Source organism: Schistocerca piceifrons, chromosome 2 (genome assembly GCF_021461385.2).
Source record: "Schistocerca piceifrons isolate TAMUIC-IGC-003096 chromosome 2, iqSchPice1.1, whole genome shotgun sequence".
NCBI lineage: Eukaryota > Metazoa > Arthropoda > Insecta > Orthoptera > Acrididae > Schistocerca > Schistocerca piceifrons.
This window is the reverse complement of record NC_060139.1, coordinates 198,691,493-198,979,850: the sequence shown is the minus strand read 5'-3', so window position 1 is coordinate 198,979,850 and position 288,358 is coordinate 198,691,493. Positions and strand designations below refer to the sequence as shown.

Genomic DNA, 288,358 nt, shown 5'->3' with positions numbered 1-288,358 from the left:
GGACATAAGAACTCTGCGCAGTTTGGGCTTCGCTTTATAGGTCCACCATGCTATAATGCTAGGGAAGGCATGAATAGTGCGGAGGCACTGGTCCCAAGTACGCCTTACGGCCTTCTCCAGATGTGAGTCGGTTAATAAGGAAAGATTAAGATGCCACTGATTTTTAAACCAGCGCGTGGGTGGTTGTTGTAAGTTGATACACGCGACCACGCCACTGTGGTCTGCGAAGCTGGTAGGAATAGTCTCTACATTTAATAAGCTATTTGCTAAAGTTTCAGACACACAAATCCTGCCGATCCTGCTACAGGAATTTCCAACTATGTGTGTGTACCTCACTAATGTTGGGTACCGAGCTTCCCAGGCGTCCTTGAGTTTAAGATCATAAACAAGACGGTTTAACTCAGGTGAATAATTAAAATGCGGTGTGATCTTTTCTGGACAATACACAATTAAAATCACCTCCAATGATTAGCCGCGGAGGATTGTTCCGCAGTAAATAAATGATATCTTCCTTATAAAAGCGTGCTCTGTCAGCTCTACGAGTACTCCCGGAAGGCGCGTACAAATTAATAACAGTAACGCCAAAAATAGTGACACTCAGTCCTCGACCGGATTCTAATCGTTCAATGTGGGCAACTGGAATACCTTCCCTAATTAAGACGGCAGTCCCCACGTTCGTTTCTGGGGAAGAATTGATTATTGCAACAAAACCGGTAAGGTTTATTTGCTGCAAGGCCACCTCTTGCAAAAGGGCGATGTCTGTATCCGACTCGTAAAGATATTGTTGTAGAGCACGCACCTTGACATCAGATCTGATCTTGTTAATATTTAACGTCGTTATTTTATATGCCTACGACATACTGAGACCTATGCAGGAAGGGGGAGGAATTAATCATCAACGGTCGAATCGTCATGTCATTCCATTCCATTTGTTTATCCGGTTGGAAAGCCAAATCTTGCTCGTTGTGTTTGCCCCCGGCATCTTTATTCTTAGTTTTCTTGCGGACAACGTTCACATTTGGTTGGATTCTGTTCCTGCGGCGCCCACTATAAGCCATCTCTGCAGACGGCTGCGTGAGTGGGTCGTGGGGAATGTCAACGGCCAACGACGGTCCCGACACTACGGCCGGAATCGCTCGCGGCGTGTCCTCTGGCTCGACGTGAAGTTGACACCTTCCGTCACCGACTGCTGTCTATGTTCGCGTTCCGTGTTATGACAACATTCCTGTTGTGTTTCCGCGTTGCGAGCTGCCGCCGTTGGCTGTGCGGCATCCTCAGCTAGAGGCGTGGTCTGTTTACGATCAGAACTGTCTACGCTGTGGTGATCCCCTGCAGCAGCCTGCTGTTCATATGTCGGTCGGTCCATGGGGGCGCAGAAAGCTATGCGCAGAAAGCAACGTGTTTTCTCAGTTGTGCGCATGACGTCACGGTGGAAGCAGCTGTGCCAAACAGTACACAGTTCGAATTGTGTGTGATTGTTTTTCTTGTGGTGTTTTGTGTTTGAAGGAGTTCTTTCTTCTGAGGTACTCAGTCAACAGCGGAAACATTCGGAATTTGGGAGTGTTAACGGTTTTTGCTGTAATTGATATTTGATTCGGAACTGAAATAGTTAGCGATAGTGGACAGCGGAATCAACATTGTGTTCGCCAGCTCTATAGTTTATGGTTCGTCCTGTGAAATTCTTATTGGAGAATCTACAAGTGAGTGAGAAAATTAATTTTTACAATGCCAGGCTGTGCTGTAACGGGCTGTTTTTCCTACAACTGGAGCACAAAGGGAACTGACGTAATGTATCACAGTTTCCCGCGTAATGAAACATTACAAAAACTATGGTTGTCGAAATGTTGAGGGAAAGACAGTGTAAATGTTGCGCATGCAAGAATATGTTCTCGCCATTTCGCAGAAACAGATTACTTAATGGATTTACAGTCTGAATTGCTTAATTTGCCCCGAAAAAGAATGCTCAAGCCAGATGCAGTTCCTTCGCGCAATTTGCAACTGTCAATGAGTCATCCGCAACAGAAGACAGAACCAAACGGTATAAGAAACGAGAACTACATAAGAAATCTCTGGAAACTCTGGAAAAGCTGTCACCAAATAAGAAACATCATAATAAGAGCACATGTACAGATGACAGTTATTTTTTCAGACACAGATAAAGTTACTTTGATGAATACTATAGCGGCTTTAGAAAGAAGCAATGCTGTTCTTACAAACAAGTGTGTGCAACTTCGAGCTCTTAAGTAAATTCATTTCAATGCGATTAAATGAATAGTTTGTTTTATTTGAGCCGTGGTTTCGAATTTCAAGTGTGTGTCAGTGTGGTTGTGATCTGACATTTTACCGATGTGTGAGGCATAAGCTGCGAAAGAATATAACTCATCAGTTTTAATTGTAATATTTTAGCAGCAGGAAAGCAGTTTAGACGTCTCATTTCTGATATAAACAAAATCTTCCGCCAAAAACTTGACGTAAACGCGCATGCCGTGTCGTCTGCTTGTGAGCGCTTGCTTCCATGCTGACGTCACTAGGCCAGCCAATGGCAGAGCAGAGCGCTTACTGCCCAACCATATTATTTAGTAACCTTGGGTCGGTCCACCGGGACATGTTGCTGTGGTTGGTTGGAGGGCCGACCATCCGTCCCCTGCGACGCCGTAACAGCAGCTGAAGTGGCACTATGTGACATGCCGGATGAAAAATCGTCTACTAGAACGGAACCTTTTACGAACTTAGTATCAGATCTACATTCCTGTGATTCTTGTCTCTTTAATTCTGGGGTACTGTATACTCCGTCCTCAGAACTACTACAGTCACAAGTTCTACGTCTTTTGTTGGTAGCAGTATCGCGTGTCGCAAGTGTCGGTTCATCCGTACTTTTCCTAGACAGGGTCGGAAATTCCTCAATGCACACTACTTCCCGTTCATGCAACTCAGGTACACCACCGGCTGTAGCACTTTCTGCCGCTTGATTATTGGTAATCTCCGCGAGCGTTAGCCGTTTCCGTTGCTGTAATGAATTTTTTAAGACGAAAACCCTTTTGGGACAATCTTGACGCATATGGCCACTCTCATTACAGATGTGACACGTCAAAGTTTGACCAGTGTACGTAACTTGAACCCTGTAGTCGCAAACCATAATATGGGAAGGAATATTAACTTTTACATGCATGTCTACGGACTGAACACCACTGAAACACTGCAACCGATGTTGGCTAGACCAGCGTTCATTTCGAATCTGCTTGACATCCCCATATTTGCTTAACACATCTATCAAATAACAATTATCAACTTCCGGGGGCAGATTAAAAATACGGACATGTTTATAATGGTTCAAATGGCTCTGAGCACTATGGGACTCAACTGCTGAGGTCATTAGTCCCCTAGAACTTAGAACTAGTTAAACCTAACTAACCTAAGGACATCACAAACATCCATGCCCGAGGCAAGATTCGAACCTGCGACCGTAGCGGTCTTGCGGTTCCAGACTGCAGCGCCTTTAACCGCACGGCCACTTCGGCCGGCGACATGTTTATACTCAACGTCGGCATTAGTAACGGTGACAGTACTTACTGAGTTATCCCGATATCGAAAATCAACTCTCTCGCCATATGAAACTTCCTGGCAGATTAAAACTGTGTGCCCGACCGAGACTCGAACTCGGGACCTTTGCCTTTCGCGGGCAAGTGCTCTACCATCTGAGCTACCGAAGCACGACTCCCGCCCGGTACTCACAGCTTTACTTCTGCCTGTATCTCGTCTCCTACCTTACAAACTTTACAGAAGCTCTCCTGCGAACCTTGCAGAACCAGCACTCCTGAAAGAAAGGATACTGCGGAGACATGGCTTAGCCACAGCCTGGGGGACGTTTCCAGAATGAGGAGACGAGATACTGCCAGAAGTAAAGCTGTGAGTACCGGGCGGGAGTCGTGCTTCGGTAGCTCAGATGGCAGAGCACTTGCCCGTGAAAGGCAAAGGTCCCGAGTTCGAGTCTCGGTCGGGCACACAGTTTTAATCTGCCAGGAAGTTTCATATCAGCGCACACTCCGCTGCAGAGAGAAAATCTCATTCTCTCGCCATGCTTCATGAGTATCTTATCCAGCAACACAGGGTTCAGTAATTTGAAAAAAAAAAAACAACACTGCTCCAGATCGTAATATGCAGTGTGTACCTGATCAGAATTGATACCAATAACATCCACTATCCTGTCATGAATCTCCAGCGACGTCGGTTGTACGTGACGGGTTGACTTTTCAAATTCAAACCGGAGGGTACTTTTCCTGGGAAACATACCTGGCCATATCAGAAGTTAACAAGCGGTCGAGACCGCTAAATAATAACGAAAACGGTTAGAAACACTACCACAACTAATGGTATATAATCACTGCACTTCCAAAAGAAAGTAGAAACAACACAACTATCACCACTCGTAAACACACGGGTTAACAGCGCTCTCAGCACGTCCGAATAGCTCCATGCCTCAAGCGCGACTGTGTGCAGTGACCACAGCTGTTTTTAAGACCTCTCTGATACATCGGAGTGGATGACATTCTTCAAGAGGCAGAAGAATAATTTATTCTAAGAGGAATACACTTTTGTTGAAGTACCTGAAGACGAGTTACAACTGCAGACGAAAGAAGACCGTCCGCTGCCTCAGCAGTGCTATCGATTTTAGTTCTTTATTGTTCTGCAGAAGAGGACAATATCACGTCTCAGAAGAAGATGATTTTGTTTTATGTTATTCCTTCGTTCAAGGAAGTTCGACAGTCCACGAAATTATAGCGTTGAAGCTCGCCGAAGGAGGAGTTATTTGGTGAGAGCAAGGAGGGCTATAAGGGGAGTTGGGAGGCCCTAAAAACAAGTGGTAGAATGCTCGCCAGTCGCGCGAGTGGCCCGAGTTCGGCTCCAGGCCGATGCATCATTTTTGTTTTTTCTCGCGATTATGTTGCGCGTTTCTTTCGCCCTCGCGCTGCATGAGCTACGAGATTTCGTTTTATTTTGTTTTAGGCCGCAGAAACAACCAGGGTCAGACGCGCAGCTACAAGAGTGAATAGTGGGATTCGCTGTGAAAAGAACCAGACATCAGCACGCACGACTCCTCACTTGGACGCCCGCGTGCCGTTCTACAGACTAGCGTCGGCCTGACTGAGTCCAGGTGCCTCTGGGGCGATGTACTTTTACGACAAGCTGCAGTTTAATCTACTCAGCCGGGAATTTAACAGAACTAATTATTCAGGAAGTACATACGCTGTATCTCTAATGCTCGGCGCTTACCAAGAGTCCAGGAGCTACAGCAGACAGGTGCCTCGGTAGCGCAGTAGACATCGCGCAAGTCCCATAATCTTATAGTCGTGAGTTGTATCCTCACTTGGGGCATTCAATTTACTTGCGGCCACGGCTAAATTGACGCCGGGTGCTGGTGATGACGAACGAATTCCTTTGTCGTTTCTCAACTACAAGGTTGCGACGCTTCAGAGTGAAAGTGTTGACTTCCAGATTTACTAGGTACTGTATTGCTTTTCCTCCTGCCCCAGTGAAACATGACGCCAAACTTCGTGGTGCGCACCTTGCCAGCCAGGGCGCAAAAATAGGCACGCAAACAGACGAGAGTGGTGATACGTGATTCGGCACAAAATGTGATTGGAGGCCTTATAAACCACCATCGTAAAAACGCGCTAAGTTGCGGCTGAGAAGCGGTCGCGTGTGGACTTAGCGAAAAAATGGTTCTAATGCCTCTGAGCACTATGGGACTTAACATCTGAGGTCATCAGTCCCCTAGAAATTAGAACTACTTAAATATAACCAACCTAAGGACATCACACACATCCATTCCCGAGGCAAGATTCGAACCTGCGACCGTAGCGGTCGCACGGTTCCGGATTGAAACGCCTAGAACCGCTCGGCCACACCGGCCGGCCGGACCTTAGCCAGCGTTCCGGTGTAGAGCATTTGTTTACTTTGTATTCGCGCACATCGTGTTTGTCATTTGTTTAATTACGGTGTCAATTTGTGTGTCTGCATATCAGTGTTCATTTAAGAGTATTTTGTAATACATACAATTGACCCTTTGGGGTTAATTCGCAAAATGGATCCGATGATACCGCGGAAAAACACCCTGCAGTTTGAATTCGAGAACGACATGCGTTCTGTTCAGCGTACAGCCTACTTCACTGGAAGTTTATACCTGGATTGCCGAAACCTTTGGAATCACCAGCGATCAGGTCCACTCTGCTTATTGTGACACTGATTTGTACTTTCATTTCGTCAAGCTGCTGAATCCTGTGCTGATGGAACGGCTGCTTTTGAAATATGGTGGTAGCGTGGAATTTCAACACCGAAATGGCACCGTGAGTACCGTCCAAGTTTCAAGCGTTGACAGAGTATAAGAATGTCCGTATATTTAACCCCCCTCCAGAAGTGAATACAGTTATTTAAGGGAAACCGTAATGCAGTATGATGAAATCAACAGTATTAGGCTTTGAAAGTGGTCTAGCCTGCATAAACTTAAGTGTTAAAGTGGAGTTCGGTCACTAGAAATGTAGGTTAAGCGTAATATCCCTTCCCGGGTCATGATTTGCAGGTACAGGGTACAAGTGACGTATCCAGGTGAGGTTTATCCTTGTTATAGTTGTAACGAGAGTGGCACATGCGCGACGAGTGTCCGAAACGTGTTACCGTGCTTAAAACCACACTCCAGCAACGTCGCAAGCTAACGTTAGCTGACATGGTAACTGCCAATCCGACAGTAGCAAACACTCTCCCAGGGCCTTCCGTTACCAAAAATGAGAAAAGACCATCCTTCCGGTCAGAATTTCCCCACTATCTCCTCATCTAGATGGCGATCATAACCCTTTAAAAACCATTTCTGCCGGCCGTTGTGGCCGAGCGGTTCTAGGCGCGTCAGTCCGGAACCGCGCTGCTGCTACGGTCGCAGGTTCGAATCCTGCCTCGGGCATAGATGTGTGTGATGTCCTTAGGTTAGTTAGGTTTAAGTAGTTCTAAGTTCTAGGGGACTGACGACCTGAGATGGTAAGTCCGATAGTGCTTAGAGCAGAGCGAGTGGTCCAACGCGATAGGGGCCGCCGTGTATACAACTTCTTCCCTGACATCCGGGAAAGACTAAAACATATCGATCCCAGCCGCGGTGTGGTACATTTCATCACAGGACATGGCCCTTATCCCACGCACCTGTACCGCGTGAGTCTGCAGCAGACTAATAGATGCACATGCGGGGAAGAAGGTTCCCCTGAACACACTGTCTTCTGCGGACAACGCGCGAACACAAGACACGAAGTACACATAAATCGCCTGAACACACAGAACGAACTACATGCCATAATACGCGACCCGGAAAGGTGGACTGAACTCAACAAACTAACTGACGAAAATCTCGAAGATCCAACAAATAGAATACTTGCGCAACAGACCCTACCGAAGGCAAGTCGGCCCAAACAGACGTCATGATGCCCAAGGGGACACAGACATGATTAGCACCACGAGTGATGAAGAAACAGATACAGACCAGGGCACCAACACACATATTGAAGCGTCCAGCGCGGATGATCCATAGTGTCAACCAAGTCTACTTCAAAGAACAGTCTGGAACAACCGACAGGAGGTGCAGAAGTCACACACAATCCTAAAAACAGATTGCACCTTATATGTAAATAGTTAAATAAGAGCTTAAAGCTAGGTACCTGTTCAAGGGACCTACGCCTTCCGTTAAGAGGCAGCGCACAGTTTGGATGGAAGGACCTTAATTGTGGTCCCTCTCTTTTGAGCCCAACCCGACGGATACCTATGGTAGATCGGGGAAAACCACCGTTCAGGTCGTGTTGTCGGCGGGGCCGGGAGGTACCTGCATCTGATGTACTCTACTAGGAACCTTGTAGGCTCAACACAAACCGTTAGCGTCATTACCTTTATCACTTTTACCACAAGTATCCTTTCATTAGCAACTTTGAGCCAAGCACAAAATCAGTTACCTCTCTATTGTATATCGTAAATAGTTTAGCAGGCTGGACATGGAGGTCTTAGTCTTAGTTTCTAGCTTTAACGTACCCTAATCTCTTCTAGTTAAGTTAGTTTTTAGGATGGTAGATGTTAAAGGCATGGTGAGCGATGGTCAGCGTCTTGAGGGTCATTCCAAGACCTATCTCTTCTCTATTCAATTCTCTTCCTTCCTTCTTTCTAAATATTTAATTTCGTTTTGTTTATTAATATCTCACTTGATTTTGTATTAGTTATAAGTTTTTCTAATGCTGCACAAAAAAAAGATCAAATGGATGTAAAGAAATAGAGCCCGCCTCCACGTGGCGGAACACGGGCAACGGTGTGAGTGGGGACGGGAGCCGGTGTGGTGTTATTTTCAGTCACACCGGACCCCAGACCAAGTCACAGCGGCTAAGTGGCAACATACGATCCATCATAAGAAATTAGACGGTGGGTCATAAAAAATAAGCAGCTAGTGAAAAAAGTGCTTAGAGCCATTTGAAACCGTTTCTCCCTTCCGCAACCAACAAGACTTGTGATTCGAGTGGTAGTGAAGATGACACACACGAACCAGCTCGGCTTACGAAATCGGACCTCGCAACACCGACGGATAGCGTACAGGTAGCTAGTACGGATCTTCAGACTTCTACGATCCAACTTCAGAATTTCGACGCCGAACTGAGTACGGGAGGATCTGTTGTCGAGCTTACTATAAACTCGGCTCCCCAGTCCCGCGTACCGCCGTAAGCAGCGCAGGACGCGTCACCCGTTGTCTTCACTCCCGCAGTCCGCCCCCGGTAGCTGTGTCGTCAGCGCGACAGACTGTCGATCCTAAGGGCCCGGATTCGATTCCCGGCTGGTCGGAGATTTTCTCCGCTCAGGGACTGGGTGTTGTGTTGTCCTAATCATCATTTCATCCCCATCGACGCGCAAGTCGCCTACGTGGCGTCAAATCGAAAGACTTGCACCAGGCGAGCGGTCTACCCGACGGGAGGCCGTCGTCACACGCCATTATTAACACTCCCGCAGGGGAAGTGAGTGTATGTCAACAACTCGTGCCACGGGGAAAACAGCGCGAGAATACAGATAACAACGAACCTATATGCAGACAGCCTGATGTCAGCATCGCTGACAAAACAGCTGGAAGTTGAAAGTGTCCACAGAGCTTGGCAGCACCAGACTCGCGATGTCGCGTGCACTGTTGTTCACACTACTGCTGAGAATGTGAAATCCGTCCACCTCTTTCGACGGGACCCTCTGCTGAGAAGTTTACCTCCAGAGGGAGGAACAAAAAGAAGGCACGTCCAAATGTCAATGTACCACGTAATAACACTAAAAGTAAAGATCCCGCAGCGGATTATACGGCTAGTCAAGAACCAGACCCTAAACTTGAGTCAACAATGGACTGGTTTCATGACAGCGATGGCCCGATCAGTTTGCAGTAATTCTTACAGTTAGATGTCCCAAGCCTATAAACTGTTGACTAAACGCCAACAACATCGATCTCCTGTGAAACTCGTCATGGTCAGACAATACATGTATGAATCTGAGGCTGATATTGTCTTTTTACAGGAAGTTTTGATTCTAAATATTATAGTCCCCGGTTTTCAAATCATAGAAAATGTAGCCCCTGATCTGCACACGGGTACGGCTATATTAGTTCGGGAAGGAATCCCCATAATGGGGATCGAAAAACTCGACTCCGGTCGTAGCATTGGTGGCAAAATTTTTATGTGACCTTTATCAATGTGTATGCACGTTCTGGTAGTACTCACATGTCGGCAATTAGTGCGTTCTTTAAAGAAGATATTATCTATCCACTCAGAAACAATCTGCCTAACCTAGTTCCTGGCGGTGATTTTAATTGTGTGTTGCACCCGAAAGACCAGAGGCCAAATTATAATTACTGTGAAGAACTCCACGAACTTAACAAAAACCCACCTAAAGAATTTGTGGTAATTGTATCATCCTACTGGTCGAAGTAGAGAGGATATAAAATGTAGACTGGCAATGGCAAGAAAAGCGTTTCTGAAGAAGAGAAATTTGTTAACATCGAGTATAGATTTAAGTGTCAGGAAGTAGTTTCTGAAAGTATTTGTATGGAGTGTAGCCATGTATGGAAGTGAAACATGGACGATAAACAGTTTGGACAAGAAGAGAATAGAAGCTTTTGAAATGTGGTGCTACAGAAGAACGCTGAAGATTAGATGGGTAGATCACATAACTAATGAGGAGGTATTGAATAGGACAGGGGAGAAGAGGAGTTTGTGGTACGACTTGACTAGAAGAAGTGATCGGTTGGTAGGACACGTTCTGAGGCATCAAGGGACCACCAATTTAGTATTGGAGGGCAGCGTGCCGGGTAAAAATCGTAAAGGGAGACGAAGAGATGAATACACTGAGCAGATTCCGAAGGATGTAGGCTGCAGTACGTATTGGGAGATGAAGAAGCTTGCACAGGATAGAGTAGCATGGAGAGCGGCATCAAACCAGTCTCAGGACTGAAGACAACAACAACAACACTTTTGTGTTGTTCACCTTTTCTACCTCCATATCAAGCAGCCGACTTGATCGATTTTATGTACCGCAGCACCTAAGTGGACGGGTTGTAAACCCTGACGTAATTCCTGCTCCGTTTTCTGATCACTGCGCATATGTAGTGACATTAACAGTGCGTAAGCAACCCACAATCCGCTTTCGAGGGCAGCGGATGCTAAACATTTCGCATCTCCAGGACGTAGGGCTTGAAGAAGTTGTCAGAACCACGTGGACACTCAATTTACGATCTCTAAATAGATTCAGAACTAAACTCGAGTGGTGGGCATATGCTGAAAAAAAATTGAGACGATCTTTAACCTCGTACTGCATACAAAAAGTAAAGGATAAAAAAAAGGACGACAGTTTTACTACTCCGTGCTACGGGAAATGTATGCCAGCGCCAATGGAACACATGCTCACCCAATTGAAATGAAGATTATAAAAGCACAAGTAGTTGGTATTAAACTCAAGCAACTAGAGAGACCAAAAATCAAATCGAAAGTGAAGTCTGTTAGCGAAGGGGAAGCGTCGTCCCTATTCCATCTTATCAAACATCGTACCAATCGTGTTGGCACATTTATTGACAAAGTGACTACAGTAACCTGTGAGCAACTAGTGCTTCAGAAAGCTATCGTGTAGGAATTTCACCGTTACTTTGAAAATATGTATTCTGAAGTCCCGACCGACGACACTTTGGTGACGGAAACGATTCAGACACTCAATTGTGACGTTACAGCAGAGGAGAACGTGGAATTTCTGGCGGACTTTGATGCTAGGAGTGTTTTAGAATTCATCGCTCAATCACCAGAAACAAATCCCCTGGACCAGATGGTCTTCGTAAAGAGTTTTGTTACAAGCTCTGGCATATTATGGGCCACGTATTCACAGGTATATTAAATGATATCGTTCGTGGACATGAACTACCTGCCGAGCTGAAAGAGGATAAAATTGTACTCATACCGAAACGGCGAGGTCATTACACTGTTGACAACTTCCGGCCCATGATATTAAATCTTTATTATAAAATTATAGCCAGGGCAATTAAAAGTAGGCTGACGCCTATAGCAAAAACATTCATCCACCATCACCAGTTGTGTCTTCCATGGAGGACTACAGGGTGGTCCATTGATAGTGACCGGACCAAATATCTCACGAAATAAGCGTCAAACGAGAAAACTACAAAGAACGAAACTTGTCTAGCTTGAAGGGGGAAACCAGATGGCGCTATGGTTGGCCTGCTAGATGGTGCTGTCATAGGTCAAACGGATATCAACTGCGTTCTTTTAAATAGGAAGCCCCATTTTTTATTACATATTCGTGTAGTACGTAAAGAAGTATGAATGTTTTAGTTGGACCACTTTTTCGCTTTCTGATAGATGGCGCTGTAATAGTCACAAACATATGGCTCAATTTTAGACGAACAGTTGGTAACAGGTAGGTTTTTAAAATTAAAATACAGAACGTAGGTACGTTTGAACACTATTTCGGTTGGTGCAATGTGATTCATGTACCTTTGTGAACTTATTTCTGAGAACGCATGCTGTTACAGCGTGATGACCTGTAAATACCACATTAATGCAAAAAATGCTCAAAATAATGTCCGTCAACCTCAATGCATTTGGCAGTACGTGTAACGACATTCCTCTCAACAGTGAGTAGTTCGCCTTCCGTAATTTTCGCACATGCATTGACAATGCGCTCACGCATATTGTCAGGTGTTGTCGGTGGATCACGACAGCAAATATCCTCCAACTTTCCCCACAGAAAGAAATCCGGGGACATCAGATCCGGTGAACGTGCAGGCTTCGACGACCAATCCACCTGTCAAAATATGCTATTCAATACCGCTTCAACCGCACGCGAGCTATGTGCCGGACATCCATCATGTTGGTAGAACATCGCCATTCTGTCATGCAGCGAAACATCTTGTAGTAACATCGGTAGAATATTACGTAGGAAATCAGCATGCATTGCACCATTTAGATTGCCATCGATAAAATGGGGGCCAATTATCCTTCCTCCCATAATGTCGCACCATACATTAACCCGCCAAGGTCGCTGATGTTCCACTTGTCGCAGCCATCGTGGATTTTCCGTTGCCCAGTAGTGCATATTATGCCGGTTTACGTTGCCGCTGTTGGTGAATGACGCTTCGTCGCTAAATAAAACGCGTGCAAAAAATCTGTCATCGTCCCGTAATTTCTCTTGTGCCCAGTGGCAGAACTGTACACAACGTTCAAAGTCGTCGCCATGCAATTCCTGGTGCATAGAAATATGGTACGGGTGCAATCGATGTTGATGTTCAAATGGCTCTAAGCACTATGGGACTTAACATCTGAGGTCATCAGTCCCCTAGAACTTAGAACTACTTAAACCTATCTAACCTACGGACATCACACACATCCATGCCCGAGGCAGCATTCGAACCTGCGACGGTAGCGGTCGCGCGGTGTCAGACTGAAGCGCCTAGAACCACTCGGCCACTCCGGGCGGCGATGATGATGTACCATTCTCAACATCGAATGTTGAGATTCCCGATTCTCGCGCAATTTGTCTGCTACTGATGTGCAGATTAGCCGCGACAGCAGCTAAAACACCTACTTGGACATCATCATTTGTTGCAGGTCGTGGTTGACATTTCACATGTGGCTGAACACTTCCTGTTTCCTTAAATAACTATTCGGCGAACGGTCCGGTCACTTGGATGATGTCGTCCAGGATACCGAGCAGCATACATAGCAAACGCCCGTTGGGCATTTTGATCACAATAGCCATACATCAACACGATATCGACCTTTTCCGCAATTGGTAAACGATCCATTTTAACACAGGTGACTATTACAGCGCCATCTATCACAAAGTGAAAAAAGTGGTCCGACTAAAACATTCATATTTCTTTACGTATTAGACGAATATGTAATAAAAATGGGGGTTGCTATTTAAAAAAAAACGCAGTTGATATCAGTTTGACCTGTGGCAGCGCCATCTAGCGGGCCAACCATAGCGTCATCTGGTTTCCCCCTTCAAGCTATACGAGTTTCGTCCTTTGTAGTTTTTTCGTTTGATGCTTATTTCGTGAGATATTTGTCCCGGTCCTATCAATGGGCCACCATGTATAATGACCGAGACTGCAGAAATCAGGGATATCGTATCGATCACTGCATTAACATCTATTAAGGGTGCCCTATTGTTTGTTGATTTTTCTAAAGCTTTTGATAGAGTAAATCACCCGTACCTTCTGCGAGTCATGCAACGCATTTGTCTGGCCAACAAAGCAGTTCAAGTACTTCAGCACATTACCACGGGTATTGCAGCCAGGACTGCCGTAAACGGACAATTGACGAAAGCCATACCACTCAGAAGAGGGGTCCCACAAGGAAGCCCACTTTCAATGATTGTCTTCGCCTTCTCTTTAGAACCTTTCCTCATCAGAATGCAGCGTAGCTAAACGGGCCTATCTTTATTGGGTGCATCTTTCGCTGTCTGGGCGTATGCCGATGATGTTGCGGTCCTGATACGCAGTGACGACGTAGTAGCATCTACTAAAAGGGAGATTGACAAGTCTGTACGGCATCGAGTGGGCAAATAAATGACAAGAAAAGTAAGTTATTTCCCCTGTGAGGGATTGACAAATTGCCCAGCTCATAGGCCCAGAAAGTTGAGAATCATAAAACACTTGGTATTATCATTGATAGATACCCACTAAAGATGGAGACCGCAAATTTGAAAGCGATAACCACAAGCATACAGGGTCTCCTCGTAAAAAGCAATTGGTTGGTCGTGTCATTGCTTGACAAAAATTAAGACTTAATATATGTATGTTTTCAAAAGCTTATTACATGGCGTAAATATTCCTTGTGTCCAAATTGCAGGCCAGGAAGATGTTACAACTAGCAACCAGATTCGTGTGGAAAGGAAATATCTTTAAGCTGACGCCCAGCACCCTCACCAAATCCAGATCAGAAGGTGGATCAGAGCTGACAGATTCAAATAAAGGCCACTGCTCTGTTCCTGAAACGCACCTCACAAATAATAGATAATACTCCCCGCAACATAACTGCAAAGCTCTTCCAGATAATCCGTCCGGACAGTACAGCGCCGCCAGTCGGTATACACCAAATTGCTTTCGAACTCAATCATGCCCGTGAATTTCACATTGAAGCAAGTTATGTAGGCGAAGCCCTCTTGCGGAGACCCCATGTCAATGCTAATGACATAAAGCAGAAACTGCGTAGGAGGACTAACCCCTACACCGTTGAAACCAAGTATCCTTGTCACTAGAGGGCAATTTGGAAGAACATAGGCCTGAATATATACAGACTGGAAGTAGCCTCAACGTGGTACCAAGTGGTTTACAACACGATCGCCACGAATTAAAAATTCTGTTAATACACACCACCGATAAATGTCAGACGTGTGGCCTCGTTGACACGTTGTTACACCGCTTCACGTACTGCGCTCATCTGCACAGTTGGCGATGTGTGGAACTAAAACTTGCCCTCCTCTCTAGGAGCTCGATCTCTAACTACAACCCTGCGACACTCACGAAGCCAAAAGAGCACATCTACCCAACTAACAAGAACAATATGGTGATGTGGCTCCTGGCAAATTATGTACATTACACAGCCACAAGACAGAAGAAGACCACTTCGTCAGTTCTATGATTTATTTGCAGACAGCATACTGGAGGGTAAAACAGCTCCAGAACCTGTAACCGCTCAATGTCATTCAATACGATCACGACGACACCCCTCGATCGACGTTAACACTCGTGGTGTCACTCGACTTCATACACGGCAGTGGACGTTTGAAAATTCGTGACGCTAGCTCAATGCTCGTCAATTGATTTAAATGTATTTCCCCGACTGACTCTTAATTCAATTGCTGCGACGGGGGTGAGGAGAAAGAACACATCCTGGTGGTACCAGCATTATGCTTATTTAGATGTTCGATTGATCTGAATCGTTTGCGATGTTCCAGCGAGTATTCGAACTCTATGCTGATGTACCGACAAGGACCATTTTCGCAGATAAACATGCAAGTACGTAATGGATGTTCAGTTTCTCATTATAGTTCGTCGGACTCATTATACATCCGCTGTAAGAACAATTTCATGCATCTACATTTTGGTGTCCCACAATATTGGTTGGCTAAATATTATGACGGTACGTTGCATACAACTTCCACAGATATTGTTTATCATGTAGTCAAGACTACGTAATGAAGCAAAAATCGTGGATAAATTTGAAATGTTTGTTTATTAACACTTCTCTTTTCACTAAATATGAAATATGAATCGGGATTGGAGGTTATGATCCTATCCTTTTTTTAGTATTTCAGGTCCCCGTTAATATCTGGTAGTTAATAAGCGAACTATTTTTTTATGCTGGCGCGTTGTTTGTTTCAGTTACCCCCGCAACCGTCCAAGGATAAGATTCTATTAATGTTCCGCGCACACGCGTTTCACCATTTTATAAAATGCAGAATTACGTAAACTATAGCTTTCCGTTGCGCACAACTTTCGTGGGTTCCACCACCATAATAGTTTCCCAAGAGTATTTTTCCCAGCTAACACAAAGTTCGAATTATGTTGTATTCATTTTCACTCCACCCGACAAACGTCTCCGATCACTTCGTCACACGTAATGTATTTTAAACGTGCTTGAAGAATCTTTAAATAATCTCCTTAACGAATTTCGCAGTCGTGTACCACTTTTTCATCGACTAGCCCGATCGCGATAACTGAAGGTAGAGAGCTCAATGTGTTACATGTTCTTTTATATGTATTAGAAAAACAAACGCGCCCCTGTATCTTTCTGTCCCGCTTGGTCTTGGCTACTTTACTTTTTATTACTTTTCATTATATTGTTTCTTAGTAATACTGCGCAGTTATTAAAGTTTCATATTACATTCCCTTTTTAATACTTCCAAAGTAAAGTCTATATATCCCCATTTTAATTAATATGATGCTAATTGACACGCCTGCCCGTAAAGTACCGTTATAAACCATAAACAAACTTTTGGAAATATGATGGATGTAATATCTGAAAAGCAATCAAAAAGACCGTGTGCCTAGCAATACATTGCCTTGAGAGTACTTTACTTTGTGGGTCAACGAACGCCATAGACTTCCGTTCCTTTTCTTGCTGAAGAAAATTTTACTTTCGTTTGCGAAGATCTTATGTGTCAATATTTTATTTTATTTTGATTTTTCACGCATGAACCAATGTTCAAAAACGGTAGAGCTTTCGAAAAACAGTTATATTATAAAAAACTTCGAGTCGTGACAGGTATGGGGGCAGAATCATGGCCAAGCCTCACACTTCTTGACCCCTGCCCTCTTTGCTGCCATCTGCCTGTCACGCACTCGCACGTCATTGGAAGTGGCAATCTGTTAGTTGCTCTGAAAAAAAGTTGGTGGAAAAATGGTGTAGCGGTTAAAATACTGTAACAGTAAAAAAGTTGATAGAGCGGTGGACTGTAGTTAAAAAAGTGACTAAGTTACCTGGCTTTCACCCAGAATGTCCGGGTGCGATTCCCGGCACCGGAATGGAATTTTTTTTCGAACTAACCACGACAAGTTTTGACCCAGCGAAATGCCGTTTCACGCCCTCCTCGCATTATAGCTACTGGTTAGTAAATGTCAGCCGAAAACAGTCGAAAGAAACGGGCACACAATGAAATTACTATCAGCAGCGGAATAAAGGGAGAAAAGACGCTAGTCTACTATTGGACTGCTGCCATAGAAATGTTGCATGGCAATACGCAACGTGATACCAGCGTAGCGATGAAGCATAGTGTGCAGCGCGATTCGGTCAGGGAGACTGTCGCCACGTTTTGCCTCTGTGTGCTATGTCTTAAAAATGAAATATTATCTTAGCTACCAATAATGGTTATTCCTAGCAACGGAAGCGACAAGTTTCTGCATACCATATGTGGTAGAACTGATGGGACAAGTTAATTTAAAGAAAATGATTAAACCAATTCTATTAGATTATCTTAGAAAAATATATAAAGACATTTTGTTCTGAAAAAGGTTGCCTTAAAACTAACATATCTCGCTAAAGTGAGATATAATTTAGTAATTTCTCCCTTTTCGATATGTCTAAACTGGAAATCCGTTCGTTGATCTGTGAGACGCCCTGCTAAACTCGCAAGACAGGACGGGCAGTTTAAATGGTGGAAAGGGGCCAAAATAAGCGGCTGTCAGTTACAACTTTTTTTTGACCAAACATTACTAGAGCCAAGAAAATTTTAAAAACCATAGCATTTTTTGGAACTTAATTACCGGCTGAATGCGCCATACAATCTCATACCTTAAGGGCAAGACCACTAAAATCAGCTGAAAGCCAATAACTTAAGACTCAAACCAAAATCAGAAACTTAAAAAGGCAGAAGGCATTATCTTAAATCAGTCCATTCAGTTACGCTGAAGGCCCAAACAATCTCACACCTTAAGAGCAAAACAACCTTAATTTAAAAATCAGCTGAAGGCCCATCACTTAAGACTCAAACCAAACTAAATTTTTAAAAGGCCAAAGGCCTTACCTTAAAGCAGTTATTTAAATTAGGCTGAAGGCCCAAACAATCTTACGCCTTAATGACAAAACAACCTTAATTTAAAAATCGGCTTGAAGCCATACAAATACAAACAACAAGAACAAATAAAAAAGACAGTACACCCAACCGCGCTCAGAAGTTTCCGAGGGTCGGTCTGGAATCCAAACACTAACGCTCGCGTAGGTGAGACGCAGTCGGCCCAACCATTCTCGGTCCGACGACAACCCAACTGACAGTCAGTCAACGGACCCACCGACAAGGTAAATTCCGCTCCACCCGACCAGCACACAACAACGAGTTCAATGGAACAACGTACAAAGTACTGGCGCCCACAACCAATTATTCATTGAGCTGTCAAACTACACAACGTGCTGGACAGCGACGACACGATGAGGAAAATACACTGCCTGAATTTACGTCAACGGCTAGGGCAGGTAAACGTAACGTTAACGGTCACAAGGCAGAAGATTCCGCTGGTGCGCATCAATTCAAAGTAACCAAGTACAGTTAAACTCCACCAGAGGGTGGCTAAAATTTGCCAACTTGAAAACACACGTTGGTGCTCGCGGGAATATCCCAACAGCCAACAACGAAACCCAAACGACACAATGTGAACAGTCGTGACTTGCTGGTAGGTTAAATCAAAACTCAACTTTCGTGTGCAGGATCGGTGAGCCACGGACCTCGTAGCAATGGGAACAGCACCACACACTCCGACCGCGCGTGGACGCCGCCAGCGGCCTCGGCCAAACTACGCGCCGCGGAGATTTCCTCGCTGCTCCGCGCCAACCGACCAGCTCCCCAGGCCCGGAAACGGTGAAAGGGCCAAATATACGTCGGCCGATGAGACGACCAACCGAACGACCCACTCCAATCTCCCTCCGTCGGACAGTTCGTGTGTGTCGCCAGCGGTCGGCGAGCACTGGTTGTCGGCACCTCACCGGCGCTCCGTCCCCGACTGCACTGCTGGTCCGTCTCCAACTGACTGCCAGACACACGACGACCCGGAAATATTATGGAGCGCCAGAGATGATACAACAGTGCACTTATCGATACGCGCTGCTGCTGCCGCGCACGGACAAGTAAGGCAGGAAGTTAGTGACGCCATTAAATGGAATAAGAAAACGAGGCGGCAGTAGCGTAATAGAAGATGAAAATCAATAAATGGCATGACCACGAGCCGCGCACGGCTCATTCTGCATCATGCTTTCCGACATGGAGTAACAACAATCAAAGAAATTGTAAGAAGAGTATGTTCATCAGTCTGGATCATCTTAAAAGATGAATGTTTGTCAGAACTGACCAAAAACGACTGGCTCCAAATAGCAAAAGAGTTGGAAACCAAGGCCAATTATCCCAAACTGTCTCGGCGCCATTGATGGAAAGAATGTGCGACTGGTGAAACCAGCAAACAGTGCATCAATGTTCTTCATCTATAAGAAATATTTCTCTACTGTATTAATGGCAATTTGTGATGCAAACTATAAATTTTTCGCTGTAGATGTGCTGTCGTATGGTAAATGTCCTGACTCAAAGATATTTCAACAATCAGTGTTCTGTAAGCGAATACTGTCTAATAACTTGGACATTCCGGAAGACAAACACATTTCAGACATAAACAAAACGCCAGTGCGTTATGTATTTGTTACTGACGACGCATTTTCGCAGTCACACAGAATTGTGTGTCCCTACGTAGATCTGCGACTTGATACAAAGAAAAAAAAAAGTATTCAACTATCGTAATTCTCGAGGAAGATGTTTCGTGGAGTGCACGTTCAAGATAATGGCAAGTAAGTGGAGGATCTTTCACAGTCCCCTGCAAGTGGACGTTCATTTCGCTATAGACATCGTTAAGGCATGTTGTGTTCTACACAACTATGTACGAAAGAGTGATGGTGTTCAGTATTTAGATACACTGTATGGATATTCTTCAGTTCATGAAGATATTCCACAACAAATGCGTAGGCCTGCATTCAGTTCACACTACAGAAACGGTTTTGCCGATTACTTTGTACATGAAGGCGCTCTGCCATGGCAGTGGGATGACATTCACCGTAGTCTGAATTATATGCAATGTTGTGTTAGTAACGGTAAATAGAAGTAATAGAACTTACACGGCGTGTTTTGTTCCTGCGGTGCTACACATTCTCTGCCCCCGAATATCGTAGTCACTTCCTCCCCCATTGTCTTTGCACATTTTTGTCGGTATATCTTCAGATGACAAATCTCACAAAGGAGGCCTCTCCCTTATGTTTATAATAAATTTCTCCGCATCAAAGTCCACGATGACAGAGAGATCCTTCTGCGGACATGCAGCAGCAAACAAATAATAAAACGTAAAATATCTTCACAGCTGGAACCCATAGAGTAGAAATATCTCTGGAGTGAGCATTGCGTCCTGCGCATGTTGTCAGCATTAAACTGGAATTGTCACATGATCTAGGGACGACGTCGATTGTTTAACGCCAATTCGCCTCCGCCATCAGGTGACGTCACGTCTCGTCACATAACATCAAAACATTCTACAATACCTTTCGAATGGAGGCATTCGCACAGGTCGTCAACGGAACGTCACGTCATTTCACGGTACGTCAAGGTTTCTCGGGAAGAAAATTTTGACGGTACCAGTCTGTTACCATCTTAAGTTAACCTACTTTCGCCGCGCTCATTCTCCTTATAATAGTGGATTTTGTACTGTTGTATCTTCATAATCTTTATTTTATAATAGCGCTTTGTTTTAGTGACAAATTGGAGATGTTCCATGACAACTGGGATATTTTTTCCACTTTCTTACACAACCGAGGTCGTATATCCGAATGCGAAAAGTTATTTAGGTTTTACGATAACACAACAGCGCTGACGCCACAATGTATATGTATAAGAACATAAGTAGACGAAGCAAATTCCACCATATGACATTTTAAGCAAAAAAGTCAGCTTTAATGAAGGAGTCAAATACAGTTGTTTATGACGTTATTAATTCCGTAAGGAAAAACACAATGGAAAAGTTTAACAGGCTTCATTAATTCGTTTGAAGCTTTCTTTGATGTGTATGAATGTACATATTTTCCCTAGCAAATAATTGTCAATGTTTTGAAACGTTGTGTCACTTCTCAGTAATTTACCAAACATAACTGGTCAAGAACATAGGTTGTAAAGTTTGCTGCGGCCATTGACAAACTCTGTCGTTGTTAGCTCCTCAGTTCTGATACTATACTCTAAAATTTTATGCATATTAGGGATGGTGACTCAAAACCCCAATTTCGCCGTTCGGTACTGTGTTAAGCGACTTGACGAGATGTGACATGAAAGACATTGTAAATACATGATGACATGAAGCTTCTGTGACGTCATGCTCGTTCATTTTGCTCTTCAAAGCTAAGAGCCCAATTTATTTCAAATATCAGACGTAAACTGCTATGGTGCCTGCAAAACTATACTAAATCCACAGCACTTACGAAGGGAATCTGTCTTTACTAGCGATATGACAACATTCAAAATTTATAGGACAAATCTACGGCGTCCCGAGATCACGTGACCATAGTGGCAACGTATGTTGACAACACAAAATCAATTCTGCGCGTCTGAATGCTCACTCCAGAGATATTTCTACTCTATGGCGCTGCCCCATTCAGCTGCGTGCCACTTTGGCCGCAGCGGCGCGCTGGCCGGAGGCTGGTCACATGACAAAGTGCTGGCAGCAGCCGGCTTCGCGCGCGTTGCGCGGCACCTTTCCGTGCAAAGCTGGCCGCATCCGACCAGCCCATGCGTCTAGCTCCAACTACCACTCCGCGTTCAAATTCTGTTAATTGCCACTGTGCGACCATAATCACGTCGGAAATCTTTTCACATGAATCACCTGCGTACAAATGACAGCTCCGCCAATGGACTGCCCTTTCATGCTTGGCGTGCGTGAAACTAAAGCCACCTGTATTTGTTCATATCGCTATCCCGTGGTTTTTGTTACCTCAGTGTATAATTGCTTAATAAAATCAGGGCAGTCGCGCTCGCGTCCTGCTTCTTCGAATGCACAGGCTAGTCAGAATTAGACACAGGACCCTTCTCTCGGATAACGAAGGCAACAAAAGATGAACGAAATTAGGTCAAGGTTGTGACATTGTAAGTTCTTGCACCTACTGTGATGAAAAAATTACTCAATGAGTGAAGAAAAGTTCTAATATCGTGACTAACATGCTAGAAAAATCGTGTTAAGAATTTAACAAATGACGCCTCGAGCCAAAAATATCGTTATAGCCCCAAAAAATACGTTTTTATGGTAGGTTTTTGAAGCGCGGCATTTCTATAGTTTAAACTTGGATGAATCGGTTAAAATGTTGCACGAAGGTAGATAAATGGATGAAGTCAAAACTAATTTTTTTATGTAATAATCTTTACTCGCTGTCGGGATACGACGGTAAAAAGTCGAGCTAAATGTAGCACGCAAAATTTTGTTCTTACAAGTGCGTGGATTCCCTAACCCTTGTGGACTATCACAGGAGCAATACTGCTCTTTATTCCTATGTCTTCCCTTTCCTTATTGTAATTTTATTCTTTGTATTTATTCTGCGGTTTCTTAAATATATGAGGTGTGCGCCTGTTGTAAGCTCCAACTGTGATGGGGAGGGGGGAGGGGGGTGGGGTACTGGCGCAGTATACAACACCTTTTTGCAAACATATACGTTTATTTATACATCTCATGTAATATTCCAATGGAATAAACATGGCTGAAATAGCGCGTAAAATTTCATTCTTACAAGAACATGAATTGAACACGCACAAACGGTTTAAAGTGAGTCAATTAAACAAAAAAAAGAAATTCTTACGACTATAAATTGGAAACTCGCTTTCAAAAAGATGGCTGCATTCAGATTTTTTGTGAGGTTTTTTTTTACACATGCTACTTGTATGTTCCGACATTTTGAGAATTGCTTAAAATTTTGTGTGAAGGTAGACAAATTGTTTTGTGATAGCTTTATCTGTTGCCACGATATAGCGGTCTTAAGTTGCACGTAAAAAGCACACAAATCCGGTTTCATGCGAATCGCACTTGCTGAGACGGTTACGGTACAGATGATTATAAAAAATATATTCTGGCGGTAATTTTAAGAAGCGACTGTAAAAATCTTTCATCGTTCGCATTTTAAGTGCGAAATATAACGGGTTTCACATGAAACTGTGTTTCGTATAAATTAGTTAAATTTTCCAGCGCTACATTCGGATATAATTAAAAAAGCTGGTTGTTGCAGTTGATTATAGTTTCGTTATTTATATGTTAAAGATTTTATTCACCAGTGACTTAAAATCTTCGAAAAAAATGTTTGAACATGCAAAACAATGCTTGTACCAAACCAGAATTATGGCCAACTCTGTGCAAAATGATGCACTGTTTGGTTGGGCTTTTAAAGCTTTATCGATGGCCCCCATAAAAAAAAATAAAAGTCAGAAAAAAGGACACCATATTTCCAACCAACAGAACATATTTTGCTATTACTATATTTTCGTATAAAATAAGTTTAAGTTGGTCAGGTGTCGTACAGGATTGATCAGGCAATCATAGTTATGCTTAATTCGGATTTGTATTACAACATTTTGCGCCAAAATTATTCACATGAGTTTTCCTAGCCGCGGTTTCTTGATTTTTCAATCCTTATTCTCGCTTACTTCAAAAAATCAGACAGGTATCTTAAGAAAAGAGTTAGTAACAAGATATATGCTTTCAAATAGTTTATTTTTTGCTGCATAAATCATTCACCTTCCGATGTAGGAAGCTTTTAAGAAATTTTATCTTTGTAATATGGTCGTATCCTAAGTTTGCGTACGTAATATAAACCATTTGCATGCATTATTATCATAAACTTTGCACAGTATTTAATATATCATTCGGTATCATATTTATGTTTTCTGTTATTTTGTCCACTGTACTGAATATTTGTGTTTTTTCATATGTTTGCGTATACAGTCTCATGCAAATATGAGTAAAATGTATGTCACTATCAAACAAAAAATTTAAAAAACCAAATTAAACAAAATTTTTAAAATTGTAAGAGTAAATAACAAAAAATAAAAATGACAGATTAAAAAAATATATGAAAAAAGTTATAAATGAAAACCTCCTATGGACATGTGACATTAATGTGGTTTGCGAGGCTCGTGTGCACTGAGGACACAATGGGCTATATTGGTCGGGTTCAACCATACCAGGCTGGAAAGCGCAGAGGAGCCAGACTAAAGACGCCTAACTCAAGCAACAAGGTTTGAACGACATTAAAAAAAAAAAAACCTGTACCGAGGACTCAAAAATCTACATCAGTTGCCAAGCTATGATAGTCAAATGTCAAGATTATTGTAGAATAAAAGTTAAGAACCAGAATGAAAAATGCTCCTTTCATAGCACAAACGAGGCGAATATGTCGTGAGCAGAGTCAGTGATTTAAAAGAAGGAAACTAGCTTTGCAACTTATTTGTGGGCTTCAAAGACAGTTAAATCAAAATATCTTGACATATTCGCACTTTCTTACGAGTTAAAACCCTACTCCCGCATCACAGTGAGCTCTCTTGCCAGCAACGTGTTGGCATACCAGCATTTTGCAGTTTGTAAGCTAAAGCCACTGATATTACGCCTAAAATTTACCAGTCGTAGTAAACATATAATATCATACGGGTGAAAAGCAAATGTGTAATAGCTAAAAATGTGTTTCTGGGAGGATAAATTTTCTGGGAGTGGATTTGTTCCTCAAAGAACGCTAACAAATTTTTTTTATTTCTGGGTGGACGAGGTTGACTTTTTCTCAGAGGTGACCATTTCTCCCCCAAGGAGAGGTGTAAGAAAACATAGACACAAATTTATGTGGTTCTAGAGAGTGGGATGCATCTACAGTAGGAAGTATCTGAGAGTGGGGGGGGGGGGGGGGGGAGGTGAGAGTGCGGGCACGCATGCATCCCAAACTTTAATGACACATTGCGTCACATTGTGCGAGGTGGCAAACGTCGTGTTGGACGACATGTCGGCATGTCTCATGTTATAGAACATGGCATTATGTATCACGTTACTTTAGTTGACAGGCTGCATTATATTCCATGACATTGTTACTATCAAGTAAAAAGGCGCGTATATGTCAAGATATTTTAACTGATGTGTCTTTGAGGCTGCCAGATAAATCGAAAAGCTAGTTCCCGTCTTTTACGTCCCTCACTCTGCCCAGGACATATTCGACATCTCTATGCTATGATAGGAGCATTTTCATCCTGGTAAAAGAATATGTCTCAGCCAGAGCCATGACGTGTGCATTGCTAACCCGCCATCTAGCTGATCGCTGTCTGTGTGAAGAAAACGCTACTGTGCATTAAAGACTTTCCTTCCTTTTTCCTGTGCTTTCTTTTTTCTTTGTCGTTGGCTTCCTTGATACCTTGGAAGATTTATTTTAAGGTAGTTTTTCTAACCTACTTCTTTGCCCAGCGTTGTTTCTGTTTACATCATTGAACTGCTTTTAATGGAATTGTTCTTTTTTATTTTTTCAATACCATGTGTTTGCACGTTTATGAACAAGTTATTTTAAATGTTTTCCCATTGACAGAACAATGTGAAGTGGTGGTTTTGTATGAAATTGTAAACCATCATACTCGGTATAGTATTAAGCGAGATGTTTTGTGTAAGAATATATCGATACTTCGATCACAAAGCGCCAACAGGGAGTCAGGAGAGCAAGGTCCCGATCTAATGGGAGGCAAACAGGGATACCTTCCCCGGGCGACAATTTCAGGGGGTGCCAAATTCATATTCTCAAAGAAAATAACCTAATTTCACAAAGCGTCTAGAATCCAGCGCACGTTGTTCTATCGATTATTCGTATCATTCTGAAACGCACCCCTGCTGATTTTTGAATACATTCTAAGTAGATTTCTGAATGAATCATAAGTTGATTTTTGACTGCGTTCATACTGTATGTGATGCTTCTGCCAGGGGAATCCCCATCGCATCTAGAAATAAAAAACTTTCCCGCAGACAAAAGGGGACGGGGCCACAATCGCTGAGCCGAATAAACCCGAACGGGTGAATGCGAATCGCTGTTTGTTCATGTGGCTGATTGGGTGTGCGAATGATCAGCGTTGTAATAAGCGTTTGCGAAATCCATAGACTCAGACTAACAGAGTGGAAATAGGCGAGTAACAGGACTAACAAATGAAAAAGATTCCATATTATCTTCTCGATGTATCCAAGAAAATGAATTGTGACAGAAAATTTTTACCAGATCGCTACACTGCTAAGAGCCTGTTGTACAGCCTCGGTTAGCAAACGCGTAAGTTCTGTTCTCGGAATAGCGTGGAAAACGCTTTGTACGAAGACTTAATAGCGCCTAATCGGAGAATAAACGCTGGCTAATTGAACCCATAATTCTTTCGGTGTTAGCAAAGTTAACTGGAGAATAAGTTTTGACAGTGGCAGCAATAGCTACAGAATTAGTGATGAGAAGATTGTTAGTTAGCACGAGGAAGGAGAAGAAATTTCGACATTACACAAATTATATGGAAAAATATAACGATTCCAAATTTATAAAAGAATTTCGTACCACTACTAATTTTCGATCTCATGCTTGAGAAACTGGAGCATATGAATGAAATGTGAAACTATTTCCTAACATAAAACATTTTGCTTGTATAGGCCTAATAGGCATCTGATGTTGGTACTTCGTGAATTATATTGTGTCGTGTTATTTATGTAAAAGAGGTAGATAAAAATGATCATTTGTGCTAAAACAGTCTCGCTTATTTGGCGTGTGATACAACTGCTGCAATATTAGAAAGCCTATTTCGTCTTATCTTGCAGACAGTGACAAAATAAACGTAATCAAATAGATAAACGATATCAGTCTTGGGTGCTATTCATATTAACAGCTTTTTCAGTATTAGACAACAACATTTTGAGTTTTAAATTAAACAACGGAAAATCCAGGATGAAATGTAACAATATTATGAAAAGGAAAGTTGCCACTCATCATATAGCGGAGATGCTGAGTCGCAGATAGGCACAACAGAAAGATAGTCACAAATAAAGCTTTCGGCCTGTAACGCCTTCGTCAAAAATAGACCAAACACACACACACACACACACACACACACACACACACACACACACACACACACACACACCACACCACACGCTAAAGCAACTCGCACACACATGAGTTTCTGAAGATGTTCGTGCTCACGTCATGTGAGGAGTATAGCAATGAAGATGTAACGAATGGAGCACTTCTTTAATTTTTTAAGAAATCCATGATGGTTTATGTGGCACATACAGTGGAAGATAGATATTTTATGAACTGTATTCTGTGGACCTTCACCTTCAGGTGCAGGTGTCAGGAATAATTTATGTAATAATTGTGGGGATACAATAGCACAGAGTTTGAGGCCCTCTTAACTTCTGCCAGTGGCTAGAAACCGTTTTGCAGCTAACATACTTATCGGAAATGAAATCTAAAAACCGAAATACAGACCGATTAGATCTTAGATTTCATTTTCGATAGATATCGGAAGTAAAACCGAAATATAGACAGTGGATATTTATTCATGAAATATACTTGGTTGATTGCTACAAGAGTTCAAAAAGTCCAGCCTATATTCAAGCCTTCTGCAGTGAAGAGTAAAGTGTGAGATTTATTTTACAATTGTTGAATGCTTCATTTCTTATACATCTGCTGTTATATTTATTAGATGACGTGCGCCACCACCTTTTGTAGTCTTCCTTCTTCACACTTGAAATGAATTTCTTAAATTTACAGGGGCATCTTTTATGCTACATACATAAGTAAATTAATAAAGTATACATGACCATATTTTGTTTTATTTATCTTGGTTTACCAAGGAGTATTGCTTCAGGTGCAGGTATCAGGAATAATTTATGTAATAATTGTGGGGATACAACAGCACAGAGTTTGAGGCCCTCTTAACTTCTGCCAGTGGCTAGAAACCGTATTGCAGCTAACAGGCTCGTCGCACAGCTAACAGCCACACTCATGGTTGTAGTCTCCTTCCTTCAGAATGGTTTCGTGTCGATCAGCAACTCCGAAATGCGTGCCTCATCCATTCTTAGATAATTAAGAAAATCATCGCCTTTGCAGCACGTTTAGTACCAGAGCGTGGATGAATTTCTTAATTCCCATTAGCCGTTTCTTTGACCACAGCTTTCTCTTGGCTTTTTTGGCTTCGTTACCTCTAAGACAGCTAAGGCAAACCCCAGTTTTTTTCTGTGTGAAATCAAATTTGATCCCGAAAAACTCAAAGAACTTAAGGTAAACAAACATGAGGGCGGCGTTGTGATCGCTGAGTGCAATAGTTCGGGATGTGTGTGGGCTGCCTCAAAATTTGGTCGGTCCGTCTGTCGGCCGACTACTCGTGCCTTAAATGTTCGGAGTGCGAACGAACGAGAAGCTGAAAATTCGAAACTGTGACTATTAACAGCTAATAAACGTTGTGACGTCAGTATATGTACCGTGTTAATTGAATGAAATGAATCTTACCTGCATCGACGTCTGTAGATACACTAGCTGAAAGAATTTTACAAGCATTGAACTGTTCTACTGCATCCACGAAGTTATAATTGTTGAAGTTATAATTGTGTCAACGTTGTGTTAATTTCACATTTTCACTCTTTCACGTAACTAAAATAATTCCACTTAACGTTGAACAGCATTTCCAGTGCCATCTAGAATTGAAGATTAAAATCAATTTCGTTCTTTAAATAAATTGCTACTAGAGATATCATTTTTTGCATGCCTATTATCATCCTATTGTGTCTACATTACTGCAATTATTAGCTGAAATACCAAAGTTCTCACTCTTTATTTCTCCTTCACTTTTATTACACATGTATGTGTGTGTACTATAGATTGAAGTGCTGGACGATAAAGACGCTGCTGCTGTGATCATTGCTCTACTTTGTTGCAGATAGGAAGAAAATATGGGTGAAAAATTAGTTCAGGGAGCTTAAAAGCTCACTCATGAAAGCTTGTTGAGACAATTGAGATTGAACAAAAAAAACATTGTCATAAGTTTTTGTGTGTTGTTCGTCTAACATTTGATACATTGCTGGAAATGGTTCTCCTCATATACTGGTGTGCCCATACTGAGGCACTTTCCCATCTTCCGCCTTGCCCCTCCCCCATTTTGGTAAATTACTGCTCATACCCATATCCCCATCATCAAACAATAAAACAATACAATGAGAGATGCAGTTCCACAAAGTCAGCTCTTCTATATTCCGCTACGATATCTTGCCACAGGCAATTCTTTCAAAGACTTGAATTTTACAACTGCAGTTTCACCTTACAGTTGTGGGTTCTTGTCCCCTACACATGTCAGTTGGAAGAGAAGTAGACAAACGGTAAGAAACAATGAGAGCTTTGCTTGAATATACAATATATACGAGAGCACAAGCATGCATCATAACTGCACAGCTACGCAGACATATATCACTAGATTGGCAATACTGTATACGCTAGTACTGGGGTAAAGAGAGTTCTGGGCCATTTTGTTTGTGTGGGTTGGTTACAGTCAAGGACAAGCATACATTCAGTGACAAATTATAAAACTCCCCATAACGTATTGTTAAGTTGTTTGATATATGACCCCTTGAGGGTTGATTTATGATCCCCTGGGGAGAATTTGTCCTTCTGAGAAACCCTCTATTCCTCTTCCTCCCTAACCCCTCTGGGAAATCCCGAACCCCCTTCCCCTCACCGATACAAGTGCACTTTTCATATCAAACAGGTTTACTAATTAATTAAACTGATCAATTAATTACCCTCTCCCCACCTGGGAAACACCCTAGCCCTCCCCTCCCTCACTTCCCCATCGTTTCCTCTGTCTGGAAATTGGCAGGAAAAAGACTCAGTCACTGCTGGAAAGGAAGCAATTCATGACATGAAATTCCAATCAATGTCAATCATACATTGTGTAAATCAATTTGAATATTCTTTATTTAATCAATTTGCAGGAGACAGGGCTCCTCCACTTGGGTATAGATCACATCTGCACTCTCTGCCCTCACTTTCCATGATACAATAAGTGTAAGCATCGAGGAATGAAATGAAGTGCAGCATATTAGCAGCCATTTTGGATCTTCCCATGCCTGTCTCTGTCATCCGGGCGCCGCCAGGCACTGGTTGGACCGCCAAGCACCATCTGCATGCCATAGAGGTCGAAAACCACCTATTGTCCTAATTACAATTCACAATAATAAATACCACCGACTGTGGACAGAAAGTCGGCGACCATTGACATTCAATATGCAGGAAACCATCTCAGCTCTCTCTCAAGTGGCTAATTCCTGTTGTAACACTTGTGTCTCAAACCCGTGGACAAAGGTGACTGCCTACCCACCTGAGGGACCTTCATTTGTTCTTGTGGCCCCTGAACAAAGCATCAGGTGGCAGTATCCTTTTGACTGGGAAATTCCAGTCTTGCTTCCTGCCTTTTTCTCTCTCAAGTGGTTTATTCCTGTATGTGTGAACCAATGTGTCCAAACATGCAGAGGTTTCCATTCCTCCTCAGAATACTGTGTTCCTATTGGCTAAAGCTGGAAAAAAGGGATTGCTGGTGTATTTGGAATATCAAAAACGGCAGTTAGTAATCCATTTGCACTAGCCTATCAGATTAATTGTTTGACAGTTTACAGGACTTAAGTAGATTCCTTAACAATAGCAGGACTGCATTCAGGCTACTACCTATAAGAACCACCAGGGCCAAATAGGTCTCATGCTTGTTTATTGCTTATAAGGTCAGATTAGTTTTGTTGCATAGTCATATTGTGACCGATAATGGAATGTAACAAAATATAGAGCTATTTATTTCGTTAATGAAATAATTATATCCTATATACACACATGAAAAAAAGTTTTGTATCACCTCAGTTCTGAGAGTTCCAGAACCTGTACATAAAATTGGAATACAGATCAACATAAACATCATTTCCAACCTTTTTTATTGCTCATGAAAACCACACACTTCATGTTGTACCACCATACAGTGACACCTTAGGGGTGGTTGCCCAGTTTGCTGTACACACCAGTACCTCTAATACCCCATAGCACGTCCTCTTGCATTGATGCATACCTGTATTCGTTGTGGCATAACTATCCACAAGTTCATCAAGGCACTGTTGTTCCAGATTGTCCCACTCCTCAATGGCGATGCGGCGTAGATCCCTCAGAGAGGTTGGTGGGTCACATCATCCATAAACAGCCCTTTTCAGTCTATCCCAAGCATGTTCGATAGCGTTCATGTTTGGAGAACATGCTGGTCACTCTAGTTGAGGGATGTTGTTATCCTGATGGAAGCTATTCACAAGGTGTGCATGATGGAGGTGAGAATTGTCGTCCATGAGGACGAATGCCTCGCCAATATGCTGCCGATATGGTTGCACTATCGATCAGAGGATGGCATTCACATATTGTACAGCCATTATGGCGCCTTCCAGGACCACCAGTGGTGTATTGCAGCCCCACACAACGCCACCCCAAAACAGCAGGAAACCTCCACCTCGCTGCACTTGTAACCTCCCCCCTCACTTACCGACCTTAATGACAGTGAAAAATGAAACCGCGTGTACCTAATGGGAGTTTTGGAAAAGCAATCGTCACCGAAGTTAACCTGTCGGTAAAGAGGGAGGAAAGGGTTACATCTAAATGAAAGGAAATGTGCTAATGAAGCTGGTGGAAATTAATTTTGAAAAGGGGTAAAGTTAATAAAGAAAGTAAATGTGCAGCCGTTACGTTAACAATTAAGTAGCGGTAATTAGGTATTTGAGATTTGGGGGAAATCACGGTCGCCAGTCCTAAGGACAATTACTATAGTAACTGAAAAGGAAAGGTTATTACACATATAATTAGCACTAGAAGCGTGGCAACTGTAGGTTGACACGTGTAGTGTGAAAACTGAAAGTTTGTCAGAAGTAATAAATTTCTCTACACTCTGACTTAATTTAGCAAAAGAATTACTAAAACCGGAAAATCGAAAGTTAATTTAGTGACTGAAGTTAATAGTGAGCTTTCTTTCTGAAGCACATCGAAATTCAGTAAAATACGGTTAGTCTTGGACAACCTCAACAATCATTTCAAAAGCTACTTGAATCTACGCAATTTAGAAAGAAGAGATTTAACTTTGAACTTGAATTAAATGATTCTGAACAATTAACAATAGGAAAATTTAGTACGTACCAAGCTGAGCTGCAGTCACAGGTAAGCTAAAATACGGTAACAAAGCTCGCACTCTTAATTCGTGCTTGTGTAATCTGAATATTGTAGCCAGCTATTAATGCCATAATTGAACTTTGAAATTAAAGCAGTGAAAACGAGTTAGCTATATTACTTTAATGCTGGCGTTTGAATTTCAACGACACTCGGGTTCATTTCGGAAAAGGAAGGGACTCTGCTTGGTGATGCAATTGGGACAATGAGCAACAAACGTTCATGCTAAGTTGCTGTAATTATAGTTACGAAAATGGAACAAGATTAAAAGCTGAGGTCTGCCATACAGTTCTGAAACTTTACGTGCTTTTAGTCTTCCTTGTTGGTTGATTGAAGGTTTGAAGCCGTCGATCGAGGAGGTGGCGACAGTCACTCATCGTCGGCCGTCGCTGTTGCAGAAGCTGGATGTTGGCGCGCCTTCTTCTCGACACGGTCACCAGGCGAAACGGGCTCTTGATGTGCGCCAGCTAATGCTTCCCGTCCGCGACACCATGTCAGAAACTATCATCGCGAGTCGAAAGCAATTACATGCTGCCAAACCCCGAAAGCGCGGCAACTCGCGGGAGCGTCACACAACACCTGCTCCACTCGCTACTCCCGCCAGACTCCCACTGCCCGCGCTCCACGCGGCAGAGTTCACTACCAAAGATCCTACACACTTTGATTCTTCACACGACCTATCGATGTAATCGTTCGATAGCAGTTTTCCCTAGGCAAGACCCAGCGTAAAAATACAAATAATATTTACGAAACAAACCAATTATACATCGACATAAATGCATAAATATATATATACAAACAGTAAAACAATTACAATATATAAAGAGACAGAAATGTCATATCTTGAGGTAACAAAAATAAGGAAAACAAATTATAGTACAATAGATGGAAATAGGAGGATATGCATTTCCGGCGTTACACGTGCCCCACATTGTCTGAGGATGTTCGTGTAACGTAAACAGACTCAGAAAATGTCCCAAAAAAGAAACAGCGGAAATGCATATGCTCAAAACATCAACAAAATTTAGCATTCGTCTAATTAAGCATAAATCAATTTTTAGACCATAATAATTGAGTGGAGACACTCCTAATCTTATTCCACTCTGTCATCTTGCACAAAATAAAACAGGTTGACAACATATTAAAATTCATAGAAAACATAGAAAATGGTTTAGCTATTCCAAAATCATTAAAATTCGTAACACTATGAGAAATGGAATACTATTTGCAAAATTAATCAGAGTACATGGTCATAAAAACAGGTAGATCAAAATACGCAAATTAATAATTAATTACATAGAATACACATTTTTACATAACCTTTTCATAATTAATATCTCGTCATGAGATTCCACTTAACGCTAAACAAGAAAATAATATTCAGTAGATCGAAAAAAACATAAATATTGACAGCAGAATTCTTTCACATCAGCTGTCCGGGAAGAAAAACTATTCCGCCTTTCGTACTCGCAAGTACAAAGAACGCCGACAGCGGCACAAGAGCCGACAGCGGCACCGCCTCGCCAGTATTGTTGCGCCCGCGTGTGCGGCACGCTTGATCTCACTCGCCCTTGTGACGGCGTTTCCAGAACGTCCGTTTCACTGAATTCTTTAGGAAAAACTCACTCCCGAGTAATCTCAAGGAGTCCCTTAATACTATCACAGTGGATAACTCAACACTGTCCATCATCACACGCATGTACTAGCCTGAAACTTAAAACAGCGTCTAAGTACATCGGCAATGACTAGTAAAACACATATTCATGAAATCTTACAGCTAGTTACAAAATCATATTTACGTTGCTTAATCTACTGTGACTCAGCTGAAAACTTAAATTAGCAGCTTGGATTTTTCAATTGATAAATAATCACTCTCTCTTAAATCATTTAGTCAAAATTAATTACTTATTAATTACAAGTTCTTTAATGATCTCTAGGTCAGGCAAAAGCATCGCAACATGGCACATCCTTAAATCTTCTAACTCGCTCGATTTCTCATGAGCTTTTACAAGTACTAAGTCTCCGATCGCAAACTTAACAAAACGCGCTTTAGCGTCATGACGACGTATGCGAGCATCGGCTTTTAGCTTCATTACTTCTCGCAAACGATCCTTTTTCACACCAATACTAATGTCAATCCGTGGAGGGAATTTGATTATTTCTTCCAATTCACTTTCTACACTTTTGTCAATGCCGAAATTCCTCATGTTACGGCAGTTCAAACTCATTCCTACGTCAATACCATTCGGCCAGTTAACAGTGTGTATAGGCTGGTATTGCCTATGCACACCGTCTCCTGCCTCGTCAAAACTAACTACTATTGTTTTATCTAGTGACATACATGTCAAAGTTTTGCTTTCGCAGTTAATCACTGCACGGTACTTTAATAGCCAATCTAACCCGATAATTACTTCCGTAGTTAAGTCTGGCACGACGACAAACTCTTGTTCAAATCGTGCCCCACATATCTCGAAGTTGACAAAAATCTGTTTTGTGACCAGTTTACTGGCCTTCCCAGTAGCACCGATAATTTTCACTCCTGTTACTGGCATAACTACGATGCCAGGTCTGTCTTTCAGTAACTCAAATATTTTCCCAGATACAGCACTCAATTCTGCACCGGTGTCAATCAACACGTTTAGTTGTAGGTCGTGCATATTAACAGACACTACTATCTGTCTACACTTGTCCTCGACTGTTTCTTTATTTTCCCACAGTAAATCCTCGTCTATATCCAGGTCATTCCAGAAAAAACCATCCGGCTTTGATCCTAAATCCGATTTATCTGGCGGCTTTTTCAGCCTCTGTTTACATACAGTTTTAATTTTAACACGTTTGTCCTGAGGCTTAGTCTGTAGCTTCGCCTCCAATACCGAAACCTTTTCCTGTAACTCGTCAACTAGTGAGTGTTGCTTTGCTATCAATTCACTAATTGTCACCTTCGTTGATTCCACTTTGGTCAGATTGATCTCATCTGCCAATCTACCTGGAGGAATGTGCCCAGTAGCATCTGAAATTACTTCCTCTGGATCTGCGCAACCCACACTGCTATCGTCTGACTGTATAATGTCAGCTCTAACCTCATACACGCTGTAATCTATGTGCTTTTCTACCAATCGTGTCCGGCTATCACTAAAATTTTCGTAATCTTTCTCCTTAATACTCTCGCAATATTTAAACTGGAGGTTTGCGTCGGATGGGTCGGCTACTTCTACCACTATAACTTTCGGTAAAGTCTGCCGGTTAGGGCCAGAACTTTCCGTTACTACTTCAACATCTAACTCCTGCGGGACGAAACACGACGAATCTTGCTCGTGCTCCCCATTAACATTAACTATTTCTGGTAAAGTCTGCCGGTTAGGGCCAGAACTTTCCATCACTTCACAAATACTATCTTCCTGTGGGACGAGACGCGGCAAATCCTGCCCGCGCTCCCTATAAACACTCCTCCCGTACAGGCCCCTATAATCTCTTAGTTCGTCGTATAAGCGACCGAACTGCCTTAACCAGACCTCATCCCTCTCTGCATCCCCTCGCTCGATGACGGACGTTTTATCCGACATCTGATCTTCTCTCAACAATTGCGAATCATTCTTAAACTCAATCTCCAGTTCCGCTGTGGGTATTACAGCTGGCACCTTATAATCGATTTCCGGAACACTACTTAAATTGTTCTCACTGACAGTGAATGTATTTTCTACTGCCGTGTATACAGTTGATCTACTACTTGTGGGCGCACTCCTTTCTCCTAACACTGGCACACTCTCCCGCCGTTGATTATTCCACACGGAATTTTCATAACGACGACACCTGGGTTTTCTCGTGTTATTGGGCCGCCAAAATTTCTCCACGCCTGGTCGGCCCCTCACCGGCGCGGCTAATGGTTTCCCTGTCTCGTCCCAGCAGATACGCTCCCTGGATGCTGATGAGGCGGCTGATCACACCCTCTGGCGTTATTACTATTCTGTGAAGCCCGTATCACGTTTGTATGATACTGGTTTCCGTCATTCCTGTTATTATTTGCATTGTACCGATTGTTATTACGGTCCGAACCTTTATTGTTATTGCTGCCATGGTTGCGGTATGCATTATTCCCGTGGTTATCGTTGTTGTGGTTGCTGTGGTACCCGTTGTTGTTACCACGGCCTCTGCCACTGTCGCGATTATTGCGCCAATTGTCCTCGTCCTCCACTCTTTCCAGGAAATCATTGATTGTCCTGTAATTGCTTCCTACGTATCGTTTTGTATCATCTGGAAGCTTCTTGTAGAGTTCCCAGACTATTTCGGATTCCGAGCGGCGGTCACGCAAATATTCCAACTTGCGGATCCAGCCCTCACAAAACTCCTTCATCGAACCGCGCGAATTCGCATCGAAAGGCCTCGATACGACAAATTCGCGCCAGACTCTTTGCTGTTTTTGCTCTGACCAGTATTCAGCCAGAAACAAATTTTTAAATTCGTCAAAAGTCAGGTTCGTAATGTTGAGGTGTAAGCCACAACGCTTGGCATCACCAGCCAACACATCAATAATCGCATTAATTTTTCTCTCATTAGTCCATGATCTGGGTAAAACTCTTTCACAATTCTTAATGAAATCCGTCGCGTGTATACCGCCTTTTTTCAAGGGGTCGAACCGCTCCTCTTTCGTCAACAATTCCGAACTATGTGCACAGATTGGCACATAGCTCTGTTTTTCATCAAGTTTCTTTTCTAATTCCGACACTCTCGTAATTACTTGGCAAGTGGTTGTCGCAAGCGTTTCCACTTCCCTCTTTTTCTCTTCGCAGGTATTAGCCTGCTCCCTCACTTTAGTGTCTACTTCGGACACTAAAGCCTTTAAAGTTTCCACCTTCTGTTGATCCTCTTTTTTCACTAATTGAATTTGTTCCGTCACCTTATTCTCGATGATCGGAGCAATTGCTTCTCCTACACTTTTCTCGATTCTGCTAATTTCGGAATCAAAACGAGTATTTATGCTCGCAATTTCCGCCTGAACGCCTATCATTTCCTGTTTAAGATTACCGATTTCGGTATTAATTACAACAATATCTTCTTTGATTTTATCAACTTTTGTATTAACAACTCCAACATTGTTGTTAACAACATTAATAGCTTTGTTCTGATTGTCTAGCTTTCGTTCAATTTTTTCAGACTGAGCTTCTTGCTTGGCAGACAGAGCTATAATTTCTGCCGATTGACTCTTGATTTCATTAATCAAAACATTCAATAAATCAGTTAAATTCCCGGAGACTACCGGTTTTACTTCCGTAGCTGGTTCCTCTATATATGTTCCCCCGTATTCATCATCAAGGGGTACAGATTTGATTTTCGCTTCCGATTCCGAAACATTTTCTAAAGTTTGGAATTCCATTTCTGCTCTTTGTTGCGTTTCGGCGGTCGCGTCTTTCATGCTAGGCGCCTGCCCCTGAACAATGGGAACCGCCGTGCGCGTTTCCCACTGTTCGACCGATTGTTCCGTATCCAAGTCTACCAAATTTTGGTAATTGTTGCCTTCACTCATTTCAATAATTTTCAATATAAATGACAAATCTCAAATGTAATTAGGATTACTCCCACTACTTATTCTCGCTGACGTATCGACCATTTCGTAACCAGTACTTTGTTACGAGATTTGCACAATGCAAAATTCGTGTCCAGAGCAACCTCAAATCTGAAGATTGTCCTGTCACGGTCGCCACGTGTAACCTCCCCCCTCACTTACCGACCTTAATGACAGTGAAAAATGAAACCGCGTGTACCTAATGGGAGTTTTGGAAAAGCAATCGTCACCGAAGTTAACCTGTCGGTAAAGAGGGAGGAAAGGGTTACATCTAAATGAAAGGAAATGTGCTAATGAAGCTGGTGGAAATTAATTTTGAAAAGGGGTAAAGTTAATAAAGAAAGTAAATGTGCAGCCGTTACGTTAACAATTAAGTAGCGGTAATTAGGTATTTGAGATTTGGGGGAAATCACGGTCGCCAGTCCTAAGGACAATTACTATAGTAACTGAAAAGGAAAGGTTATTACACATATAATTAGCACTAGAAGCGTGGCAACTGTAGGTTGACACGTGTAGTGTGAAAACTGAAAGTTTGTCAGAAGTAATAAATTTCTCTACACTCTGACTTAATTTAGCAAAAGAATTACTAAAACCGGAAAATCGAAAGTTAATTTAGTGACTGAAGTTAATAGTGAGCTTTCTTTCTGAAGCACATCGAAATTCAGTAAAATACGGTTAGTCTTGGACAACCTCAACAATCATTTCAAAAGCTACTTGAATCTACGCAATTTAGAAAGAAGAGATTTAACTTTGAACTTGAATTAAATGATTCTGAACAATTAACAATAGGAAAATTTAGTACGTACCAAACTGAGCTGCAGTCACAGGTAAGCTAAAATACGGTAACAAAGCTCGCACTCTTAATTCGTGCTTGTGTAATCTGAATATTGTAGCCAGCTATTAATGCCATAATTGAACTTTGAAATTAAAGCGGTGAAAACGAGTTAGCTATATTACTTTAATGCTGGCGTTTGAATTTCAACGACACTCGGGTTCATTTCGGAAAAGGAAGGGACTCTGCTTGGTGATGCAATTGGGACAATGAGCAACAAACGTTCATGCTAAGTTGCTGTAATTATAGTTACGAAAATGGAACAAGATTAAAAGCTGAGGTCTGCCATACAGTTCTGAAACTTTACGTGCTTTTAGTCTTCCTTGTTGGTTGATTGAAGGTTTGAAGCCGTCGATCGAGGAGGTGGCGACAGTCACTCATCGTCGGCCGTCGCTGTTGCAGAAGCTGGATGTTGGCGCGCCTTCTTCTCGACACGGTCACCAGGCGAAACGGGCTCTTGATGTGCGCCAGCTAATGCTTCCCGTCCGCGACACCATGTCAGAAACTATCATCGCGAGTCGAGAGCAATTACATGCTGCCAAACCCCGAAAGCGCGGCAACTCGCGGGAGCGTCACACAACACCTGCTCCACTCGCTACTCCCGCCAGACTCCCACTGCCCGCGCTCCACGCGGCAGAGTTCACTACCAAAGATCCTACACACTTTGATTCTTCACACGACCTATCGATGTAATCGTTCGATAGCAGTTTTCCCTAGGCAAGACCCAGCGTAAAAATACAAATAATATTTACGAAACAAACCAATTATACATCGACATAAATGCATAAATATATATATACAAACAGTAAAACAATTACAATATATAAAGAGACAGAAATGTCATATCTTGAGGTAACAAAAATAAGGAAAACAAATTATAGTACAATAGATGGAAATAGGAGGATATGCATTTCCGGCGTTACACACTCTCTGGACAGTGTGTCTAAGTCTTTCAGCCTGACCAGGTTGCCTCCAAACACGTCTCCAACGATTATCTAGTTGATGGCATATGTGACACTCATCAGTGAAAAGAATGTGATGCCAATCCTGAGTAGTCCATTTGGCATGTTGTTAGGCCCATTTGTACCACACTGCATGGCATCATGGTTGCAAAGATGGACCTCACCATGGACGTCGGGAGTGAAGTTGCGCATCATGCAGCCAGTTGCACACAGCTGCAGTCATAACATGATATCCTGTGGCTGTATGAAAAGCATTATTCAACATGGTGGCGTTTCTGTCAGGGTTCCTCCCAGCCATAATCTGTAGGTAGCAGTCATCCACTACAGTAATAGCCCTTGGGCAGCCTGAGTGAGGCATGTCATCAAAAGTTCCTGTCTCTCTGTATATCCTCCATGTCCAAACAACATCACTTTGATTCACTCAGAGATGCCTGGACACTTCCCTTGTTGAGAGCCCTTCCTGACACAAAGTAACAATGAGGACGCAATCGAACCCCATTATTGATGGTCTAGGCATGGTTGAACTACAGACATCACAAGCCATTTACCTCCTTCCTAGCCGAATGACTGGAACTGATTAGCTGTCGGACCCCCCTCCATCTAATAGACGCTGCTCATGCATGATTGTTTACATCTTTGGGCGGCTTCAGTGACATCTCTGAACAGTCAAAGGGACTTGTCTGTGATAACAATATCCACAGCCAACATCTGTCTTCAGTAGTTCTGGGAATTAAAAAAGCACTCCGTCTTCAGGCCACAAGTGGCCCATCGGGACCATGCGACCGCCATGTCATCCTCAGTTGAGGATGCGGATAGGAGGGGCATGTGGTCAGCACACCGCTCTCCCAGTAGTTATGATGGTTTTCTTTGACCAGAGCAGCTACTATTCGGTCGAGTAGCTCCTCATTTGGCATCACAAGGCTGAGTGCACCCCGAAAAATGGCAACAGCACATGGCGGCTGGATGGGCACCCATCCAAGTGCCGGCCACACCCGACAGCGCTTAACTTCGGTGATCTCACGGGAACCGGTGTATCCACTGCGGCAAGGCCGTTGCCTAGTTCTGGGAATTGGGGTGATGCAAAACGCTTTTCATGTGTGTGTGTGTGTGTCTGCTTTCTCATAATCTGAACAAACAGAAGCAGTATGATTTTCTTTGCATGAGGTACAAATGTTACACTTCTCTATCTTTGTTGCCCTTGTGGTCCGTCTTTAGTGTCTGCATGATTGTGGGCTGACTCTTTATTTCTTTCTGATACATACTGCAATCGAACCTCTTCACACAAATCAAAAGTATGCTTTCGCCTGCTAAGTCACTTATCAGTCACTCCACCCAGGAATTTATAGCAGCGAAAACAAGCTAGTTGCAAAATACATACATTGGCGAATGTCTTGTACTGTTCGTTGTGGAGTTCATGATCGTCATTTGATCCACAATGTCGACCCCAAATTTTATTTCATTGTAAAGTTGCACTCTTTCACCAGTCTCCTTCTGATTTTCAGACAAAGATACATGAGAGTGAAGCGAACTCAATAACAAAACATTCTTATTTTTTCCCCCTTGATAAACTGTTAGGGCTGTTCCATCATCATTTTTACACACAACAGTCAAGTGGAGTGGTTGTTTTTTCCTCTTTGCAGTTGGAGGCCCCTCCCTTCGATTACAGGTCAAAGCACTTGCTAAAGTTGTGGATGCTGTCCTCAGATGGTTTGCAAGGCATAACAAAGTAACTACCAGTAGTGAAATTCAAAATTTTGCCTAATTATGATTCCGTAAGCCTAAGAACAACATTTTCTCCTACAGTTTTATCAGTTGTCTGAAGGGGTCAGCGCCAGTGCATGGGGATCCAGTAAGTGTATTTACTAGAAACACGCATACGCAAGTAGAATTTTATACCAAACTTCTCTGACTTTCTTCCACATACTGTGTGAATGGGCACCTTGCTTCAGATGGCAAAAGTTGTTTATCAGTTGTAAGATAAGGTTCTGCTTTATAGCATGGCGCACTGTTTTCTATGGAAGCATTCCAGATATCTGAGACAAAAGCAAATTTGCCAGCTTTGAGGCATTCAGATCTAGTGGAGTTGGTGTCAAACACATGTACTTGAAATTCTTCATTTGTGTAGCCATAGTGTCCGTAGTTGCATTATAATTCTTGTGGGTGTTTTTGTTCTGTCGATGCGACTACAAAAATTCGTGATTTTTCACCAGACATGTTTCGCTTTTTTCAGGTAACGCATCATCAGTGGTCTGTAATTAAGTTATTTACATTTTGGTTTGCTTTTAGATCGAAAAATATTTCGTTGAGAATAAATTGTACTTACAGTGATTTTTCGGTTGATTTCTCCCTTGCATCGGGAAATGCCGTCTGCTAGCACTTCATTGTTTTTCTTTGTTAGAGAGTGATAATTTTGGTCTAATTTTTAGATGTTCTGCAGCACTATGCATAGCCTATGTTTTTCACAACACACTTTCATGCACACCACTGTATTCTGTTTGTTTTTGTGCTTCAAGTATGTGTTGTTGTTTATGTTTTCTAGTGTTGCCATCATAACCTTTCCACTACATTGACCTACAACATTTCGTTTTAAATTAGATTATTGTATGTGTGTAATTCTATTTAATTATGTTTCTCTATATTTATGTACTGTGTAAGAGTGGAGAAGGAATAGTGATGAAGGGATTTTTTTTCTTTTTAGAGGATGGGGGAAACCATGATGAGTGAACATAAGTATATAGCAGTGTGATGGAGTGTGTGTTAGAGGAGGTCAGGAGCAAGTAGTGAAATTAAACTGTGCGTTGGGGGGGGGGGGGGAATTGTGGGAGACTGGGAGGGGCTGAAGTATGGAAAAGGCTCTTTTGTTTTTCATGTACTTTCATCTGGTTTCCAATAGTTATCTAGTCATTCAGCAACTGTTTATTTTGTGTTAATGCTTTTTGTATGTGTAAATTTTCTTGGAAATTGACGAGGTTTCTGTCTTTACTGATTTTTATGATGTTCATATCGTTTTCAATATGGCTCGGTCTATGATGTTCTTCTTTTAGATGATCCACAAATTTTGATTGATTTGTACTGTATTCAGAAGCTCTGACGTGTTCTTTATATCTTGTGTCGAATGTCCTGCCAGTCATTCCAATGTAAATCTTCTCACAAACTCTGCAACCGAGCTTATAGATACCATATTGTTGCTATCTGTCCAGGATGTGCTTTTGTATGGAATTGTTTGTTTTGTAAGCAATATTTATGCCTTGTTTTTTTTATTTGCTATCTATTTTATAAGTGAATTTGTTGTGGTAGGTTTTTCGATGCCATCTTTTTGTTGTAGCACAAGTTGTACGAGTTGGTGTGGTTTGGTTTCTTTTGTCATTATTTGTTTCTTAATTTTTTTGTTTGGATTGTCTACAATTGTTTCTTTGTGTCCATTTTTAATGCTATTTGTTTTATAATGGATAACTCTTTCTAATAACTACAAGTGTTTAGGGGATCCTGTTCAGCCTGTTTAACATGTATCTAATTGCTGCTTGTTTGTGTTTCTGCAGGTGGTGTGAGGTCGCAGTTAAAATAATATCACTTGTTGTGGGTTTTCTGTATATGTCAAATGTGTGTTTATTATTGTCTTTTCTTATGGTATGTCTAAAGAGTTGAGTGTGTTTTCTTTTTCTTCTTCTATTGTGAACTTTATGTTTTTGTGTACAGTATTTATGTCGGTGTGTAGTTGTTGTATTCTGTTTACAGGTTCATTTACCATGTGACTTATATCATCCATGTATGTGTACCAGTAGATGACATTCTAGATTTTCTGTGTTATGTCTTCAAATATTAATTTTGCTATGTTATTCGTGAAAATGTTGGCTAACATTCCTGAAATAGGTGAACCCATGGTTAAGACTTCTTTCTGTATGTAGTATTCTTGATTGAATTGAAAATACTTTTGTTGTGTTATTAACTTAACAATTTTATTGTTTCATGTGTGTGTTCTTGAGGTAGCTGGTTGTGTGTTTTTTGGTTTTCTTCAGTTACTTTTTAATGGTTTTATTAACAGGGATGCAACTGTACATACTTTCTACATCAAAGGAAAGCAAGTTGCTGTGTCAGGGATTTTAGTGTCTATTATATGTTCTACCAGTTGAGAGGTATTTCTGACTGTTCTACCATTTTCTAGTTTATAATACTGGGTGAGATGTGACTGCATTTGTTTTGCTAGTAGGTATGTAGGAGTTACTCTACAATTTACTATTGTACAGACTGGATGATATACTTCATGGACCTTTAGATGACATCTCATGTTGGAGGCTTGGGTTTTTTTCGTACAGGTTTCTGTTTCTCTCTGTCTGTAACTGTATACTCCATGTTTTTGAGTGTGTTTTTAACATGTGTTTGAAATCTGTCAGTTGGGTTTGATTTTAACTTTTTTATGTTGTTTTTATAATGAATTCTTGTGTTTCTTCTACATATTCTTTTGTTTTCATGAGGACCACGCTATTACCTTTTCCAGATTTTGTTATAATGGCGTTTTGTGCTTGCGATTTTTTCTTTAGATTTTTGAACTGTTTCATCACAATTATTTTTGGTTTTTTTTCTTTTTTAGTATGTGTTGTTATGTTTTTAATTTCTTCTTTTATTAACTCCATAGTTAGCCCTGTGTTTTCATTTTTTTTCTTCTATAGTGATAACATATTCAGATTCTATAATGAGATCTTGTATCTGTTGTTCATTTGCTGGTGAGTCAACATTGTGTTTTAGACCTTTTTCTAAGAGCTGTTTTTCGTTTTCATCTAGTGTTATATCTGTAAGATTGACCACCCTAGGACAGAAATCGTGTGTGTCAATGTGTTTACTGTTACGGGGTTTTGTGTGGCACAATCTGAGATTTTCAATTTTCTTATTATAATTCAGCGGAAAACTATCCTGGACTGTGTTTATGTCAACCCTTTCGTTGCACGAATCACCTTCTTTATCTGCAGATACTGGAGCTACTACATTTTCTTCATTGCCCTGATCACTGTCAGAAAACTCAGATTTTTTACCTGAGCTTTCATCTACTATGTTTCTCAGTTCTTCTAGTATTTCAAGCGTCTGACAGGCGCTTCCTGCATTCATAGCTCATGACTGTCTTAGGACAACTATCAGGTCCCTGGTCGTAACAGACAGTAACTGAAATCCTTACTTCACCTAACCAACGATCAGCGCTAGATTGAAAGGCATTGTTGTCACGTATGTGAACAACAAAGGGACAGCAGTTGAAGTGATTTCATACACAGTACTGCAAAGAATTAACCTAAAAATACAGACACATATTGTGAGCTGCAAACTGGCCCTGCTGTTCTTCTAGGAGGTAAGATTCACATTTCACAACCTAATAACAAAAGGACACTCCAAAAAGTGGTGGTTAATTTATCACATAACTGATTAAAAGTCACAAAATATCAAGTCAGTACAGTTTATGGTTTGCTCAGAACACAAGCGAAAATTTCGAAAAGGGGCCAATTTGGCCCCCTGGTCCTTGTAGTGCTTAAACACTCACAGCCATCTTATGATGATTCTTGTTCGTGATAAAACATATTTTCATTGTATGAGAATCACATACAAACAATTTGCAAATGAAGCAATTAATTTTCTGCTACAAATGTATTGTAGTGCTAAATATTCCTGAAGTCTTGTATACACCAACGTTTGAGAACACAAGCACCATCCTCCACCACAATTTTTCCGTCTTACACTAAAAATATCCCGAGACCGTGAAGTGCGCGCCGTGCGCCTACTGCTGGCAGTTTGCAGATGCGAATATGGACAACCATCAACTGTATGATAGAATGATGACAGTGAAAATTTTTGCCAGATCAGGATTCTAACTCAGATTTCCCACTTATCACAAGCGGTCGCCTTAGTTGTTGGCTATCTGAGTACGACTCATGGCCAGACCGAAACGTCCATATCTCGACAACCATGTGTCCAAAACTTGTACCTGTACATCCATTATACATGTTCACATGTCAGAAGGAACTTTGCATTGAATTTCTGAATCACACAGGCACTGCAATATTGTATCTATGCGTTCTATTGCGGCCTACTCCAGATGCTTACTGCTAGGCGTTTGATGACAGTTAACGTTTTCAATGACAGTGTAAGAGAGTTCTAGTCCCATTAATGTGCAATATATTTAGTTGCATGTAGGTCACCTACCAACTCCACTGGTCTTCCCACCTGCTTACAGACAACTCCATCACCTATGAATATCCCACATCTAAAATAAATACACTGAAAGTGGGTTGTACAGTGCAAGGTACATCACAACAGCATTATCGATTACCCATCCACCCAAATCTCAAACGCTGATCAAGTAAAAAAGTTTTCTTTATACATACATTAATCCAGCCTATTTTTCTGGGTGAAACGCATCATCTTTCCCAAAGATTTTTTTTGTCACATATTCGAATGGAGTTACCATCCTATATAATCTTAGCAACTTTCAAGTGATGCTTTTGCTTCGCAGATCAGTAACAAAACGTGAACAGATGTAGACTCACAGGATTGGTAGACAATGACTACGCAGTGTCGAGCTGTTGAATCAATGGTACTCTTCAGCAGTACACGACATTTAACTACAAATGGGTCTATGTGTGTTAATGCCAGGAGAGCAGCTGATAATTCCCTCAAAATTATAGTGGAAATGCATAGTGGAGTACAAAGGTGGAAATTGTTCAAATAAAGTGGGGGAAGCTATGCGTAAACTGACATATATATCAAGGGTCAGTTGATGGCTAAGCACAGGATAATCTGTCTCAGCATTCACATTTTCAACAGCAACAGTATTATTGCGCCAATAACATCTTGAGAGTCATCAGAGGACTTATTTCTAAAACAACTAAATTCCTTGAAGAAGCATAGTCCGCAGGAAGTGGTATATGCTGCAGTGGAATTGGAGTAGATATGTCATATTCGTTTGCTCAAGATAATGGGAGCATTGACGTGGAGGTCTGCTGTTGGTGATTTTGGTCACTCAATCATTCTAAAATCAACAAAAGTTCAGTGCAAGATGCTATACTTACTCCAACAGGTTTTGCATGCAATAAATGTGGAATTCAAAATGTAGTAAAACAATTATTTGCAAAATACTATCACATTGTTTCCAAATTATTTATTTAGGAAAAATGACGCATCTCAACATTAACAAATGCTCCATTAAAACTAGAGTCTTCCATGCCATATACCTGCGTATAGACTCCATCTCAATTTCTAAATGTAAACAGCTTACAATGGAAATAAAGGCGGTGACAAGGTGTCTGAAATTCTGAGAAAATAACCATAAACTACAGGAAAAGGAATTGGAAAGATTGGTAGCTACTGTGATATTCCAGACAGCGGCTCCATCAGAAAAGCAGTTATTGACGTCAGCCATTTCTGTCTATATGGTTTCATCATGAGTCTTCAGATGCTTTCAACCTACCACCATTTATATGAGGTGGAATTTAACATTCAGCTGTTACAATGGCAGACATAGTTATAACTTTTTCTAGCCTGCTACTCACATGTGACATTCCAAGCTCTTAGAGGCAGCATGCTATTTCTGATATACATCCAACCCCGATACTGCTACCCCTGAAAGGTCTAAGAGCTATATTTTCTGGTACAGCTTGTCACAGTTTTTGCCGGCTGCGGTGGTCTAGCGGTTCTAGGCGCTCAGTCCGGAACCGCGCGACTGCTACAGTCGCAGGTTCGAATCCTGTCTCGGGCATGGATGTGTGTGATGTCCTTAGGTTAGTGAGGTTTGAGTGGTTCTAAGTTCTAGGGGACTGATGACCACAGATGTTAAGTCCCATAGTGCTCAGAGCCATTTTTTTGTCACAGTTTCTTCAAAAGTATGACCATTATCAAGGACCTTCCTATTGCGTTCCTACAAAAAAGGGAAGATTCTGTGACACAGTAGCTGCCAGAAAGGTGGATTTCTAGATGAGGTCGTAAATAAACGTTTGAAATTCTAAGAAAATAAGCATAAGTAATAGGAAAAAGAATTGTAAGAACCGGCAGCTACTGCGATATTCCAGACATCTGCTCTATCAGAACAGCAATTTCTAAGGTCAACTATTTCCAGCTTATATGGTTTGGTCATGGGTTATTAGATCTTTTCTTGTTGTTTTTACCTAATATTTCTACAGCTATCACATTGTCATCCCATGTAGAGAACAGGGTTTCTCAGCCCTGACAGAGATGAAACTGAGAAATTTACCATGTAGATAGCTGCTAAAGCCACCAAACGCATCTGAAAGTGTTCATAAGTTGGACTCCTCCTTCTACCCAGAAACTGAAGGGTGCTAGACGCTTTAGAGCAGAACAAGCAGAGATGATGAAATACAGTGTGGGATGTTCGTAGGTCAAGAAGCAGGTGGGAAGATCTGTGCTGGAAGTGTTAGTTGATCTGAATGCGAATGAATCTACTGCACATTAGTAGGACTAGAAATCCCATACACTGTCATTGGAAGCGTTAACTGCCGTAAAATGTCTAGTAGTAAGTATCTGGACTGAGCTGAAGTAGAATGCATGTGTCTGGTTCAGATTCATTTGTTGGAATCTTAAGGGAATCCATCTAGACCAGGCTGTTCCAACCGAGCTTCAGGGAGCCGGAGCGCTCTGGAGCGCTCACTGCTGCAGCTCGGAGCCCGCGTGGGGGGGGGGGGGGGGGGGGGAAAAGCGAACTCACTGCCCTCTGGCCGCATGCAGCCGTAATAATCCGTGCTCAATGACAGCTATGACTAGCCGCGGGAGCTCTGTACCTCTATTGGAGGATACCTTTCTATTCATTGAGAGGGATGGTCGACCGCAGTGTTTTGTATGTCATAAAGTATTTAATTCTGCGAAGAGGTACAATATACAGGATTAAATACAGTCAGGTAGAAGGCGTTGCACGCAGAGAACTGGTAGCCAGGCTTAAGAACGACATACCAGTAGACGTATGTTTAAAAACGGATTCGTAATATGGAGGGTATCAAAACATGCAACATAGTTCGTGTTCTGTAATGCACCAAGAGGCACTGTGTGCTGAAACAGTAGAGCTAGGTGGCGTAATGAAAGATGTCGTGAACTGTGTGAATTTTGTGCGCCGTCAAAGGATTCCTGAAAGATGTGGAAGCGGAGTAGGGGATATATCTTACCACAGTACAGTTCGTTGGCTGAGCCGGGGAAAAGTTCTTGATGTTTTCTTTGCCATTAGTGAGGAAATACCCATTTTCTCGAGATGAAAGGGGAAGAAATGCGTTGTCTGAAAGATATAAAATGGATATCAGACCTGGCGTTCCTAGCTGACATAACTATGCATCTGAATAATTTAAATCTGTCATTGCAGGGCAAAGGGCAGCTAATCGTTGACATGCACGACCAGATCAAAGTGTTCATGGAAAAGTTACGTTTATTTGAGAGACAGATGAGTAATGGACATCTATCGTTCTTCAATCATCTTGCTTCTTTAAAACTACCTGATGGTACTACTTTTGGCGATTACCAAGCAAAGTTAAAGCAGCTCATCACGTCGTTTGAAACACGATTCCGAGACCTCACTAGTTTGGAAATGGAACTTAAGGTATTCAGCACTCCTTTTTCAGTTTCCACCGATGACTTGTCATCGTCGCTTCAATTGGAGATTATTGATTTGCAAAATTCAACTTTGTTGAAAGAGAGGTACTACATCACGTTGTATTTGCCACGGTGGTAGTGTTCATTACAGAAAAAACATTTCCCAAACTTCACAACAATGCCGCTCAGACCATGTGCATGTTTGGATTTACGTTTTGATGTGAGCAGCTTTTCTGAGCAATGAAAACAGTTATAAAGTAAGGAACGATCGCTTCTTCAGGATGCAACAATGAAGGCCATCCTCCGCATTAACGCTGCGAACACTTTGACGCCTGATATTTCCGATCTTGCAATGAAAAGAAAATTTCAAACTACAGAGGCCCAATAAATTTAGTATGCAATTTCTTGTAAAACATTTGTTTCTTATTTATTTCCTGAAGATCGTATTTCCTGGTGTAGCACGTCACCACGTCTTAGCAGCTAAGAGTGTGAGGTTTTCGATCTTGTAAGACGCAGCTGGCACATCAAAACCCTTGCCTTGCCGCCTGCCTCAGCCAGCCGTGCCACGTGCCGGCGTGCCGGCCCACTTGACTGGTCACAGCCAGCGACGCGGCTCCCTGGAGCAGGGAGCGCTCCGCGGCTCACAGCGGAGCCCACGAGCTGGAACAGCCTGATCTAGACACTATGAATAAAAGTTGGTGACCTAAAGCAGAAGAATATATCAGGCTCATATTCATCTGTATTGATTTTAAAGGGGCCTGATCCACCCACTAAGATGTGATGGTGTAGGTGGTGGGTGACATCAAATCCTGTTACTGTGTCACCTAGAAACTATTGCATTACAATTCAGATCAAGGTGGAAGATGTGCTAAGATGACTGCTGGTGCTGGGGGAAACATTCACATTGATTTGGTCTGGGTGGTATTTGTTGCTTAATTGGCTCTTAATGTACAATAGTTGGATAAGCATTTAAGTAATGGGTTTGCTTCTAAATAAATTACTAGGCACTACACATATGCATACTACCTATGTGGATGTACTCTGTGTGCTGGAGTAAGCTGTCTCCAGCACACCGATTGGTAAAGACGCAGCGTGAAGATCGATAGTAGGCATTGAATCAAGTGCGCCAATCATGAGAGAGGCCACAGACACACCGACAAGCAACAAGCCGCCAACGCCCTCTCAACAGCATTTATGTAGGCCGCCGCCGCTGACTGGAGGGCCTCACTGACTCACATTCCAGTTTGCTGTCTGTCAGTCAACTCGCAGAGTGGGTCACAGGCTACGATAGCACACAGCGACCAGAATTGTGACTATAGCAAGATTACCAATATTGTCTGCAAGAGGCCTATTACTGAGGAGCTTGTACCACAAAACACGGACTCTATTCAAGTTAAGTATCCAGTGCAAGTAAATAAAGAACCGTGTTAATCCACGAACGCATTTGTGTTATAGAATGAGGATAGCCGGCCGCGGTGGTCTAGCGGTTCAGGCGCTCAGTCCGGAACCGCACGACTGCTACGGTCGCAGGTTCGAATCCTGCCTCGGGCATGGATGTGTGTGATGTCCTTAGGTTAGTTAGGTTTAATTGGTTCTAAGTTCTAGGGGACTGATGACCTAAGATGTTAAGTCCCATAGTGCTCAGAACCATTTGAACCATTTTTAGAATGAGGATACTGGCCAACCCTAACAACAGCCTCTCCCTTGCTCCTTCGTACAAGACAACAGTGGCGACAAGGGTACTACAGTGGCGACGAGGATTATTCAGTGGGGATCGAAGTTAATCAACTTGCCGAAGATTTTGCTTGCTTCTCTTGTTTTTTAGCTTGCAGGAGTGATCGTTTCCAAGCGTTTCTAATTGCTAATTTGTTGTTGTGTTCTTGCATGTGTTCCAGGAAGGGAGCCGCAGAACTAATAAAATTTCTCATTTCAGAGTTTTTGCTTGCTTTTTTCTATAACGTATTTGTGTAAACCATGAATTCCCACACGGACAGCCAATATGATGGATCTAACACAAGCTTTTCAGTTTCAGAACCAACAAATTGCTACACTACTGACGATGGTACATCAATTGCTGGCTGCACAAGCTGCGTCGGTCGCACAACCGACCAACCAACCAGCCCAACAAGAGCCGCCGACCAATGTACCACCGTTCCGGCAATTTAAGGAATCAGAAAAAGAATGGGTCGAATACCTGACTCAGTTTCAAGCACATTGGCATGTTCATCGTTTTTATGGTACTGTAAAGTTACAACACTTCCTTTCAATTGCGAGGTCCCCAGTGTTCAGATTAATACAAAAACTATTCCCAACCGCGCCTTCCGACGAACTCAGCTACGACCAAGTAATGGCGGCCTTAACTCAATACTATGACCAGCAAGTCCAAGTAGCTGCAGCCAGATATCAGTTTTTTCAAATGGTTCAAATGTCTCTGATCTCTATGGGACTTAACATCTGGGATCATCAGTCCCCTAGAACTTAGAACTACTTAAACCTAACTAACCTAAGGACACCACACACATCTACGCCCGAGGCAGGATTCGAACCTGCGACTGTAGTAGTCACGCGCTTCCGGACTGAAGCGCCTAGAACCGAGTTGTGGCAACTTTTACAGTGATTTAATGGTCCGCGATGCAATAACATTCAACGTCCCAGATAGTAGAATGCGGGAACAGATCTTAAAGTAATCTGATCCATCATTTCCCCAAGTATTGCAGATCTTAGAGCAATATGATTCGGGTGCCAAAGGAGGCGATAAGTTTGACCAGGCCCCGATCTGTTGGGTCGAGTCGCCCCTTGCTCGCGACTGCCCCAAGCAGCCAAAACAATGAGCGCGGACACAACCGCGCGGACAGCCACGTAGACATGTAAGCAGGCCTGTGAACTTAGTAAAGTCTTGCCCTACATCTTTCTCTCGCCATAAAAGACAGGACTGTCGACCACGTAACGCAACGTGTTACAAGTGTGGAAAAAAAGACCACGCCCAAGCAGTTTGTTTGCAAGGCCACAAAAACGTCAATTTTGCCCACTCCCAGAAGAAACAGGCTCGTGCTCATGCAGTGAACGCTACAAAAGGTTCTGACAAAAGTAAGGTTATGGGTGTGCCTGCTCCTCGCCCTAGTGCTGTGCAACAACGTTCTAGCAAACTATTTGTCTCATTACGAACTGCTCGCCGTCGTGTGAACTTTCCGTGAGACACAGGTGTCTCAGTAACTTCGCTTAGTCGTGGCACGTACAAACAGTTAGGCTCACCATGCCAAGCACTTTACTGCTTAAAACAGACAGGAAATTCCAGTGCTTGGACAGTGTAGTTTGCCTGCCACTTGCAAATCTCACTCTAGGACAGTGAATTTTACTGTGTTGAAATTAAGAGACAATGAGAACATATTCGATTTAGATGCCTTTGATTTGTTTGGACTTCACATCCAAGACTATGTACTTTCGGTGACTGCTTTTACACCAAAAGACAGTGTAGCTAGCTTGCTTAAAGAATTTACTGAACTGTTTTCAGAAGGAATGGGAAAAGTTAATAATTTTGTAGCGCTTGTTACATTGAAAGAGAATGCACAGCCTAAGTTTTTTCAAGCCATCCCGTTCCAATTGCTTTAAGAGACACAGTAGTCAGTGAATTGAAAGAATTGCCAGATAATGGTGTAATTTCTCCCATTCAAGCTAGTCAATGGGCAAGTCCTCTCCTTTTGTTGCCTAAGGCTCCTGGTCACAGTTCCATTTGTTTTGACTTCAAGTCTACAGTCAACCCAGAGACAGTAGTTGATATTTATCCGTTACCTCACCCTGAGGAACTCATGGATGGGCTTGGTGCAGTACGTTATTTTTCTAAGATAGACTTGCGTGATCCCTACTTGCATATACCATTGAACGAAGAATCACAGAAAGTGTTTGTTGTAAATACACACTTAGGACTGTTCTAGTATTTGCGCTTGCCCTTCGGCAGTGCTTGCACATCTGCCATTTTTAAATGTTGCTTGGAACAGCTGACTGCAAAAGTGCCATTTTGTTCAAACTACCTTGACGATATTGTCGTCTCAGGTAACACACCAGAGAACACATTGCCAATTTGCGTACTCTTTTTCGAGTGTTGTCAGAAGCAGGACTCAAGTGTCATTTCGAAAAGTGTGACTTTTTTTCAAACCGAGCTACATACTTAGGTCATGTGATCAACAGTCAGGGTGTGCACCTCTCCAATCTCATTTGCTTGCAATACGTGACCTGCCTGTTGCTCGTAATGTGTCTGAACTGCAGTGAGTACTAGGCAAGGTGACATACCGCAGTGCCGGCCGAAGTTGCCGCGCGGTTCTGGCGCTGCAGTCTGGAACCGCGAGACCGCTACGGTCGCAGGTTCGAATCCTGCCTCGGGCATGGATGTTTGTGATGTCCTTAGGTTAGTTAGGTTTAACTAGTTCTAAGTTCTAGGGGACTAATGACCTCAGCAGTTGAGTCCCATAGTGCTCACAGCCATTTGAACCATTTTGACATACTGCATTCGGTTTATACCGAATGCCCCTCAGATCGCGGCTCCATTGCATCGCTTGCGTCGGAAAAGTGTGTCTTTCGTGTGGACCAAAGAGTGTCACGACGCATTTCAGAAACTCAAAAATGTTTTACTTAGTGACGGATGTTTAGTGCATTTTGACCCTGCCAAGCCAGTAGTTTTACAAGTCCACGCTTCTTCCTGAGGAATCGGCGCTGTGCTTTCGCAAAGAATTGGTGCACGAGACAGTCGCATTGCCTTTGCCTCATAGTTGTTAACTCAAACTCAGGGCAATTATTCTCGAACAAAAAACAAGTCTCTCGCTATTGTGTACGGTGTAACAAAATTCCATCACTGTCTGTGTGGTCGCAAGTTCTTTTTAGTGACAGATCACAAGCCTTTGCAGTCCTTGTTTCATACGACAAAGCCGGTTGCTACATGCACTGCTCGAAAATTGCAACGTTGGGCTTTGTTGTTTCCGCAGTATCAGTACGAAATTGGGTACAGACCTAAGGCAAAGCATGACAATGCAGACGCCCTATCTTGCCTTCCGATTGGCCCAGACTCTGATTTTCATGCATCTGCCGCATCTTGTTGCCAAATCGATGCGCAGGACTCTGAATTTCTGGAGTCTTTTCCCTTGTACTACATAAAAATTGCACAGGCAACGGAAGTAGACCTAGACGTCAAGATTTTGTTGCATTACATTCGCAAGTCTTGGCCTCGTTCCAATGTCCAGAATTGAGTTGTGCGTCGGTATTTTGCACGTCGGCATAACCTTTCAGTACAACAGGGTGTGATTCTAGTTCAAAATTACAGTGAACAATCGCAATGGTTATTCCCAAAGTGTTGCAAAAGGATGTGTTGCAATTGCTCTATCAAGGACATTTGGGAATTGTTCGAACTAACCAGTTAGCGCGACGGCACAGTTCTTGACAGGGCATGGACGCCCACATTGAACAGATGACATCACAGTGTCGCACATGCGCGGGAAACCTATCCGCTCGGCCACAGACGTTTTCAGCTTAGTCTAAGACTCAATTTCCATGGCAGCGTGTGCACATAGACTTTGCAGGATCATTTTACAACACTCGTTGGCTCATAGTGGTAGACTCTTCTAGCAAGTTCTCTTATGCGGTGCCTATGGCTTCTACCACATCACGTAGCATCATTGAAGCGTTGACCTCCATATTTTGCATAGAAGGTTTGCCAGAAGTAATTGTGTCGGACAAAGGACCACAGTTCACTTCAAGTGATTTTGACCAGTTTTGTGAACGAAATGGCATTCTTCATCCAACAAGAGCTCCTTTTCACCCCCAGTCCAACGGAGAAGCACTTTTAAACAACAAACGGCCAAGCGTCGCTCCACCCACAACGCGAACAGGCGCTGCAACTCTTTCTCGCCTCCTATCGCTCCCACCCACAAGATGGACCATCACCGACGAAACTTCTGCATAGGTGTCACCATCGGACGCAGCTACACTTGCTACACCCGCCGTAGCACCCGGCGCCACCAATGGTCCGCAATTACCGCTTTGCGTCGCGCGGTATTGTTCTTTGCAGGGTTTACGGCAACCGTGGGCGCTGGGAAAGAGGCGTGCTCCAGGAACGCATTGGCTCTTTTATGTACTTGATTGCAGGTCTCGATGGTTTACGGTGCCGCCACCAGAAGCAAATTCGTGTGTGTGATTTGCCCCGTGATCCTGCTGCGTTTCTTCCCCCAGATTCACAGCCTCACGGGACCGCGCGGTCTTCGCAGTCACCGGCTGGTGCCACCAGGGCACCCAAGAGGAGCATTTGGACGATGCACCCTCGCCCCCTCCCTTCCCGCTCGGCCGACTCCATGGGCGTGGACCCATGTCGCCTTCATCGCTCCAGAACACGCTCACAGTCCTGGACGTGTGCCCTGGCAGCAGTTTTCTGGAGAATGTTTCTGTTGTCTCGCAAGCCTCATTGTCATTCGCATCCTCCCTACACGACAACGGTGAGGAATTTTGGAGGTGGGAAGGGGAAGAGGGGGAAAGGAACGTCCCAGTGTAAGCTGTCACCAGCACACTGGGCAGCAGAGATGTAGCACGAAGATCGATAGTAGGCCCTGGATCAAGTGAGCCTATCACGAGAGAAGCCAGAGACACACCGACAAGCAATATTCCGCCAACGCCCTCTCGACAGCAAGTATTTAGCCCGCCGCCACTAACTGGAGGGCCTGACTGACCCACACACCAATTTGGCGTCTGTCAGTCCACTTGCAGAGTGGGTCACAGGCTATGATAATACATAGCGACCAGAATTGTGACTTTAGCAAGATTACCGATATTTTCTGCAAGTGGTCTATCACTGAGGAGTTTGTACCACATACCATGCATTCTACTCAAGTTAAGTATGCAGTACAAGTAAATAAAGAACCATGTTAATCCACATCCACTTGTGTTGTAGAAAGAGGATAGCGGCCACCAATAACAACATCGTCTCCCTTGCTTCTTTGGTACAATATTCTACACTCTGCTCTAGATGGAATACAGTATCATGGCCGGTCCACTAACGAACAGCACGTGGGGGTAAAAAGATGAGCAATGCTGTGATTAAGTCCCGAATCTCACCCCTCTCTTTCAATAGGTTTGAATTGTATGTGCAGGTGTGAGGCTGTTGCAACAGTGTAAATGATTCAATGGATTGTGTACTGAAAACTCTGTGATACTTTTGGATTCGTACTATCGAGGTATTGTCCCCCGGAAAAAATGTGATGCATTTCTCACGAAACGTTATGTCATTGCTGAAGACTGCGACACCATTACAATGTCGTATTTCTAACGCAGTAGGCATAGGAATACGAAAGGAGATTAAGATACATACAGGGTGATATTTATAGACAATCAGTCGATATCGATGATTTGTAGCTTTTATGATACTGCATTTCTGTGTGCAGTCGCCGTATACTCTGCACGGTTGTGGCTTTCCTCTTGTACCGGGTGATCAAATAATGTAGATAGAGAGGCACAAATTGACACACATTCTTGGAATGACATGGGGTTTTATTAGAACAAAAAAAAAATACAAAAGTTCAAAAAATGTCCGACAGATGGCGCTTCATCTGATCAGAATAGCAATAATTAGCATAACAAAGTAAGACAAAGCAAAGATGATGTTCTTTACAAGAAATGCTCAATATGTCCACCATCATTCCTCAACAATAGCTGTAGTCGAGGAATAATGTTGTGAACAGCACTGTAAAGCGTGTCCGGAGTTATGGTGAGGCATTGGCGTCTGATGTTGTCTTTCAGCATCCCTAGAGATGTCGGTCGATCACGATACACTTGCGACTTCAGGTAACCCCAAAGCCAATAATTGCACGGACTGAGGTCTGGGGACCTGGGAGGCCAAGCCTGACGAAAGTGGCGGCTGAGCACACGATCATCACCAAACGACGCGCGCAAGAGGTCTTTCATGCGTCTAGCAATATGGGGTGGAGCGCCATCCTGCATAAACATCGTACGTTCCAGCAGGTGTTTATCAGCCAGGTTGGTGATGATGCGATTCTGTTACATATCGTCGTACCTCTCACCCGTCACGGTAGCAGTTACAAAACCAGAATGACGCAGTTCCTCGAAGAAAAAAAGGCCCGATAACGGTAGATGTGGTAAATCCAACCCATACCGTGACTTTCTCGTATTGCAATGGAGTTTCCACGACAGTTCTAGGATTTTCGGTAGCCCAAATTCTGCAGATGTGGGTGTTGGCAGACCCTCGGAGCGTGAAATGAGCTTCGTCGGTCCACAACACGTTACTTAAACAATCGTCATCTTCCGCCATCTTTTGAAACGCCCACACCGCAAATGCCCTCCGCTTCACTAAATCGCCAGGTAACAGTTCATGATGCCGATGGATTTTGTACGGATAGCATCGGAGGGTACGCCTAAATACCAACCAAACAGTATTGTATGGAATGCCGGTGTGACGTGCGACTGCACGAGCACTGACTTCCCCGTGCGTAGACGAACCCTCTACAGTCTCCTTTTCTTCCTGAACTGTCTCACCCGGGTTCCCGCGTTCGATTCCCGGCGGGGGTCAGGGATTTTCTCTGCCTCGTGATGGCTGGGTGTTGTGTGATGTCCTTAGGTTAGTTAGGTTTAAGTAGTTCTAAGTTCTAGGGGACTGATGACCATTGATGTTAAGTCCCATAGTGCTCAGAGCCATTTTTTGAACTGTCTCAGCAGCATTACGCCTTGTGCTCGGTCGGCCACTACGGGGTCTATCGTCTAAACAACCCGTGGCTTCGAACTTCGAAATCATTCTCGCCACAGCTGCATTTGTCAACGGACCTTTACCCGTTCGAATCCCCTTCCTATGGCAACAGGATCGTAACGCTGAACCAGCACATTCCCCATTCTGATAATACAGCTTCCCTAAAAGCGCCTTTTCAGGTATCGTCAACATGCTGCGACTGATGGCGCATCTGATTCTCTCTCGTTACGGCTCCTTTTATACACAATCGTCATGCACAGTCACTGACGTTTTGCTGTCCAGCGCCATCTGTCGGACATTTTGTGAACCATGTTTTTGTTTTTTTTTTCTAATAAAACCCCATGTCATTCCAAGCATGTGTGTCAATTTTTACCTCTCTATCTACATTATTCCGTGGTTAAGTTTTCAAATTTATACTGACTTTTTGATCACCCGGTACATTAGTGTGATATTTTTTCTCGTTGTGATAGCTCTCTACCTTCTAACTAAAGGAACAGTGCTGTCGGCATGTGATAGGATTTCGACAGAATTAGCATAGGTCCATGACACGACGGGGAACAACTTCTTACTCGCCGAAATCAGGCAGATTCAAATGCTATATATCGGAGGCCGGAAGATTCGTGGGAATATGTCAGGTACGCGATACTATGACGAAAGGGGAGTTGAGAGGTGAGATCTATATCGCTTCTTCTAAGTGTTGTGGGCAAACATATTACAACCTTTCACATACGTCTCGTAAAGCGACTGCAATGAGAAAATTAGGGGCTTTGCCTCTAAATAGATGGAGTGAAATCTTAATAGATAGACTGAATTTCTATCTACATCTATATTCTTACTTCGCAAGGCATTATACGGTATGTGGCGGGGGGTACGCTATATCACTATTAGTCATTTCCGTTCCTATTCTATCTACATCTACATCTACATCTACCTCCACCCACAGATAGACCAAGGGAAAATGGTCTATCTATATACACTGTATGAACGCTAATTTCTTGTATGTTATCTTCCTGGTCCTTACGTTGAAACGTATATTGGCGGCAGTAGAATCGTTCAGCAGTGGTTCAAGTGCTGGTTCTCTAAATTTTCTCAATAGTGTTCATTGTAAAAACGTCACCTTTCCTTCAGGGTTTCTCATTTGAGTTCGTGAAGAATCCAGACACTAATTTGGCGGTAACCAATATGAATACTTCTACAGAGTTGTATTCTGAGGGAAACCCAGATCTCTAGGCTCATACACGTTTGGCGGTGTCGGTGGTGGCTATTTTTGGCATGTAATCCGGTGATGGCAGTGGGGATGGGTGCAAAGATATCACAGGGATAGCGAAGAGATTGAATCATCCTGCAGCCTCTATAGACCAGCGTCTCATAGGGATTAGTTCGGGAGCAGTATACCAAAATTCTAGGTGACTTACTACCACCAGCTTGACAAATCAATCGATAGACAGAATATTACTGTCGTTTGTGAGGATACATGCGGGACCTACCTGTAGATTAATGTAGCTTCCCAGTAGCTGCCCCGCTGCCCCTATAGCTGAAAATGTTCGTTATAGGATTGTATCTCTTAATAAATAAAAGGAGAAGCCTAGTAGTAATTTTCAAATGTCCACACGAAATCACTTCGCATATTCATTTACAGACTTTGGTTCCAATCGTTAAAGACGAGGCCTCATTACAGATCAAAAATGTTTATGCAGGTTCCTCTTACTCACATTTGACGTATAATTTTTAATTATATTCCGCCAGAAGTATGAGAATCATGAATTAATTAGCATACAAAGTAATTTTTCCTATGGCATACCAACAAATTGTCCACAACAACAACAGAATGAGGACAATAGTTCGTTAAGTTACAGTGACACGTTTACGAATGTTACTTGTTAAGCCTATTACTTATTCTAATAGTCACTGCTCATGTCCTCGAATAATCCCAAGGCTAGTTCAAAACAACAACCTTAGAGCACACAGTGTAGAGAGTACTAAAATCCTGAAGCAAGTTATGTAATGCCTAAGTCTGAGCTCCAAAACAAATGAGAAGCGTAATTACGGAATTGTGTGCGCTTCATCCTTAGGGGTATATACGCACGCTAGAACATTATATGATTTTGGTTATTTGATTATTATTATTTGAATTTCCCTATGTCAAATTATTCCTTCTTAAATAGATGTAACAATGACTGTCAGGCTTCGTTTACCAAATTACTGACGTGAGCAGTAACTATTAAAATATACAGAACCAATTTATGCTTACACTATGGGAATTCCTGACTTTTACGTGTGGCATCCAAATTCATTATTAAAATTTCGATGTTAAAAATTACAGAATTCTTAATTATGGCAGTTACATATTTGTTACTTTCAGAAAGTTTCTCCCATCAATAGTATGTTAACATATTCTAGAAACTTATAGTGGCTTGCTCACAGTATATGCTAAAAGTCTGAGCTGGTTGCAACCCCTAACTAATTATTTCTCCTGAATTAATTATGTTTGAGCTGAAATAAACATGTATTGCAAATGAGGAAAAATTTTTCTACTGTTTAGAGATAACGTACTTTCCTGAATCGATTTATTAGCTCACTAGATTTTTATGGATGACTTCTAGATCGAAAACATTGAAATACAACAACTTTTGAAATATATCACTTCCGGCAAGACTAATTAATACAAAACGTTCAGAACAGTGAACTGCACAATTTGAATAAATAAGTTTCACGTGAGAAATTAATTTACATTAGTTTGTAAATTCATGTAACGTGTGCTCAGATAATGGATTGTATGATCAAGATTTTTGGGAAGAATAACAGCAGGAAGAGAAGCAAAACCGAGTATAGATCCTAGCTATTGTAACTAGAAGTCTGAAAGACAAGGTAGGATGAATAAAACAGACGTTTACAAAGCTTATCTTAGTGGTATATTTCTTTCCAAAAGGAGGCTCAGTACAAACGGTATTAGTTAAACTTCTCAGGTGTAAGTATATAAAAATTAACAGTCTTACTCAATAATCTTTTATTTCTGAACATGGATTTGTAACTCGTTTTCACAGTCTATGATTTCGTTTCTTCTTCTTTATCCTGATGATCTTCAGTTTCATGGTCTGATGTGAGGCGTTGCTGAGCTTCCAAATCCTTTTCAGAGAGACCTTCTTTCATTTCTTTGGCCGTAGACTTTGGGAAATTCCACTCTTGTACTTTGGATGATGATGTGAGAATGTGTATCAAACCAGGAACTAAAAGGATGCCTGTTGATATAAGGAAAACTTTCTTCCACTGGTCAGATGATTGCTGCAACAAATTGTTGTTCATGTTAACAAAATATTTATTCCTGATAAATGTCTTAATCCACCTCCTTGCACGAGACTAAATATCACTAACATTTGAGAGGTACTGGTACTGAAGAAAATCATCGTAATATATGTAAGAGATGTTCAATAAACAATGCAACATATTTTTTTCTGAAAGCAGGTGGTTTCATTCAGGATCCAATACACCATACTATTCCTAGCTCTTTTGGCTACAAAACCTTATTTTTCAACATGATCTCTGTTCAATGTGATGGCCTAATGTCACCTCACTAGGAGGGCGTGTATGCCCAAACGCTACCACTTTACTGGTCGACGTCAGAGCCAATGTTTTGCCTCATCAACAATTTCCCCATCATCCATATACTGCTTCCCACAGAGTGCATCCTTCATTGGGCCAAACTGATGGAAGTGGGAAGTTGCAAGATCCAGGCCGCTAGGTGGATGAGGAAGAACAGTCTAATGAAGTTTCGTGAGCTCCTCTCAAGTGAGCAGACCTGCAAGAGGCTCTGCATTATCATGGAAGAGGAGAATCTAATTTGCATTTTTGAGGTGACGAACCTGCGAGAGATGGGTAAAGTCATTCATCCTTGGGAACTAGATCACTGGTGATCGCTCTCTTTTGGGAACCGTTCATTTTTACTCGTTCACCGTTTATTGTGTTTGGTATATGGTTCTTATGAAAAATTTAAAACTAGTGGCATAGGTGACTGAAGATGGAAGGCGCCAAGAGAGGGCACTTGCCTCTCCCCTGGTGTACAGAGTTTTTATTCATAACAGAATTCTCACAGACTTATAATTTTCGTGACTCTGCAAAACCTCTCGTTTAGCCAACTGTAGCGTTATGTGGCTGATAGCAGATGGCGCACGAAAACCGTCCCCGAGTACAGACTGCTCGCCAATTACGCACGATTTGTTGACCGCTACGTGCAGAATAGATAAACATGTAATAATTAGGCAGTGAAGAAATAATAAATAAGCTAACGCAAACAACTTCGAAACAATAGATGACGATTTGTAAGAGACAATGAGCAGTCTAGTACTCGGGGCCGATTTTTCGTGCACCACCCTGTACCACTGAAATAATATTGTAAGAGTTGTCATATTCTCTTTACAAAATGTGACACCATACATTCGATTACGAAGCGCAGGCTTCATTCGGTTGTTAAGTAGGTCTGCCTTCCATAACAATGAACATTCTCTTTTGCGTCGGATCAAAAAAAGACAGCCGGCCGTTGTGGCCGAGCGGTTCTAGGCGCTTCAGTCTGGAACCTCGCGACCGCTACGGTCGCAGGTTCGAATCCTGCCTCGGTCTTGGATGTATGTGATATCCTTAGGTTAGTTAGGTTTAAGTAGTTCTAAGTTCTAGGGGACTGATGACCTCCGGTGTTAAGTCCCATAATGCTCAGAGCCATTTGAACCATTTTTGCCAAAAAAAAAAAAGAGAGGAAATGGCCACTCGTGTGTGCCGTGCCGACGTCCTTTGCATGTGTAATAACAAAAAATCTTGCCTTTTTACAAGTATTTCTTCTGCTGTTTATCGAAATAGTGAAATAAGCTGATGCGCCGTTTTGTTACCTGAAAAGATGTATCTATTACATACCACGTATTTTTATGTAATTAACGTAATTATAAAAAACATTTTAATTACTGGTCGTGGACGCTGAATAGAATACAAAAAGAACCAGAGGTTCAGAGTTCCAAAAAGGTTTGAAACAGATCTATAATGGGCATGAGAGGCGAACGAAACGATCAGCAACAAGTCGATACTGAAGTAACTATGAGCAGTCGACAGTGGAACTGCGACGAGTGGCCACGCGAAGAAGGACGAGTCCGGCCGAGCGAGACCGAGACCGAGACAGACGGGAACGGGACCGAGGCTGGAACGAGACCGGCGGACGTGCCGATGCGGAAACGAGACCGACCGTTTCCCGTTCCCGGGAACTATAAGCAGGAAGCCGTGACCGAAGTGAACTATGAAAGACCGTTCCTTAGAATTCTCTCCTCTCTCAATCCGTTCATCTTGGTGAACCGTTCCTTTGGGCCCGTTAGTCTGCGAACGACCCATCTCTAGAACCTGCTTAAGTTGTTTATTCAATTTCCTGAGGATAGCACAATGCACTTTGGAGTTGATCATTGCACCATGTGGGAGAAAATCAAACAGACGAACCCGTTCAGAGTCCCAGAAGACCGTCGCTGTTACTTCACCGGCTGATGGTACGGCTTTGAACGTTTTCTTCAGAGGAAGACGCATTTCATGAAATGGCGTTTTGTTTCTGGTTCAAAGTGATGAATCCCTGTTTCATCGCCTGCGCCGATTTTCGACAAAAATTGTCACACTGAGCCTCGTAAGTCGCAAGCGACTCTTTACACATCGTCCTTCATTGCTCTCTGTGGTATTCCGTTAGGCAGTGAGGAACCCAAACTGGTGGGCGAGTGTGTCAGTAGTACCAACAGAGACGTCCGTTTGCGCAGCAAGGTTTAATTGCGATGTGTCGATCACCTCGAATAAGAATATCCACACATTCCTACACTGGAGCAGTAACAGCTCTGTACGACCGGTCGGCACACAATGCTGCCTTGTTGCGATGATAATATGTGCCTCGTCCAACGATTCACCATTCTTTAGTTCACTCCCGGGTCTCGGTAGACATTCTGCAAGAACCTATGAATACCTCCTATGCTCTGGTTTCCCGCTAAAAGAAACAACGAGAGCTCTCTACTTGGAACGCCCCTCCATTGCAGACGCCATTTTGAAGGCAACATACAGCGCCACCATCTATCGGACCTATATGAGGCTATAGCGGCTGAAGCGGGAATATTTCACGGTATCCCACTACGAATTCCGCGTTCTTTCAGCCGAGATTGGTCGAGAAAAAAAATGTGTTGCATTACTCACTGAAGGCCCCTCGTGTAAAGGCTATGGTACATTGTTGAAAACTGATTTTAAACCGAACTAAGCCTGCATTACACGCCACACTTAACGTGTTCAAGTCAAGTGTCGACGACCTGCCACCTAGCGGCAGAACGGGTGAATTGTGATTTCAGCAGGACGGTCTGTAGGCCGGAGAGAAATTGGAACCGGCCTTTTCTGCCGGGGATCCGCGCAACGGCAGTGCAAGACGTATATGCGCGTGTAAATAAAACATAGCTTTTCGAGCGGGTTTTCTGCTTTTTACTGTTTTCACATATGGTCAGCAGACGAGAAATACATGAGCTGTCAGGGACTCTTGTGGCTTCCGCGAGACATTCTGCACATTTTTAAGTGAGTGGTAAGACAGAGATTTAGGAACTATGTTTTAAATTTTAAGACATTTCCAGGGGCAGATGTGGACTCTGACCACAATCTATTGGTTATGAACTGTAGATTAAAACTGAAGAAACTGCAAAAAGGTGGGAATTTAAGGAGATGGGACCTGGATAAACTAAAAGAACCAGAGGTGGTACAGAGATTCAGGGAGAGCACAAGGGAGCAATTGACAGGAATGGGGGAAAGAAATACAGTAGCAGAAGAATGGATAGCTCTGAGGGGTGAAGTAGTGAAAGCAGTAGACGATCAAGTAGATAAAAAGACGAGGGCTAGTAGAAATCCTTGGGTAACAAAAGAAATATTGAATTTAATTGATGAAAGGAGAAAATATAAAATTGCAGTAAATGAAGCAGGCAAAAAGGAATACAAACGTCTCAAAAATGAGATCGACAGGAAGTGCAAAATGGCTAAGCATGGATGGCTAGAGGACAAATGTAAGGATGTAGAGGCTTATCTCACTAGGGGTAAGATAGATACTGCCTATAGGAAAATTAAAGAGACCTTTGGGGAAAAGAGAACCACTTGTATGAATATCAAGAGCTCAGATGGAAACCCACTTCTAAGCAAAGAAGGGAAAGCAGAAAGGTGGAAGGAGTATATAGAGGGTCTATACAAGGGCAATGTACTTGAGGACAATATTATGGAATTGGAAGAGGATGTAGATGAAGATGAAATTTGAGATACAATACTGCGTGAAGAGTTTGACAGAGCACTGAAAGACCTGAGTCGAAACTAGGCCCCGGGAGTAGACAACATTACATAAGAACTACTGACGGCCTTGGGAGAGCCGGTCATGACAAAACTCTACCATCTGGTGAGCAAGATGTATGAGACAGGCGAAATACCCTCAGACTTCAAGAAGAATATAATAATTCCAATCCCAAAGAAGGCAGGTGTTGACAGATGTGAAAATTACCGAACTATCAGTTTAATAAGTCACAGGTGCAAAATACTAACGCGAATTCTTTACAGACGAATGGAAAAACTGGTAGAAGCCGACCTCGGGGAAGATCAGTTTGGACTCCGCAGAAATGTTGGAACACGTGAGACAATACTGACATTACGACTTATCTTAGAAGAAAGATTAAGGAAAGGCAAACCTACATTTCTAGCATTTGTAGACTTATAGAAAGCTTTTGACAATGTTGACTGGAATACTCTGTTTCAAATTCTAAAAGTGGCAGGGATAAAATACAGGGAGCGAAAGGCTATTTACAATTTGTACAGAAACCAGATGGCAGTTATAAGAGTCGAGGGACATGAAAGGGAAGCAGTGGTTGAGAAGGGAGTGAGACAGGGTTGTAGCCTCTCCCCGATGTTATTCAATATGTGTATTGAGCAAGCAGTAAAGGAAACAAAAGAAAAATTCAGAGTAGGTATTAAAATCCATGGAGAAGAAATAAAAACTTTGAGGTTCGCCGATGACATTGTAATTCTGTCAGAGACAGCAAAGGACTTGGAAGAGCAGTTGAACAGAATGAACAGTGTCTTGAAAGGAGGATATAAGATGAACATCAACAAAAGCGAAACAAGGATAATGGAATGTAGTCAAATTAAATCGGGTGATGCTGAGGGGATTAGATTAGGAAATGAGACACTGAAAGTAGTAAAGGAGTTTTGCTATTTGGGGAGTAAAATAACTGATTATGGTCGAAGTAGAGAGGATATAAAATGTAGACTGCCAATGGCAAGGAAAGCGTTTCTGAAGAAGAGGAATTTGTTAACATCGAGTATAGATTTAAGTGTCACGAAGCCGTTTCTGAAAGTATTTGTATGGAGTGTAGCCATGTATGGAAGTGAAACATGGACGATAAATAGTTTGGACAAGAAGAGAATAGAAGCTTTCCAAATGTGGTGCTACAGAAGAATGCTGAAGATTAGATGGGTAGATCACGTAACTAATGAGGAGGTATTGAATAGAATTGGGGAGAAGAGGGGTTTGTGGCACAACCTGACAAGAAGAAGGGACCGGTTGGTAGGGCAAGTTCTGAGGCATCAAAGGATCACAAATTTAGCATTGGAGGGCAGCGTGGAGGGTAAAAATCGTAGAGGGAGACCAAGAGATGAATACACTAAGTAGATTCAGAAGGATGTAGGTTGCAGTAAGTACTGGGACTTGATGAAGCTTGTACAGGATGGAGTAGCATGGAGAGCTGCATCAAACCAGTCTCAGGATTGAAGACCACAATAACAACAACACCAATAGAAGAAATGAAAATTCTCTTTTTTGTATTGCCGTTGAGAAAAGCTGTATATCTAATGATTACATTTTTGTAGAAATATAATGAAACAAAGAAAGTACAAGCATGCTTACTGAGGCATACAGCAAGGAAAGGTGTCTATATGATCCTCTAGATGCGCTGTGCCATAATAATGTACGTCTAGAAATGTTTAGTTCTGAGCTAACAAGTTTTACGTAATGTTGCATATAATATTATGTTCGATATGCGCATGTATCACCTTCATTGGTGAAAGTACCACATATCTTTGATTTAATAGCATCTTCTGAACTACTTCAGCATGCCAGGAAGGATAGCGCTGAAAGAATATACACAAGTGTCAGAGCAGTTGCGCCGGCCGCGACCATTGAGAACTGAAAAAGCCGTTTTTCATCTTTGCGGTTGCACTATTGTGAAATAGCATCCCTCAATACAGTGTCACTTGCGCGAATCCCGTCATGTACGATCGACAAGGCACATCCTTCCTGACGAATTTACTAAATTTCTGTAGATTTTTGGGCCTCCTTCATTAACAGATAGTAGCTATATCTCTGCCATCGCCCTTTCTTCCCAGGCAGGGTCGAACGCAGTTCTTACTCCTAACATTACGTCGTCGTTCTGACCTTCTTCTAACGACCATGGTGGACACCGTCACTGCAAATGCAGCATAGGTAATTGCGTTCTCCACATCTGAAATGCTGCGAAAATCATTTGCTTGTACCAACATCACATATAACGAACGCTTACGTTCATGATTCTGTATAGCTGCACAAGATGACAATAACTACTTAATAAGTATGAAGCTGGATCTCACAGAAGTTTCAATATGAGTAAACAGCAACTCTACAGACATATCAACTTTCATACTCAACGACAAAACCGACGTAAAGAAGCTGTGGTTCCGAATATGTACCGTGGGGGAGCTTGTGCGGATTTATAATTTAGATGTTTCGGGTAATAGGGCTAAAGCCGTAGGCACAGGGGACGAGTTAGCTTCCATTAACGTGGCGCTCTATGAGTTTTGTGACGTCATTTCATGCTATTTCACGTTGTGGAGACATTTCGTCACATTAAACACAAAATAAGTTCTGCGACATTTCGGCGACGCGTTACTAAAAAATAGGAAGCAAGATCGCTCCTACGTCACAAACGTAAAGCTTATAGCCCACAGAAAGCAAGACGCCATATTGTATTTGTCGTGTTCATTAGAGGTGGATTTTATGTTGCACCATACATCCTATGAATGTCTGCTATTCCCAACCACCAGCATATGGAATGTCTCGAGAATTAGCCGTAATTGATGGTACAATTTGCTGTAACAAATTTATTGTAAGGCTCATTTGATGGTTACAGAATTTTTGTATTTATTTATTGTCTCACTTCAACTCTCCTGACGTGAGAATAAGCCGTTTCAAGGCACTAGCACGTTGAAGATACATGAAAAAAAGGTATCGTTCTTTTTAGAACTGGTTATAATTATATGTAAATCAATATCATTTCGGCGATTAAAGCCTGAAGAATACTATAAAGTAATATACAATATCACTCATCACGAAGCTACAGTTTAGCATAGTAAACAGAGTCACAACGTTATAGGACAGAGGTTTGGTTGTGTGTGTGTTTTTTTCAAACCTTGGCGGTTTCTAAAAGGTTGTGGAACTTTCTTACAAAATTAATAGAAATAATTTCTGTGAAATGAAATGTGTGTCCAGGGCCTCCCGTCGGGTAGACTGGTCGCCTGGTGTACATAATTTTTGCAATACTTGCTGTTATACAAATATGAGAGCGTTCTCTTTCAAGAGTAAGTTTGTTCGATTTGGTGAACTTGTATAAGCCATGTCCTTACATGTCTCATTACATGTTCACTGAAACTGACGTTTTTATTTATGTATGCCACAGAGAGATCAACTTGATTAGCATATGAACAAGGGAGGAATTGTGCGTTTCAATAGATATCACGTAGAAATTTTAGATGCGTCCATTTTCGTGAACAAACTGTATTCTTTGCGAATCAAGTAATGCAGACAATGCAGCTGGAGAACGCTGAGAACGCAAAATCACGTTAATCAGACCATACCGTGCGCTGACGACGCTGTGCCTTGTGGTCCTGTGACGTTGGATATCCCATCTGGATGCACATCAGCATTAGCTGCCTAGTCCCATGAGACGACGACTTAACGAAAAAACTGGCAGTTCCAGACTTGTTTGTTTGGGCTATGATGCAGACTTGTGTATGATCGGTGTGTCATGTAGTTTAGCTTTAAGTTTAGCATCTAACACATTTAGTGCAACTTATATGCAGTCTAACACTTTCGGTCATAGCGTCCTCATATAATGACATACTAAATAAATGCTTAGTATATTAAAATTCGTTAAATTTTACCATTTTTAATTATTGTGCTCATATTTTCAGAAGCAGGGAGTTTATTTGAGAACAGTGTCGACATCTCCAGTCACTCTGTGGTACCACAAAACAAAACAATGTGCACAGCCACATGGACGCTTCCCAGTAATCTTTGTACCTCCCATCAGCCGGTTAATATCTTCTGAATTTAGGTAAAAAAAAATTATTTGTCCGTAGGAAGGTAGAGTCTCGAAGGTCAAAACCAAAGGTGTCTTTCAGAACGAAAAGTAAGTGACATATCTATAACTTTATACATGTCTCTAAATGAGTACATTGTGACTGAAAAGTTGTAACAGCATAGAAATTGAGGACATTATTTCGCTGTCTTTTTAGTCATCTTACGGTGATTCCACAATGCCCCGTGTCCAAGACAGACGAAAGCCACTTACAGAAGAAGAAGTTATAGAGCTCGTTAATTCATAGCAAATTGACGATCTATCCGACGAGCCTGGCTATAATTTTGAACAAGAGGACAATGATGGAGCTAATGTTAGACGTTTCATATCATACGGTATATTGTAAGCTGAGTAGCCTAGACACAAAGCCCGCTAACTGCATGGTAAGTGACACTGAGATAATCACGAAAAACTCATCCCATCCAAACGGCAATGCACTGGCAGCAAATGTTATTGTTGCGTACGAAATTGTTACAACGCTGCCAACCTTAAGCTGGATAAGAAAAACATCCATTCTAATCGTAACAGACAAAAATGTAGCATATAATGTCATGATTGGTAAGTCTGATATCTGCTAGCATGCCTTGTATCCGGACATGGCAGGGCACCACGCCGATTGATCATCCAGCAGTCTTTTCTCCATAAGACAACATGCAGTCAGCTGCTTTTGAAACCGAACATGATTTTCGATGGTTTGTAGCCGGTTTTGCAACCTGAAAGTGGACGCATGTTTGCTCATGCAGTTGATATTGCAGGTGTAAATGCATGGATTGAGTACAAGTAAAATGCATCAAAATTAGGTGTTTCTAAAAATAAGACCCTTGATTTGCTTCACTTTAAAACAAGTGTGCCCAAAGTACTAACAAAAACAGATAAATCAGCTGCCAGGAAAAGGGGGCGTCCCATAGTGATAGTCCAAGTTCTTCAAAAACGAGCCAACGCGTGAGTTCGTCCAGACGCTGAAGTTCGTTTGGACAACTGGCACTTCCAGTGGTCAGTAACAAAAAATCATTTGACATGTGCTAGAAACCAGGTTGCAAAGGCAAAACACAAATTTTATTGCGTAAAATGTAAGATTCACTTGTACTTTGATGGGAAAAAAAATCTTTTTTTTTTGTTATCATTTTTCACTAGTGTAAAATCATGGTTCATGTATATAATCATTAAGTAATCTTTGTGTAATTTATGTATTTTGGTGAAGTAAAAACAAACAAAATACTTTGACTTTTCGACTTATACTGCACCCACTTGAACACAATTTTCTCACCTGGATACTCGTTGTATCCCCCCCTTGGTGGGGGGGGGGGCACTTCAGAATATTTTATACATCGGAAAAATCAAAATTCGAAGAAAAGCAAAGCCATGATTTTTTTTTCAGGACATAAATTTTTGCCGCCCGGGGTGGCTGACGGTTCTAAGCGCTACAGTCTGGAACCGCGTGACCGCTACGGTCGCAGGTTCGAATCCTGCCTCGGGCATGGATGTGTGTGGTGTCCTGAGGTTAGTTAGGTTTAAGTAGTTCTAAGTTCTAGGGGACTGATAACATCAGAAGTTAAGTCCCATAGTGCTCAGAGCCATTTGAACCATTTTGAAATAAATAATTCATGACCGAAAGGGCTAATATGAATTATATAGTCCAGCCCATTAATTTAGAATGTGCTTGTGACTCTTGAAGTTTTCCCGGCGTATCGAATATTCCACAAGATTTCTGGATTGCAGCCGGATCTCATCGACTTCTTTCCACGATATTTCGGCTGACAATCTTACAGCCATCTTCAGGCGAGTGTTTGACACTGGAGACTGCTAGTGCAAGTCGCTTTTTACAACATCTGAATTCCATCCACACAAACATTCAGTTTACGATGGAAGTTGAAAAGGATGGTTGCCTACCATTTCTGGACGTCATGGTTAATCGCAGGGTGGATGGGTCATTGGGGCATTCTGTCTATCGAAAACCCACGCATACGGACCTGTACCTGCAGGCGTCAAGCTGTCATCACCCGTCACAAACTATGTGCGTCCATCGAACGTTAGTGCATATGGCACATGTTGTGTCTGATAAAGACAGCCTTGCAGATGAATTAGAGCACTTGAAATCTGTATTTCAACATAATGGATATTCTGCACATCAGGTCAGTACTGCTTTAAGGATGAAAAAACGTGACCACCCACAAGATCAAGAGGATAAGGAGGTGTTTAAGTCCAGAGCATTTCTCCCATATGTCGGGAACATTTCATCGAAAGTAGGCAGAATTTTAAAGAAACATCGTGTGAAAGCAATCTTCCGGCCTCCTACAAAGACTCGTGCTCTTCTGGGCTCAGCCAAGGATGATCTGGGATTATGGAAGGCTGGAATTTATAAAATACCTTGCGAGTGTGGGAAAGCCTACATTGGTCAGGCCACACGCACAGTACACGACCGCTGCGTTGAACATGAGCGCCTCACTCGCCTTTTACAGCCCAGTTAGTCGGCCATAGCCGAACATCGTATTTCCGCAGGACATACTATGGATTATTCTCCCCCCATCGAGATCCTTCTGGGATTCAGTTGTCAAGGAATCCGTGGAAATACGTTTGGCGGAAAATCTCAATCGTGATGGCGGCTTTCAGTTGAATAAGGCCTGGGACCCGTTGATTACTTTAACATCAACCAAAAGAAAACTTTTTATGGCTTCTGACATGTCGAGTGACAAGTAATTTTAATATTGAAATTTCGCATTTTATTGTTTTGGACACGTCTGTGTGCATGTTTTACTTGTTTCACGCATTCGTTTGCGCTCCATAGATGCAGTAATATTGTAGAGGGCCTTGGAATCGACAGGTGGCGCGCATGCAACGGTAACTTGCGCATGCGCGTCTTGCGGCACTTTTACGTATAAATAGAGCGACTTGCACTAGCAATCTCCAGTGTCAAACACTCGCCTGAAGATGGCTGTAAGATTGTCAGCCGAAATATCGTGGAAAGAAGTCGATGAGATCCGGCTGCAATCCCGAAATCTTGTGGAATAGAATGTGCTTGATTGCATTTTTCCCTTAAACAATATTCTTTGCACAGCTTACAGATTCTGTTTACTTCTATTTCATACATAAATCAAATATTTTGTAGAATAAAGTGAATGTTTTAGTTCTAATATGTGATACATGTGTATTTAAAAGTTGACAATGGCTAAAAACAACAGAAAGCGTGCTGTAAGGAGTACGCTTTATACCGGAGAACTGTCACTCAGATATGCAACACCTACTTTCGCTAATGTGTTCATCTAGTGCGCATTATCAATAACATGAGAATTACTAACCAGAATATGATTGACTACCATGGTTCACTAATGTTCACTAAGAAACAATAATTTAATGACATTGCCAAATCAAACTTACAGAAATAACATAAGATTCAAAGGAGAGAAACATATCATTGACTATACACTTCGAAAGAGGTTGTTAGCTGCTGCAAAAAAGTTCCTTGTAGAGTATGAAACATGGAACAATTTTTTCTAAAAGGAATTGCATAATGCACTACAATACTACCGACCCTCTATATCCATATAGTGTAATAATTAAGAAAGCAAAATCAGATCAATTCTAGCTCAATTGGATGCAAGCACATAGATGTTATTCACTTCCGTTGTACCAAGTGAAATAGGCGCAAGTGACTATTTAACATACGATTAGTGCAGATGGAGAAAATGTTACCAGAGCTATGTAAAACATCAATCTGCAAAATAAAGTGTGGATCATAAATAAGATTAATGACAGGACTGATGAAGGAAACAAATCTTACTCCCAGAACACATTCCATTTGGGAACCTGTTGGAAACATGGTTACCAATGTTGTAATAAACATACGCAACTGGGGAAGTATATCAGTACCCAGTGTGCTATATATTCTTTACTTTGGCTCCTTGCCTGTCCTGCAAAGACTGCATAGAGCGAGATAAGAGAAATAAGATGAAAAAATAAGGGTCAGCTTGAAGTGCAGGAAAGAGGAGAGATAGGAGAGGGAGGAGGACTAGTGGAGCTTGAGGTATAGAACATGTCATTTGTAGCTGAAGATCCTAATGGCATTATCTGTGAAACATCTAGTGACATCAACTTGAGTGCAGAGGGTAGTGTATATCCCTCATAAATGACAGAACTCCACTCTGATCGTAGGTTGATAGTGGCCATTCACATGAGTGGTGAGTTGGTTAGTATTCATGACAGTATAAGAGATGCTCAGTGATCGAAGTAAAAATGGTAAATGATATGACTCCCTTCATAAGTGCCTGTTGAGATAGGCTGTGATCATTAATATGATGGATTTACAGGTAGTTATATATGGAACAGGTTTTTCGTATTGTCTTCGATTTGTATATGAGCCTTGTGGCAAGGATTTGGAAAATACAGTGATATAATGAAAACAACACAGTATTTAGGTTAAATGGCCAGCAGAACCCTGATCTGGGAGTTATGAAAATGAATTTCAGCATCATATTTCTGATCTCAGAGTACAAGTGATGGTTGTGGGTGTGGTTTAGTTGTTCAGTTTGAGTTCAGGGTAAGGTAATAGGCGAAATACTGATTAGTAACAAATGTAACATCCACAGATCTCAAGTTGCAGGGAATGATTATGCATGTACATGTTTAAGTAAATTGTGTCTTTAAGGGTGGAGGGGGAGTATGATTTCTTAGTTACAATTCTCATCACTTTCATTTTCCTCTTGTTGCTTAGCACTTGATGCACACAGTCAAAAACTGCCTATCAACACATAATTCTTCATGTGTGTGCAGAATTTTACATTATCACAAAAACTTTAAAAAGAAGAGCTAACAAAAAATGACTTCAACCTCAATTTAAATACTTAGATACAACTGCTTACTGGTCACAGTAAATGGAGAAAATTGTGGATTGTCTGTGTTTAACTTCTACAGTTTGCGTTTAGCTCACTATTCACTGCAGAACATTGAAAAGATTTGGAAATATGACAGAGAAATATTTGAAATGAAGTTGTCATCCAAAACGGAACCTGTGCATATTTATGATGTCTTAGACAAACCTTTCTCCATAATCTCTGCTAGCACTATAAATAGGTTACTTTTCTGGTTTTCTTTATTAGTTCCTAAATTAGAAATGACAGAACTCACACATATTTTCGTTGTTCTATCCAGCATTTACCATTGTTTAACACACACACACACACACACACACACACACACACACACACACACGAACATGTGTGCAGTATACTGTCACTGTTCGACAGCAACTACGCGGTATGTGGTTCTTTTAATTCCTTCCATTATTTGTACTCAACCTAAGACTTTCCAGTACGGTCTTGGTAAAATATCTTCCTTACTGTCGACATTGACTCAGTACAATGTTTTTTTATAGAACATCAAGGATTTCAAAATGCTAATGTACCAAGTCACAGAAAAACAATACACATATATCTGTAGATAAACTATTGCTGCAAGTTTTCAGCAAATTATACAGGTGTTCAGTGTGGCTGCCCTATTTGGTGCTACAAACCAATCAAGTATTCTTACACCTGCCATAAGACATTGTCTAGGATCATGGTGTATATCATGTAAGTGTTTGATGATCCCTCCCTGCAGCTGTTCAAGATCATGTAGCATTAGAACAATGAACCCACAGTCTTGCATGTAAGTCCATAGGAAAATTCATAGTGTTTAAGGTCAACTGGCTATGCAGAACTCAAGAGGACAGGAGAGGCGAAATTCTACGCATGTCTAATCCTATATTACTGAAATTTGCCATTAAGGTGATCATGTAGAACACATGAAGTTAGAAGCTCATGGTCCATGCATTCCGTTGATTCGTTAGGTTTATTTTCAATGTCTTGTTCACGTTGAACTGCGCGGACAACCAAACGTTTTCACTGTAAACAAGTAACCAATAAAACGAATTATTTTGGACCTGTCCTTTAATTTTCACTGAACTGTTTATTACGATTATATCACAATTAGTGAATTCAAGATGCAAAATTCATATATGGCTTATCTTGTAATCCCACTGGATGCGTTAATGGATTTGTTGATATAAGTATGCAATCATCTGATGAGATCTCTAGGTGTAGTGCAGAAGGGTACATTCGCTGGCGCCATATCACATTGAAAAACAGCTCCAGCAGTTTTAAGCGCTGCTATGAACCACCATTATCTCACTTATCACAACCAGCCATTGTTTACAACAAGCCCCCTGATGTATCCACTCTTGATGATTCCGCATGCCTGGACTGTCATTTCATGCTTCATTCTTATCTCCCACTGACATTTGGCTAGCACATGGACTTCCATCTCGGCCTAATGTGGTACTGCCTTCATTCACTGTTCGCCCAATAACTATGTTTTCAGTGAACAAAATGACAGCGCATGGGTGCACTGAGAGTGTGGTTGATACTACAGTTCTTCTTTGCTGAACCTGCATGCCAAGCTCTCCTGTTGTCATGTGTGAATTATTCAACAAAACTTCCACAGTTCTGTGTTGGCCGTGAGGTAGCCAGCTTCAGAAGTTTCTTGTTTCGTGTATTTCCAGAAGTGTCAGGAACTATTACTTTCTGTGATTTATTTATAAATAATTTGTGCTTAATTAAATCTGTGTTGTTGAAGAACCAGACTTATAATAGTTACCACGAACGATAAGCATTGATACTACAGCTCTCTAATGATGTGCACTGTAACTAACTCAGGTAAGTATTATGAAACAAAATATGGAAAGATCTCTGCCATATATTTACATATGATTACTTCATTTCAACTCCAAAGAAAGCCGGTGATGGCAGGTGTGAAAATTCAATTTAACAAGTCATGGTTGCAAAATGCTAGCACGAATACTTTACAGATGAATGGAAAAACTGGCAGAAACTGATCCCGGGGAAGATCAGGTTGGATTCTGTAGAAATGTAGGAACATGCAAGGCAATTCTGCCCCTATGACTTATCTTAGAAAATAGGTTAAGGAAAGGCAAATCTACGTTTCTAGCATTTGTAGACTTAGAGAAAGCTTTTGACAATGTTGACTGGAATACTCTGTTTCAAATTCTAAAAGTGGCAAGGATAAAATGCAGGGAGCGAAAGGCTATTTACAATTTGTACAGAAACCAGATGGCAGTTATAAGAGTCGAGGGACATGAAAGGGAAGCAGTGGTTGAGAAGGGAGTGAGACAGGGTTGTAGCCTCTCCCCGATGTTATTCAATCTGTGTATTGAGCAAGCAGTAAAGGAAACAAAAGAAAAATTCGGAGTAGGTATTAAAATCCATGGAGAAGAAATAAAAACTTTGAGGTTCGCCGATGACATTGTAATTATGTCAGAGACAGCAAAGGACTTGGAAGAGCAGTTGAACGGAATGGACAGTGTCTTGAAAGGAGGGTATAAGATGAACATCAACAAAAGCAAAACGAGGATAATGGGATGTAGTCGAATTAAGTCGGGTGATGCTGAGGGAATTAGGTTAGGAAATGAGACACTTACAGTAGTAAAGGTGTTTTGCTATTTGGAGAGCGAAATAACTGATGATGGTTGAAGTAGAGAGGATATAAAATGTAGACTGGCAATGGCAAGGAAAGCGTTTCTGAAGAAGAGGAATTTGTTAACATCGAGTATAGATTTAAGTGTCAGGAAGTCGTCTCTGAAAGTATTTGTATGGAGTGTAGCCATGTATGGAAGTGAAACATGGATGATAAATAGGTTATACAAGAAAATTCTGAAATGTGGTGTCACAGAAGAATGCTGAAGATTATATGGGTAGATCATTAACTAATGAGGAGGTATTGAATAGACTTAGGGAGATGAGGAATTTGCACCTCAACTTAACTAGAAGAAGGGATCAGTTGGTAGAACACGTTCTGAGGCATCAAAGGATCATGAATTTAGTATTGGAGGGAAGGGTGGAGGGTAAAAATCGTAGGACACCAAGAGATGAATACACTAAGCTGATTCGGAAGAATGTAGGTTGCAGTAGTTACTCAGAGATGAAGATGCTTGCAGGGGATAGAATAGCATGGAGAGCTACATCAAAGCAGTCTGTGGACTGAAGATCACAATAACAACATCTTGTAGTAATTGTGCAGTAATTTTCCAGAACCTCAGATGAATTTTACAACTTTTATATTAGTAGCTACACATCAGCGAAAACATTCACTAAAAGGCGCTACTATCAATTGCATCTGTTGCCCATTGACTTTTGCATATGCCAATATTAAATTCCTGTCACAGTAAGGCAACTAAGAGGTTTTAAAATTATTGTCACCTCGTGTAAAAGCTCCTTTCATTAAACAAAGTCTTTAAAAAAGTACATGTATTGACCTCAAAATAAGTGAAGTTTACTTTATCTCATCACTATTACATTTCATTCCTGTGACTCATTTCTTCACCTCTCAGTGCCGAATAAAATATTTATATGTGTACCATCACTGATAGCAGGAGTGGACACACAGTTTTAGAAAGTCATTTAATACAAATAACAATGTTAAAAATTGTGTGAGCATGTGTGCGTGTCTTTCTCAATTCTTCAGAGTGATCAGTATTAGATTTCACCCACAATGGACAAGGTCTAATTTCTTTAAGAATGAATAGCATGTCAGGCATGTGGACATTCAACATTTATACATATTATTTTAAGTCATTTGTATTGTGTAGTTAAATAAACAAATTTCATTTTCCATTGTCGGCATGTTTGCCTTGAGCAGGAAATTGTGTAAGATATTTCTGGGCACTGGTTCCTCTATTGACACATGGTTACTGCATCGCAAAATTTAAGTTTCAAAAGTATCATTAAATATCAGCTAATTGAAGTTATCAGATATTAGCAAGAATGGTATAACTTACATTTTTGTATGTCAAAACACCAACAAGAGCAGCAGATAAAAATCCTGGAGTCACACAAACCATATTACCAATGCCCATTAGTACACCTGATGGAAGAAGAACAAAGTAAAATTTCAGTAGCGAACACTTCAATTACAAGAACGAGACTTGCACAATATTTGAGACAAATTGTCAAAATTCGGAATAAATTATTCAACAAAAATTACTGTTTTACACTTTTTTTTAAAAAACAACTGGTAATACTCATAAAACATAGATGTAAGAGTCTTAATAGCAGTTGTGAAGCTCTCTGACATAATAAAATACACTCCTGGAAATGGAAAAAAGAACACATTGACACCGGTGTGTCAGACCCACCATACTTGCTCCGGACACTGCGAGAGGGCTGTACAAGCAATGATCACACGCACGGCACAGCGGACACACCAGGAACTGCGGTGTTGGCCGTCGAATGGCGCTAGCTGCGCAGCATTTGTGCACCGCCGCAGTCAGTGTCAGCCAGTTTGCCATGGCATACGGAGCTCCATCGCAGTCTTTAACACTGGTAGCATGCCGCGACAGCGTGGACGTGAACCGTATGTGCAGTTGACGGACTTTGTGCGAGGGCGTATAGTGGGCATGCGGGAGGCCGGGTGGACGTACCACCGAATTGCTCAACACGTGGGGCGTGAGGTCTCCACAGTACATCGATATTATCGCCAGTGGTCGGCGGAAGGTGCACGTGCCCGTCGACCTGGGACCGGACCGCAGCGACGCACGGATGCACCCCAAGACCGTAGGATCCTACGCAGTGCCGTAGGGGACCGCACCGCCACTTCCCAGCAAATTAGGGACACTGTTGCTCCTGGGGTATCGGCGAGAACCATTCGCAACCGTCTCCATGAAGCTGGGCTACGGTCCCGCACACCGTTAGGCCGTCTTCTGCTCACGCCCCAACATCGTGCAGCCCGCCTCCAGTGGTGTCGCGACAGGCGTGAATGGAGGGACGAATGGAGACGTGTCGTCTTCAGCGATGAGAGTCGCTTCTGCCTTGGTGCCAATGATGGTCGTATGCGTGTTTGGCGCCGTGCAGGTGAGCGCCACAATCAGGACTGCATACGACCGAGGCACACAGGGCCAGCACCCGGCATCATGGTGTGGGGAGCGATCTCCTACACTGGCCGTACACCACTGGTGATCGTCGAGGGGACACTGAATAGTGCACGGTACATCCAAACCGTCATCGAACCCACCGTTCTACCATTCCGAGACCGGCAAGGGAACTTGCTGTTCCAACAGGACAATGCACGTCCGCATGTATCCCGTGCCACCCAACGTGCTCTAGAAGGTGTAAGTCAACTACCCTGGCCAGCAAGATCTCTGGATCTGTCCCCCATTGAGCATGTTTGGGACTGGATGAAGCGTCGTCTCACGCGGTCTGCACGTCCAGCACGAACGCTGGTCCAACTGAGGCGCCAGGTTGAAATGGCATGGCAAGCCGTTCCACAGGACTACATCCAGCATCTCTACGATCGTCTCCATGGGAGAATAGCAGCCTGCATTGCTGCGAAAGGTGGATATACACTGTACTAGTGCCGACATTGTGCATGCTCTGTTGCCTGTGTCTATGTGCCTGTGGTTCTGTCAGTGTGATCATGTGATGTATCTGACCCCAGGAATGTGTCAATAAAGTTTCCCCTTCCTGGGACAATGAATTCACGGTGTTCTTATTTCAATTTCCAGGAGTGTAGTTGAGATCATCAAATAATATGAATATATTTACTTTCTCTGAGTTTTCAATTTGTTTAATCCTAAATATAGCAAAGAATTTAAAATCACCAGACAGTGTGATACATGATATATTAACGTAATAAAGTTACTGACTGTATCATTTACTACTTAAAATATTGCACAATGGTGTATTGCACAAGGTTTTGTTCTTATATAAAACCAGTAAGCATTTGGAAGTCCTCTGTTCATCCACGCAGTGACTAAACTGGCACTGAAACTGACGACAACAGAGAGAATGCATAACTAATGAATTCGGTTATCCAGAACTGTTTCAGCACAGTAGATCTTAACAAGGTCCATCCTTTCAGTCGTCATACGAATTTCTAAATGGCAGACACTGAGATAACCGATCATGGAACAGGAAAGCAACTACAATCGCTCAACAGTGGAAAGGCATCAGGACCAAATGAGAGACATGTAAGATTCTGTAAATATTATGCAGAAGAACTTCCTCTCTTTCTAACGGCAATTAATTATAGATCGCTGACTTAATGAAGGGTACGTAGCTATTGGAAAAACTTGCAGGTCATTCCCGTTTTCAGGAATGGTCGTAGGACAGATGCACATAAATATAGGCCAATATTGTTGACATCAATCTGTTGTAGAATTATGGAACATGTTTTACGTTAAGAAATTACGATGTTTTCAGAGAATGAATATCTCCTCTATAAAAATCAACATGTATGCCACAAACAGAGATCTTGCGAAACTCAACTCGCTCTCTTCCTCCTTGAAACCTATAGCGGTGTAGACAACAGAGCTCTAAATTCAAATGGAAAAAAAGATTGTCGGACTGGAAAAAGATTTGTACAAGGAACATGTAGGGCTCAATTTTAGGGCCTTATTATTTTCTGCTGTCATAAATGATTTACCTTTAAGCATTGACGTTCACTCCATTTTACTCGCAAATGACACCTCGCTTTTAATTGAAAATGACAATTTAGAACAAATTCATGATACAATGGAAAATATAATGGGACACCTAGAATTATGGTTTCAGCAAAATGGATTAAAACTAAATCTCACAAAAGTATCATTAGTGTAGTTCAGTGCTAAAACATCATCAGCATCTCCCATAAAAATAGTGCATGGCTATCAGGAAGTGACTGAAACAAGTTATGTAAAATTTCTAGGTCTAAATCTTGAGAAAAATTTAAATTGGAAGGCACATGTAGACTTCTTATCAAACAAACTAAACAGCCTATCTTATGTGATGAATGTCTTATATGGTTCTACCTTTATGGACGCCAGGGAGATAGTCTACCACAGCTAGTTTGAAACTATATGGTAATTAAATACAGAATAATTTTCTGGGGAAATTCTGTGAACAGCCTGAGATTACTTACACTTCAAAAGAGAATCATAAGAAACATGTGTTTAGTCCAAACAAGAACATCATGTCGCCCATTATTTAAAAAATTAAAAATACAAATCATCTCCTCTCTGTACATCTACAAAATTTTTATTTTCATATATCAAAGTCAAACTCACTTGACAATTTTCATTTCAACCACAATTACAGTACTTGTCACAGACACAGTTTCAAACTTCCCTCTCATAATTTAAAACTTTACACTCAAACACCATTGTACAAGGGATTAAAAATTTACAATAAATTAAATAACTCAAATCTGTTAAAGATGGAGTTGGACCCACTAAAAAGATTGTTATTTAATACACTAGTGGAAAAATGCTAACACAGACTTAAAGAATTCATAAAGGACAATTTGGCAATTTGAAAAGAAAAGAAACAATAAAGATTATGTACTATATAATAAATTGTTAATATATTGTATAAAATGTATTGCAAGCTGCAAAATAACCATAAGTGTTATATATGTTCTTGTTAAATTATTCATGTCTAAAAATTCAGAAATGCCTTCTTAAATATGTTAATTATTATAACAGTTTTTTTTTTTCAAGTAACTTGATGTGTCTCCAGTACAAAAATCTTGCTTTGTAACTGTACATCATGAGACAAATAAACTACATTTTGCATTCTGCATTAGGGTTGATGCCGTGTTTCTTGACTTCAGGAAGATATTTGACATTGGCCTGCACTGAATAGTGAATAAAATTCGTGCTTACCGAGTATGGGGCAGATTTGTGGCTGGGTTATAGGACCGTAATTGTTTTCAACGTATGTAAATGATCTGTTATAAACGTCAGAAGCTTCTGAAGACTGTTTGCTGATGATATGGTGTCTATAAGAGTGTAGCAATGGCAGAAGACAATATCGATTTGCAGGAAGACCTGCAGGGGATTGATGAATGATGCAGACGCTGGCAGTTGACACTGAACTTAAATAAAGATAGCATAGTAGAACGATACTACTGCAGACAAATTGCTAAAAGCAATATTTACCGTAAAATATTAAGGAGTAACTATTCAGAGCGACCTTAAGTGGAATGACCATACAAAACAAATTGTAGGAAATGTGGGTGACAGAGTGTCAGTCATAGGAAGAATCTGAAGCAAGTGTGCCTCATTCACGAAGGAAGTGGCTTAGAAGGCCGTTGTTCGCCCGCATCTTGAATATTATTCATCAATATGGGGCCCGTACAAGTTAGGACCGATAGAGAAGATCCAACAAATAGCGGTTGGTTTCGTCACGGGATCCTTTAGTCGGTGCGAGAGCGTTACAGAGACGCTCAACAAACTCCAGTGGCAGACGTTACGAGAGAGGCGTTATGCATCACGGAGAGGTTTACTATTGAAATTTCGAGACCACACTTTCTGGGAAGTCACACAACGTATTACTTCGTCCCATATACATTCTAAGAAATGATCATGACGAGAAAATTCGAGAAATTAGAGCCAATGCAAAGGGTTACCTACAATTATTCTTCCCATGTGTCATTCGTGAGTGGAACAGGGCAAGTGGGATCAGTTAGTGGTACGAGAAGTATACTCCACCACACACCGTTAGGTGGCTGGCGGAGTATGATGTAGGTGTAGAAATCTCTACCCTGTGACATGCTTCACTACATTCAGTGATGCTTTATCATCAAATGATTGTTTCCTGAAAGTTATTCAGATAACTGAATACTTAAAGCAAAGAAAACGTGAAAGTAAATACTACCTGAAACTTTGGCTATGGATGCACTCTGGGAAACTAGTAATGAAACTTCATCTGCAACTACGTCTTTGAGAAAAACAGGTATCACACATAAGCAGACAAAAAAATGTAGTTTAGTTTACATAAATTTTCTCTCTATTATGTGATGACATTCTTCTGCATAATTCATTTGCAGCCAATAAATTGTAAGCGAAAAGAAAGAAAAATGTGTGTAGAAAATAACTGACATCTCCCCAGCTTATATTAGCTAGGAATTCCGCACTTGCAACTCATGGCTTTGGTCTTCCTCCTGTTTTCCCTTCTTTTACAAGAGTGTGTTAAGATGAGTCACTAGTTCACTTCACATTTTACTGATAGGAGGGAAGATTTTATGTTAGCCCATGCACCTCTCATGATGAAGTTTCTTCTGACTGGGAGCACATTCCACAGGGTTCAATTGTGTGACCTCTTCTGTTTTTGCTATTATGAAAGATCTTCCATCTTACACTGATAAAGCAGAGCTCACCAACTGCAGCATCGTCGACAGGACTTTCGGTCCAGAGCCGAGTGGAGAGTCTGAATCGACGGTTTCGCGACCGTATGGGCTGCAGATTCCTCAACTTGCGCCATAGGGTGGAGGGGTTTCGGGTTCCGCGGGATAGGTCAGAAGTCCACTACACCCAACAGGCAGCTACACGGGTAGCAGGGATTGTGTGGCGTGGACTGGGCGGTTTTTAAGGTTAGATGGCCTCGGGCAAGTACAGAAAGGATAACAGCCTCAAAGGGTGGAGGGCAAAGTCAGAACATGCGGGGACCAAGCAGCAGTCGGTATGGTAATTGTAAACTGTCGAAGCTGTGTTGATAAAGTACCGGAGCTTCAAACGATGATAGAAAACACCAAAGCCGAAATCGTTATAGGTACGGAAAGCTGGCTGAAGCCAGAGATAAATTCTGCCGAAATTTTTACAAAGGCACAGACGGTGTTTAGAAAGGACAGATTACATGCAACCAGCGAGGCGTGTTTGTCGCTGTTAGTAGTAGTTTATCCTGTAGTGAAATAGAAGTGGATAGTTCCTGTGAATTATTATGGGTGGAGGTTACATTCAACAACCGAGCTAGGTTAATAATTGGCTCATTTTACCGACCTCCCGACTCAGCAGCGTCAGTGGCAGAACAACTGAGAGAAAATCTGGAATACATTTCACATAAATTTTCTCAGCATGTTATAGTCTTAGGAAGAGATTTCGGTTTACTAGATATATACTGGGACACTCAGATGTTTAGGACGGGTGGTAGGGACAGAGCATCGAGTGACATTATACTGAGTGCACTATCCGAAGATTACCTCGAGCAATTAAACAGAGAACCGACCCGTGGAGATAACATCTTGGACCTACTGATAACAAACAGACCCGAACTTTTCGATTCTGTAAGCGCAGAACAGGGAATCAGTGATCATAAGGCCGTTGCAGCATCCCTGAGTATGGAAGTAAATAGGATTATAAAAAAAGGGAAGAGGTGTATCTGTTTAGCAAGAGTAATAGGAGGCAGATTTCAGACTACCTAGCAGATCAAAACTAAAATTTCTGTTCCGACACTGACAATGTTGAGTGTTTATTGAAAAAGTTCAAGGCAATCGTAAAATGCGTTTTAGACAGGTACGTGCCGAGTAAAACTGTGAGGGACGGGAAAAACTCACCGTGGTCCAACATCAAAGTTAGGAAACTACTGCGAAAGCAAAGAGAGCTTCACTGCAAGTTTAAACGCAGCCAAAACCTCTCAGGCAAACAGGAGCTAAACGATGTCAAAGTTAGCGTTAGGAGGGCTATGCGTGAAGCGTTCAGTGAATTCGAAAGAAAAATTCTATGTACCGACTTCACAGAAAATCCTAGGAAGTTCTGGTCTTACGCTAAATCAGTAAGTGGATCGAAACAGCATATCCAGACACTCTGGGATGATGATGACGATGATGATGATGATGATGGCATTGAAACAGAGGATGACACGCGTAAAGCTGAAAAACTAAACACCTTTTTCCAAAGCTGTTTCACAGAGGAAGACCGCACTGCAGTTCCTTCTCTAAATCATCGCATGAACGAAAAAATGGCTGACATCGAAATAAGTGTCCAAGGAATAGAAAAGCAACTAAAATCACTCAACAGAGGAAAGTCCACTGGACCTGACGGGACACCGATTCGATTCTACACAGAGTATGCGAAAGAACTTGCCCCCTTCTAACAGCCGTGTCTCGCAAGTCTCTAGGGGAAAAGAGCACAGGTAGTCCCTGTTTTCAAGAGGGGTCGTCGAGCAGATGCCCAAAACTATAGGCCTATATCTCTGATGTCGATCTGTTGTAGAATTTTATAACATGTTTTTTGCTCGCGTATCATGACATTTCTGGAAACCCAGAATCTACTCTGTAGGAATCAACATGGATTCCGGAAACAGCGATCGTGTGAGACCCAACTCGCTTTTATTTGTTCATGAGACTCAGAAAATATTAGATACAGGCTCCCAGGTAGATGCCATTTTCCTTGACTTCCGGAAGGCGTTCGATACAGTTCCGCACTGTCGCCTGATAAAGTAAGAACCTACGGAATATCAGACCAGCTGTGTGGCTGGATTGAAGAGTTTTTAGCAAACAGAACACAGCATGTTGTTCTCAATGGAGAGACGTCTACAGACGTTAATGTAACCTCTGGCGTCCCACAGGGAAGTGTTATGGGACCACTGCTTTTTACAATATATGTAAAGGACCTAGTAGATAGTGTCGGAAGTTCCATGTAGCTTTTCGCGGATGATGCTGTAGTATACAGAGAGATTGCAGCATTAGAGGATTGCAGTGAAGTGCAGGAAGATCTGCATTGGATAGGCGCTTGGTGCAGGGAGTGGCAACTGACTCATAACTTAGACAAATGTAATGTATTGCGAATACATAGAAAGAAGGATCCTTTATTGTATGATTATATGATAGCGGAACAAACACTAGTAGCAGTTACTTCTGCAAAATGTCTGGGAGTATGCGTACGGAACGATTTGAAGTGGAATGATCATATAAAATTAATTGTTGGTAAGGTGGGTGCCAGGTTGAGATTCATTGGGAGAGTCCTTAGAAAATGTAGTCCATCAACAAAGGAGGTGGCTTACAAAACACTCGTTCGACCTATACTTGAGTATTGCTCATCAGTGTGGGATCCGTACCAGGTCGGGTTGACGGAGGAGATAGAGAAGATCCAAAGAAGAGCGGCGCTTTTCGTCACAGGGTTATTTGGTAAGTGTGATAGCGTTACGGAGATGTTTAGCAAACTCAAGTGGCAGACTCTGCAAGAGAGGCGCTCTGCATCGCGGTGTAGCTTGCTGTCCAGGTTTCGAGAGGGTGCGCTTCTGGGTGAGGTATCAAATATATTGCTTCCCCCTACTTATACCTCCCGAGGAGATCACGAATGTAAAATTAGAGAGATTCGAGCGCGCATGGAGGCTTTCCGGCAGTCGTTCTTCCCGCGAACCATACGCGACTGGAACAGGAAAGGGAGGTAATAACAGTGGCACATAAAGTGCCCTCCGCCACACACCGTTGGGTGGCTTGCGAAGTATAAATGTAGATGTAGATAAAGCAGAAATAGTGCTCATCTCTGATGATGCAAGATTCGTAATCAAACTTAATAGAACTGTAGCAACAGAAAGAGTAATAAATAAAATTTTAAAAGTTTTATTCTCTGTTTTCTGAGAATATAGAAAACTGATTGTTCAGAATTCCTGCATATTGATTAGATCTTGGATTGAAAATCACATATTGTAGTTCTTGTCAACTGAATGAACTCAGCAACATTTGAGCTGTGTGTAATTGTTGATTTTGGTTATGAAAGCTTTAGAAAATTAGCTTATTTTGCGTTCCTCCTGTTCATTGGTGTCATATGGAGTAATGTTATGTGCTAATTCCCCACAGGCACAAAGTATTCATTGCACAATTATGTGGTGTAAGGATAATGTTTGGTGGAGGCAAATGTGTACAAAAACTAGGTGCTACCAAAGCTTCATAAAACTTTTATTCTTCCATGAAACTTGTGAAAGATAAGGCACAATTTGATACAAGGTAAAATTTGATATTAAGAGGAGCATGTATAAAAATAATACTAACAACAAATATAGCTCCACTACCCACATCTTATCTAACTCTTGCACAAAAAGAAACAAACTATAGAGCCATAAAAATATGAACACCTCCCTTGTGAGTTAAAGATGCTGGTAGATAATGAAGTTTTTAAAGTAAACTGATTTCATTTCTATTTAATAACTGCTACTTCCTACTTTTGAGTAGATAGTATTTATGTGACTGAGCTCAATTTATCAAATTTTGTAGATTAAAATTTTTAAAATCCAGTTATGTAAAGGATTAGTATGTACCTTTTTTTACAGAAAAAAGCCTATTAATATGTACCACATAAAGATGAGTCGCCATAGGTACAAACCACTGAATATGAAAAAAAAAGAAACTAATGTCTAGCCCATGGATAACTGTTGTACTTCATCAATAACCATTATAGTCATTTAAATATCAAACAAGCAGTGGTAGGTGCTGTTCATCCTGTACTTGGATAAAATATAGAATGAGGGCGTTTCATACAACAGCTATGAAATCCAGATCAGGCAGTGTTATCACATTATGTGACCATATTCCAAAACTTCAGGACCTCATTCATTATACCAATGCTGCAGGAAGAGATTTCAGTATTTTTACCTATACCAATAAGATTAAATTCTTAGCATTTAACTAGAAACCTATAACTTCATAAGGGCAAGAATAATGTTGTGTGATAATAAGTGAAATGGTAAGCTAAGACAATGAATAGTCAGATACTTTATGTAGCCCTTTTGTCTGCACAATGAGGAGGTGAGGACCTTCACAATACATTTTCTGTATCACTTAAGTAGTGATGTGTATTCCTTGTAATGACTGCCTCTATAATGAAGAAAGCCTTTGATAACATAGAGCAGAAAATTATTTTCATTACAGAATGTCATAAAATCATGTGTTTGGTCCATATACTACATGGACAGGAGTTGTAAGAAAGGTTTAATTCAACAAGACTGCCATGACTTGAAATACATCAATATGTCTACAGGAATTTCAACAGTAGGTCAACCAATGAGGATGTCTGAAGAAATTTGGTCTAATAAGTGAATGCTAACGTTCCAAAAACTGAGCAAAATGTGTGTGAAGAGAAGAAGTAGATGAACAGTTGTTATACATGAGGATGCAGCATTATATACTAAGTGACAGCTTTCTTACTATTTTTTCTTCATTAACTGTTAGAACAGACAGAAACAAGAACATAGCAGTTTAAATATATGTAATGAACTTTGAGCATCATGATGGGACCTACAGAATATCATGTATAAATAGATAACATTTGTAGAAATTAAATATATTATCATGTTCAAATGGTATACTTACTGGAGAAATTTGGACTGAGGTCAATGTACGTAGCTAAAGCACCATTTGGTTCAGCTCCACTCATGGCAAGAGCTGCTGTGAGACAGATAGTGGCCATAATTGAGTTACAGCCAGAGAAGGCCAACCCCAGCATGAAGATGCCTTGCAGAGTATTCACTGGCAACAGATAATGTAAGAAAGGTAAATACAAAGAAATAGCTCCCTGTTTAATAAAAAAAAACTTAGGTATAATATAAATTACTCATTATTTAACATCAATTTGAGTCAATGATAGTATACATCTACTGAAAACTTTTACAGATTTAAAATGAACAAAGAGTGTTTGATTCAGTTTGAAGCTAAATAGGTACGAAGGAATATTTATTCATTCCGTGACAAATAGTGTGACCGTCTTCATTTATGCTTTTCATTCGTGAATAGAAATTGCTATATCAAGAAATGAGAGACGATCAGTAATTTTTGAGAATATTTCTTGTGAAGGACATCGATTTTCCTTAGTACTTTAAAATGAACTTGAACAGTCTCGACCGCAAGAAACCTTTGTTTTTGCGGTTACCAGTTTCAGTCAGTTTCTGACCATCTTCCGAGCTCATACTGTGATGGTAGGCGGTGGCGGTGAACGGAACAGGAATTACGATGTCTACGAAAGTCAACTGCAGTTACGTCCATATATTTAAACGACATGACTGTGTCAAACAACTGTATCCGAACACTACGGGTTTGTTTTTCTTACTTATCCGCGTTAACTTGCACTTTTTCACCATTTAGATCTGGCTGCCATTCATCACACCAACTAGAAATTTTGTCTAAGTCATCTTGTACCCTCCTACAGACACTCAACTTCGACACGTTACCCTACAGCAGAGCACCTTCAGCAAACAATCGCAAATTGTTGCCCACCTGGTCTGTTAAATTATTTGCTCATGTAGAGAATACTAGCAGTTCTATCATACTTCTCTGGGGCACTCCTGGCGATAATCTCGTCTCTGGTGAATACTCGCCATCTAGTAAACTATACTGGGTTCTATAACTTTAGAGATCTTGGAACCGTTTATATATCTATAGACTTATTCCATATGCTCGTTCGTTCTTTAATAGCCTGCAATGGGGCACCGTTTCCAACGCTTTCCAGAAATATAGAAATGCGGAATCTGCCTGTTGTGCTTCATCTGTAGTTCGCAATACATCATGTGAGAAAACAGCAAGCTGAATTTCGCAAGGACGAAGCTTTCTAAAACTATGGCGATTCGTGGACATAAGATTCTCAGTCTCAAAAAAGTTTATTGTATTCGAACTGACAATGTGTTCAAGGATTCTGCAGCAAACCGATGTGAGGGCTACTGGTCTGTAATTTCGCGTGTCCTTTGTTTTTCCTTTCTCATATACAGGAGTCACCGATGCTTTTTTCCAGTCGCTTGGGACTTCGCGCTGGGCGAGAGATTCGCGATAAACGCAAAGTAGGTAATGGCCACTGCTGTAGAGTACTCTTTGAAAAGTCAAATTGGGATTCCATCCGGTCCTGATGGCTTACTTATTTTCAACTTATTCAACTTATTTAGTTGTTACTCTTTTTCAGGGATGTTTATCGCTATGTCATCCATAAGAAGTGAGTTCGATGGTCAAATGATGATATCTTTGTACGACTTTCCTGCGTGAATGATTTCTTAAACGTGAAATTTAAAACTTCGGTTTTCGTTTTGCTGTCTTCACCTGCCACACCAGACCGGTCACCAAGTGACTGGAAGCTTTAGAACCGCTTAGCTATTTTACATACCAGAATTCTCTTGGGAGCTCTGCCATATCTTTTGCTATGTGTGACGGTAATAGTTGTATGCTTGGCGCGTAGATCTTTTCACAGATGCACGAATCTCTACTAACCTTTGCTTGTCATCTTTTGCGCGTTCTCTTTTGAACCGAGAGTGCAACAGCCTCTGCTTCCTCAGCATCTTACGAAATCCGTTATTAAACCGTGGTGGGTCTTTTTTGTCCTTAATCCACTTACTAGGCATGTAACTCTTCAGCCCTTGTTTTATAGTCTGCTTAAACTTCCCTTTACGTCTATCTTACTGGAACTAAGTGTTGTAGATTTACTGTCTGAGTGAGATTCTAACAACTGCTTATCTGCTCTTCCTAGCAGAAACACACCTCCCAGCCTTCTTATCTGATTTATTAACATTCGTAACTAGTTGCTATAATGACCTTATGATCGCTAAACCCCGTTTCTACACTGACGTTGTCGATAAGGTCCGGCCTATTTGTAGCTACAAGGTCTGAGATACTTCCATTGCATGTGGGCTACCGAACTAGCTGCTCAAGACAATTTTCAGAAAACGTGTTCAAAAGTACACCATTGTCTGTCTGTACTCCCTGCAATGAATCCATAGACATTCAAGTCTATACTCAGTAGGTTAAAGCCGCCCCATCTAGTATTGCATTATCTGGGTATTTGCGTACTACTGAAGGTTGATTTTCTTAGAATGGCTTTAGGATTGTCACAGCAGAATCATGTGGTCGGTAAAAACATCCAACAATTAACTTGGTATCACCTAGACCTGTTACACGCGACCAGATAGCTTCACTGTCACAGTCAACTTCGACCTCAATATAAACAATATTTTTGTCAACTACAATGAACTTTCCCTCTTCTATGGGCTCTAATCTGTCTTTGTGATATACTTTCGTCCGCAGCTCGTGGTCGTGCGGTAGCGTTCTCGCTTCCCACGCCCGGGTTCCCGGGTTTGATTCCCGGCGGGGTCAGGGATTTTCTCTGCCTCGTGATGACTGGGTGTTGTGTACTGTCCTTAGGTTAGTTAGGTTTAAGTAGTTCTAAGTTCTAGGGGACTGATGACCATAGATGTTAAGTCCCATAGTGCTCAGAGCCATTTTTGATATACTTTCCAAGACTCGCTAAATATCTCAGAGCTTTCCACTTCGTGTTTCAGCCTTCTCTTGGTCCCGAGAATAATTTAAGCCCGAGAACTTCCCTTGGAGGCGGTAAATTCGCGAACTTTGTTGCGAATACTTCGGCTATTTACTTATAAAATTTTGGCTGTCGAAGCGTCTTTACTCTGAACGCTGTCTGGCTTCTCTTGTTGCATATCGACTGGCAAGTGTTCATCAGAGTACCTCAAACTACCGCCTAGCTAGAAAGCCCTCATGTGCACTAGACAATTATTCTGATACCTGAGTAGCTGCTTCCTTTGTGTAATGCACCCCTAATCTATTAAGGGCAGTTCTACAAGTCCCCAACCGATAACGCAAGTCTAAATATCTCCAGCCAGGACTGTCGCAGAGTCGACGAACCCTTTGGTTCAGGCCACCCACTCGGCTACAAACCAAAGGACCCCGATCAACCTTGGGAACGATGCTGCAAATAGCGAGCTGTCCTTGACCCCACCAGCAGACTTCACCATTCCGTCAGCCAATTGCATGAAATGAGGATGGCCTCAGGACACAAGTGACAGGCGTCGTTGGTGCCGACGTGAGGCACAACTTGCAGACAACTACCCAGCATGCTCGATAGCAGCAGGCAAGGCCACATCAACATCTTGGATGAGGCCACCCGACAGACATACCGAATGCACATTGGCTTTCCTTCCAGTTGTGAACGCTATCTATCTTAGTTACTCCATAAAGTGCATAACGTTGGAGCTCCCGATAACTAGTGAACCCCTCCCCCCCCCCCCCCCCCTCCCCGTGCGCTTCTCCGACCCAGTTGAAGGAGAGGCCACATGTCCACTCATAGGGTGAATGGGCGAGGCCAGGTGCCCAGCCTCCACTTGGCCCTTCGCCTAGAGCGAAGCAAAGGTAGCCGGCCGAAGTGGCCGTGCGGTTAAAGGCGCTGCAGTCTGGAACCGCAAGACCGCTACGGTCGCAGGTTCGAATCCTGCCTCGGGCATGGATGTTTGTGATGTCCTTAGGTTAGTTAGGTTTAACTAGTTCTAAGTTCTAGGGCACTAATGACCTCAGCAGTTGAGTCCCATAGTGCTCAGAGCCATTTGAACCATTTGAAGCAAAGGTGTTATCATCCGCCTTCCGACTCTGCTGTGCGGACAGATCCACCACGTTGTGAACACTAGGCAATGCCTCGGCAGCAGAGACCGTTGGCGAAACAAGGGGAGTCCAATGCGACGTGCCAGATTCTCCGCCGCTGGTACACCCCGAGACAGCTGCCTAAAGGTGACTGACCGTAGATAACAGCGCATTCAGCTGTTCGCGAACTGTGGCCAGCTCGTCCTGTGTCCGCACACAGCATGCACGCATCCTATCCATCCTAGCAAGACTACCTGAAGAAGTAAACTATAAAAGCAAACAGATTCCTACACATACAACTTGTTGTCCTCCTGATGTGTCACCTATGAACGTTGATGCCTCATCGAGCTGGCTGTTCAGAAGAAATGAAACCTGCGCTGTAGGCTGCCTAAATTTACACTTACAAAATGCGGGCTTACACCTCCTAAACAGAAGAACATCCACGAAATTTAAGAAGTATAATACGAGTAAAATACAGGAAAAGATAAACGCTTAACTTGCCGCTCCGTGGATGTACACTCCTGGAAATTGAAATAAGAACACCGTGAATTCATTGTCCCAGGAAGGGGAAACTTTATTGACACATTCCTGGGGTCAGATACATCACATGATCACACTGACAGAACCACAGGCACATAAACACAGGCAACAGAGCATGCACAATGTCGGCACTAGTACAGTGTATATCCACCTTTCGCAGCAATGCAGGCTGCTATTCTCCCATGGAGACAATCGTAGAGATGCTGGATGTAGTCCTGTGGAACGGCTTGCCATGCCATTTCCACCTGGCGCCTCAGTTGGACCAGCGTTCGTGCTGGACGTGCAGACCGCGTGAGACGACGCTTCATCCAGTTCCAAACATGCTCATTGGGGGACAGATCCGGAGATCTTGCTGGCCAGGGTAGTTGACTTACACCTTCTAGAGCACGTTGGGTGGCACGGGATACATGCGGACGTGCATTGTCCTGTTGGAACAGCAAGTTCCCTTGCCGGTCTAGGAATGGTAGAACGATGGGTTCGAGGACGGTTTGGATGTACCGTGCACTATTCAGTGTCCCCTCGACGATCACCAGTGGTGTACGGCCAGTGTAGGAGATCGCTCCCCACACCATGATGCCGGGTGTTGGCCCTGTGTGCCTCGGTCGTATGCAGTCCTGATTGTGGCGCTCACCTGCACGGTGCCAAACACGCATACGACCATCATTGGCACCAAGGCAGAAGTGACTCTCATCACTGAAGACGACACGTCTCCATTCGTCCCTCCATTCACGCCTGTCGCGACACCACTGGAGGCGGGCTGCACGATGTTGGGGCGTGAACGGAAGACGGCCTAACGGTGTGCGGGACCGTGGCCCAGCTTCATGGAGACGGTTGCGAATGGTCCTCGCCGATACCCCAGGAGCAACAGTGTCCCTAATTTGCTGGGAAGTGGCGGTGCGGTCCCCTACGGCACTGCGTAGGATCCTACGGTCTTGGGGTGCATCCGTGCGTCGCTGCGGTCCGGTCCCAGGTCGACGGGCACGTGCACCTTCCGCCGACCACTGGCGACAACATCGATGTACTGTGGAGACCTCACGCCCCACGTGTTGAGCAATTCGGCGGTACGTCCACCCGGCCTCCCGCATGCCCACTATACGCCCTCGCTCAAAGTCCGTCAACTGCACATACGGTTCACGTCCACGCTGTCGCGGCATGCTACCAGTGTTAAAGACTGCGATGGAGCTCCGTATGCCACGGCAAACTGGCTGACACTGACGGCGGCGGTGCACAAATGCTGCGCAGCTAGCGCCATTCGACGGCCAACACCGCGGTTCCTGGTGTGTCCGCTGTGCCGTGCGTGTGATTATTGCTTGTACAGCCCTCTCGCAGTGTCCGGAGCAAGTATGGTGGGTCTGACACACCGGTGTCAATGTGTTCTTTTTTCCATTTCCAGGAGTGTATATTATCAAAGAGTTGGAGCCTCACTGACTGGTCTGCTAAATGAACGAACGGAGGCTTGTCTTCAAAACAAAACAAATGAGCAACTACCTTGCTACAGACTTAATGAATTTACACTTACAAAAATGCGAGACAGAAACTTTTAAACAAAAAAACTTGCACGAAATTTAAGAAATATGCTCGAGGAAAACGCAGGAAAAAATAAACACTTAACTTGCCGCTCTGTAGATGTGTATCAGACGAGAGCTGAGGCCTGAGTGACTGGCTTACTAAACGAACGGACGCTTGTCTTCAAAACAAAACAAATGATCAATTACTGCGCTACAGACTCAATGAATTTGCACTTTCAAAAACGCGAGATTAAACCCCTTAAACAGAAGAACACGCGCGAAATTTTATAAATATACTAGGAATCAGAAAGGAAAAGACTAATCAAGTTCTGCAATAAATTTCAGCTAGCAATAGCGAAGGAGGAGGTATACTTGGAAAAGACCGGGATGTACGGGAAGATTTCAGTTAGATTACATCATGGTCAGACAGAGATTTCGAAATTAGATACTGGACAGGAGCAGATAAAAGCTCATATCACAATTTAGTAGTGATGAAAGTAGGCTGAAGTTTATGAGACTAGTCAGAAGGCATCAGTGCACAAAGATGTGGGATACAGACGTATTAAGGAATGAAGAAGGTAACCGCAAAGAAACCATGGTTAGCAGAAGGAATACTTCAGTTGATCGACGAAAGATGGAGGTACAAGAAAAGAAAATGTTCAGTGAAATCCAGGAATACAGAAAAACGAGTTACTTAGGAATGAAATAAATAGGAAGTGCAGGGAAGCAAAGGCGAAATGGCTGCAAGAAAAATGTGAAGAAACTGAAAAAGAAATGATTGTTAGGACTGACTCAGCATACAGAAAAGTCAAAACAGCTTTTAGTGGAATTAAAAGCAAGAGCTGCAACATTAAGAGTGTAATGATGGTTCTTTTGTCAAATGCCTACGAGAGAGCGGATGAGTAGAAAGAGTACAATGAAGCCATCTATGAAGGGAAGGACTTGCCTGATGACGTGATGGAAAAAGAAACAGGAGGCAACAGGGAAGAGATAGGGGATCCAGTATTCGAATCAGAATTTAAAAGAGCTCTGGAAGACATAAAATCAAGTTAGACAGAACGGATTGATCACATTCTACCATGATTTCTAAAATCGTTGGAGGAAGTGGCAACTAAACCTCCATTCACGTTGGTGTGTAGAATGCACGAGTCTGGTGATATACCATCTGACTTTCGGAAAAACATCATTCACAAAATTCCGAAAACTGCATGAGCTGATAAGTGCAAGAACTATCGTACAATTACCTTAGCAGCTGATGCTCCTAGCTGCTGACAAGAATAATATACAGAAGAATGGAAAAAAATTGAGGATGTGCTAGATGAGAATCAATTTGAGTTTAACAACGTGAAAGGCACCAGTGAGGCAATTCTAACGTTGCGGTTGACAATGGAAGCAAGACTGAAGAAAAATCAAAACACATTCATAGGATTTGTCGATCTGGAAGAAGCATTCGAGAATGGAAAATAGTTTAAGATGTTCGAAATTCTGAGAAAAGTGAGGGTAGGCTATAGCGAAAGACGGGTAGTAAACAATACATACAAGAACCAGGAGGGAACAATAAGAGTGGAAGACCAAGTACGAAGTGGTCGGATTAAAAGGGGTACTGTTCAATCCGTACATCAAAGAAGCAATGAGGGAAATAAGAGAAAGATTCAAGAGTGGAATTAAAATTGAAGGTGAAAGGATACCAGTGATAAGATTGGCTGATGACACTGCTATCCTCAGTGAAAGTGAAGATGAATTACAGGATTTGCTGAATAGTACATAATTAAGAGTAGAGAAAATGTACTGAGAGTAAATCGAAGAAAGACAATATTAACGAGAAGTAGCAGAAATGAGAACAGCAAGAAACTTAACTTTTTCCGTCAATATATTTAGAGTAGCATGGAATGTTTGTCGAAAGTACATACTGGACGCCATTGGAAGGGAAGTGTTCATTGCTGTCAACAAAACTACTGTGTCTGTCGAGGTCGAAACTGAATCATTGTAGTTTTCTGGACACGAGTAGCAGGTCTAGGTGAACTGAAGATAATTATACGATACGTTTACCGGCCATCTAATTCTGCCGTAGTTGTAGAATCGTTTAAAGAAAGTCTACGCTCAGGAGCGAGGAAATACCCAAACCATTCAATATTTGTTAGAGGCGATTTTAATCTCCCGAATACAGGCTGGAACGTTTATGCATTCGTTGCAGGTGATACGAATAGAAGATAGTTTTGCGAAGTGCTTTTGAGCACGTTTTCCGAAAACTGTCTTGGGCAGTTAGTTTGATGGCCCCCAAGCAATGGGGATATTTTAGACGTTGTAGCTACAGACAGGCCTGACTTCATCGACAGCGTCAGTATAAAACAGGGATTAATGATTATGATGACATCATAGCAACGATTGTTACTGAAGTTAATAAATCATTCAAGCAGGCTAGTTTCAGTATGATGGACGTAGAGGAATTATGGGCAACGTTTATATGGATTGCTCTGGAGAAGTACTGTATGTGCCGAATAAGTGGATTAAGGATGTAAAATACCTGCCGTGGTTTAACAACGAAATTCGGAAAGTGCAGAGGAAGCGAAGGCTACTGCACACTCGGTTCAAAAGAGAACGTGCAGATGTCGACAAGCAAAAGTTAGTAGAGATTCGTGGTTCTGTGAAAAGGTCCTTACGTGAAGCATACAACAACTACCATCGTCATATATTAGCAAAAGGTCTTGCCGAAAACCGAGGGTAATTCTAGTCCTACGTAAAATCATTAAGCAAATCTAAGGCTTCTATCCAGTCACTCGTTGACCAGGCTGGAACTGCGACAGACAACAGCAAAAGGAAAGCTGAAGTTTTAAATTTCGCGTTTATGCAGGAGAATCGTTGAAAGGTACCATTGTTTGACCATTGCAGTAACTCCTGTAGAGACGATACAGCAACTGGCATCCATGGCAAAGAGTTGAAAACAAACAAGTCACCAGCTCCTGGCGGAATTCCAAGTCTGTTTTTCAAATATTGCTCCAGAGCATTGGCCCCTTACCTAGCTTGGACTTATTGCAAAGTCCCAAGCGTCTGGAAAAAGAGCTGTTTACTCCGGTATATAGGAAGGAGAAAAAAATGGACCCGCAAAATTACAGACCAATATCCCTAACATAAGTCTGCTGCAGAATCCTAGAATACATTGTCAGTACAAATATTATAAATTTTCTTGGGACCGAGAATCATATGTCCAAGTATCAGCATAGTTTTAGAAATCATTGTTCGTCCGAGGCTCAGCTTGCCCTTTTCTCACATGATATACTGCAGACTATGGATGAAGAACAACAGGCAGATTCCATGTTTCTAGATTTCTGGAAAGCGTTGGACACGGTGTCCCATTGCAGGCTGTTGAAGAAGGTGCGAGCGTAAGGAATAGGTTCACAAATATGTGAGTGGCTCTATGACTTCTTAAGTTTTATAACCCAGCATGTTGTCCTTGACAGCGAGTGTTCATCAGAGACAAGGGTAATGTCAGGAGTGCCCCAGGGACATGTGATGGACCGCTATTGTTTTCTACATACATAACTGGTCTTGCAGGCAGGTGAGCAGCAATCCGCGGCTGTTTGCTGATGATGCTGTGACGTATGAGCAGGTATCATAGTTCAGTGACGGTCGTAGGATACAAAATGACGTGGACAAAATTTCTAGTTGGTACGATGAATGGCAGATAGCTCTGAATGTAAACAAAAAAAAGTTTGTTAATACAGATGAGTTGGAAAAAAAAATAATGTTCGAATACAACGTTAATAGTGTGCTGCTTGACACAATCATGTCCATTACATATCTAAGAGTAACGTTGCGAAGCAGTGTGAAATAGAATGAGCATATGGGGACTGAAGTTAGGAAGGCGCATGGTCGACTTCGATTTGTTGAGAGAATTTCAGGAAAGTTCATCTCTAAAGGAGACTGCATATAGAACACTCGTGTATCCATTCTTGAATACTGCTCAAGTGTTTGGGATCCGCACTAGGTCAGATTAAAGGACATCAAAGCAATTCAGAGGTGGCTGCTTGATTTGGTGCCCGTAGATTCGAACAACATGCAAGTGCTAAGGACATACTTGAGGAGCTCAGATGGGAATCTCTGAAGGGAAGGCGACTTTCTTTTCGAGGCACACTGTTGAGGAAATTTAGAGAATTAGCATTTGAAACTGACTGCAGGACGTTTCTCCTACTGACAGTATACATTTCGTGTGAGGACCACGAAGATACGAGAAGTTTGGATTCCTCCGGAGGCAGAGAGACAGTCTTTTTTCCCACGCTCTGTTTGCGAGTGACTAGTAGTGTACAGTGTACCCTGCACCACGCACTGTATGGTGGCTTGTGGATTATATTTGAATATATAGACGCAGATTGCACAATTCAGGGGCTCAAGATACTACCTACACTACCTCACAGCGCTCCAGTTTTCATCCATAAGGCACCCGTAGACTGCAACCATGCCGTGCTTCACTATGCCCCGTCCTACAGCCTCCTTATAAAGGGCCGCACAAGGTTTAAAAAGTGGTACACTTAAGTTCGAAGTACTGATGATCAGAGGACACAGCACAGTATTTGTCAACTGACTAAAACCCACGTTGACATTTGAAAACGACCCATCCAATGGCGACACATCACCCGCCACCACCCAACACAGCAACTCAATTGGACACACCACAGCCTCGATGACTTCACAGTACAACTCGACGTCAAAGACTTACGACCCAACAACCTTGACGTCAAACCGCTCAAAAAGTTCCTGGTCGTCGAAAGTCAACATCTCGAACATGACGTTGGGAAAGATTTTATTAGCTGGTATTCCACGCATTAATGTGAACTGCCCAGTAATATGTACATGGCAGCCATTATATTGCTACTGTACCCCTACGGTTTCCTCGCAATCACTGCCGCCAGAGCATCACGCTCCTCCGCCTCTGCAATTGAGGATCACGGGAATAACTCCCCTCAAGCTGATCCCATGGGAACGCCCTCGACAATCGACATTCCACAATAGTCCCGCTATGGCTGGACTCGACACCCACTAGAATACTGCAAGATTACCTACAATCTTGATGCTATGAGCCAGACCACCACAACTCCGACACATCTAGCTTGTACGCTGACCTCCTCAGTGTCCACTACATATTGCCTACTGCCACGTTGCATGGATGCCACCTTATCACACCATCATCGGTCCACAACGATCACCTTTCCACCTTTGGGGAGAGGGGGCTCTGTGGTGACACTGTGTCATGTAATCCTGCTGACAATCGATCTTGTTCCACAACAGTCTGTCTTTTGTGTTGATTGCGTGTACTTAGTAAGTTTTATGACTTCGACTTGCACTGATGTGCCTTGTTATTATGTACCACTTGAGCAATAAAGTAATAATATTCCATATCGTATCGCGTTGTCTGTTGTTGCACCAAACCTCACCTATGGATTTAAAGATTTTTCTATGATTTTCCCAAACCATTCTACACATCAAAAAAAGTTTTTCATCGCCTCGGTTCCGAGAGTTCCGGAACCTGTACATAAAATTGGAATAAAGATCAACATTAACATCATTTCCGCCCTTTTTATTGCTCATGAAAACCACACATTGCATGTTGTACCGCCATACAGCAAGACGTTCAGAGGTGGTGGTCCAGATTGCTGTACACACTGGTACCTCTAATACCCAGTAGCACGTCCTCTTGCATTGATGCATGCCTGTATTCGACGTGGCATACTATCCACAAGTTCATCAAGGCACTGTTGGTCAAAATTGTCCCACTCCTAAACGGCCATTCGACGTAGATTCCTCAGAGTGGTTGGTGGGTCACGTCGTCCATAAACAGCCCTTTTCAATCTATCCCAGGCATGTTCGATAAGGTTCACGTGTGGAGAAAATGCTGGCCACTCTAGTCGAGCGATGTCGTTATCCTGAAGGAAGTCATTCACAAGATGTGCACGATGGGGGCGCGAATTGTCGTCCATGAAGACGAATGCCTCGCCGATATACTGCCGATATGGTTGCACTATCAGTCGGAGGATGACATTCACGTATCGTACAGCCGTTACGGCGCCTTCCATGACCGCCAGCGGCGTACGTCAGCACCACATAAATCCATCCCAAAACAGCAAGGAACCTCCACCTTGCTGCACTCGCTGGACAGTGTGCCTAAGGCGTTCAGCCTGACCAGGTTGCCTCCAAACACGTCTCCGACGATTGTCTGGTTGAAGGCATATGCGACACTCAACGGTGAAGAGAACGTGATGCCAATCCTGAGCGGTCCATTCGGCATGTTTTTGGGCCCATCTATACCGTGCTGCATGGTGTCGTGGTTGCAAAGATGGACCTCGCCATGGACGTCGGGAGTGAAGTTGCGCATCATGCAGCCTATTGTGCACAGTTTGAGTCGTAACACGACGTCCTGTGGCTACACGAAAAGCATTATTCAACATGGTGGCGTTTGCTGTCAGGGTTCCTCCGAACCATAATCCGCAGGTAGCGGTCATCCACTACAGTAGAAGCCCTTGAGCGGCCTGAGCGAGGCATGTTATCGACGGTTCCTGTCTCTCTGTATCTCCTCCATGTCCGAACAGAATCGCTTTGGTTCACTCCGACACGCCTGGACACTTACCTTGTTGAGAGCCCTTCCTGGCACAAAGTAACAATGCGGACGCGATCGAACCGTACTATTACCCGTCTAGGCACTGTTGAACTACAGACAACATGAGCTGTGTACCATCTTCCTGGTGGAATGACTGGACCTGATCGGCTGTCGGACCCTCCTGGAGGGGTCATGCATTGTTGTTTACATCTTTGGGCAGGTTTAGTGACATCTCTGAACAGTCAAAGGGACTATGTCTGTGATAAAATATCCACAGTCAACGTTTATCTTCAGGAGTTCTGGGAACCGGGGTGATGCAAGACTTTTTTGGTGTGTGTATATCAATTTTGCAATAGTTCTTTCTAAGAAGACTGCTCTTTATTAAGATTTGTTAAATGAAGCGTCAGCAGAATAACGACACTCCACATACCTGAAAGTTCTACATTGTGATGGTAAAACAGGACATGATTAATTAAGTAATTAATTAGCATAAAATAAATGTTTAAGCTTTTTCCTCACCTGCACCATTAGTTTTCTATATCAGCAACAATAGTAGTTTAAAAGATCGCTTTTAATAATGTAATACTTGATATTTCATGGAAACAACACAAAGGAGTAGATTTACTTACTTATAAAACCTGCCACCCTTCGAACTCCAGTAACTGTTAGTTTTCCACTTGATAGCAAGTAGTCACACAAATGACCAACCGAGATGGCTAAAATCATTCGACAAACATGAGGAAGACCAGAGAAAAAGCCAACCTAAAGAAGCAACAAACATACACTTACATAACACCCGTAAATATGTTAAGTTTGTAAAAAAAGTATAATGTAAGCAAAGTAACCAATTTCCTAAAATGAGTGGCTTAATTTACAACACAAACCAAAGAATCACATGAATATGGGACAAATGAAAGAGCTGCTAATGTCTTCTATGTATACTGAAAATAAAACATTCGACACTATATGAACTTGCAGGCAGTAGTATGGACAAATACTGAGTATAATAAATTTTAGAAATATCTTCAGTGCTTAAAAGTATTGCAGTGGCAAGTAATAAAATGCATAACACTGAGGGAACCTTTGAAATATGAGAATGAGGACAGTCAAATTATTTCCGAAGTTTCTAAATCACAAATGATGTTTGAGTGTAAAGTTCAGGTTCTTGCACAAGTTATTTTGAAGACATCTTAGCATTTTGTAGCAAGTTCATAATGTTGCAAAATCATCTCTTTTACTTAGTTCTGTTCTCTTGACTCACATTTTACTGAAGCACTCCATCATCAGCACTCAAAGTATACCATATAAGTATGAGACAGAAAGGTTGTTGGCATATTTTTGTATTCATTTCCATATAAGGTAGCCTCATCATGAGTCCAAAATAAACTGAACTTATTTCCAAACGTTGATCAGTATGAAAGAAAAAGAGCTTACTTTTAGCTCCGTACAGAGTGTGTAAAGCATTTGTGATATGTTAATATAATCCATTAGAAAAATATCTGAAGTCAAACACTTAAATTTCATTGGCATCTTCCAGCTGAGTCATTTGAGCACTTGCAGTAAAAAACTGGACAGGAAGCAAAGTGTCAGGATTAACGTCTGGAACACAGTATTAAATTATCAAAAAATGTATTACAAAGTGCATTTCAGATCAAAGAAATAACAATCTTCATTCCACTAACAACCTGGTAGTGAGGTAAACTCACCATATCTGCCCCAACCTCTCCCCACTGTGGTTTTAAGGCTGCTACGGTTTGGGGGAGCCTCTGTGAGGTTTGGAATGATAAGAATAAGTTTTACAGAAACGTTGCTGCTTGGTCTCTTTGCAAATTTTACATTTAATTATGCTCAACATCAAAACTTCGATATTCTGCAGAAACATAATTTTCACTTCTTTCTTCTAAGTTGAAAACCGTTACTATTTTACTCAGTCTACACATCCTGAATATCAATAATTATGTAACACTTTTCTTGAGTATCAATTAAATTCTTATTAAGTTATTTCTTCAAGGACTTTCTTTCTCTGAAAATACTTCAGCAGAAATCAACCACTCATGCCCATTAATGCCGGAGTCTGTTCGAGAACATTTTTCCACACACATTCCAACTTTTCCCTCATACATTTTTACCCATGTCAGCTTTCGCTAGTAATTGTAATATACACTGCATACAAATCTTGCACTTGGTCACCTCTGTCTCCCCTCTTCGCTTTGCGCTCAAAGTGACCGCTGCTGATAATTACTGTGATACGTCCTGAAATCTTATACCAGTGGCACCTCTGCTGCCCCTCTCAGCTTGGTGCCAACCCTGATTTTTGGTACTGAATCGACGAAAAAAGAAAACTCCAGCAGTCGAGCATTCACAGTTTCAGAAGTTTTAAGAACGTTGCATCACTGAAGATATTAGTATGCAGAAGCAATATGGCAATCAAAATAACAATTAAAGGCTCTGACACACACATTACAATATGCCAGGAAATTAATCTTTCATAAGTTTTAACTTCCATTAAATTGTGGCTACTATCGACGAAGGAAGTGAAGATCTTTGACATTAATTGCTTGGGATCGTTTCCGTATATGTGCATACATGCTTGTAGTGAGTGTGACATAAAAATTAATAATTGAGTTACATCAACTAGATGGGTTCTTGTGTCTATCTCCGCCTAGTTTAGTAGCTGAAACTCACACTGATGACCTCACGTCACTTCCGTTCTTCAGTTTCGTGCGTTATTCAGTGTTCATTAATGTAAACAATGGATCACCTCCCATCGGGAGCATCAGACTCTGTGCTTCCTGCGTACACACCTGACTACGACTGTGAAACACAGGTGCCAACGATAATGCAAGAGACGCTTGCAAATGAACATAGACATCTGTATTCTACTGGGCCACATGTGACTAACCTAACCCTCATCGAATCATAATGGCGGGAGACCGGCACGCTGGCGCTGGCACACACACGAGGGCGCAACGGTCTCCAAGCTTCGCCAGCTGCACCAGACTTTGGTTTACTCCCTCTGAAGGCAGATATCCCCTCGCAGTACCCACCACTGCGCAACCCGCATCTCCAGCGGTTATTCACCCTCAGCAGATGGCAGACGTTAGTATCTAAAAGTGTCACAGAGCTTTCCTAGCCCATCCAATTTGTTGACGACCGCGGTCGTCTCATTCATGTTGATTGGCCTCGAGCCTATGTCTTTCGCATCAAGCATCACCTAAGGCTACTCCTTTGCCTCCCCCCCCTCCCTCCCCATGTCGACCTCAGGCGACAACACACATCTATCACCTGCTCCATACAGTGCTCTCAATCCAGATTTTTCTCCTGCCATCGTGGATATGTCACTGCATCCTCCTACATCACTGCCCACGTCTCACCATATGTTGGCTCAACCTACACCTATGCAGCATGTTCCAGCAGGCAGGACACAAAACTACCTCAGTTAAAAAAGGACAATCTCAATATGTGGTTCATGCAGCTGTACAATCTATTTGAGATATACAGTGTTCTTGCGACAACGCCCGATGCACCTGCTTTGTCAGTCATCTCAACAATTCCACTGACCTCAATGTGACTCACTTCTGTGCTCTCCGTCACACCATAAATATGCCACAGCGAAGTCTGTTATCATCAATCGCCCATCATGTATGTCAACTGAAGCAGCCTACCATATTATTTACGAGGATAATTTCAGTTACAGATCGCCCTCAAGTTTTGGCACCATTTATGTGCACAAATGTGTCCAGAGATCATGCCCGACATTGCTTCATGGACACTGTAGTTACTGAAACTTCCATATAGATACCAACTCCAGCTTCCCTCTCATTTACCAAACCAGCTGGAAAAACTGCTTGCATACCAGACCCACAGAATTATTTGCCATTGACAGTTATTCTCGACTGCATGTAGAATGGCAGACACATAGTTAGCACCAGTGTATGCCCACCCCTCACCCGTGTCCTCCGATGTGCTTGGGAGGCATGGGCAGTGTGAGAGCAGGCATAACACATCAGAGCAACCTGCAGCCACCTGGTGGCCGACACCAGGCACTAACTTCTCCTGATCTCCGACCATCAATGACTTCTGCCAAAGCTCCACCCAAACACACAGCTGACCTCCAGTGGAGTGCAATAGATAGTGTGGGTAACACCCACATCACACCCCACCCCACTTACCCACTCTTCTGGTGTCACATTACATTAAGCAATACAGCAAAAACTGTTGGCCCCCCTGTGCCTAACCAAACTTGGCACACAGGCCAGTCTAAGCACAGTGCAGCAGGATTGACAAACATAGCCTCCAAATCTAGTGGAAGACTTTATATCTTGAATATCATCAATAATCTTCACTTTCTCGTCGACACATGGGCAGATGCCAGTGTCATCTCCACCACTCATGCTCCCTCTTACACCCTTCCAGTAAATCCCTCTTTATGTGCCGCCAAAAGATCCCACATTTATGTTCACAGTGCAGCCAAACTTTGGGTCCAACTTACTCTGGGGATGGAGTTTACATTCCACAAAGCTGACGTCGACAAATCAGTACTCGGCATCGATTTCCTCTGGCATTTTGGCCTATCCCCAAATCTACAGAGAGCATTCTTACTGCACCATGCTGGTGCTCGTATCCCAGCACTTCTGCCCCCCATTCCACAAAATAGTGACCTGCTTCTGCTCGCCCTCTCCAAGTGCTCTACCCTGGCTGACAGCCTCATTTCCTGACTGGTCATGCTTAAGATCGACAGCTCCAAGATCAATGCTCTGTGCGCTCACAACATTGCGGTGAAACAGCTGATTGATGCCATGCCAGAGAAACTCTTGCATGCTCATCGCACTCTCCACTGCCTCACCAGCTCGTTACACCCACTTTACCAACACTCCTATCACAGTCGGCATGCCTCTGCTGGGGCCTTAGCATTTACCCCACTAAGGTTAGTGACATTCAGTTTTCCAATGTATCGTCAGTATCTCCATCCCATGCAACAATAACTGCATTCCTTCTTCAAGTGCACAAGATGTACAATTATGTATGATCACTAACAACACCTGCTATAGGCTAATTTTGATGGAAGGCCCTCCTGTGTGCTACAAGGCTCACTGCCACCCACCAAAAAAGCTATGCCATACGAAAGCGGCTGTTAACGACCTTTTAGATGTGGATATTATATGCCCCTGAGAGAGTACCTCGTCCGGTTGTGTAGTGACTATTGGAAACTAAATACTTGCACCATTATCGACAATTCTCCTGTTCCCCACTTCCAGGACTTCGCCCAACTTCTTAATGGGCATAAGTGTTTAGGGATCTTGACTGCTGAAAAGTGTAGCTCCCGATCCCTGTGTTCAAAGAAGACATTGCTGAAACGGCAGTCATTACACCATTCGGCCTAGTCGAGTTCTTCTTCATGGATTATAGCCTATTAAACGCCCATTGACAGCATCTTGTTCAATCTCCCATATTGCTACACATACTTCCACGATATCCCGATCTCCTCCCGCCTCTGTTGAGGAACAAAGGCACCACCTGGCCCAGGTTCAGTCTGCCCTACGTGACAAAAACGTATAAATTAACCACAACAAATCGCAATTGGGCCCCCTGAGTGTAATCTTTCTTGGTCACACTGTTACTGCTGAAGGCAACTGTCCTCTAGGCGCTACAGTCTGGAACCGCGCGACCGCTATGGTCGCAGGTTCGAATCCTGCCTCGGGCATGGATGTGTGTGATGTCCTTAGGTTAGTTAGGTTTAAGTAGTTCTAAGTTCTAGGGGACTGATGACCTCAGATGTTAAGTCCCATAGTGCTCAGAGCCATTTTGAAGGCACCTGCCCAATGTCCGAAAACGTCGCTTTCACCCATGAGCTTCCCATATCCACGACTTACTGTAATTTACGCCGTTTTCTCTGTATGGTAAATTTCTAATGCAGACATTTGCCCCATGCCACCTCCATCCACTCCCCATTCACAGACACTTTGGCTGGTAAAAGCAGCTCTAGGAAACGAGAGGTACAATGGTCAGACAGAATGAATCAAGCATTCAGCACACTCAAGGCTGCACTTTCTAATGCTGCCACACTTGCCGCACCCACTTCCCGATGCACGCATCTCTGTTGTAGCTGATGGAACTGAGGCGGTAGGCACTGTTCTCCAGTAATGCATAGGCGATACAACCCAACCACTCCAGATCTTCTCCAGGAAACTCACAGCTTCCGAATACAAGTGGTCAGTATTCGACTACGAGTTACTCATCTTCTGTGAAGCCATGAGATACTTCCGTGATGACACTGAAGGGCGAGCGATTAACGATTTTTACTGACTGTAAGTCACTTGTTGATACTATCCACAAACCAGCAAAGGACTTTCCTCCAAGAGATTCCACCACATGGACTTGATTGGCCAATACACCATCAACACTTGGCACATCCAGAGGACAGACTACATGATTGCCGATTATCTTCTCAGAGCAAACATCACTTCTCCTTTGGACTTGGATGGGATAGCAAGCCCACAGACAGATGCCTTAAAACTTCAAAATCTGTAACAGGACCACAACTTGGGGGAGACCTTGGTATCCCCCTATCTTCCTGAATCTTCATTTACTGTATTATGTGGTATGTCTGTAGGCAGACTCTGGCCCCTTGCCCCAACCCCTCTCCAATGGACAGTTTTCCCAGTTATCCCCGACCACATCTTCCCAGGCGTCAAGGCTACAACATTCCTCGTCATGGAGACTTTAGTTTGGCCTGACCAGAAAACGACTGCTGCACTTGGACTTGTGCATGCAACCTGTGTCAATGAAGCAAGATCAGACATCACACAAAACCACTACTGGACAAGTATGACACACCGAAGGGGAGCCTTAGGTGTGCATCTCAACATAGTGGGCACCATTCCCCTGTGTTTCAGCTATAGATTGGGTAACTAGATGGGTCACCTCCTTCAGACGTCATGACTGACTCTGTCACATACATACACTTTCGTCTCTGCATGGATTACACACTCTGGATGGTCATCGTCTATTAACACCAACCAGAGATGGCAGTTCAGATCCTTATTCTTCGTCAATTATCTGTTTTGTGCAGTGTCGGCAAGTTCCATACATCTGTGTGCCACACACAAGGCAATGGGCTTGTAGCACATTGGCACTGCACACTCAAAGTTGCTCTATTGTTCAATGATGTTTCCTTATCAAGGACTCTCCTGCGGGTCTTACTCAGCATTCGCTCTGCCCACAGAGATGCCTTGAATGCTTCTATTGCAGATATCCTTTATGGTGAGCCCCTTGTGCTACCGGTTGACTTCGTGGAAGACTCCGAGCTCCCATCCCAATATGAGTTTGTCCCTGCCATAGTCAAGCATGTATGCTCACATATTGCAAAGACATGCATCCCAGCCTCACGGCCACATACCCTATTGTCGTTGTTTATACATAAAGTACTGGCTCACTGCAAAATCGTGATGTTACTTGACGACAACACTTCGGGCAGCTCTTCAGCCACCATATTCAGGCCCACACAGGACACTCAGCTGCAAGAGTAACACCACTGACATCTTACCTTTTCTTTTTTTCCAGTTATCAGTCGTCTGACTGGTTTGATGTGGCCCACCACGAATTCCTCTCCTGTGCTCTTGTAGTATTTGCAACCTATGTCCTCAATTATTTGCTAGAAGCATACCAGTCTCTGTCTTCCACTACAGTTTTTACCCTCTGCAGCTTAATCTAGTACAATGGAAGTTATTCCCTGACGTCTTAACTGCTGTCCTTCTATCACATCCCTTCTTCTTGTCAGTGTTTCACATAAATTCCTTTCCTCACCCATTCTGCGCAGAACTTCCACATTCCTTACCTTATCAGTCCACCTAATTTTCAACATTCTTCTGTAGCACCACATCTCAAATGCTTTGAATCTCTTCTTTTCCGGTTTTCCCACAGTCCTTGTTCCACTACCATGCAATGCTCTACTCCAAACGTACATTCGCAAAAATTTCTTCCTCAAATTAAGGTCTATGTTTGATACCAGTAGACTTCTCTTGATCAGGAATGCGGTTTTTGCCAGTGCTGGAGTCCTCCTTGCCCTGTCCATCATGGATTGTTTTGCTGCCTATGTAGAATTCCTTAACTTCATCTTCTTTGTGATCACCAACCCTGACCTTTAGTTTATCACAGTTCTTATTTCTGCTACTTCTCATTACTTTCGTCTTTCTGCGATTCACTTTCAATCGATATTTTGTACTCATTAAACTGTTCATTCCATTCAGCAGATCATGTAATTCTACTTCACTTTCGCTGAGGCTAGCAATATCATCAGCGAATCTTATCATTGATGTCCTTTCACATCGAATTTTAGTTCCGCTCTTGACTCTTTCCTTTTTTTCCCTCACTGCTTTTTTTTATATATAGATTGAGCAGTAAGGGTGAAAGACTACATCCCTGCCTTACACGCTTTTTAATCCGAGTACTTTGTTGTTGGTTTTCCGCTCTTATTATTTCCTTTTGGTTCTTGTACATACTGTATATTAATTACCTGTCTTTCCATATAGTTACCCGATTTTTTTCAGATTTCGAACATCTTGCACCATTTTACATTGTCGAACGCTTTTTCCAGATCGACACATTCTATGAACGTGCTTTGATTTTTCTTTCCATTGTCAACCGCAACGTCAGAAATGCCTCTCTGGTGCCTTTCCCGTTCCCAAAGCCAAATTGATCGTCATCTGACACATCCTCAATTTTCCATTCTTCGTTATATTTCTCTTGTTAGCAACTAGGAAGCATGAGCTTTTAAGTTAATTGTAATATAGTTCTCACCCTTGTCGGCTCTTGAAATCTTCTGAATTGTGCGGATGATGTTTTTCCGAAAGTCAGGTGTTACATCACTAGACTGGTACATTCTACACACCAACGTGTATAGACGTTTTGTTACCACTTCCCCCAATGATTTTAGAAATTCCAATGGAATGGAATCTATCTCTTGTGCCTTACTTCATCTTCAGTTGTCCAAAGCTCTTTTAAATTCTGATTCTGATACTGGATCCCCTCTCTCTTCCCTATCTATTCCTGTTTCTTCTTCCATCACATAATCAGACAAGTCCTCTCTATCATAGAGGCCTACATTGTACTCTTTCCACATATCCGTTCTCTCGTGTGTACTTAACAGAGGAATTATTATGATACTCTCAATTTTACCGTTCTTGCTTTTAATTTCAGTAAAGGTTGTTTTGACTTTTCTGTACGCTGAGTACGCTGAGTCAGTCCTGAAAATAATTTCTTTTTCCATTTCTTCACATTTTGCTTGCAGCCGTTTCGCCTTAGCTTCCATGCACTTCCTATTTATTTCATTCCTAAGTGACTTGTTTGTCTGTATTCCTTAATTTCCCTGAACATTTTCTTTTGTTGAACTTCTGTCTTCCGAAGTATTCCTGCTGTTACCCATTGTTCGGTTACCTTCTTTGTACCGACGATTTTCTTTCCAAATTCTGTGACTGCCTAGTTAGCTACACATTATCGCAGTATCTATAGCCTCAGAGAACTTAAAGCGAACGTCTTCTTTCTTTAGTGCCTCTGTATCCCACTTATTTGCACACTCTCTCAAACTTCTCTGCACACTTCTCTCAAACTTCAGGCTACTCTTCATCACTACTAAATTGTGGTCTGAATCGATATCTGCTCCTTGGTACACGTTAGAATCCAACATCTGATTTCGAAATCTCTGCCTGACCATGACGTAGTCTAACTGAAATCTTCCCGTATGTTCCGGCCTTTTCCAAGTATACCTCCTCCTCCTGTGATTTTTGAACATAGTATTCGTTATTACTAGGTGAAACATATTGCAGAAGTCAATTAATCTTCCTCCTCTCTCATTCCTAGTACCAAGCCCATATTCTCCAGTAACCCTTTCTTCTACTCCTTCCCCTAAAACCGCATTCCAATCTCCCATGACTATTGCATTTTCATCTCTCTTTTTGTGCTGAATTACACGTTCAGTATTCTCATATACTCTATGTCTTCATCTTCGGCTTGCGACGTCGACATATATACTTGAACTATCGTTTTCAGTGATGGTTTGCTGTCGAGTCTGATAAGAAAAACCCTATCACTGAACTGTTCTCAGTAAACCATTCTTTGCCCTATCTTCCTATTCATTACGAAACCTTCTCCAATTATACTATTTTCTGCCGCTGTTGATATTACCCTATACTCGTCTGACCAAAAATCCTAGTATTCTTTCCATTTCACTTCACCGATCCCTACTATATCTAGATTAAGCCTTAACGCTTTCCTTTTCAGATTTTATAGCTTTCCTATCAAAATTTTGGCATCCCACGCCCCGACTCGTGGAATGTTATCCTTTCGTTGTTTATTCAACCTTTTTCTTGGGTTCACCTGCCCCTTGGCAGTCCCCTCCTGGAGACCTAAATGGTGGACTAGTCAGGAATTTTTTGCCAATGAAGAAATCATCATGACACTTTTTCAGTTACACGCCACATGGCCTGTGGATACACATTATGTGTCTTTAATGCAGTGGATTCCACTGCCTTCTGCATTCTCATGCCGTTGGTCATTGCTGATTATTCCGCCTTTACAGGTACATTCTCACTCCAAAGGCAAGAGAGTGCCCTGAACTTCTTTCCACTCCCCCGCTCTCTTTAACAAGATCGTTGGCTGAATGAGGGGTGACTTCTTATGCCAGATGTCTTCGGCCGCCACTGCTAATGATTTTTATTCAAAATTTAAACGTGGCGGTATTCGAACCCAGAACAGTGGACGTTTTGACTACTGACCAAAGACACTACCCTCAGACTACAAGTGTTATTAGGGATACCTCAGTCAAAAGGAAGTGCCAACCAGTTTCCATCAACGGAGTAAAACCTCATTGGACCCTCAATGATGGACGTTCCTTAGCTACTGTCCCTGATATGGGAAAAACATGAGACGACGCTACTGCCTCGTATAACGATGACTCCACCCAGTATGTCATGCAGCTGGGATATGCGAGTACTCTTCATTTTCTCTCCTCCCACCCTCCCCCATTCCCCACCCAGTACTGCTGTTTTCACAGTAAACGTCTTCGACTTTCGCATCGACGACTTCTCCATCCAACTCCATGACACCACGATCTTAATTTTTGCTATTCCGATGCCCAAACACGATGACTCATCCACCACTCACATCTATTTACTTTGTTATTTTTGGATACTAGTCAATGCTGACGAGGTCAACATGGTGTCCAGAATTGTCGGAGACGGCTGCCGCTCAATTATTGTTCTGCTGCCAGTGCCTTCGTAATATTTTGAGAACTTGATGGAGACACACCTTTCCTGCAAGGGCCGACGCCTGCAACCGCAAGTTTGGATCCGAAACTACGTTTTTCCAGGCATTTGTGCCTTGAACCTCCATCTGTCACTGGGAAAAGGCCCAGCTGTGCCATCCTTCAGGACATAGCTGGTCATAAAAGCTTCCTATGTGGTCCTACCGACGCTGGCCGCCCGCCGTATCACCCTACATGGCTCTTCACCAGCCTCGTTAGTTCTTCCTCTTCTCTTTGCTCCGCCCAACCGAAGGTGAGGACTGGGGGGAGGGGGGGTGCCTCAGCGGTGGCTAGCACCAGTGAACCGAACAACCTTGATGAAGGAAGTGACAGTCCTCGATTTCAGTTTCCTTTGGATCATTTCTGTATATGCGCATGCTTGCTTGTAGTGTGTTTGAGATACAAATAAATAACAGAGTTATATCAACTAGTTGGGTTTCAGTGTCTATCTCCGCCGAATTTAGTAGCTGAAACCCACAACATTTTCATCTGCACAGTTTTCAGATCAGATGGAAATTCATTGTCTCTTTTCTTCAGTTAATATTAAAGATAGCCAATATTCACTGCAATGAGAAATCTGTTGAAAACTGATAAAAAGTCCTTCTAGATGATCAGTCTTCATTTACAGTCTGATCTGAATTGTTGAGAACCTGAATCATAGTCTTTGTCTCCCATTTTCATTAGATCTGTTCATTCTATACTATCTGCAATGTTTTATGTCTTACAGTAACTGGTGTCCATTTATTTACAGAAGTAGGTATGTAATCATTTCTTCATAATATGGGTGCATAAAATGATTGAGAACAAGTATAACATAAACAGGAGAACAGATAGAGATCATATAATTACCTTCTGCACACTCCATCCATGAACATTGCGGAAATATGTAGGTGCTTGAGTTAAAAGAGTGAACATTCCCCATATACATCCCCATGCAAGCATTATGTTCGCTAGGAGCGGCCAGCTTGTAAGAATTTTACACCATGGAATAGGAAGCTGCAACATAAATTTGTCCAGTTACATTTCAGACATGAGGGAAAATTATTAATTTACACATTAGTCACTGTTTATAATAAAACACATTCATTCTTTGCTGAAAACTGTTACTGTTTGTACCATATGATTATGTTACAGCACAATACCGACTTGATATGTCTTAGAGAAGTTCTGAAAATTTACAAATCTATGTAATTTGGTTTTCTGATTGCAAATTTAAACTTTGGCACCTCATAAGTATGAAAAAAGGTAGTAAAGGCATAAAAAATCAGGCTTCCAAACTTTTGCCCATAACTTCAAAGTTGTGCATTTTTTGTGTAACATTTTTCTGTATTAAATTAAACAAGACTTAGTTGTCTTCAGTCCCAGCCCTCTCTTATTTACATATTAAAAGACAGTTCTTAATTCATTACTGAACAACTTCTTTCTCTGGTTAATTGGCTTCTTTTATTAACGTTACTGAAAGAAAAGGAGAAGGTATAAGGAGCTGTGAGATAAAATGTGCAATGTAACATATGTATATAACATGCAAGTAACATTATTTGTAATATACAGAAATGGGTAATATTACATATTAGTTTCTGTCTTTTTATCCTGGAAGGCCTGAGAAGCGAGAAGTCCTCTACCCCATTGCTATCTGCTCACTTGGAGGAACCTTAAGGAGAACATAGTTCATGTCAGAGTTGGTGCTGTGATGTTTTGGGGCATATTTTGTACTGTGACTTAGGACACTCGTTCACGTTAGCATGAACATGAACCAGCATGAACTTTCTCAGTGATCAAGTACTCTACTTTCTACTACATTTTCATGATAATTGTGTTGAGAACACTCCTTTATTCCAAGATGAGAACTGCCAAGTCTTCAGGGTAGGCCTCATATGTTCCTGGTTTGACAAACACTCAGGCACCTCATCACTCCTTGACTAGCCTCCAAAATCACCAAATGCTAATCTCATAGCAAATGTCTGGGACTATGAGGAACACTGGATGACATGTAACAATCAGTGCTCCCACAACATAACTCTACAGGATCTAATCATCACTGATTGGCTTCACATGGATCTGCCATACCTGAACAAACTGAGACAACATTCCACACCAAACTGAGGTCATTATTATTCACAGGGGCCACAACCTTAGACATTAGTGTGATTTCTCTTAGGGATTATTATTTCTTCTCTTGGTGTACTTAGGTTGTTCCAGACATTTTACATAAACTATTATTCGTATTTTCCAATTATGATTAATGCCCTTATCATCCTCCCTATTCAATCTTTCTTTAAAAATGTAAGCATGTTTGTGTCATTTGGTTACTTCACTTCCACCCTTCAGCATCCTACTGCAACCCAATTTTTCAAAGATAGAAATACAAAGTTAATGAGGGTTAATGAATGAATGAATGCAAAAATGAAAAACAAATAAGACAGATACCAAGCAATGCTTTCCAGTCCATAATTTCAATGGACGATTTATCCAAAATAAATCAGCAGATGAAGAAAGTCCTCAAGATCAAAACTTTAGGGAATTTAGCCCTTCTTAATTTAGTGATGACAGATGTTACTCAAAATGCAGCTCTTTTAAGTTAAGAGGAAGATACTGGAAGGAAATGAACAAGCTTTTTATTTACAGCTGCTTTCTATTTCTAAGGGAGTAGCAAAGTTGAAATACATAACGACACCCTAAAAAATAGAAGGGGACTTTACCCACTCATTGTGAGACTGAATTGTAGGACTATCTACATAATCATCTGAAGTAAAATGGAAGTGAGGTGCGACTAACAGTTATTTATACAATCATGTGGTTGTAATCTCTATGAATCGTTCAATCAGTTGCTATTTTTCTATAACAGAAGATACATTAATTTCCAGAAAATCCTTATGAGTGTCTATGCTTGTTGCTTAAAGGCCACAATAATATTGAAGCAGTAAATGACTTAAGTGAATATATAATGTAGTAAAACATAAAATATATGTTTAATACTCTTACCAATACTATTCCATCACTTGTTAAGTGAGAGTCTCTCATTTTCTTATACTGATTTTAAAATAAAGTACTTCAGAAGTAATTTCAATAATTGTCAATACAGTTAGATTATCTTTTGTTATTACTGGTTGTTAGTATACTGCTTTGCCAGTTAATATAAAACTTGAGTGACTGCACATCCCTAAAAGATGTCTTACACTATAGGATTTATGGAAATTAATGAATGATAATAATTATTCACAGCTAATTCATAATTTCACATACACAAATTTTTCATAAGCAGAAATATCAAATCAATATAAGCATCAGTCTCAGATCAAACCAATATCTGTAGTAGCCTTTCTTGATACTAATATTTATGCTAGAGCAATAGTCACCTTCTTTTCAGAAACACTGTCCCCAATGCCATTCTGGATGTGTTTGAGCTCTGACTCACTAATTCTGGGATGATCTGCTGGATTGTCATACACAAGCAACCACCAGCCGACGAACCATATTATTCCAATTGTACCAGTTACATAAAACACTGCCTGCCAGTTGAAAAAGTGAATGATCATCCCACAGAGAGGGAAGGTCAATGCGGCACCCACAGAACTACCTGCAATATTTTTGTCAGCACTAGTAACAAAACGAGCTTAAATTACATGACACTGGCATGCAACATTAAAATGTACATAAAATATTCACATTAAAACATTTTTCATTAAGAATAAAACAGAAAGGGTCATTTCATATTGATTTACATTACTCTAAATCTGAATGCTGGAAAATGCAACAGGCAAACACTGAAAAACATTTATTTGCATTTTTAAATGTTACATCTTACGATTAATTCAACTACTCATTTTTACTTAGTCTACATCTACAGCTGGACTTTGCATGCTACCTGACGGTGTGCAGCAGAGAGTACTTTGTGCACCACTTTCACCTTCCCCCTTTGCTGTTCCAGTCATGAAGGGGCCACAAGATGAATGATTGACACTAAGCCTCGATGGGAGCTTAAGGCTCTCTCATTTTGCCTTCAATGTCTTTTTCCAAGTTACGTGTTGGAATAAGCAATATATTGATAGACTATTCCAGAAATTTACTCTCCCAGAATTTTAACAGTAAGCCACATGGTGATTCAGAATGCCCCTCTTGGAGCATCTGCCACTTGAGTTGGCTTGAGCATCTCTATTTGTTTTCATGCTTACTAAATGAATCCTAATGAAACGTGTTGCTCTCCTTTGGATCTTCCCTGTTTTGTCTATCAATTCTAGGTCGTATGGATCTCAGGCTGGCGAGCAATACTCAGGTATTGGTCAAATGAGGTTTTTGTAAGCTATCTCCTTTGTGGGTGGATTGCATTTCCTGAGGTCTCTTCCAGTGAATCTCAGTCTGGTATCTGTCTTACTTGCTTTCAGTTTTATGTGGTTGATTCTCTTTAAATTGTTCTGTATGCATATTCCTAGATTTTTATGGATGTGATTACATCCAGCGATTGTTCTACAATCTTGTAATGATACAATAATGGGACTTTCTGCCTATTTATATGTAGAGCGTTAGATTTATATTTTTATTTATGTTGAGGTTCAACTGCCTGTATTCTTTCATTTCATTACAGTTTTCTAGCATTGAGATTTCTCTGTATACAGCATCGTCATCCACAAAAAGCCTCACAGAAATTCCCAAGTGCTCCATTAGGTTATATATATATATATATATATATATATATATATATATATATATATATATATTATTGTGAAAGGTAAAGGTCTATGGAACCGAGGCACTAAACTTGGTGAATATAATAACACATGATCACTTTATGTAACGAAAAGTATTTTATTACAAGACATTGATTCGAAGTCGAAATTCACTAACGATCACAATGGCAAGAGAAAACAGACTGACTCAAAGATGGTATCACTTAGTTTCACAGCAGCAGTTTTGGCAGACTCTCGATAGTCGATCAGCTGTCAATACTCACCACAGAGTCCCCCCCCCCCCCCCCAAGTAGTGTGGAGTATGGAGATGGAAATGAAGTGCTGGTGCTGTGGTCGACAGGGAAGAGTGGCAACCGGTTGGCGTCTGGCAAAGAGATGTGCAAGATTTCATGTCATTGTAGACTCATGAAGGAGACACGACTGGAAAATTTCTCGAGGCAGTGTGAAGTCATGGATCCCAGAGGCCACATAGTCCCACAGCCAGTGAGGAGGACACAGAGGCCAACCCACTCGAGAGAGCAGGACTGTCGGGTCCCACCGCATGGAGGAATGGTGCGTAATTAGTGGGACAGTGACAGAGGGAGGACCATTGTTCTCGATGGAAGCCACAATGTTGTCTTAGTCAGCGTCGTGTGGAAGCTCGAAGGAGCGGAGAACAGCGATGTGGGCCTTCCTGACTGGTCGAGCATATGTGAAGGAGCGTGAAGAACGAAAAGGGTGCCAACTCGCAGTTGGAGAAAAGAATCCTCGATTCAGAATGCAGATATGTAGACCATGAAGATGGCAACACTTGGAGAAGAATGAGGCAATGACGATGTAGAGGTCACACAGGGAAAGGGCACATTGTCCAGCAGGGGGTTGTAATATCTCTTTATATTCTACTAATTATCCCTGCACAATTCTATGAGTGAATTACGTTTCCTACTTGACCATCTATATACTCGCAGAATCGATGCGCAAAGTAGTACAGTACTATTACTACTCCATGAGCGCATAATTACTCTTTGTAATATTCTCTCTGGTGTGTTGAGAGGACTTCTAGGATCTTCTCCGTGCCGAATAGTCGCAATGAATAACTGTAATTTTGCTATCGAGATTACTGGAAGAAAGAGGTTGAAAATATATATATGGTTCTCGGGCGAGACGTCGGATGTCATAGTGCAAACTCCACAATATTTCGTCAGCGCAACTGGCCGACATCTTCAGGTGCGACGAACACACTGCTAAGGCAGGACCAGGGCCCCCTATCTATGCCAGTTTTAGACAGGAAGTGCGCATGCGTGGAGGCGCCAAATTCGATGGCCAATAGCGACGATATCAGCTAGTAGCTGGAAGGACAGTAACGCCACCAACAGGATGAAGAACCAAATACTTCGGCGCACGCGCGGAGGCTGCCGCCGCTGCTCTGCGCTGCCATCGGCCGCCCCAGCGACCTCTGTCGGAGGCCGCAAGCGCGGAGGCTGCCGCTGTTACTCTGCGCTGCCATCGGCCGCCCCAGCGACCTCTGACGGAAGCCGCAAGCAAAACTGCGCGTCCACGTAGGCGCCTTGATTATTCTCCCGTTGTCAACAGAATATTTATGTTGCTGGCGAATCGTCGTCAGTCTCATGACCAATAGTATTCCTCTCTGCTCGAAGCGACTTCAATATGGCCAGTGCTGGATCCCAAGCTGTACTAAGCTGAAAGCCCGTGTCTCTGTTTACAAGATTCGTCGAGTTACGTATTTCCACTGCTTCCTTAATAACACTGTCCCAGTACGAACTCGTCGATGCGAGGATTTTTGTATGTTGATAATTCATAGAATGGCCTGTACTGAGACAATGCTCGGCCACTGCAGACTTTTCTGGTTGCTCCAGACGAGTGTAGCGTCGGTGTTCAGTGCATCTCTCTTCTACAGTGCGACAAGTTTGTCCGATGTACGACATGCCGCAGCTACAAGGAATCTCGTAAACACCGGGTTTTCTTAGGCCAAGGCTGTCCTTAGATGAGCCCAAGAGAGCTCTGAGTTTTGCCGGCGGACGAAAAACACATTTAACTTTATGCCTCTTCAATAATCTTCCTATTTTTGAAGAGACACCGTCGATGTATGGCAAGATGACCATTCCCCTTTGTTCTTCGCCTTCTTCCACTTCCTCACGTTGGGTAACCCGCTTCAGTTGTAAGGCACTTCCTGTCTAAAACTGGCATAAATAGGGGGCCCTGGTCCTGCCTTAGCAGTGTGTTCGTCGCACCTGAAGATGTCGGCCAGTTGCGCTGACGAAATATTGTGGAGTTTGCACTATGACATCCGACGTCTCGCCCGAGAACCATATATACAACATGTCCGTCGGGAAAGCCTCAAGCAACAGATTGAAAATACATTGTATGCTACTCAAGAAAATATATATTGAGCATTTACATCAAAGGTGTGTAAGGAATTTCATTATATATTTATTCTCTAATTGGAAATTTGTACGGAGGTGTCGTTTCGTTGGCAATCAGAAGGGAACTTCCGATGAATTGGAAACGAACCTGCAGTTATTAAATCCAAGAGCTCCATTATTTCATCGGATAATTAAACTCTATCAAAGCAAACTTTCCGCTTGATATGAGGTTTCCCGACTGACGACGCAACGCAAGAAAACCAAGATATTTTATTTACACAGGATTGCAGATCGCTTCGAATCATCGAGACTGCGGACAAGGAGAGTCATCGTCCGATTCTGATTAAACAAGTAAAGCTTAATGATAGCTTTCTTCAGCGACTGTGATGACTGTGATATGGCTGTTTACGAATGAGATCATTAAAAAAATACTAATAACTAACTTTCCTCCTCACCAACAAACAGTATAATCACAATATTAATTAAAATTATAGGGTCATCACATGGAGCACTAGTTTCCGCAGGTACCCACGCAGAGGTGAACTCATGGTTGGTGCACATGGGAGAAGCCATGTCTTTGGATGACATCTCAAAATCGGATACTGACGGAGGGTCCGCGTCAATGGTCCAGGAAGGTTTAACCAGTTAAGCGACACAATCTGTTGTTTCCCATTCAGGCAAATGTCTAAAGTGATATTCGTGCACCAGAGCATCCTATGCAGGCCGTAACAAGGAGGTTGTAATGCTGAATGACCATGTCATCTTGGAGCATAGTGAACCGTGCGAGCACACAGAGATGGAGTTCGGATGTTGGTAATGTGTAAGAGGACGCACTCGACTAAGGGGGGGGGGGGGGGGGGGAGCTCAGAAGGGAGGGGAGCTCAGAGTCTTCAACAGACTTGGCAGGGAGTATCAAAGGTCCATTATATAAGATTGTGGCTAAGGGTTGGGTTGGGTTGTTTGGGGAAGGAGACCAGACAGCGTGGTCATCGGTGTTATCGGATTTGGGAAGGATCGGGAAGGAAGTCGGCCGTGCCCTTTCAAAGGAACCATCCTGGAATTTGCCTGGAGCGATTTAGGGAAATCACGGAAAACCTAAATCAGGATGGCCGGACGCGGGATTGAACCGTCGTCCTCCAGAATTGTGGCTAAGGAAGAGTTTAGGTCCTCTTAAAAGTCTGTGTGGATGTCGAGTAACAGCCACAGAAGGGCCTCTAACCAAGAGCCTAAGTAACACATGAGAGCTGCTTTAAGTGTGTGGTGCCAAAACTCGGCCAGTCCATTGCTCTGGGGGCGGTACACAGTCGGTTGGAATTTGTTGACACTACACGGGGCACATAACCTAGTAAAGGGGTGTGACTCGAATTGTCTCCCTTGGTTGGTCATGATACAAGAGAGACAATTGAAGTAGGAGGGCTCTGTAGTGACAAAGGCTGAAACGACTGAATCGTTAGATATGTCTGACAGGGGAACAGCCTCTACCAATCTTCTGGCATGGACGATGACTGATAATATGTACCTAAAACCTTCAAAAGGGGAGACAGAACCCACGAGGTCGAGGTATACATGATGGAACAGTCGTTTCGGTATTTTGAATTGTCCTAGAGGAAGGTGAGCATGACGACCGAACTTCCTACCCAGGCAAGGTAGGTATGTATGTGTCCAAGAGCGACAGTCGTTTTTCACTACAGACCAGACGAAAAGTTCTCTCACGAAGCATGTGTTAGCTTTAATTCGCAGGTGAGCCACGTCATTAATAGCGGGAAAACTTTATGTTGGAGGGAATTATTCTAATTTCAATGCAGTGGTAGAGTCTCGTTGCACAGTTTGAATGTCTGGGTCTTCTGTCTGCATGTACTCTAGTTCCTACAAGTCCAGGCGGGAAGAAATGGCATGCATACGCAGCGTGTAATCGGTGACAACTTATCAGCCCTCCTAATGTAGTGGACGGCTGTGGTGTACTAACTAATGAGGTCCATAGGATAGAAACGTCTGGGGCAAAGATCGTTGGCATGGTTCAGGAACGTATCCGTGAGCGGTCTGTGATCGGTGAAGATCGTTATTTCACCTCCTTCAATGTCCTCACGAAAGTATCGCACGGCCTCATGCACCACAATGAGCTCCCGTTCGAATGCTGACCACTTGCACTGAGAAGGGGAGGAACAAATGGAGAGGTTCGGCCGTATCGTCGATGTGTTGCTGAGTAACGGTGCCGTTTTACAAGCAAGTAGATGAGCGCGTGTAACGGCGTTCGTGAGGACAGAATGTGTGGATCATGTCATCGGACCACTGCACTTTCCGTGCCACAAAAGTGTTCTTGCCCACCAAGGCGTCCATCAACAGGACCTGGAGAAAAGCAGCGCTAAATACACTCCTCGAAATTGAAATAAGAACACCGTGAATTCATTGTCCCAGGAAGGGGAAACTTTATTGACACATTCCTGGGGTCAGATACATCACATGATCACACTGACAGAACCACAGGCACATAGACACAGGCAACAGAGCATGCACAATGTCGGCACTAGTACAGTGCATATCCACCTTTCGCAGCAATGCAGGCTGCTATTCTCCCATGGAGACGATCGTAGAGATGCTGGATGTAGTCCTGTGGAACGGCTTGCCATGCCATTTCCACCTGGCGCCTCAGTTGGACCAGCGATCGTGCTGGACGTGCAGACCGCGTGAGACGACGCTTCATCCAGTCCCAAACATGCTCAATGGGGGACAGATCCGGAGATCTTGCTGGCCAGGGTAGTTGACTTACACCTTCTAGAGCACGTTGGGTGGCACGGGATACATGCGGACGTGCATTGTCCTGTTGGAACAGCAAGTTCCCTTGCCGGTCTAGGAATGGTAGAACGATGGGTTCGATGACGGTTTGGATGTACCGTGCACGCCCCACGTGTTGAGCAATTCGGCGGTACGTCCACCCGGCCTCCCGCATGCCCACTATACGCCCTCGCTCAAAGTCCGTCAACTGCACATACGGTTCACGTCCACGCTGTCGCGGCATGCTACCAGTGTTAATGACTGCGATGGAGCTCCGTATGCCACGGCAAACTGGCTGACACTGACGGCGGCGGTGCACAAATTCTGCGCAGCTAGCGCCATTCGACGACCAACACCGCGGTTCCTGGTGTGTCCGCTGTGCCGTGCGTGTGATCATTGCTTGTACAGCCCTCTCGCAGTGTCCGGAGCAAGTATGGTGGGTCTGACACACCGGTGTCAATGTGTTCTTTTTTCCATTTCCAGGAGTGTATATGGCGCTAGAAAAAATTTACCACTACGAGGAATTTACTACAGATCGCGGTAAGTTTCTGGTAATGGCAGGTCATTGATAAATGCTACACAGTCTAATGTCAGACGGTTTCCCTCAGTGTTCATGGTGTAACTGAGGAAGGTAACACTAGCGTGGCGCAATTGTTATTTGTTGCGGTTAATTTGCACACAGTGATAGGGGAGTGCTTTAAGGACCTGTGCTAAGTGTTGTTCCTGTTCCTTGGCAGAGGTGGAGTAGATGAGAGTGTCGTCGAGGTAGGCATAGCAGAAAGATAGGGAAAACGGTACAGAGTCAATAAACTGATGCCACGTCTGAGTAACGTTATGAGACTGTGTGGTTGAGTTGTTGAGCAAATTCTTGTATGTGAGGAATATGGTAGTTCTACATAATTGTACATGCTTTGAGCTAGGAATAGTCCCCACGTAACCAGAGTGAACTATACTTCTCAAAGACTAGATGAATGGGCAATGATCAATTGCTATCCGCTAGAAACATGATTCCGGCATTTAACAGTTTGTGAAAGGCTACATTCACATGACAAAGTTTCTTAGAGTTTAGGTGCCAGACCATGTGACGGACCGGAGGGCCTTCTGTAAGTGCTAACCTATGGTAAGTACTGTTCGTAATCGCACCAAAGAGAACAGTGGAGGTAATACAAGCATATGAACAAGAGATGGAAGTACCTGACCACGCAAAACATTGATAGTTTGAGTGTCAATGACCTGAGTTATATGAAGCGTGGTTGGGGATGAGGGAGTGGCGGTCACAGAGGCAGAACCCATGTCATGTAGCAGCCAGTAAGTAGTGAGATCGTTGACTGTGTTCTCCACACTATCACAGACAGACCTGCTCCACGCCAGCAATTCCTGCTGTCATCAAGGAATGTAGATTTTATGACGATCTCTTCGAAAATCGAAACCGGTCATCTAAAAAATAAAAATTAACAATTTAAATGCGCTAACGACTGTGTTTATTAAATAAGTTATAATTAACAGATTGCTGTTTCTCCTGGAACGATGGCCGCCCGGGGTTGTCGAGTGATCTTGGGCGCCTTGCCACGGTTCGCGCGGCTGCCCCCGTCGGAGGTTCGAGTCCTCCCTCGGGCATGTGTGTGTGCGTTGTCCTTAGCGTAAGTTAGTTTTCCTTAGATTAAGTAGTGTGTAAGCCTAAGGACCGATGACCTCAGTAGTTTGGTCCCATAGGGCTGTACCAAAAATTTCCAATTTTCCTGGAACGATGTTCCAAAAACCTGCATTTATAGCTCCAGTGTAGGCCGGAGCAAGAGGTCAGCAGCGCTGTGAAAATTGATGTCAGAGCTGTCGGTGGTGCAAAGAACTAGAATTGCACGGAGAAGGCTAGAAGCACTGCAGGAGGGGGAATGGCACTGGCATCTGCCCTAGTGTCTACCAGAATCGTGGAGTCTGAGATACAGCGTTTGCTGCGGAGAGGAGCCACTTTGTTGGACGACTGCATTATGACTGCGAACTGACACACATAAATTGGCCCATGTGTTGGGCTTGGGAAGGCCTCAGATGGAGGGAGAGGGGTGGGGGAGGAATTGCCATACGTCACATGGTACCAGCATAGTAGATATGCTGGACATGGAGTGGGCTGTGATGTAGTCGTTCCGTCCGTCGAGCAGTAGGGGATGGAGTAGCAGGTGCTAGCCACAGTTCACCAGTTGCCAGGGAGTAGCTTGTCGACGTGCAGCAGCTCATACAAGACCTCTACCAGAAGGTCACAGGGGTGATGGGTAGTAAGCAGTAGCGCTGTTACCAACCTACGAGGCAGGCAATGAGCAAGCATAGGGAGGACCTGTTGGTGGCAGATGATACAAAGTAGCTGAAGTTGCAGATCAATGAGAAGTTTGCCGAGCGACATTACATTGTGCACAAGGCATCAGGCATGTCCTCCCAACCAACCTGCGCTTGAAGGTGCCTCCACAACTGTGAACATGTTCTGCTGTGGAGCTGTACCTCGTGGATGATGTATCACTTCTGACAGATGGCGCGACAGGCACTCAACGATGAAAGATTTCGCGATGATGTATTTACGTTGAGTAGGTGGCTTGAGAAGCAAATCACTAGTGAGGTCAATAAGATTGAGGAGACAGCTGATAAGAAAAATAAAACGAGCATCGTCGTTAATATTCCATTAATGTCCACGATGTTGTCCATCAGGGCAAACCATACTTTTGGGCTCTCTTTCTGCAGCTAGGGAAGGCTGGGGAATCTGCCAGCAGGAACGTGCTTCAGGGTAGGGCAGGAGCTGATGAGCACATGGCGAAGAGGTAGGTGGTTGAGGAAGGACGTCTGGTGACGTAGAGCAGTAAACAAGGTAGACAGAGGATGTGAGGCATTTACTGAGGACTATGTAGGGGGGCGGGCAGGCACTGGCTGCTGAGGCAATGAAATAGGAAACACAAGTGCGGTTCAAGACGTAGTGGTGTAAGCATATGATGTTACCGTCATGATGGCGTCGGTCACGTGAGGTTAGTCACTGGAGCACCAATTGATGTGAATGTACATGTGCACACGACTCTGAGAAGCTGGAGTTTTCGCTTCACAGTTGGTGTTCACTGTAGGCGCCCGGAACATAGAGCTGGAGTCACAACGCGATAAGCGATCCACTGTTTTCAGGTCTTGCCGCGAAAACCATAACGCACAACACGAATTTCGCTGAGGAAGGAGACGAATCGGGGGGGAGGTGGGGAGGGGGGTCACTAATGTGGGAACGAGGCACTAAACGTAGTGAATATGATGTAATGCAACCACTTTATGTAACGAAACATATTTTATTACGATACACTGATATCGTAATTCAGTAACGATCACAATGCAGAGAGAAAACAGACTCAGCTAAAGAGCGTATCACTCAGCTTCGAAGCAGCTTAGGCAGCCTCTCGGTAGTCGATCTGCTGTCGATAATCGCCACAGGCCCAGTAAGACTCCCTTGGGGTTGTAACAAAGCTAATGGAACCTTCACATTTCTTATGTTTTTTTTCAGAAATTCTTGTTTTTATTTTTAATGTATTTAATTTATTATTTTGTCTTTCAAATAATTTCGATTATGAGCATTTATATGAAACGTGCACAGTACATACAAACTTGAATATTAACTCATGGTATTGCCAACGTAACGTTAGTACCTATTACAGTCTATTGATTATTTAGAGCCCATAAGTGTGATTAGTTTTCCTAAAAACCGTGCTATTTACAAACACCTGTAATTTTAGATTTCTTTGTCATTGTTCAGATGTAAAGATATACCTGATTATCGTCTCCCTGATAAAGTAGAGGAGAAATATATGAAATACATATAAATAATTGTAGCAATTACACATATAGTGCTGGAAATATGTTAGCAAGATTTACATTCGTTTAGTTTCAGAGTAATTAGCACCCTTAGTTAAAATACTGAAATAGAAACCCTTATTTAGGCAAACTAGCAAGCGTAATTCGAGATTACTGTTGTATCTAAAAGTCCTCATTTGAACAAATCACGTTCTAGCATTAATTTACTCAGAAACGTAAATCTTTATTTCTAATTTGTAAAATGCCAGTAAACAACAATAGCTGAATGTAATTATAATTATTGCAAAATTATAAAACAGACAGGGTGGAAACCATTTTAGTCAGACTGCAAAGAGTTGTGAAATGTATGAAATCTATGTGCGCTGGTACGAGAAAATGTACTGCAGACAATGTAGTAGAAGATACCAGTCAGAAAATGTACCGGACTATATATCTAGATTTCGTGTCTGGGAATTTATTCAATTATTCAGTGATTGTTTTTACTGATTGTCCGTGAACTGGTAATTAGTTTCATTAACTGCGTTAACTTTCAATAATGGTTAACATCTACTGTGACTACAGGATTAAACTGTGAAATGTGTTACTTCCTAATTATACTTACTTTGCACAGTGTGCTTGTTTTGATATGATTGTCTACTTGAAAGTTCAGTATAATAAGTGACTGTGCTAATGATTTACTTGCCACACGTTAATTGTTGCGAATCATTACGTATATGTTAGGTTACTGCACTCGAACAATCACGTTCTAGGACATCAACCGAGTGTATTATGTGGCTAACCGGTCATCTTTGCATAATTTTAGTAAGTGAGACTAGATGTGGCCGTAAACCGTGAGTTCTTCAACTTCAAAGTGCAGTTAAAGTGTAAAACTGTAATCTATCATTGTACTAACAATTTAATGAAGGAATAATTCTGCTAAGAGAAAAGGTGTGTCATTTTTAGCCACCAAGTAGCCCAAATGACAAGCTGGCAACATTTTTGAAATAATGAATTAATTTTGAAACTAATTATTTTATACTGACTTCTTTATGGATATGCTACTCTACAAACGTCAGTCTAATGGAAAATTGCATTTATGTAATTTTAATTGGTGTACATGAGCTGTGAGAAACAATTAACGTTTTAGAATGTCATTCTGGGCCTCTTTTCCCTACACATCTGTTAGAAGAGTTGCAAGTTCATTCTCATACTCTAGGTATCCCTTCCGTCTCAAAGGCCTTTCGTCTGTTGAGCCATTTCAATTGTTTTTCTATACCATACTCACTTATTTTGGTACGTCATTTTGAAGTTCATGCAACAATTTCCACAGAGTGATTTTCCTCATTGATACCTGTTTTGGAAAGACATGGTCCTTAATTTCTCCTTCTCTCAGTCCTCCTCCATTTTGGTGTCAATTATTTTCAACACTGTGGGCAGATAATCATTCACATCTTGGAACTATCATTTTTGTAGACCAGTTTTTCTGTTATTTCTGTTGAATTCGCGCACGTATTGACAGTTTAAACAACAGCAGACATTATATCATGTTTCACGTGTTTATTGCTTTTTCTTATGGAATGGAGCCTTCTATTGGTTGAGGCATAAGTACAGATGGTGTAAATGTTGACTGTCTCAAGCTCAGGGAAGGAATTGACTATGGCTCTGTGGTAAAAGCACCTGGACATTTTATTGAAACGGTACGGAAAATTGCTTCTGGCCCGTTGCACTTTACCGTGTAAATAATTACTCCCAAATACAAATGTAGTTCCTTCATCACATTGCCTCTTCACTGGGTCCAGGTACACCAGTCATCTCATACAATAGTTAAGCAAAGGACATGCTTTAACAGCCATTGTAACGTGTGGCACTTAAATGTAATTCATTCATTGTGATCTGTAGATTTCCGTGGACTAAACGAATCATAAACCTTATTTTTGGTGACCAAGACTGTAAGAAGGCACAGATTTCTACAAAAAGGAAACCTCAACTTTAGGGCAAAAAATAACATTTAGTTTGTACTGGAGAAGGTGAATGGAAGACAGTTTTGTTTGAAGGATGCTGGAAAAATTCAGTGCATCAACTGTAAGTGAAACCACATAAAATTTTGCTACGTCTGTCATAGATCACATAGGATTAATGAAAATGAAATAAGAGAGATAGACAGATTAAAACATATTGAAAGGCACACCGTATAGATAGTTATTCCCCCCCCCCCACTCCATAAATGATTGGAATGGAACAGGAAATCAATCTTATTGGTATTAAGTATCCTCTTCAATGTGCTGTACTAAATATCCTCTTCAGTGCACTACACAATTACTCTACCTTGCAGAGTATTTACTTAGTTATAATTTCTGGCTGATCTTGTGATCAAAAATGGAATCTTCATAATCAAAAATCGGTGGAATAGATATGTAGTTGTTTTGTATTAACGCTCAATAAAACAAGAAACTGAAGAAGGACAGCATTACTGAATGGTCTTTTCCAAAAATGAAAACTGCCATATCAATAGATCTCCATTGGCGTACTGCACATCAAATTAAGTACAAAAAGTAATAACACACAGTTGTGTCTTAACATTTGTGTAAGCATATTAGGGGTCGAGAAGGAGACCTATGGGACATTGTTCACAACCTTATCCATATAGATCTGGAGGAAATTGAAAGTAGACACAAACTTGTATGGAAATTAAGTAATGGTACACTGTAAATTATGCTAAATAACAGGCGAACCTCTTTAAATCAAAAAAGCTTAAAGAATAGCTTAGAATGGTTGAGTTCACAAACAACTTTTTTTGCCACGGTATTTATAATGCAGGATTACATTGTGAAGTTATAGAAATAACAGCAGGCGAAGGTGACACTGAGACAAAGTGCATAATTAACTCTAGAACACAAAAGAGGAGAAAACGTTACATAGCTACTAAACCATCGTAAACTTTCTACTCAATATTTTATTCAAAGCAAGACATAATTTATAGGTTGTGCAATGATTAATTGCCATCAATAGATCTCCATTGGCGTACTACACATCAAATTAAGTACAAAAAGTCCTGTTTTATATGCTACTGCAATCGCAAATTTTACGAGGGTTCAGTTATCTAGGGTTAAAAATGGTTGACAGAAATTTGAAGAAGTTGTCATGCTCGACATATAACTGCTCTGTCTAACTCAGACATGTCGACAGCAGAATGGATTTTCACTCTGCTGTAGAATGTGCATTGATTTGAAACTTCCTGTGTGGCGGACTGAGATTCCAACCTGGGACGCTTGCCCGTCACCAGAAAGTGCTGTAACGGCTGAGCTACCCAAGCACGACGCAGACCTGCCCTCACAGCTTTATTTCCGTCAGTACCTCATCTCCTACCTTCTGGGAAAAATTCCATATCATGCTTACAGAGCTCAGTCGGTAGCCCACTTACCAGCAAAAGGCAAAGTTTCCATGTTCGTGTCCCAGTCTCGCAAACAGTTTTAATCTGCCAGGACGTTACATATCACTACCAGATTTATTTCCCTAAAATTGTTCTTAAATGTACGAACGTCTGTAAGAAAAATATGGCCATACTATGTTCACATGTTAAGCCTTGGTTACTTGGTGACCATTTTGCAAACTCTTATGCAAAACAGTAACTAAAAATGCCTGCCTGCAAGTATTTTTGGACATTGCCCAAGACGCATTGACCAGCAACAACGAGGAACTCTATCTAATGGCTTCCGCAAGTCACGGAACACGGCATCTATCTGGGCGCTTGTGTCTACCGCTTTCTTGGTCCCGTGGACGAACAGAGCGAGCTGGGTTTCATACGATAGCTGTTTTCAGAAACCATGCTGATTCCTACAGAAGCGATGTTTGGCCTCCAGAAATGTCATAATACGCAAGCATAAAGCAATTGACCGAAGTCAGAGATACTATATGCATTTTGTGCGTCTATTCGATGACCCTTAGTGAAAACGGGAAAGAACTTTGCTTTTTACCAATCATCAGGATCACTTCGCTTCTACAGAGACCTGTGGTACGCTGCTGCTAGGAAAGCGCCAAGTTCATTCGCATACTGTACGCGGAATCTTATTGATGTCCCTTCAAGTCCAGTGCCCGTCCTCAACTGAGCGATTTCAGTTGCTTTTCTGTCCCATGGTCAGATCTCTCTATGTCAGCCATTTTGTGGATCGTGCGACGATTTAAAGGAGGCATTACAGTCCCACCTTCCTCTGCGAAACAGCTTTGGAAAATGGCAGTATATCGGCCTTTTCTGTATCGTTCACCATTTCATTGCGATTATGGTCACAGAGTCTCTAGAGAGATGACTTCGATCCGTTTACTGATTTAATGAGAGAGCAGAACTTATGATTTTCTGTTAAGTCGGTATACAGAGATTTACTTTTGAACTGGTTGAACCCTTCACGCATGGCTCTCCTTGCTCTAATTCTTTTTAAAAAAATTTTCTGTGGGGCTTTAGTTATGTTTGAAATTGCAGTGAAGCTCTCTTTGCCTTCCTTGCAGTTCTCTAACATGGCTATCAAACCATAGCGGGACTTTTCCATCCCTCATGACTATTCTGGGCACATTTCTGCGTATTTTACAATGCTCTTCAATTTTGAGCAGTGTTAATATTGTTAGCGCTGGAGATAAAATTTTCGTGCAGACCCCTCAGGTAATCTGAAATCTGTTTCTCGACTCTCTTGCTAAACAGAAAGATCTTCTTGCCTTTCTTTGTATTCCTATTTACACTGAGGTGAGAGAAGTCTTGGGATACCTCCCAAGGTCGTGTCGGACCTCCTTCTGCCTGCTGCAGTGCAGCGACTCGACGTGACATGTTCTCAACAAGTTGTTGGAGGTCCCCTCCAGAAATATTGAGCCATGCTGGCTCTACAGTCGTTCATAACTGCGGAAGTGTTGCCAGTGCAGGATTGTCTGCACGAACTGGCTTCTCGGTTATGTCCCATAAATGTTCAAAAAATGGTTCAAATGGCTCTGAGCACTATGGGACTCAACTGCTGAGGTCATTAGTCCCCTAGAACTTAGAACTAGTTAAACCTAACTAACCTAAGGACATCACAAACATCCATGCCCGAGGCAGGATTCGAACCTGCGACCGTAGCGGTCTTGCGGTTCCAGACTGCAGCGCCTTTAACCTCACGGCCACTTCGGCCGGCTCATAAATGTTCAATGGGATTCATATCGGGGGATCTGGATTGCCAAATCATTCGCTCGAAATATCCAGAATGTTCTTCAAACCACTCGCGAACAAATACGGCCCGATGACATAGCGCATTGTCATCTGTAAAAATTCCATCGTTGTTTGGGAACTTAAAGTCCATGAAAGGCTGCAAATTGCCTCCAAGTAGCCTAACATAACCATTTCCAGGCAATGATCGGTTCATCTGGACCAGAGGATCCAGTCCATTCCATGTAAACACAGCCCACACCATTATGAGCCCACCACCAACTTACACAATGCCTTGTTGGCAACTTGGGTCCATGGCCACGTGGGGTCTGTGCCACACTCGAACCCTACCATCAGCTCTTACCGACGGAAATTGGGACTCATCTGACCAGCCAGCGGTTTTTCAATCGTCTATGGTCCAAACGCTATGGTCACAAGACCAAGAGAGGCGCTGCAGGCGATGTCGTGCTGTTAGCAAAGGCACTCGCATCGGTCGCCTGCTTTCATAGCCCATTAGCGCCAAATTTCGCCGCACTGTCCAAACGGATACGTTCGTCGTACGTCCCACACTGATTTCTGCGGCTATTTCACGCAGTGTTGCTTATCTGTTAGCACTGATAACTCTTTGCAAAACCCACTGCTCTCGGTTGTTAAGTGAAGGCCGTCGGCCACTGCGTTATCCGTGGTGAGAGGTAATGCCTGAAATTTGGTATTCTCGGCACACTCTTGACACTGCGGATCTCGGAATACTGAATTCCCTAACGATTTCCGATATGGAAGGTGCCATGCGTCTAGCTCCAACTACCATTCCACGTTCAAAGACAATTGATTCCCCTCGTTTGGCGATAATCAAGTCGGAAACTTTTCCACATGAATCACCTGAGTACAAGCGACATCTGCTCCAATGCACTGCCCTGTTATACCTTGCCTACACAATACTACTGCCATCTGTGTATGTGCATATCGCTGTCCCATGATTTTTGTCATCTCAGTCCACACGTGTATTCAGTGATGCTGTAATGACCTTTTGACCACAGAGTACCTGTCCTACACTAACTGAGTTGAAAAGTTGGGATCTGTCACCAGTACGTCTAATATCTTATTTTCACGAGTCTGTACTCCGATTAACTGCTCAAGTAATTTTTGGATAAAGTACTTGGAACAATTTCACATGATTGTCTGTCCCTGATACCTATCTTAATTCACGATGTCTTTGCTTCAACGCGAGAACACGAATGAGGCGTCTTCTACAGAGCCCTGTGTTCGACAGTGAGCTCTGAACGGCGTGATCCAAAGCCTGTGCCACCACCGTCGTATGATCGCTGCCTATCCTTCTTTAGAGGGTGGTCAAGCCTCCGACCTCCACGCCCTGCGATGAGGAGTGGATGTCGAAAACCTTGTTACCCACCCTGGTTTCACCGTATTTGAATTACTTTACATAGATGCTCACGGCAGCAGGAAGCGAACAGGGGACTAGCTTCACCATTTTCTAAACGCTCATTCGCAGGCACTGGGCCATAACAACCTACCGCTTGTCAAACTTGTGTGTATCTGCGGATTTCCCTATTTTCGGACTGCTGTGCTTACACACTTTGCTTTCAGTGTCACGTGTCCGCACACCAACAGAAAGAGTACAGGCTCGTGAAGGGCAGTGCTCAAAATGTTTTGGTTTATCGATGATAAGCGTACTTTTCCGTATGTTTTGTTCAAAAGAATCTGCTCGCAGTGAATTAGCGTATACACTGTCCAGTCGTATTAATGTAACCACCTGTCAGAAGTCTGAACAATCAACTTTTGCAGTGCGGACGTGCAGAAAGAGGGCCAGTGAGGTTCTGGAAGGTACCGACAGTGATGTGGAACCATTCCAACTCCAGCATCTTGGCCAGACGTGTTAGGTTTCTCGGTTGAGGATCCACGGTGCGAACAGCCCGATCGAGGTGGCCCAACAGATTCTCCACTGGGTTTAAATCCGGCGAGTTTGGTGGCCAGAGGAGTATTACAAACTCATCTTGGTGTTCTTATAACCACGCACACACACTGCGAGCTGTGTGATACATTGCATTGTCCTGATGGATGCCAACGTGCGGAGGAAAAACAAACTGCATGCAGGTGTGGACATTGTTCCAAAGGTCAGAGGTATACTTTTGTTGGTCCATTGTTCCACCGAGAATGACCAGATCACCCAGGGAATGCCACGAAAACATTACCCAGAAGGCTGGCCGTTGTGGCCGAGCTGTTCTAGGCGCTTCGGTACGGAACCGTGCTACTGCTACGGTCTCAGGTTCAAATCCTGCCTCGGGCATGGATGTGTGTGATGTCCTTAGGTTAGTTAGGTTTAAGTAGTTCTAAGTTCTAGGGGACTGATGACCTCAGATGTCAAGTCCTATAGTGCTCAGAGCCATTTAAGCCATTCCCCGGAACGTAACACTCCCTCCTCCGTCCTGGACCTTTCCAGTAATTTTTGCAGGTTGTACGCTTTCAGACATTTCAAGTCCCATGGAGCACAAACCGTCATTCATCTGAAAAGGCCACCTGTCGCAGTTCACTTCAGCAGACGTCCGGTTCCGGTATTGGTGTACAAATTTCAGCTTTTGGCGCCGATGAGCAGCAGTGTGATCCATACGTAACAACTTTCAGTGAAAGGTCACTTAGCAGACGCAGTTGGTAGCCCCTTGGTTCATTTGGGAGGTCAAATACTCAACAGCTTCACGACTATTCGCCTGAACACTTGGCATTACCTACATAAAACCATGGAATATTTATTATATTTGGAACTTGACTTGTTGCCATTCTATCCAATTTCACATCCATCTCTTGAATATTTGTTCATACTCTTCTACCTCTGCTTTAACACTTCTAGCAATCGCATTTGTACGTTCGACAACTCTCCCGGCTAAATTGTTGAAAACATTGTCAGCTACGCCCTCAATCTTCTTCTGCCACTGTAAGCACTCTTCCATACTGCCCCACAATTCATTCTGCAGTTTTTCTACTCTCGTATCTACTGAACCACACATCGATTTCACTTTGCTCTGTATGGCACCCATTTCATCTGAAAATTTTCCCATTCCGTTTGTACACCAGTTGCTTTTCTCTCTACCGTGTTCTCCACCCCCAGTATACGTTTTTCTTGCTCGTCTTTTAATTCAGACTGTCCCTTTCCTAATATCGCCTTGACATCTTTAATGCAAGCGTTCATACCCATTTTTACATTTTAAATGCTAGTGTTCATGTTATTCGCTTCCGTTTTTACGTTTGAAAGATTAAAGTTCAAATCCATGAATACTTGCTTCAACCATTACATAGTGTCTTCCCCAATTACGCTTCCCATATCAGATTTGGTCTTCCTTGAGCACTTTCAGAGCCCTGATGATCGTTAAAGTATCTAGTACCACTACATGTTGCTTAAGCTAAACCATAATGTAGTTCTTCCGACACCTCAAAAGTAACGGCTTCCTCATTCATGTAACACGAAGTACCCTTTCCACACCATCCATTGCCTGCCAGTTCGCCTCTAGACACCCCACCAGCACTGCTCAGTGCCAGTAAGATGCGTAACAGCATATAGGTCCATGTCAGTAATCTACAGTCTGTCTCCCTTCCAACTTACAGTCTTTCTTACGTCTAATAGTTAATAAAACGGAATTATTAATAAAATGGACAGTCAGACTTTGCCTTGTACTATTAGGACAGAAGTATTTACGGTATACAAAAGTACAGTTCTTTCTTTTTCAAACTGTCCCACATTACATTCAGTAATTTCGTGTAAATAATTAATAATGTACTTTCACACAGTGTGGTAGTAAAGAAATAATTTACAACTAGAATGCATGCATGATTGATTATGAAAGTATCATGCTGCATTCACTGATTGTATTCATGTGGAGGAACTGATGATCAGACCTGGTAGCAGCAAACCTATGGTATAACAGACTCTGGCTGTTTAGTGTTCATGACCGATAGCTAAAGCACAATCCTATGGTCTGATATACTGCCTGTAAAGACTGTGCATAGTGCTTACTCATGATTAAACTTTATATAATTCTCAATTGATTTGTTTGCATCTGAAAGTTAACTTCTGTATCATTAGATATAACACAGGTATAAGTATTTCAAGAGACACTTTATGACTGCTTAGTGATTGGGATGTAGTCAGATTAGTTCTACAATGAGTGGTTGAATTACTATTGAGCTTTTAATATTTGGAAATCCGTTCACTTTTAAAAGTAATAGAAGTCTCAGTTTTTATGGCTGGAAAAACATTCTGTCAGTCGCTGTCCCCTTGATGAGCATAGACTTGCCGGCCTTGTAACTACTCTGACCAGTTCTTTGTGTCATCTCGCTAACCACCATTGGGTTAGAAATTCCCCAGTGCCGCTGAAGCTGGAGGCCGGACCGTCGCCGTTGTGGTTGAACAATACTTGCGCGCCCTCAAAATTTTAAGATCATAGCTTAGCTGGTTGGACCTTCTCCAGCATATGCTACAAACATGCAATATTGACATACCGTGTATGAAGGAGCAGAATCCATACATACTATGAAATAGATGGATGTATGAATGTGTGTGTGTGTGTGTGTGTGTGTGTGTGTGTGTGTGTACCACATCTACTCCTACACTACTGGACCAGTTTCAACAAATCTTGTTACGCATATCCCTTACTGTCAGTTAAGGATTACTGTCGGGGTAAGAACCACCTGTCTATCATACTTCAGAAGGTATGATGTCGTAAACAATTAGATGCGTGAAAAAATGGTGCATCGTGCATGACGCTTAAATTTATTACTTCTTTGCTACTAACTCTATTCACAACTCATTTTGCAGACAGTAATCACTTTTACCACTGAACGTACCTACAAAATTATATCGTTGTATTTCACACAGATCAAGAAATATGAAATCATAAACACCGAGATGCGTGAAAAACTGTCGCATCATGTACGACTTTTAAATTTAGTACTTCTTTGCTACTGACTCTATTCGCAACAAATTTCGCAAGCACTATTCAAATAAGCCGCTGAATGTACCTACAGAAATACGTCATTGTACGACGCGTAGTTCAAGAGATATGACGTCATAAATGCTGAGATGCGTGAAAAAATGCCGCATCGTGCATAAGGTTTTAATACATTTATCCTTTACTACACAGATACATTCCTAAGGTCGAGTCAAGGAAAACCCAGATACCTGCCAGCGCTTTTGACAGCTTTCTGCTGCGAAGCGCAAGCTGCCGTATGAAAACAATAGCCGTGTAAAAGACCTACAGGGATGTCTACAAAATCGTGGTGTAGACACGCGAAGCAGCTGTAGTCACACATTTGCACATTACGCATATTTCTTTGTACGACTGTTTCCTAATTTCAAAGATATTTTCATGAACACGTGGAAATGAAATTTTTTCGATATTACACTATAAATACAGTTCCTTTTTTCGTTTCCGTTTCTGATAGAAAATTGGCAAATTGAATACCCGGACAGTGCCAGATTTGTCAGCTACTTACAATATATTTACAAGCTATAGTCTAACATACGCTACAGTGTAAGTGGTGAGAAGCATAATAAGGCAATTAATGCGTCGACAGTAGTAGTTAAATTTGTCCTTACCCATGATTGCGCTCATAAATTTCCCTCTTTCGTTGGTTGGTATCCATCTCGAGATCATGTAGGTAAGGGATGGCCAGCAGAAACCCTGACAACACAAAAGTGCTTATGCATTGTTTTACATCAAAAATTTCCTTACGCAATAATGCTTTAATGAGCCAGTAACCAGCTACGAAGGTCATTTTAAAAATAAAGAACATTCTTACATGACGATCCGCACAATTTCCCCCGCTGCCTTTTCTTACATATTCCTCTTAATTGTTGAACAGGAACGGTAGTTTACTGATAGTTTCTGCGATTTCAAAATTTGTGACAAAAATTAACGATCGTCCCAAGTGTGAGGCTCGTAGTGTAACACAGATAGGCGATTATTATGGAAATGTGATACATTAAGGCCCGATTCGAAAATAGTGCATCATGTTTAATGGCGGCCGAACGAATATTCATGATGAAGAACGATCAGGCCGACCTTCAATAGTGACTCACGAACTCAAGGAATGAAGGGGAAAAGTCAACAGCATAGTCGTTTAATCAGAAGGAAGGTCAGCGTTGGCCGTAATATTGATGGTTTGACAGCAAAATCGATTTTCAGTCACATAGTGATCATCTTCAGTGCTGTGATGTACAAGTTAAACTTTAGGCACTGGTATCAAGTTATTATCAGTAACCAAAGCTAAGAAACGATCACAATAAATCAGTTATCACAATAACAGTTATTGTGATCGTTTATTAGCTTTGGTTACTGATAATAACTTGATACCAGTGCCTAAGAGCTTAACTTGTACACCACAGCACTGAAGACGATCGCTATGTGATTTAAAATTGATTTTGCTATCAATAAGCCATCAATGTTACGGCCGACGCTGAACTTCCTTCTAATTTCACGTATATGGTCGTTGTGTACACAGCACTCCATGGAGTCGCCAATCAATAGTCGTTTAAACTGAATGAAGAGACTAAATTAAAATTATAAATAGCAAGCCATGTAAGCTTCGTGGTCTTTTCCCTAGAAATACTAAGACCAAAAGATCGTTTAGCTGCGATTATTATTATAATTTGCTCAAACAGGTCAGAAAATCGAACGACTTAGTTTACGCTATTCCCCTATACATGAAATGCGGTATACTTGTAGCGCGCTGGTTATTAAGAATGAAGAAAATTCATGGTGTGGTCTACGACCTAGTGATTGACAAGGTCCAAGTGAGAAAATAAAAGCACCTGTAAGTTGTGCTATACATTTAAATGCTCGTATTACATCAACAAATGCAAAACGAGGATAATGGAATGTAGTCGAATTAAGTCGGGTGATGCTGAGGGAATTAGATTAGGAAATGAGACACTTAAAGTAATAAAGGAGTTTTGCTATTTGGGGAGCAAAACAACTGATAATGGTTTGGACAAGAAGAGAATAGAAGCTTTTGAAATGTGGTGCTACAGAAGAATGCTGAAGATTAGATGGGTAGATCACATAACTAATGAGGAAGTATTGAATAGGATTGGGGAGAAGAGAAGTTTGTGGCACAACTTGACTAGAAGAAGGAATCGGTTGGTAGGAGATGTTCTGAGGCATCAAGGGATCACCAATTTAGTATTGGAAGGCAGCGTGGAGGGTAAAAATCGTAGAGGGAGACCAAGAGATGAATACACTAAGCAGATTCAGAAGGATGTAGGTTGCGGTAGGTACTGGGAGATGAAGAAGCTTGCACAGGATAGAGTAGCATGGAGAGCTACATCAAACCAGTCTCAGGACTGAAGACCATAACAACAACAACAACATTACTTACAGCATCTGGAAACATGGAAAAATCATTAATACGCCCTTCAATGAAGAGCATGACCAAATGAAAGTATCATTTCTAGCATGATGGCTGTAACAAAGACGCTAGCTCTACCTCAAATTGCTTTCCACGGCCATCGTGAATCTGAAGTAGGGGAACAGAGGCAATTTCTTAAATATAACAGACTTCCTAATGACATATGATCCTCTTCTGAGAGCACATCTTTCAAGTAGAAAAAAAAGAGAAAATCTAGCTAAAACGAAGTATTGAGACTGAAATTCAAAACGAGATGATACAACTGTCTAACGATTGTGTGTTAGAACACATCACTGATCACCAGTTAAATTAAGCAGCAGCCATAACTTTCACTTACTGTAAACACAGCTCTCAGTGTTGTTGTAATACATTTGCACTTAAATTTACGCAAACCAGAGAGAAAGAAGTATGAAATAAAGAATTATTTTTAAGATCCCATTATGTAAGAGGTAATGATGCTGATAGTTTTGGAAAATAAATAATAATTGATTTAGAAAATATGAACATCCAAATGGATAGATGCAGACGTCAAGGATATGATGGTGCTTCATCTATGAGTGGCAAACACTCTGGTTTGCAGTCAAGAATTACAGCACAGACCCCTAATCGTGACTTCATACATTGCTCGTCACATAATTTAAATTTGGTACTAATGATTCTTTCCTGACTATAGTGGAAATGTAACTATTTTTTGAGAAAAAACAATGCTCTTTTCATAGTGCTTCTGTTGTTAGATGGTAACAAATAAAGGTATCTATTGCCGCTGAGAGATGTGTTATAACGATTCAACTGGATGGTCAACCACACTCGACACGTTCTTATCAAACAGAATTTAATACAAATTTTGTAGTCCCTATCCAACACCATTTTGAAGACTGAGAGGAAAGCAGAGAGGGAGGAAACTTCTAATTTGAAAAAAAAGGTGCAAGCTTTGCATATTTCAAAATAAGATTTTGGAAAACGTTAACATAGGTTCCAAGCTACTGCCGTCCCATGCTGTGCAGACAATGCTTCTCAACATCTTCAAACTGCAAGAAACTGTCTAGGCATCTTAAGAAACAATTTTGAAATTTTAGTAGAAGAACCGAAAGTACTAGCGAAAGTTTCGAGCACTGAGCTTAATTTGAACTCAAAACACACATGTAAAGTGAAGACACCAGAATTCTGGATACATTAAAGTAAAAGTTATCAATTCATTTGTAGATATTTTAATTCAATAGTTAAATAAATGTTTTACCTGTCAACACAATGTTAATTATTATTTTTCTTTCTTACATCCTGTTCATATTTTTAGTTGATACTCAGGAAATATATTCAGGAAAGAGCAGAATTGATTAGAAAGAACAAGTCAGATTTTACCACATAAACTTACTGTCCTAAAAACACTTATGCTGAAAGAATATGGAAAGAAAGGACATATGTGTCATCATTTTTGTTTGTTGACAATACTTTTCTTGCAAGTAGTCTCCCTGATGCGTGTGCAGCTCTTAACCCTGTCAATTACTTCTACTAGAGTAGAAAGATAATTTTCTAAATTGAAAGTAATCAAAAACATTTATGAAAAACTTAGTGTCTGAGCCTAGATTAAGTGCTTTAGGAAGTCTAAGCAATGAAAGTGAAACATGTCATTCTCTTAATATGGAAGGCACTATCAAAAGGTTTTTGGATACTAAAAATAGGAGAACTGGAACGATGTGTTTGCTTCACAAAACTAAAGGCGTTGCATCAATAGTTGAGTTTATTTCATTTTTAATTTGAATTGTGGTGCGTGAATGCCTATTTTAACATTTGTTAGTAAACATGGTCCTCAAAATTTATTTGCCAGCCACCCCCCTCCCCCCCCCCCCCAAAAAAAAAACAAAGTTACGCCACTGAGTGCATAGAATGCATAGGAGACCTTGTGAAGCACTATGACAAATGTTTAAATTTCAACAGTGACTTCACAGAAAAATAGCTAAGATATCAAAAAACTGGTAAAATTAGTTTTCTTTCATTGTCTAGAATAGAACTGTTTGCAGAAACCGACTTCATTACTTTTAGAATGACAGTCTTATATTCTACTTTTATGAAAAAAACTTAAAATAATATTTCTTCTAAAACTTATGTTGATATTATGTACAAATGTCGTTCACTTGGCATGTATGTATAATTAGCTGTTCATATTTAATTAGCCATATCAAACAAGACTACATATAGAGGATGTACTCACCCCACAAATTCCTTGGAAAATCCTGAGGGCTACCAGGACCCTGTAGTCAAGTGATGCAAAAAGTGGTATTAGCAGTGTTGTAACGGAAATCATAAGATTACTGATGCCAAACACTTTCTTTGTGCCATAATGCCGCCCCATCATTCCTCCAGGTAACTGCGCTGCCCAGTAGAACCAGAAAAATGCTCCCAGGACAACGTTTTGCTCATGTTCGTCCCAGTCAAATCTGAGCTGAAAAACGTGAATGAAATTGGTTCAAGCAAACTTTTCAAAGTAACAACATAATAAACTGCTCAAAAGACGTCTTGCAGCACCCTCGTGAATTGCATTGTGTGTGTGTGTGTGTGTGTGTGTGTGTGTGTGTGTTTGTGTGTGTGTGTGTTTATCGTTAATCACTTTTCAAACGCTCTTGAGCCGTATTTTGCCGTATTTTTAGCTCGGCGCGGTTGACAGTACAGTCGGAATGCGTATGCGATATTTCGACTTCTGAAATAGAGTAATCAGCTGCAACAATTGACAGTTTTATTCAATAATCGATTTTTAGCATTCTTCTGTCAGAATTTCAGATTATTTCATCGGCGAAGTTACACGTTTCTCTTTGCCATCTGGAAAATGACATTCTCGATAGAAAAAGATTTGAAATTGTGGAAACGTATATGAAAACAGGTTCAATTAAGGAAACTCGCGAAATTTTCAGTGCCATGTATCCGGATAGAGGACTAGCAATAAAGAGATCAATACAGAGTTTGTATAAAAACTGGCACACCTACGGATCTGCGCAGAATGTTAAACGGCAAAGAATTCTTTCAGTCCGCACGCCAGAAGCGATTTCATACATTCGCCAAAGAATCATTTAGAGCCCAAAGAAGTCTACACGTAAACTGGCCTAACAGGCGCATGTAAGTAGGAGGAGTGCCAGCGGATATTGAAAAGTCTTTATTCGAACTCACATCATGTGACGGATGTGCAGTAGTTATGGGAGGATGACAGTCACAAATGTGTAGCTCACTGCACGTGGCTTCTGAATAACATCAACCATGGTTTTTTAGACCCTCACGAGTGATTAATTATGTTTCAACTTTCATGTGAAATCACAGAACAAAAGGTACTGGGCAAAGGAGAACCCTAACATTTTGTTCCAGCAACCACTCCACGTTGAAGAAATCCTCTTTTGGCGCGGTGTAACAGGAACGCGCATCATTGGACCGAAATTTTTTGATGCTGCCCTCAACACAGTTGCACATGTGGAAATATTTGATACATTTTGTGCTCAATTCACTGAATACGAAAGACAATACTGCTTCTCCTGCAAGATGGAGCAACATGCCACACGTCTAAGGTATCCCTGGAACGAGTCCACGCTGTCTTCACTGAGGAACGAACCGTCAGCAAACATTTATGGCCACCATGTTCGTCGGATGTAACAACAAGTGATTTTTTCCTGTGCGGACACTTGGAAAGCAAGGTCTATGAAAGGAATCCACACACAGTACAGGAGCTGAAAGGCAACATGAACCGTGCAGTGGCCGCCATCAATATCCGAACTTTACGCCAGGTATACCTGTTTATGCTTAGACCTGCACATTCTGCTACTGATATTGCAAAGCGTCACTTTCTGCATCTTCTATAAATGTATTTTTCACTGTATTTTCCATTGTAAATAAACGTAAGTCCATTTCAGCTCTTGGTTTCTGTAATTTCACGCATTTCATTTGTACTTACTAGTCTATTTTTATCTGCGCCACCCTGTGTCATTCTCGTCAAAGTAAACCAGTTGCATTGGCTTAAACTGGTCAACGAAGGCGAGAGGGAAGCGATGAGCGATGGAAACGATGATAAGCCTACAAATGATCGCTCTGAAAGTTCACGAGTGAGAAATTCTGCATACACTGATCAACTGAGTGTATTTTCAGCAGAAGAAGTTAACGAATGGATCGGCAGTAACAGAAATTCGGCTATCGAAGAAGAGCTGACTTACAACGTGATATTACGAAATGTTTTCAACCCACAGGATGCACCAGAAACTGACACTGACGAGGAACTCCCATCTCTTGGACTGAGGCTTCAGAAGCCTCAAACACTTTTGTGAAATTCTCTGAGAGCAGCCAACAATACAACATTTCTGAAGTTATGAATCTACACATCATGCAAAGTAATTTTTGTAAAAAAAAAAAAGAGCTCAAGCCACAAAACAAGATTATATTTCTGCAATACCCCAGAAGGCTCAAAACAAAATTTCAATCAAACTATAGGTGGTATACAGCAGACCAACATTTTCCACACCCTCGCCAGTGTCAGATGTCTGTGCTATTCCTAGAGACAGTGATTCCAATTAAACTGCACCAAATTCTTGGTAATATATTTTATTAATTAGCTTGTTCTTGATCTTTTAAATCAGTTATGTTTATTTTATTTCATAACTTGTATACAAAAATCTATGTATGTGTATTGTAATTTTCTTGAACTTTGAACCTTAAATTGATTTAATACAGCGATACAGTACTTGACTTTCAATTGCGGTTTGCTTATACTGAAAAGCAATACCCGCATACTTTCAATTTTTAATACCGTAATCTCTTCTGTTGCCAACGGCCTTGCCACAGTGGTAACACCGGCTCCCGTCAGATCACAGAAGTTAAGCGCTGTCGGGCTGGGCTAGCACTTGGATGGGTGACCATTCGGTCTGCCGAGCGCTGTTGGCAATCGAGGAGCACTCAGCCCTTCTGAGGCAAACTGAGAAGCTACTTGATTGAGCAGTAGCGGCTCCGGTCTCGGAAACTGACATACTGCCGGGAGAGCGGTGTGCTGACCACATGACCCTCCATATCCGCATCCAGTGACGCTTGTGGGCTGAGGATAACACGGCGGCCGTTCGGTACCTTTGGGCGTTCATGGCCTGTGCGGGAGGAGAGAGAGAGAGAATCTCTTCTGTTGTGCTAACAATTATTTGTTTTGTATGTCAAAACTATTAGCTTCGCTTATACCCCCATTTTGTAAAACCGTTTTTTTAAAAAACTTAATAATCTGGCAAATTTGATAAAGGCTTTGATAGATCCCTAAGCATGCTCAACTATCAAATTCCTTCTATAAACAGCACTCTCAATATTGTTCAGTACAGTGCTCCATGTCACCAGTTGTAAGCGTGACTATGCGACTTGAGCAAACTGTTCAGTATGTCAGTGTCCCTTGTAGGTTCATTTCAGGCTTACTGCATGCGTACACCGAAGGAAGTTGTTAGACTGGCATCAACTGTAGCGCTGTCGTTCAAATTCCCACCCGGTGTCTCGGAACAAAAAACATCGTACATCAACCTCATGGCAGTCACGAGTGATCAACAACACCAGCTGATGACCGGTATCTTAAAGTTGTGGCTCGTAAGTACTCCAAATACAGTATGATAGAGCAGCACGCTCTCTTTTCAGAGGCAACTCTGAGAGCTGAGGCGGTCCAGAAAATATGAAACCATCTTCATGCAGTCAGTTTAGCCTCCACGTCTGTTTCAGTTGGCTGCCTACTGGCAGGCAGATGGGCACCCACAGGGACAGGTGGGCAGGGGTGAGCATCCAGCTGCCACAGTATCAGTAAGGCTGCGTGTCTGTAGGATGAGCGACATTATCAGACCAGCCGAATGTACATGGCCAGGGTTGGACAAGTGGTTCTAGCTTGGCGGGGTGTATGTAATAGGGCCATTTGATGAGTATACTGTACCAGCTGTATCTGCCCGCAAGCGAGCTAAGGAGAACCTGACAGTGCCCACAATCTATCAGGGGACAGTTTTGGAACAGTTTAGATCTGGACGTTCATAACAAACAACACTATAACCTCCCTATCACCCCCCCCCCCCCTCGCGCCACAGGCCCACGGCGGGTGAAGAAAGTGGGTAAGCGAACTTCGACCAGTGGAGTGGGTTCTCTTCATCGACGAGAGAAGGATTTCTCTGGTGCTTGATAATCGAAAGAAGAACGCAAAGTCGGTCAGGTACCTATTCTCGTCTAAGACATTTAGCTTTAATAGTTCACCATGGAGGTGGATCAGCCATGTTTTGGACGGTACCTAGTACAGGTGTCACTGTAAAGTACGGGTGGACAACGGGTGGCCCGGAGGCCTCATCTGGCCTGCGATTATTTCCAATCTGCCCCACAGAAGAAATTCCCGTTGAATGTAAAATGAATATATTTTCAAAGCACGTATTTTGAGGCATAATTCGTTGGCGTGGCATGTCAGGAAAGGAGTGCTATTCATACCGGGTGCGTTACCCCATAAACATTAAGGTTATAGTCGCTATACTTTTGACACTATGCTCTAGGAGCGTTGCTGTCGCGTCGTGATGAGGCGGCCCATTACCTGAAAATAAGTGAATTAATCAGGCCTGCGGGTCACCAAAGGTTGCCTAAGCCTGCTGCAGAGGGTAACTTGAGGTCTTTGATCGGTAAAAAGTCCTCCAATCTTTGTCGAGCCCTACAGTCCACATTTCAGCAGTGGGTTCGTCTTTCAACACGATAACGCACGCGTACACTCGCTCACCTTGTAAACCCATTCCTCCCTGAGGGAGGGGTCAGAAGAAAGGCATGTCCTGCGGTATCTGTTGGCGTACAACCATTTTGTATTCTTGGGTGTAACTTTATTGAAATTTTTTGGCTGTTATGACATAGTAGGATGATTATCTTTTTGAAACCCAACGTTTCGTCACTGTCTGCTGAAGACAACTTCCAGGGTGACAGTAGCTCATTTGGAGGTGCGAATTGCGAAATGTTTTCGGAGGATAGCCGGTTTGTGCAGGGGCTGGCATTTGACGCTGAACCAATTCACATTCAGGTTCGCTATTCGCTGAAGTAAAAATCCTTTCCTGTGTGCTCCCGCAGAGAGCTATGACGTCACATGATTTGAAAACTCGAATGCAATTGGCCTTTGTCGGTTGCTCTTGTCCGCTATTGCTATCACTACATGGTGGGAGACTGGTGCAGATCTTCTTCAGCATCAGCATCCTTATATCACCTAATTTCACCCCTCCTTCTTCTGATTGAAATTATTGTAGTGTTTAGTAATCCCTATGGTCTCCTTGCATAGCCTTTACGTCTACATGAGTATTCTATAATTTACCCGTGTCTGACAGAGGACTGATCAATCCCCTTTCACACTATTTCTCTGCCGTCCCACTCTCAAACAGTGCACGGGATGAAACGAATACTTAAATCTGTCCGCACGAGCTCTGATTTATTACGGTGATAATTACTCCCTTTGTAGGTAAACATCAACAAAATATTTCCGCATCTGGCGGAGAAAATTGGAGATTTAAATGTCGTGAAAAAGTTTCGTCAAAAGGAAAAATGCCGATGTTTCAAAGATTGTCACCCTTACTCGCGTGTCATACCTGTAACACTCTCCCGTATTTCGCGTTAGTATAAAACAGCAGCGCAATACAAGGGCAGCACAGTACAAAGGCAGCGCATATATAGTCAAAGGTTTGTGGCGGAGGGGGTGGGGGCAAGGGGGGGGAGAGGATTCACAGAGATGCTGAAAAACCTAACCTGCCCGATACTTGAAGAAGACGCAAACTATTCCGCGAAAGACTGCGTGCAAAATTCCAAGAACCCTTATCGAAGCATCTAGGAACATGCTGCAACTCCCTAGGAATTGCTCCTGTAAGGACCGGGAAAACAAGGTTAGTCTAATAACAGCACGCGCAGATGGCGTAAGTGAAAACTGCACCAGTAAAAACGAACTTAAAACTGCAAACAATTGCAAGATTTGTGACATGAAAGTATTACAGGATATCCAGCGTAGCAACTGTCACCGTTGGTTTCTGAGAAATTTTCCACAGTAAACATAAAATTTGTAACTGACGACTATTCATGGTCTCGTCTCATGTACGTTAGTCATGCCTGTGAAAGAAAATTTAAAGACGTAATCAGAAAAAAGGACGAAACAATCAGAGCACTTCAAAGTGATATATTTGCTCTAAACAAAAAGTATACTGCTCTGAAGAATAAGAGTGCACTTCTGGAAAAGAAAATACATTTCTCTCCATCGCTTGAAGATCACAATAAAGAATCCGATGTAAACAAAGCGGACATGTTGATTCACCGTACAAATTGTACTTCATGAAAAGAAGACAGCCATAAACACCAGGAAACTGAGGAAGGCATCTCAGCGTCGTGTAATAACGGTTTTTCAAAGTAATGTGCCAAATGTACGTCAAACAACGGCTCAGCCGTGGAAAAACGGCAACAAAAGAAGAAAGTGAAACTACTTGGCAATATTCACGCTCGAGACATACCGGAATTATTGACAAACAATATGAATGACAGTGTTCAGGTTTCTGGAATCGCAAAACCTCGAGCAAATATCGATAGCGTGACGGTGAGTGTTAACGAAGAATGTTCTGATTTCACAAGGACTGATTGTGCTGTGCTCATAGGGGGTGCTAATAACTTCTATAGGAACGAAGCTAGTGCCTTTATTAGGAAGCTGTTTAAAATGCTCGGTTCCTGTATTTCACCAAAGTCATCGTAACAACATTGCCATTAAGGTATGACTTGCCAGACTGGTCGTGCGTTAACAAAGAAATTAGACTTACTAATTTGAAGCCGAAAAACTTCTGGGCAAGTTTGTGAATGTTAAGATGATAGACATTAGTAACTCTGAAACAAACTGTTTCACATACCATGGAATGCATCTCAGCAAACACGGTAAAAGGATGCTAGCTTCTAACATAAGCAATGCTCTTAAAGAGATCTCTCTCGTCAACGAAAGTAGAAATAAGTCTGTTATTGTGCTGGCCGATCCTTCACGGGGAAACTAACAATTCCCATGGAAGAAAAAAAATTACGAAATGCAATTTACGATTAAAGACCCAGTCGGGTGCCACATTCGATGACCAATTAAATGATTCTCTGTTTGATTTAGTTCGTAATAATTTCATAATGCATCTTACTATAGGCGGTCTATCAGTAGCAATGATGAACAAATTGCATGAATTAAAAGTATTTCTGGAGAACACAAGTTCTGTAAAAGTTATATTCTTAAACGAACACTGGCTTAAAAATGAAAATATAAGCTTGATAAATTCACTTTCAGGTTGCAATTTAGCAGCGAGTTTTTTGTAGAAAAAACGGTTTTGGAGGATCGTGCATTCTAGCAGAAGAATAACTAAGCTTAGAGTCAGGCAGACTTTTAATTGCTTGAACGATGAACTATTATTTCAAAGCTGCTGCATTGAACTTTCTAAATACGGCATATTAATTATTAGTTTATATCATATATCTGACTATTCAGCTACATATGCATTTTTAGACAAATCTGAAACGCCGGCCGATGTGGCCGTGCGGTTCTAGGCGCTTCAGTCTGGAACCGCGTGACTGCTACGGTCGCAGGTTCGAATCCTGCCTCGAGCATGGATGTGTATGATGTCCTTAGGTTAGTTAGGTTTAATTAGTTCTAAGTTCTAGGCGACTGATGACCTCAGAAGTTAAGGTGCATAGTGCTCAGAGCCACAAATCTGAAACCTTGCTGTGTAGGTTGCACGTAGAAAAGTTATATAAGAAGGTCATAATTTGTGCTGACTTCAACATAAATGTAAGAGCTGATGACAGGTTTGCTGTTTCTCTGAAGGACATGTTATCTACAAATGGCTTAACATTAAACTTTAGCGAGCACTCTAGAATAACAGTATCTTATGCAACATGAATAGATAATATAGTGAGCAACACCAACTATGGGGCTACAGAAAAATACATCTTAGGATTAGGTATATCTAACCATTCAGCCCTTTTTATCCCATTGCCAAATTTAGGAAAAACTGTAACAGTGAAACGAGTCAGGAACTTCGGCCAACACAATGTGAATACATTTGTCTCAAGACTAAATGAAACATGTTGGACGTCCAGTCAGCCTTACTCAATAAACGCAAACTACAATGCTTTTGTATCAGAATTCATTAGCGTTTTCAATGACTGCTTTCCCTCCACAACACCACGTGACAAAAACTGTAAAAAGAACTCATGGGTAACTGAAGGCATAGCGATCTCTAGTATTAGAGAGAGGAACCTGCTCATGGAAGCTAAAAACAACCATGCTGCAGAATTTGTCAGCTATGTAAACAAATATAAAAGAATATTTGGTAGAGTAGTTAAACAGGCAAAACAAATGGCAAACAATAAATACATATGAGATGCCACAAATAAATCAGAAACTGTATGGCAGATTGTCAGGACTGAAAAAGGTTCTGAAAAACAAAAAGCTTTAATCATAAATTGGAAATAGATGGGGAAATGATTACAAAATTCCAGACATATTTGTGACGAATTCAACAGGTATTTCATAAATTTTAACAAAATTTACTATCTCCCTCCTCCATACGTAAGTCCCAATATAATGTGGCACAGATCAGTAGAATTCAAAGCCACTCATGTATCCTGCTATGAAGTGGCTAACATTATAAAATCCCTAAAAAATCTCAAATCTGTGAGCTGGGATGAAGTTACAAAAAAATAATAAGGCAGTATGTAATAACATTGCACCCCAACTCTGTCACATAATAAATCGGTCGTTTCATGAGGGCTGCTTTCCGGACAGTTTGAAGTATGTGGAAGTTCGACCTAAACCACAAGAAGGGCAGACAAGAGGAGATAGGAAATTTTCGCCCAGTATCAATACTACCAGTTAATTCTAAAGTACGAGGGCCGTTCAGAAAGTAACCTCCGGTTGATATAAAAAAATACACCAAGTTAAATAAAAATATTTTAATATATACATCTTACAACTACATCTTTGCACTATTTTTCTACATAGTCTCCATAGCGATTGAGGCACTTATCGTATCTCTTCACAAGCTTTGAAATTCCTTCTGCATAAAAATCACCCGCTTGTGCCTGGAGTCAGCCTGTGACCGCATCTTTGAGCTCTTCGTCGTCATCAAACCGCTGTGACCCGAGCCATTTCTTCAAATGCATGAAGAGGTGATAATCACTTGGCGCCAGGTCTGGGCTGTAAGGTAGATGGTTGATAACGTCCCACTTGAAGGACTCAAGAAGGGCCGTTGTTCTGCGAGCAGAGTGAGGACGGGCGTTATCGTGCAAAAAAACGATACCGGAAGTCAGCATACCACGGCGTTTGTTCTGTATAGCCCGTCGTAACTTTTTTATTGTTTCACAGTACACGTCTTGATTAATGGTCGTACCACGTTCCATGAATTCAACCAACAACACCCCTTTGGCATCCCAAAACACCGTTGCTATCAGTTTTCTGGCAGAAAAATCTTGCGAGGCTTTTCTTGGTTTGGTAGGCGAATTTGAATGTGCCCACATCTTTGATTGTTCTTTTGTCTCAGGGTTCACGTACTTAATCCAGGTTTCGTCACCGGTCTGTTTAACAATGGTTCTCCCTCGTCCTCATAACGTGACAGAAAGTCTAATGCAGAGGCCATTCTTTGAGTTTTGTGGTGGTCGGTAAGAATTTTGGGCACCCATCGTGCACAGAACTTACGGAAACCCAATCTTGCTGTCACTATCTCGTACAAGAGAGTCTTAGAAATCTGTGGAAAACCAGTAGACAGCTCCGACATTGAGAAACGTCGATTTTCACGAACTTTTGCATCAACTGTCTGAACGAGTTCGTCAGTCACCAATGATGGTCTACCACTCCTCTCTTCATCATGAACGTTTTCTCGTCCACTTTTAAATAAACGTACCCATTCACGGACAACTCCTTCACTCATAACTCTTGGTCCGTACACGGCACAAAGCTCACGATGAATAGCTGCTGCAGAATATCCTTTGGCTGTAAAAAACCTTATGACAGCACGCACTTCACATTTGGCGGGGTTTTCTATTGCAGCACACATTTCAAACTGCCACAAAAACTAAACTAGCGCAGGTACGACGTTCACTCGACCACGGCTTGATGCCGACTGACCTGTTGAGTGCGTGAACGCACAGATGGCGTCGCTACTCCCCCCACAACCCGCACTGTGACCAATCGGAGGTTACTTTCTGAACCGCTCTCGTATTTGAGTGAGAAGTGTATAACCAACTAGAAAAATATAACAAAGACATAACATTATCCTTAATAATCAGTATGGATTTAGGAAAGACTGATGCCCTGTCCATGATACTGAGGAACTAATCACTAAAATAAACAAATGCCTTGATAACAGGGAGAGGGTATCAAGTATCTTCTGTGACCTAAGTAAGGTATTTGATACGGTAGACCATAAGTAGCTGCTCCTCAAATTAGCTTCTTATGGCTTCTATGAAAAATCTTAAAGTTTGTTCACATTGTATCTCAAAAATAGGAAACAGAGGGTAGTTATACAACATAAGGGCGAGAAAACTTGCTCCACTTGGAAGGAAATACAAGCAAGTGTACCCCAGGGGCCATACTAGGCCCATTACTATTTCTATATTATTTACATGACGTGCCAGGTAAGGTAACTTCAGGCACGCTTCAGCATGCAGATTACTCAACAGTGGTAGTCTGCTTTAAAAGCACTGAAGAATTAGCACAGAAAACGAAAGAGACTCTTCAAGAACTAGAAAATTGGATAAATAATAATGCTATGAAACTAAACCTAACAAAAACACAAACTGTACACATCAGGACCAAACAAACTGTTCAATATATAACACAGTTAAGTTATAAAGGCAGAGAACAGATAATTGCACAATCTGTTAAATTTCTGGGAGTGATCATTAACAAAACCTTGTCATAGACTGATCATGTGGATTGCTTACTGAAGCAGTTAAATTGTTTTGTTTATGCAATGAGGATTCTAAATAAAGTAACTGACTTAGCTGTTAGGAAAATTGTGCATCATGCATATTTTATATCAGTTGTAAGATATGGCATAATTTTTTGGGGAGTTGAAAAAGGAGACCTCCTAAAAGTGTTCATGATACAGAAAAAAAATGATCAGACCTACGACTGGAACAAACAATAGACAATCATGAGAACATCTATTTGCAAGTCTTGACTTACTGAGAATTCCTTCCATGTTTATATATGAAACACTTCTCTTTGAGTTAAAAAACCCACATCTTTTTGAGGGAAATTCATTTATACAAGCTTATGAAACAAGGCACAAACAAGATTACATGCTACCTTGCCACAGACTACCATTATTTGAAAATACTCCATATTACATGACTTTGAAGCTTAGCAATAAAATACGTCCAGAGTTAAAGGACTGTAAGACAAAACCCACAGGTGCAAATATTGAAGAATATTTACAAAGCAGATGCTACTACAATGTGGGTGATTTTATAAACACTGAAGACAAGTGGGAGATATTACAGCTATTTTGTTTTCATGTTTCTTTTTACATTACATTCTATGTGTATGCTTATGTTCCCTTTTAATGAAGGTATATGTTGTTTTTATATGTGTCCATACTTATAAACAATGTATCGTGTAAACTATGTATCTAAATATCTAGATGTACACATGTATACTACTTTTATGAAAGTATGTGCTCTTTGAAGTATGTCCATATTTATAAAGTAGAAAAATAAACATGAAAAATACTGAAAGAGTAATTTTAAACCACTGTGGAAATTTTAAGAAAGAGGAAGAAATCTAACATGTAATTATCTTTTTATGTTTAATGTGCTTCTGGGCGCATTCATATGCTTTATTTTAATGTATCTTGTTTTAAGGTATACTTAGGCAGGCACAGAATTATTCATTGACGAGTCACCAATGTTTCACTCAAATGAATGTATATAACATGTCATGTGACAATAAAGATTCTATTCTGTTCTACTCTGTCTAAGCAACCATTCTTTCCACACTGAAAACGTGAATGGAACGGGAAGAAGCTATAATATCTGATGAAATGGGAAGTGCCATCTATCACGCATTTCACAGCGGATTAGAGAACGTGGGTGTAAATCCAGGAAGCAAGATGCTCTGAATTGTCCGCGCTACCACCGTTGTTCGGACTTGACTTCTTCAAAAATACCGAAACCATAAATATTGATAATTCAATCAATTACCAAGAAATAACAATATCCTTAGAAAAATTATATAATAGACCAACATTTATTATTACAATAATAATAATAATTTATAAAACAATGTAATCAATCAGCTGATTTGGTGCCTGTAAACATTTTTGGGAATGGAATACACTGAAGTGACAAAAGTCATTGAATAGCGATATGCACATATGCAGATGGCGGTGGTGTAGCGTACACAATGTATAAAAGGACAGTGCGTTGGTGAAGCTGTCATTTTTAGTCAGGTGATTCATGTGAAAAGGTTTCCGGGGTGATCATGGCTGCACGACGGGTGTTAACAGACGTTGATCGCAGAATGGTAGTTGGAGCGAGATGTATGGGACATTCCAGTTTGTAAATCGTTACGGAATCCAGTATTTCGAGATCCACAATGTGAATAGTGTGCCGAGAATACCAGATTTCAAACATTACCTCTCAGCAAGGACAACGCATTGGCTGACAGCCTTCACCTAACAACCGAGAGCAGCGACGTTTGCGTAGAGTTGTCAGTGGGAACAAACAAGTAACACTGCGTGAAACAACATCAGAAATCAATGTGAGACGTACGACGAATGTATCCGTCGTGACAGTGCAGCGAAATTTGGCGTTAATGGACTGTGGCAGCAGACGACCGACACGAGTGCCTTTGCTAACAACACGAAACCGTCAGTATCGACACTCCTGCTATCGTGACCATATCGGTTCGTCCCTAGACGACTTGAAAACCGTGGCCTGGTCAGACGGGTCCCGATTTCAGTTGTTAAGAGCTGATTAATAATCAACATTGGCAGACGAAGACTTCTGGCATAAGAAGTCACTCACATCTGCGAACGGCCTTGTCAAAGATGGCAGGACGAGCGGACAGAGGTTCAGGGCATCCTCTTACCTTGGGTTGGGAAACTGCTCCTAAAAGCGGCACAATCAGCAATGACCAACGGCATGAGGATACAGAAGGCAATAACTGCATTAAAGACACATAACGTATATCCACAGGACGTGTGGCCTGTAATTGAAAAAGCATCATGATGACCTCTCCATTGCCAAAAGATTCCGGAATAGTCTCCCATTCGAATCGCCGGGAGGGACTGCCAAGGGAGACGAGAACATGAGAAAAAGATCGAATAATCAACGGAAAGATAACGTTCTACGAGTCGGGACGTGGAATGTCAGAAGCTTGAACGTGGTGGGAAGTTAGAAAATCCGGAAAGGGAAACGCAAGGGCTTAATCTAGATGTAGTAGGAATCAGTGAATTGAAATGGAAAGCCGGCCGCGGTGGTCGAGCGGTTCGAGGCGCTTCAGTCCGGAACCTGCTACGGTTGCAGGTTCGAACCCTGTCTCGGGCATGGATGTGTGTGATGTCCATAGGTTAGTTAGGTTTAAGTAGTTCTAAGTTCTAGGGGACTGATGACCCAGATGCTAAGTCCCATAGTACTCAGAGCCATTTTTAAATGGAAAGAAAACAAGGATTTCTGGTCAGATGAGTATAGGGTAATATCAACAGCAGCACAAAATGATATAACGGGTGTAAGATTCGTTATGAATAGGAAGGTAGGGCAGAAAGTGTGTTACTGTGAACAGTTGAGTGATAGGGTTGTTCTTATCAAAATCGACAACAAACCAACATCGACAACGATAGTTCAAGTACACATACCGACGTTGCAAGCTGAAGATAACGTATATGAGGGTACTGAAAGGGTAATTCGGTACGAAAGGGAGACGAAAGTCCAATAGAATGCAGTTGTAGGGGAAGGAGTAGAAGAAACGGTTGCAGGAGAATATGGGCTTGAGACAAAGAATGAGAGAGGAAAACACTCATTGAGTTCTGTAATAAATTTCAGCTGGTCAAGAATCACACGAGGAGAAGGTATATTTGAATAAGTTGGGTGATATGGGAAGATTTCAGTTAGATTACATCATGCTCAGACAGAGATTCCAAAATCACATACTGAATTGGAAGGCGTACCCAGGAGCAGATATAGACTCAGATCACAGTGAAGTAATGATGAAGAGTAGACTGAAGTTTAAGAGACTGGTCAGAAAGAATCCATACGCAAAGAAGTGGGGTACGAAAGCACTAAGGAATGACGCGATAGGCTTGAAGTTCTCTAAGGCTATAGAGACTGAGATACAGAATAGTTCGGTAACCAATACAGTTTAAGAGGAAAGGACATCTGAAAAGGGGAATCACAGAAGTTGTAAAGAAAAACATAGGCACAAAGAAGGTAACTGCGAAGAAACCATGGGTAACAGAAGAAATATTTCTGTTGATCGATGAAATCAGGAAGTACAAAAATGTTAAGGGAAATTCAGGAATACAGAAATGCAAGTAGCTGAGGTATGAAATAAATAGGAAGTGTAGGGAAGCTACATGAAAAATGTGAAGAAATCGAAAAAGAAATTATTTTTGGAAGAACTCACCATACAGGAAAGTTAAAACAATTTTCGGCGAACTTAAAGGCAAGGGTGGTAACATTAAGAGTGCAACGCGAATTCCACAGTCAAATGCAGAGGAGAGAGCGGATAGGTGGAAAGGGAACATTGAAGACCTCTATGAAGGGGAAGACTTGTATGATGTGGTATAAGAAGAAACAGGAGTCGATTTCGAAGAGATAGTAGATCCAGTATTAGAATTAGAAATTTAAAAGAGCTTTCGAGGACGCAAGATCAAATAAGCCAGAAGGGATACATAACATTCCACCAGAATTTCTGAAGCCATTGGGGGAAGTGGTAACAAAACGGCTATTCACGTTGGCGCGTAGAATGTATGAGTCTGGCGACATAACATCTGACTGTCGGAAAAATATCATGCACACAATTCCAAAAACTGCAAGAGCTGATAACTGCGAAAATTATGGCGCAGTCGGTTTAACAGCTCATGCATCCTATTTGCTGACCAGAATAATGTGTAGAAGAATGGAAAAGAAAACTGAGGATGTGTTAAACGACCATCAGTTTGGCTTTAAGAAAGGCAAAGTTATCAGGTTTCCAATGATAAAGGAAGCGAGACTAAAGAAAAACCGATTCATATGATTTGACGAAAAAGAAAAAGCGTTCGATAATGTAAAATAGTGCAAGATGTTAAAATTCTGCGAAAAATAGGGATAAGCTATAGGGAGAGACGGGTAATATAGAATATGTACAAGAGCCAACAGGAAATAATAAGAGAGGACGCCAAAAACCAAGTGGTCGGATTAAAAAGTGTGTAAGATAGGGATGTAGCCTTCACCCTTACTGTTTAATCTGTACATCGAAGGAGCAATGATGGAAATAAAAAGAAAGATTCAGGAGTGGGATTAAAATTCAGGGTGAAAGGATTTCAATGATACAGTGTCCTGATGAAACTGCTATCCTGAGTGGAAGTGAAGGAGAATTACATGATCTGTTGAGTGGAATGCACAGTCTGCGGAGTACAGCACAAGGATTGAGAGTAAATCGAAGAAAGACGAAAGTAATGAGAAGTAGCCGAAATGAGAGTAGTGAGAAACGTAACGGTAGAAGAAATTAAGGATTTCTGCTACCTAGGCAGCAAAATAACCAATGAAGGACAGAGCAAGGAGGACATAAAAAGCGGACTAGCACTGGCAAAAGGGGCATTCCTGCCTGAGAGAAGTTTACTAATATCAAACATAGACCTTCATTTGAGGAAGAAATTTCTGAGAATGTACGTTTGGAGAACAGCATTGTAGGGCAGTAAAACATGGACTGTGGAAAAACAGAAACAGAAGAGAATCGAAGCGTTTGAGATGTGGTGCTACAGATGAATGTTGAAAATTAGATGGACTGCTAAGGTAAGGAATGAGAAGGTTCTGCGCAGTATCGGAGCGGAAAGGAATATGTGGAAAACAGTGACCAGGAGAAGACATGGGACGATAGGACAACTGTTAACATATCAGGAAATGACTTCGATGGGATTAGAGGGAGCTGTAGAGGAAGCTGTGGAGGAAGAGCGAGACTGGAGTAAATCCAGCAAATAACTGAGGACGTAGGTTACAAATGCTACTCTGAGATGAAGAGGTTAGCAAGGAGAGGAATTCGTGTGGGACCACATCAATCCAGCCAGAAGACTGGTGATTCAGGGTTCGTGTGAGGGGTGCGGCGTAGACTCCATGAAGCCACGGATAGAAAAAATTGGTTCAAATGGCTCTGAGCACTATGGGACTTAACTTCTGAGGTCATCAGTCCCCTAGAACTTAGAGCTACTTAAACCTAACTAACCTAAGGACATCATACACATCCATGCCCGAAGCAGGATTCGAACCTGCGACCGTAGCGGTCACGGGGTTCCAGACTGAAGCGCCTAGAACCGCTCGGCCACCCCGGCCGGCCACGGATAGAAGCTGTCAACAGGTTCAAATTCAAATTGCTCTGAGCACTATGGGACTTAACATCTGAGGTCATCAGTCCCCTAGAACTTAGAACTACTTAAACCTAACTAACCTGAGGACATCACACACATCCATGCCCGAGGCAGGATTCGAACCTGCGTCCGTAGCGGTCGCGTGGTTTCAGACTGTTGCGCCTATAATCGCTCGGCCACTCCGGCCGGCTGTCAACAGATGACCCTACAAGTTGGTAATGGTTCCGTAATGGTGTGGGCTCTGTTAACATGGAACGGACTGGGTCTTCTGGTCCAACTGAACCGATCATTGACTGTAGATGGTTTTGTTTGGCTACTTGGAGACCATTTGCAGCCATTCATGGGCTTCATGTTCGCAAACGACGATGAAATTTTTATGGGACACAATGTGCTGTGTCACCGGGCCACATAGTTCGCAATTGGTTTGAAGCACATCCTGGACAGTTAGAGCGAATGATCTGGCCCCTCAGATCGCCCAACATGAATCCCGTCGAACGTTTATAGGTGATAATCGACAGGTCAGCACTTGCGCAGTTACGGGCGACTATAGAGGCAGTATGGCTCAATATTTCTGCAGGAGACTTCCAACAGCTTGTTGAGTCCACGCCATGTTGAATTGTTGTACTATGCTGGTCAAAAGGAGCTCCGACAAGATATTAGGAAGTATCCCATGATCCTTGTCACCTCAGAGTAGTGCATTATTATAGCCCGGATTTATGCATTGTGAGGAGGCGAACAACAGATGGAAGCAAATTTTGGAGTAACTGTTGTTTAAATTTCTCACTCTGAGTTTCGTTTACTTCTCTTAAAACAGTTACCTCGTTATCGTCATCAATCGGTTCTACTTGAGGAAGGCTCTCGTTGAGGGTGTAGTTTCTGGTTATGTTGATATCCGAGTGGAAGCATTCGCTGACCACTGCACTCCCGTCTGACGATCGTTTCTTCACCATGGAGACTATAGCGATGTTTATGTTGCTCCTGATCATGTAGTTGACTCCACAGCCCAGGAAGGTGATACACCACAGTACACTGGTGCATGACAGGCATCCTATAACAGAGCAATAGAAAAGTGTTTTTTCAATAGATCTGACAATGAATTTTGTTGTAATATCAGTACGTTCATCTCGAGATTGCTGGCATTAATATTAGTTTCTTTTGCTTTCTTCTTTCTCGTCAACTTACTTTTGATTTCAATTTAGTATAGTATAACGTATGCCACTGTACAAGATAGTGTGGCATTCCAGGTAAGTAAATTAAACATATTTATGTGTGACTCTGAAGAACATTGGATACATTTTTCAGTAAACATTATAATGCCTACAGAGCGTTTCTGCAGTTTCACTACGCAAGATGAGAGCTTTTAATAAGAAACGAGTAAGTATCAGTCTGAAAATCAACTGTTTTTTTAATGCCTCATCTTTCATTTTGAAAATTCAATCAGGTTAAGAACAACTTTATTTTCTCCTTAATTAGAAAGCAAGGAATTACGATGCATTTTTCCTCGATTGTCTGTAATACAGCATTACTTGTCTACTGTTAATAAACATTATTAAATTATTTCCAAGTTTGCGCCAAATGAAAATATATTAATCGGCTTGTAACTTTGCTTTCTTCCTCGCTCACGTCATCAATTGCTTATATGTGCTCATAACTGCATAGGCGTCCGCCCCCGGTAGGTTAGTGATCAGCGCGACAGAATGACAATCCTAAGGTTCGATTCCCGGCTGGGTCGGAGATTTTCTCCGCTCAGGGATTAAGTGTTGTGTTGTCCTAATCATCATCATTTCATCCCCATCGACGCGCAAGTCGCCGAAGTGGCGTCAAATCGAAAGACTTGCACCCGGCGAACAGTCTACCGGATTGGAGGCCCTAGTCACACGACATTCACATTCACTGCATAGGTCATTTCATGATGTAATTGTCCCGTATTACGACCACTTCGGTGATAGAGAATCTCCTCTGCAGGAACTGAAAGGAAAATTCCACGAAGGACGACACCTCTGTAGTTTGGAGACGACTATTATTGGTATATTTATTAAAATATTGTTTATTTCGAGACACTGCCACTTATGTTTTCAAGTTATCTGTTTCAACCTTGGAGATGAGATTTATTACAAGAATCCTAAGGGAAAGTAATTAAACCTCTAAGGAGATATCTTGTAAACACCTTGTTCCTCATATTTAGAGTGATCGTCATCAGCGACGGGGAAGACAGACAGGGAAGAGCAGAGCGTTTCGTCACTAATGACATCGACTTCCATGGGATTTTAAGCCCTATGCTTCCTTTTTTTCTAAAATCTACCGCGAGAGTTAAAGAGGACAGACAACAAGGGACCAACAGAACCGGGTGTGGGCAAAACGGAAGGAACTGCAAATTCGCTTCGCCACCAGTGCGGCAGCTTGGTGGATTCCGGGCCTGAGCTAGCGGCAGCTTCCTATCAACACGGAAGGAAGGAGAGGAAGATTAGGGCTTAACGTCCCACAGACATGGAGGGTGTTAGGGACGGAGCACAAGTTCGAAATGTTTCAAGAACAGGGGAGGATATTGGCCATGCCCTTTGAAAGGAGCCATCCCAGCATTTGCCTGGAGTGATTTCGGGAAAACCTGAATCTGGATGGGCGGACGCGGATTTGAACCGTCGTCACCCTGCATACGAGTCCATTGTGTTAATACTGTCGAGCTCGCTTTGTATATCAACACGGAGACATCGGTACATGGTCTGGGTTGATGGATGCCACCTTCTATCAACAGAGGGATGTGCTGGCGATATACAAGAAGATACTATCAGTGGTGTATACTCTACAAGGGTGTTCCACAAGAAAAGTATCATGCAGGTGGCGTTTGGCGAAAACAAAGGTTGTACAGTCGCCTCTATTCATGCTGTGGTTCACCATTTAGCTGTGCTACCATCTGAAGGATTCAGTGTTTCCAGTTTACTACTGTACTAACTATAGGGCCGGTACAACACCTAATTGTGTTTGCCAGAAATACGCTTCAGTAGTGGAAGATTCTGTATGAATTACACTCTAAGATCAAGAAATAAAAAAAGCGACGCACGACGAAGGAATTATCCGAAGGGGACGGAAACCGGGAGACGTGATGACCAAACAAATAAATGATTATAATTTCAGAAAAGAGAAAGATCTACACAAATTGAGCAAGTCAATAATGCGTTGGCCCAACTCTGGTGCTTATGCCAGCAGTTATTTAGTTTGGCATTCATCGACGGAGTTGTTGGATGTCCTCCTGAGTGATATCGTGCCAAATTCTGTCCAAGCTGTTGTGCTACATCGTCAAAATCCCGACCAGGTTGGAGGGCACTGCTAATAATGCTCCAAACGTTCTCAGTTACGGAGAGATCCACGACTTTACTGCCAAAGCAGGGCTTGGCAAGCACGAAGACAAGCAGTAGAAACTCTCGCCGTGTGCGGGCGGGCATTATTTTGCTGAAATGTAGGCCTCGGATGGCTTGCCACAAAGGGCAACAAAAAGGGTCGTAGAATAACGCCGATGTATCACTCTGATGTAAGGTTTCCGCGTATGACAACCAAAGGGGTTCTGTTATGAAAAAAAACGGCACTCAGACCATCATTACTGGCTGTCGAGACGTATTCGTTGGTATCCCACCGCTGTCCAGGTCGTCTCTAGACACTTCTTTGGCCTGAAATCTCACTGAATGGAGTAGAATTCTCTTCAGTGATGAATCTCGCTTGGAATTGAGCCCCCAAGTAGGATTTTCTTTCCAGAATGAGATTTTCACTCTGCATCGGAATGTGCGCTAATATGAAACTTCCTGGCAAGTGCTTGTCCGCGAAAGGCAAAGGTCCCGAGTTCGAGTATCGGTCCGACACACAATTTAAATCTGCCAGGAAGTTTCAGGATTTTCTTTGTCTTAGAGTGTGCATCTCTGGGGTGTACTCTTACATTACTTTTATCTTACGTTTAGCTGGTCAGCCTTTCTTATATGAAATCCATTGGCCTAGTGTTCTGAATATAACGGTGCCATTGCCGTGGAGGAAATATTTTGGAGAACGCTACGGCATAGAAGAGTCCTACACTGGAACGCTTTGCTGACATGCCTGACGTGAAGTTCCTCTGCACTTTCGTTTTGAATGTAACTGACGATCACACTACTGTCGTTGCTCATAGAGACTAGGTTCAAATGGTTCAAATGGCTCTGAGCACTATGGGACCTAACTACTGTGGTCATCAGTCCCCTAGAACTTAGAACTACTTAAACCTAACTAACCTAAGGACATCACACACACCCATGCCCGAGGCAGGATTCGAACCTGCGACCGTAGCAGTCGCGCGGTTCCGGACTGCGCGCCTAGAACCGCTAGACCACCGCGGCCGGCATAGAGACTAGGCTAGTTCTGTTGGGTTACCTGTCATCCCACATGGAAGGCACCTGTCCTCAACTGGTAATGAAGTGCACTAATATGCCCAAGTAGAAATTAATTTTGCTGTAGCTAAATTTATCCAACTGATAATCTCCCAGTATTTCACTAAACCAATGAGCGAACCGCAGATATTCCTAGTCTGAAATATTCTGAGTGTCTATGAAAAAGCCTTGAAGTTTGATTTTGCTAGAGTGTATCCAATATCGGAGCTAGAAGAATGCGGTTAACACACATCGGTTTCGCGTAACGGGGAGAAATGGAGGAAATGAAGCACTGTTGCTTACAAAATAAAACCAAAAACTGTTGAAACAGTATGTTTATTAGTCACTAAACAAACTAATGCTACTTACCTTATAACCAAGTATGTACTTAACCTAGAAACTATAGTTTGTATTTTATTTCCTCATTGTTTTGGTGTCAGATAGCTGACGTCCAGGTACATGAAATAATTTTTACGTTGATATTTTAAGTAATTTTAGACGCTGAGATAACGCATCACAGACTAATGGTACCTAGAACCGTCTGCCATTCTCAGTTGCAAAGATAATAGCGGTGAATGGCGACGTTTTGATATTTCGTCGACAAATTACTCTTGGTACATTTGGTACTAGACAATATCCATTTAATATCGTGGATTTCTTCAAATTGCTACTGAACTGATGCGTCTGTCTGTGTGGTGGGCAGGAGTCGTACTGCTGCCTTTTCCTGCTCTTCGTTTCGTACGCCCTTCAGCCCTTGTGTCACAGGGTTTTGAATGTAAACGTTTCAAGAAGAGTCGTCGAACAGACGCAGAAAGCTATAGGCCTATTTCACTGACGTCAGTCTGTTGCATAATTTTGCCACATGTTTAATCCTCGCGTATTGTGTCAATTCCGGATAATGGAACTCTGTTGGAATCAACACGGAATTCATAACACATGACGACAGTTTATTGCTGAAACGTGTCGTGCTAGTTAAATATTAGTAAAAAGTTACAGTAGAATTAGAAATTATTTCATAAATTTACAAGACACGCAGTCTTCAAAAGATTCCATATAATTCGGATAAATTTAAGATCAAAATTGACTCCGACAGCAAAGATTGTTTGAAACTTAGCTAGTGCTGTTTGTTCATAAGACTCAGAAAGCAGGGTACACAGGTTTCCAAGTTGGTGCGGTGAAGTTGCAGTTCCAGAATTCGTTCGATATAGTTTCTCACTAGCGCCTAATGAACAAAATACGAATGTACGAAATATCAGACCAGATGTGTGATTGGAATGGAGAGTTCCTAGCAAACAGAACACAGTACGTCATTTTCGACGGAGAGAACTTTTCTTCGGGCATTCCCCAGCGGAATGCTACAGGATCTTTACTTTTCCTATCCATACATACCGTAAAAGTGTGTATATTTATGTATTTTCCACATCGCCTCCTAAACCATTGGAACAATTTCAACCAAACTTGGTACATATATCACTTATCCTCTGGTAAGAACGACTGTGGGGTTATGAACCGCCTACCTCTCAAAAAGGCGGAGGTGGGGATGAAAAAGAAGAATAACTCATGAAGCTCCAATAGCCCGACTACATTAATCCAGTATTTGAGAACGAGAGCACTTACTGACTGCAAACTAACTTTGCACATAATTTCAAACCTTAAAGAGAGTTTTTCTTGCTGACGTCTCTCACAAAATAATGGAAGGAAAATAGATTATCACTTATGCATTTTCGTTGATCATGCAGTAAAATTGTCGCATCAGGCATGACCTAATTTATTGCTCGTTTACTATTAACTCTGTTTGTAACACATTTTGCACCCAGTATTTACATATAGCACAAGTGTACTTGCAAAAATTCATCATTGCAAGATGCATAGTACAGGAGATATGACGTCATAAACAATGAGATGCGTGAAACACTGTCGCATCACGTACGCGTTTAAGTTTTTTACTCACTTACTACTCATTCTATTCGCAAACCACTACGCCGCCGGCAATAAAATATATCGCTGGCAATTCCTACATAATTATATCATGGTACGACACATAGTTCAGGAGGTATGACGTCATAAATATGGAACTGATGAAAACGAAACTGCAGAGCGAAATTCGCTAGAGATACAAGTGAATTATGTGTACAGATATGTGAGATATATGTAAAATGTATGCGAAATGTGTATAAACCTCGATTTGAACCAAAGTTTGTACACATACTATTTACTGTGCGGAAAGAAATGCTGTGTGGGTACAACCAGCAACCTCCTACTGGTGTGTGTGTGGGGAGGGGTGGGGGCGTGAATAGGGGAAATAGAAGGTTCTGATGGACAGACAGGGAAGGGTAGGAAGGAGATGGACGCAGATAAAGGGGAAGGAGGAGCTGATCAGAGAGGGTGGAGGGGAAATTGGATAGAGAGGTTGGGAAGAGCAGATGGACAGAGAAGGGGTGGAAATGAGATGGACAGAGCGAGGAATGAGTAGGAGATGGATGGAGAGGGAGAAGAAGGAGATGCGCAAAGAGATGGGAAGGAGGAGGCAGACTTAAAGAGGAGGAGGAGAAAATAGAAGGAGAGGAGAGGTTGACACAGGGGGAAGGACATGAACACAGAGGGAAGGAGCAGATGGACAGAGGGGGAAGGAAAAGCTGGACAGAGAGAGAAGGGAGAAAGATATGGGCAGAGAAAGAGTGGAGGAGGAGATGGGCAGAGAGAGATGGAGGATGAAATGGGCAGAGAAAGGGAAGAGGAGGAGTTGGACAGAGGTAGGGGGGAAAGGAGATGTACATCTACACACATAGTCCACAAGTCACCATTCGGTACATGGCAGAGGGTTCCCTGTACCACTACTACTCACTTTCTTTTCTGTTCCATTCGCAAATAGAAGGAAAAACGACTGTCCGTAACCCTCCGAACGAGCCCTAATTTCTTTCATCCTCGTAGTTCTTACGCGAAGTGTACATTGGCGAGAATAGAATCGATGTGCAGTTGGCCTCAATAACTGTAGTTGTCGAAGTACCCTCCACCATACGTCACATGGTGACTTGGAGAGTTTAGATGTAAATGTAAGGAAGCTGTCGATCCTGATATAGAATTTATGAGATATGGAGACAGTGAAACCACTCTGATAGTTTTCGTGTTTAGTGAGGTCTGTGACTGGTGTGCCATCTTGAGCTTTGTGTTCAAGAATGAATACAAAGTGAAAAAGAACAGGCAGGTTACTTATAACTTCCAGAGACACGAAAAAAACAATAGATGATTGTGAGACTTCATCGGATTGAATGGTTGTATTACCTTGACTGTTTTATGGCTCAAGCGACGCAAGTGGTATCTTGGGGCGCCAGGTTGAGAGTGCAAACTTTGTACGCAGGGTGTGTCATAATTAGAAGCGAAAATAACACATTTCTGCGCTCATTAGGTTGAGGCTTATTTTTAAAGGTATCACTAAGAGCAAACGAACGGCAACCAATCCATAAGAAAGGGAGGCAAAGAGGGAAGGGCACCAAATGATGCGTCACTTGCGTGGAAAGTTGCTCTCGAAACGACACTGAGTGTTACAGCAAGAAAAGAAGCGACATACGTGAAATGGCAGTACGAAGTGCTCAGAATACACGCAAAGGACAATGTAGTCTGAGCTCTTAGGTACAAAGGATACTGTCAGATTACTGTTGCTGTGTCTCGATCGATACTAGAACACATATTAAACCTCTGTGAGGTGCGACAACGCGCGTTTAAACATTCTGGGCTCAAGAATGAGATTTACGAGTGCTTCCTTTTGAGTACACGCCAGCGTGACAGTCGTTACAATGGATTCTACAGTTGTGGTCGGTCGTAAACGCTCAATCAGAGGAAGTATACGAAAAAATACGAAGAGTGTATTGAATTTTACGGTCGCATATCGAAGAATTTTGACAGTACGGAAGTGTTCATTGACATGGAAGTTCGTGGTAAATTAAAGTTGTGTACGTGACTGGGACTCTAATTCGGGTTCTTTCTCTCATGCGGCCAAATTCTCTACCAGTCGCCAGCACACTGTGACTAAGCAATGTCTCCGCAAGATTCGTTCTTCTAGGAATGCTAACCCTGAAACTTACGCAGGAGAGGAGCTGTAAAGTTTGGAGGTAGGAGACGAAGTGCTTGCGGAAGTAAAGCTGTGAGGACGGGTCGTGAATTGCGCTCGGATAGCTCATTTCAGTCCGTTCTCGGCCGCCGTGGTGTGCAGTCGTAGCAGAGTCTACCAAACGCCAGTCAACCACATCAGTGATTTAAAGAACCGAATCGTTGCTGCCATTGCCACAGCTGACGCGGATAGGTTGCGCAGAGTGTGGGTAAAACTTCAATATAAACTGGATGTTGTGCGTACCAGCAAAGGCGAACATGCTGAAATTAATTAAACGGCATAAGAATTTTGTGACTGAGTGTGTCACATTAGCCAAATATGGCGCGAATATATTCACAGTTTGGATTCTATAACAGATTTAAGTTGTGCTGTATCTTTTAAGACACCATGGCTATTAAATTTTATTGATCAACAAACAAACTTCAACACTTCGGAAGACACGGGGAAACCAACAGATGCATCATTACCGATTTACAACTACGTGACGAATACATCAGCAGGCAGGCTGAATATAATGTTATGTACCAGGACAGTTAAAAACAGATGTAGTAAATTCTGAAACAGCACCTTCCACCTTCCCTGACCATTACTGTGACGTGACATATATCAAGATGCAACCACAGCAAATGAAACGTGCAAGTGAATGTCGGCATCCTATTGGACGGAGAATTAGAATGCAAATTTCATGGCGTATGGTGGACCTGTACAAAGCAAGTGCAGAAATATCCTCATGCACTGAACTCGAGATAGGACGTTCATATTCATAGGACATGCAGAAACGATTAGCATTTCAGACACCTCGGCTCAGCATCCGTTCTGCTGTCTAGTAGTCACAGGGCCCGTCATGGGCCCTGATAACTTGTTCCATTTGTGATGACATCGACGCATATAATACGAGAACGGCGTCCTGCGGTAAGGTCATCCATGCTCCATTCACCTGGTTCAAAAGTTCACCCGTGGTGGATGGCATTGTCATAAGCTGCACCCGTCATTTCACCATATCCCACACATTTTCGATTGGCGACAAGTCTGGTGACTTGTCGGGCCAGGGCAAAAAGCTGACATCCTTTGACATCAAGAAGGCACGTTTTAGTGCAGCAACATATGGTCATGCATTGTCTTGCTGGAAAATGGCGTCTGGGGTGTTGTGCACAATGGATATGGGTATGGGTCGCAAGATGTCATTCACATAGGTCAAACTGGTGCCCTGAACACGTACCAACTGTGATTTGTGGTTGTACCCAGCAGCACCCCACACCATGAAGCCTTGAGTTGGCGCTGTATGCCTTGTACGAATGTAGTCACTGTTATACTGCTCCCTCTGTCTGCGGCGAACCAAAATCTGCCCATCATTTTCAAACAAACACAACCTGGATTCGGCCGGAAACATATCTGAAACTATCTGATGCCATTCCTGTCCACAGTGACGCCGTTTCATACACCATTGCCGTCTAGCATGTTTCTGCACATTCGCCAAAGGTAGGCGGTGAAGTGGACAACGTGCAATTAAACTATGCTGTAATTAACGGCGACGGACTGTCACCCCTGATAGTGTACGGTGTATTACACCTTTCCGCAGTTGCTTCAGAGTCGAGGAGAACGCATATCTCCCCTGAAGTTCCATTCGGATGAGGTGTCGCACTTCTCGGGGGTTGGTCTGCGTACTGCGACCTGACCCATCTCTAATGTTCTACGGCCGTCCGTGAAAAATTCTGCACACACCCATCGCACTACCGAAACACTTCGTCCCACACGAGCAGCATTTCCTCGGATGGATGCCTCAGATTCTCTCATGCCAATAATGCTCCCTTTTTCAAACTCACTGATATGACGGTACGGTTTGCGTATACGTCTGCGGGGCACCCTGGACGTCTTCTCAAATCACACAAATCCATTACCTTCGGTTTATAGCGAGAACGAAGGTTTCGGGCACATTTTACCAGCGGGTCGTGTTGTGCTACGATATCGATGTTGAACCTGAACCTGCGGACAGAATCGACCTATAGTGTTCTATTTTTCTCTGAACATGAGGTTATATACAGGGACTGCACAGAAAAATGAAACATCGCGAGCAATACATGCTTAAACATAATACAGATGCAAGACAACCCTCAGGTGGTGCTTTTGTATTTGAGCACGAACAGTACTCGTGAATATTTCGTCAGTAGTGGTCAGATCGGTGTCTTGTCTAGTTGTGCGTCCATTGTGCCGTAGCTAAGTGAATTCGAACACTAGGAAGTTGTTGGCGCTCTTCTGGTGGGTGCTCCCTAACCAAGGCAGCCGAAGTGGCAAAATCAAGAAAGCATCATCCGCTAAGCCACAACGCAGACGAGATTGTATCTTGACTAATCGTGACAGACGGTCATTGCAGACGGTTGTGACGAAAAATAAGAGGGTGACAGTTGCAGAAATCATTGCAGAACTGAATTTAGCTCCAAAACAACACCAAGACAACTCCCTAAGCTGGGAATTGCAGATCGAGCTGGAAGCAGTACATCAGTGGTTCAAACGCCCCTAACGGAAAAACGTGGTTCCGAAGCCATAAGTTTTTTTCACCTTCTCGCCTACGATGCAGGCTGCTTACTGCCAAGAGTGAAACAGAGTGGTGAACTCTTTAGAAGAAACAAAAAATACAATCAAGTGTATGGTCAGCATATTTTCCGTAGGTAACATTTCTCAAAAAATAGCAAACCTATTTAAGTCACATAAAGTGAAAGTATCTTTCTCCACAAACAACAAACTACTACAGATATTTGTCCACTCTTTAAACAATAAAAAAGATAAATTCTCAAATTCAGGAATATAAAAATAACATGTAAAACTTGCTCAGGCTACCACATAGGACAAACTGGCAGGAATTTTAAAATTAGATACAATGAACACATCAAATGTTACACACATAACAAATTTATAAAATCAGCAATAGTAACACATATAAAATAACTGGGTACCTATTCTAAAACAGAGAAGATATTCAACCACTTCCAAAAATCACATACAATGGATATAATGCAGGAGCTTGAACGTTTTGTACACCACAAAAAGTAAGAACAAAATTTCTCAGCGACAAACTAGATACTGAATCGGTTAACTATTTCAAATGTTTTTCGAGCATGTGATAACGGTATTAGTTTTCGTAAATATGTACTTTTTCTCAATAAAAATGTAATCGGTAATTCAGTAGCCAACAGTGGTAAAAATACATTTTATAACTGACAACTTTGTAGCATGTTTTGATCACGAAAACAAACAGAGTAAGTGATGACTTGCGTGTGTGATATTCTGTATAATGGATGACACACAATACCTTTAAATAGACAAAGAAAAATATCTTTTCTAACATTAGCATTTAAAAACACTTAAAGATTCATTTCGTCCGATTTTCCGACTGCAGTATAACCTCAAAAAGACGCAAGGGAGGTAGAAAATCACACATGCAAACATTACCAAAAATGTTCATGTAAACAAATGCACTTGAAAATGAGAATAAAATATCGAAACTCGCTGTGAAATGCATGAAAAAGTAAATAACTGGTGCAGTTTTCATTATTTAAATCAGAGATATAATTCTCTTAACAAAGATTAGTTTGTGATCAGTGTTTACGTTGCTGTAGAACCTTGAGCTTAAGCAGCGCCGCATTTATGCAGAGATCACCTAGGCTGCAGAACAGACAAAAATTTAAAATAAAAATTGTCTCAAAATGAAATTATAATTAAATCACTACCCTAAGCTGTCGACAGACGTTGATATACATCAACGAGGACAGTTGGAAATGTGTGTCCCGACCCGGACTCGAACCCGTGATCTCCTGCTTACAAGGCAGACGCCCTATCCATCTGAGCCCCGAGGGCACAGAGGATAGTGCGACTGCAGGGATTTATCCCTTGCACGCTCCCCGTGGGACCCACATTCCCAGCTTAATGTCCACACACTACATTCGTAGTGCCCCCGCCCATTGCAGTATAACCTCAAAAAGACGCAAGGGAGGTAGAAAATCACACATGCAAACATTACCAAAAATGTTCATGTAAACAAATGTACTTGAAAATGAAAATAAAATCTCGAAACTCGTTGTTATAGGCATGAAAAAGTAAATAACTGGTGCAGTTTACATGTATATTAAAAGTGTCTCTGTTTTAATATTGCGGGACGCATCTTCTTATAATCTTAAAAGATGTAGACGTAATTACTTTGTGTGGGCTTATTTGGCTGAAGTTTTTAATGGTTGCAGTGACAGCCGGTCACTTGGCAATGACAGTAAGTCATTGAAATAGACGGTTAACGAAAATTCGGCAGTTTAAAGTGAATCGATTACGCAGACAGCCGATTTCCTTCGCACTTCATTTCATAAAAGGGAGGACACGTAAATTTTTATACTTCCCGTCGCCAGAGGAAGTTTCTTGAGGTTTAATATCCGGGGAAAACTACTTTCAGATAGGTTTATTCGTTAATGTAACATTGCCAGAAACGTACAAGACCCATTGTGTTTGACAAGATAACACATTGGCTTGTGATGCCACTACAATAGCTACCCACTATCCAGCCCACTTTGTACTTAAATGACCTTGAAAAGTGCAAGTGATAGTATGGGTTATCTGTATGACAGGGTCAAACACATGATGTTACAAGCCACGTCTCCGTATCTACGATATCATCATCATGTGACAAGCCCCGCTCCCCTTATATAATATGTCAATCACAATCTAAGAAGCAGCATATCATTTCTTGTAGGTAACGACACCCATGAAAATGAAAGAGTCAATGTAATCGCAGTATTTTAGTGGCTATTAAAACGAAACAGACAATCACAGTTCAGCTGCCATATTCAAAGGTATCTTAATTTTTAAGCGTAATATCTAAAATACGTAAGTTTTGTCATCAGTGACACACACACACACACACACACACACACACACACACACACACACGTACACACGCACACACACACACGTACACACGCACACTCAATGTTCAGTGCATGAACTTACAGGTTAAGCAACACTTTCGAATGTCCGTGGTTCATTCTCTGTATCGCATTTGGTGTAAGGCACAACAAACCTCAAATTAAATATTTCCACATGCAAACTGTTCTTTGAAACACATGATGCTTCTTGTCACAATGTTATTTCCACATCTAAAATGTCTGCAAAAGACATCAGCAACAAAAAATGCTATGCTTACTGCTAGTGTTATAAATACTCACACACACACACACACACACACACACACACACACACACACACAAATCTGTCAAAACTAAAGCCTAAAACATGACAGTGGAGTCTCAAATCAAGTGCCCGATGCTATTTCCATTTATAAATTGTTACAAAACACATTCTATGTTTAGGCCTAAATCGGGCAATATGCCAAAGCGAATCTGACTAATCCCATAACTGCCCAGAACACATGTTGGAGAAAATACTACATTAAACAGCAAGCAAATAAACAAATCTGTAGTCTGAATTAATTTTTTCATTTTTTTAGTAAATACTTTTGACCATGAAAAAAATTCAGATACTTTTGAACATGGTAGCTGTATTTTGATCGGCTGTTTCGACATTGAAATAGTAGGCTGTGATTGGCTGTCTCGTTTAGCTAGTGAAATACTCGGATGTGATTGGGTGTTTCGTTCTCATAGCTGTCACCGTTCCAAGAAATGAAGTTTGGCTTCTTGGATTTTGAATGATGTCATAGATAAGTCGGCATGGCTTGTTATGTGATGATGATGATGACTTCACAAATAAGGGAGACGTGGCTAATGATGTCACGTGTTTTCTCCTGGCATACAGATAATGTGAACTGGCACTTTTACATTTCGAGGACGTTTAGTGCAAAGTGGTCTATACCACCGACGTCATAGTATGATACGGCAACTATTATTAACTAGAAATCAAAAAGTTACATTGACAATATGTTTCTAAGAAAAATTACTCTATTCCTAGAAGAAATATTTTTGTTGTTGTAATAATTATTCTGCTACCAACTGAAAGTAACTTCAAAAATTTATCAGTATCACTGTTACAGCATTATGAGGGCTGCACCGGTCATCACAAGCGGAAAACAACAATGTAACAGCAAGGCAAACCTGTCATTGTAATAAGACGATTGTCTCCGTGTAATCTACAGGTATTATTAAGCACTGCCATAAAATACAAAGTTATCGTCATGTAAAAAAGGAACTTAAAAATTGAAGTGTCATACGACATTTCTTTTCATCTTTAAACTCATCAATTCATTAAAACATAAATCGTGTATCAAAATTATATAAAATTAAGTATTAATCTTAAATGCTTCGTTATAGGCTTTAAATTCGAAAATTACTTTAAAATACTATTTTTTTTAGTTAAATATATGAAAATTTCTCCAAATACGGCCCACACCATAGGTTCAATCTAGGGATCTATGGATCCTAAATGTGACCATGAACTAGGTGCTGGTTTTTCGTTTCTGGTAGACATTCAGATCCAGTAGTATTACAACAGAGCTGCTTTAACGTAGGGAAAGATGTAGCAGCCTGCAACTGACAACTCTCTCCCCGTGCTCTTATCTAAAGCCTGTGAATCAGTTATTACGTGCTCAGAGCGAAGGTGGCCTTGGGCTGACACAAAAGGAGTGACGCAGTCGGCAGCGTGGAAAATTTGGACTACATGATCTTCTGAATGACATAAACTGTCTAATGGATACAGAATATAGACTGAGAGTAAATCGAAGAAAGACGAAAATAATGAGAAGTAGCAGACACGAGAACAGCGAGAAACTTAACATCAGGATTGATGGTCACAAAGAAGATGACGATAAGGAATTCTACGACCAGGCAACAACATAACCAATGAAGGACAGAGCAAGGAGGACATAAAGAGCAGACTAGCACTGGCAAAAAGAGAATTCTTGGCCAAGAGAAGTCTACTAGTATCAAACATAGGCCTTAATGTGAGGAAGAAATTTCTGAGAACGTACCTCTGGAGCACAACATTGTATGGTAGTGAAACATGGACTGCGGGAGAACCGGAACAGAAGAGAAGCGAAGCATTTGAGATGTGCTGCTACAGACAAATGTTGAAAATTGGATGGACTGGTAAGGTAAGGAATGAGGAGGTTCTGAGCAGTACCGAAGAGGAAAGGAATATGTGATAAACAGTGACAAGGAGAAGACACAGGATTATAGGACATCTTTTAAGACATCAGGAAATGATTTCCATGGTATTAGAGGGAGCTGTAGAGGGCAAAAACTGTAGAGGAAGAACGAGATTGGAATACATCCAGCAAATAGTTGAGCATGTAGTTTCCAAGTGATACTCTGAGATGAGGAGTTTGGCACTGGAGAGGAATTCGTGACGGGCCGCATGAAACCAGCTAGAAGACTGATGACTCAAAAAGAAATCAGCAACCTCGATGTAGCTGTAGCAACAGTGATCACTAAAGTATAAAAAGCGATTAAAGGAAACAGAAAGATTTTCATTATTAGTAAACTATTTAAAGAGGTAGTCGTGACGTATTTCAAAGAGGAACTCCAAACATCTCCCGTTGGGAGAAGGATGTAGAGGAACTGTGACTCACATTTGAAAGGGTAGTTAACTATGCACTGATTAAATATTACCTAGTAGCACAGTTAATAAAGGCAGGAGGGGGCATCCATGGTATACAATCAATGTAAAGGAACTTCTAGAGAAACAGTTACATCTGCGTAATTGGTGTAAAACAAAGCATAGCCGTGTAGATAACAAGATACTAAATGAGCTGTGTTTGGCTATCAAACTGGTAATGTGTTAATCATTCAGCCACCACCGTAGCAGAATCTAATTGGAAGAGCTATGCAGAAAACCCAAAGAAATTCCTTTTATTTGTAAAGGCTGTCAATGGCAACAAACTTACTGTCCAGACACTCATGGGTACCGCAGAAACTGAAATTGAGAGAAGCCAAGGAAAGCAGAAACAGTCAACCGTGTTTTCAAATGTTACTTCACTAAGGCAGATACCGATGTATGCCACAATTTACTTCCCGCAACACGGCAATGATGCGTGATGTAGACTGTCAGTGTGGCGTTGAGAGATAGCTAAGACCATTAAAATGAAATAATGCTTTATGGCCCGGTGGAATCCTTGTCATATTCTACACATAACTCGCAGCTAAGTTGTCTCCAATTTTAAGTAGGAATACGGAAAACCCATCCAAATGATGCGAGTAATCACCGGAAGCAAAAACACTATCGGCAGCCTGCTAAAGAACCACTTCAAACTGTTTTGTTAGCTTCACCTGGTGGAAGAATAGCATATATCACCATCACAGCCCGCACAGTGCGCTAAATGTCACACATTTGAACACATCACCGAATATTGTAAAAGCAAAATCCGATGCAATAGGTGCGGAGGCCCACATGTAATCGCAGCATGCCAACAAGAACCTAGCAAACCAATCTGCGTAAACTGCTCAGGTGAACACCTATCAACAGACATCAAGCGCCCGAAGGCGCCGATATCAATCGAAGCGACCGCTAAAATCATATGCACCGACGAACCTGTGCCCATAAAAACAACTGGCAACAAATGCGAAGAGCCACAAGCGGTAGCATGCGAAGACTTTCTTAGAGCATCAACACTCGCCCTAATGAACATACTTCCAGGCAGGAAAAATTTGGTCCTGAGCGCTATGAGGGAGGTCTCCAAAACCTTATTTAAACGTGAAATAAACGTCTCACAGGCATGGAACAAGGTCCACTTCAGCATCTCCCCAGTCAGCGGCGCCCAAAAAGCGCAGGAGGAGAGAAGCAAACACGCAGATAACCAATCACCTTCACAGTGCGAAACTCGGTTTTGTTAATGCCAATGGTTTTAACACGAAGAAACCGCACATTGAGCGGCTCAAAAAGGGCCGAAAACGTGCAGATACTAGGTATCAGAGAAACCACGGCAGGACAGGCACCCATCAGCATATCAAATTACACATGCTACTGCAAGGATTTCGTAACAGAAGCTAGACATAGCGGATGAGCCCACAGAGGAGTAGCATTATTACACCACAAGAAAATACCAGAAGTACAGGTACAGTACATTGTAATTCTGTCAGAGACAGCAAAGGACTTGGAAGAGCAGTTGAACGGAATGGACAGTGTCTTGAAAGGAGGATATAAGATGAACATCAACAAAAGCAAAACGAGGATAATGGAATGTAGTCGAATTAAGTCGGGTGATGCTGAGGGAATTCGATTAGGAAATGAGACACTTAAAGTAGTAAAGGAGTTTTGCTATTTGGGGAGTAAAATAACTGATGATGGTCGAAGTAGAGAGGATATAAAATGTAGACTGGCAATGGCAAGGAAATCGTTTCTGAAGAAGAGAAATTTGTTAACATCGAGTATAGATTTAAGTGTCAGGAAGTCGTTTCTGAAAGTATTTGCATGGAGTGTAGCCATGTTTGGAAGTGAAACATGGACGATAAATAGTTTAGACAAGAAGAGAATAGAAGCTTTTGAAATGTGGTGCTACAGAAGACTGCTGAAGATTAGATGGGTAGATCACTTAACTAATGAGGAGGTATTGAATAGAATTGGGGAGAAGAGGAGTTTGTGGCACAACTTGACAAGAAGAAGGGACCGGTTGGTAGGACATGTTCTGAGGCATCAAGGGATCACAAATTTAGCATTGGAGGCAGCGTGGAGGGTAAAAATCGTAGAGGGAGACCAAGAGATGAATACACTAAGCAGATTCAGAAGGATGTAGGTTGCAGTAAGTACTGGGAGATGAAGAAGCTTGCACAGGATAGAGTAGCATGGAGAGCTGCATCAAACCAGTCTCAGGACTGAAGACAACAACAACAACAGGTACAGCTCCCACAATGCTACGACGACCAACAAATCATCGTAATTAAAGTAGCGACCAAACATATAAAGACAGTACACGTAGCTATACTCTATGTGCCGCCAACCGAGGAACTATCGAAAGACTTAATTAAACACACAACCACATTGGGGCCAAGTATCATATTTGGAGACTTCAACGCCAGATCCGTTAACTTCGGAGATCATACGACGAACAGAAACGGAACAATACTGGAGGAACTATTACAGGAGAACGAACACATCATAAAGCTACCCAATGAGGAACCAACATTCATAAATCACATGGAAACCTCAATACCAGACCATGTAATTATTACAGCCAACACAGCGCGGCGTATAGGGGATATAATAATAGGAGAAAGCATCGGCAGTGACCATCTACCATTACTCACGAAAACAACGCTACTTAACCCCGAAACAACAAAACCAGAGAAAAAGACGTATAAAGACAGGAAAAATATAGACGCAGGAAGATACGTTCAACACATAACGTAAAACCTACTAATAACCGACGCAGAGAATGACATAGAAACACTTAACGAACGCAATCAATGAAGCCATAGAAATTAGTGCTCCAACAAGAACTATAATAGAGGGGAGACCAAAAATTCCGACAAACATATTGACCCTAATCAAACAAAAAAGGCAGGTCTATGCCCAGTACAAAAGGACCGGGGACCCGACCGTCAAAAAACAATGGAACAGGTTAAACGGACACGTCAGACACCTACTCGGGGAGTACAGAGCCAAGATCCTGAATGAAAAAATACAAAAACTTGACCCAAAAGATCCAGCAGACTTTTGGCGTAAATTTAAAAGAAGGGCGGAGCAAAAGCAAGGTGAAGAAGCGCCGCTCACCGTCAACGGCGAAACAACGACATCCGAAAAAGACAAAGCCGAAGCATTCATGGAAGCACTAAAAGAAGTTTATACCCACCCACAAGACGACAGGTTCGATGACAAACAACAAAGAGCAATAGAGATGGAAACCAACAAACATCTAGAAGAAACGCATTACAACGTACACGACGAAGATCAAATGGCACTCCTTTCATACACCACGACAACAGAAATCGGGCAGGCAATAGCCAGCGGAAAAGTTACGGCACCAGGCGCGGACGGCATCACTCGTAGACACCTGAGACTAATACCAGCAAACATTACAATACCAGCACTACAAAAGCTCTTCAACGCAGCATTAAAACTACAAAAAACACCACAACAATGGAAAAATGCTGAGATTAGAATGTTACCGAAACCAAACAAACCAAAACACGACGCCAGATCATACAGACCCTTTGCACTACTACCGGTCATCGCCAAAAAATTTGAAACCATTCTGACAGAGAGACTACAAAAATTCGCGGACAAGAAAAATATACTACCAGAGGAACAAGCATGCTTCCGCAAAACAGGAGTACAATTGGCCCGATTTTAAGAATGATCAGTAGTAGCGTTGAGGCAATAAACACCGGAAACGCGGCAGCAACGCACCTACTGGACATTAAAAGAGCCTTTGATAAAGTGTGGCATACAGGACTGACCAACAAGCTCATCAGATACAAAATCCCAATCGAAACAATAAAGCTCATCCAAAACATAATAACGGAGCGGTACATCAGAATCAAAGTAGGGAACCAACTGTCCGAAAAATTCAAACCAGAGGCAGGCGTACCCCAAGGAACCATAATATCGCCGCTGCTCTATAACTTACACACAGCTGATATCCCAAAATCAGTAGGACTAAACGAGGAAATAGCCCTCTACGCTGATGATACGGCTTTCTGGTGCCAGGTGGCAACTACAGAACTAATAGCCTCAGAAACAAATAGATACATCCAGTCACTAGAAGAATGGATGTCAACCTGGAGAATCCGCCCTAAACCTACTAAATCACAACTACTAATAATAAGGCATAGACATCTAACACAAGACAAAAAGCAAGACCCAAAGAACGCCCAAATAACACTATAGGGACAGAGACTCGAACCGACAACGACAGCGAAGTACCTTGGACTAGAAATAGGCAACCTACTCAACTGGGAGAGAAACACCACGCAAAAAATTGGAATAGCGAATGCAAAACTAACGAGGATTCGACTACTTCAACATTGAAATGGAGGAGCCTCTACACCCGTGGCACTACACATTTATAAAATGTATGTACGACCGATCCTAGAATATGGCGCAATAGCATGGTGCAGAACCGCAATTCAATGCAACAAGATCAGATCTGCAGACAGGAGAATGCTGAGGACGATAGGAAAAATCCCATACGAACGGACAGCCCAACTACATACCACACTCAGGACTGAATCTATGGAAAAATGACTCGTAAAACAAATAACCACTTATGGAAACAATAAGCTACAAACAAATGAAAATATAAAACAACTCATACAGAGAACTCCATATCACCTAAATATACCAAGATATAAATATCCGTATCCGCCACTCATCACAGCAATAGCAACAGAAAAAATCTATCCAGGGAAGCACACAGACATCATAATTATCACAGAAGACAAGGAATTACCGCAACACCTACAAACACCATAAAGTACAAAAAGGAAGACACCAAAACAAGGAATCCAACCCAACTCCAGCTGAGGTTTTAGGGGGTTTCCCTCAGCCGTAAGGTAAATACCGGAGTTGTGTATATCCCTCTGCACAAAAAGTGCAATAAGGCAACAATATCAAAAAAGAAAAAGAACAGAAACTTCAGATAAAAACCAAAACAAAAAAAGAACCTATCCCCTATGTAATAAAATAAACGGTACCACCACAGCAAGAAGTAAGAATAAGCTAAGGCTCCAAAGCGTCAATAAGCCCTCCATGAGCCCGCCCCACCCTTCCGGTGGAGGAACGAAAGTTTTAAAAAAAAAGTGTGCCCAATTAATTGGATGTTAACACGAGAAACCGCCCTTACAAGAAGGGCATCAGTTGTATCTCATAAAGCATCTACCTTCCATTCTCGCTGACATCCATACCTTTTAGAATATGACATATTCTGATCTCGAACAGAGTGACCTCTTCAACACCAATCAGCATGGTTTACGAAAGCCTCCATCATGCGATACCGAACTTCTTATTTCTCATGACACCCTGAAAGTCACGGCTCAAAGCAATCAAGGAATTCAGTACTTTTTGCTTCTCGAGAAGCATTAGAGTCGATACCACATAAACGTTCGTTAACAAAAGTGGATCATATGCGGTATCAAACAAAACTGGTTATGACTGAGGATTTCTTGTTAAAGAGGATGCAGCATATTATCTTGGATACAAAGTCAGCAGTTGTAGTCTCAGGTGTGTCCTAGAGAAACTTGTTGGAATCCTTGCTGTTCATGCTGTATGTTTATTACCCGAAAGGCAATACTCAGACTTATTACAGATGAGGGTGGTATCTATAACAAAGTTTCATTTTAAAAAGTTGCATAAATATCCAGTCAGATCTTGATAAGGTTTTGAATGAAAACTTGGTTTAAACGTACAGAAATGTAACATTGTGCACTTCAAAAATGGTGCTACAATTTCTGGGGATACGAAATGGAATGGGCACATGGGCTCACACGAAGTTAAAACTGGTGGCAGATGTCAGTTTATTGGTAGGATCCTGGGAAAATGTAATCAGTCTACATAAGAGATTGCTTGCAAAACATTCAAGTGAACGAATCTAGAATAATTCTCAATTGCGTGGGACCATATGAAATAGGCTAACAGGGTATATTAAATGTATGCAAAGAATGGCAGCTGAATGATCACGGTCTGTATGGCTCATGGTAGAGCGTCACAGAAATGCTGGGCAACCTGAGCGTGCAGATGCTCTTAGGTCAACGCCAACCATTCTTGCGCAAGCATACCGTATGAAGAGAGGAACTTAGGAACAGATGAGCCACTACCCCAGGGATTTCAAAGACCAAATTTGATAAATTGTAGCATTCGCGGAGGTGTACAAGCAGTCATTGTACCCACACTGTACGAATGAAGGTAACGGAAAGAAACTCAAATATGTGATACAGTGGAAAGTACTCTCTTCCATACACTTCACCGCGCTTTGCACAGTATTGATGTAGATGTAGACGTACACTCTTTGATATAAAACGTGGCCGCCGACGCTGCAGAGACTAAGCTTGAGTAATTCACGTAAGTGGCCAATAAAACTGGCCGCCCTTAGGAATTTAATTCCGGTCATCTGCACTATCTGGCAACACTGTAGGATGCAGAAGTTTCTTCTGCTCGGGATGTTACAATGCTGTACCAGCTCGTGGTCGTACGGTACAGCTACACTTGAGACGTGCAAGTTCGTGGACATATTATGTACTTTGGCTTCTAGTGTTGTTTACAAACATCATGACTTCTACATTTTCGTTTCGTCTGTTTATGATGGTCTTGTTCTATACGCTGCGTTACAGAGTCTTCGTTAGCTGGTAATCTCTTGGGTTTTTTTTTTTTTTTGGAAACATGGCAGCACTCCACATATGCAGAGGTGTGTTGGTGCATGTCAAAGTACAGTGCACCGAGTAAGTGTGCAGACGTTTTCAGACGTGCTAATGGTGACTGTGTGTTGAAAATGGCTCAAAGAACACATATTGCTGACGTTATGAGGGGTAGATTACTAGAGTGACTGGAGGCTGGTCAAACAAAGCAGGTCGTAGCATGGGCCCTCCGTGTGCCACAAAGTGTGATCTCAAGACTATTGCAACGATTCCAGCAGACAGGAAACGTGTCCAGGCGCTACAGTACGGGACATCCACAGTTCACAACACCACAAGAAGACCGATATCTCACCATCAGTGCCCGGAGACGGCCACGGAGTACTGCAGGTAGCCTTGCTCGGACCTTACCGTAGCCACTGGAACAGTTGTCTCCAGACACACAGTCTACAGACGACTGAACAGACATGGTTTATTCGCCTGGAGACCTGCAAGGTGCATTCCACTGAACCCTGCTCACAGGAGAGCCCGTAAAGCGTGGTGTCAAGAACACAGTACATAGTCATTGGAACAGTGGTTCCAGGTTATGTTCACGGACGAGTCTAGGTATAGTCTGAACAGTGAACAGTTTTCATCTGGCGTGAACCAGGAACCAGATACCAACCCATTAATGTCCTCGAAAGGGACCTGTATGGAGGTCGTGGTTTGATGGTGTGGGGTGGGATTATGACTGGTGCACGTACACTCCTGCATGTCTTTGACAGAGTAACTGTAACAGGTCAGGTGTGTCGGAACGTCATTTTGTACCAGTATGTCCGCCTTTTCGGGGATGCAGTGAGTCCCACCTTCCTCCTGATGGATGATAACGCACGGCCCCACCGAGCTGCCATCGTGGAGGAGTACCTTGAAACAGAAGATATCAGGCGAATGGAGTTGTCTGCCTGCTCTCCAGGCCTAAACCCCATCGAGCACGTCTGGGATGCTCTCGGTCGGCGTATCGCTGCACGTGCTCAGACCCCTAGGACACTTCAGGAGCTCCGACAGACACTGATGCAAGAATGGGAGGATATACCACAGCAGCTGCTCGACCACCTGATCCAGAGTATGCCGACCCGTTTTGCGGCCAGTGTACGTGTGCATGGTGATCATATCCCATATCGATGTCGGGGTACACGCACAGGAAACAGTGGTGTTTTGTAGCACATGTGTTTCGGGACGGTTTTCTCAACTTATCACTAATACGGTGGACTTACAGATCTGTGTCATGTGTGTTCCCTATGTGCCTATGCTGTTAGTGCCAGTTTTGTAGTGCCACGTTGTATGCCACCACGTACTGCAGTTATCTTTAATTTATGAGCATGCGTGTATTTGCCAAAAATTTTCCGCCGTCGCCAAGCAAACCCGACACCGAATAGTCTACCCCCAAAAAATCTAGCTTCAATGACAGCTAATAAGGGATGACGAACATCTGAAGGGAAGAGTTCTGCAGATAGCGTTGCCGAAATGGGACAGCCATCTAAAAAGGAAGCTCAAGAACCTGAAGCTAAAGCTGTATTAGATAACAAAGTTGTCAGTGACTCGACGACACAGCAGTTGAATCGGTTACTGCAACAACATGTGGTTGTGTCCTTACCTTTCACACACGTAGCCCACCACCAGGTACCTCAGCGAATAGGAACAATCCACGCAACTAAGGAAAACAAATAAGTCATCAAACCTAGCGAAAGTACACAAAAATTTTCGTGCCAGCCCACCATCGTCAACATTCCAAGCAACACACCCGGTGTACCCAAACAAGAGGAAAGTGACAGTCATAATGTAAATACACACCCGCCGAAAGAAAAGCCACGGCTGTCAGTGTGATCCTACCGTCACCTTCATCTGTCTAGCGAGATAGCATCAGTACACATAGTCGTACAAGGCTGCAATCCACTGTAAACGTCACCAAAAATCCACCAAAAAGGGAACTCGTCAAAACACTCAAAGCCAAAGATAGTGAAAGTCAGGAGTCTCACACTGCAAAAGACAATCAGATGGAGTGGTCTACGGACTTAAAATAATCAGACGGAATACAAAACAAACTAAGAATGTGGCAGGGATACAGAGTTCTTACTTAGATAATTATTAGAATCACATCTGATTTAAAAACAGCAACACTGCAGCAGTTCGCGTATGACTCTGAAGCCGACATTATGTTCCGATAAGAAGTGACACAAATAAATTAGTTTTATTGATTGGCGACTCCATGGCGTGATGTGTGTACCACGACCAAATAGTGGATAGAATTGGAAGGAAAATCAGCATTGGCCGTATTTTATTGTTCTGTTGTCAGCAAAATCGATATTCGGTCACTTAGTGACCATCCTCAGTGCTAGAAGTTAAAAATTTTTACATAACGATCAGAGATTATAAAACCGAAAATCACAACTACACCTGCGTATGAACATAACAGTTGGTATGAACATACCTGTAATATACAATTAAAATTGGTAGGCACTGGTATCAAGCTATAACCACAAGCTTAGAACGATCACATAAACTGAGGCCGCTGTTTACATGCACCTGTACAGCAGACCTCGGTGTGACAGGGCTTGGAACGCCCTCTATGTGACATGTGTCACGTGAACACTTAATATTACTGGTTTTGCAAGATATTAACACAAAATACTTCTTGTGCATTTGTGACTCATGAAGTAATTCAAATTTAAAATGTACGTAAAAAACATGGCAGACGAAGGGGGAAAGTAACATCTAAAATACACTGACGTATTGTTTTTTAAAAAACCAACTTACAAAACACAAAACAGATCGATAATAAGTTGTCAGAGTACAGGACAAGTAAAAGAGAAAAAGAAAAGGAAAAAGAATAATATATGAATAACATTAAATGAGGTACAACACAGATGATTGTTTGTCTACACCTTCAAAACTTTTTTGTAATGAATATTGTGTTTCACGGCGTTTTAATTATTACGTAATGGCGTTTTCGTACTATTACTATTTTATATATTTGACTCCTTAGTCTTAACGTAACAGTTTGCGTAAATCACGAACGGTGTACTTCTAGCTTCCCACGCCAGATGGTGGGTACTATGTTTTTTAAAAAACTGTGTTGTACCTCATTTAATGTTATTCATATATTATTCTTTTTCCTTTTCTTTTTCTCTTTTACTTGTCCTGTACTCTGACAACTTATTATCGATCTGTTTTGTGTTTTGTAAGTTGGTTTTTTAAAAAACAATACGTCAGTGTATTTTAGATGTTACTTTCCCCCTTCGCCTGCTATGTTTTTAACGTACATTTTAAATTTGAATTACTTCATGAGTCACAAATGCACAAGAGGTATTTTGTGTTAATATCTTGCAAAACCAGTAATATTAAGTGTTCACGTGACACATGTCACATGGAGGGCGTTCCAAGCCCTGTCACACCGAGGTCTGCTGTACAGGTGCATGTAAACAGCGGCCTCAGTTTATGTGATCGTTCTAAGCTTGTGTTTATAGCTTGATACCAGTGCCTATCAATTTTAATTGTATATTACAGGTATGTTCATACCAACTGTTATGTTCATACGCAGGTGTAGTTGTGATTTTCGGTTTTATAATCTCTGATCGTTATGTAAAAATTTTTAACTTCTAGCAGTAAGGATGGTCACTAAGTGACCGAAAATCGATTTTGCTGACAACAGAACAACAAAATACGGCCAATGCTGATTTTCCTTCCAAATAAATTGGATTTTGACCAATCGCGAACATCGCACAAGAAAGAAACGCAGGCATGACCATCCCCGTATGTAAAGGTATCCCTGTCTGTGATACTGAGGAACTAGAATACATGAGAGGAATTAGTTGTCAAATTTGCAATATCACACACCTGAACGTTTCCTCCCCCTTCAGGCAGTAGCTAAAAGGTGGAACGAGCCGCCTTCTTTAAGGATGAAAAAATTTATCTTCTCACCAAAAAAAAACCGCATAACTTACTTACAGGAGGCTATTGTAACTGTGTACTTCATGAGAAAGGCCAGCGACCGAATTGTAACTGCTGAAGAGAATTACACGACCTTGTGAAGAACTTGCGGCTCAAGGATGCATGGGCATTAAAATACCGCATATATGTGAAATATACCTTCCTGCAATCGACGTCGGCCAGCCGAATTCATCGAATGTACAGAGAACATTCGTCAACGAATGCTCCCTGCAGGTGTCACCCCGCTCCATTTTCAGGTCGCTGTGCGCTATCTCTGGGATTCTAACCTAGACAAATAGCTCACAAAAATGTGTGGAGGTCAATGCATGTTAGACGTCTCCAACCTTAACGACAAAGATTTATACACTGAAGAGTCAAAGGAACCGGTACACCTGCCTAATATCGTGTAGGGCCCCCGTGAGCACGCAGAAGTGCCGCAACACGAGGTGGCATGGACTCGACTACTGACTGAAGTTCTGCTGGAGGGAACTGACATCATGAATCCAACAGGGCTGTCCATAGATCCCTAAGAGTACTATGGGGTGGAGATCTCCTCCGAACAGCTCGTTGCAAGGCATCCCAGATATGTTCAATTATGTTCATATCTCGGGAGTTCGGTGGCCAGCGGAAGTGTTTAAACTCAGAAGAGTGTTCCTGGAGCCACACTGCAGCAACTCTGGACGTATGGGATATACTCGTAGCAGTGTCTTGCTGGAATTGCCCAAGTTCGTAGGAATGCACAAGGACGTGAATGGATGCAGGTGGTCAGATAGGATACTTACGCATGTGTCACTTGTCAGAGTCGTATCTAGACTTATCAGGGGTCCCATATCACTCCAACTGTACACGCCCCACATCATTACAGAGCGTCCAACAACTTGAACAGTCCCCTGCTGACCTGTGGGGTCCATGGATTCATGACGTTTTCTCCATACCCATAAACGTCCATCCGCTCGATACAATTTGAAACGAGACTCGTCCATCAGCTAACATGTTTCCAGTCATCAACAGTCCAATGTCGGTGTTGATGGCCCCAGACGAGGCGTAAAGCTTTGTGTCATGCAGTCTTCCAGAGTACGCGCGTGGGCCTTCGGCTCCGAAACCCCAAATTGATTATGTTTCTTTGAATGGTTCGCACGCTGACACTTCTTGATGGTCCAGCATTGTAATCTTAGCAGTCTGCAGAAGGGCTACACTTCTGTCACGTTGAAAGATTCTCTAAAGTCGTCGTTGGTCCCGTTCTTGCAGCGGTCGTTTTTTTAGCCGCAGCGATGTCGGAGACTTTTTGTTTTACCGGATTCCTGATATTCACGGTACACTCGTGAAATGGTCGTACGGGAAAATCCACACTTCATCGCTACCTTGGAAATGCTGTGTCCCATCGCTCGTACCCCGACTATAACATCACGTTCAAATTCACTTTAATCTTGATAACCTGCCATTGTAGCAGCAGTAACCGATCCAACGACTCCTACAGACGCTTGTTTTCTTAAATAGGCGTTGCCAACCGCAACGCCGCATACTGCCTGTTTACATATCTCTGTATTTGAATACGCATGCCTATACCAGTTTCTTTGGCGCTTCAGTGCAACATAGCCCCAACTGCCTACGTTTACTCGACAATTTCACGTAAAAAGCCGACTTGTGGACCAGACTTGCTAAAAGATGCTTAAGAAGATGCCTAACACCTCACGGAAGACATAAAACAAACGAAGTGAAGAAAACAATGGAATTTTACTTTACTGTCCTTAGAGAACCGTACGAAAATCCAACGATACCAACGATCATCTGCTACAAGTAAGGAGAATTAAAGCTAAACTCACTACTATCAAAAGGAAACAGTTATATGGCCTGAAGATCAAATCGAAAGTACATCCACAGTAGAAGCCCAGACAGCACCTATGCATCACCTCATCAAACATGAAATCTCCCGCAGACGAACATTTCTAGACGAACTGCAAACCCAGGATTGGCATACACCCAGTCATCGAAACGAAATGGTGAATGAAATACCTTACCAAAAACTCTACTCCGTGAGTCAAACCGATGGGAAGTTGATAGCCGAAGACATACAGCTGCCGAATAGAGAAATCACTGAAGACGGCAACAGAGAACTTGTAGCTAATACTTAGAGTGGTTGAAGTATTCGAATCAATTTTTAAATGACCTACTAACAAAGCTGCACGACCGTATTGAATCCCCAAAGAGTTTTATCACAAATCCTGAGACATCATTACGACTACTGCATTTCAAATTACATAATTAGAGGCGGGATGGTGCCTAACGAGATGAGGAAGGGCAACATTGCTCGCACACTAAAGAAGGGAGAAATGAAACAACAAAACAGTTCAAATGGCTCTGAGCACTATGGGACTTAACATCTGTGGTCATAAGTCCCCTAGAACTCAGAACTACTTAAACCTAACTAACCTAAGGACATCACACACATCCATGCCAGAGGCAGGATTCGAACCTGCGACCGTAGCAGTCGCGCGGTTCCGGACTGAGCGCCTAGAACCGCGAGACCACCGCGGCCGACCAACAAAACAGTCACCAGAACTATTAACGGCAGCATGATCCCGTTGCTTAAAGAAGTATTCAAAACACAGCACGTCTGCATCTGCAGAAGGTCTGTTATGTCAGCCGTTTCTGAAGTTAGAGGCGTCATTTCAATAGCTGCTGTGACCAACATACAGTGCGGCCCCCTTTTATCGCTTTATCGCTTTCCAGGAAGCCATTGATCATGTCAGTCATCAATATTTACTGAGAATAATGGAGAAAGTGAGATTGCAAAAGGGTATAACAAGTCATTCGTAATATGATCACTAGTCATTGGGGTACATGTTATGTTATTAGTTTTATATTTCATGGACCATTTGCATGATAATTCGTAATTATGTGGAACGAGTCATTTTACGTATATGTCATAATTTACCTTTAAATTGTACTGGAAAGTATAACAGCTAGCCTTATTACTTCTTTTTCTTCTTCTATTTTACTATTTAGGCTGTCAAGGAAAAAAACTAATAGTTTCCATTCACTATTTTTCTGTTTAAAATTTTACTATTCGTTGAAGTTGGTAAAAGTGGTTTCCCAATACTCTGTATTATTTTATTGTTAATGATGAGTAACAGAAACTTGCGTCTCCACCTTTTGACGACGATTTCATATTCAGCTGGGAGTGATGTACTGCAGCAATTATGATGCAAACTTCCAGAATGAGATTTTCACTCTGCAGCGGAGTGTGCGCTGATATGAAACTTCCTGGCAGATTAAAACTGTGTGCCCGACCGAGACTCGAACTCGGGACCTTTGCCTTTCGCGGGCAAGTGCTCTACCATCTGAGCTACCGAAGCACGACTCACGCCCGGTACTCACAGCTTTACTTCTGCCAGTATCTCGTCTCCTACCTTCCAAACTTTACAGAAGCTCTCCTGCGAACCTTGCAGAACTAGCACTCCTGAAAGAAAGGATATAGCGGAGACATGGCTTAGCCACAGCCTGGGGGATGTTTCCAGAATGAGATTTTCACTCTGCAGCGGAGTGTGCGCTGATATGAAACTTCCTGGCAGATTAAAACTGTGTGCCCGACCGAGACTCGAACTCGGGACCTTTGCCTTTCGCGGGCAAGTGCTCTACCATCTGAGCTACCGAAGCACGACTCACGCCCGGTACTCACAGCTTTACTTCTGCCAGTATCTCGTCTCCTACCTTCCAAACTTTACAGAAGCTCTCCTGCGAACCTTGCAGAACTAGCACTCCTGAAAGAAAGGATATAGCGGAGACATGGCTTAGCCACAGCCTGGGGGATGTTTCCAGAATGAGATTTTCACTCTGCAGCGGAGTGTGCGCTGATATGAAACTTCCTGGCAGATTAAAACTGTGTGCCCGACCGAGACTCGAACTCGGGACCTTTGCCTTTCGCGGGCAAGTGCTCTACCATCTGAGCTACCGAAGCACGACTCACGCCCGGTACTCACAGCTTTACTTCTGCCAGTATCTCGTCTCCTACCTTCCAAACTTTACAGAAGCTCTCCTGCGAACCTTGCAGAACTAGCACTCCTGAAAGAAAGGATATAGCGGAGACATGGCTTAGCCACAGCCTGGGGGATGTTTCCAGAATGAGATTTTCACTCTGCAGCGGAGTGTGCGCTGATATGAAACTTCCTGGCAGATTAAAACTGTGTGCCCGACCGAGACTCGAACTCGGGACCTTTGCCTTTCGCGGGCAAGTGCTCTACCATCTGAGCTACCGAAGCACGACTCACGCCCGGTACTCACAGCTTTACTTCTGCCAGTATCTCGTCTCCTACCTTCCAAACTTTACAGAAGCTCTCCTGCGAACCTTGCAGAACTAGCACTCCTGAAAGAAAGGATATAGCGGAGACATGGCTTAGCCACAGCCTGGGGGATGTTTCCAGAATGAGATTTTCACTCTGCAGCGGAGTGTGCGCTGATATGAAACTTCCTGGCAGATTAAAACTGTGTGCCCGACCGAGACTCGAACTCGGGACCTTTGCCTTTCGCGGGCAAGTGCTCTACCATCTGAGCTACCGAAGCACGACTCACGCCCGGTACTCACAGCTTTACTTCTGCCAGTATCTCGTCTCCTACCTTCCAAACTTTACAGAAGCTCTCCTGCGAACCTTGCAGAACTAGCACTCCTGAAAGAAAGGATATAGCGGAGACATGGCTTAGCCACAGCCTGGGGGATGTTTCCAGAAGATACTGGCAGAAGTAAAGCTGTGAGTACCGGGCGTGAGTCGTGCTTCGGTAGCTCAGATGGTAGAGCACTTGCCCGCGAAAGGCAAAGGTCCCGAGTTCGAGTCTCGGTCGGGCACACAGTTTTAATCTGCCAGGAAGTTTCATATCAGCGCACACTCCGCTGCAGAGTGAAAATCTCATTCTGGAAACATCCCCCAGGCTGTGGCTAAGCCATGTCTCCGCTATATCCTTTCTTTCAGGAGTGCTAGTTCTGCAAGGTTCGCAGGAGAGCTTCTGTAAAGTTTGGAAGGTAGGAGACGAGATACTGGCAGAAGTAAAGCTGTGAGTACCGGGCGTGAGTCGTGCTTCGGTAGCTCAGATGGTAGAGCACTTGCCCGCGAAAGGCAAAGGTCCCGAGTTCGAGTCTCGGTCGGGCACACAGTTTTAATCTGCCAGGAAGTTTCATATCAGCGCACACTCCGCTGCAGAGTGAAAATCTCATTCTGGAAACATCCCCCAGGCTGTGGCTAAGCCATGTCTCCGCTATATCCTTTCTTTCAGGAGTGCTAGTTCTGCAAGGTTCGCAGGAGAGCTTCTGTAAAGTTTGGAAGGTAGGAGACGAGATACTGGCAGAAGTAAAGCTGTGAGTACCGGGCGTGAGTCGTGCTTCGGTAGCTCAGATGGTAGAGCACTTGCCCGCGAAAGGCAAAGGTCCCGAGTTCGAGTCTCGGTCGGGCACACAGTTTTAATCTGCCAGGAAGTTTCATATCAGCGCACACTCCGCTGCAGAGTGAAAATCTCATTCTGGAAACATCCCCCAGGCTGTGGCTAAGCCATGTCTCCGCTATATCCTTTCTTTCAGGAGTGCTAGTTCTGCAAGGTTCGCAGGAGAGCTTCTGTAAAGTTTGGAAGGTAGGAGACGAGATACTGGCAGAAGTAAAGCTGTGAGTACCGGGCGTGAGTCGTGCTTCGGTAGCTCAGATGGTAGAGCACTTGCCCGCGAAAGGCAAAGGTCCCGAGTTCGAGTCTCGGTCGGGCACACAGTTTTAATCTGCCAGGAAGTTTCATATCAGCGCACACTCCGCTGCAGAGTGAAAATCTCATTCTGGAAACATCCCCCAGGCTGTGGCTAAGCCATGTCTCCGCTATATCCTTTCTTTCAGGAGTGCTAGTTCTGCAAGGTTCGCAGGAGAGCTTCTGTAAAGTTTGGAAGGTAGGAGACGAGATACTGGCAGAAGTAAAGCTGTGAGTACCGGGCGTGAGTCGTGCTTCGGTAGCTCAGATGGTAGAGCACTTGCCCGCGAAAGGCAAAGGTCCCGAGTTCGAGTCTCGGTCGGGCACACAGTTTTAATCTGCCAGGAAGTTTCATATCAGCGCACACTCCGCTGCAGAGTGAAAATCTCATTCTGGAAACATCCCCCAGGCTGTGGCTAAGCCATGTCTCCGCTATATCCTTTCTTTCAGGAGTGCTAGTTCTGCAAGGTTCGCAGGAGAGCTTCTGTAAAGTTTGGAAGGTAGGAGACGAGATACTGGCAGAAGTAAAGCTGTGAGTACCGGGCGTGAGTCGTGCTTCGGTAGCTCAGATGGTAGAGCACTTGCCCGCGAAAGGCAAAGGTCCCGAGTTCGAGTCTCGGTCGGGCACACAGTTTTAATCTGCCAGGAAGTTTCATGATGCAAACTTCTTTTTTATCGGAGTACCATTGTTCTACCAAGAATACAGCTGTGAAATATCGCAAGTCACACACGAGGCACAATATTTACACTTTTTACTCCAAGATAGTTGAATAAAGCATTAACGTTACGCAAGTACTGGGTACAGTAAACTTTCCGCTGAGTCGTTGTTGAGATTTATTGCAAAGAACTCAGATGGGGCTGTTCAGGATTAACTACAGCGCAAGATTGCATGAACTGAGATTGCATGACCAGCGTACATCCCCCCAACATGGCAGAAAGCGGCCGCTGCACATTGAGATGACAAAAGTCATGGTATACCTCCTAATATCGTTTCGGACCTCCATTTGCCCGGCGTAATGCACCAGCGCGATGTGCCATGGCCTCAACAAGTCGTTGGAAGTCCACTGAAAAAATACTCAGCCATGCTGTCGCTATAGCCATCCATAATTGCGAAAGTGTTGCCCGTACAGTTCGTACTGACCTCCCAATTACGTCCATAAATGAGGCCTTGAGATCAGAAACGGGACTTGTCACGCTGTAATTTACCGTCTAGTAAGGTCATCCAAAGACCAGTATCAGATGCAAAGCGATTTAGAAAAGATGGCTGTTGAGGTGATCCACATGAGTTCCAAAAGTAATCCGTTGGAATTAGATTACTCGATAAATAGTACAATTATCAAGGCTGTCAATTCAACTAAGTACCTGGGTGTTAAAATTACGAACAACTTCAGTTGGAAAGACCACATAGATAATATTGTGGGGAAGGCGAGCCAAAGGTTGCGTTTCATTGGCAGGAAACTTAGAAGATTCAACAAATCCACTAAAGAGGCAGCTTACACTACAATTGTTCGTCCTCTGTTAGAATATTGCTGCGCGGTGTGGGATCCTTACCAGGTGGGATTGACGGAGGACATCGAAAGGGTGCAAAAAAGGGCAGCTCGTTTTGTATTATCGCGTAATGGGGGAGAGAGTGTGGCAGATATGATACGCGAGTTGGGATGGAAGTCATTAAAGCAAAGACGTTTTTCGTCGCGGCGAGATCTATTTACGAAATTTCAGTGACCAACTTTCTCTTCCGAATGCGAAAATATTTTGTTGAGCCCAACCTACATAGGTAGGAATGATCGTCAAAATAAAATAAGAGAAATCAAAGCTCGAACAGAAAGGTTTAGGTGTTCGTTTTTCCCGCGCGCTATTCGGGAGTGGAATGGTAGAGGGTTTGTATGATTGTGATTCGATGAACCCTCTGCCAAGCACTTAAATGTGAATTGTAGAGTAATCATGTAGATGTAGATGTAGGTTTTTGGGGTGTATAAGTTATTACTGTAGTTGGTATTTTCACACGATTCCGCACCTTTTGGTTCTGAAATGGGATTTTTCCCTGTCAAAATCAGTGTTGAAATTACGTTTCGTGCAGAAAGAGGACTTGTTACAGAGACAAGTCCCTATATTGCACGAAAGAACGTGAGGCGTGAGGGCATCACTGTAACGGTTTGCGGTAACTAGCTGTGAGATCTCCAAATGGCTTCGGTGACGGAACCGTCAGACGAGTCCGAAGACGATTTACATGAATTTAGAAGGAAGAAAAGACGCCCCGAATTGTGGAAGAGTGATGTGTTTAAATAAAAAAGAGTCAAGGATTTGGAGCATGCCAACTGGAAAGGAAACATTGTTCCTAGGAGGGAAACAGGTGCAGATTGCAGGTAAATAGTCATATAATGTTCATTGTTTGAATTCTCTGTACATAATGTAATATTCTGTAGCAGAGGCAAGTTGTGTAGAAACATTGTACTAAAATGTGAATATAAATTCCTTTCATGGACGCAAAGTTTAAATTTATGTTTTAGTTGTAATATAGGAAATCGTTAAAAATATGTTATTTGCCGAGTATATAGGTTAATAACACGCTAATATCTGTTTACAGATGCCGGCGTAAATGTTTTGAGAAGTTCTCATATACTGAGAAGGAAATATTATTGACAGAATTCAACAATATACCCAACAAAGATGGACAGTATAGGTTCTTGAGTGCTCACATTCTTCCCTTCTTTCCAAAAGCATGGAGACCACGCCTAAATTCCATTGCCATTCGTGGGAGGACAGCAAATCATTATTATAAGGTAACTGGCATGACAACTGTAATATTATTTTATTAACCATTTCGTTCCAGAATTATGTACATCTTTGATCCACGTTTAGTAAATTCTTTAAGGCATATATTTAATAGGGTTACAGTATTACGATTAGGTAGATTTTTGTTTTATGATACTAATTCACTTGTACCTGCAGGTTAAAGTTGGCTTCAAGGAAACTATAGTATGCAAGATAGCTCAATTATAGCACTCCATGGCATACCAAAACGCCGAGTAGAGCGATTGTGCCGCTTAAGTCAATATTTCAGTATACTGACTGTTTTTTTTAAATCAAAAAGGGGATATGTCAGTCATTTTCTATTACCATTTTCTATTAGTTGCCTTCATCCTATTATTACAGATTGTTGGTATAACATTCCATTCTTCCCCACGAGTCTGTGGGACTAACTATAAGGTTTAGGAATAACGCTATTCATACTTATACAGTTTTTTCAATACATCAATTGAGTTACATATCTCCTTTTTTGCCGGCCGTATGTGGCCGAGCGGTTCTAGGCGCTACAGTCTGGAACCGCGCGACTGCTACGGTCGCAGGTTCGAATCCTGCCTCGGGCATGGATGTGTGTGATGTCCTTAGGTCAGTTAGGTTTAAGTAGTTCTAAGTTCTAGGGGACTGATGACCCCAGAAGTTAAGTCCCATAGTGCTCAGAGCCATTTGAACCATTTGAACCATAACCCCTTTTTGATCTCAACGCCTCAAATGTTCGATGGGATTCATGTCCGTTGATCTGGCTGGCCAAATCATTCGCTCGAATTATCCAGAATGTTCTTCAAACCAATAGCGAATAATTGTGGCCCGATAACACGGCGCATTGTCATCCATAAAAATGCCACCGTCGTTTCGGAACGTGAAGTCCATGAATGGCTTAAAATGGTCTCCAAGTACCCGAACATAGCCATTTCCAGTCAATGATCGGTTCTGTTTGACAAGAGGACCTACTCCATTCTATGTAAACACAGCCCACACCATTATAGAGCGACCACCAACTTACACAGTACCTTGTTGACAGCTTGGGTCCATGGCTTCGTGGGGTCTGCGTCACACTCGTACTCTACTATCAACTCTTACCAATTGAAGTCAGTACACACCCTACCAGGCTAGGGTTTTCAGTCGTCTAGGGTCCAAGCAATATGGTCACGAGCCCAGGAGAAGCGTTGCAGGCGATGTCGTGCTGTTGGAAAAAGCATTTCAGAAGCTGCTATAGCCCTTTAACGCTAAATTTTGCCGCAGCATACTAACGGATACGTTCGTCGTATGTCCCACATTGATTTCTCCTGTTATTTCACGCAATGTTGCTTGTCTGTTAACAGTGACAACTTTTTGCTAACGCCGCTGCTCTCGTCGTTAAGTGAAAGCCGGCGGTCACTGCGTTGTCCGCGGAGAGAGGTAATGCCTGAACTTTGGTATTCTCCGCATACTGTTGCTCTCGGGATGCTGAATTCACTAACGATTTCTGAAATGGTATGTTCCATGCGTCTAGCTCCAACTACACTATGTGATCAAAAGTACCCAGACATCTGGCTGAAAATGACTTAAAAGTTCATGGCGCTCTCTATTGGTTATGCTGGAATTCAGTATGGTGTTGGCCCACCCTCAGCCTTGATGACAGCTTCCACTCCCGCAGCATACATTCAATCATGTGCTGGAAGGTTTCTTGGGGAACGGCAACCCATTCTTCACAGAGTACTGCACTGAGGAGAGATATCGAGGTCGGTCGGTGAGGCCTGGCACGAAGTCGGCATTCCAGAATATACCAAAGGTGTTCTATAGGATTCAGATCAGGACTCTGTGAAGGCTAGTCCATTACAGGGATGTTATTGTCGTGTAACCACTCCGAAACAGGCCGTGCATTGTGAACAGGTGTTCGATCGTGTTGAAAGATGCAATCACCATCCCCGAATTGCTCTTCAACAGTGGGAAGCAATAAGGTGCTTAAAACATCAATGTAGGCCTGTGCTGTGATAGTGAGACGTAAAGCGACAAGCGGTGCAAGCACCCTCCATGAAAAGCACCACCACACCATAACACCACCGCCTCCGAATATTACTGTTGGCACTACACATGCTGGCAAATAACGTCCACCGGGCATTTGCCATTCCGACATCCTGCCATCGGATCGCCACATTGTGTACCGTGATTCGTCACTCCACACAACATTTTTCCACTCTTCAATCGTCCAATGTTTACGCTCCTTACTGCAAGCGAGGCGTCGTTTGGCATTCACCGGCGTGATGTGCGGCTTATGAGCAGCCGCTCGACCATGAAATCCAAGTTTTATCACCTCCCGCCTAACTGTCATAGTACTTTCAGTGGATCCTAATGCAGTCTGGAAATCCTGTGTGATAGTCTGGATAGATGTCTGCCTATTACACATTACGACCCTTTTCAACTGTCGGCGGCATCTGTCAGTCAACAAACGATGTCGATTTTACGCTTTTGTGCTGCACGTGTCCCTTCAAGTTTCCACTTCACTATCACACGGGAAACACTGGACCTAGGGATGTTTCGGAATGTGGAAATCTCGCTTACCGACGTGTGAGACAAGTGACACCCAATCACCTGACCACGTTCGTGATTACCGCGAACCGCCCCATTCTGCTCTCTCACGATGTCTAATGACTACTGAGGTCGCTGATATGTTGTACCTGGCAGTAGGTGGCAGCACAATGCACCAATTATGAGAAAGATATGTTTTTGGGGGGGAGGGGTGTCCGAATACCTTTGATCACATAGTGTATCATTCCGAGTCCAAAATCTGTTAATTGGCCATGTGTGGCCATAATCACGTCGGAAACCTTTCCACATGAATCACCTGAGTACAAATGGAAGCTCCGACAGTGCACTGCCCTTGTACAACTTGTGTTCGCGATACCACCGTCTTCTGTATATGTGCAAATCGCTGTCACGTGACTTTTGTCTCCTCAATGGAGATTCCGCTTGAGAAACAATTCCACAATAATTTCGGTACGTTGTATAGTATTACACGTGGGAATCGTGACAATAGCGATGTCAGTACTAATATTTGTTGGTTTAGAGTTTTTATGGCCTTGGTTTGAATACAGACTTGATCGAATGAATCCAGTGTCAGAAATTGAAGACTCGTGCTCATCAGAGACTGGCCGTTACCTCAATGTGGCTAGGATGAGGTCAAGCAAAAAATAACACTCCCACTTTCGTAGTAATCTAGGCAAGTTATACAGTGTGAACCAGAAATTCTTCGACAAACTTTCAGAGGTTTACAGGGAGTTGGTCGCTACGAACCTTATGTATGTGTTTGCTGAAGGCAATGCATGGGCGTCACAATGACACTATACTGAGCTACTGCCACACCTCCGGCAACCACATTACGGTTCTTTTGCCTGAACAACCTCTGAAAGTTTGTCAGTGGAGTTGCGATTCACCATGTAGTTCCAAATGGCCTACTGAACAAATCGAGATGACAGTCCTTCTTGTTGTTCTTCTTCTTCTGTCTTTCCTTGTTTACGGTAAGGTAAAGCATTCTATTCCTCGGTCTGACCACTACGCCTAATATACAAAGACGTATATATTACACTGTGATTATACCTACATACATACTTCAACCTCAATTATTTGCTGTATGTATTCCAACCATTGTCTTACCCTACATATTTTACTCTCTACATCTCCCTCTTGACCATGGAAGTTATTCTTTCATGTCTTAACAGATTTCCTACCATCCTATCCCTTTTTCTTGTTGCTTTACTAGCCTATTCTGTGCAGAACCTCCTCATTCCTTACCTTATCAGTGCACCTAATTTTCAACATTCTGTATCACCTCACCTCAGATCCTTCGATTCTCTTCTTTTCCAGTTTTCCCACTGTCCATGTTTCACTACCACATGATACGTGCTCCAAATGTACATTCTCAGAATTTTTTCTCAAATTAAAGCCTATGTTTGATACTAGTAGACTTCTCTTGACCAGGAGTGCCCTTTGTACCAGTGCTAGTCTGCTTTTTATGTCCTTCTTGACGCCTAGATAGCAGAAATCCTTAACTTCATCTACTTCGTAATCACCAGTTCTTATGTTAAGTTTCTCGCTATTCTTATTTCTGCTACTTCTCATTACTTTCGTCTTTTTTCTATTTACTCTCAGTGCATATTCTGTACTCATTAGACAATTTATACCATCAAGCAGGTCCTGTGAGTCTTCTTCACTTTCACTGAGGACAGCAATCTCATCAGTAAATCTTAACATTGATATCCTTTCACCTTGAATTTTAATCAAACTTTTAACCTTTCTTTTATTTGCGTCATTGCTTTTTCAGTGTACAGATTGAAAAATAGGGGCGAAACACTACTTCCCTGTCTTAAGCCCTTTTTAATCCGAGCACTTCGTTCTTGATCCACTGTTATTGTTCCCTCTTGTCTCTTGTGCATATTGTATACCACACGTCTTTCCTTATAGCTTAACCCTATTTTTCGTATAATTTCGAACATCTTGCACCATTTTACACTGTCTAACGCTTTTTTCAGGCCGAAATATCCTATGAACTTATCTTGGTTTTTCTTTGGTCTTGCTTCCTTTACCCACGGCAACGTCAGAACCGCCTCTCTAGTGCCTTTACTTTTCCTAAAACCAAACTGATCGTCATCTAACACATCCTCAATTTTCTTTTCCAGTTTTCTATATATTATTCTTAACGAAAGTCAGACTACGAAATAGAAGGAAAGCTAGTAAGAAAGAAATGAAAGCAAGTCAGGACGAGCTTAAAAAATAAACGAAATAAGGTCAATATAAGTTTCAGAAGCTGTATGCAATAGAAACAAAACTAGAAATGTTTCGACCAAAACTGAAAAATGAAATGCAGGTAGGGTAGAGAAAATTCGAAGTAGAACTTAAAGACGAATTAAAGGCATGGAAAGACGAGATAGAAGTGGAAATGCGAGCAAACCAAAGCCGACTTGAAAATAAGATCGCATCAGGTCTAATTAAGTTAGAGGGTGCTTTGCTAAAACGGAGATGGGACTAAAGAATGGACTTAAAAGTGTCAGACAGGAATTCGATAAGAAAATCGAAGCTGTAAGGAAACAGACAGAAAAGGCTATAGAGAAGAGGAATTTGAAAGTAAGAGATCTATTGGAGGCAAAAGTTTCGGAACACGTTAACTTTATGGAGAACAGAAGTATGTGTAAACCAGGGTCAAAGTAGAAACACTGCAGGAACGATCCACCGTAATAGAACAGAAGATAAGCTAGACAGAAAGTTGCAGGAATGTTTTCATGTGTGGAATATGGTATGAAAATTTTGAGTGGCGTTTCGAAAAGGCGAATGTCAATATTTTGTAGTTTAGGGAAGAAGGATATGTACATCTTGAAGAACTGTGCGAGGATTCTAAAGGAATATGGCAGCACATTGTGGTGAGGTAAAGGAAATAGCAGCAGTCTGAAAAAGGATGCTAATGAGCAGTTGTCATGCAAGGTGCAAAATCATTCAAAGAGTTTGTCCACAAGTTTATCCACACATGTAGTCACCTTAAACACAGTCAAATATGATAGAATTTTATGCGGAGGCAGTATGTCAACGTATTGTAAGAGGATGCTCCACAAGTTACATCACATGGACATATTTGTTGGTGAAAAAAATAGAGCTTTCAGAATTATAGAGGATATTGCCATGGACATTACGAGAATTAGTTTTTAGAGTACCGCAAAAGGATGTAGACAGTCTTATGAGAAGAGTGGAGAGGGCATAACCAAACTTCAACAACAAATCAATACGGACTACATGACTGGCTTGAGGAGAAACAATGGTAGCTGCAGACGTGGGGGGTGTGGCACAGGCGACCAAGGAAGACCTAACAATAATGGAAGCAATTAAAGAACAGAGGGAGGAGAAAGTAGGACGAGAAATCAAAACAAAAATCACTAGCAGCCAGGACCAACTCATAGGCCACAGACAATGGTAGCAGCACTATAGTTCAAAGGACAACACACGCACTGCGATCAACGAAAGAAAAGACGAAGCTAATTACAAACATTTACGGCGGCAACTCAATGACGAGAGGAGGAGGAGACACAGTGACAATGTAAAGGGACAGAGCGACGTCACAGGCGGCGAAATAGTGGGGAATGGCGAGCAGGGAAAAGGACAGGGATGACGTCATGCATAACTATGAGACAAGCAAACAGCGTGGAGTTTAACAGTGATGCGGGCTGGCTGACTTCGTTTACGATAACACAGAGCAGGAAGCAGTGTGTACGTAATCAGAAAGGTATGGCAACAACCGCTATGGCTTGTAGAAGGAACAGTCATTGCAAGTTGAAGTTTTAGAGAAATGAGGATGGGAATCGAAAGAAGATGTAAAAGAAAATATCTATAAGAAAAGCCCAACGATACCCAGAATTCTCTCTCAAGAAGAGATCAGAACAGTGGTGCAGGAGATAATGAAATGCATTTCTGAGTTATCCCATCTACGAACAAACAACTCTGACATAGAGCGCAGCAAATAATTTATTAAGCATCAGAACACTTGCGAGCAGCAAAGATATTTATACAGCGAACACACGTTGAAGAAGCCATGTATATTTCTCAAAGAAGTTCGTACACAGTTATTTCACTGGAGTTAATCGATTAGTTGATATTGTGGTCACCGCAGGAGCTCCCTCCACTGAAAAGATGTAGAGGTCTCATCTGCCTTCTATCCTCCCCGAGGACTTTGGGGGAGGTGACCAGCTCATGCCTGTGGCAGGCAGCATGGGTGGAGGCATGGCTGATGGAAACTGCAGGAGTTGTAGTGAACACCTGCGCGTAAGTTGTCACACAGGGAGGCAAGTGCTTCTGGAATTTCGGAGAGCGTATCCATCTCACCCCCTCCTTTACTGCGCAAAAGATAGCCTGGTGCACCAGGAATCACTAGGAATTTGCATTTTATTTGTCTGCCAGTGTGGATGAATAATGATGTTGCAGGTGGCGTGGCAGGGGTGTCTTCGTTCTCTGACGAAGGTGTCACTTCAGACGAAGTGGAGAGGGGCACGTCCACCGGCGAGTTTGGCGCAGGTGTCAGCACAGGTGGATTGCACGGTAGTTCATCTTGGGGAGGAGCAATGAAGGCAGGTTTGAGTCTTTCTACTGATACTGTCTCAATGCATCCTCCGTTGCAGATGATGAAAGTATTCTCATGAATATGTAGGAGATGATGCAGAAGTTCAAGGGAATTCGATACATGGCAAGGCGTTATTTAATCTGCAGACACAGGCAGATGCCTTTAGTAAGAGTGAGTCTGTAACACACTGCGTTTCTATTCAATGGGAAATTTTATCAATGCAAAATATTTATGAGGCTAGGAACCGAATTAAGTTCAAAATTAACTATTTATGTAGATGACCCCTTTTACAGCTACCAGGCAATAGAAGAAACAGCGCCAAATACTTTCAAATTATTCAGCATTATCATTAGGGCAGGAATGACTTTCAAAGTTGCAAAATCTGAATTTTTAAAAGGAAACTATCAAGCTTTTAGGACACTTTATACAGCAGAAAAAAATTGAATTGGATTTAGAAAAAATATGAGCCATCAAGGAGTTGCACTCTTCCAACTGAAATATCTGTTCGAAATGTGGGAGTCCTATCACAAATTTTTCCCTAATCAAGTACTGAATTGTCCACCGTTCCACGTTTTTACTACTCTGTAGTGTATATTTTGTATCTCGACAGGCACTTGTTTTTGTGAGGACAATCAGTTACAGATGTAGAACTTGTTAGTTGGACAGCAGCTCATCGTCAGTAGCACAACACACCACAGCACTTCATTTGCGAGTCCTGACGAGCTTCTAATAACAAGAAGCGATTTATTTTTTATTTACTATGTGCACTTTCGCCTAAGTTCTTAAAATTCTTGCGTGTTTGTGTATCTAGTAACCACAGTTCCGCGTTTTTACAACTGTATAGTGTATAGTTCCGCCATCTCTGGTGTGGATAGGTACTGTGATTGCTGTGTTCAGGTGCAAGCTGAGTTGATGACACTTCACTCACAAGTCCAGGCGCTGCTGTCTTCGGTCACACAACTTGAGGCTGTTAGCAATGGGCATCACTGTGGGGTAGGGCCGAATGTGGGGATGCAACGTGCGTCCAGTACATCCCTTGTGCCCCCCGATAGGTTCACTGCTGTGGCTGCCCCTATTACTGCCCCCACTGAGGATGACCCCCTCACCTGTGATCGAGTGGGAGGTCGTCTCAAGGTGTGGTAGGCAGCGAAAGACTTTCTAGGGCGGCCGATGGAAAGGTCTCCCTGGTTCATCTGCCAAATAGGTTTTGGGCACTATCTGTGGCTGACAAAGATCCTGAGGCAAATGCAGTCGCTCGCCCTGTTCCAGAGGAAGCCTCTAACCCCACAAGATCGAGCATTCACGGAAGGTGGTGGTTGTGAGCTCCAATGTCAGATGTGTAATGGACTCCTTAACGATATGGGTGCCAAAGAGGGGAAGCAATCCAGTGTGCACCCTGTTTACATACCAGGAGTCATTTCATATGTGGCATGAGCACTTCTGGATGTCATGGAGAGCACAGGGTCCAGCCAACTGCAGGTGCTCATATCGGTACTAACGATGTGTGTCACTTTGGACTGGAAGAGATTCTCTCTGGTTTCGGGCAGCTAGCTGAGGTGGCGACTGTTGGGCCGTTTGCAGACCTTTGGTACAGAGTTTAGTGGAGAGTCTGAATCAGAGGCCCAGACGCTTCTGTGACAATGTAGGTTGAAGATTTCTCTAGTGCCTCCATAACGTGGTGGGGTTCCGGGTCCCACTTAAGGTCAGCGCTCCATTATATACAGGAGATGGATACACAGGTATTGGGGGCAGTGAGGAATGAACTGGGCGGTTTTTTAAGATCAGATGTTCTCTGTAATGTACAGAGAGGGCTTCAGTCTCAAAGAGTGCACGACGAACGCAGGAAGAGGGTAGGCATAGCAACAGTCAGTATAGTAGTTGTAAATTGTCGTAGCTGTGCTGGGAAGGAACCAGAGCTCCAAGCACTAATAGAAAGCACTGAAACTCAAATCGCTATAGGCACCGAAAGATGGATATAGCTGAGGATAACTTCAACCGAAATTTTTGCAAAGGACCAAACAGTGTTCAGAAAGGATAGACCAATTGCAGTTGGCTGGATATCGATGCGCTCGCTGGTGAACATAGAAACGGAGGGAGCCGCCAAGCGAGAGCCGCCTGCGGAAGAGTAGCCCAAACTAAAGGTACGGAGAACGAAATGCAACAGACAGACTACGGACAACAGATCAGGGCAAGGACAAACAACCTTACGACAATGAGGCGCTACGCAGAGCAGTCGCCACAACAATGACAACAAGATCAAGAGCAATAGAGAGACAAATTCAAGACGCAACCAGGGAGAGTAACCGGGTGACGCGCAAGGTAGTTATCGATCAGTTCTAGTGCAGTGAAGATAGATCCATAAGTATCAAGTGTGAGTCCTGAACTGACTGGCTACGCAGCTGCCTAAACCCCCGCCGCATGGAACGCTATTGGCAGACGCCCTGATATGACGAGATGGTGGCGCACTCGCCATGACAGCGCAGCACGACTGCGGTGCCCTACCAGTTGACGAGGTCCACTACTCCGGCGGACATTCAACCTCTGTAGCGCCTGATACCAGACTTTAATCAATTAATAATTGGTTGCTTTTACCGAACCCAGACTCAGGTGATTTGGTTGCTGAACAATTCAAAGAAAACTTCAGCATCATCTCAAGTAGGTGCCCCACTTGTACAGTTATAGTTGGTGGATGACTTCAGTATTCCTCGATGTGATGGCGAAGATATATGTTCAAAGCCGATGGCAGGTAAGAAACTAATAATCAGATATTGCACTCATTGCATTAGCAGTTAGTTCAGGACCCTAATCGAAGTATAAACAGATGCTGACCTCTTAGCAACAAGTAATCTTGAGCAAACAGGCCGCATCATGGCAGATAGAGGGATTATTGACCAAACGGTCGTTGTAGCGAGACTCGCTACCACATCTTTCAATATCTACCAAAAGTAAACGCAAAATATGTATCTATTTTTTAAGTATATAGTAATTCGCTTGGCGCCTTCCAAAGAGACAGTCTCTACTCCTTCCCAACTAAGTATGTTACTATAGACCAGATGTGGCTTAAATTCAAGAGAATTGAGAGGTTTATCCAGTAAAAATTAATAAATGGTAGTACTGATCCCCATGGTATACAAAGCAGCTCAAATTGTTGCTCCAGAAGCAACGAAAACAGTATCTCAAATTTAAAAGTACACATATCTCAGATTGGCAATATTGTACTAAAGCTCGAAACAAAGTACAGACTTCAATGTGAAATGCTTTTGTTAGTTTACACAACGAAACTCTTGTCTCGAAATCTGACAGAAAATCCAAAGAGATTCTCGTCATATGTAATGTATATCAGCGGCAAGACAGAATCAAAACCTTCACTGTGCCATACCAATAGTGATATTATCGATGACAGCGTGATTAAAGTGGAGTGATTAAACTTAGTTTTCCGAATTTCTTTCACTAAAGAAGACAGAGTAGATATTCCAGAATTCGAGTCAAGAACAGCTGCCGACAAGAGTAACTTAGAAGCAATTACCCTCAGTGTAGCGAAGCAGCTGGAATCGCTTAATAATTGCAAGTCTTCTGACCAGATAATATGCCAGTCAAGTTCCTTCCAGAGTATGCTGATACAATAGCTCCACACTTAGCAATCACATGCAGCCGCCCCCTCACCGAAAGATCTGTACCAAAAGACTGGAAAGCTGCACAGGTCACATCAAAACTCAAGAAAGGAAGAATAAATATTCCGATGAACAGGCCCATATCATTTGAGTCGATTTGCAGTAGAATCATGGAGCATATACTGTTTTCGAACGTCTTGAATTACGTTGAAGAAAAAGGGGTATTGACGTATAATAAGCATGGCCTCAGAAGGTATCGTTTTTGTGAAAACTTCTAGTAGAATTAATAAACAGCCATTATATATATATATATATATATATATATATATATATATATATATATATAATTACGAACACAAAAATTATTCAGGCTTACTGAGTTACGTTTTGTAGAGGAGAACTCGGAGAAACGCTAAAATGTAGACGAAAGGCATCGGCCAAATATCAGATTTCACTTCTGTAATAATTAAAACCTGCACAATATGCTGGTTGTGATTAAGTATTACCTCACCAGCGTACAGCTAGTGCACTAGCATTGCGTTCGCAATGCTGAGGCCAAGGAAAGCTTCCAGCAAGAAAGTACACTAGTAGTATGTGTGAGGAGGGTGCATGATAGTAAATGAACATTATTATGCTAAACTGTTAACATCAACACATGTTTTGGATTTGAAAAAAAAAATGTTATGTGTGGGGGCACCATGCATTGTCATTACTGACCATAAAGCGTTATTACATATCAGGAAGAGCTAACTGTTAAATGGTGAGCTGAAACTCTGATCATTGTTTCTACAACAACTCAGTATTGACATAAGATATGTGAAAGGAGAGCAGTGTGATACCTAATGCACTCTTTCAAATGCTCACAGATATGAATCAGGAAGAAAACATATTTGATTCATATGGAAGAAATGATTTACATATGTCAAAGGTACCCCATAGCAAGCTCATATTAAGAAAATATGCAGAAGATTACACCAACTGTAGAATGAAGATTTCCATTGCAAGCTCGAGATGATCAAAAAGATGGTAAACTGCTAAAGCGTTATATTCTTCGGAAAAAAACCGGTTAAGGTGAAGAAGAGAAGAAGATTTTGGCTGGAAGATCTTTTGGCCTAAAAAGTTTACTGACAAATTGTTTGAATACATCCCTCTAAGCAATGGTCATTTTGAGGTACGAAAATATTTAGATAAGTTGAGAGTGACAGCCATTTTCAAAAATATGTGGAAAAGAAAAAAGCAGTGCAACAGTGCTTGTGACGGATGTCAAAATATGAAGAACATGAATAAAGCTGTCCAACGCAACACACAAAATATTTAAGTATATGATGTATTAGAATGTTCAGCCATGGATATGCTTTGTCCCCTACCTGTAACTGTCAGAGGAAGCCGATGTGTGTGGTCGTGCTGAAAAGTAAAGCCTCCGAATTTTAATGTGAATACTCTTAAAGATTTTTAAATAAAACAAACTTTATTGACGGTACACATCTTTATTCTTCATGTGTTCATATTTGCAGCTCTCTGCAGCTAGAGGGCTCCAAATTGTAATGTGTAACATGGTGGTATGTAACATAACTATGTTGGTGTGGGAAAAACGGCGTATTGTAATCGAGTTTCGGTTTCGAAGAGTTTGTCCACACATGGATCACCTCTCCTTTAGCATGACGAATGCCAGACCAACAATCCGACACCTTGGGTTCACTGTCATCAATCATCCTTCATGCAGTGCTGATTTGGCCCCATCCGAGTTTCATCTGTTTCCGAAACTTAAGAAGGTCTACAAGGATTCCACTTTGATAAGGATGAAGCGGAGCGAGTAGAGGATTCGCGAACAAAATCAAACATTCTACAGTGACAGTATCATCGCACTGGTCTTTCATTGTGAGAAATGTGTTCGTTACCTGGGTGACTATGTTGAGCAACAAATATATAGACTCAAAGAATAAAGATGTAGAATGTTAATAACGTCTGTTTTATTTTCAGAGCCTTAAGAGTTTTTGCATAAAAAATTCGGAGATATTAGTTTTCAGCATTCCATCATATTTTTGTAATATTTGATGGGTTTACCAAATTCAATAAGTTGTGCTGAATTAGCAGGGAAAATATCAGAACAGTTGCAGCAAGGATTGGCAAACATGTAGAATAAATGGATATTGGGAATTCATGCTGAGGGACAATGGTCCTCAGTTCATGTTCGGAGAAAAGAAGCATAAGTTAGCATCAGTTGGGATAAAATTCTTGCGTAGAAAACCCTACCGTTAGACGAGCAACCCACCGGAACATTGCTTGAAGGAAATATCACAATTACCAAACACTTACTGTTCAGACAATCACATGATTTGGGGAAAATATGTTAAGCTATTTGAGAATGTCATTAATTGCATAATTCATGAAATTACAGGCCAAAAACCATATTTAATGATGACAGACGAAGCAGCACCCAATTTGATCAGAGAGACAGTCAAACTGCCACACCAAAGAAGAGTTTTGGTAGAGAATCTAAAAGCAATGATCAGAAGAAAATACGTAAAGGTTGCGTTCTGGAGGAAGAAGCGATATGACGGAAAAAATAGAACATACAGAGTTCAATGTTGGAGATTTAGTTCTAGCGAGTGTTCGTAGGAAATTCAGTGAGCAGAAGAGATTGAACAATTCTTTGATTCATAGGAAGGACTTCTCAATATTTCTGACAATCCCGTTAAAATATGTGTGAACTAGGTTATACAGAAACAAATTAAAGATATAGGATCATAAAACATCATTTAAGTGTGATGATTAAATGAGAGAGGATGTGTGAAAGATTTTTAAAATGTTGTGTTTTAGTTTGTTCTCTATGCGTGTATATTAGTTCAGTGTGGCGATGTTTACGTGTGAAAGTGAGAGGAATGTGGTGAGATTAGATCCTGCACTGCAGAAGCAAGTGTCAACTCCATGCGGCGTCTTACTTGATGTTGAAAGTGCCAGACACCAGTATTGGAACTGGGAAGAGTTGTTTCTCTGCTGGGAGAGAGCGCTAAGTGCAGTGATAAGCAGTGAAAAAACGAACGGCTCTGAGTGCAAAGATGCGAACATCAGACATGAGTTTACATCACAAAATGTTTATAAACTTAGTAGCACTCAATGAACTAGCACGTTAGTAGAAGTGTTGGTCTCATTGCAAGAACTCTGTCTGAGGGTGTAAATACGAATTAATTAAAGTTGATAATTGTTCAGTCTATCAAAATGTAACGTCAGTGTAATAAATAAATGTAAATCGTGGAAATTTATAGTAATAGTAATTGCACCTTGTGAGGGTTTCTGGAGGAAGTTTTTGTTATTGCAAATTCTAAATAGCAGCATAAATGTAAATATACAAAAGTCCAATATCTGTATGTAAAATATTTACGTATTTATAAAATTTCATGTGCCGTCAGATGTGAATCCCATGTGATATTCATTTAGTACAAAGTGCCATGGTCCAGTAGCGTACAGTTATATCTCCATAATTTTAAAAAAAATGAAGATTAAGCAGTTGAGAGTTGGAAATCAACGAGACAGGAAATGGGCATTGCCAGAGTTGCGTTCAGGGGAGATTAACGGTCCTTAATTACGGACTGAAAAATTAATTTCGAGTCAGGAAACAGACAATAACGAACATATTGGAGCCAGAAAGAGGGGCGACCCAAAGAAGAGATTCACCGGAGAAATTTTTCTGAAGATCATCACAAGATTAATGGAGAAGCTTCCAGAAACACACCATAGCGTCATTGTTGTACGAGTAACTGCAATTTTTAGTATGAACTTAACCTACACAAATGATGCAAACTTTTGGAGAAGCTGAACAAGGCAGCAGAACCGAAGAGCAAGGAACAGAAGATACAAGATTTATCAAGAGGGTATATGTAGAAAGTTAGCAAGAGTGAAGAATTCAATACATGGAAGGTACAAGAATTGTGCAGGTTTCATCAAAGGAACAGGAGTAAATGGAATAACAGTAGTAAATGTGTATGGTGAGGATAGCAGCTATTTTATTTTTATATTATTTATTTATTTATTTATTTATTTTACTGACACAACGGAATCAGCCGGTGAATTGCAACAACAGTGGACGGAACAAAAAGATGTGAATGTTGAGCAATATATTGTGCTACGGAAAGGGGCTTGGAACAGTGTATTCTTTATCAGACTCATTCATTGTGAAAGCCAAGCACTAATTTTGTTTAAAAATAAAAGCTTGAATAAACTGATACGACTCCACTCAAATTATTATGTGTACGTCAATTATAAAAGTAAAAAACTGTGTGTTTTGGTATAACCCAGAGAATCGCCATCTTTGTACATCATCTGAAGTGATTTCATGCTTTTATGTCGTCAAATTATTTTTGGGTCACCTATTTTGAAGTAGAATATTATTTTTATAATTTCGACACTTGAACTGAAGACATATCGGCACACTCGTATACTGACTATAATAGTTTCTCACTCCCATTGAAACAGGTGCCGAGGTGAGATCGATGATCAGCCGTCTCCACTGTCTCAGGTGAGAGAGAAAATCAAACTGCACATCTCTGGTGAAGCCATCTGCATAACAAACTGAATTTAATTACGCATCACTGATAGTATTTCAGTATAAACAACATCAAAGTATAGGAGTCCAGGCTAGAGGTATACAAAGACATTTGTTTGTATGTCAGTAACTATTAAGGGTTATAACTTTTTGTGTCCAACATTGTACACAGGAGCTCAAACATTTTTATGCATGTTGTTACAGTTCAATGTAGGTACCGTTTGTAGCTTGACAAATATCGAAACGGTTTTCCACTTTTCGCCACACGGTCATAAGCACGACAGGTCTCACGGAGGTATGCGGTAACATCACCGGGATAGTGGGATCACTACCCTGCTGGAAAATAGTGTTGGGAGGCATCTGTGGAACTGCACAGTTCGTCAAATTGTCAAGCCAGACGTACCCTATCACAGGCTTGCATGCGCCGTTTTGGTCAAATGGTGAGAACACATCTTGGAGAGCTTCTCAGCCGACGGCGTATTTGCCCAACAACATAAACGGTCGAATTTTTCGTTATAAGGACTTGTTTGTATGTACCTCTAGCCCGGACACCATGTGCAACAGAACTGTATTACTTATTCTGAAAGTTAATAATGAAACTAAATGCATTCTATTCCGCAGACAGTGTTAGGATAATATTCGCAGTTAGATCGCTGGAAAATGGTGTTGTCTTGAAAGTGACGTGTTTAAATCATTGTTTGTTGGCGTCAGTTTTCTTTTTAATACAACTTTGTTTAGAGGTTGGTTGATTTGTAACATTGCGTTGTTATGTTAATGAAAGACTTCAGTTCGCACACATGAGTACATATACTGCAATAGGAACTCCGTCATAGCAATTTCAAATACTGTTTCAGTTCAGTTACTATTATTTATGCACATATTGTTCAACAGAGTTTCAAGAAATTCACAACAGGTGAAAAGTTATTATTTAACGTAGTAAAATTTTGCATTAGTGAAATTAATACTCAGTGGCCTTTCCTGAGAGGAGACGTTGCCCATTTTACCGGTTGTTGTAATGCTGTAACTGCATCTGTTTATGTATGAATGGTTTTGTGTGTCCGCAGCTCGTGGTCGTGCGGCAGCGTTCTCGCTTCCCTCGCCCGGGTTCCCGGGTTCGATTCCTGGCGGGGTCAGGGATTTTCTCTGCCTCGTGATGACTGGGTGTTGTGTGATGTCCTTAGGTTAGTTACGTTTAAGTAGTTCGAAGTTCTAGGGGGACTGATGACCATAGATGTTAAGTCCCATAGTGCTCAGAGCTATTTGAACCATTTTTTTTTTTTTTTGGTTTTGTGTTTGTGTGGTGTCTGTCTGTGTGTGTGTGTGTGTGTGTGTGTGTGTGTGTGTGTGTGTGTGTGTGAGAGAGAGAGAGAGAGAGAGAGAGACAGACAGAGAAAGAACTTAGTTTTACATTTTATTTGCAAATGAAGTCGTGAGATTTTAACACATTTTAGTTCAGTGTAGGCGTTGGTCCAATTCTGATTTATTCCAATAGAAACAATAGTAACTGTGTGAATAGCCATTCGAGTGCTAGTGAAGAACACTAACAATTAGTCCATCATTCATACATACCTAGTGAAAGAGCCATGTTTTAGTGTTAGTCAGGCAGCTGCATATCAAGTTAACCGTTTTACGATCTCTCCACAGACTGTCAATATGCTTTCAGAACGCTGAATGTTGAGCCACAAGCCGTACTTAGCTGGAATCCACGATCTTTATTTATCAGCTCATCCACGTGATGTACGTAGATCAATTTCTACAGATTCTTTTGCAGCTTAGTCCCAGAAGACACTGGCCTGTTTTAACAACTTGGTGCAGTTGGTTAGTTAGTTAGTGACACGTTCCATAATTCATGTTATGTCCATTGGAGAGACGGTGCTCCACTGTAGCTAACTCAGTTGCTTGTTCTTTATCTGTGTAACACTTGTGCTTATATTTCTTGTGGCCTTCGGACGGTCTGACCTACGTACATTTTCTCACACTGGCAAGGAAGGCGTGTCCTTAACAAACACCAACAACGGCTTGATCTTGTGTGGCGGGCGTAATGTACCGCCAAGTCTGGGTGGAATGCCAATTCGGTTTTACGGAGAGCACTCTACGGCATTGGCCCCTTACTTAACTTAAACCAATCGCGAATTTCTCGTGCAGTTCAAAGTCCAAAGCGACTGGAAAAAAGCGCAGGTGACTCCTGTATACAGGGAGTCTAAAAGAAAGGACTGACAAAATTACGGACCAATATCCTTAACATCGGTTTCCTGCAAAATTCTTGAACGTGTTCTAAGAGCGAATATAATACACTTGCTTGAAATGGAAAAGCCGCTGTCCACAAATTACCACGAATTTAGAAAGCATCGCTCATGCGATACTCAGCGTGCCCTTTTCTCACATGGCATCCTGCAAATCATGGATGAAAAGCAACAGGCAGATTCCATATTTCTAATTTCCGGAAAGCGTTTGACGCGGTGCCCCATAGCACACTGCTAACGAAGGTCCGAGCATTAAGTTCCCAGGTATGTGAGGGGCTCGAATATTTCTTAAGTAACAGAGCCCAGTGCGTTGTCCTCGACAACGAGTGTTCATATGAGTGAAGGGTATCGTTGGGAATGCCCCAGGGAAGTGTGATATGACTGATCTTATTCACCATATAATTAAATGATCTGACGGACAGGACAAAATGTCTAGTTGGTGTGTTTTGAACAGCAGCTTGCTCTAAATGCTGCAAAATGTAACTTAACTGCGGATGAGTAGGAAAAACAATCCTGTGATGTTCGAAAATAGCATTAGAAGTGCGCTGCTTGTCGCAGTTACGTGGATTAAATACCTGGCGTAAAGTTGCAAAGCGATATGAAATAGAACGAGCGTGTAAGGACGGTACTAGGGAAGGCGAATGGTCGACGTCGGTTTATTGGGAGAATTTTAGGGAAGTATAGGTCATCGAGAAAGGAGACCGCATATAGAACACTAGTGCGATCCATTCTTGAATACTGCTCGAGTGTTTGGGATCCCCATCAGGTCGTATTAAAGGAAGATATCGAAGCAATTCAGAGGCGCACTGCTCCTTCTTTTACAGATAGGTTTGATCAACACATGAGTTTCGTGAACGCAATTGGGAATCCTTGGGGAAAGTAGACGATCGTTCAAAAATGGCTCAAATGGCTCTGAGCACTATGGGACTCAACTGCTGTGGTCATAAGTCCCCTAGAACTTAGAACTACTTAAACCTAACTAACCTAAGGACAGCACACAACACCCAGCCATCACGAGGCAGAGAAAATCCCTGACCCCGCCGGGAATCGAACCCGGGAACCCGGGCGTGGGAAGCGAGAACGCTACCGCACGACCACGAGATGCGGGCGTTCAAAAATGGCTCTGAGCACTATGGGACTCAACATCTGAGGTCATCAGTCCCCTAGAACTTAGAACTACTTAAACCTAACTAACCTAAGACATCACACACATCCATGCCCGAGGCTGGATTCGAACCTGCGACCGCAGCGGTCGCGCTGTTCCAGACTGTATCGACGATCGTTTCCGCGAATGGCTGTTGACAACATTTAGAGAACTGGCATTTGAAGCTGTCTGTAGAACGATTCTGCCGGTGCCAACGTATATTTCGCCTAAGGAGCACGAAGAAAAGATGAGAGAAACTACGGCTCTTGCGGAACACATGGACAGTCGTTTTTCCCTTGCTCTATTTGCCAGTAGAACAAGAAAGGAAATGACTAGTAATGGTACAAGATACTCACCGCCGTGCACAATATCGTGACTTGCGGAGTATGTATGTAGATTTGGATGTAGAGTCTGAAAATTTGTCTGGATGAGCTACCTACTATGGGAAAATGATGTCGCAACAGGATCCTCTTCCTCCTTTACAAGCTGTGGCCTCGGCTCACTGTTTTTACTAACTGTGGGAGAAATTTGCATCCAAACCTGACAGCGGCATATCAGATTAATTAACTCAAAAGTATGCTTCTTCTCCTGGAATTATATTACAGCTACAGTTAAGAAGATGGAAACTGTAATTTCTATTAACTTGGTTCAGGCATGCCGTTTACTAACAGCGGCTGACTTAACTATCTCTTCCGCCCACAAACTCATACAAGAGGGACATGTAAGGTGGCAGAATAAATGAAGGTCAGATTCGCACCTTACATGAGAGCTTTATACATCGCAATGTGAAGGTGAATATGGCACCCACCTTAATTCTGCGGTAATGAGCAAATTTGCCTAGCAGTATGTGATGCAAAAATGGATGACATAGAACTGACAGTAATTACACCATTCCTATAATGCATGTTTGAGCGAAAGGTGACATTTGCAGTGAGAGCATTTTAGTTTGGAATTCAGAGGGACGACGCAGAGGCAAGGCCGCACTACAGGGGGTACCACGTAAACCACTTAAAGGCGTGTCCCAGGTGGAAAGTCAACGACTGAACAGGTGACTCAGACACGGAAAGCGAGTATAACTGCCCATCTTCGGGAGGACAGGAAAGAAAACTTTTAGAAAACTGCGTTTCGGAATATACGAAACAAGACCAGTGACACATTGTCGATCACGTGTGCAGTGAGTGGTACACACGTGAGAGAGTCAATGTACGCATTTAGGCGACTGGAATGGGCACAACACGCCAGATTGGCGGAAACTTGCTAAGAAGGAAAAAAGAGCCAAAGTTTCGACACAATTTAATGGTAGGTACCTTACGATTGATAGAGAGAGTTCCCACAAAATAAGAGGAACGCTCCTAGTGGTCGAAAAAAGCTGTGACGTGAAGAATGAAAGAACCGGGTTGGGGAGACAGTTCGGCTATGAGTAAGACAAGACGGAAATTTGGGGGACTCTTCTCTGAACTGGCGTCAAGTGCAGAACGGAGCGCATAACGCTCTGTACAATGCAGAGGAGCAATTTGTGTGAACACTGCGTTCACAGCGGCTGATATCCAGCTAGAAATTAGTTGTAGCATCGTTTAGCTCCAACTGTGGAGAAACGAACCAGCCAATTACTTAATTGTTCTTTCGAGAACCGATAGGGCATTGTAATATGCACACTGCTCCAACCATGGGAGTGTATATTGCCACATTCTAAGACTAGGGATAATACATGTTCTGTCGCATAATGAGAAACATATGGAAAGTTTCTGCTGGAAAATTCAGCAAAGGTGTAATTAGTTTTATAGGAATTTCAACGGAAGAGAGTTGCCTAGCAGACGACAGCTCATCGCAGCTTAAGGTAAATATCGCGTGCAGAGGTGTAAACGTGTTGGTTTACCAGCTTGCGTCCACTGGAAACTCGAGCGACCTTGGGTAATCTTTAGCTCAATTTGCCACATAACTAACTACCCACCATAGACTTGATTGTCATCCTAAAAACAGTACCGAACTTTGAACCGGAATCGGACGATTTCCGTAGACTGACCAACATCATAACGTAAGTGAAGGAACAATTTTGTAAAGAAACTTCTAGCTAAACTTTGATATTGTAGTGTTTAGGATAATTTAACCTTCTGAGAGTTAATATTTAATATTGTTGTGTTTAGGGATATTTCACTTTTTGATGTTGACGAGATGCATTATCCTGACAACTGTTTTTTGTTGTCACATTGAAAACTGTGTAAAAGCGTGTATTTTTGTGCTTAAACATGTCATGTCAACTTACACAGTTGTCTTCAATCCTAGAATAAGTAAACCACAAATATTGCACCTTACAGACAAATCGAACACTTCAGAGCAGACAGTTTGGCGCACATTTCCTAAATGATGCACTGCATACAGTAGTAGCAGTAAAATTCATAAATCGAGCGCACCAGTTCCACACTGAATCGTTGGCGTATGGAAATATGGTATATAATACGTCGGCATAAAGATTATATTCTTTCAGGTGGTTCCAATTGCTATGAGAAACTTTTGCAGCTCACTGTGTATAAAGTCAATCACTATTTCGCAGAGACTCTGAGAGTTCCATGTGGGTCATCGAATGTCATGTATAAAAGAAATCTTACTTCACAAAAAAGGTGGACATAGAGTACTAACTTTTTCACCTGGCAATAATGGTTTGACATGCCGTAGGTGCTGCAGCCTTACCTTTTTCCCTTGTGATCGCCATGCTGGCCAGCTGCAGAGTGAGCACCGACACATGGCAGTTGCTTCAAGACGCAGAAGGCACAGTAAATCAGTTCTTGTTTGCTAGCATTTCTTATCGTGCATCCTCCATTGTTTGAGGGTGCTCTGTGAGGTGACGTTGAGACGAGATCCCGCCGACTGCTCGTTACACATTTTCCGGCGTCGTACGGATTTCAAGGGCGGCATATCTCTTGTTGCGTGGGTGCTTTGCAACCTCTCGCACCATGACGTAGCACACAAAGCACAAGTGTTGATACGACGCTGAATTTTCAAGCAACCCAGGTTCTTCTTCCTTCACATATTTGCAAAGTCTACTTCGTTCAGTCATTTATTGACTCATCTGTTCACTTACATTTCATGTTCCAAAAGTATATACAGCGGTGTGGAACGATTCAAGGACTATTTTAGTGCATACCATCTACTATTAGGTAGCATTTTTGCTTTGCATGTTTATTTATCTACAACCATTTTTGTTTGCAGCACACTGTTGCTATCTCACTTTACATACTGTAATTTTTGTCAATTAGCGAAGAGATCTCCACCCCCTCTTACTCCTACGGATTTATGGACAGCCGTGCAGGATTCGTGATGTTACTTCCATCCAGCACTACCTCAGACAATAGTCGAGTCCGTACCACGTCGTGTTGTGGCACATGTGCGTGCTCGCGGGGCCCTACACGATATTAGGCAGGTGTATCAGTTTAATTGTCTCTTCATTGTATAGCAGGTAACTAAGACTTCATAAGATTGTGCAATACTGTGTAAAACGTGCTGGCTGCATAGAGAGACAATGTGGCATCGGAATGGCGTGGAAGTTGCAGCATGGTACCTTGATGAGGTGGCCTGACGTCATGGCGTCTACAATATACATTGACAATAATTCACCGTGTTCGGCTGTATAATCGTAATTTGCCTTTTGCCGTTCAGAGACTATGTTTAATCAATAGTTAAGACGTTACGCACCACCACGTATAACATGGACGTGAAAAAAGAAGGGAGATGGCACTAAAGACTTATACGGTGTACATTATTTTGAAGTTAGAGGCGGTGGGGTCAGCCGTCATCTTAAATAGTCCAAAACATTAGCAGACTACTCCTTACGATTGCTTGTTGTTCATTATTTCTGTCATGTGCACGCAGCATCTGTTTTAAATAATAAAAATTACAGTTATTACATGAATACATAAAGGCAATTTAAAACGGTTTTCTGATATTGAAGGTGTATTTATATTCTAATAATAGGGCTCATTTGGCCTCGTTAATGCAATTTTGTTTTTGTTGATATACACTCCTGGAAATGGAAAAAAGAACACATTGACACCGGTGTGTCAGACCAACCGTACTTGCTCCGGACACTGCGAGAGGGCTGTACAAGCAATGATCACACGCACGGCACAGCGGACACACCAGGAACCGCGGTGTTGGCCGTCGAATGGCGCTAGCTGCGCAGCATTTGTGCACCGCCGCCGTCAGTGTCAGCCAGTTTGCCGTGGCATACGGAGCTCCATCGCAGTCTTTAACACTGGTAGCATGCCGCGACAACGTGGACGTGAACCGTATGTGCAGTTGACGGACTTTGAGCGAGGGCGTATAGTGGGCATGCGGGAGGCCGGGTGGACGTACCGCCGAATTGCTCAACACGTGGGGCGTGAGGTCTCCACAGTACATCGATGTTGTCGCCAGTGGTCGGCGGAAGGTGCACGTGCCCGTCGACCTGGGACCGGACCGCAGCGACGCACGGATGCACGCCAAGACCGTAGGATCCTACGCAGTGCCGTAGGGGACCGCACCGCCACTTCCCAGCAAATTAGGGACACTGTTGCTCCTGGGGTATCGGCGAGGACCATTCGCAACCGTCTCCATGAAGCTGGGCTACGGTCCCGCACACCGTTAGGCCGTCTTCCGCTCACGCCCCAACATCGTGCAGCCCGCCTCCAGTGGTGTCGCGACAGGCGTGAATGGAGGGACGAATGGAGACGTGTCGTCTTCAGCGCTGAGAGTCGCTTCTGCCTTGGTGCCAATGATGGTCGTATGCGTGTTTGGCGCCGTGCAGGTGAGCGCCACAATCAGGACTGCATACGACCGAGGCACACAGGGCCAACACCCGGCATCATGGTGTGGGGAGCGACCTCCTACACTGGCCGTACACCACTGGTGATCGTCGAGGGGACACTGAATAGTGTACGGTACATCCAAACCGTCATCGAACCCATCGTTCTACCATTCCTAGACCGGCAAGGGAACTTGCTGTTCCAACAGGACAATGCACGTCCGCATGTATCCCGTGCCACCCAACGTGCTCTAGAAGGTGTAAGTCAACTACCCTGGCCAGCAAGATCTCCGGATCTGTCCCCCATTGAGCATGTTTGGGACTGGATGAAGCGTCGTCTCACGTGGTCTGCACGTCCAGCACGAACGGTCGTCCAACTGAGGCGCCAGGTGGAAATGGCATGGCAAGCCGTTCCACAGGACTACATCCAGCATCTCTACGATAGTCTCCATGGGAGAATAGCAGCCTGCATTGCTGCGAAAGGTGGATATACACTGTACTAGTGCCGACATTGTGCATGCTCTGTTGCCTGTGTCTATGTGTCTGTGGATCTGTCAGTGTGATCATGTGATGTATCTGACCCCAGGAATGTGTCAATAAAGTTTCCCCTTCCTGGGACAATGAATTCACGGTGTTCTTATTTCAATTTCCAGGAGTGTATTTCGAATAACCAAGAAAAGTAGGATGTGATGTAAAAAAGAAGGATACTTTCGTAATTCGTTTAAGTCCCCTTTTACTGTATTTGTACTTATCGCAAATAAAGTTGGAACTCTGAAACCAACGCTTGTTTGCTTATTGGTACTGCTCCTTTTTGTTCGTTACATTTTCAGCTTTCGAGCACAACATTTTTAATAATTACGTTTGAAAAAAACTTACCTACACTTTCTTTGTTAGCCGATAAATATGAGCAATGAGGAAAGAAGCAAGGCACGCTATCTTACCTTGCGCATGTCAACAAAGTGAATGATTACTGAAATGTCAAAGAAACAGATCTGCACAGAGGTGTAACTCCATGCAGAATAAAATTCTTGTTTTATTAGATTGTCGTGCATTAGTCTCATTGCAGTACACGTCATATCATTCTGTAATCCCTCCTATGACGCATCATTCAGTGTGGCCAGTAATAGCAATTTACAACGTAAAATAACCACTATAATAAAAGTAAACAGCGAAACCATAAATTATGCGCACGAAAGAAAATAGTGCTTGAACTGTTCCACGTAAGAATGAAGTATAATTCCTTTAAACTTTAGATTACCATCTGAACGATTACCACATCTGTAAACGACGCAAATTGGCATTTTTTATGGAACAGCAACGTCTCCACACAATCAAAGCACCAGATGAAGGCGACAGATATCCCCAACGTTCACGGGCACGTCAGAGTGACGTCAGATGGAGTACCACAGCTGTGAACCATGGATGTATAAATGCGGTGAATCTAATGTTGTGGGCTAGTTAAGATGGCGGACGTCTGCTTCAAGTTTGTGACGTAACGATAATTTCCTTCTTTTTTTACCTCCATGGCGCATGACATAGACCACAGATAACATAGACTGCACGTGACCTCATTACACTGAAACCAACATCAAAACCACGTGACTCGGGGCAGGACGCCGGGTTTCTGTTATTACGCACTGTGTGGGATTAATTTGATACAGTTTTCCTCATTTATAGCTGAAATGAAACACTGACTTTATCAAGAAAATAATGTGCCGTCCGTGTTCCGACCTGGCTTGTTCCTTTCATCTGCAGTGATTGTTTTTGCTGGCGCTGTTTTGTTCTTGTTTCGTCTTTTATGATGGCAAGTTTAAGTCAACAAATGCAGCTGTGAAATTCTGTTTCCTGCTCGGTAAAAACACTGGTGAAACTGTTTCAACGTTGAAAACAGCTTGCCAAGATGATGCTATAGAAAAAACTCATGTGTACGAGTGATTTGCTCGATTTAAAAATGGCGACATGGCGACTGATGACAAACCTTGTCCTGGACGTCCACAACTGCCCGAATCGATGAAAATATTGAAAAAATTCGAGAGCTTATATTCACAGGCTGTCAACAGACAATTGACCAACTGTTTAGTGGGTTATCTTGGAGCTCGGATCAGCGAATTTTAACTGAAGATTTTGGAATAAGTTTGTTCCTTGGGTTCTGACTGACAATCAAAAGGAATGTCGAATTGAAGCATGTCTTGCTTTGAACACAATAGCTCCAGACTGACCTAGATATTCTGTCAAGGGTCATTACTGGTGATGAGTCATGGTGCTGTGGTTACGACCCAGAAACAAAGCAAAAGTCAAGCCAATGGAAGACATCATTCTCACCCAGTCAAAAAAAAAAAATGTCGTCAAGTCAAATCAAACATCAAAGCAATGCTGATTTGCTTTTTTGATGCCAAAGGCATAGTTCATTCACAGTTTGTTCCCTCAGGACAGCGTGTCAATCAAACCTTTTATATGGAAGTTTTAAGAAGATTAAAAATGTTGGTTAAAAAAGACCCGATCTGTGGCAGACAGGAGACTGGTTCTTCCACCATGACAACACACCTGCACACACAGCCATCTCTATTAGACAGTTTCTGGCTAAAAGTGGCATGGTTCCGCTACCCCTTACTCGCCTGGCCTGGCTCCGTGCAACTTTTTCTTATTTCCACACATGAAAAGAGGCGTGAAAGGAGACTGATTTGACAACATTGAAGAAGTCAAGAAAAAACCGAGGGAGGAGCTGTCAGTCATTTCTAAAGATGACTACAAGAAATGTTTCGAACAATGGAAGCACATGTGGGACAAATCTGTTAGTTGTAATGGAGAGTATTTTAAAGAGGATATGGCTGTCTTGTAAACAATTTGAAAATACATAGCTTTTAAAAAAATAATTCAGTCTTTTTCGGGTACCCCCTCGTATAGAGCAGTTGCCTGTCTGCAATGGACATATTTAAAGCGTCATCTGTCCACCATTCCAGAATTATATTGATAACAAATGTCTTGTGCAACATTTTAAGTGTACAGTGAACTGTGACGTGATTAAAACCACAGGAACCATTAAATGGGTTCCCTTAGAAAAGTTAAATTGTGTACTCTTCACTGCAAGCCAAGTAGTTGAAGATTTTCTGCAAATAGTACCATTACAGCGTCACTTTCGTACGAGCTCGCTGAACGAGCATTTCTGCTGCAGTGAAGGGCCATCTCTGAAGATGCAAGGTTAGTGGGTTTCAGAAAAACTGCGGAATGTGACGGATTTGCACATCTTCAACAACAGCCTAAAGTGTACATTACTCTATAACAACCAGAGTCCAGGCATGTCTTGCCAATACAAGGAGAGTGTTGTATATGGCATCCCTTGCGGGGATGAATATGAATGAATTTAGGCTGTGACAGTGAGTAATTGGAATGAATAGTGAATACACAGTAATCTTTCAGTCTTACTGTTCCACCTACACATCAATGAAGCAATGTCAAAAACATAAGAAAGGTACAAGGCTAGAATTACAGTTCAGGGTAAAAGGATATCAATGATAAGATTCACTGATGATATTACTATTCTCAGTGGAAGTGAAGATGAATTATAGTATGTCTTGAATGGAACGAACAGTCTAACGAGTACAGAATATGGATTGAGAATAAATCGAAAAAAGACAAAAGTAATGAGAAGTAGTAGAAACGAGAACAGAGAAATATTGACATCAGAATTGGCGAGCAGAAAGTAGGTGAAGTTAAGGAATTCTGCTGCCTAGGCAGAGAAGTAACCTATGACGAGTGATGCAAGGAGGACATAAAAAGTAGACTAGCACTAGCAAAAAGGCCATTTCTGCAAAAAATAAATCTACTAGTACAAGCATAGGCTTTAATTTGGGGAAGAAATTTCTAACAATGTACGTTTGGAGCACAGCATTGTTTGGTAATGAAACACGGACGGTGGGAAAACCAGAACAGATGAGAATCAAAGAATTTGAGATTTGTGCTACAGAAGAATGTTTAATATTAGGTGCACTGATAAGGTAAGGAATGAGAAGGTTTTCTGCAGAATTGGCGAGGAAAAAAATAGATGGAAAACACCGACAAGCAGAAGGCATAGGATGATAGGACAACTGCTAAGACGTCAGAGAATAACGTCCATGGTACTAGAGGGAGCTATAGAGGGCAAAAACTGTAAAGTAAAACAGAGATTGGAATATATCCAGCAAATAATTGAGGATGTAGGTTGCGAGTGCCTGTGATGAAAAGGCTGTCACAGGAGAGGAATTCATGGTGGGCCACATCAAACCAGTCAGAAGACTAAGAACCGCGGGGTAGCTGCGCGGTCTAGAGCGTCTTGTCACGGTCCACGCGGCTCCCCCCATCGGAGGTTCGAGTCCTCCCTCGGGCATGGGTGTGTGTGTCGTCCTTAGCGTAAATTAGTTTCAGTTAGATTAAGTAGTGTGTAAGCTTAGGGACCGATGACTTCAGCAGTTTGGTCCCATAAGACCTTGCCACAAATTTCCATTTCCAGAAGACTGAGGATCAAAAAACAAGTGGATATATGACAGTAACAATCTATTGAATAATTCCAAGGATCGGCTGCACAGGGACCATTTGTAGGAATCGTGTGGCAGTGATTTCTGGTGAAATTTACGCAACATTCTATGACAGTGAGTGACAGTTTCTGTTGTCACAACAGCAAAAAAAATGGTTCAAATGGCTCGGAGCACTATGGGACTCAACTGCTGAGGTCATTAGTCCCCTAGAACTTAGAACTAGTTAAACCTAACTAACCTAAGGACATCACAAACAACCATGCCCGAGGCAGGATTCGAACCTGCGACCGTAGCGGTCTTGCGGTTCCAGACTGCAGCGCCTTTAACCGCACGGCCACTTCGGCCGGCTCACAACAGCAGATAAGGCGTGTGTAATGCAGAGGACTGTGAAGTAGGATGTAAAATAGGAGACTGACATCATCAGCAGAAGTCAACAAAACTTCGTTGTGATGCATTGCTTCATAGAACGGCGCGGCAAGGGAGAAAGCAGCCACCGACAGTAGAATGACATGACGGAGGTAGCAGTTAAGCCGTCGGCACACGGACCGTGCATCCGAACGGTGAGCGTTGAGCGTGCCGAGTTTCTGATGTCGTAGTGTGGATTAGCACGCTCGAGAGTCTTTCCGAACGTGCAGAGCAAAAACTGGCATGTCAGATATTCTGAGCGTGCATCTGAGCGTTGACCAATGAGATGGCACAACGCCACCTACGTCACAAGCACGCCGTCTTCCTTCAGCACAGAGTTGTGAGGTGCCATATTGGCATTCATTTCAAGCCTATATGTATATATGCCGTTTCTGAGCACCAGCAAATTGAGAATCACTGGGAAACCCGTTGTTAGTTGTGTGATACTTTCCAATAAAATAATGAGAAACATCATATTCGTGGCAAAAGAATTATTGTAACTTGCGTATTATGAGAGTATGCTATTTGAAGGAGGGTCACACTGAATATCCACCCAAAACGCATTGTTTCTGGTACAATTTGTTATAATTAAATTTCAATTAGTAACATATCTACGATTAAAATTTTCAGCACCGGGTAACATAATATGATTAGATGCAAAAGGCGTGACGTTGGTTTAGCGTAATGAGTAGCGTCCGTGTCCGATATACTGAGGTATTTGTTGAGGCGGTGGTTTTGCCTCTTGACACTTCCAAATTTGTTTGTTCCTAACATTCACGTTTTTATTAGGTTCTGATACTTTATTAATAGTTTCATATAAGTATATATTATAATATTTGATGATATGTAAATATAAGTTCATCTATTTTGAGGGGTGACTTTGTTCGCTTGGCTTAATCTACAGGACAGTTTGCGCTACTTGTATAAATATATTTTGCTCCTCTATCTTTAACGCTTCGTAATTCACATGTTGCAGAGATTCTGCTACTGGGTAGGAACAGTGATCACGTAAGACTGTCCTTGGGGTTTTACTAAAATGTGGGAATGATGAAATAATGTTCATCTTATGCGCAGAAGTATTCCAAATTTGTAACGCACTGTTTGTAACGGAGCTTTTACAAGCCTGTGTCCTTATTGATTGGACGTGGTACTTCCCTCTTCGTGGACAATGGAAGAAATGTGCGTTTTAATAGAGCTAACGTGGGAATTTTACACGCGCCTGTTGAGTAAACATTGTGATTTACGAACTAGAAACATCCCTCAATTTCCGGTGGAGTGCGTTGCGATCGCGTATACCATGTTGGGGCCCACGTACCGCATGCACAAGTTGCATCGTTCCTGAGCGTTCAGCAGCACGTTGAACTTGGCACGCTCAACGTTAACGTTCGACAGCACGGTCCGTGTGCCGACGGCTTTACGGACAACAACGGTGTGGCATGGCGCGAGCAAACATCACAACACTGAAGGCGGTGGCCCTTGTCACAGCAGGAGGCAGGCGCTGGAGAACAAAGTCCACCTTGCCGGCTGGTACACACAGCCTTCACGGGCAGCCTTGGGTTGTAAAATACAGTACGTTGTCTGACCTTGTCGCTTGAAAGGCCCAGCTGAATAGTGATGTAGACCCAGAGCAGCAATGCACAGCAGAGTATGCGGCGGCGCGGTTCTTTACGACCCTTTACGGCGGAACTGCACCTACCTGTGAACATCGTCTCAGCAGATCATCAGTAGGAAAGCCGTGTGAAACCTACTGTACTTCGACGTGAACCACGCTGCAATTAAAGTCACTAATCTACGTTTCGGGAGAAATTTCTCACACGAAATGAAAGGTTCGAAATTTTGTCCTCAATTAATATATTCTGAAACTAAGGTGAACAAGTATCACTGCCGAGCCCGTGCTAGTCTTAACACAGTCACTCACAATCTCTTTCACTCACGTTAGCAAGTTTATGGTGGTGCATTTCCCGAAAACGTAATAGCTACAAAAATACGGATTGTTTTTGATTGAAAATGCTCGCCAAATATTAAGTCTGTCGGTACCTAATGCAGTCACAGTTTTTAACCACCGACCTGCTCAATACGCCACGTGGAATATATTTCTTTTCTCGTCACAAAATTCACTTAAAAATTCCGAAAATTCTACACGCCCATCGGAATAATTATGCCGTCACTTTACCACACTCTCGATGTATGAAACACTGCTAGATCGGGTAACTCATCGTTTCCATGGGAACTACTACTACACACGTTTGAACTGTTTCATGGCTAGGCTTCCACTCTTCTCTAGAATACTCTAAGTCTTCTCTACCAGCAGAGAAAGACGCGCAAAGAATATTGCTTTACCATTGGTCAGTTTACTCAACAGCCAATAGCAAAACAACATTCTCTCGCGTCAATCCGCGCTTTTCATCAATAACCAATCACAAAATAGTAAACCTGATGACTGTTCTTTTTACCGACGTGATTATCTAATATGCTGAAGTTTTGCTTTTGTTATTTATACCTGAATTGACTTTCCCTTTACCATAAACATATTTTACAAAAGTATTCTACAAAAATCCCCTTTGTCCATATCCGTACTTCTTCGAAATGTTCCCACACTAAATCCCACTACATAAATCGTTAAACAATTATCTTCATATTAATCTTAAGCCACACTAACGCATTATTTATACTGCTAAAACACATTTATAACATTTTACATACACAAAAAGACATAACAACACTTCAAGAAAATACTAGAACAGTTTATGGAAAAAATTATATTACTTTAGTGCACTCTAGTGGGCACAATCGAAACTAAAATCACAGTCCCCCTATCCAATATTGTCCTCTATCGGCTGATACATAAACTACGTACGCGTCCAGTCTCACGTCACCATCTGTCACTATCCAGCTCTGAGACACAGCTCCCACTTAACCGCCTGCAGGGCAAGATCGTTGTACGGCGCTACGCCTCAAGTAGAACGCACCGCAACAATAGTGTTGACGCGCGCATACAGCAAGTGGTAATTAGATTTATGTTTATTTTTGCTATAAGATGGTTCAAATGGCTCTGAGCACTATGAGACTTAACATCTGAGGTCATCAGTCCACTAGACCTTAGAACTACTTAAACCTAACCAACCTAAGGACATCACACACATCCACGCCCGAGGCAGGATTCGAACCTGCGACCGTCGCGGTCGCGCGGTTTCAGACTGAAGCGCCTAGAAACGCTCGGCTACACCGGCCGGCCTGCTATAAGAACTCAGTAACATTTAAACATGGGTGACAGCAAAAAAAATCTTGAATAAATAGTGAGGTACGTTAGTCTTCTAGTGGAATAAATGATGAGGACGAAATTTCGTCAGGTTCACAGGAAGAAATGTCAGAATTAAACACCTTTGAATTACCTAACGGTAGGTCATCAATGAAGAATGTTTTGGAAATAAAAAATGGGTCAGAAGTAACGAAAATAACTCATCGTGAGCACATTCCTCAAGCACACTCTGCAGACCATAGGTCTGACCTGAATTAACCACCTGTAACTCACTGCACTGAATCGGCTGGTACTATGGCTGTTGACGGTGACGACGAATTATCAAGTGAAAGTACAATAGTAAATGTTGCTGATAATAAAGGTTACATAATGAGGTTTCTCAGAGAGTTGAGTAAAAAAATGGACAGTCAAGCAAAAAAGTAAGTCAATCATAAACACTCTCAAGGAGAATAAACAAGCAATAAAGAAGAAATTAAATTAACAAATATTACAACTGGCCAAATGAAATACGAGATTTTCTTTGAAACTACAACAGTATTTAAGAGGTTTGAAGATAAGCAGAATTAAGTAATTAAGACATTATCAGCAAAAGATGTTAAGAGTAGAGAATTGTTTGAAGGAGGTGAGCCTACATTGGCTTGTTTAGGATCTTATGTGGTGTCATTAGTGAATGAAAGTCACTTGGAAACTTCATCTTGTCTTGAAGATGATGTTTCAGTATTTACCAACGAAAGAAATGAGCTTCAAGTGATTGTTTCCGTTGTTAATAACATTCATATAGATGACGTTATTGATAGTCAGTAAATTAGAAAGCAAAAGCGAACTGATAATTGTCAAGCTTCGCATGGGCACCAGTGTTTCAAAGCAAAAAATGTTCACAAAACGCCATATGGTTAAAAATTTCACACATATCTGCTTAAAATCAAGTGTAATGAGAATGCAAGCAAACTTTTTTTCGATCTGGGAGAGTTTCGTGGTAAAATAGAGTGTAGAGCAACTTCCTGGCAGATTAAAACTGTGTGCCCGACCGAGACTCGAACTCGGGACCTTTGCCTTTCGCGGGCAAGTGCTCTACCAACTGAGCTACCGAAGCACGACTCACGCCCGGTACTCACAGCTTTACTTCTGCCAGTACCTCGTCTCCTACCTTCCAAACTTTACAGAAGCTCTCCTGCGAACCTTGCAGAACTAGCACTCCTGAAAGAAAGGATATTGCGGAGACATGGCTTAGCCACAGCCTGGGGGATGTTTCCAGAATGAGATTTTCACTCTGCAGCGGAGTGTGCGCTGATATGAAACTTCCTGGCAGATTAAAACTGTGTGCCCGACCGAGACTCGAACTCGGGACCTTTGCCTTTCGCGGGCAAGTGCTCTACCAACTGAGCTACCGAAGCACGACTCACGCCCGGTACTCACAGCTTTACTTCTGCCAGTACCTCGTCTCCTACCTTCCAAACTTTACAGAAGCTCTCCTGCGAACCTTGCAGAACTAGCACTCCTGAAAGAAAGGATATTGCGGAGACATGGCTTAGCCACAGCCTGGGGGATGTTTCCAGAATGAGATTTTCACTCTGCAGCGGAGTGTGCGCTGATATGAAACTTCCTGGCAGATTAAAACTGTGTGCCCGACCGAGACTCGAACTCGGGACCTTTGCCTTTCGCGGGCAAGTGCTCTACCAACTGAGCTACCGAAGCACGACTCACGCCCGGTACTCACAGCTTTACTTCTGCCAGTACCTCGTCTCCTACCTTCCAAACTTTACAGAAGCTCTCCTGCGAACCTTGCAGAACTAGCACTCCTGAAAGAAAGGATATTGCGGAGACATGGCTTAGCCACAGCCTGGGGGATGTTTCCAGAATGAGATTTTCACTCTGCAGCGGAGTGTGCGCTGATATGAAACTTCCTGGCAGATTAAAACTGTGTGCCCGACCGAGACTCGAACTCGGGACCTTTGCCTTTCGCGGGCAAGTACTCTACCAACTGAGCTACCGAAGCACGACTCACGCCCGGTACTCACAGCTTTACTTCTGCCAGTACCTCGTCTCCTACCTTCCAAACTTTACAGAAGCTCTCCTGCGGGCACACAGTTTTAATCTGCCAGGAAGTTTCATATCAGCGCACACTCCGCTGCAGAGTGAAAATCTCATTCTGGAAACATCCCCCAGGCTGTGGCTAAGCCATGTCTCCGCAATATCCTTTCTTTCAGGAGTGCTAGTTCTGCAAGGTTCGCAGGAGAGCTTCTGTAAAGTTTGGAAGGTAGGAGACGAGGTACTGGCAGAAGTAAAGCTGTGAGTACCGGACGTGAGTCGTGCTTCGGTAGCTCAGTTGGTAGAGCACTTGCCCGCGAAAGGCAAAGGTCCCGAGTTCGAGTCTCGGTCGGGCACACAGTTTTAATCTGCCAGGAAGTTTCATATCAGCGCACACTCCGCTGCAGAGTGAAAATCTCATTCTGGAAACATCCCCCAGGCTGTGGCTAAGCCATGTCTCCGCAATATCCTTTCTTTCAGGAGTGCTAGTTCTGCAAGGTTCGCAGGAGAGCTTCTGTAAAGTTTGGAAGGTAGGAGACGAGGTACTGGCAGAAGTAAAGCTGTGAGTACCGGGCGTGAGTCGTGCTTCGGTAGCTCAGTTGGTAGAGCACTTGCCCGCGAAAGGCAAAGGTCCCGAGTTCGAGTCTCGGTCGGGCACACAGTTTTAATCTGCCAGGAAGTTTCATATCAGCGCACACTCCGCTGCAGAGTGAAAATCTCATTCTGGAAACATCCCCCAGGCTGTGGCTAAGCCATGTCTCCGCAATATCCTTTCTTTCAGGAGTGCTAGTTCTGCAAGGTTCGCAGGAGAGCTTCTGTAAAGTTTGGAAGGTAGGAGACGAGGTACTGGCAGAAGTAAAGCTGTGAGTACCGGGCGTGAGTCGTGCTTCGGTAGCTCAGTTGGTAGAGCACTTGCCCGCGAAAGGCAAAGGTCCCGAGTTCGAGTCTCGGTCGGGCACACAGTTTTAATCTGCCAGGAAGTTTCATATCAGCGCACACTCCGCTGCAGAGTGAAAATCTCATTCTAGAGTGTAGAGCAGTTGACGTCCGTGCAGCGACGACATCTGCTTCGTTCACCGCCACCGCCTACCATCATGATATAAATGGACTCAAGATGGCGACTTTCTGTCCGAAACCGGTTATCATTACAAATAATATTTCATTGTATAAAGGCTCCTTTGATAAAAAAAATTGTTTACTTCAACTACTAGGCTAATTACTGTTTAGCTCTACAGGACCTTTATACTGAAATGTTTCCCACACCACCTTGTATTGTCTTTCTATGTGTGTGAGTAACTGTATGTTCACTGTTGTGGGTAAATACATACAGCGTACACAGGGCAATGTGTGAAGCTGACAGCGATTACACGCTTCCGCTGTTGTAGAAATCTGCTCCAGATGCTGCAGATACCGTGTTGAGCTGAAAGTGGTAACCAAAGTACGGAGAAATATTCTTCGGGGCTCTGTTGCATAGCAATCAGATTGCTTTCAGTTCTGAGAAATGTCCAGGTACTATTGTGGATTTGAATGATCCATGAAGTGACTTCTTTTCCGAAGCAAACATCGAACTGTTTCGCTAGAACTGAACGCTCCCGTCGGAACTGTTCTCAAGCTGGTATTTATTTTCAAATGAGAATAGAAATATACGCTGGGTGTAGAATAACACGTACCTTCTTGAAATGAACAATATTTTATTGTTCTATTAAGTGATTTCCTTCCATATACACATATATTTTACAATGTGAATCAAAAACTCGCAATGGCGTCGATTTTTACATCACAAGAATGGCTCTCTTCTTGTAAAAATTACTCCTCAGAAGAAGAAAAGCTCTATATCCTAAGAATAATTATGTGAGCGCTGACCGCCACAGAGTAATGAACAATATCTTTGTCTCTCTCTCTCTCTCTCACTGTCACAGCAAGTTACGCTCCTGATACATCATAATTGCAGTCAAGACTGTTTTTAACCCATTTAAATGTATTTTGCCTTCTTCTTCTTCTTCTTAGGTCTTAACCATTTGGTAGATTAAAAGCGGTACGCCATTCATTTCTGTCCTCGACCTTCCTCTTGAGAGAGGTTATAGGTGGTGCAGCTTGTATCCTCCATGATCTGGTTGGTGTATTCTAGCTTCAGACTGCCTCTTGTATTATTCCCTTATACTGTCGCTTCAATGATACCTTTAATGATTCCATCATGCCTCAGCAGAGGGCGCATTCATGTGTCCTTTTTGTGTTCGATTAGCTTCAGAAGACAAGGTCTCTTCCTCCACTCTGTGGAGCCCCTCTTCGTTTGATATCTTGTCTACCCACGAAACCTTAGGCATTCTGTGGTACCACCACATCTCAAAGGCTGTTATTTGATGTTTGTCTGCTTCTCCTAGTGTCCATCTACAGCAGCATACTCCAAACAAATGTATTTACGAGGTTTTTCCTGAGATGTTTGTCTATGCTGCTGGATGTAAAAAGATTTCGTCTTTTGTTAAAATCAGGTTTTGCTGATGGATTCGGCTTACAGTATCCTTTCTTGACCTTTCGTCTACTGTAATTTTACACCCTAGGTAGGCTAAGGATTCGACGGTCTCCAGTCGGTCATCGTTAAGTGAGCACTGAACTACGGTGTTTCGTCTGCCCATCACTAAGATTTTTACTGTACCTTTATTAGTTTTCATACTATAGAAAGAACTCAAGGTGGTCTCCATCTGGGCCAGCATCACTTCTACTTGTTCTGCATCTTCACTTAACACTACGATATCATCAACAAATCTCAGTATGTCTATTTTCTTCCACGAATTTTAGCTCCTAGTTTCTCCCTAACATCATCTATTGCCCTCTGAATGTATCCATTGAACAAGACAGGAGAGAGTGAGCACTCGCGTGGTGCACCTTGCTTAATGGTAGCTTCCTCTTAATGTTCGCCACGTCTTATCACAACCACCTCTTCTGTACATAGTCTCTGCATTAATCTTCCGTCCTTAAACTTTACGCCAATCTCTCTCGGCATCTTAAAAAGCTGTCGCCAGACTACCTTGTTGAATGCTTTTTTTAGGTCTGTAGGCAATGTATATGTGTTGACCCTTCGTTAGTCTTTTCTCAAAAATTAATCGCAAGCTGAGTGTTGCTTCTCCTGTGCCTACACCTCGATTAGTCGCCCGTGATCGTTGCACCTACCTGCCTTCTAGCCACCTTAGAATGACAAAGCTCAAAATCTTTGAGGAGTGTGTTACCAAACTGAAGGTCATATATTGTTCACATCAGTTTGCATATACGTTTTTGGTATTAGCACTGCGATACGTTTTTAAAGTCTGTGGAGAGCTCCCCGGTTTGGTATAGAGCTCGCATGAGATGTAATAGGTCTTCTTACAGTAGTATTTTAGCTAGAACGCTGATTTTCTCCAAGAGAAATATTCTGAAAAATTACAGAGACCGGATCGATTGAAGATGGTTATTTTCGCCAATCATGTTCAAGCAGCTACGCAGGGCATACTGCAAGACAAAGTGTTATGCACGTTTGGAATAACACACAGCTATCGGAAATTTAGGCGACCCCAGCGGAAAATCACGTGCGTCACATCACAAGCGAAGATAAATCGAGACAGGACACTGATCGATAGCACGTCAGGTTCGGATGGGACCCTATCACGGACTATAATGACTAAGGGACCAAATAAAGTAAAATTCTTTGATCTATCGAGCAGAATAAAACTAAAACAGCAGAAGAAAAGAAAGTTGGTTAACATGTACTTAAACAAACCATTCACGTGGAAATAACATAGACATCGTGGATACAGGTAACAGGGTTGAATTAAATGAGCAGTCTGCACAGGCAGAGAACAGAAGGATGTATCGTATTATGGTATTTTATCCATCTTCAGCAACTGTGGTTGTGTATATCAAAATAATCAGCAGCCAGTGGTACGAAGGAAATTTAATTTCTCATCCGGTTTCAGGCACTTAATGCCTTTTTCAGAAGGCTCTACAGAAAATATACTGCAATAAGGAGAAGTCAGATAAGAATATTAAAATTAAAGAAGTAAACTTTTAAAAATTGAGAGATAAAAAGTGGTGCCTACTTATAAATATCGCTTTATTTGAGAGTGTCAACAATAAAATTCATGCAGCATACTGCTCTGGTCGTAAAAATACAAGAGCAATAACTAATACAATAAATACTCCATTACAACAGGAAGAGCTCGTAAATGCATACTTGTGGTTCATAGTGCCCGTACAAACATGATACAAACAAGTACATAGTGAGACAAGTACAAGTGCATCCATAGCCCCACTTGGTGTTGGTATTAACTTATTTTATTTATCATTAGATTTTTATTGTTACACTGCTTACGTGCGCTTATATTTTTGTTTATGCTTTATGACAAATATAGTTGTGTACGGTTTTAATTTTATTGTTTTATCGTACTTTTACCCCCAACTCTGAGACCAACCTCAAGATATGTATATCGTTAGCTGATTAGCTCCAGTTCTGGCATGTTGCCTTGCTTTTGTTTGGCTGCTTTATACAATTTTTTTACAGGTACTATAAACCGTATGTAAGCATTTACAAGCTCTTATTGTATTATGGATTCATATTGTATTAATTATTGATCTTGTACTTTTTAGGACCACAGCAATATGCTGCATGCAACTTATTGTTGACGCTCTCAAATAAAGCGATATTTATAAGTAGGCACCACTTTTTATATATAAGTTATAAGCATGGAAGAACTTTTGTATTAATATTTTTCAAATTTATTTTAATTTTAATATTATTATCTAACTTCTCTTTCTTTGTGGTATATTTTTCGTACAGCCTTCTGAAGAAGGGAACTAAGTGCCTGAAACCGATTAAGAAATTAAATTTCCCTTATGCAACTGTTGGCTGTTTGTCTCGAAATACTTTGTATTGTGGTACACGACGTAGATCTCATAAAAATCTATTGTTTTGTTAAGCAAAGGATGAATGCATGGAAAGATGAGTCGCTGAATATTTGTACTGTAGAAAATTATGATTATGAGAGAAAGGAAAATGACAGGTCGTCTTACAAAGAAAGGCCAAAAGAGAAACCAAGGTAAGTCAAAGTTATGTCTATTTGATACCTGACGACACGGGTGTGGATACATTTTACGATGAAATGAACTCATTAGAAAGATGAGATAAGTACAACCTTTATATGTTAATTGAGTTTTCTCATTTTGAGAGTACTGAAGGACGATTCGTTTTAGCTTAAAAAACTATTCAAGAGCCAAGGTCACGTAAAATATTTCTTTACTTAAGGCAACTGGTTTCAACAGACTTAGCTGTCATCTTCAGGTCTTAAAATCTTTCTGCTGTAAAACATGTTCATTTTATGCTGAACCTCACACACAAGATGACAAGTGGATAAAAATCAGCACATTATAAAGGTTTGTCATTGCTAAAATAATTAAAAACCTAAAACACATTGTACAAAATGCCATGTCCATATAAAAATCGCTCACAGTTTAAAAATTTTTAAAGTAGATTCGCACAGTTTAGAATATGTTAGAATATGTGCAGCACATGTAAACAAATGTGATACTGTGTCCATGATTATTTGATGTAACAACCCTCTGCGAGCAATATGTACATGTACATGGCCTTTTGTACAAGTTGCTTTAGGTTTTTAAATATTTTGGCGATGACAAAGATTTATAATGTGCTGATTTTTATCCTCTAGACATCTTGTGCGTGAGGTTCAGTTTAAAATGAATACGTTTTGCAACAAAACGATTTTAAGATCTGAAAATGATAGCTAAGCCTGTTGAAACCGCGTATGTTAAATAAAGAAATATTTTACGCAATCTCGGTTGTTGAATGGTTTTTTATTGACTAACGTCAAAGTAGTCGACACTGGAACAACATCAGAGGTTTCACAGTTCTTTTATGGGTATGTTATTGGTGACCATAGGGCCTCAAGCTATAGCAGTGCTGTTTCCTTTATCTTAAATTTCTGCATTATTGTCTGGTCTCCTAATGTTTATAAATCTAGCAACAGTACTCTTTAATTATCGATCTGTAAGGGGAGAGGGTGAATGGCACGCAAAACTCGTTTACAGGCTCAAAGACACTACTGAGTGCAGTAAAAAGAGAGATTTTTCTTAACTATCGAACATCAAGAATGTGAAACTTTTAGAAGTTGTGGAATTCACAAACATGAAACAGATCACAAAACAAAATAATGCGTAATAGACGCAGAGATGGGTAATACTAAAGCCACATGTTTGTAAACGAGTTATCACAAAAAGGCTTAAAATATCTTGCATATTGTCAACAAAAACGAGTACGAATTCATTATTACACTTTGCAGACATAAGATGCACTAAAAGTTAAATGAGCATAGAAATTTAAAATTTTATTAAAAGTTACGAGTTAAAATAACAGGTAAGTAAATAAAATTACGAGTATACAATATTTTAGGAGATGATCTTGGTGTTCCCCGGTAGTACATTTGTTGTGTGTGGTTAATGACTCTTTCTACATGAGGAAATTGGGGGCAGAATTTTCTTGTAACTGCATGTGTAACCTGTATACAGCTTGTACCCAGGGGGCGCAAAAGAGGTGACCAAGAGCAAGGAGCGAAATGCACTGGGGACGATAAATGCTGAGCACAATGACATGGCCATGCGAATGATTCTGGGAAATGGTGTTCAGTTGTTCTTAACTGCAGAAGGACTTCTGGCCGAAGAATTCTCCTCCTTCAGTTTAGATAGAAGGACGCCGGTTCACAAAACCAGTCACCAGTCCATCACGGAACATGGCCAATGGGTGAAAGTAGAAGGAGGAAGCCATTTAAAAAAGACTGCTGTAAACTGAACTTTTGTACAAACAGTTGGAAGGTCTCATGTTAGAAGCTGGGGCAACACAGACGGAGTGGCTGGTTTATGTGTCTAGTGGAGCTAGGACTGTACACCCCCTGGCGCCGGGAAGTCGCCAGGTTTTTTTCGGTGAACAACAAAAACATATATTTCATGGGCGTGACTCTCTTGGAAGCTTAACAGCCTTCTTTCAGAAACTGGAAATGGTCAGTCCAGAAAGATTAGATCACTCCATCAATGAGGGCCTGTGGTCCCATCTAGGTAGATATTTTTTGCCAAAACATGGACAAGCTTACAGTGAGAGCGACGCTTCCTCACTCTGAAATCTTTTTCTCAGACAAGAGACATTTGGAGTCGTTGATTAGCTCCACTTAGGATATGCAAAGTACAGGCTTCCGCCCCCAGTGTGAGAACCCCAGTGCAATGCCTCGACTGGCTACCAGGCCAACAGAACAGCCAAGCAGGTAGATTCAATGAGTAAAGGATAGTTCGATTGGTTTATGCAATGTGGGGGTGGTTTCGTTTTGCTAGTTCAGCTTCCATAACGAGGCTTGGTGGGAAGTGGGTGTGATTCTTCGAGGACTTTGGTCTTCTGGTCATCCCCAGGTGGAGAACGTAAGGTCTTTCCCAAGTGGGTGAGACTTTTGGTCTGTATTTTGTGGTGGACTAAGAGCCTGTGGGAGTTTCCAGCTGTACCAACAGTGAGACTGCATATCATCTCAGACATATTGTGTGTCACGACGGTGAACACATTCATCGTGAATCGGTCGTCTGACAGTTCCAACACGCACCGTCATGCCTGTGCATCAAACTGGTTTGGCCAGACCAGCAAAAGGATGCACCTCACACTGAAATCTGCTGGGATTTCAGGTCTCTGATAGGGACGTCCCCCGCGCATTTTCGTGGACACATTGGAATATTACAGCTGCCGCAGCGACTGCTCCGCGCCCACGGCGTGACGTTTTCTCCTGCCGCCTGAATCTAGGTGAAAGAGTGAAGTACTGCTGGACTGGCGTAGGGCTGATAAATGATATTCACAGCTCCCTGTCCTTAGGTGAACCATAGTTTGTGGTATAGTTGATTGTAGTTGATTTTATTTGAATAGAGTTGGGCCTCACAGTGGATTCACGTAAACAAAGTCAGATTGCGTTGTAAAAGGGATTAATTCAGGGGAGAATTTGTATATCTTCCACATCAATGTATGCTTTGCCTATCATACACCATTCCTTATCTGATTTGTATTTGTCAATTCTGTGTAAGATTTATGAGCTAGTTGTAGTTACTAAATGTTTGATAAAACTTGTCATTATTTTGTAAACTTAAATACGCCACTGTTCTCATTCATACTACTTCTACTATTCACTGCCTTTATTTTATTGTTGCAGTACTTCAAAGTAGCTTCACTCAGACACATATTTATGATAAAGGTGAGCCTGCCGGTGTGACCGAGCGGTTCTAGGCGCTTCAGTCTGAAACCGCGCGACCGCTACGGTCGCAGGTTCGAATTCTGCCTTGGGCATGGATGTGTGTGACGTCCTTAGGTTAGTTAGGTTTGGATGTTGAGTCCCAAACTGCTCAGAGCCATTTGAACCATTATATAAAGGTGAGCGACGGCTTGCAATACCTCCTAGTATCGTGTCGGATCTTCTTTATCCCGGCGTGGTGCAGCAGTTTGACGGGACATAGACTCAACAAGTCGTTGGAAGTCCCCTGCGGAAATATTGAGTTATGCTGCCTCTACAGCCGTCCATAATTGTGAAAATGTTCCCCGGATAGGATTTTGTGCACGAATTAACCCATAAATGTTCGACGGGATTAATGTTGGGCGTTCTGGGTGGATAAATCATTCGCTCGATTTGTCCGGAATGTTCTTCAAACCAATCGTCAACAACTGCGGCCCGACGACATGGCGCATTGCCATCCATAAAAATTCCATCGTTGTTTGGGAGCACGAAGACTACTAATGGCTGCAGATGGTCTCCGGGTAGCCGAACTTAACCATTTCCATCCAGTGAACGGTTCAGTTGGACCAGAGGACCGAGTCCATTCGATGTAAACACAGCCCACACCTTTACGGAGCCAGCACCAGCATGCACAGTGCCTTGTTGAGAATTTGGGTCCATGACATCCTGGAGTGTGCGCCACACTCGAACCCTCCCATCATCTCTTAGGCTGGTATTACACTATCAAATTTCTTTGTCAAAGATTTGATCAAAGATATGATCAAATATATTTGACAAAGATCTTTGATGTGGCGCTAAAAGGGGGTATTACACTGTCATCATATTTTTCGTCAAAGTTCAAAATGGCTGACAACAACAACTTGTTATTAACCGCAGCAGTTGCATGTGCCACAATTTCACTGTGTTCACATGCGGAAAGAAGGGGGGAAAAAAGGAAACGTACCTGGGTGAAGCCGTGGGTTTTGCGACGACACGATGAAAGCATTCAACAAAACTTGTTAAGTGAGCTTATAGTGGAGGACGTCAAATCGTACATCAATTACTTAAGAATGGATGAGCATACATTTCTGTATATGCTCGGTGAAGTGTACCTGGTATCCTCATGTGGTGTCACCGCCAGACACCACACTTGCTAGGTGGTAGCTTAAATCGGCCGCGGTCCATTTAGTACATGTCGGACCCGCGTGTCGCCACTGTGTAATCGCAGACCTAGCGCCACCACCAAGGCAGGTCTCGTGATACGAGAGAGCACTCGTCCCAGTTGTACGAGAACCTAGCTACCGCCCAGTTGTACGAGAACCTAGCTACCGCCCAGTTGTACGAGAACCTAGCTACCGCCCAGTTGTACGAAGCCTTTCTCTCATTAGCCGAGAGACAGAATAGCCATCAGCTAAGTTAATGGCTACGAACTAGCAAGGCGCCATTTGTATCCGTGCCTATAGCTTACGAGTATTCAAGAGAGATGTATTCCAAGGACTAATAAAAAGATAAGTAATAAGCATCTACATACTTTTCTTCTTATTCATTTATAAGTTCTCATGTTCCAGACTTCACGCCCGTCTGCTTTAGCCGTGCGTGCCCTATCGGCTACAGCGTTAGTCTAGAGTTCATTTTCAGCCATCTCAACTTCACGGTGTCGGCCCAGCTACCGACACAACATTTATTGGCGACGAGCAAAAGAGTTTGTATTAATTCGTTTACAACATTGGCGACGATTTAAAGTGTTCTTTCTGATTGCTTACATTTATTTGTGTCATGGCTTCGCCACATTCTCCAGATGTACTGTCCGAATTTTATCGCTTGCAGAATCAGCAGACGCAGGCGTTACTGGATGCCCTTGGACAGCTCGTCCAGGGTCAACGTACCATTCAAACCGATGCGGCCGCCGCCGCTTCTTCGCTACCGCTGCCACTAAACGCTGTTGCACCTCCCTTTCGACCATACGTGGCAGCCGATGAGACCTGGCACGAGTGGTCTCGCCAGTTCAACTTTCATCTAGCAGCCTACAGAATTCAAGGTAATGAGCGGCAGCCGTTTTTGCTTTCTTGTGTCGGTGTGTCCACATACCGTGTGATAGTGAAATTGTTTCCCAGACGCGACGTAGCAACTCTGTCCTACGAGGAAATTTTGTCTGCATTAGATGCCTATTTCAAAGAAACAGTTAATGTGGTTGCAAAACGGTATACGTTCTTTCGTACAAAACGTACGGCCGGTCAAACTAATAGGGAGTGGGTAGCAACATTGCAAGGACTTACTAGGGACTGTGCCTTTGAATGTGACTGTGGTCTTTCTTATTCAGATACAATGGTGCGTGATGCAATTGCACAGAACGTTTCTGATGTTCGCATACGGGAGCAAATTTTGAAACTAGTTAATCCCTCCCTTCAACAAGTGATAGACATATTGGATAGACAGGACACACTTGACTGTGCTCAGGAATCTTTTGAAACTTCGCCAGCCGTGTGTAACATTAACCGGCCCGCTGGACGCGCTGCGCGGCCCGGTAACCGGGTCTTGCGCACGTCGACACAGCGGCCGCCGCGTGCTAAGCCAGGTGTGCCGCGCCAGCACACAAATGCAGTGAAATCATGCCCGCGGTGTGCTACTAGACATTCGCGTGAACATTGCCCGTCACGCCAAGCTATTTGCTTTTTCTGCAATAAGAAAGGACATGTTCAAAGTGTTTGCCAGAAAAAGCTCAGATCAGACAATCACAATCATTCCAGGCCCTTTGCTTCGCGCCGGAATCGAACCAAGGACACTCAGGCTCGTGGACCTTCGCCTATGGACATTCATGTCGTTAATTCCGCTTCGTCCAGTGACACTTTCTCTAACAGTGACTGTGATCGTCCCACAAAAACTGTGCGTCGACGTCGCCGGAAATCACGTCAATTAGCAAGTGATTCTGTACCAGTGTCTATTCAAATTGCACAAAACAGTCGCTCTTGTCGTCAGCAGAACAATAAACTTTTTGTGGACTTAGACTTTGAAGGCAAAGTGATACCATTCCAGCTCGATACCGGAGCTGCAGTTTCATTGCTCAATCATGACACATACAAACAACTGGGCAAACCTCCGTTGCGTTCCGCAAATGTTAAGCTAACTACATATTCCGGACAGACAATTCCTGTGTTAGGACAGTGCAGCCTTCTTGCAACATACAAGGGACAAACAAAACTTGTGTCATTTTACGTTCTTCGTTCTTCTTCTGCAGTGAACTTGTTTGGTCTCGATTTATTTCGGTTGTTTAACATGTCTATTGTAAATCAGGTCCTATCAGTGAATCAGACTGTGCCTACAGACAGTGTTTCTCGGCTGTGTGACGAATTTGCAGACATTTTTGCACCGGGCTTAGGTTGCGCTAAAAACTATGCAGCACATTTAGAACTGAAGGTAAACGCGCAACCGAAATTTTTCAGGGCGCGCAATGTTCCCCACGCATTGCGTGATGAGGTCGCAAGAACGTTACACGATCTCGAATCACAGGGTGTAATTGAACGTGTGCAAGCTTCTCTCTGGGCCTCACCCTTAGTAATTTTGCCAAAACCTTCCGGAAAATTGAGACTTTGCGTGGACTTCAAGGCCACAGTGAATCCACAGCTAGTGACTGCTACTTTTCCTTTGCCCCGCCCGGAAGATCTTTTTGCTAAACTGTGCCCCGGAAAATATTTTTCAAAGTTGGACCTAGCCGATGCGTACTTGCAAATACCGGTGGACGACGAATCCCAGCGCGTATTGGTGGTTAACACGCATCTTGGATTGTACCGCTTCAAAAGACTGCCTTTCGGGTGTGCATCCGCCCCTGCCTTGTTTCAGCAATATTTACAAACTATTTGTGCGTCGGTCCCTACTGCAGCAAACTATCTGGACGATATAGTGATCTCCGGACAGACAGAAGAAGATCATCTTGCGAATTTACGAACATTATTTCAGGTCTTGCGGCAAAATGGTCTTCGCTTGAGGAAGGACAAATGTGTGTTTTTTGCTCGTGACTTACCATACCTGGGACATGTCATTAATGCCCAAGGCATACATCCGAGTCCAGAGCACCTCCGTGCCATACAAGAATTGCCTTCCCCTCAAAATGTGAAACAGCTACAGAGTGTGTTGGGTAAAATTAATTATTACAATAAATTTGTGCGCAATGCCTCTTCCATTTCAGCTCCGCTTCATCGCTTACGCCGTAAAGGTGTTCCGTTCGTCTGGACGACGGAATGCGAACGCGCCTTTCGCCAGTTGAAATCGGCGTTGCTTTCTAATACTTGCCTTACGCCATTCGATCCCCAGAAACCCCTTTTGTTGATGGCAGATGCATCGGATTTCGGGATCGGTGCTGTGCTTGCGCACAAAGTTGGCTCCCATGATCGCCCTATTGCCTTTGCGTCCAAATTGCTCTCGTCTGCGCAAAGAAATTATTCACAGATAGAGAACGAAGCTTTGGCTCTCGTGTTTGGTGTTACTAAGTTCCATGATTTCTTGTATGGTCGTCACTTTACCATCATCACAGACCACAAACCTTTGACATCGCTTTTTCATCCGACCAAGCCTGTACCTCCACGTACAGCGCAGAAATTCATTCGCTGGTCTATTTTCCTCTCGCAGTACCGCTACGATATCTTGTATCGGTCCACTGCTAAGCACGGAAACGCCGATGCATTGTCCCGTTTGCCTGTTGCTGAGGATAAAGCATTCGATTCTTCCGAACTTGCTTGCATGTTCATTGATTCGGAAACCGATGAAGTGGTCGAATCGTTTCCGATTGATTTTCGTCGTGTCGCTACAGCCACAGCTGCTGACCCTGTCCTTGCTACTGTTTTACGTTTTGTTGCTACGCAATGGCCTTTGTCAAAGTCTCGGATCGAGGATCCGTTGGTTCGCCGATTTTTTGCTCACAAGGAGAGACTTTTTGTTCGACGTGGTGTTTTGTTGTTGCGTTCTGATAATGATCAGTCCAGAGTCGTGGTCCCCCGTTCGTTACAGTCCTCTGTTTTACGGCTTCTTCACCAAGGACATTGGGGTATAGTGCGAACGAAACAACTTGCTCGTCAGCACTGTACTTGGTTCGGAATCGATGCTGCGATTACGAATATGTGTTCTTCGTGCCCGGCGTGTGCCGAACAACAATCCGCACCGCCGCGGAAAGTCTTTGCATGGCCAAAAGCCACTTCCCCTTGGCAACGCTTGCACATTGATTTTGCTGGTCCATTCTGGAATGCTCGATGGTTGGTTCTGGTCGACGCCTTCAGTAATTTTCCTTTTGTTGTCCGGATGTCTTCCACGACGTCCTCCGCCACCATTCAAGCGTTGTCTGCTATCTTTTGCATTGAAGGTCTTCCGCAGACTATTGTTTCCGACAATGGCCCACAATTCATGTCCGCAGAATTTCAGTCATTCTGCCAGGCCAATGGTATTCAACATCTGACATCCGCGCCGTTTTCGCCTCAGTCCAACGGTGCCGCTGAACGATTGGTCCGGACTTTCAAGTCACAGATGTTGAAGTTGAAAGAGTCGCATTCTCGGGAGGACGCATTGTTGCTCTTTTTGTCCTCGTATCGCTCTCAGCCCCGCGATGGTCGCTCGCCGGCTGAGTTGCTCCATGGTCGTCCTCATCGCACCTTGATGTCTTTGCTGCATCCGCCGCATCAGGTTCCTTTGCAGCGGCAGACTCCTGCTTTTGCTCCTGGCGACGTTGTATTTTATCGCAACTATCGAGGTTCACGGCGTTGGCTCGCAGGGCGCATTCTTCGCTGCCTCGGCCGCGCGATGTATTTGGTTTTGGGGGCCTCTGGTGAGGTGCGTCGGCATCTCAACCAGCTGCGCCTCTGTCGTCGCACGGGATCTGCCACTCCCCGTCTGCTTTCAGCGACGGTGCCGTCCGGTCAGCGCCCTGGGGACCCATCTACTGGCTCGCCTCATCCCCAGGTGTTACCGACGATGCCTTCCATTTTGCCCCATGGCGACGCGCCGCCGCCGCCGCAGCAGCAGCAGCCGCCGCTGCCGTCGCCTGTTCTCCCGCCGGCGCCGCCCGCATTCGACGCTTCGCTGCAGCCGTCAAGCGCCTCCCAGGGTCACGCGCCGCCGATCGCTTCCCGTGACCAGCTGTCCTCCGCCATGGAACTCCCGCCCGCTCCGGACCACATGACGTCATCGCGCGTCGGCTACCCCGACGCAATGGAGGTCGACCCTTCGGTACCTCCTGTCTCTTTACGGGCGCATCCACCGCATGTTGACGTGCACCCTGGACTAGTTTTTCAGGCGTTTCCTAGCTCCCCTCGGACCGGATGGCCGGGTGCGGGTGGCACAGCCTCGCCTGTTGTTCGGCTCCCCACCTCATCGCATACGTCAACATGTGGTCCTCCCCACGGCGGGCGGAAGCCTTATCACACGACCGTTCGCCGATTTGCGGGGGAGGAATGTGGTGTCACCGCCAGACACCACACTTGCTAGGTGGTAGCTTAAATCGGCCGCGGTCCATTTAGTACATGTCGGACCCGCGTGTCGCCACTGTGTAATCGCAGACCTAGCGCCACCACCAAGGCAGGTCTCGTGATACGAGAGAGCACTCGTCCCAGTTGTACGAGAACCTAGCTACCGCCCAGTTGTACGAGAACCTAGCTACCGCCCAGTTGTACGAGAACCTAGCTACCGCCCAGTTGTACGAGAACCTAGCTACCGCCCAGTTGTACGAAGCCTTTCTCTCATTAGCCGAGAGACAGAATAGCCATCAGCTAAGTTAATGGCTACGAACTAGCAAGGCGCCATTTGTATCCGTGCCTATAGCTTACGAGTATTCAAGAGAGATGTATTCCAAGGACTAATAAAAAGATAAGTAATAAGCATCTACATACTTTTCTTCTTATTCATTTATAAGTTCTCATGTTCCAGACTTCACGCCCGTCTGCTTTAGCCGTGCGTGCCCTATCGGCTACAGCGTTAGTCTAGAGTTCATTTTCAGCCATCTCAACTTCACGGTGTCGGCCCAGCTACCGACACAACACCTCATATCACAAAGCACAATACTCACTTAAGAACTGACATATCTGCAGAAGATAGACTCACTGTAACACTGTGATTTCTTGCTACAGGAGAGAGTTAGGTCAGGTCAGGTCAGGTCAGGTCTCCAATCTTCTTAATCTATTTTTGTATTCAGTGTACCGCACACTGTAAAGTGCCTCACCAGCTTCATGCATCTCTATTAATATTGTAGTTGTCGGTACACACCGGTTGTATTTACTGACAATGTTTATAAAAACACTACAGATGACAGAACGCTGCAGCGATGCTAGCGCTCCACGTGGTAACATGTCACATTGCAGTGAATAGAAGACAAGCGACGTCTTTGATCAAATCTACAGCGAGGCCCTAGATTTGATCAAATATTTGACGACATTTGACAAAGCTCCCTATTACACCATCAAATTTCTTTGACAAAGATATTTGACAAAGATATTGGACAAAGAAATTTGATAGTGCAATACAGGCCTTACCAACTGAAATCGGGACCTATCTGAGCAGGCCACGGTTTAAAAGTCGTCTAGGGTCCAGCCGATATGGTCACGATCCCAGGAGAGGCGACGTCGTGCTGTTAGCAAAGGCTCTCGCATCCGTCGTCTGCTGCCACAGCCCATTAACCCTCTCACGCCGGCGCCGTGGTTGTTACGTCGTGCGATGTGGGCGAGCGCCAGTGCCGCCCGGCCGTGCCCGCTGTAAGGCGCATTTTTCGCGCTCCACGCGTCGCTACTCTGTCCTAGTTTCACACTCCTAGTGTTATCGCAATTATTGGACTTTATATTATAATTTTATTCAGAAAAATATCTATACAAATCACACATGTTTTTGGTATTCATTTTGAACAAAAACAGTTTTCTTGAACGTTTTAGATAATTCGCACAATTTTTTCGTACATTCTATTAGATTCGTGTTTCCGATTCAGCTCTGGTGGGGTGGGTGCTTTATTATTTAAAACGTATATTGAATACTATTTTTGTTTTCTCTTGTTCAATGAAATGAGCGTTGGGCGTCATTGGCAGGGAGGCCCCTTACGGGGCAGGTCCGGCCGCCTTGGTGCAGGTCTTACTACATTCGACGCCCCACTGAGCGACCTACGCGCCGGATGGGGATGAAATGATGATGAAGACAACACAACACCCAGTCCCTGAGGGGGAAAAATGTCCCCAAACCACCCGGCAATCGAACCCGGGCCCTTTAGGACGGCAATCCGTCACGCTCACCATTCAACTATTTTTTTTCTCCTTGATCTCATTTTGTTCTGTATTGTTCGTTGTGTATGTTCGGGGCGGATGTCCCATGACACCCGTTCAGGTTGTTCGTTGAGCCGTTCACTCAGTTTTTTATTACAGAGGGCAGCTAACCCTCTGACCGAACACGCTGAGCTACCGTGCCGGCTATCGAGGCGGACTCTTGTTCAATAATATTTATTTACAATTGATTTACTTTAGATTTCAGCAGGATTACATTGCGAGAATATCATTGCACAGTGTTACATTTCAAAAAGTCTTTTGTGTATGGTAAATCACGAAGCAGGGAAAGGCGCAAAGTGTCGTATTGCATTCCTCACAACACATTTTAGTCTACTTCTTCTTCTTCTGCGCTCTACAGACAAAGCAAGTTCTGCAGCTGCTCCACTCGTCAGCTAGGTGAGGCTCTGCTGTCAGTCTCGAGGGACGTTCTGATCTTTTTCCCCCCGCTGGATCTTCTTTTTTCTACTTCATAGTTTTCCATGGTTCAATCTGTCATTTCTCCACTTTATTTTTTTCTTGTTCGGCGGTTATGATGCCTCTTCGTCTACCTCACTACCTGTAGATTCGTCTTCTGTGCACAAATCCAAGTCTGGGGATGTCAGTCGAACAGCCGGAGTAGCAGGTGTACCTGATGTAGAAGCAGCTACAATAGGAGTTTCACGTTCATCGTCATATTCGAATGATGATTCGCTTTCATAAAGTCACTAACCAGTACGAGAGAAAGAGCTTCCTCCACAGTATATCGCTTATCTGCCACATCACTTACAGTAGAAACTAAGTGAGCTTAACGACACGTCACTTCAGATTAGAAACAAGGCGGGAAACGAGCAGTGCAACTCAAGCGGAACCAACACTTTGAAACTGAATGCAAATGCCGTCTAGTGACTCTGTTGTTAACTACAGACTTTGAACAAAGCCCTTCGATGGTGCATAGGTCAAACTTCCTCGCAAGTCGAGCGTAGTGAACCGGAGAAATATGACGCGGGGCCGAACTGCTACAGCAGTCCACCGGCTGGCCGGCACGTTTGCTCCGGACTTCTACGATTTTGGAAATTTGTGGTAAGTTCTAGGGGACCAAACTGCTGAGGTCATCGGTCCCTAGGCTTACACACCACTTAATCTAACTTAAGCTAAATTACGCTAAGGACAACACACACACCCATGCACAAGGGAGGACGGGAGCAGCCGCGCGAACCGTGGCAAGGCGCCAGTGACCAAAAAATGGTTCAAATGGCTCTGAGCACTATGGGACTCAACTGCTGTGGTCATAAGTCCCCTAGAACTTAGAACTACTTAAACCTAACTAACCTAAGGACAGCACACAACACCCAGCCATCACGAGGCAGAGAAAATCCCTGACCCCGCCGGGAATCGAACCCGGGAACCCGGGCGTGGGAAGCGAGAACGCTACCCCACGACCACGAGATGCGGGCGGCGCCAGTGACCGCACGGCTACCCCGCGCTCCCGACTTCTACAGAAGTTCACCGTAGCGAAAGGGTTAACGCCAGATTTCGCCGCACTATCCTAACGGATACGTTCGTCGTACGTCCCACATTGATATCTGCGATTATTTTGTGCAGCTTTGCTCGTCTATTAGCACTGACAACTTTGCATAAATCCGCTGCGCTCGGTCGTTAGTTGAAGGCTATCGGCCACCGCCTTGTCTGAGGTGAGAGGTAATGCCTGAAATGTGGTATTCTCGGCGTGCTCTTGACACGATGTATCTCGGAACATCCAATTCTAAACGCCGGAAACCGTCACACACGAATCACCTGAGTACAAATGACAGCCTCTCAAACGCACTGCCCTTTTGTACCTTGTGTTCGCAATACTACTTCCATTTGTATATGTGCATCTCGCTATTCCATGACTTTTGTCTCCTCAGCGTAAGTTGATACGTATAATAATAATTGAAGGAAGGAAATCAGCTAGAGCAGATAGATAAGATTATTAATGTACGGAAAAAGTGAAGGGAGGTGAAATAATGTAGGCAACCGACAATGAACAGCGCATTGCTTAGATACATAAAGGAGAAGAGACTGAAAGATTATGAAATACTGAAGCAACCGTAAGGGCGCAGATTACTAAGGTAGAGAAGATGGAATAATGTAGGCAACCAGTACTGGCCCACTGGCTTTAAAACGAACTCCCTGTGTCGGTGGCCAGGTAAGGTGGCAACTTTAGTAAGGAATTCCTTAGCAAGAGACTTAATGCCGGCATAAGAAATGAACAAAAAGGTGAGCTGGTTAGTACTGAGGTAGGAATGTAATATTAAACTTTCTGAGGCAGGTATACTGTCAGAAAACAGGATAAATACTAATCATCATGATAATAAGAATGAAAAGACACGAAAATACGGTAGTATGGGTATAACATTTGAAATATTAACCCCACCCCCCACTCCCTGGAAATCTAAAGACATTAACTTTCCCTCTAAATTTACTGAAAATCACAAAAATTGGAAATTCTTAAACATATCGATGTTGACAAGGAAACGTTGTTGAACGATCAATTGATTAGCAGTAATCAAATATATCGTGGTACAATGTTGTATTGTATGTGTTGTATGTTAACTGGGGACCTAGAAACGAAGGAGAGGCTCCGTCCCCGCCGCTGCCGCAGTGGTCCACAACCCCACGACGACTACCGCAGTCCACTTCACCCCTCCGCCGCCCCACACCGAACCCAGGGTTATTGTGCGGTTCGGCCCCGGTGGACCCCCCAGGGAACGTCTCACACCAGACGAGTGTAACCCCTGTGTTTGCGTGGTAGAGTAATGGTGGTGTACGCGTACGTGGAGAACTTGTTTGCTCAGCAATCGCCGACATAGAGTAACTGAGGCGGAATAAGGTGAACCAGCCCGCATTCGCCGAGGCAGATGGAAATCCGCCTAAAAACCATCCACAGACTGGCCGGTTCACCGGACCTCGTCACAAATCCACCGGCTGGATTCGTGTCAGGGACCATGGTACAATGTTACCAGAGTTCCGAATGTTCCTGCAATGATTACTGTATGTCGACGGCATCACTTTCAATTTGTTGGTTTTTCTGTGGGAAGTTGCGGGAATCATACTTCAGAGGGGGCTTTTTAATGACTGTTTTATTGTAGATGACTTTACCTCTTTACATTTTATAACTTACGTTTCTCTATTTTAACGACAAATAATATTTTTGTGTCTTGTTTACGATGCCCAAGACTGCCTCCGATGGTGGTATCTTGAAGTTTTATCGATTCAGAATGCTTACGCTATGAATGTACTCCGAAATTTAGCTGTTTTACTCCGTGTGACGGAGTTTTAATGGCATATTTTGATTCGTTGTTTTTCTTGTAATCATTTTACCTATGCTTTGTGCTTTGTACGGGGACACTTTTATTTATTTTTGGGTTCCGTCTTGAGGCTTAGCGCCGTATACCGATCCTGCCTTGGAGGCGGTTAAGTGGGACATGTGTCTCAGAGCTGGATAGTGACAGATGGTGACGCGAGACTGGACGCGTGCGTAGTTTATGTATCAGCCGATAGAGGACAATATTGGATAGGGGGACTGTGATTTTAGTTTCGATTGTGCCCACTAGAGTGCACTAAAGTAATAGAATGTTTTTCATAAACTGTTCTAGTATTTTCATAAAGTGTTATTATGTCTTTTTGTGTATGTAAAATGTTATAAATGTGTTTTAGCAGTATGAATGATGCGTTATTGTGGTTTAAGGTTAATATGAAGATAATTGTTCAACGAGTTATGTAGTGGGATTTAGTGTGGGAATATTTCGAAGAAGTATGGATGAGGACGACGGGGATTTTTGTAGAATAGATTTGTAAAGTAAGTTTATGATAAAGGGAAAGTTAATTCAGGTATAAATAACAATAGTAAATAACTTTATGCATAAACAAAACTTCAGCATATTAGATAATTACGTCGGTAAAAAGTGCAGTCATCAGGTTTACTATTTTGCGATTTGTTATTGATGAAAAGCGCGGACTGACGTGGAAGAGTGTTGTTTTGCTATTGGCTGTTGAGTAAACTGACCAATGGTAAAGCAATATTCTTCGCGCGCCTTTCTCTGCTGGTAGAGAAGACTTAGAGTATTCTAGAGAAGAGTCGGAGCCTAGCCATGAAACAGTTCGGACGTATGTAGTAGTAGTTCCGATGGAAATGATAAGTTGCCCGATCTAGCAGTGTTTCATACATAAAAAGTGTGGTAAAGTGACGGCATAATTATTCCGATGGCTGTGTAGAAATTTCGGAATTTTTAAGTGAATTTTGTGACGAGAAAAGACATATATTCCGCGTAGCGTATAGAGCAAGTCGGTGGCTAAAAACTGTGACTGCATTTGGTGCCGACAGACTTAATATTTGGCGAGCATTATCAGTCAAAAACAATCAGTATTTTTGTAGCTATTACGTTTTCGGGAAATGCAACACCATAAACTTGCTAACGTGAGTGAAAGGGATTGTGAGTCACTGTGTTAAGACTAGCACGGGCTTGGCAGTGATACTTGTTCACCTAAGTTTCAGAATATATTAATTGAGGACAAAATTTCCAACCTTTCATTTCGTGTGAAAACTTTCTCCCGAAACGTAGATTAGTGACTTTAATTGCAGCCTGATTCACGTCGAAGTACAGTAGGTTTCGCTCGGCCTCCCTACTGATGATATGCTGAGACAATGTTCACAGGTAGGTGCAGGTTCGTCGAAAAGGGACGGAAAGAACCGCGCCGCCGCAGTCTGTATTGGTTTGCTTATACGCATTTTAATTACTAGTTTTGCATACTTTTGTTTTTGAAAATGTGCCTTCCAGCCGGTCATGCGCGCCACCTAGGCACTTCTTGCCGTACTATACGCGGCACCTGTATCTCAATTTTTCATCTTAATGTTTGTGCGCGCCCCAATAGAGACATTGTGCCGTGTGCGATTCGTACCGCGGTTTTGTAAGCGTGGCCTTATCTTGTACCGCCACGGCGGAGCCAGCTGATGTGCTCAAGGTAACACAGGATAAACGTGGAAAATTTTTCCGCCATGTATTTTTACTTTCTTGGCGTTATCCTGGCTGTTTGTCTCCTTCTACTAGGTCCACTTCATGATGTAGATGTTTCATGATGGATGGATTATATATACGATTACATTGGTGTCTATTTTACATTATATCATTATATATGGTTGTATGAGTGACGGTTCACGTACCCAACTATTTTTACGTAAGTTTTTATTACGTTTAGTTGACGTTGTCTGCGTAGCCCCGCAAGATAGGACCATGGCATTGTCCTTCATTTGTATCTTACTGGTTGGTCTATTGTTGTTGTAGACAATCTGATGATGCCTCAAAAGGGTGAAACGCGTCATTGACCGAGACTGTTCTTTTTCCGCAACAAAAATTACACTAGTTAAAGCATGGTATCAATACTAAGGTATTCCACGTCTTATTGACTTAAAAGGGGATTAGGTAATTTCGCAAAATGACACGGCTCACCATCGGCACTTGATCTTTCTGTACTAGAGGAATCTCCTCTAGTTTTCTACTAACGATGCATTGTCCTGCGTACTGTCGCCTGGTTCCCTGCCCCATTCTAAGGCACTCAACTTGATCTGCAACTGCATGACTTTAGTTTGTAATTCACTAGCCTTAGCCGCTGCTTGCAGCTTTAAAGCCACCCGCTCTGTTTTTCCAATACGGTTGAAAAAACGGGCCGTTTGACACTGCAATCGAAAGATTTGGGTTCGGGAGGGCAATTGCTTTCTAAGGAGGTGATATTTTTCTCCGTATCGGACAGAGAAGCGGCGGGGCACTCGAGGGCGCTACCCACCGAAGCAGTCTGTTCTGCTGACACTTGAGTTGGAAGGGCGGCTGCACCACGGAGACGCGCACTCAATTCTGTGTCGTCGCCTTTCCCCACCTGACCCCGAACTCGGAGTTCGTATTGTCGCTGCTCCTTCTTTAAACAGCCAACCCCTGCCGGTGTGGCCGAGCGGTTTCAGGCGCGACCGCCACGGTCGCTGCCTCGGGCATGGATGTGTGTGATTACCTTAGGTTAGTCAGGATTAAGTAGTTCTAAGTTCTAGGGGACTGATGACCTCAGATGTTAAGTCCCATAGTGCTCAGAGCCATTTGAACCACCACCGGTCGAGACCCCATCCTACCTCCAAGCACGATTGGAAACTACAATAGCGGTGTATTATAACAAAACAATAATTTTACTACAATCGCTCCAAGTACACCTAGAAACTACATTAGCGGTGTATTATGACAAAACAATAATTTTACTACAGTCGCTCCAAGTTCGCCTGGAAACTGACGAATTATGTAGCTCTACCACCAAAGGGAACCACGTTCTAGATGCCAATTATGAGACACGTCACTACGCCTTCACTACGAAAGACAAGGCACGTGGAGACATCATTCGTTAATGCACATTCGAACAACAATTTATTAAAATTACAGAAATTCACATAATTCACCAAACTAGGAAACTTGAAAATGAAAGGGTATACTTACCAATCTCCAGACTGAAATCACTGCAAAGCAATGATTTATATATGACGAAATTTACCAAATATTCTTTACACCAATGAGCACGTGAGAGTAAAATTACATAATCTTAGCGGTGCAGGCCTCTAAACAAAATCGAGGAACACCTAAAAGCTTTTAGCAGTGCATGAAATAATTTAAATGAACTCACAGTATCACACATCTGACCCTTAATTGGGCACATCCAGTGACATTTAAATCAATATAAAGAATTTTTTAAGGAAAGATATATGCAACAGCTGTAATTTGAAGGTGTAAATTTTTGAAAGTACTCTGAGCAATCTTCTGGTTTCGTGAGCAGTTCGCACCGGGCGGTACAATCCGTGACACGCTCCAAAAATAGAACCAAATAACCCAAATTAACTTGTTATAAAACGTACACAAAGCTATTATTACAAACAAAATAAAATTAACACGTGCAATATAGCGTGGCAACAAACAGCTGAATCTCACACTCTTCAAATTATACTTAGGGATCAGCTGCTCCCCTTCCGTCAATACACTCTGTCTTACAATATAAGAAAGGACATGTAAAAATTCCTAGTAACAAGTGACATAACAGAGAACTACAGTAAGTCAAACAATTTTGCTGTATTTGCAGGAACTGGAACATTTTTTGTTGCAAAAGCCACTGTACCAGGCTCAATAAAACAAACCCATTAATATCTTTTGGAGCTCAGTCTGGGCCAACTCCGTAAGGAGCACCCGCAAAAACCCAAACGAAGCGTTAAAGATCAGACCAAAACTTTATACTGTTCACAACTGCAAAATTTACTGAATATAAGGTCACAAATCCTTATTCAGTACTCTCACCGATGGACCAACGCCATGAACCGCAAATATATAGTTAGTAGGAAGCTTTACCACAGGAGGCTGAATATTGTGAAACAAATCAAGTGATTTAAATAGCAAGATGGTAGCTAGCAGTCATCAGATACTCTCCGAGGTCCACCCAGTTAACGAGTCTTAGCCACGCTAGCGCACCTTGCAAACACTTGGCTACTATAACCAATTAGAACTGCGCTGCTGCACTGCTAAATGTAAGCAACGTAAGCAACCACTTTAAAAAGTTTCTCACCGTGTACTGATGGAGAGACGTAAACATGTAGCTTGTAACATGACGGCACGTAGAGTAAAACTGTGACACAGATAGCGGTTTGCAGCACCAGCAAACCTGATTTTAGTATTTACTACCGCGGTGGAGAAGGCCCCTGTTCTACATCTACGTCTATGCTCTGGAACCCATTGTGAGGTGCATGGCAAAGAGTACATCCCATTATACCAGTTATTACGGTTGTTTCCTGCTCCATTCACGTACGGAACGCGTGAAGGATGATTGTTTGAATGCGTCTGTGCTTGCAGTAATTATTCTAGACTTATTCTCACGATCCCTGTGTGAGCGATACTTAGGGGATTGTTGTATATCCCTAAAGTAATCTTTTAAAGACGGTTCTTGAAACTTTCCTAATAGGCAATCTCGGGATAGTGTACGCCTGTCTTCAAAAGTCTGCCTTTTCGGTTCCATCAGTATCTCAGTGACACTCTCCCATGGATTAAACAAAACTGTGATCATTTGTGCTGCCCTTCTCTGTATATGTTCAATATCCCTCATCAGTCCAACTGATACGGGTCCCACACACTTGAGCAATAGTCTACAATGGGCCGCACGAGTGATGTGCAAGCAATCTCTTTTGTAGACTGATTGCACTTACTCAGTATTCCACCAGTTAACTGATGTCTACCACCTACTTTAACCATGACTGAACCTATGTGATCATTCCATTTCATATCCCTACAAAGTGTTACATCCAGGTATTTGTACCACTTGTCCGATTCCAACAGTGACTCACTGATATTGCAGTCATAGGATACTACGTTTTTTCGTGTTGTGAATTTCAAAATTTTACATTTCTGAACATTTATAGCGAGTTGCCAATCTCTGCGCCATGCTGAAATGTTATCAAGATCTGACTGAATATTTATGCAGCTTCTTTCAGATAACACTTCATTATAGATAACTGCATCATCTGCAAAATGCCTGATTTTGGTATTAATATTGTCTGCAAGGTGATTAACATACAACGTGAACAGCAAGAGCCCAACAGGCTTCCCTGGGGCACGCCCAAAGTTACGTCTACCCTCTGACGATGGCTCTCCATCCCAGGTAACGTGCTGCGTCTTCCCTACCAAAAAGTCCTCCATCCAGTCATGAATTTCACTTGATACCCCGTATGATCGAACTTTTGACAATACGCGGAAGTGAGGTACTGAGTCAAACGCTTTTCGGAAATGAAGAAACACTGAATCTACCTCTTCTAATAATTTCCGGGTATGCAGCCGGATCCCGCCGACATTCTGCCACGATATTTCGGCCCAGAGACGTCCGGCCATCATCAGGTGAGTACACAACTACTGAAGAGCCCAGGTGCAGTCGCGGTATTTATCCCGAATCTCGCGCATGCGAAATGTACTGGCATCCTACAGCGCATGCGTCAGGTGTTGACATGCGCAGCATAGCCGAGTTGTACGTGCTGCCCTCGGTGGTGAAAATAAAGGTTCATCTAGTCATTGAGTATCGAATGACACTGTCGATTCCGCTGTGATTGTATAATTTTAATAACAGGATTCCAATTTTTATCTAGCTGAAAGCCGTTGTCACGATTTATAAGATTATTGGCAAGACGTATTTCCACTGATTCCTTGATTACGGAATCCTAAAAACCGGAAACCGGGGCTAAAATTTTTTGTTCCATTGTATTCCATCGAATGTCCCAATGAAATACAGTGCTCTGCTACTGCCGATTTTGACGGTTGCCGCAGACGGGTGTATCTTTCATGTTCTATACATCGTTCATGGACAGTTCTTGTCGTCTGGCCAATATATGCAGAGCCACATTCACAGGGAATTTTGTAGACGCCTGCTTTCTTCGGTTGTAAATCGTCTTTAACGGATCCAACCAGGGCCCGGTTCTTTGCTGGTGGTCGGAAGATAACCTTGATTTTATTTTTCTTCAGTAATCGGCCTATTTTCGAAGACACATTCCCGGCGTATGGAAGGAACGCAGTTGATTTAAAGTCGTCATCTGCGTCCTCAGTGCGTTGCTTCTTGTTATGATAGTTGCGCATGGCAGAAATATCGTGGCAGAATGTCGACGGGATCCGGCTGCATACCCGGAAATTATTAGAAGAAGAAATACGCCGGGAAAATTTCAGAAGTCACTGCATCTACCTGGTTGCCATGATGTTTTCGAAAACCATGCTGGTTGGCACTGAGAAGGTCATTCTGATCAAGATACCCCATTATGTTTGAGCTCAGAATATGTTCTAAGCTTAAACAACAAAGAGATGTCAAGGATATTGGACGGTAGTTTTGTGGATTACTTTTACTACCCTTCCTGTAGACGGACGTGACCCGTACCTTTTTCCAAGAACTGGTCACGGTTTTGTGTTCGAGGGATCTACGATAGATTATAGTGAGAAGAGGGGCTGACTCAGCCACCGATTCATATTAGAATTTGACAGGGATTCCATCGGGGCCTAGAGCTTTTTTCAATTTTAACGATTTCAGTCACGGCGCAACGCGGCAACGCGTTCGTTGTCAAAAGCACAGCCGCCAACCCGGGGTTTCCAGGTGCTTCGCACGCCCCATGATCTTTCCTGCTAGGCCGCACCTGCCTCCTTGGTGGACTGTCTATGAGAGAACGAGCTCGTCAAGGCCTGTCAGAAGCCAGCCGTGGATGCCCTCAAGCCAAAGGTAAGCGCGCACGAAAACCTGGCACGATCGATAGATTTGCGACAGGACTCAGCCGCCTCCTCAGATTATAACGGTTGTCACAAAGTGCCGCTCGTGTACTGTTCCCTGCTTTTCCGCCATGGCTCCCTGGTAGTAGCAGGAGAAATTTTCTGGGGCAGAAAATCGTCAATTCCCCACAGATTACCTAACGAGGAATTGGGTGCATAAGAAAACGTCAAGCGTGAGCGAGTACTCAGGTGACTTTTACGTCTAGCTGTATTACACGTTTATACAAACCAGTTTAATGTCTCATCCCACCTCGCCCCATTGCTATTATGATACCCAGTGACAGCCCCCTTAGCTTACGGTTGACTCACACCACAATGGAAGCGTTAGAGTAACACGGGGTGATCCAATGGAGTTTAACCCCCCAAGCCGAAACTGAAGTTTTTAAATTCCTTAGACGTAAACGCAGACATCGTCGTATTTCCTGCATGGCGGCCAGTATTTCGACCAGTTGAACGGCGTGGCTATGGGAAGCCCATTAGCTCCATCCATAACCAACCTTTTTTTTATGGAAAAATTTGAAGACATCGCCTTGGACACGACTCCAGCTAAGCCAAGTTGCTTTTATCGTTACGTCGATGACACTTTTACCATCTGGCCCCATGGTAGTGAAAAATTGAGAGAATTCTTAGAACACCTGAACAGCATTCACGGCCACATCAAGTTTACGATGGAAGTCGAGACAGATGGTGCATTATCCATCCTTGACGTCCTTGATCGACGGAAGACCAATGGGCACCTCAGCCACAGTGTCTACAGGAAACCGACACACACAGATCGGTATCTGCACGCTGTAAGCTACCACCAACCGGCACAAAAATGTGGCGTTCTGAACACCCTCGTTCATCTTGCTGAAGTTGTCTCAGACCCTGAAAGTCTGCCACTAGAACTGAGCCACCTCCGAAAAGTCTTCCGGGAAAACGGGTACAGCCACGGACAGGAGTCACAGGCTATATCTGGTGTGGCACGCAAGAAACACACCAACAGAGAAGAGAGCACCACCGAAGAAGAAAGCAAGAAACTTGTGTTTTTGCCTTTCTGTGGTACAGTGTCGCGAAAGATTAGCCGGCTCCTGAAGAGATATAACATTTCATCGGTGTTCAGGCCCCCAGCAAAAATTCTACAGCTCATGAGGTTTGTGAAGGACGATCTAGGGATTAGAACGCCTGGGGTGTACAAGATACTATGTCAGTGTGGCTGTTAATGCGTCGGCCAAACAGTACGTACTGTGGGGCAGCGGACGGAACACGAGAGGTGCTCACGCCTTCGCTATCCAGAAAAATCAGCCGTGGCAGAACACGCCTTAGAAAATGGACATCGAATTCTATTCGACGAAACATCTATCGTTATGAGGACGAAGGGATTTTGGGATAGCATCATAAAAGAAGCTATCGAAATAAAAACCTCTGAAAACACCATCAACAAGGACGGCGGTTTGCAGCTCAGGACAGCCTGGGACCCGGCCATCGCGAGGCTAAAACGGGAGCGACGGACGCGGGACGAAAACATTACCATATATGGCGGGGAAGGGAGCACCTGTGATGTCACAGCCAGCAGTGCGGCTACATGGCGATACAGCAGTCATTCTTACCACTTGACAGTGACTGAGGAGAGCTCCGTCGAAAGCTCGTGGGATTTCAACCACCTGACGCGGCTGGAAGCCGGAGAAAATTTTATTAATAAGGAGCCACATTGTGGCACTGTGTCAAGTTACCATTGGTCAGTTAGTACAGTGTGGCGACATGTAGCTCAGAATGACATGTACGCAAAACGATTGCGAAACGAGCTAGCCGTATCCAGAGGAGAACTGCACCACATAGCAGCAACAGCTACTACAGGCAGGACGATATGACAACACGAGGGCAAGACTCTTGAAATGAGCTACGTGACTGAGTGCGTGGTTTTAGTGTAACAAATGTACTCCAGAGCCTTATAAGTAGTAGCAGATTTTGAGGCAGAGGCATTCGGAGCCCCGCGGCACCACAATGATGCCAGGTCCACATTAGGCAGTGGGTCAACTGGGCACTGCCAGCAGCAACCATGGGTTTGAGGACGTGTGGGGCCAGCCACAGCTAGCACTGAGCCTCCTTGCTGGACCGGACTTAGTGCCATGGAGCCGCTGTCCTGCCATCGATGCCTACTGCTGTCCGACTGCTGCCTGAGGGCAGTGGGTCATTCCCCATACACAGCTGTCTTCCTTCACCTACATGGTGGACATTGCCAGACCTGAGTCAACTAAGTGTGGGTGTCCACCATTGCAGGTCGCTGTCGCAGCACAACATGGAGTACTGCTGATGTCAAGCTCATGGCGCACTGTCAGGTCATCAGCTGTCACTCTGTCTGACATCGGCATCGCGGGGCGTTGTCGCTAGCCCTTCTCACTATGGTGAGAGCTGATGACACTGAAACTTTGCCAGCCTAGTTTGCTGGAGTGGTGCCTCGCATTGCTAATGACATAACGTTTATCTGAAGTTAATAAAGCATTGTTTTTCGGTCATATGTGAATCTGCTGGGTCCCACTGGGCCACAACCACACCACCCACCCTAGACAGTGCTGCCAGTACTCGCCAGTGGTGTCAGGAGGAGATAAAACCCATCACATTATAAGTTGGGTGGGGTAGGAGGTAACGATATAAGACCACTGTGAGCCATGTCGGAATCAATCCCACGCACCACGCCTTTGTATGCAATTATCTATACCTAGAGGGCGTCCATGGGCGGCTTCTAAGCGGTCTCTGGCGAGCTTGGTCTGTCTCAGACAGTCCGCCGAAGAAGCAGGTTCTTAGCTGCGAAGCTCGTGGAACGTGCGAAGCACGTGGCGGTCCGGGATTGCTGGCTGTGCTTTCGACAGCAGGCGTGTGGACCGCCTTCCGCCGTAGTTAGTGGTATCGCTTGATGAGGGGCATTTTCCACCGCAGCCTAAGGACTGGTGTTGCAAACATCCGTCTGTGCCAGAATTCTGCTCTGTGAGCTACCACGGGACCGCAAGCTGCATGTGTATGTCCCTCCTTTAGTGGCAGGTGAGGAGCTATGAAGTGATTGCTTACATTTAGCAGTTCAGCAGCGCTGTTATTAAGTGCAGTTACGACACGTTATGCCAGCCGAGTGCCTTGAAAGGTGTGCTAATTTGGTTACTGATCGTTAACTGGGTGGACCTCTAAGAGAAGCCGTATCCACTATCATATTGCTATTTAAATCTAGAAGGTATCAGAAAGATTATATAATGGTAAGACAGAGATTTATGGACCAGCTTTTAAATTGTAAGACATTTCCAGGGGCAGATGTGGACTCTGACCACAATCTACTGGTTATGAACTGTAGATTAAAACTGAAGAAATTGCAAAAAAGTGGGAATTTAAGGAGATGGGACCTGGATAAACTGACTAAACCAGAGGTTGTACAGAGTTTCAGGGACAGCATAAGGGAACAGTTGTCACGAATGGGGGAAAGAAATACAGTAGAAGAAGAATGGGTAGCTTTGAGAGATGAAGTAGTGAAGACAGCAGAAGATCAAATAGGTAAAAAGACGAGGGCTAGTAGAAATCCTTGGTTAACAGAAGAAATATTGAATTGATGAAAGGAGAAAATATAAAAATGCAGTAAATGAAGCAGGCAAAAAGGAATACAAACGTCTCAAAAATGAGATCGACAGGAAGTGCAAAATGGCTAAGCAGGGACGGCTGGAGGACAAATGTAAAGCTATAGAGACTTATCTCACTAGGGGTAAGACAGATACTGCCTACAGGAAAATTAAAGAGACCTTTGGAGAAAAGAGCCCAGATGGAAACCCAGTTCTAAGCAAAGAAGGGAAAGCAGAAATGTGGAAGGAGTATATAGAGGGTCTATACAAGGGCGATGTACTTGAGGACAATATTATGGAAATGGAAGAGGATGTAGTCGAAGGTGAAATGGGAGATATGATACTGCGTGAAAAGTTTGACAGAGCACTGAAAGACTTGAGTCGAAACAAGGCCCCGGGAGTAGACAACATTCCATTAAAACTACTGACGGCCTTGGGAGAGCCAGACCTGACAAAACTCTACCATCTGGTGAGCAAGATATATGAGACAGGCGAAATACCCTCAGACTTCAAGAGGAATATAATAATTCCAATCCCAAAGAAAGCAGGTGTTGACAGATGTGAAAATTACCGAACTATCAGTTTAATAAATTACAGTTGCAAAATAGTAACGCTAATTCTTTACAGACGAGCGAAAAACTGATAGAAGCCGACCTCGTGGAAAATCAATTTGGATTCCGTAGAAGTATTCGAACACATGAGGCAATACCGACTCTACGACATATCTTAGAAGAAAGATTAAGGAAAGGCAAACTTACGTTTCTAGCATTTGTAGACTTAGAGAAAGCTTTTGACAATGTTGACTGGAATACTCTCTTTCAAATTCTAAAGGTGGCAGGGGTAAAATACAGGGAGCGAAAGGCTATTTACAATTTGTACAGAAACCAGATGGCAGTTATAAGAGCCCGGAGTATGAAAGGAAAGCAGTGGTTGGGAAGGGAGTGAGACAGGGTTATAGCCTCTCCCCGATGTTATTCAATCTGTATACTGAGCAAGCAGTAAAGGAAACAGCAGATAAAATTTGGAGTAGGTATTAAAATCCATGGAGAAGAAATAAAAACTTTGAGGTTCGCCGATGACATTGTAATTCTGTCAGACACAGCAAAGGACTTGGAAAAGCAGTTGAAAGGAATGGACAGTGTCTTGAAAGGAGGATATAAGATGAACATCAACAAAAGCAAAACGAGGATAATGAAGTGTAGTCGAATTAAGTCGGGTGATGCTGAGGGAATTAGATTAGGAAATGAGATACTGAAAGTAGTAAAGGAGTTTTGCTATTTGGGGAGCAAAATAACTGATGATGGTCGAAGTAGAGAGGATATAAAATGTAGACTGGCAATGGCAAGGAAAGCGTTCCTGAAGAAGAGAAATTTGTTAACATCGAACGTAGATTTAAGTGTCAGGAAGTCGTTTCTGAAAATATTTGTATGGAGTGTAGCCATGTATGGAAGTGAAACATGGACGATAAATAGTTTAGACAAGAAGGGAATAGAAGCTTTCGAAATGTGCTGCTACAGAAGAATGCTGAAGATTAGATGGGTAGATCACATAACTAATGAGGAGGTATTGAATAGAATTGGGGAGAAGAGGAGTTGGTGGCACAACTTGACAAGAAGAAGGGACATGTTGCTAGGACATGTTCTGAGGCATCAAGGGATCACAAATTTAGCATTGGAGCGCAGCATGGAGGGTAAAAATTGCAGAGGGAGACCGAGAGATGAATACACTAAGCAGATTCAGAAGGATGTAGGTTGCAGTAGGTACTGGGAGATGAAGAAGCTTGCACAGGATAGAGTAGCATGGAGAGCTGCATCAAACCAGTCTCAGGACTGAAGACCACAACAACAACAACATTTAATTCATTTGATTTGTTTGACAGGGTTCAGCCTCCCATGGTAAAACTTCCTTCTAATTACATACTTGCTGCTTACTACGTTGATCCTTTGGTGAGGCAAGTGGATAAGATCATACAATCTGACATTCAGTAAATTTCGCCGATGTGAACAGCGTAACTTTTGGTGTGACTTGCAACGCTCCGTCTGTGTTCTTGTGGCCAGCCTTATAGAACTAGTCCAGCCTCTTAATATCAATGGAATTGTCTATTTTAGATCAGTAGTGCAGGTCTTGCAAACAAAAAATTTTCTACTTCTTGTACATGAAGATAAATCATACAAGGGTTGGAACTTTAATAGTGGCAACGATTTGTTTACAGCTCGTACAAAATAGATACGTGTTTCAAAGTTTTACTGACCCTCAAAGTAGTCACCAGCATTATGTATAACTCGTTTCCAGCGATGTGGAAGTCGTAGGATACTCTTAGCAGTGCCAGTTGTGTTGACAGTTCAGGTGGGGCGGTCTATTGCCCGACGAATTTGTAGCAGTTCTGAAGCGAATGCCGTGAAGTGTTTCTTTCAGTTTAGAAATCGAGTTGAACTCACGAGGGCGTAAGTCAGGAGAGTGCAGTAGGTGGTATAGCACTTACCAGCCCCATCAGTCAAACAAATCAATAACAGCTTGCACTGTACGTGCTTGAGCATTGTCCTGCAAAATGATGGTCGGATCCTGCAGAAAGTGTCATCACTTCTGTCTCTACGCTGTTCGTTTTTGGAACACAACCTACGACCAGCTTAGAGACAGCTTGGGAAACATATTTGCCTTTTGTGGTGAGTGCATATAATTTGAAGATACACAATAGCACCAGGCTGTCGCCATTCAAAGGAGTTTTACCTCAGTACAAGGTGAGCCAGTGGTAAATAATGTCAAGTCCATATACTCCAAAAGGGAAGACAAAGAAGTTTCTGACATGGCATTAGGGACCATGGCGAGTGAATGGAACCATCTCACATGTGAATATGGAGCTACAACTGCCAACGAGGTCAGCAGTTGTACATGTCAGGCATCTACAACCATTCATAGGTACGCCAGAAGCAATTACAGGGAGAATATTAGTGGAACCAAGGAAGAAAGCGAGAAAGAAGGAAGGAAAGAATGAACGACAGGAGGAGGAGACCTATATATTTCATATACCGTGTGCACTAACGTCTAGGAAGTGTGTTTTGTTATGATCCTGGCGATTCTGGTAATTTTTTTCAATATGAGTTAAAATAGTTAGGATAGTTGGGGGTACAGTCATGTGTCTATGTTATGGTACGAATCGTGTGTAGAAATTGTATGAAGGATTCTGGTCAATACACAGTGTGCGGATTTCAGTCGGAAATTGTTACTATTGCAGAGGTTTTCAGAAGCAAAGTAACCCTTTAGTTGGTCAATGCACAGTGTGCGGATTTAAGTCGGAAATTGTTTCTATTGCAGAGGTTTTAAGAAGCAAAGTAACCCTTGAGTTTTATAGGTATGAATATATTAGGACCATTCAACCAAACGCGTTTTGTGTTAACCATCACAGATCATTTTTTTGCCAATGTCAGTCCAGCAGACGTCACGGTTACGCAAGTGTTGGTGAATAGTTAGGTATTGAAGTTTGGAGCGCCAGAAACAATAATAACTGATCACAGAACAAATATTATGTCAGACTTCTGAGGGAAGGGGAGATGATGAGGGTCACTGTCCTCAAGTTGCCATTCGGTGGAAACAAGGAAGAAAGGATGCTACTTTTGATGGTGTTGTACCTATTCACTTGGGTGAGTAGGGGTGCTGCAGAACCATCGTCTAGATGGAGGAGTTTTGTTTTCCAGGCAACAGGATGTGTTACTATTTAGAAAAAAATGGAAATTAAGTTTGGTATTCAGTGTATGGGAGCTGAGGAGTGAGAATGGGGGGGGGGGGGGGGGTGGAGGAAGTGTTTGCAGGGTTGCAGCAGTTAGCAAGTGGTAAGGGATTAAAGGGACGTATCGGAAGAACACAAGAGGTTGCTCATGGCATGTGTGCAATTAAGGAAGCAGATACAGTCAGTAGTGGGGGAAATGCTGTGTGAGATGCAAACTGTGAAGAGGGTATGGATAGTCGGTGGATGCAGGATACTAAGGACAATATTTGTGAAGGCAGAAGCAAGTGACATAAATGAATAGGACAGCAAAAGCCACAAGGAAATTGGCAGCACGCAACAGGGCAATTGTCGGGTGGCATTCCATGCACACCATAAACTTGGAGAGCAACGTCTTGATGAACAAATTCATGCTTTAGCATCTAATTAGAGAGATAACGGAGTATGCCAGAACATCAGCTAACACTCTAAATCAGGATTTAGAGGCGGTGCAAGCAAGGATTCAAGTAGTAGATACAAGAATAACATTAATAAGATTGCTGCACTCACTAGGGGATAGTCTGTGGGATGCACGAGTGGAGTTGATAAATTTGCACGAAGCTTTTCATCAGGTGTCATTTGCGCAGCTGAGTCCAATCTTGTTATCGCCTCAGCAATATTTGAAAGGGTTGAGGTTAATGCGGGAAGAATTACCAGCCAAAGTACAGTCAGTAGTAGAGCCTACCTTTCTATTACCATGGCGTAATCTTGAAACTTAAAACATATAATACGGTTGTACATATTAGTGAAAATTCTGATTGCAGATAAGTATGCATTGTGCAAGTGTTACACAGTCCACATCTATCCAGTGAGGGTGGAAACAGTGGGAAAATCTGTGCAAATTAAAAAGGATGGGGTGTTACTGATAGCGTAAGATGAGGATTGGCACGTGGCAATGACTGAGGAATAGTTGCATCGGTACCAGAGCAGTGGAATTCAGATGGGAGGAAGTACTTGCGGCATGCAGTTCTTCAGGGGCAAGGTTGAGGGTCATTCATGCCGAAATGAGGCGATAGAAACAAAACTAGCGAACAGGGCTGTATTGGGTGTGTTCAGTGTACGACAACATAGTAGTGGTCACGAGTTGCTATGAGCAAGTGAAGCTCATGGTGGCCAGGCTCTTAGAACTAAGAGGTAGTGCGTTGCTTATGAACGAAACTATGTATGACAGTGCAGGACCACTTTTCATTTACCTGCTACAACAACGGATGTTTGTTAAATATAACGCAACTGCAGTTGTTTTGGCAACATGAGCCGTTGGAGATGTTGCCTAAGAAAAACCTTACCTTCTTGAATGATACTTGGGAACCAAGCCTAGTCCATTCAGACGACAGCTGCACAGCAGTGGCAGAACACTGCGGAACAGATAATGCGCAACATGGAGCAGTATCAGGATGGTACACAACGAGTATCTGCGACCTTGAGTGTTGCAATTCCTGGCGCAATGATGATTCTGATTTTGCTCTGCATACCTTTTGTTTACCTGAGACGATGAGCCATATAGAAATCTAATCTGTGGGTAACACAGGTTCTAGTGGATTGTGTCGTAAGTAAAGGGAGATGGAGAGTGTATTTGTAGAGTGAAGAGGATAAGAGGCAGGTATAAAATTTTAGTATAGCAAATGTATAGTATCTGAAGTTGACAGCTGAGTATTAAGTTGGAGAACTAGTCCTAAGGAAGACCTGATTGGCCTGGTTTCCCTGTGGAGGAGGATAATGTAGTATCACTACCCAGTTTTAGTGGAACTTGTTATAATTTGTAACAAGCCATGGTGTAACATTGCCTCAAGCTACCACTGGTCGGTAAGTGCAGTGTAGTGACAGTGGGTCAGAATAAAATGTACGCAAAAGGATTGCTAGCCATACTCAGTGAAAAACTGCACCGTGCTGTGGTAATAGCCGTGGCGGGCAGGATAATTTCACCACACTAGGTCAAGATGTTTGTTATGAGCTACACAACCAGGTGCAAGATTTTAGTGCAAAAATTCTCTTCATATTCATATAAATAGCAGCCGATTTTGAGGCAAGGGCATTCAGAGTGCAGCAGCACAAGAAAGACGCCAGATCCACGCCAGGCAACGAGAGCTGGCAGCTGTACCCATGGGTTTGAGGCCAGGTCAGACCAACCGCCACCAGCACTGAACCTTCTTCCCAGACTTGGTGCCATAGCGCTGCCGTCGTCTGTGCCTGTCGTCGTCTGACTCCTACCAAAGGGCAGCAGGTCGTGCCCTGTGCACAGCAGCCATCCTTCGCCCTACAGTGGACATCGCAGGAACTGAGTCACCTAACTGCATGCTTCTGCCACTGCAGGACACTCTCCCATCACAACACGGAGTGCCGATGATGTCAAGACCATGGCCCACTGTCAGGCCATCAACCATCATTCTGACTGACGACAGCATCGTGGGGCGCTGTCGCTGTTCCTTCTGATCAGAGCGGAACCTGGCGCCCGCGAGCCTCCGCCAGACTGGGTTTCTGGAGTGAAGCGTGTCTGCCTCGCACTGCTAACGACGTAATGTGTACCTGAAGTTATAAAGCATTGTTTCTCTGTATCTACTGGGCCCCACTGCCCCATAACCACACCACTCACCCTACCGAGTGTGCTTGTACTCAATAGAAGTTTCAACTGTTTGCGGTTACTCCTTGTAAGATATAGTTTCAGGACGCTGCTGATGCATCTCCGCGCCTCCACATAGAACACGGAGTTCTTGCAATATTTCCGCATCAGAAACATAACTCGGCCAATCGCTACGGACCCCAAACGTCGATCTTGAGAAACTAATACACTACCGAAATTAATCATAACTTCCTACATGCTTCAGGACCAACATTGTGTAATTGGGCTTGTTAAAGTAAGATTAAACGTATTGATTCTGTGGAAACTGACGTGTTTTAATGCCTACGATTTGTCGATTCTTTTATTCTCTTTTTTGGCTCTTTTCCGTAAACTACATCCCTGTTGAGCTTTTCGTTGAAATTGTATGATGCTAGTTGGGGATTGCCTCCCACCAGGACTAGGAAGACCACCGTATCGGATGGCACACGCTCCCCATTGCAAGCTCGAATTACGAAACTGTTTAAAACAACTCGCAGAGATGTTCAATGGCACGTATTTTGCGTATGCTCTTTGTGTAGGGGAGATATCAAAACGGAAATACTTGCAGAAGAAATGATGTAGGATTCATCTCAAAATGTTTAATTTCTTTTACCTAATTGCGTTCCCTTGCCAGTGCTTAAATTTTTCAAATTACTCCACGCTTATGCAAAGGGTCATCTCAAAATATTTAATTTATTTCATCAACCTCATTTCATATAAATTCTTTGCCTTGCTAGTGCTTAACTTTTTCAAATCACTCCGCAGTTATGCAAAGAGTGAGGTGTCTAGTCTCCATGCCTATTTGTCCTTCTGGATTTACACTATTTATGTGATACTCAAGAGTCCGCAGCTCGTGGTCGTGCGGTAGCGTTCTCGCTTCCCGCGTCGGGGTTCCCGGGTTCGATTCCCGGCGGGGTCAGGGATTTTCTCTGCCTCGTGATGACTAGGTGTTGTGTGATGTCCTTAGGTTAGTTAGGTTTACGTAGTTCTAAGTTCTAGGGGACTGATGACCATAGATGTTAAGTCCCATAGTGCTCAGAGCCATTTGAACCATTTTTTGACACTCAAGTTCTTCGAGAAGCAGTTGTCTCGAGAGACAAGTTGATGTATGCAGTGACTATCTTCAATGCATTATTAAACCTTTCCCATAGTCTCCCAGATGAAATGAAATTACAGTTAGCATTGTGCACTGAGTCAGATCCGGTTACAAGTGCCATATTATTTAGAACATCCATCTTTTTTAACAATTACACCCTGATAATTCACATACGAATGCTGTGACAGCCTAGAGCGGTTGTTAGTTTGAAACAATAGAGAAATAAACTAGGAATAAAATGCACCAGCTACGATATAATGCATTGAAATTCTGTCCCACACTCTCCTAGGGTGACCTGGATCCTCGTTGCCTTACGCTGTCTGAAAATTAAGAAGTTTATTCGTAGAGCGCTTTTTGCTGTTATTGACGAAGCGTCACCAGCAGTTCCATTGTAATTGTTATAATTAGACAAAACTTTTCGTTTGCTTGGTTTTTATGGAATGAATGGCAGTTTTGCTTAAGAATGACGCAACTGACACATTACTGTCGGCACATTTTGTCCCTTTGAAACGTCCCCTTAGAAAAATTATACATGACTGTGCTTATAAACCTCTTACATTATTTGATTTTCAAACAGCTGAGCAAAACTGAACGTACTCAGACATTACTCTCGTTACTTATTCTGATCAACACTAAACTGACACACAATATTTTTTGGCGCAACGCAATCTGACTTTCAAAAATCCCTACAACAGAATGGCCCTGACTAAATTAACCTATACGTTTCACAAATCACGTACCTCACAAAAATCTTCGTTACTCTAACTACTGCAATACAGCGAGCGCCACTACTGCCATCTAAATAAAACATTCAAACTACTGAAGGCACTAACTACTGATAGGTATAGTTAGCAAATGAAAGATTTTGATAGAGAAAAAACAATGTATTTACCTTAATAGTGTTCAAAAGTCATAATATATATATCAGTCCATGATATCCAATCTTACAAATTTACTGTCTCTGACCGACACACGTCCAGATCGTCCGCTCTCAAGATTCCGCCATCTCTCTCCCCACATCCACCACTGCTGGCGGCTCACCTCCAACTGCACAACGCTATGTGCTGTTAACATCCAGCTGCCCAACACTACAATGGCGAACAACAATGCAAACTAGCCACAGACTGCACACAGCACAGCCAGTGATTTTCATACATAGCGCTACGTGGCGTTACCAATAAGAAAAACCTAAACAGCCTACTTACATAGCCCCCATGCTCCCCACAAAAAATTTTACAAATTGTTTTGGGCACTGGCCAGTACATATTTGTTAAATTTTTTTCACAATTACAATACCAAAGAAATCAAATGCACATACTTATTGATACAATGTTGGTCAAAAGCTAAAATTTTCTCACAGCCCAAAAAAACAGTAAAATTACAGTGTTTTTCTCAAAGTCTAAGCAGTAAAAGAAAATGCACACAGAAGTAGTGGATTTCCATGCAGTCTTGAAGAAGTAGTGTTGTCCTTCCAACGGAAAGACAGTGCTGACTCTTGACATGCAGACAGGTAATGGGTCACAACAGAGCAAACCCACAGCAGAGTCAGTCGAAGTTTTGAAGAATATTGGTAGGTAGGTCATCACAGAGCAGACCCACTGTAGTCCTAGTAGAGATTATGGTATTGGTGGGCCACCAGAGGTGCAGACCCACTGCAGTCCTTGTATAAATAATGGTATTGGTGGGCCATCGAAGGTGCAGACCCACTTCAGTCCTTGTAGAGATTATGGTATTGGTGGGCCATCGAAGGTGCAGACCCACTTCAGTCCTTGTAGAGACGGCCAGCAGCCATCTGTTGCGACTGTGCAGGTGCACAATCATCATCGAAGAGTCTTGTACTATATAGCAAGTCCATAACCACCACTTGTGCACTCACAAAGTTTTTGGAATTCTTCTTAGAACCAGCAATTCTGTTAACCAGTCCCTTGCTGAATTATCAACACACGTGCAAACACTAACAGTCCCAACTTCTTAAATATTGTGCATATACTATGACCAACAGAAACGTGTGCACTTAAATGAATGCTTACAAGTTACTTAATTTGCTGAACTGGTGTCCATTACAATTTTATAACATGAGAATACAATTTCAAAGATACAGAAAACATCATTAAAAACATAATAATACAGATAACATTTGTAGTAATACAGGCTTTACAAAAGAATACAGGAATTATGACATAAGTAAATATATAAAATAATGAGAATAGTTTTCGAAACATTAATTTCACATATGAGCATTGAAACAGAACAGAATTAATAATATCTAAACATCTTTACAAAGTAAATAACATATTATTAATGCAAATTATATTTGAGGACAACAGTATTCCGCATCATAGTGAATGTATCTGAGTATTAGAAAAATTCTACGACATAAATCGTATCAGATAAACACATAAAGACAGGAAGAACACAAATACACAAGGGTACACAAACATATAGCGGAATAATACAAAAGGAAAGGACAGGGTTCGTTTTCAGTGTAATATTTGGTACTGCAGTCCAATTCGGAACTTCATTCCATAGATCTTTCCTCTTATTTCACCTTTTACTTTTTTTATATCTTGTCAATGCATTTCTCCCAATTCATCACAAGTCATTCTCTTAAATAGCCTACCCCCTCTTAAGCCAACTTAAATCTACTGAGCTCAGATGCTAAACTAAGGGACGAGGCAATGCAGCAGCACAAAACAATTAACGCAAACAGCAATGACAAAAAATGCAAATTGGCAAAGCAAGCAGCAAAAAATATAAATTAGCATAGCAATTGCAATATTACAACTAATATAAGGCAATGTGCAGCAAACAAGAAAAATAAATCAGTAGTAAAACTGGCTTAACAGAGTAATACAAAGCGAAATTCTGTAGCACTATGCCTGGCACACAGCAGCAGCAAATGCAATAACTTATATCTAAACATGACATACCTCAAGCAGAAAAAATATTACAGTAAAGATGGCCATGTCTAATACCTATGTCACATCTTAACACTAAAGTGATGCATCACGATAACTTACTCTAGCAGACAAGTTACCAAATCGTAAAAAAATCATTTATGCAATTCCTGTGAAGGGCAATGTCTATTTGTGTTCCCTTTTTTTAAGAAAGTAGATCATAAAATTATTGTTTAATGGATCTGTAGACAGAAAATATTTACATTAGTACATCTATTAAATTTTATATTAACCAATGCTGCAGTGCAGCTAGAAACTAAATATTAAACAAAATGAGCAAATATATACATAAAGCTGAAACTTCATTCACTTGGCAAATTGCATCTCCAAAGGCAGTAAAAAAATCTTTCAACTAGAGTGACAATAGATATAAAAATGTTTCTCATCATTTCATTACTCATTCTAGTAAATATCATAAATCAAGAGCTCCACAGTGTAATCATATATTTTCAAGTTTGAGCGTGTAGTATTTTCGATGCTTTCTACAAAGAAATGTCAATAGCGGGGATAATGGCCTCCTTTTTGCTCCACCTGTGCCTCTGAAAGGCACACACTAATGGCTTTTTTCCAGGCGACTGTCGCACAGCTTGGTGCTCACAGTGTATTACGTCAAGGTGACCTACCTTCCTTACCGAAATATTTACGACATCAGTTTCCGCTACAGTGACAGTTTGATTCAAATAAAATTTCACAGGTCGAAATATTTGCGTTAAAAATTTGTAGAAACAAAATCATATAAACATAACAGTGTTCAAAAAATTTTCATCAGCATTGTGATACATTCATGCATTTCCACACATTTCATAACTCTTGAAGTATGATTCTTGGTTTCCAACATCCTTTTTCACAAATCAGAGTCCCTAACCATTACCCATTATTCCTTACCTTATTACACATATACATATTTGTCGACACTTCTTCAATATTTTATCATAATAAATACATAGCATAATCAAATTCCTCATTATTGATCATAAACATACCTCAACAGCATAATACACATCGTCATCGTAATAATATCATAACACCTCAGTCAAATCTCAAAAACGTCGTAGCTTTCTGCAATAATTTCAAAACCTAAAAAAAATTCTCTGTTCATTTCACTAGTGTCATCTACATCAAACGTACTTTAAAAATCATAATCCCATACCAAATAAATCATTCAAAGCTCTCATAGTATCACAATGGTTCCAAAAAAATATGAACAGTTCACAAAGTACAGACAAAATACAATTTCATAAGTGTGAAGTTATCCAACTGTGTAATTACGGAAACATCTGTCACTGATGAAGTAAAAAAAATGTTTGTCTCTCTCAGTTAAATGATCAGATAGCTGTTTATTTTATGTGTTAGAGAAATACGGTACCGATGTGTAAAGTTGTATAAGCAAATACCATATTAGTGAGGGCTCCTTGTGCTTGCCAAACACATGGTACACAAAGTAAGCGCGTACCCCCTGAGGATTAATGTAATTATACCCTCAGGTGTTACAGATTACTGCAATGGAATGAAATGTATCACAGAAAACTTTCTTTGTAATTCAAAAATCTTGAAAAATAAATGTTTTAAGTACAAAATTAATCACTCAAATACGTGTACTGCGGCACTGAATTGCGTGTCTTGTTGTAACATAATCTCTGTCATTACTTGAGGGTAAAAAATGTGCCAAGTGTCGTAATTATCGTCGTCTGTAAGCAAAGTTCTGTAGAAGTCAATGTACTTACCTCGTAATAAACGAAGTGAATTGCTATGCGTATAGATATCGTAGTTGTTACGCTTATTGCCGTGATGAAGTAAATACTGTACTGTAACGTATTGTTGTGCTACAGAAAAGGCTCTCTTATTGTAGCTATACCACAAAAGTTACTACTAAAACATATTTTCCTTTCCAGAAGAATTCAGAAAAACTGTGCAGATATAAAACAGATACAGCGCAAAAGCAATAATATAAATTGTGTCACTCATTAGTAGCTTCGTGATATAATCATGTAGCTGTCAAATAAACTAACCACTGTGTCATCTGATATCTCTCAGAAAGTACTTTAAATCCAGAATGTATTTTCAGGTAAACCAAAATGTTGCATTAAAATCTCATTAGCAGTACCGGTACATGTTCTAAGTATGTGAGCCTTATGGTCATTACGTAATCGTGCCACTAACAAGCAAGAATGTACACATACAATAACACTGTGTCGTCTGTTCACTATAACAATGCATTCGTAATTTCTGTTTAAATAAGTTCTCTTGGTTCTTGACTGGATATTTAACTTCAAACATTGTTGCATGTTAACAGTTTCTAAGTCTGACAAAGCATACTCGTAATGTAAAGTGAAAAATTTTATAGCCAAGACTAAGTTAAAAGCAGATTATCTGTCAGTAAACGGTTTTACATGTGAAATGTAGTGTAAACCTTTACTCTTCACAGCACTCAGAGTTTGAACTTGAATACAATTATCATGCGGTATACGTCGGTAAGGAATGCTGGAATTTTTTTTCAATGTTAGCGTCTATGTTATTTTTCTCTGAGCCAGCCGGCACACGTGGCTGCCTGTGGTGTGAGTCATTGTCTGCTATCTCTTTGTTAGCGTGCGTCGTTATTGGGATTAGGAGACCTAACTTCTACAAATTCACCTTGCCGAGAGGGCCCAGCCCTGTTTGAATCCCGCCAGTTCTGATGAAATTCAGGTCTGTCGTTATGATAATATCATCTGTCGTCATGTCGGTAGTTCCTGTAGTTTCTTTCTTGTCAGTTAAGTGGTGGAGAATTTCTCCCTGAATTATTACTGCACGGTGGACCATTGCGTCTGAAGTTATTCTGTCTCTCGAGATAATAATAATTCTGGTTGCCATATTGTCTGTTTCTGTGATTGTCTCTGTCATATACATTACTACGGAAATGTGATCTTTCTCTGTAACTGTTATTCTGCCAACTGTTGTCATAAGGAGGGTGTCTGTTTTGGTTACGATTTGTGTTCTGAGAATAGCCTTGTCGTGTCCAGTTATTAATTCTTTCATCGCGGAATTGTGACGGATGTGACCTGCAATTGTTGTGTTTCTGTTTTCGCATCCTGCGATTGTCAGTGTCGATTTCCAATTCTTGTAAGAGTCCCTGAAAAGCTTCAATGTCGTCCTTGCAACGTCATGCCAAAATAATATGTCGTAAATGTTCAGGTAATTTGATTAAGCAAATGCGGATGAGTTCTGAGGGGCTGTAAGGGTTTGACAGGTACTGATACTTGTGCAACATGTCTTCAAAATATTTCACAAGACTAGAAAATTCAGATTGTTCGAGATGTTTCATCGTTATGATGCTATCAGAATGAGATTTTCACCCTGCAGCGGAGTGTGCGCTGATATGAAACTTCCTGGCAGATTAAAACTGTGTGCCCGACCGAGACTCGAACTCGAACTCCAACTGTAAAGTTTGGAAGGTAGGAGACGAGATACTGGCAGATGTAAAGCTGTGAGTACCGGGCATGAGTCGTGCTTCGGTAGCTCAGATGGTAGAGCACTTGCCCGCGAAAGGCAAAGGTCCCGAGTTCGAGTCTCGGTCGGGCACACAGTTTTAATCTGCCAGGAAGTTTCATTATGATGCTATGTTTTACTCGGTCTTGTGTAGCTTAAGACCAATATGCTGAGAGGAAGGCATGATAAAATTCTCCTTCACTGTAGCAATCGTGAATGACCAATCGCATTCTTACAGCTGGTTCATTCTCTAAGTAGCCACACATAAATTCTAATCTGTGCTCTACTGACCAGTTGGGAGGAAAACAATGAGAGAATTGATGAAGCCACGCTTGTGGATAAATGTCGTTGCCGGAATTCTTAAATTTTTTGAATTTACGTGTAGTAATAAACAGCTTATAGTCAAAATCATCATGTCGGCGAGTCGCAATGCCGGAATGGTTCCTTTCAAAGAGCACGACCGACTTCCTTCCCTGTCCTTCCCTAATCCGATGAGACCGATGACCTCGCTGCCTGGTCTCCTTCCCCAAACAAACCAACCAACCGGCGAGTCGCATATCGGTCATTGTTACGTCGTTTCGGCGATTCCATCTCAAAATTCGGTGTACCTTGCCAATTTCTTTCATAATTTCCGAAGTGCCCTGTGTTATTATTTTGTGGCTGTTCCGTATTTCTATGTCCCTCTTCCCGTATTGGAGCGCGAGTGTCCTCTGAAATACGTAATTCTTGTATTACCTGTGTCAGCTGATTTTGTATTTCCCGGATTTCTCTTTGGTGTTGCGTATTAATTTGATTCTGATTTTGTTTGAATTTTCTAATTTGTTTGCACTCTTCTGTGTCATTAAAGACTACCGGTTTTGTGTCATTTAGATTATTATCTACCTTCGTAGATAAATTATTTAGCTGATCCGAAAGTTCAACTACCTTCTCTGATAATGAACTAATTTCCTCCATGTGTCTTTCTGAACCAATTTTCAGAGTCTCTAAAGTGTCCTTTAAGTTTTCCTGAGTTTTTGCAAGTTGCGTAACCGAATCGGTAGACGCAACTGAGTCAATTTTAGCTTGCAAGGTCTCATGATTTTCATGAACAATAGTTTGCAGTTCTTTTATGGCTGCTTCGTGATTCTGTAATGCATTTTCGTGCCACGAAAAAATAGGTTGAAAAATGCTCACAAATTTGTGTTTTTACGTCATTACAGACTTTTTGACATTTTGATTTAATGTTATGTAACTCAGTAGTTAAATCTTCACGTGTTTGTTCAAGCGTGGTGTCTAACTTCCGAAGATTTTGTTCCATTGTGTCTAACTTTTGAAGCTTTTGCTGTGTTTGTCTTTGATTTTGTTCCATTTGTTGCATTAATTGCAATAATAATGTATTAGTGTCTGGAATCTGTTTCTCTATGCTTTTTGGCAGTGCATTTTCACCGGCAACATTCACATTTTGACAAGCAGAAAATGTGTCTTGACTCATTTGAGAAAAAGGTGAGGACCCAAAACCTGAGTCTACAGTATTTGCAATATTGTGTTCTTTCATTTCGGATTCCTGAGGCGAGCTGTTGCCGACCGATCGATCGATAATGCTTCCCTGTTCACTATTTGTTTCATTGTCTACACCATTATTTGCCGCCCACTCCATTTCCCTACGCACAATTACCAAATTACTACTTTGAATATCTGTTAATTCATTACACAGTGGTGCTGATAAGCTACGCTCGTCGTCACTATTATTTCTCAGTTTACTTTGGAGCCTAGTGTTAGGTTTTTCACACGCCATTATTGTCACAATATTTCACACGATAACACGGAAAAGCACAATTTGAAGAGCAAAAATAAGAGATCACATTAACATAGCACCGAAAATAATATCTAGTTCATTGCAAACGCAGCTGCGAAATACTTGGTGCAAATCTACATGCATGCCACAACTTTTTTACTATACAACAATGAAAGAGTGCAACTACAAAGGAGATTCTCTCTACAATTACAGGCTAGCAATAAACAAAAGCTACACTAATTACACAAACTACAAGAAAAAATCAGAAGATTCCAGTGAGGTATCCTCGGCTAAGGATCGACATATGAAACGTTCCCTTAGAAAAATTATACATGACTGTGCTTATAAACCTCTTACATTATTTGATTTTCAAACAGCTGAGCAAAACTGAACGTACTCAGACATTACTCTCGTTACTTATTCTGATCAACACTAAACTGACACACAATATTTTTTGGCGCAACGCAATCTGACTTTCAAAAATCCCTACAACAGAATGGCCCTGACTAAATTAACCTATACGTTTCACAAATCACGTACCTCACAAAAATCTTCGTTACTCTAACTACTGCAATACAGCGAGCGCCACTACTGCCATCTAAATAAAACATTCAAACTACTGAAGGCACTAACTACTGATGGGTATAGTTAGCAAATGAAAGATTTTGATAGAGAAAAAACAATGTATTTACCTTAATAGTGTTCAAAAGTCATAATATATATATCAGTCCATGATATTTTAACGAAATCGGTCGTAATGAATGGGATTGATTTGAAATTTCGTTAAAGAAGAATAATAAAATTTATCTGTTGTTTTTAAGTTAATTTTCTTTCGTGCGAACTTTGTTGTAGAACCACTCTCTTATTTTTGTGTGGTAATAAAAAATTTTTACTTACTTAATTATTATGTACATTTAAAGAAAAAATAATATTTACGTGAACTCATATGAACTGGTTAAGAATATTAGGTTGAGAATTGGGTCCTTTAAATCATTCGGCCTTGGCATACACTTTCCTGATGCAGTGGATTTTTTGTTAAATATTTTTACTGAATTTTATCCCGGCACTAGCCATAGAACACAAGATTACCTCTATTAGCAGAAAATGTTTTAATTATTGCCAAGCCGACATTTATCACTGATCAAACCTACTTCATTACACATTTAAGATATTTTGAAAGAACCAAACTGTTTAAATTTCAATGTTAACTAACATTAGCTATCCGCCTACGAATGCACAAACGTAAAATTAATTCAAATTTTTATCAGCCACAGGATCACTGAAAAAGAAGAACGATTTCTTAATTCACCATTGATTTTTATGCATCTGTTCCCGATTTACGGGTTTGCTATTGTTGGTCGCGGCACAGCCCAGCAACACCGCTAAAAAATGCTGAAAAATTCTTAAAGAAATGTTATAGATGACGTGGGCAAGCTAATTTACATAAATAATTCACACTTTTGATAAACTCTAATATATTTAGATCAAACAACAATACAACTCACATTAATTCGTAACGCATCGTCTAATGGCGGCTAAGTCCAGACAGAGACAAAAGAAGTCTACCCATTCGTAAAAAAACTCTTTCACAGTGTCCTACCGCAATGACTTCTGAACAGAGAAGACCAAAGAATACATAATGCATTGTGCTTAAATAGTATTGCTGACTATTAACATTTCTTTGCAAATTGACGATATTATTCTCTTCTGGCAACATATCTCTGCTATCGCAAATACTGACACATTTTACAATCACATAATAAATACAGAAAAAATTCCTATCCTAAATACAGACAAATATTACAACAAAAAATATAAGGAGAATAACAAATGTCTTTTACACCACATTCAGTAATATTTTTGTTCAATAATTACGATATATACAACTTGCCCAGAGCGGCGTATATGGTACAAATAAACTCTTTTTTTTTTTAATAACGTGAGTTTGCCAGGGAACGTTACAATATCCAATCTTACAAATTTACTGTCTCTGACCGACACACGTCCAGATCGTCCGCTCTCAAGATTCCGCCGTCTCTCTCCCCACATCCACCACTGCTGGCGGCTCACCTCCAACTGCACAACGCTACGTGCTGTTAACATCCAGCTGCCCAACACTACAATGGCGAACAACAATGCAAACTAGCCACAGACTGCACAGCCAGTGATTTTCATACAGAGCGCTACGTGGCGTTACCAATAAGAAAACCTAAACAGCCTACTTACACCTTGTTTCACTTTCTCATCACAACTGCTTCTCCTTTCATGTTATCAGAAAGTGGAATAGAAGTAGCACTGCAATGATTCATTTGTTTAATTTTCAAGTGTATACTGTAACATTAAAGTGAATATTGTTTACACAGAATGCTGACAGCCGGCGTCATCGCATTTTGGAGGGGCGAGCTTCCCTGTTGCTAGCCAACTCAGAAAACACTTCGGCTGGGCAAATATCTTCTGCCTGTCGCTAGTTTAATGCAGAATCTGCAACGTTGCAGGATATGTTTCCCAACTATGTGATGGCCGATTTACTTCCTGTTTCGGTTCAGAATTATCATGTTAAATTCACTCTGTATTTTGTCGTAATTTTGATAAAATCTTCTGAATTATTCTCATGTAAGGGATGACATAGAGGCAGCAAATTCATGGTTTTGAGTCCAGGAAGCTCCCTCCAATAGAAACTGCAGCTTACTTCGCTATTTACATTTCGAATTCTCTATCTTAGCCATCACTGGGACGGCAAGGGAATAATGTTTGGCGTAGCTGTATGCTAGCTTAGCGTTAAAGTGCTCACGATTCAAGTAGAAGAGTGTGTTAGGTTTTTTATTCCTATCCCTCTGGAGACAAGATTTTTACCTCTTATGTGGAAGAGTCGTTTGGTGGCATATCGAGAATCAGTGAAGAAATACTACTTGGCAACTATACCCTGTAGATCTAAAGATGAAAAATTTGCTGAATTACACACTTCTTAGTGCCTGGTTTCTCTGCTTTTGTCAACGGTATAGACTTAATTCTAGCACTGAATTATTTGTTTATTTGTTAACTGAATCTTGTTACGTACCTACCTCTACGCTACATTGTCATACTTTCGTGGTAGTCCTGTAATGCTACTTCAGCACGACTGTGGAATGAAACAGACACAGACTGTTTCAAAACCAACAGTGCGAATTATCCTGCTAATTCGTGACACTTCGTTTCATAAAAAAAGACTTTTTTGCAACATTATCACGGCAAGCTGTAATTCATTTGTTTTATTACAGTGCACGCTAAATAGCGTTTCTTCGTTAGTTTACTGAACAAAGCAGATACACATAACACATAAATAAATGAGGAGCAGTATAGTTTCCCACATTATCTAAAACAATATCACAATGTTCGGACAGTTTTTCGGCTTTTCACCTGCAGAAAATTTATTGATTACACTTCGTCTCCTTGCATGTCATGCTGTGTTAACAGACTGTAAAACTGTGCAGTTCAGCATAACAATGGATGTTTTTTTTCCTCATTTCAGATTGCAGTTCATTTGCAGAGTACCTCTTGATCTTAACTATGTTATTACCTGCAAAAAATTAATTTTTTTGGGCGTAATCATAATCATAAATTATGACAGCAACACTCCGTTTGTCAACTTCGTAGCTGCAGCTCTTCCCATTTCTAATTTATAATTTAGGCTTTTACGTGCTTCTCAATGCTTTTCATTATTATGTTCATAATCACATACTTGGATATACATTATTAGTTTTTAATGCTACGTCCATTAAAATATAGACCGTAATTCAGAAGATCCATTTCATTATACTCTCACTTTTATATTCATGAAATTGGACTATTCTGTCGAAAAACTGATGTTTCATTTCACGGTGTCCATCTGCTGTTCCATTACAATTTGTTTAACGAAAGATTTTCTTCGAGTCTATCTTTGTAGTCTTTTTTTCAGTTCACTGTATATTTTAGTATTAGCTCCTTAAAAACGCATGACAATTTTCTTGTCGACAGTAATGAACCTAAAAGTAGGTGGTGTCTTAATGCTTCTTGATTACACTTTCCTTTATACTTCTACGCTGCCATAATTTCTGCCTTTATCCATAAAATTTCACTTTTGCTTTTCACATGTATCGCTGCTGGACGATTATTAACCCTGACAATAATATACTTAGGAATAATTTCCTTATCCAAACAGAATTTGTTAAACCTGATTTTCACTATATCCTTCAGAGCGCATATTTTCATTTCAAGATTCATTTATAGATGATAATGTACTTGAGATCAAGAGATATACTGTGAATAAATTTCAGATAGAAATAAGGAATACAACTGAAAAATACAGTTTTTTTGTTTAGTGATGAGAAAGAGAAAATTAAAATAAAAATGATGAATACGTCTATTCCAGTGCTTCAGTCACCAATTAAACTATGCAAGCAAGGGGAACCAATTAGGCCGATTATTAACACGTCATGTCTCAACTTTCAAGTTAACCGAGAATTTAACCAAAGACTAAGAGCAGAATATACTTATAAAAGGAGAGTAAATGTAAAAATAGTTATGAATTTGCAAGGGATAAAGATGTACCCATCTCTGCTGAGGCCACTATGGCTTCCAGTATTTGGTACACTGATTATACGAAAGAACCTGTCAACATACTAGAAGATTCGTCAAGGAGAAATAGTAGAACTCATGAGAATTTTAGTACTTGTTTTGTCATTTAATTATTTTAAATTTAACAATAAGATTTTCTTATCAAAAAGACTGACTCATAATGGGCAAGACGTTGTCAGGTACTTCAGCTGAAATGTTCATGAATAACCTAGAAAATACGTTTTTTGTACAAAATCCTGACAAACGAGCAAAAATCATCTATTATATACATTATGTAGACGAACCGTACTGCTACACAAAGGTGACGAAAATGAAATTCGTGACGTACTGCAGCAGAAACAATGAATGTGATGTACGAAAAAATTAAGTTCACAACGAAACTGGAGGAAGAAGGAAGTTCAAGTTTTTTTGTGTCTTAATCTAAGAAAGATGGAGACATGACATTAGCATATTTAGGAAATCAATGGCTACTGATATGGTTGTAATGTCACCCCAAAAACCATGTTGTTGTTGTGGTCTTCAGTCCTGAGACTGGTTTGATGCAGCTCTCCATGCTACTCTATCCTGTGCAAGCTTTTTCATCTCCCAGTACCTACTGCAACCTACATCCTTCTGAATCTGCTTAGTGTATTCATGTCTTGGTCTCCCTCTACGATTTTTACTCTCCACGCTGCCCTCCAACATGTCCTACCAACCGATCCCTTCTTCTGGTCAAGTTGTGCCACAAACTTCTCTTCTCCCCAATCCTATTCAATACTTCCTCATTAGTTATGTGATCTACCCATCTAATCTTCAGCATTCTTCTGTAGCACCACATTTCGAAAGCTTCTATTCTCTTCTTGTCCAAACTATTTATCGTCCATGTTTCACATCCATACATGGCTACACTCCATACGAATACTTTCAGAAATGACTTCCTGACACTTAAATCTATACTGGGTGTTAACAAATTTCTCTTCTTCAGAAACGCTTTCTTTGCCATTGCCAGCCTACATTTTATATCCTCTCTCCTTCGACTATCATCAGTTATTTTGCTCCCCAAATAGCAAAACTCCTTTACTACTTTAAGTGCCTCATTTCCTAATCTAATTCCCTCAGCATCACCCGACTTAATTAGACTACATTCCATTATCCTTGTTTTGCTTTTGTTGATGTTCATCTCATATCCTCCTTTCAAGACACTGTCCATTCCATTCAACTGCTCTTCCACGTCCTTTGCTGTCTCTGACAGAATTACAATGTCATCGGCGAACCTCAAAGTTTTTATTTCTTCTCCATGAATTTTAATACCTACTCCGAATTTTTCTTTTGTTTCCTTTACTGCTTGCTCAATATACAGATTGAACAACATCGGGGAGAGGCTACAACCCTGTCTTACTCCCTTCCCAACCACTGCTTCCCTTTCATGTCCCTCGACTCTATATATATATATATATCAGATTGGTTTGTTCCAAATCATTTTAATAAAAGAATTGTTGAAATAATCTATGGAACATGTAACTGAACTGCCATCTGGTTTCTGTATTTTACCCCTGCCACCTTTAGAATTTGAAAGAGAGTATTCCAGTCAACATTGTCAAAAGCTTTCTCTAAGTCTATAAATGCTAGAAACGTAGGTTTGCCTTTCCTTAATCTTTCTTCTAAGATAAGTCGTAAGGTCAGTATTGCCTCACGTGTTCCAGTGTTTCTACGGAATCCAAACTGATCTTCCCCGAGGTCGGCTTCTACTAGTTTTTCCATTCGTCTGTAAAGAATTCATGTTAGTATTTTGCGGCTGTGACTTATTAAGCTGATAGTTCGGTAATTTTCACATCTGTCAACACCTGCTTTCTTTGGGATTGGAATTATTATATTCTTCTTGAAGTCTGAGGGTATTTCGCCTGTTTCATATATCTTGCTCACCAGATGGTAGAGTTTTGTCAGGACTGGCTCTCCCACGGCCGTCAGTAGTTCCAATGGAATATTGTCTACTCCGGGGGCCTTGTTTCGACTCAGGTCTTTCAGTGCTCTGTCAAACTCTTCACGCAGTATCATATCTCCCATTTCATCTTCATCTACATCCTCTTCCATTTCCATAATATTGTCCTCAAGTACATCGCCCTTGTATAGACCCTCTATATACTCCTTCCACCTTTCTGCTTTCCCTTCTTTGCTTAGAACTGGGTTTCCATCTGAGGTCTTGATATTCATACAAGTCGTCCTCTTATCTCCAAAGGTCTCTTTAATTTTCCTGTAGGCGGTATCTATCTTACCCCTAGTGAGATAGGCCTCTACATCCTTACATTTGTCCTCTAGCCATCCCTGCTTAGCCATTTTGCACTCCCTGTCGATCTCATTTTTGAGACGTTTGTATTCCTTTTTGCCTGTTTCACTTACTGCATTTTTATATTTTCTCCCTTCATCAATTAAATTCAATATTTCTTCTGTTACCCAAGGATTTCTACTAGCCCTCGTCTTTTTACCTACTTGATCCTCTGCTGCCTTCACTACTTCATCCCTCAAAGCTACCCATTCTTCTTCTACTGTATTTATTTCCCCCATTCCTGTCAATTGCTCCCTTATGCTCTCCCTGAATCTCTGTACAACCTCTGGTTCTTTTAGTTTATCCAGGTCCCATCTCCTTAAATTCCCACCTTTTGCAGTGGGCTTATTTTAGAGCCATGCTCGACAGGATGTTAGAACTACCACTCTCCCATAATGACGAATTGGAGGAATTTGAACATGATCAAACAAGTAGCCAGGGCAAAAACGTATGAGGACTGTAGTGTAACTAACATTTATAACAAGCCAAGGTGAAAAATACATGACAAGGAGGAGACAACAGAACCAGATGACAAGAGGTTTGTTGCTGTGTCATATAATGTCGCAGTTTGCGACAGAATTGCACTTGCATTCAGAAAAGCTAAAGTAAAAACGAAAGGTACAAAATTCTCCAAGATCATCTGCCAAGAACGTGAAAAGTTTTATGTTGGTCAGGCTGGGAGGACAATCACGACTCGTTTTAGAGAACATACGTAACCTATCCCCGATGTTATTCAATCGGTATATTGAGCCAGCGGTAAAGGAAACAAACGAAAAATCCATGGAGAAGAAATAAAAACTTTGAGGTTCGCCGATGACATTGTAATTCTGTCAGAGACAGCAAAAGACATGGAAGATCAGTTGAACGGAATGGACAGTGGAATGAGGATATAGGATGAATATCAATAAAAGCAAAAGGAGGATAATGGAATGTAGTCGAGTTAACTCGGGTGATGCTGAGGGAATTAGATTAGGAAATGAGACACTTAAAGTAGTAAATGAGTTTTGCTATTTGGGGAGCAAAATAAGTAATGATGGTCGACGTAGAGAGGATATAAAATGTAGACTGGTAATGGTAAGGAAAGCGTTTCTGAAGAAGATAAATTTGTTAACATCGAGTACAGATTTAAGTGTCAGGAAGTCGTTCCTGAAAGTATTTGTACGGAGTGTACCCATGTATGGAAGTGAAACATGGACGATAAATAGTATGGACAAGAAGAGAACAGAAGCTTTCGAAATATGGTGCTACAGAAGAATGCTGAAGATTAGATGGGTAGATGACGCAACTAATGGGGAGGTACTGAATAGAATTGGAGAGAAGAGAAATTCGTGGCACAACTTAACTAGAAGAAGGGATCGGTTGGTAGGACACGTTCTGAGGCAACAAGGGATCACCAGTTTAGTACTGGAGGGCAGCCTCGAGGGTAAAAATCGTAGAGGGAGACCAAGAGATGAATACACTAAACAGATTCAGAAGGATGTAGGTTGCAGTAGGTACTGGGAGATGAAGAATCTTGCATAGGATAGAGTAGCATGGAGAGCTGCATCAAACCAGTCTCTGGACCGAAGACCACATCAACAACGTATAGCCAAATAAAGGCACATGCTGTACACATTTGGATAAAGATAAATGTGTGACAAAATATACGGGATAATAGGGAAGTGTTGCGTAGAACACTAAAAGGACAATTACTGAACCTACTGGAGGAAATGGAAATTTACATGCAGAGAAAATGAGAGCTCGGATTACTGCCGAACAAAAAGGATGAGTTTAACATGAATGCTTATTTGCTTGTACTCAGAAACCTACCAGTTTGAGCAGCGTTGTGTGCCGCAGCAGCTTTTTTACCGTGTGCTCTGGCCACCAGAGTTAAAGAGACTGGCCCTTCCTTCACAAGTTACACTGTAGGAAAACAAAAACTTCTTACAGGGGCCACGAGATGGCCCCAGCTAGATTCCACTCTGAATGTGTTATCGACTATCGAAATTTTAATCAAATAGTTATTGTCGCTTTAATAATCTTGCTGTTGTAGTTCTGTGTAATTGCTTTGCCATCGTGAAAGATTTCTATTAATAGATTTGATGTTACTTTTACACCTTTGACACAACGATTTTCCCATGTTATGAGCTTTCTGTCACTACCCTTTAGACGTTAGTAAATATCTCCTCTCAGACAAAGAGGAACCACGTCTTACTTCAATTAAAAATTCGCATAGGAGTAATCTCGTTGTTCCAATTACATAGCAGTGCAGAAATTATTATCTGGATCTACAGAAAAGAAATTTTTGTTATCCAAAAGTAAAAGAGCACTTGTTCTAAATCTAAACACAAATATTATTCTAGAGAAAACTTTCTTCTTAACAGAATTTGTTTGCAATTAGTATCATTCAGGTGAGACGGCATTCAAGTTTCTACCAAATAATTATTAAACTATTACATTAAAAGAAGAATGACACCTTAGCTGCATCTTTTGAGAAATGAAAGATTAGCTCATTTTAGTTTACACGTATGTTAGATAGACTCACTTTAACTGATATTCCACAGCTTACATTTAGAACATTTCTCTAATATGGAAACGAAATCTGTCTTAGTTTCAAATGCAATTATATTTTATTTGGTTCAGTGAAAGCAGAGAAAGGTGATATGATCCATATTGGTGTAAGGCTTTCAACTGAGTTCACGCTAACAGTCATTTGATCCATAAAGTTTGCCGTTTTTGGATAATTTTCAGTGTAATTTTCATAACTGTTTTATCCCAGATTTTAAAAGGGCTTTTTCAGGAAGTACTTGTGTTTTATTGAAATAAATTATTATTCCTTGCTATCAACAACCTATTAATGGTTGTGCTGTTTTAAGTATATTGAGGCATACAACTATCTTACGTTTCAATAACTAATCTGTTGAAAGGAATTAAACGTAATGGCATACAGCAAAGAGAACAAGGTGTAATGATGCGCATTACTGTAGAGTCTTCAAGTGAGTGGACATAAATAGTCGTTTTCTCCATAAAGTCTGCAATTTTGCAGCTTTTTCTTCACAAATGAAGCATGACGTGCCATGGATTGCACAATAGTATCTACATTAGGGACGTCCACATTTGTTCTTGTGTGTGTGTCTGTGCGCATTTGTGCTCTGGATTTGCTTCTTCACAGAGGTCAGCCCCTTGGCATGGTGGACTGTTAGAACACATAGGTTTCGTGCCTCCCATGCAAGTGAATGGTGGTGTTGCCTTATCTCGTCATTGCCTTCAGAATGTTTGGCTCAGGTCTTCCTCGTCTTCTGGTGCTGGCAGTGGTGCTGGAAGCATGGAGGTTGTCATTCAGGGCAACCAGTCGTGTTGCTCACGTACATGGGCTCGCAGATCGGCAGGTTAAGCCACCTGTTACATCTACATGGTTGCTGTGCATTTCACACTTAAGTGCCTGGCACAGGGTTCATCGAACCACTCATACTACTTCTCTACCATTCCACTCTCGAATGGCGCGTGGGAAAAAGGAACACCTAAATCTTTCCGTTCGAGTTCTGATTTCTCTTATTTTATTATGGTGATCATTTCTCCCTACGTAGATGGGCGTCAACAAAATATTTTCGCATTCGGAGGAGAAAGTTGGTGATTGAAATTTCGTAAATTCGTCGCAAAGTAAACCGCCTTTGTTTCAGTGACTGTCACCCTAACTCGCGTATCATATCAGTGACGCTCTCACCCCTATTGCGCAATAACACGAAACAAGCTATCCTACCTGGTAAGGCTCCCACACCGCGCAGCAATATTCCAGCAGAGGAAGGACAAATGTAATGTAGGCTGTCTCTGTGGTGGGTTTGTCGCATATTCTAAGTGTTCTGCCAACAAAGCGCAGTCTTTGTTTCGCCTTCCCCACAATATTATCTATGTGGTCTTTCCAATTTAAGTTCTCGTAATTGTAATTCCTATATATTTAGTCGAACTGACATCCCTTAGATTTGTGCGATTTATCGTATTCCCAAAATTTATCGGGTTTCTTTCAGTACTCGGTGGGTGACCTCGCACTTTTCTTTGTTTAGTGACAATTCCCACTTTTTCCACAATACAGAAATTCTCTCTAGATCGTTTTGTAGTTGGAATTGATCGTCTGATGATTTTATTAGACGGTAAATTACAACGTCATCTGCAAACAATCCAAGGGGTCTGCTCAGATTATCACCTAGATCATTTATGTAAGTCAGGAACAGCAGAGGGCCTATGACACTATCTTGCGGAACGCCAGATATCACTTCTGTTCTACTCGATGATTTACCGTCTATCACTACGAACTGTGACCTCTCTGAGAGGAAATCACGAATCCAGTCACACAACTGAGACGATAATCCATATGCACGCAATTTGATTAATAGTAGCTTGTGAGGAACAGTATCAAAAGCTTTCTGGAAATGTTGGAATACGGAATCGATCTGAGATCCCTTGTCGACAACACATGGGAATAAGAATGATATTTTCTGAATCCGTGTTAGTTATGTATCAATAAGTCATTTTCTTCAAGGTGATTCATAATGTTCGAGTACAGCATATGCTCCAAAATCCTACTGCAAATTGAGGTCAGTGATATGGGTCTGTAATTCAATGGGTTACTCCTATTTCCTTTCTTGAATATTGGTGTGACCTGTGCTACTTTCCAGTCTTTACGAACAGATCTTTCGTCAAGTGAGCGTTTGTATATGATTGCTAAGAAAGGCGCTATGGTGTCTGCATACTCTGAAAGGAACCTGATTGGTATACCATCTGGACCGAAAGACTTGCCTTTCTTAAGTGATTTGAGTTGTTTCGTAACACCTAAGGTATCTACTTTTATGTCACTCATGCTAACAGCTGTTCTGGTTTCGAATTCTGGAATATTTACTTCGTCTTCTTTCGTGAAGGAATTACGGAAAACTGTTTTTAGTAACTCCGCTTTAGTGGCACCATCGTCGGTAACATTTCCATCGCTATCGCGCAGTGGCGGTATTGACTGTTTTTTGCCAGTGATGTACTTTACATACAACCAGAATCTCTTTGGGTTTTCAACCATATTTTGAAACAATGTTTCATTGTGGAAACTATTAAAAGCATCTCGCACTGATGTCCGCACTAAATTTCGAGCTTCCGTGAAACCTAGCCATCTACTGAGCGGCTGGCAATTTGCCTGTTTCCACAGCTGTCTTCCTTGCCCCAGACACATCATGCAACAAGTTTTCCACCACTCTCATCACATTCTCATGAGCAGAGTTACCAGGCTGTCGATGTTGCTACTTTTTGCCGCTCCAATATAACTTGTGCTGGGAGCTGTGTTGATGCAGTCGGTGACTCCAGCATGGCAGCTATCGCCACATTCCAAGAATTCGACGTCACTCCTGGTCTCCTTCTGCCTGGTGGGCCTGTAGATTGCAGTCTTCCGTTCGGTCTCCACTGCTGCTTGTTGACCGCTCCACATCTCCAGCTCATGTGGGCTGCCTGTCTGTGGCTGCATCGTGCACTTTCTGGAATGTGTGAGCCTTCTTCTATGGGTCCGTTTAGCCACAGCTGTTCCATGTGTCACCAGCAGCGGCCTCTAGGGCAGCCCATTTTGACGAGCTAATGCAGCTCGCCACACGTTTCTCCCAACAGTCTGCCCACTTTGGTTTACTGGGAAGGGGGCAGTGCTGACTCAGTGCACTTGACACAGACGTCGGGCATCGAGTAGTGGCGTGCCACATGCCTAGTGCAATCACATCTGAAGCATTGAGGCGACCAATATGTCAACTTCATGGTCTTCACCACCATGCGTGCACTTTTGTGAAACGTAAGAAAATAATTTTCTGTACTGACCTAGCCACTACACTGTCAACAGTTTTACAAGTCGTCAAAGATCAAGCATTAACTTATCGGATGTATGGCATGTGGAAACACAATGTGCACACGGTGCCAACAGCTGCTGTGCCTTAACGGTTGGAGGGTCCTTGCTTCTCTGTGTGACGTCACATGCAAGCACCACAGCTTTTATCTTTAGGTAAAACCCAGCTGGTACTTCTTTTGAAGCTACAGTAACTGCTACAGATAAAACCACAAAAACGAGGACACTCATAAACCCTGAAATACTGCTATTAAAGTTATGGATGTACCAGTGAAGTTTTGCAACACACAAAAGCACTATTAGACACAGAATTTTAACCTTAATCAGATGAAACAGACATCTGCTAATACCACAGCATGGATAATTAGTTATACTTAAAGCAATGGGCCTAATTTAACTAAAATTATGAAAATTAATAGCGCCTCTAAAATAATTAATATACACCAATCTGACGCACACCGTTATATCCAGATAGGCTAGCACTATTTAACAAACTGTAGCGCTCACCCCTCAGGTCAGGATTTTTAGTGGGCGTGGACGTTGAGCTGGTGAGATGGTGATGCTATTGGTGTAGGAGGAACTGGTGTGAATGGCTGGTCGTACATCCATACACAGAACTGCACTGCGCACGTCTACCGCGTTTTACTGGCCGCTACTGACAGCAGTAATTATCCTGAACAATTTTGAATCTGAGGCGATCTGCGGTACGCACTATAACTGATGCAAGTTTGAGTTTGGAAAAAAGAAAAAAAATTATGTAATCTACGTGAGTGTAGCTGGTGAACCACTTAAGGGATTTTAGAAACATTGCTTTTTGTGTATTTGGTGAGTGTTTGAATAAATTCGTTCAATTTTCACCAAAAAAGAACAGTTATTTGTTAATAATTATTGTTTAAAATAACTGATGAAAAATACCCTATGTGGGTCACTTTAAAACGTTATTTCTAAGTTGTGGTTAAATTTTCTAATAAAAAGATTGAAAATTGTTAGAATTATGCGGTGTGCCGTTTTGAAAAATCATATTCCGAGAAAAAAGCGTTTAAAGTTCTGAAATGTATCATAGAAATTAAGAAATGAAAAAATTCTACTTTCCGAAAACTCTTTCCATTAATGTGCCATCCCATGACTGACCTGTCGTATCGATACCGTTGCGACTGAAATGATATCCACTAGCTTATCATAAAACGATTGAAATATCGGTCTTTGCAGTTCCATGAACGCACAAAACTTTTTCAGCTCCGTTTAGTCCCAATCCAAGTACGCGCACTGCTGGGATGATTGGATGGTTGATTTCATGTTGTTGTTGTTGTCGTCTTCAGTCCTGAGACTGGTTTGATGCAGCTCTCCGTGCTACTCTATACTGTGCAAGCTGCTTCATCTTCCAGTACGTACTGCAGCCTACATCCTTCTGTATCTGCTTAGTGTATTCATCTCTTCGTCTCCCTCTACGATTTTTACCCTTCACACTACCCTGCAATACTAAATTGGTGATCCCTTGATGCCTCAGAATATATCCTACCAACCGATCCCTTCTTCTAGTCAAGTTGTGCCACAAACTCCTCTTCTCCCCAATTCTATTCAATACCTCCTCATTAGTTATGTGATCTACCCATCTAATTTTCAGCACTCTTCTGTAGCACCACATTTCGAAAGCTTCAATTCTCTTCTTGTCCACACTATTTATCGTCCATGTTTCACTTCCATACATGGCTACACTTCATACAAATACTTTTAGAAATGGCTTCCTGACACTTAAATCTATACTCGATGTTAACAAATTTCTCTTCTTCAGAAACGCTTTCCTTGCAATCGTCAGTCTACATTTTATATCCTCTCTACTTCAACCATCATCAGTTATTTTGCTCCCCAAATAGCAAAACTCATTTACTACTTTAAGTGTCTCATTTCCTAATCTAATTCCCTCAGCATCACCCGAGTTAATGCGACTACATTCCCTTATCCTCGTTTTGCTTTTGTTGATGTTCATCTTATATCCTCCTTTCAAGACACTGTCCATTGCGTTCAACTGCACTTCCAAGTCCTTTGCTGTCTCTGACAGAATTACAATGTTTTTATTTCTTGTTCAAATGTGTGTGAGATCTTATGGTACTTAACTGCTAAGGTCATCACTCCCTAAGCTTACACACTACTCAAGCTAAATTATCCTAAGGACAAACACACACACACCCATGCCCGATGGAGGACTCGAACCTCCGCCGGGACCAGCCGCTCCGTCCATGACTGCAGCGCCTTAGACCTTTCATTTCTTCTCGATGGATTTTAATACCTACTCCGAATTTTTCTTTTCTTTCCTTTATTGCTTGCTCAATATACAGATTGAATAACATCGGGGAGAGGCTACAACCCTGTCTCACTCCCTTCCCAACCACTGCTTCCCTTTCATGTCCCTCGACTCTTATAACTGCCATCTGGTTTCTGTACAAAATGTAAATAGACTTTCGCTCTCTGTATTTTACCCCTGCCACCTTCAGAATTTGAAACAGAGTATTCCTGTCAACAATGTCAAAAGCTTTCTCTAAGTCTACAAATGCTAGAAACGTAGGTTTGCCTTTTCTTAATCTAGCTTCTAAGATAGGTTGATTTCATATGCCTTCCGCATAAACTTGCTACTTGGTATAACAACTTCTGGGCAGTTTAGAGAAGGAATAATTACTGTGAAGGACTTGGTTCTTTCAACGTAATGTATGCATTGCACGTTTTGCATTTCACGCATTAAGAAAATTTATAAATCTATACAGCTCAATCCGTAACTCACATTAAAGTCCTGGTCACTGTCTTTCAGTTTCATGACACAGGCACTGACTCCTTCCGAACTGCTCTTTATTCTTTGGACGCTTTGACGACATACTGCTTCGATGCCGATTTGGATACGATGTTTCCGCAACTTTTCTGCCAGACTACACTTTGTTACCATGCATTTTTACTTGAAAGACAAAACTATATATTATAATATCACAAATACACTATCAGAAGTCAATACTACACACAAAAATCAAGGTTCCAAGCGAAAGAATTGACTCCTTCCGAGCTGCTCTCAACCCCATATCTGTTCTTTGGACGCTTTGATGACGCACTGCTTCGACGCCGCTTTGGACACGATGTTTCCATACCTTTTCTGCATGAGTACACTATCTTACCACTCAGTTTTGCTTCAAAGACAAAATCATATAGCCGCGCGGGGTATCTGTGCGGGCTGAGGTGCCTTGTCTTGGTCCGTGTGGCTTCCCCCGTCGAAGGTTCGAGTCCTTCCTTGGGCATGGGTGTGTATGGTGTCCATACCGAAAGTCAGTTTATGTTAGATTAAGTAGTGTGTAGGCTTAGGGACCGATGACCTCAGCAGTTTGGTCCCATAAGACCTTACCACAGATTTCCAAATTTTCCAAAAACTATATACTATAAGATCACAAATACACTATC

General features: G+C 42.3%; 1 protein-coding gene and 1 pseudogene across 1 annotated transcript; one reads left to right on the top strand and one right to left on the bottom strand.

The window, feature by feature from the left end:
• Positions 1–61,030: 61,030 nt before the first annotated feature.
• Positions 61,031–284,557, bottom strand: LOC124775250 (sialin-like). Its single transcript, XM_047250087.1, has 10 exons — positions 284,321–284,557; positions 177,860–177,926; positions 158,048–158,277; positions 140,879–141,109; positions 136,859–136,943; positions 115,825–116,045; positions 113,318–113,464; positions 88,501–88,702; positions 78,218–78,303; positions 61,031–61,267 (listed from the first exon to the last, which is right to left on the bottom strand). The coding sequence occupies exons 1-10, from the start codon at positions 284,555–284,557 to the stop codon at positions 61,031–61,033; spliced, it is 1,743 nt and encodes a 580-aa protein (XP_047106043.1).
• LOC124778949 lies at positions 143,463–143,580 on the top strand (annotated as a pseudogene).
• Positions 284,558–288,358: the final 3,801 nt, after the last annotated feature.

Coding starts and splice junctions, on each gene's coding strand:
- LOC124775250 (XM_047250087.1), bottom strand. CDS start 284,557: ATGCAGCCACAGACAGGCAGCCCACATGAGCTGGAGATGTGGAGCGGT. Junction 158,278..177,859: donor TAGATTCAGTCCTGAGTGTG/GTATGTAGTTGG, acceptor GCTCTGTTATAG/GATGCCTGTCATGCACCAGT. Junction 116,046..136,858: donor ATTTATGAGCGCAATCATGG/GTAAGGACAAAT, acceptor AAAATATTGCAG/GTAGTTCTGTGGGTGCCGCA.